Source organism: Dromaius novaehollandiae, chromosome 14 (genome assembly GCF_036370855.1).
Source record: "Dromaius novaehollandiae isolate bDroNov1 chromosome 14, bDroNov1.hap1, whole genome shotgun sequence".
In the NCBI taxonomy this organism is placed as follows: Eukaryota; Metazoa; Chordata; class Aves; order Casuariiformes; family Dromaiidae; genus Dromaius; species Dromaius novaehollandiae.
Window position 1 is genome coordinate 11769762 of NC_088111.1, and position 242722 is coordinate 12012483.

General features: G+C 35.9%; 3 protein-coding genes across 7 annotated transcripts; 2 read left to right on the forward strand and 1 right to left on the reverse strand.

Annotated features, from left to right (window-relative positions):
- Positions 1-595: 595 nt before the first annotated feature.
- On the reverse strand, positions 596-29192 carry GSPT1 (G1 to S phase transition 1). The gene is made up of 15 exons (XM_064520354.1): positions 28715-29192; positions 17179-17226; positions 16737-16778; positions 15740-15967; positions 14627-14660; positions 13050-13127; positions 9689-9869; positions 9226-9380; positions 7242-7382; positions 6440-6533; positions 6050-6130; positions 4067-4240; positions 3516-3605; positions 3029-3197; positions 596-2313 (listed from the first exon to the last, which is right to left on the reverse strand). Exons 1-15 carry the CDS (start codon positions 29013-29015, stop codon positions 2261-2263), a joined length of 1869 nt encoding a protein of 622 aa, XP_064376424.1. The 5' UTR covers positions 29016-29192; the 3' UTR covers positions 596-2260.
- A 7174-nt stretch (positions 29193-36366) lies between these two features.
- TNFRSF17 (TNF receptor superfamily member 17) lies at positions 36367-49386 on the forward strand. The gene is made up of 7 exons (XM_026096314.2): positions 36367-36424; positions 37093-37179; positions 38527-38620; positions 43776-43897; positions 47500-47538; positions 47848-47982; positions 48738-49386. The coding sequence occupies exons 1-7, from the start codon at positions 36367-36369 to the stop codon at positions 48992-48994; spliced, it is 792 nt and encodes a 263-aa protein (XP_025952099.2). The 3' UTR covers positions 48995-49386.
- Positions 49387-50594: 1208 nt separating this feature from the next.
- On the forward strand, positions 50595-210272 carry SNX29 (sorting nexin 29). 5 transcript variants are annotated; one of them, XM_064520357.1, is made up of 22 exons: positions 50595-50739; positions 56484-56548; positions 57348-57400; positions 60947-61071; positions 66818-66998; positions 68860-68930; positions 69835-70083; positions 72309-72684; positions 73319-73437; positions 78363-78441; positions 78918-79000; positions 88145-88208; positions 89534-89662; positions 99702-99784; positions 110223-110329; positions 121940-122056; positions 127395-127450; positions 128496-128577; positions 152089-152229; positions 170435-170574; positions 204143-204179; positions 204732-204881. In XM_064520357.1, exons 1-21 carry the CDS (start codon positions 50733-50735, stop codon positions 204159-204161), a joined length of 2346 nt encoding a protein of 781 aa, XP_064376427.1. In that variant the 5' UTR covers positions 50595-50732; the 3' UTR covers positions 204162-204179; positions 204732-204881. The 5 variants fall into 5 exon arrangements, with proteins under 5 accessions (XP_064376427.1, XP_025952130.1, XP_025952129.1 ...); XM_026096345.2 differs by lacking the exons at positions 57348-57400; positions 204143-204179 and adding an exon at positions 51054-51231 and having other exon boundaries at positions 204732-210272; XM_026096344.2 differs by lacking the exon at positions 204143-204179 and having other exon boundaries at positions 204732-210272.
- The last annotated feature ends 32450 nt before the right edge of the window (positions 210273-242722 follow it).

Sequence of the window (242722 nt, forward strand, 5' to 3'; positions counted from 1 at the left end):
AAAATCTCATATTGCTTAGTACCTTGATGAATTGTAAATTGTAGATTAAAACTTTAGGTTTCCTTTTATAGACAAGGTTATGTTAATTGGATTTATGGAAATGGTAATCAAAAGCACTAGATGGGATGAGTTATGGAGATGCTAAGATTTTCTGTGTACTAGTATTTCAACCCACCAGATGATTTTGTCAGGTTTGCAATGAATACATTCCGTCCAGCCCCAAAATAACAACATTTTAGAATTCCTGATTAAGTTTGCTCTAAAGTGAAAATTCCACTTGAGCATCATGTAGTCTTCAGATTTATTTCAGTGCTTAGGAAAAGTTTTAAAAGTTCTAACAATTTAGGAATTTTATGAACTGTGAAAATTCTCCACTGATGGTCTTAGAGAATTTCAAATCCATGAGCTGACTTCAAGAGAGCACACTGATAGGTGGAAATCTTAAATCAATCCAGAACAAGAATAACACAGCAAGTTTCCTTGGCTTTTGACTTCTTCATTAGTTTAAGATCCAAGGAATTGTGGGTTTTGTTCATTTGGTAGAAAAAAAATTACTTTAAAACTCTGATTTACCAGAAAAATAAAAGCCCAGAGATTTGCAGACATAATAAAATTTATTTAAATTCCATGCATTACGGTAGCTACAAGTGTAGTCATATGAAACTGAAGGACAATAACTTCTTCTGTCCATACAATGTAGCTGTAAGTGAAATGAATGGGAGTTCCACAGTTACAAAGAAACAAACAAAACCAAAAAAAACCCCAAAAAGGTAAATCTGTTTCTGTTTTGAGTTCTGTGAATTCAGATACAGTCACTAGACTGTAAACTTTTGGGGGAGGAGATGGGCTCACCACAATTGTACAACTGAAAATGTTTAGTTTAAGACATTCTGAAGAAGCTCTGAAGAATCCTTTTAATAATTACTAGTAATACTCTGGAAAATGAAAAATCAGTTAGCCTTCATCCTAATTGTTAGAATCAGGATAGCAATTGTATTTTCAAAGTGCAGCTAAATAGGGTTTCATTATGCAGCTCCTTCAAGTTGTACTGAGTAAGCTTTATTTTGAACCAGTTTTGCTTTTAATTTCTTCAGAAAACATCACTGGTCCTCACAAGCTTACATTGCTTTGATATGCAAAAATTTACAGACTGTGCTTGATCCTGACCCTCCCATATTTCAGTATGTGCAAACTCTTAGGGATTTAAATAGTCTTTCTCCCTCTCAGTTCAGACTGATCTTTAAAACAGCAAGGATTATCCAGCCCTCTAAATTAAAGACAGGGTGAACTGAGTAACTTATATAACTGGCACTTTTTAATTGGCCCAGTTCTCCCACAAAAATGTAGCTCTTATAAATACTAATAGGCACTATTGCCACAAATTCTCTTATTTTTGCAAGTTTCACTGATTTACTCGTTGTTAGCATTTTCTGCAGTTAAGAATTTAATAACGCTGTATTTTATAAAGACACAATATGTAGTTCTAGCCTTCAAAACTGACTTACTGTGTCTAGTAAACATGTTAAGTCAACCTAAATTTGCTGTAGATATTAACGAATGTAAAGCTAATGAAGGTGCCACATTTGCATGAATGTTTTTAATTTTAAGAATGCATTCAAAGGGAAGGGGCAAAACTAATTCCTGTAATACAAACTTGGTTGAGTGCCTAATTGCCTCATTTAAAACTGTGTGTGTGGGGAGGCTGAGGAGATTAGAAAAGTCCAAGTAACCAAATATCTAGGTTACTGGAAAGTTAAAAAGCTAATGCAACTGCGTTACATCCAGATAAAAAACATTATTCAAAAGTAATTCAAATACCGAAAAAGATTTCAAATTGAATAGTTTATTAACATGGTAGTTGTCTTTGTAACATGTGCACACACACTCGCACACTCTGAATGATCTGCCTGGAAAAAAGATGTCTTAATATATGCTGGGGGAAATTAAACATTAAAAATCCTTTAAATTTTCATAATTATAGGCAATTATGTCCACATCACTTACAAAGCTATTGCCGAATCTTTCCAAGGAAGCAGAATTTGGGAGAAAAAAAATTCTTTTGGGGGAAATTCAACAGTGGCATAGCAGAGCTCTCAATATGAGAAAGCTGACATAATGTGGACCTTTGCTGTGAAATTTGTCTTTGCAAAATATGGGGAGAAGTTTATCAATGGGCAGAAAATAAGAAGGCGGTGTGAAGTAGGCTTTTGCAGAGTTGATTTTCCTCACAGTATTGTGCGGGGGTCATTGAGAAAAATGCTTAGTCCTTCTCTGGAACCAGTTTCAGAACTTTTCCAATTGCAATGGTCTTACCTAAACCAAGGAGACAAACACTAGAGTTAGAAATATTGTTGGAAAGAATGTATTTCCCTCTAAAGAGTGTGAAAGCTTCCCCCCAAAATACAGGCTCTCCAGAATATTAGAACTTATACAATACAGCAATTTGTTCTTCGCATTGCTAAAGCGCCAGTGCATTTTTAGAAGTACAATAAAATCTTAAAAATAGCACTCTAATATTTTTCTTTTCTTTTTTTTTTTTTTTTTTTTTTTTTAAAAAAAAGCAACAGAAGCTACTTTATCCTATATAGACATACCATTTAATCATTGTCATATAAGGGAATTTCAACTCCTGTTTTTGCAGCTTTTAAACGTAATTTATTTTAAACATAATTCATTTTAAACATATCCCAAAAATCCTGAAGAGTTTTTACCAGGGTAAGCATGAGTTAAAGCCTAACATACAACACCCCCCTAAGTTTAACTGACATAAAATTTTCCAATTCCTTTTGTTTCACAGTGCATATTTCTGTACATTATTCCTCTAAAACACACTCTTTGTTACTAGCAAAAAATTACAATGTACAATGACAGCATTTTGCTTAGATTTCCTAATGCATTGTTGTCTATATAACAATTTCCCACTAGATATCAGCATTTTTAATACCTCATTGCCATGCAAGATTTTCTATTTCAAATAAATGTATTTTTGCAGCAGTTAAATTAATAATTATTGACCAAGCACTCTTACCCTCATCTCTTAAGGTAAAGCGCCCCATCTGAGGGAAATCTTTGAATGTCTCAAGGCAGATAGTTCCTGCTGTCCTTAAACGGGCAATGCATACTTGATCTTGTTTCACGAAACGGGGCCGTGTCTTACTTTTTTCTCCTGTTTTTTTGTCTACCAAGCAGATTAAGGCCTGTATAAGAAAAGAATGAATATCTGTGAGTGCTAATAGTTTTCTTTTTCCTTTCTAAACAAAGCTGAAGAGTGTTCTAAGAAAGAAAACATTTAGAAGTACAAAAAAAGAACTTCTTTAAGATTTACTGCATAAGAGAATCAATCGTTATTTGTTACTGCCATTTTTGGTTGTGTTTGGTACTGATCGAAGATTCCAGTCAAGGCTGGAGCTTTGTCGTATTAGTTGCTCTACATATGTACTGAAAGATCTCCTGCCCCCCAGCAAGTGTATTGTCTATATTCAGATTATTCATATCACCACTTAAGAGATGCTTACTGTTATCTCAACTTCTTCAATACAGGTGTGGATGTGCAGCACAGCATTATAACCTGGGCAGATAATGGATTTGTGCTCAATTATCACTATCTGCAAAACAATCAAAAATAAGTTTATTTCTTCCTCATTTCATTATAAAAGATCAGAGGATAACCATAGTTCTATATTGAAATGTATAGTTGAAACAATATACCCACATTTAACAATTTTTGGTGAAAAAAAAAAAAAGATTTAGAAGTGACCTAACTGTTTGTATTATAAAGTATGAAATGGAAGAATTGGCCAGAAAAGACCTTGCTTTCAAGATTATAGGTGTCTAAAAACTTAACGTAGAGGTTACATTCAGAACAAGTGACTGATATTTTTAGAACTCAGATTTCTGACACCACAGTTGCAAGTATGTATGTTATTGTCAATTTAGAGATACGATAGTGAGTCAAAAATCTGAACTGAAACTTAAAACTACTGAAATTTAGATTTGTTGAAACACAGATAAAATATTTTAGTGCTGTTTACCCACTTATATAGCAATTAAATGTTAGTTATTCTACCTGGGCGTCAAATGTGCGTCCAGAATGACACAGGTTGTTGGGATCACAGAGTATAAATCCTGGAAGGATCTCTTCCTCTTCAATTCCCTTCAGTCGGATCTTTAGATTTTCACCTGGGGCTACTGAATCAGTTTCTACATCATCAGAAAGGATTCCAAGAACTTCCACGTTGTGCTTAAAGAAAGCAAAAGTGCCATTTTCTAACACAAATATTTCAGTCTGTAACAAAATCACTTTAACACATGATTTCAATACCTAAGTCCATTATAGTTTAAATCCATTACACTCAGTTCTACGAGCTTCACGACATATAAAGCATTTGAACGATGTAACAGAACTTCCCATTTTTCCCATTACTAAAATATAATATAGCATATTTGTCCAACAGATTTGAATTCATATAATTCTATAACATGTTCAATGGAGAGCAAGTTTAAAACATATCCACTATGTCTAAAAGTGAAGTCGTCTTTATAAATTTATAAAGACATGAGAGAATAGATGCATATTATCTACTACGGAGAATGCAAACCACATTGTTATACAGGCTCATTACATTCAAAATGTTACAGTCTGAATATGAATGACATCTAGGAAATCCTAGAAATTCCAAATTCTACAGGTTTTCCTGGAGGAGATGATAAAAATACCACGTCTATATTAATCACTGCTCTCCATGCAAACAGTGAAATGTATTTTCTTGATGTTCCTATATACTATAACCTCTCTTCTGGTTTTGTATCCTTACTCACTACTAGACACCAACAGGAAGTAAAAATTGGAACAACAGAAGTTAAAGAAGGGTCATTTCAGAAAGAGGGTCATCATTCCGACTTCCTGAAGTTTTAGTTCCCTCCTTATTAACTGCCAAAGCAATTAATAAAAAATGTGTGTCATCAAAAGTGCTGGAGAAATACTAAATACAAGTTCTATAACATAACAGTTTGGTTAAGGTTATTCTCCCAATCAACCCAAAAATAACATGGGCATCAGATGCATATCCAACAGTTTTGTAGAAAGCTACAGTTTTTAAAGTTGCCTTAAAAATTGGAAAGTATAACCTCAAACCCTCTACATTTAGCTTTAAGGTGCAGCAGCTCTCGAGAAAGGTAACTTGGAAGTCAGTCAAATCAATTATCTTATTTAAGAAATATCAGTTTTCAGTAAGCAATAAACTAATTGTACATATGAGCATTGAGACATTTTCTAGTGAACAACTTCAGTGTACAAAAGCGGAAAAAGTGTCTCAGCTTAAATCAAGATAAAATAAATAGGTAAGAATGATCAGTTTCTAAATTATTTTTTCTAAGAAACTAATGGAAACAGATGCCACCATTTGTTGAGAACACTATTCTTAGCTGCTGCCTCTCTCTTACACTGTGTTACATTTTCACACCCTTCAGGACAGCATAACGATTCCAAATAGTGACCTTAGTAATCTTTCATCGTGGAACAGCTGCCTACCTGCACAAATAACCTATTCATTAGCTAGAGCAAGGTTTAGGTCTTTCACTGTAACATACTGTACTGTTTGTATCCTTTTAATTTTTCCTATCTCCTTTTGGGGGGTGGGGTGGGGGGAGATTTTGAGCAATACTAGCCCACAGCAGCACAAAAAGGTTTTAGGGCTAACTGTACAAATGCAAAGCAAAACATAGTTCAAAAACTGTCATGACTGACAGCCCAGCAATTGAGTTTAGTAAGGAGATACAACTCAAATTCTGAATGCTAAGGAAGTAACCCATACATACAGAGCTAGATAGATACCTGTCTCTGTATGTGTGTGTGCGCGCATGTGTATATATACACACACATGCACGTATGTACATATATGCACACCCAGAAACATCACCCATGTAAAACATGAAAGTATAGTTCTGCTTGACTGAGCCATTGAAATCTTTTGATTTAGAGTAATTTCTTTAAGAATCAAGCTGTTGTCTAGTATAGTCATAATTTAAAAATATGTAAGCCTTACCATACCTTGTTTGGCATCATCACAAGCTGTTGTCCTTTGCAAATGGAACCTGATTCCAGCTTTCCAAGGACCACAGTGCCCATGTCCTTCACAAAAATAATTTATTACATAAAAGTTAAAAACATTTTTCTAGAGTCTGCTCTATTTACTATTTAATCCTAAATATGGTCATTTAACTCCATGAAGTTACTTAGTCCTGCTACACTTAATGTTTTGGAAACTGTTCTTCTGCTCTACTTCCTCCCCCATTCCACAGTTCAAGAATGTAGATGACATCTGCCCACCATATCAAAGGAAAAAAAAATATCCTCTAAAAATGTAGTGAAATACAGTCCATTTACTGCTTTTTGAAAACAGTCCATTTATCCTTTGAATCCCATTATTCTGATTTGTACCTTATACTTATCCACAATTGGCAGCCTGATTGGTCCATCAACTGAACGGTTGAAGTTTGGCAAATTATCCAGGTATGGAATAAATGGTAATCCACTAAAACAGCAAAAGGCATTCATTTCAGTTATGTGAGCACCCTTCTAGTTACTAAGAATAGATAAATACAGTTAAACCTAACTTAATACCCCATCATTAGCATCCATGTTCCCTTAGCTAACATGGCAATACCCAGGAAGCATACATAGCTTTTAAGCTATGTCACAGGCATAATTCACAGAAAATCACGGTCCCTTTAAAAATCTTGCTAGAGAGGCTTAATATGTTTTGAAAGTGCCAAACCATAAGATAGTTCCAAACATGATTTTCATTAATGTTTTTAACTCCCATGAACCATATTGGAAAATACGATATGAGTGGAGACACAGCTTGTAGCTCATAATATGGCTTCAAGCAAACACTTCACATCAAACAATTATTATTTTTCCTCCCAACATACCCAATGCAGCATCACTGGAAAGTTCAAGTGCTGGCATTCAATCTCACAAGCCAAAAATTAATGAATACTGCTAATACTTTTATGGAGTCTGATAACTGTCATCTTCCGCAGTTACTAAATGCCTTTATTTGGCTGATTACAGAGTTCCATGTTCCTGTTGTCCTGATCATATTTCCTCAAGTACCTTGGCCAATAATTCTTGAACACAGCTACAATACACTAAGCTGTACTTCTTCCTAGCTTCACTATACCAGTGACTTTTATTGAAATATAACTATTATCCAAGTTGTTGAATTTAAGATACATACATATACCAAGGACAGAATTCTGACTGTTCTTTAAGGTTTGCTCCAGTCAATCCTGAGCAGGGCATGAAATGAATATCTTTTTTGGGATTGAAGCCAACTTTCTTCAAAAATGGCACCAGTTTTTCTTTACATTCCTCATATCTATAAAAATAACAAATGGATCAAGATAGGTTTAAATTATTCCAGTATGACATAACACTGTGTTAAAAAAAAAAACTTTAATTTTCATCAGTTAAATTATTCTGTGAGTAGCAAAACTAATAAAGTCCAGTGGCCTATTTGAGTCTTCTCCCCAGTCTTCCAGCACAACTTAATATTGTCAGTTCCCCTCATTCCTTTGCTCCATAAAGCATCATCATTTTCCCCCCCACGTACGCCGGTTACCAGACTGGGCAAGAGGCAGCATGTGCTATAGCTACTTTTAGGCTAGAGATGGAGGCCAAGATAGCAAGACAAACCAAGCAGACAACTACTCAGGTCTTGCTTCCACTTTAGTGATGGCTTGGTCTCTTTCAGTTTTCCGTACAATTTCATAAAACTTAACTATATTTATTTCTATTAGACTTTTCCCCCTCAGCCAGATGCAACTGAATTTGACAATGCTCAAAAGTTTGAGGAAGGTTAGGGCTGGACCAAGACAGCATAACTGGGCATGCCTTACTCTCTTAGGAAACCAGGCTGATGTTTTAAGGTTGCACAATCTCTCATAGCTTTCCTCAAAATCTTTCATGATTCTTGACAATGCAACAAGTTCTCTGCAAGGGAGAAGTCATCATGGATTTGGCTGATATATATCTTATATATCTTGATAGTCAAGATGACTATGCATTCATACCACATCTGCAGTTTGGTGCTACAATCTGATTTAAGAATGGCACAAACCTAATGAGTAGATTCTCTCCAGAATAGTGTCTAACAAATGAAGACCAGTATCTGCCTGTCCACTGAGGCCTAAGTGCTGACCTACTTCCTCTTTTATTGCATCTCTGCTCCCTGCCCCAGGCTGCAGCGCATGAACATTCTGCAGCTACAGGTCACTTTGGGGATAATTAAAGACAGAATATATGCATACTATGGCAATATTCATACACTGTACATACACAGAATATTCTCCACTTAAAACATCTCTTATAATTACTGTAGGAAGAAAAACCATATCCCTTCACTGCATAAATATTTCCAGGGAAGGACTGAGGTGTGCTTTTTAGTATCCAGAGAGGAGAAGAAGAAAGATGTGAGAAGCTAAACAAGATATCAAAACATGAGTTCTGACACCTGGGAAAGTCAAAGCCCTTAAGTAACATTTGGGTGTGAAGACAGAGAAAGAAAAGCTCTATTCTTATTATTCTAGTTATCTATACTTCCAAGCGTATTTTTATTTTTCTAGTTATTTTTACCAAGCCTGTATCAAGGCAAGTCTCCTACCCTCCCCACACCCCAACCCAAATGCAATCAAGAATCACTGAATATGTTATTTGCTTATTCATTTCAGCTTATCATGAGAGAACAGCTGCAAATAATACAGGGTAGACACATATAAAGTGAGCAAGATAATGCTATTCTCACCAAACCTAAGCTAGGAGCTTAGCAGGAACATGGCCAAGTGATCAAGAATTTGGCAAACTAAACTGCTGACAGCAGTCTCACTTCCTTTCCATTTCAGTACATTTAGAGTTTCCAGTCAACAATTAAGCTATGTTAGAATGTATGGATTTGTTAGATATAGCTGCACACAGCCAAGCAGAGAAACACTATGTCCTTTGGCAGTCAGTGTTTTAAAGCAACGTAGAACTAAAAGCTTAGTCAAGATGCATTGTCCTAGAGACTATACTTCTGTTTCTCCTGCAATTTTGATAACCTCTGTCCTTTGCTCACTATTCTTTCATCAGAAATGAGACTTTGGCATACAGTTACTATGGTTTAGTCTTACTTTAGTTCAGTATCATTTCATGAAGTTTTTTTTTTATATATATATGAAACTCACCGTTCATTACTCCAGTTTACGGTTGGATCATCCATTTTATTAATTAGAACTATTAAATGTTTTACACCTGCTGTTTTTGCTAACATAGCATGTTCTCTTGTTTGTCCACCTTTTTCAAATCCAGTTTCAAACTCTCCTTTTCTTGCAGAAATAACCTAAACAAAAAAAATACACATTTAAAAAGAGTTCTACAATTCTCTCAATACAAGAGCAGACAATGAACAGTACAACATTATTCAATAAATAAATTTGGGTAGTCAAGATTGGTACAAAGTTTGGAAAATACACTGGCATAACCTCAATACTACCCATCAGTTTCTGCTTTGACATATATGAAAGTCACATGACAACTGTCAACAATTTTATCAAGCTGTTAACAGTAACTCCAAAACCACTCAGCTTCCCAGACTTTGTAAGATTTGGAAAAAAGGGGAGAGGGAGAGGGAATCCGATTTACTCTTACCAGCACAGCAAGATCAGCCTGAGAAGCCCCACCAATCATATTTGGAACAAAGCTCTTATGTCCAGGAGCATCTAGAATAGTGAAGTGTTTCTTCTCAGTTTCAAAATAGGCACGGCCCACTTCTACTGTTTTACCTTTGTCTCGTTCTTCTTGGTTTGTGTCTAAGGCCCATGAGAGGTACCTACAAAAAGAATCCAACAAACCAAATATTCTGGTTCTGTATTAATTTTTACTAAACTTCAGCTTTAAGATTTAATTATCATAAAAATATCTTTTTCCCCACTCAACAGTCTTAACTACATCAGCATTACTGAAACTAAGCATTTCCAAGACTGATACTGACTTCTTAAAGTTATGCCTATGTATAGTGAGATATATTGTCCAGTGCTAGCTATTCTTCACCAGTAGCTAGAAGGGTGCAATGCTAAACACCAATTTCCAATTACTAAATTCTCCTTAAAAAAGAATTAGCTATGAAATTGAGACTACCTGTAAAATAGCAAAGATAATGTGAACTTTTTTTTTTTTAATTTCTTGGCCTACTTTTCAGTATCCACTGTTCCTAAGCACCATTTGGAAAATATAATCTCATTCAGTCTTTCATGTATGTTCTCTCCTACACCTTTAAATACAATTGACAGAGCACAATCAAATAAATTCACTTTTGTTTCAAATTTATTTCACACCCATGACACCCTGACCTTCCAAATCCCTAGACCAAGTCATTCGACACAACTGAATGTTTGTTGTTATTCTCAATAGTTCAAATACACTAATATTTTAAATGACAGCACTAGCTTGGTGCCCAGATTGTATGTCAGCAAAAGAAACAGAATCAGATTAAGTAGGAGAATAACATTATCCTTAAGTTGACAAAGGAGTATTTTGGAAACTGCTTGTATCTCCTTGTATAATATTAATTTCCTTTACAAAAAGGAAACCAATCTTTACTATATTAAAAGGACATCTCATTATCTTCATAGGAGTACTAAGAGAAAAAAATGCATCTGAGTTGGTTTTCCACATATGAAAAAAAGGCTCAAAATGATGTCCCGTACTCATACCCATAATTGGGATGGTGAGAGGAAAGTTTTTTTTTTTTTTTGCTCATCAGTATTACATTTGTAACTCTACATTAGATTAAGTCTTAAAATACATTATTGATTTTTTTCTACAATGCAGAATAGGTCTTTACCTATACTGGTGTTACACAGGAATTTCAAGAGTTCAGAATGAAATAGAGTACAAAAATAAATTCGTGGGGCTACAAGCAATTAGTAGGGTTTTTTTTCCAGCCTGCAACAAATTGATATAGAAAGACAAGTGTTCTTCATTTCTTTAGTTTTACTCTATGCAAGAATAATACTGACAACAGCTGGATTTCGGTGTTTTTTGCTTATTACCTAAAAAAAAAAATCTCTCTAACATAGTGTACTGTCAGGGGACAGAAGTATCCCAAAGATAAGAGCAGAAGATTGGCAGAATACGTTAATTATATGAATTAAGACAACTTAAATAAATACATTATTTTAAGAAAAAATAACAATTCTTCGTCAGAGATATAACCACAGGCCTTTCTACCATCCCTTGTTTTCCCGTGATCAAAATAAGCAAGTTTCAAAATGCTATTCTCTTGCTACAGAAGTTACTCTGATTATATACTTTCATAAAATCCCCATTATAGACTCTCACAAGCATCAATTAGGCTTTATATAAAGAAGAAACAGAATAAATAGGGATTACTTCAGCTGTTTCTGGGGTTGAATAGATAAGCCATTTACTATTTGTGTTATAACTAAGCACTGGACTGCGGGTCCTCAGCATACTATAGCAGGTGCCATAACTGATTACCTGACAAAAAACTGTCTTTAAATCTTTGATTAAAAAAGCAGCATCGGGTGGAAATAAAACAGACCACCAGTGGAAACATCACAAAACAACGTAGGTTGTCAACACAGAAAAGCATGCCAACTATCAGATGACTGTCAATTTTTTAAGGATTCATTTTTAACAAGGCATATTAGAAATAATTTAGTCTGTTTTTTCTAAGGGAATGAGGTTAACAATATCACATCAATTGTTGTCCCCTCCTAATAATGTTTTATCCTGTTGGCCATTGACAATCACATTAGATTTAAGGTCATATAGATGAACTGGATGGAAAATTTCTTTTGCACATAGGGTCTTTTTTTGGGAAAGATGCATTCCTGACTGAAATTTCAACTCTAAGGCATATGATTTTTTTTTTAATCACAAAGTAGAACTACTTCAATTTCAAGACTCTCAACATATGAAACAAGCCAACAAAATCTTCGATAATAACAAAGATCATACATTGTACTTTCCATTGCATATTGTGATATATTTTAAAGAACAAAAGTGTTCAAGAAGTTACTTCCTGCAACTCACTCCCTGGAAGAGAGGGGAAAAAACAAACAAACAAAATCTGTTTTCTAAGCTAGCCAGGATTTTTGAGGAAGGCCACTAAATATTTATTACCATGATCAATTCCCAAAAGGGAATGATGCTTATCCATGCATGTCATCTCTCCTATCCCTCTCTCCCTCTCCACATAATACAACTAATTCAGGTAAACACCTACCTCTCAAACACTTTATTGCTGCTCTACCCCTAATGAAGTCTTGGCTGCTGCTTTTCCAGGCCCTGCTCCACTCCCTATTTCCCCCAAACCCACCAAAAATAATAAGCTTCCAAAAGGGAAACCAGCTTTTCAGAAGCTTTTGAGGGAGAAAGAAGACAGACTGGCATATAAAAGATATCCAACATATCTACACATATTAAAACAACAAAACCCAAACCCAAAGCCCCCCACTCCTGAACAACATCTCCTTCCCTGGATGTAACCTAAGGGCTCTGGACCTAATCTCATTTTGGAAGTTTTTCAACCAAACCTATTCAGTCACTCTCTCCTTATGTCTCCTGAACTGACAGCCCTATCTCTGTCCTTACCTGTAACCTCTCCGCTGTTTACAGGTAAAAGACATACAGATAGAGCAATTCCAAGAGCTGCCTGAGAAAAGCGTCTGCCTTGTATTCCCTTCACCAGACAACTAGCTTTTCCAAAGCACTGGAATGTAAAGCACTGCTCTTGCGGGGGGTGAACGGGACAAACAAACAAAAAAAAAGTGGCAAAACCTGTTCCAATGTGAATCACACTGTTTTATACAGACCTAGTTAAAGAAATCCTGGAATAAACCAAAATAATCTGCCCTTTTGCCCCCTGTAAACACAATCCAGCAAGAAGCAAGTACTACAGGGACAAAGATTAATAAATAAATAAATTCCCCGTTTCCACAGTGTTAACAGAAAGCCATATTATCATCTTCAATAAGTTTCATACCATGTTTCTCTGTTTTTTTCTTTAGCTTCTCTTTCATATTTTTCAAGTGTTCTTTTATCAACCATTCCTGTCAAATACCTAAGAAGAGGGGGAAGAAAAAACCACATTAACTATTTGGAGCTACTTCTCTGTTTAATAGTTACACAATCACTGTAGATTATTTTGAAAAAAGTCTGATATGAGCAACAGTAAAATTTTCCACACCATTATTTGATATGGAGAACTACACCACCACCACTTCAGCAGAAGTATGACAAATGTGTTTTTCAAACCTGATTATAAAGGGCTTGACAGAGACAAGTTTTGAAAAAGAACTATGTTTGTCACACACGTTTTGGAGACTCATGTATTACACTTAAAAATTAAATAAAGTTTGGGATAGGAGAATTTCATAAAAATAAAAATGAAACATTACTGAAAGTTAAAAACATTTTTGGTTACCATTCTTTTTAGATAGAGCACAGAAGCAGATATTTAAAATGAGTCTTAAGATATATCTAAGAAATTAAGAGCAAGATGAGTAAGTACTATACAGCTTTATAACATTACAGCTTTCATATTTTTCCCCTCAGATATATCTATCTGATCTTCTAATAAGAATCATCTACTTAGTCTATAGGGAAGAGTAATGATAACAGTAATCAAATGGCTGATGACAAAGGTGGTACTGGCTCTATTTTTCATTTCCTTACAACAAAAAGGGATATCCTCTGAAAATGAAAGACCACAAGAACATTCCTTCAAAAAACTTTAGGAACATGACTACTTTGGGTAGAAGTGTTAAGAATAGGCACTGTACAGTGAGAATACTCAACACACATCAGATAACAAAATGCTAATTTGCCCATGTATGAACTAGAAGATTAGAGGCAGCATGACAATTCCAACATTCCAGTCTGGTTAAAACAAAGCAAGACAAAAATGCCAAGACAAAGACCTCCCACTTTTTCTGAGAAGATTATTAAATTTATAGCAATATTTGGCATCAGCAGGATAGCATTTATTTCTTTATGCACTAAGTTACATTTCTGTTTTTTGACAAACTGTCAGATCTAATAGGGTTTATTTAATTTTGTCTTATAAGAATATTACAATCACTGGAAACACTTTTTAAAAATAGACTTAAGAGTTAACTATTTCAATTTCACACTTTAAAATAAAATTATGCCTGACGATGCTAACACCAGGGAATAAGTATCCCCCCCCCCCCCCCGCCAAAAAAGGGACAGTTTAAGCAAGAGTATAATGCAGTTTCAATAGCATTTAAAAGACACAATGAAAATAGAGTTTTATGTTCTAAAAAAGGGATTGGTTTTTTTTTAATTTAATAATGTATGTTTTTGTAAAGTTGTTTCCATTACGTATGTGAAACTCCTACAAAGATAAGATTAGTTCTGCTGGAACTAAAAATGCCAAAGACAAAGAGCAACTAAATTAATAGGCAGAGTACCATTTTGTCATAAAAATATTAATCTATGTTGATTAAAGCCATAAAAAAATTACTCATTTTACTTAATGTATTTTTAAGTCACAAGACAAAACAGAAAATCTAGAATCTTGCTGAGAAGTTTCCTTACATTATTTGTCCTCCAATAGTTGACTTGCCAGCATCTAAAAAAAAAAAAAAAAAATATATATATATATATACACACAGACACACACATATATGTAAATAGTTAAATCATTCACAATTAAAAAGAAAAAAAGGAAGCAATTATAAACAAGATCATATAATTTATTTCCAAAGGTATATTTTCTAATTGTTTTGTAATCTAACTTTAAGCTCTTTGAAGCATCTCAGCTTCCCATGAAAGATTTTCCATGAGTACACTATCAAGTAAATTACAATGAGTTTTAAATACCGTATTTTCATACATATAAACTTAGCATTACCCATTAGAACAATAAAAAACAATATAAGTTATGATCGAGCAAAAGTGTGGGTTACTCATGTCCAGGAAACTTTGCAAAAGCCCTTTCCCTGCTTCCTTCCAGCCCTGTTCCTAACTTCTATAGGCTACTCTTCAATACGGGCATGCACCTCCACCCATTGCCTCTTTGTGTGGCTCGATTCTGAATTTACCTGAGGACTACCTTTAAGTTACAGTGCTTTTACAGTGAGAGATTATAGATGTGTAAATACAGCATTTACTGTAAAACTGATTCAGTAGTCCTTCTGTACTTTGACACCATTTAAGATTTTTTTGAAGCCTGTTGAAACTATTCTTTTGGGATGTTGGGCTATAAATGCTTAGCTTTTAACATTGCATTAGCTTCATTTATTCTTCGTAGTCTACAGACAATATCTTCTATAACATTTTGAATAAGTTCTTCAACAATTAATAAGAATCATTTGAAAATATTTAAACCAGACAAAAGTAAGAGGATTATTTTCTGATTTTATCCTTTGCATCATAAACACAGATATATCACATAAATATTCAAAAGAGCAAGCACTTGAGAAATCATGAACATAGAATTGTGTACAAGAGAACACAGGCACTCTATTCCTTCTTTAATATAAATTATTTTTTCCAGAGCAGTTTCATTAGGATGAAATGCTACTATTAATCTCAAATCAGGATGAATACTTACATCCCTAGAAAGAACAGGATTAATTCCTAATAATCCTGGCTCTAGGTAATAAATAAAGCAAATATCCAATTACTTCACACTCATTTACAACTTACCTACGTGCCCAATGAATACTACATTTACATGTTCTTTTTTAGGTGCACCTGGCGGTGCTACAACAGATTTCGGTTTTGGTATTTCCTCCTCCTCTTCCATCATTTCCTGAGCACCTTCTTCAGTTGGACCTGCATCCCCTGCCGGACCACCTCCTAGTTCTGCTTCACTTGTTTCTTCTTTGTGGTCCCATGACTCTTCAGGGGACATTTCTGTCTCTCCATTTTCCACTAAAAGTTAACCAAGTAGATACATTCAAAGAAATCAAGAAATTAAAAAGCAATGACTACTGAGAAAGGGTTCCCCCTCCTCCTTGATAGTAGAAAGATTTCAACTATCAAGTCTGTTACTCTCTCTTTACGTAAGAAGAGGCAACTGCTGCTCATTTCTGAAATGGTTATTACCAGGAGATGCCAAACTAGCCTGTGCACTGACATCAGAAAACTATGATTCACAGGGACTTCTATTTTAAACAAAGAAACAATTTTTGGGGGAGGGATGAGGGGTGAACAAATCTGAAAATTGACTTAGATCATGCTAGTCTGAAACCAGAGATAGATATGCACCATCATATTTTTAGAAAGAAAAGGGGAATGATAATGGTTTAGATCTGCAACTCAAAAGCCATACAAATACAAGTTAGAAGATACAATTTCCATGCTCTGCTTGTTCATATTATTGATCACTTTGAAATTTTTTGTTAATCACCATTTCACACATATTAATGAGATGATTTTGTAGCATGAAATGACTTATGAAGGAAGTGCAGACACTCATTCATTGTCCAAGTAATACATTTGCACCTGCCATTGCATCCTAGTGGTCAATTATCTCTTTTCTAATCTAAGAACGGAGACAAAATGAAATTTTGTAAGAACAAAAAGAAATGTAAAGGCTCAGTAAGGTATTCTTCAGTTTAGTATACAAGGAATCAGCAAAAACACTAGATTAGCTGTTTTATAGCAATATTACAGGGAAGTGGATCAATTCTCATCTTACCAACAGATTCTGAAATTTCCATGTTAACAGCAGCATTTGAACCTGGGGGAGTGAAAAAAGGAATCATTAAGTACATATATTTACCATGAAAATGTCAACATCAAAAGAATAAAATATTAGCAATTAAATGAATAAAAGGACAGTTCAGCTGTTTGGGCATTTGCCTATGCTATTTAAGATGCAGATTCAATTTTTAAAGTTCTGCTTCATACATGCTTTCTGACCTTGAATAAATCAATTGGTCTTTATGTGCGTTGCTTCATTTGCTAAAAAATTGGAGATAACCATACTGACTTATCTTATCTCACAATGGTAGTGTGATAAAGATTGGGAAATAGATCATACATGTATCTTAAACAGGAGATGATTCTTTGCAATTAAATTTCTAAAATCATATTTAATGGATCTGCATTGTGTTACTTCAGAATATGAAAGCAATTACCTTCGCAAGAGGCTGTCTGCTCCTCTGGAGAAGACTCTACAGGTGCACCTGTAGCAAAATTTTAACTTTAAAAATACATAGATGTAACCAATTTCAAGATTTAGTTATAAATGTCCATTCTTCAAACTTTATTGCAAAATTTTATTTCAGAAGAACAACCCTCCCCCTGAAAGCAGTACTAAGTACAGCCTCAAGCACAATAATTCTAAAGAAAGTACGCTGCTTAAAAAAGTTTTGAAAATAATACATCACTTCTGGAAACAGTTCTATTTTTTTCACCTAGAATGATACATTAAAGGAAGTTTAAAGGAAGCAGTTCTTGTATACATTGTATTTTACTTGTCCATCCTTTTTGGGCACCGGCTATTTTAGGTATTAGTATCTAACTGATGTTTAAAACAGGGCAAGCCAGTTTCATTGTATCCAGTGAAACAGACTTGCCTGCCTGCAGTCACAACTGCAGGGAAAGGCTCTGCCTCTTCAGCTGGCAGGCAGAGCTACAATTCTTACCCGCCTTATAAATTTCACTTAAGTATGGAGTAGAAACTTGAAACACACTGAGAAGAGTAAATTCTTAAAGATCTTCTGTAATCATTACTGTCAAGAGACAAGTGTATTCACATGCTTAGTAAGTCTGACAGTCTCTCTTACACACCAGAGCTGAGTTTGGTTCCTCATTCTTCTCGCTCACTCCCCTCCTGCCCCACAACCCAAATCCCAAACCATCCTTACTTGGACAAAGTTAAAAATAAAGTATTTGTTGGATACACATGATGAATTGGTTTAAGTCACTCATACCTCCCATCCTTCTTATCATCAGCATAAGCTGTTTAAGTCCCATTACCCAGAGGGCAATCTCAGAGTGATGTGGGTATCACAAAGCCACAAATACGTTTTTTTGATTGATCATTCAACTCCCTCAGTAGGTTTAATAATTATTTATATCTTGGCATATAGTTTAATGCCATGGTTTCATGCTACTAAGAGTAACAGGTTCCCATTAACAAATACACCACTTGATGTTTTGAGACATTGTTTCAAAGAATTTTGAAGTTGAATTTACACTAGGAAAACAATAAGTAGGTTAAGGTTTTAGGGATAATTAAAGAATGCCTCTTGATCATGTGGAACAATCTCATCCCCCTGTTTTACTTTAGTCACATACCAAATTCACATTCTCCATTTAGTTATACTGCCAACTTTCCTTCATCTACAATATAAAAGCCCAGATTGCACAGCATTACTTGCTCTATATGCACGATGGGACCTGAAGATGAAACCGATCCTCTCAAAAGAACAAAAACACACAGAGAAAGACCTGCTTCTAAGCCTCTTTGCCTCAGCTCTGTTTGTGTATTTGCTGCAGACTTCTATGAACTGGAGCAGCTCTGCAAAAGCTGGCAGAGGGCCAGAGGACAAAGCTTGCAGGCAGGGGAATGTGGGTCAGGGCACAGCCCAGTGACCAGCAGCGGCGGAGGGCGCACAGCACCCCTCGAGAGGAAACTGTTCACAGCAAGGCTCCCTACCCTCCTGTATCACGTCATACAGGGTCCCCAAGCCACCCGAACGAAGCTCTAACAGAAGTGATTTAATATAGGCTAGAGTAAAAGCATAAGATTAGAATCAAGATTCCTTATAAAAAAAGATTCCTTATATTCCTTATTAAAAAACTATATAGATTTTACGCCTGTTTAAGAGTTGATAAACAGACCTAAATTGATCCAAATTTATCAGTGTGGCAAAGTAAGCTGGTGACATAGATGGGAATCTACGTACGAACCTAAAGCCACTGTTTCGTCACACATCAGAAAACTGCTGGCTATTTCACACATACTGTAGTTAGGATGCAGAACTATTTTCATTACAAGATCATTTCAGTAAGTTTATGATTTCAGTCCTGTTGTCTGCCCGTTAAAAAAGAAAAAAAAAAGAAGCTATTACGTTACAGTATTCATCCACTTGAAATGAAAGCTCTACAAGTGGATGGAGAGTTATTTTAATTCCTTAGAAATAGTGTCCATCAACAGCATTCATAATAAACTCAGCTTCTAAGCCTACATGTGTATAACTTAGAGAGGGAAAGTAAGAATTTCCTTCACAAAAACATGAGAGGGGAAACCAGAAATTGCAACCTAAGAAGGACGATTCTGAGTTCACTCTACTGGCGGTAGCGCTGCTGAGAGCATGTCCATCTGTTAAATTTTATATGGCTCCAACACAAGGCGATCAACAAGACAGTTCGGGTATGGAACCCAAACAGCCCCAATGCCACACAGAATCAAAAGGCAACAGACCCTCAGTTATGACTGCAGACACATATTAAATGCTGTTCATTTTGGTAGACAAAATGGCAAAAGTTTTATAAGAGAAGACTGAATTATACGAAAGATTCACCATCCCTTCAAAGCAGGAAAGGAATACAAACAACTCTCTGAAAAAGAGGCCCACTGCAGAGAAGTCAATTGAAAAAGAAATAAGCTTAATTTCAAAAAGAACAGGCTTTAAGTGATAAAAATAAACACCTTCCAGAAATCATTTGCTTCTGATAAACAGCTTCAAATTAAGTTCATTTAAACTGGACACTGGTACCCTGCAAACAAATACACAGGGAAAAAAATCTGATTTTAAAGAGTCAGATTTATCCCTGCAGGCTCTGTGTGGAGATGAACAGACTCCCTAAAGCATGCCTTTAAGATGATCACCTGAAAAGACAGATGCAGTTCTACAGCTTCCTCAGCCAATTCAGACGGGTTGCCAGTTTTCTCCTTGTTATCTCTTCTCGCATCAGCATTAGTGCATATGTAACTGTATTGAAGGTCCACTGAGGGAGCTGATCCGACCAAAAACCGAACCATTAAAAACCTAAACAATCAAAAACCAAAAAGGAAACAAAAAAAGCCAGCAGCTTTCGGGCACATCAGCTCTCCGAAGCAACATATCGCCTGAGCAGAAAAGCGCCACAACAGAGACAACGGATGAGCACTCTCAGTAATTCCAGGAAAACACTCCGCCTTTAAGTTACAGCTCTGAAACAGCCCAGCAAATGTTTGGACCATGTGAAAAGGCGATAGCAATTCTGAATCTAGTTGAGATAGGCTTGCTACACAGGGCTCAGTACTGGGATTATGCCATGAAAAGAAATCCAAACCCCATGCCGGCCCTGCGGCAAAATGTTTGGACAAATCAAGTGAACTGAAGTAAACTTGTTCATTTTCCCCATGAGGCAAGAGATGGGCATCATAACAAAAAATCTTTGAAGATGAGGGAAACCGAGAAAGGTTCTAAGTGTTCCTTGTAACTTATCCTGATATTTCCAATACACTCCAGAGACATGTAAACTTTTTCATTTTGTGTTTTCTGAAAGTCAGGAAATTAATTAACAAGACTTATGGTTAAGTTAATTTACTATTAATGTAAAAATATCACATACGGCAAGCCAGAATACAAGTTAAAAAATCTGTAACATACTTTCAAGCTCAGCTTGAAAATTCTAGTTCTTCATCTGTGAAGATCATTCAGGTAGGAGTCCTGCTATATGAGAAGGCTTCAAAGTGTCTACATGAAATCCGTTTTTAAAGTCAGAATGAAGTCTTAAAGTTACACAGTGCTTCCAATTCTTGCATTTACGTGTGACAAATGCAACAATTTGGTTTTATGTAGCATCCTTTATACTACACTTCTCCTCAAACTATAGGTCAAACAAACTGTTACTACATTTCTTATTCACCGTATTACAAGAATCAAACAGTTCATCTTTAGTCTTCTTAACATCAGAGCTCTAGGACATTTCTTGTAATATCTTTATCATCACTGCTGAAGGGGAAAAAAAAAAAGGATACATGCATTACATTTATCTATAGTAGACCATTAGCCATGATTTTATGTAATCCAATGTCTTGTCCGAATAAGCTAAAAATTCAGGTTTTTCCCACAAGACTCACTGGAGTAGTATGTATGTTCCCAATAAGGAATCCAGAATTGCATTCCTATTAAAAACAGAGTGATTGCTCTCTTCAAAATACAGATAGTATCCTAAAAAAAATACTGCAAGAAGACATAGTGCCTATTGAGTTCACACTGTATTCTACTACAGCTGATGAATTTATTCTGTATTACATGAAGTTTTGTACTTGTGCGCATTTTTGTTTTACAATAACCAAGGCTGCACAAGTAGAATCAAATAAAAGTTATCACTCAGCCTCTGAAAATATTGTTTTAAAACAGTATAAGCCAGGAACTTAGCAGCATTAGTAATTTGGAATACTTATGAAAAAAGCAGAAAACTGCTTTAGAATAAAATTTCTATTAGAACAAAACAGGATTTTCATGTGTCAAAAACAAGTGTAACTGGTAACCTGAGAATCAATATTGGAAGAACTGCAGCTAAAATACAGTATTAAAGTCATTAGAAGAGAATGCAGCATAACTTTAGAAATAAGCTCACTTCCTTAGCATATCCTCCTTAAAAATGTTAGAGGAGTGGCAAGTATAATAGTTACCCAAACAAAATCAGTGTTTGCGGCAATATTTCATACTTCACCTCTTTTAAATGGTTTTTACTCTATGAGGAAGACCTGGAAATCTCTCTTCGTTTTATTTTCCTTTAGTATTTTAGGTGCCACATGTGGCAGCAAACACATTTTTAGTGAACAGAGCTTAAACTAATTTGAGAGAAGAGATAGAAGCCAGACTAAATTTTTTGACTACTCAACCTAATGGCAGTTTTTCTACACTCTCAGATCCTTTTGGCCCAGAGAAGAAGAAACCAAATTTGATCCTGATGTTGACTCCGCTAGATCAACTGGTACAACTATCACATTTTTGCCTCTATTTGATTCAGTCACGCCATTCATTACTTCTAGTCTTATTAACACCACAAAACCTTAATTCATTTATGCTGCCTTCGCAAAAGCACCCAGCTCAGAGATGCCCAAGTTGTGCTTGCACATGACTAGCAACATGAGAACAAGTTCAAGTGGTAAGCAGTGATGACAACTTCCATTTTTACCTCAACTCGAGTATTTACCAGATGCATAGAATAAGCACGTAAACTTCTCCACACAGATACTGTTCAGTGGTAACTGCATCTGAGGAGGCAGATACCTGAGCCACAATGCAAATGCTTTCAAAGAGTCAATTATCATGGCTTGATGACCGACAGTAATTTGTTGCGATGTGTGGCAGCACTTAATTCCCAGCCTGCTCTGCTACAGGTGTAGTAAGAACTCCGTGTTGGTACCTTATAAGTGAGATGGATTATGGGGTAATGAAATGGGGTTTGCGCAATAGGACAAAAAGAGAAAGTAATACCTGGGCAAATTCAGTTTGAAAGGAATGCCCTATCTACAAAACTTAGATGGTCTCTATGGCGAGCTTGCTGCTGCTGCTCCAATACAGGCATCAAGTTGCTTCACAGAAATTCCTGGAAGGCTGAAGAGTGAAGAAATGCACGACACCCACCTTAGGATTTCCATCACCTTTGCACATTTGTGATTTGAATACCTGATTTTAGTACATATTTACACAATAGCCATATGGTCTCAACAGTTTTCATGAATTACATAACAGATATTTGCCCTTCTTTTGAAAAGAAAGCAAAAGAAAGGAAATCAAACCAGACCATAAATTAAAGGCCTGAGCCAAAGACAGAGCAGAGGAATGAGTGCCAAAAGATAGATGCGAGAGATTTGTAGTTAACAAAAACTACAAAAAGTTACTTAGTTAAGGAAAATAAGTGCTAGAGCTACACAAAATATTTCATATTTAATATTTTAAAATATGCAGAAAGAAAAGGTTTTTGAGAGGTCACTCTTTAAAGTGGTTGCTTAGAAAGTTAACTTACACCTAAAACAATTTTCTCATTGTCTCTGCCCTGCTTCATAGTCTAAGCCTTAGCTTCAGCAGGGACAGTGAAAAGTATGTACGCCCAGTTCTTAAATTGCACCAATACAGATGCTGTTTTAACAGTTCTAACAGGATTTGGTAAAATGTGTGTGTGTGGGGGGAGTATTTGCTTTGTCTTCATAGGATTTTACTACACATTACCTTAGTAAGACATCCACCTTTTTCCTTTCCCAGTGAGGACACACCTTAAGTTTACCTTATATAAAACTGACATGGTTCTTCACAACTAGGTCTATGGAAGCTTATGTGGATTTTCAGGGAATATAAGGAAAGACCCTTTTCCTGAAGGCCAAACATCTGCGCTCAGTTGATAGACTGATTTTCGAGACAGTCAAGAAATTAAGTTCTGTATTAGGGCAGTTAAGGATTCCAGTCTTCTATGAAGATATCTCATAACCCAGTAGGAATAGAAGAAAAAACTAAGCATCTGATAGATTTTTAGCAAGTCAGGCTCACCATCTTAACGTTTACAGATAAGAGTTTGAAAGTCTGAGGCTGTTTTAGAGAACTGATTTTCAATATTGCATCACCTGTCCTGAACTTCTACCTTTTGTACTGAAATTTGATCAGTGTCATTTTTACATGGACCTCCTCAGAACAGTCAGATTTTGATAACTTTATTCCTTCATGATAAAAACATAACCATGCTCCCACCTTAACTTTGTACAATCAGCTGCTTCTCTTGTTCATGTACATGTCTCATCACAAAGCTGGAGAGAAAACCCAACATTTTGAAAGTGAAATTGTAAAACCAAATTGCTGATAGAATCCAAGAACTATCCCAAAGCATTTTGTATTCATTCTGACAGAGCACCCAAGTTTTAAGTCAAGAGCATCCTTTTAAATACTTTAAATCAGTAATCCAGATCAGGATGCAAAACACATGGCTGGCAGACTACACGTAGACTGCCAGGGCATTAGGTCCACAACCTGCTCCTAATGTGCATCTTTTATTGAACTCCCACAAAGGCCAGAAATCTGATGAATTATTCTAAAAGTAGTGACACAATCACAGCCACTTCCCTGGGGATAGATCAGGAGTAGACAAAGGACATCTGTGTAATACGCTGGCACCTTGACTTCATCACATACATGCATAAGGTCTGATCATCTGGCAAGTCAGTGCCAAAACATACAGCCTTTCTCCCCAATGACCTTTTGGAGATGTTATGCAACTCATCTGTCTATAGAAGCCAGTACAGAACAGCACAGCTCTAGATGAAGACAAGTGATGACAGAACTCAAGATCTTTTTTGATAATTTAACAAGAATTTATATCATACTTTAGTATTTACAATATGGCACTGATTTGCTGTTATATAAGCAGCAAGAACTCAGTTTTATAAATATGAAGTATTTACAGTAGCATTACTGTACTTTTGAGGAAATCATCATATGGCTATTCAAGTATTCTCAGGATTAAACCATGCAAATTTGCAATCCTTTATTCTTGAAGAGTAAACTACTTGTTTTAGAAAAACAAGACTTCCTTAGCATGTTCGTGCGCGAAGTGAAGCCTGGTGAAGACTGAACTGTTGAAGAAAGTCTTAAACATGGACACAGAGACAAGTAGAGGGATAAAACAAGAGATGAACCAGTTTTGGGAAAGGCAATGACTCAGATAACACATCATCCTACTCTGGAAATTATAGGTCTTATACAAAAGCAGAAGACTGAAGCATCTTTTGTTGTCCCTGTTTGGGGGTGGGAGAGTCTAGGCTGCCTACAAGGTCACGACAAATGATGGTAGGGAAAACCCAGAAGACAGATGCTACATCTATTTATTTACAGCATTTTAAAGCTGAGGATGTCCAGCTGCTTGAACATAACCCATTTCAACAGTGACTACTGCAAGTCAGTGAGGATATTTAGGGAATGAAACAATCTAAAGGGCATCAAATCTCAGGCCAGATGTTGCTTTGCTCAAGAGCATAGATGCAAGTTATCTAAACTGTAGTCATTGCTAAATGTGTTCATAAATTTGCTAGAAGTGATCAAGGGAGATATTAAAAGCAGCAGTAGCACTAATACTACCAGAAGGATGTGTGATCTTTCCTTATACAAGCTGCTATGTGCCACATACAAAAGTAACAAGAACGAAAAGGTATTACTGACACTTCTTTCTTACCACAACCACTGCATACTTAGAATCATAGAATAAACTCAGGTTGGAAGGGAGCTCAGGAAGATCAGCCTCCTGTTCCAAGCCGAGTCAACACTGAATACTTAAAAAATTACTTAAAAAGAAGACAAAAAGCTACCACAGAATAGAGTAAAACCCACAAAAGGAAGCACTGATGAATTTTACCAAAAATCCTGTAAACATTCAAGAACTATGACAAAATCTAACCACAAGAATGAAAGCAAGTTGACTCTGCATTTTCAGAAATATTTCACATATTAAAATTGTTTGGTTCTCATATACATGAGAATAGAAATTTTATTAACCTGGTGGGGGGGAAGAATAGGGGAGAAGGGTTAACTAGTCCCTCATGCTTCTAAACCATACCTTGATACAGAAACAAAAACCCAAATGCAAGTAATAAACCCCAATCACCTCTTTTTTAAGAAAATAATAAAGCATAGTAAGAAATTAAGTCACAGATGTTACAGAATGGTGAAGCTGCAAGGTATAGCTGTGATCAGGAACATTTAGAGGCGCTAACACAATCTGTTGTAGTTTTATTGCTTATCACCTTGCCTTATTTCAGTTGAGTTTGCTACTCTAGCAATTGCTATCTAAAATAAGTTTCCCTAGAAGGACAGCTTGTCCATGACATACTTGACATACTTACTGGAAGGTACTGTGGTACAGTGATGACTGTTGCAGATGTAATTTAAGAAGTCTCTATTTCAAATTTCTGATAGATCCACCAAGATGAGATTTAAAAAAAATGAGTTGATGAGGATGCAATTTGAAGAAAGCAAGTCCCCGTGGATACAACAGTTAAGAACAATTTAAAACTCAAAACAAAAACCCCCCACTGTTCCTTAGGTTCGGAAACTTAAACATGCCCTTTTTGTATATAATTAAGCAATAATCTTAATTTCAAACTCAGACAAATTCTGAAATGATCTGCAAGCAAAAGTTACATTAGTGAGGTAAAAACTGATCAGATATTCTCCTTAATACACAATTTGCAATCAGAGGAAAATGCACATAAAACAGAAGTTCTAAGGTAAACTACTTGGACTGGAAGCTTCAGGAGTTTCCCAGTTTTGTAAAAGTTAGCATCTCGTTTTCTAAATGGCTTCCATAAAAGTTATGTCAGTGCTCTAAAAATATGTAACAGAAATTTTAGTCAGATTATGAATTACATGAAGTTAATGTGCATAAAACACTATCGACACCCAGCTCTCTATGTTCGTCAGAAGTCCTACATGATATTCACATAAATTACTACTTGTACAGACCTCAACACAGATGACAAATAGAAATAATTTTTTCCACAAGTTCACAGAAAATTAGTGCCACGGAACACCTAATTGCCTGTGGGAGCAAGAGCAAACTAGGTTGCTCAAAAGTAACCTATTCAGCACCATTGTCTAATCACATGTTGTTCTGACTTATTTCCAGAGCAAGCTCCACCTAGTTCTCCTCGCCAGAAAAGTAGTTGTCACCTTATATGAACATCTGAAAGGACAAGACTGTCAATTACTTTCTGTAACTAACTACATCAGACCTGAAAAAGTATATAGTATTTCAATTAAAAAAATATATATTTTTAAAACTGCAGGTACCTTAAGCATTTTTGTCTGCTGAACAATAGGGGTACCCAAGTAAATTGTAGAAACTTAATTCTAAACCTTAAAGAAGATATAGAAGCAAGGTGAATTCAAACCAGGCAGATTATAACACTATGTAGGCAGTGTACTCAACAGCTGAGATGGAGAGAAAAGATATCCTGATCACTCCAGATGACCAGAAAGCAGTGCTAACAGGTATTCAGTAAAGTCTTCTCTAGTCTCTGGAAAGACAGAAGCTGTTCATAAGCCTCAGAAGAAGGAAAAGTATGGAGAGAAGGAAAGCATAAAGAAATTAATGCAGTGAATAGGTGAGGAAAGATATTCTCAATCCTACAAAAAAGGAGGCCTTAGAACAGTACTTGCAAGAGTGGCTGGGGGAATGTTACTCATGTAACATTCAAAACGCCAAGAAAGTTTCCAGTCACAATATTGATTATAAAGTTAAAAAAAAGATTTAGATGCAAGTTGTAATAATGGCTGAAAAATACACTAGATTAAATTTTAAAGATTACTTGAATGCACATCACATGCACGTTCAACACAGCCTCAAGCTATCTGCTCTGCCTTTACACCTGTGAACCCTACTATATATATTTATTCAAAGAAGAATCCAGGAGTCTGTCCAAGGCTTCTTGAAAGTATATTTCAACACACTTGCATATCACCTGCCCACATTGCACATGAACAACATTTTCTAATAAAAATTGAGAGTGCTGAATAGCTGTTGAGAACACTTAGTTTAACATTTGTTCTAGCACAAGAAATGAGTTAGTATTCTTTGTAAATTTTAAAGCACCATATATAAAAGTTGCAGATTTCAGATGCTAACATCAGGTGACATTAAGTACTAGGGAGTGGAAGACTAATATAAATATTAAATCAGCATGCAATAAACAATTAGCCACAATCAACAGGAAATCATGGCAAATACAATGTAACAAGCAGTAAGTTAAGTGAAATTAGATTACTGGAACCAATCTCTGGAATACAAATGTCTCATGCCATACCAACAGGCATACAGAAAGGTTCTAGAAAAAGAGAGGAATGTTTCAATTGTCCCGCTCAAGCAGGTCTCAAACTCCTTAGCTGCAAGAGGGACATTCAAATACTGCCAAGAAGTTGACCAGCATGTCTTAGGCTTAGAAGGACCTTTGGTTTAAGCTGGAAATTAAAAAGTAGCTCTCCTTTAATTTCATATATGCAAAGCAGATTTAGTACAAACACTGTTTGCATAACACGAAGATCCTTTGAAATGAAAAGCAGGGTAAATCTTTAGTTTTCCCATGAAGCGAGGCCAGCTGGACGAGCCTCCCTACCCTTCTAAGCATTTATCGGCATTACATTAGGAAAGATTAACTACTTAATATGATCTTTAGAAAGACGTTTAAGGTAGGTCTGAAGCACCCGTGGCAGAAATAATGCCATTCCCCCACCACCACCACACACGTATATTACCACCAAGTTGTGTGATAACTTCCCTAGCGTTTTATTACCAAGAAAAAAAAAATATCTGTGTAGTTTCCCCTTTGCTCCCTCGACCCGGGGCGCCTCTACAAGCACAGGCGAAAGCAGGACGTGCCAGGGACGCGCATGCAGCCAGAAGACACCGGTCAGGGCTGCTCCGGGAGCACCGCAAGGCCGGGGCCGGGGCCGGGGCCCCTCCCGAGGGCGCCGGCAGCCGCAGTCGGCTCCCGCGCGGCGCCCCCCGCCTGGGCCAGCCCCCCTCGCCCGCCCGCCCCACCGCGGCCCCGGCGCCCCCGGGCAGCCCCGCTCCCCCCGCCGGGCCCCGCCGCCCTCGCCCGCGGGGCGCCGCGCACGCCGCCTCCCAACATGGCCCCCGCGCCTCCGCCCGCGGCGGCGGCCCCCGGCCCGGCGGGGCACTCACCGTGCGGCGGCGGCGGCGGCAGGCCGGGCGGGGGCGAGGGCGGCGGCAGGCCGGGCGCCGGGCCCCCCCGCAGGAAGGACGGCACGAACTCGGCGGCGTGGACGTTGGGCACGAAGGGCTTGGCGTTGACGTTGAGCTGCCGGCTGAAGGCCGCCCCGAGCAGCTCCTGCTGGGCCTCGGCCTCCGCGGCCGGCGGGGCGGACCCAGGGCCGGCGCCGCTGCCCGGCTCGATGTCCGCCTGATCCCAGCAGTCGGGAGCCGAGTCGCTGCTGCTCCCGCTGCCGCTCCCGTTCGCCTCCATTTTGTGGCTGCCCCACAAGCCTCTGCGGCCCTGAAGCGTCTCCCAGCGTCCGGGGGGAAAGGGGGAAGCCGGCGGCGGCACCGACTCAGCACTCGCTCCGGCGATTCCGCGTGTACTCCACCGCCCCGACGCTCAGCGCAGTATGGCCTCCCGGAGCTCCCGTACCCCCTCCGCACAGCCTCCCTGGTCGCCATCTTAGTAGTTGTCAGTTACCTGGCCTCTCCTTCAGCCGTATGGCTGCTGTTAGGCGAGAGGACTACGACGCCCGTCATGACTTGCGCGAGCCCCGTCTCGGCCCGCCTCCCTGGGAGAGATGGGAAACGTAGTTGCCCCCATCGTCTGCGCAGGAGAAAACTACAGTTCCCGTCAGCCTTTGCGCCCCATTCGTTTCCGCAGTCTCCGCCTCCAATTCCGGGGGAGACGGGAGATGTAGTTGGCGCGAACGCCCCAGACAGAAAGAGAACTACCAGTCCCAGCAGGCCCGGCTCAGAGTTCACCGAGTCAACGCTCGTTTGTCGCCCCAGAGGGCTCTGGGAAACGTAGTTCGCACAGGTAGGGTGTGTGTGTGTGTGTGTGTGTGTGTGTGTGTGTGTGTGTGTGTGTGTGTGTGTGTGTGTGTGTGTGTGTGTGTGTGTTGGGGGTGGGGGGAACCGCGGTGCCCCGCGCGGCCCGGCCGCAGGAAGGCCCCGCCGGTCTCCGCACGGATGCGGGCGGCGCGGCCGGGCGCGATGCCGCCTCGCCGCGGAGATGAGCGTGTCGCGGGCGCTGCCAGGGGCCAGCCGGTCCCGCAGGGCCCGGGAGGAGAAAGGGGAGGCGCGGGCCGAGCGCCCCCCGCCCCGCCGGCGGCTCCTCCCGCCGAGCTGGGCTTTCCGCCGCGCGGAGCTGGCTGCTGGAGGCAAGTGGACGCAGGCTCGGCTTGGCTGTTCCGGAGGCAGAGCTCGTTCTAGAAAGCGTGGCTGCAGAACAGGGGCTGCGCCTTTGCTACACGGCTTAACGTGAGAGCTAGGTCCACTTCATAAGTCAACATTTCTGTGCCAAGGCAGCCATCAGTTGACAGGATATGTTTAAAATGGGAATTTTGGCTTTTGTACCGTGTACTTCCAGCGTGTTACTTATCTTAAAAGGGGAAGGGACTCCAGTTAGGCTAGATTCAGTAAGATTTCCTCTCTGAACGAAAGTCGTGAGAAGTTAAGTAGAGTTGGAGGAGAAGGGGGAGACAGAGGGACAAGGAGCAGGTTTTGGTTCCCTGGCCAGGCGTTGCTGCTGCTGCTGCTGCCTTTTGTGGCGGCAGGTGACGCGTAGGTGTGGGGAGCCCAGTGAGCACGCAGGGAAAGGGTTTCTTGGAGTGCTTACGTGTAAGCACTGAGTCACCTCTGGCATTATTTGTTTTAGAACACTTTGAGGCAAGTTACAGAGTTATTTTGAAAGTAGACAGGCTTAAGACTAAAATAGATCTCCTTTCAGCACAAAACCCGCTGCAGTTTTGCTTGCAGACCCGCGCAGACCTTCCTGAAGTGGCATTTACGCAGCTGGATCCTGACTCGCGTACCAGATGGTTTCTGGCCACGGTCCAGCCGCGGCAGCACATACGCCCTTGACAAGCAGAAAGTCCTACCTGGCAGGTAGCACACATGCGGTAATGGAAAATGTGCTTCCAGATGGTCATGTTCAGAGAGAACGCTGCTACACAAGGCAGCACTTACAAAAGCTAAAAAAAAATCACAAACCCCACCCTGTCAACACCACTGTTAGATTATATACACCTCTGCTAAGTGGAAGCCTTTCCTTCAGGCACCAAGAGCTTATCCCTACGAGAATCTAAAGACTATGAGTTTCAAAGGCCTTGTGAAAGCCGTCCTCTGGTTATTTCTCTTTGCAGTGCTCCTTTCCAGTTTTCAGGCATACACTGTCAGGGCCTCTACTGTTTGGAGTTAAGAGTGTAATTAAGGAGATTCTGATCTGTTTTACTGTTGTCCTATTTAGAATTTTGTGAAACTATGAAAAAGTCTTGACGGTATCTAGTACAGAAAAGGATTTTTAAAGACATTTAGCAACAACACTTCCAAAAAAGACAGAATTTTGATGAGGGTGTGGAGATCATGTTTCACTTTTTAAAAACAGTCATATTCAATCCCACTCTTTACTGAGGGCTGGGATGGGAGCAGGAGTAGGATGTGATCCTTTCCTTTTCTGACAGGAGAATGGAGGAAGCAGTTAAAAGGAAAGCAACAGAAGTAAGAAATAAATTTCTTTAGCAGCTAGTATCATAAGGAACACCTCAAGAATGTACTTTCTACTTTTAACTAAAGTAGACTGGTTTTGTTGTTTTTTTAAAAACCAACCTTTGCCTCTTAGATGTTATTTGTTGACCAGTAGGTATCTGATGCATTTCATTTTGTAAGGAAACAAGGCTTTTGCAATTACTCTGTTTTTTCCTGCCCATAAGTCTTTTTCTAACCTTTGAAAACATTGGCTAGTTTTGGTGAATTTCAAAAGAGGGAAGTTCTTTCATTTTTTGTGGAAATCAACAGCTGGATAGAGGAGCGAGACCTATGCTAATAATTTCACTGAAGATCAAGCAGAAGCAAAAACTGTCTTACCTAGTGGTAACACCATAAGAACAAAAAGGGAGCTCATGAATCAATGTTATTGAATAACTGATAAAAATCCAGCGGAGACAAAGCTTCATGAATTGTGCTGACAACAGAGTAGCTTGTTATTGTACAATTTTCCTGTCATTATGAGCGTTTAGTGGCTCAAGTTCATGATGACTACAACACCGTGTGGCAAGCTTGTTTTTTGTTTGAGCCTTGACACCGCTTACTTGTCAAGAAAGGCTTCACTGCAGGCAGGTGCTGTATTTTCACTATATTAAGATTCCTGTTTTAAGATTACCTACACACAGAACATTTAAGGAATGCCAAATTATATGTTGGCAACATATAGTTTGGCGTTCCTTAAAAAGGCTTCCAAAATTTTTGTGAAATGGAGCTTCATTCTGACAATTCCCCAAGTACTGAATTCAGTAACTCCTTTTTTTTGTTTGATCAGAGATATGGAAGTATGTAGTGCCACCAATTTCACATGGAAAAATGACTTGTGTTGTCAGATATTTCTTCGTTCCTTGACAGATACTTATTCCCTATGTACTCAGTAGGACATAAACAATTAGTCAGAGTTCTGGAAGATGCCAGATATCCTTTAGAGTGTACAAACCTGTTTTGCAGGCTGTGTCGCACACAGGAATTGTGTAAACTCAAACACTGAATTTTTTTAACTGCACTAGTAGTTTATTTTGACACTTGGGTGAACAGCTGGTACTCAAAACAAAACCTAAGTGGAATCATGATAATTTTACTGGCAAAATATCTACTGGAATGTAACTGGTGATGTTCTCTTGAGGTTTTAAAGCATTATAAAGGCTTTTTTTGCTTAAATCTCCCTGCATCAAAATGAAGAGTTTATGCTACCTCTTCATTCAATAAATACTAAATAGCTTTTCTCACTGAGAACCACCCCTATATATCCATCATTACATCATGACTGATTTATTGTGACTGATCAGGGCACTCCTTAGAAGAGAAGAGGCTGGGCCCCCTCTGGATTAACAAGGGAGGACTGGAACGCAAAGAAACTGAAGCCTAATTCCTAGAGGTTTTGGATACTAACTCATATTTGAGCACCTAATTCTGCTTGATTTTGGATGGCTAGGTATCTAAACTAGATAATGAGTTATCCAAAATCATAAATAGTTCTGCTTAAGCAGAAAGTTGAACCCTAGAACAAAATTATATGGAACAGTAAGCTGATCTAACAGCTGTCTGTCAAAGGGAGAGTTCTTGGGAGAGAAAGGTGAAGCCTTTTCCCCCCACAGTCCCCGTTCTATCCATCCTTGCACTGCCTCACTGCCTCCTGGCTCTCGTTAGACTCTTTGCTGAGTCAGTTCATCTCATTTACTTAGTTAAAGAACTATCTACTTTTTTTTTTCCCCTTCTGGGTTACTGACATGAATCAACTCTTAGAAGTGTCTGACAAATGCCAGAACTGGTATAAAGTAAGCATAGGGAACAGGACTTCTTTTTTAGTGATAGCAAGGCATTAATAACTTGAACCATCTCAAGTAACTTCAACTGTAGCTTCCAGCCTGGGATAATTTAATCCTGTAGCAGCAAAATGGAGGTCCTCATTCGTACCTTGTTAGGAGCAGTATTCTGTACTCTAGCAGTACCTTTTGTCCAAGGTTCTACCAGCACTTAACACCCTAGCAGATACAGCTGTGGCATACCTGTATTTCAATCATGTAAACTGAAGGGGAAAACAAGGATATATATTTCACCAGGAGGCTTGAAACAGGTTAACAGCTCACCACCAGCAAGGGCTGGCAATGAGCAGTAAGCTCATTAAATTCCCTAAATAGCAGAAATCTTACCTGGGGGGAAGGGAGTGTTTTTGGGGGCTAGGGCATTAATAACTGACTCAGTTTACCTTGAGATCAGATAGGTTCCTGAGCTGCTATAAAGAAGGGAAAGAAAATGTTTGGATGGGATTGGGAGGAGTAGGAAAGGAGTAAGACAGGAGTAAGGCCTCCCTTTCTGGTGTAGTAGCAAGCTGAAAGTCAACTGATGTACTGTGAATCCACATCTTGAAACTAGAAGGTATTCAAATATGTATATTAGTTATGCAGTTAAAAGAGTAGCTGGATATTTAGAACCGCTTTGAAGTCAGAATGAGTCTCTAAAAATAAAGCCAAATGAACAAATTATTTATCTAGCAGGAAGAAAAGACAAAGGATGTAAGGTAAGCTACTAACATTAAAAGAAGAAAAACAGAGGAAATGGTGCTCAGCTATAAAACTGCTATTTTAGAAGCATAGCTCTTATCTTAAGCAAGTGTGAAGGAACAATCTCAAGAAGACATTCTAGAAATTAAGCTTATCGTTGCTTAGAAGAAACAGGTGCAGTTAGATGATTCCAGGAAGCTTTTTTGGAAGCTGAGGATCAGGAATGTGCCTAAGTACAAATGATATACCTCTCTTGAAGAAAGACCATGTAAGAATTTTTTTCTAAAAAGCTTTCAAGGTATTAGTGAGGCTTGAGACAGGGTTGAAAATACTGAACAAATTTAAGTTTGGTTAGCTGCCTGGCAGGAGATTACATGGCTTGCTTATAAGACAGTAATATTCCTCAACTCTGTCCAGTTATATTTTCAGGTAGTCTTTGGAGATGTAGTGGAGACCTAGAGACAAGAACAGCCTGTGTTATGATATGGTGTTACTTGTGTATGGTGGCTTTTTTTAAGAGCTGAGTCTATCCTAAATTTTGTTGATGTTCTTGGAAGCATAAACAAATTATCAAGAGGCTCTGATATTTGCACAAGGCTGCGTATATTCCAAACTAAGATATCTTGACCTGGAAACATTTTTTTTTCACTGCTTATTTGTTGTTCTAAGCCTTCAATTTAACACATGCTATTTCAGGCCCATTGCTCTCCCTCTGCTGGATGCTCACGTGATTGCAGCATTTGTGTCATCTTACATTAAACCTGTATTTTAAGCACCGCGGTTAAAAGACGTTCAAATACTCTTCTTTGGCTTTTCTAACATAGTGCCGTAGCATAAGCTGTCTTCTACCTTCTACGCTCTCAAATGGATATCCTTAAAGGAGCTTAGCTACATAGCTCTTACACGTTTCATTGTGGGTTGAGCGATGAATTCTCTCTTTGGACCCTCTAATCTTGAGTTAAAGCCTTTCTCTTGGAACAATTAAAGCACATACTGCATAAAGAGTATGAAATTAACTATTTTTTGCTTTAGAGGGCAAAAGAAATACATAGATCTACACGCCAAAATACCAATCCATGTTTCTCTCTCTCCCTCCATCTCCTTACCTCTCAAACATTCCCTGTGCTCAACTCATAATCCTCAAAGCTGCCCAGGTGTATCTTACTTCTGTGTGTAGACTCAGCCCTTCTTTCTCTTGGTTATACATCTCTAGAAATAAAGACTGAAAGGTCTTTTTTTTACAGGTGCCATCCCTTTTTGTCAGGTGACTTTAGGGGCTTGGAGTTCCCAGCTGTGCAGCCTATTGCTTAGTTACCCCCTGGTTTAGATCTGAAAAATAACTCTGCAAGTTGGGTGCTAGATGGTTCTTTGTTCAAGGTGCTTCTCTTTGAATGTCGATTGATCAAAGTTTATTCCTTAGAATTTCTTCTCCGGTTTTGATAGCACAAGCCTCCAAACATAAACAGTAGGGGGAAGATGGTTTAGTTGAGCAGTTTTCCTATCAAAACTCTTTGTTATGTATGGGATTTTTGATATCAAAGCTCAAAATAAATGAAATGGGGGGCCTAGGTGTGCACATGGTGAAGACTGTACATAATTTATAAAATTTATGACAGTTGAAAATGCTGTAAATAGCAGAAGGATTACTTAATGTGGAAGGAATTTGCGGAGCGAAGAACGCACATCCAAGGAAGGGAAGAATGAGATCACTTTAACTACAGATACAGTGACTGCATTAGGAACTGGAAAAGTTAGTGAGGGGGCAATCTATTTTGAAGAAGGGGAGGGACTGTGTGGTCTTAGAGATCTGCGAGCCAGTGTAGGATTGGTGGGAGGAGGAATCAAGCTAGTTAAGATACTGAAGCAGCTGAAAATAAATCCTCTTAAGTACAATCCAGACAGCTTTCAACTGTTCTTATGCTTTCATTTTGTTACCTTCTTAGTAAGATTGTGAATAGAAGGTGAACCTTCTGCTTTGTTTTGTAAATTTGCTTTCATTCATAAGCTTGTTAGGTGTAGAGAGTAAACATTACAAGCAGGAGATGTGTAGATTCTCTGGAAGTGACAAATTGAAATAGAGCATGTTTTGTCTCTCTGTGACCTGAATCAAGTTGAAGAATCTGAGGGGCTGGGATGTTGAGCTGACCGAACAACAATGATAACTTTTAAGTGCCAGATCCTCAGCAGAATTTCTTCCGCTGGCTGTAGGCTAGTGTTGTTCTAGCAAGAGACAAATATGGAGGCAGTTCTGGATACCGTCAAATTATTGGTCTTTTAGCTTGATACAGAGGCAAAAAATGCAGAAAAGGTGACTAACATTTAAAGTAGGGTTTACAGTCTAACAGAGAGACACAAGGCAAGTCCCTGCTGTCAGTTAGAATTCTTCAGCTGTGCCTGATATAGTTTTTCTAGACTGTGTAAGGAATGGTTTTGCGAGATAATGAAAACATTGATCTTAGTGTGCACTGAAAATACCCATGAAGGGTGTTAATGCAGGGCACGTAGCGTGCGGTTAATTCGCACCCTGGCTTACTGCAGTGACTCCCTCACATGGAGAAGCTCGGCGTGGCCATGTCCACTGGTGGGTTCCATGATGTTTTTAGGCTAGACCTCCTGCCTCACACATGTGGTGAGGGTTTTATCGCGCATTTCGTATGGAAAGTTTTACATGCTGTTTGTCTGTCCGCAGGAAAATGGGAAGAGAAAACTAATTCCATGTGGGATTATCATGTGCTCTTTTCCATTTCCTGATTCCCCCAAATTCCAGTTGAGGGAGCATTTTGTCAGTTAGAGGTGTTTCATGCATTGGCCCCAGTAGTTTTATAACTATGTTGGCATATGTGGCACATCAGACAAATGAAAAGATGGTCTTCCTTCCACAAGGAGTTTATAGTCTATTAACATTTGCTTTTCTGTGCTTAGTTCCTGGCTAAAGTAAGCTTTGAGTGTAGTAAGGAATACAAAAGTTTTCTGACACTTAGTTGACAGTGTTTATACTGTTGTTTTAATTACTATTTTAAAGGAACATTTCTTTCTTCAATTGTTTTGTTCTTTAATCTTTTCTGGAAATACCAGCTGTAGCAACATTGCAAACAACAACATCACTCTTTTCAAAGCAGTGGTCCAATTAAAATGTGCTGAACCAAACAGGCAAAATGAACACTGTTCCTGATTTTGCCAAATGCCCGAATGACATTAAGCAATCTTGTGCTTAAAACGAGTATTATTCTTTGTTGCATGTAAAAGTTAATGAACATGATGAATCCTTTAATAACCCTTCTGTCTGTTTTTTAACAGCATGTGCCCCATTCCTAGAACAGCTCATCCCATCCCAGTCATCGAGTCACTTAGAAAAATATGCGTCTCTGAAAATAAGTGCTTCAGGTAATTTTAAGACTTTCTAGGAGATAAGTGTCTGTAACACTCCTGTACCTTGTGAGACTTCTGGAAGTGTGGTAACCTTTGGGAAGAAAAAACTGGTAAAGATCTTTTTATATGCATATTGACTTCACAAGTCCATAGGATTGCTGCGAAAAGGAGATTTAGAAAGGACTTTTTTCTTTGGATTTTTTTTTCTATAAATATCTCTAGAGAATGGAGAGAAGACTCAGACCAAGCCTGTACTGTAAGACTAGAAAGTGTAGGTGAGTTGCCTAAGTGAGTAAAACAAAAAATTACATGTGCTTCCCAAAAGAGCTGTGCCAGCACAAAACTGCTGATGTGGAAGCAACTATACAGCCAGAAGAATTCCTTTGTCAGCTTAGCTAATGTTGTATGTGATGGGAATGTAATAGTCCTAGCAGAAAACCCTCTTTCTCTTATAAATACTGGGTAATTATGCTAGCAGAATTTCTGAAGTACAGTCAGGCAAAAAAGCTGGCATAGGCATGAACAGAGAAATCCCAAAGCAGTGTCGAAACAAAGCTTTGTTGTTAAAGTTATATGTGCTAAATAGACCTTGAGCTGATGTTCTGAGAGATGAATTTCAAGCTTCAGGTTTAACTGTTGACATAATAGCATTACTTTCTTGGGTTTTCTGTTCAGAGTTTTCATTTTATTGTTTCAGTGTTGAAATTTGCAATAGCTTCTTTTCAAATTAACTAATCAATTTCTCACCTTTGTTAAGTGACTAATTTGTGTCACATAAATAATACCAATTTAACATGTGTAATGAACTAAAATGGTCACTGATAGGTATTTCTGGTAGTATTAGGCTTCTCCAGAAGTCAAAAGAAAACTACAATCAAATTTTGGTTCCTAGCAGGAGATGCTCAGTGCTTGGTATGCCCATGATGATGCCCCTCCTGATGTGTGTTGTGCTCTTACCTACCTTTATTCCTTTTGCCATATCGAAGAGTAAAAATTACTTGATTTTTTGGAACTCTTGTAAAGTAATTTGATACCCTAGTAGAATTTACTGAATGCTAAAATTAGTGTTCTAGATCGCCCATAGATACTTTACTGCTTCCAGATGTGGACAGGAAGTTCAGAGTTATCAGCTGTTGATAATTACATCATGAGAACAAAGAAAGATTTCACATTGATCTTTATAAATTGTCACTGGGTGTCACTCTTGGGTCAGTCTGGAACATTTTAGAAGCAAATCTGACTAACGTTTTCTTTTTCTGTTGTTTCTACAGTTGACACCTTTTAGCTGAATTTTATTTCACGTTACTCCCCATAATGCTGTCAAATGCAACTCTACCAGGCCAGCTTAACTTCACTGAATTATATTATTCTTAGAGGATATACTGGGGAGTCTGAACTTCAGTTACAGTAATGTAGCCCAGAAGTACCTCTCTGACAGCACTTTATGGATTTACAGGTAAATGATTGATTATTGTTTTTGACCAATCCTTTCTTTGCTTTTTTTTTTTTTTCTTTTTTTAATATAGCTCTACTAACTTCTTTCATTCTTTGGAGCAAAGCCAAGTGACAAGAAGAAATCATTTGTTAGTATCAACATGTAACCCTATGTAGAAGGCCAGTGCATGCCCTATAAATCCCAAAACTGAGAAAAAAAGTTGAATTGTAACTTCATTGGCAAAATAGGCATACATTTACTTTTCCTCTAAAGGTAACTATCACTGGAGGAGAACAAACAATGTCTGATCATCTTGGACACCTCTTTTTTTGTGCACTGTCCATATATGACAAAATAATATACCTCTTAAAGGAGTTAATGTGTATTATGCAAGGCATAATAACATATAAATTATTGTATAATTGCAGTTTCTAGGTAGCAGTACCATTATTTTAATTTCATTTAATGAATTTATTCTTAATTTCACTGGTTGGGTGAACTGAGTTGCCGGTTGTTACAATACAAGCCAGTTGTTAAAATGCACTTCTCCCAACAAAGTGCAAAAAGGGATGAGTTTTCTAGTATTAACCTTCTCCTATCAAAAGTACTAATAAATGAAGGTTGCACAACAATCTTGTTAAGGTAGCACATCATTTTTCCAAATGTATTTTATTGCAAGTGCCATCAAACATATACATAATTACCATCAAATACATTTTAGGAGTATTGTACGTAATCCTCTGTTTAAAGAGTTAGCTTTCGCTGGCACAGTTTGACACTTGTTCAGTCTCAAAAACAACATAGTGTTTTGGTGAGTTGAGAAACAGTTGTGTTGGAATAATTTCTGCTTTGAGAATAAATATTTGCAGCATGCTTTTCAGAGGCATGGGCAGATAAGAAATGGTCCCCCAAAGAATGTAGTAGCTCTATAGATGGGAAACTTCATTTTTCTTTGATATGACTATCTTGGAGTACGCCAGGACTCTTTTTGTAAGAAATTCTGCTTGTTTATACATTCAGTGTTTAACTGTATTTTTATTTTCATGAGGAGGTTGTACAGTTCATACAAAATTTTGTCTTCAGAGGTTCTGGGGAAATCTCATATAGTCAGTGAAAATAGCAGATGAACCACAGGACAAGATTTTGAAATATAATGTTTTTAGTTGTGTATCAAGGTCTATCACTGGGAATTATTGCTCACCAAGATCTTCTGACTATACACGTGATTTTGGACCCTTGAAAAGTGGGACTTTTTAATGTTAGAATGTGCAGAAAACAAAGGCAACAGGGCATGACAATTGTAATTCCTCACAGTTCTTGTACTACGTGTCACCTCTGAGCTGCTGTTACATACATCAATAAAACTATATATAGCTAAGGAGAAAAGACTGACTTCTATGGTGGTAGTTTATATGAATGATTATCATTGCTCCCCCGTTTCTTATGTGTGATGACTATGATGCTTAATAATCAAGGATTTGCATTTTGGGTCACAGCTATCGAAAGGATTAGTTTTTGTCTAAAGGCCATAAGCTTTGGGAATTAGTAGTCTGACCCTAGGAGAAAGTTATAGCTATAAGAGACAGCAATATTCTCCAGAACTCTGATGAAATGAGCTAGATTTAGCTCTTTACTTGAGCGAGGCTCTTCTACAGTTTGACTGAAAAGATCAGACTTCTTTGTATTTGCTTCTCTGTCTTAGGATAAATGTGTTTGAACTCTAACTAGCCACAAAGGAAAACTTTTTCTGGCCAGTTGATTATAGAGAGTGTAAACATATCTAACACAGTATCTTATATGCCACATATACAAAAAAATAATTGGATACACCCATTTGTACTGTACTTGAAACTGATAGGACTTTTACATGAAGACATAAGCACATTAGTTTGCCGAACTTGTACTTCTGTGGTGGACTTAGTTTCACATCCCTACTAGGTAATCAACTGTTCATCTTTTTTCTATTCTAATTCTGACCTTTTTCCTGGGCCTTAGAGAATAAAATGGTATGAATTGTTTAGTGAAACGTATCTATTTTGGTGTTTGACTACAAACTTAAAATATTTCTGATTCCTCAGAAGACAATGAATTGACAGGATGCAGTTATGCAGTAGGTGTTTGTTGCCCTGAAAATGGAGGGATATTCACTAATTCCCACTTAGGGGTTTGTGCTTCCAACCTTCTGCTATCCACCTGACCATAGCATTTGTCAATCCATCAGAGAGATTATTACTATTTTTTCGCTGGGATAGATTTCTAGTGGATTAACAAATTAAAGCTGCATACCATGTGATCAGATAAGCCCCAGAGCCTTTCCTTGTACTTAGAGGATTGTAGAGTGAAGAGCAGGACCATCCGTTTCACTAACCCAAAATACTTAATCAGCTTAGCTGTAGCATCTAACCTCATCTGCAGTCTTACTAATTAGACGCAAATCAGCTTTGTGCCACAATAGCCTAATTTAGAATATAGCTCATTATATTTGAACAACAGATTATTTTGGGAATCACAATATTAATAGTTCATGTATCGTACAGCAGATGTATGAAGGTAAAATGACAGCATGCTGTTTTGGAGAGAGAGGTTTTTTGCATATACAAGATAAACAAAAGCCATTGCCAGTAAGTAAAAACAAACTCACTTCTGGACTAAGAAAACAGAGGAAAGAATTTAATAGCAAAAAGTAAAACAGTTGACACTGATGAAATAACCAATGAAGACATATAGTAACCATTCAGCAAAGTACTTTTTGTATTGAGGAGGAGATTAGAGGAGTTCTTCAAGGGTTAATGTAGGAACTAATTTAATATTTTCGTTAATGATATCACAAGAAGTAGGAATAGGCTAGTGAAATTTATGAATTAAAGGTATCATCAATAAAAGGAGAATTGCAGTATTATACAGAAAGAAGTATATGTCCTTTTTAGGGTTGAACAGAAACAGGATGAAACCTACTTGCTCAGAATGCATCTCTTTTCACTTAAGGAATGTGAATTTGTGCCGTAGGTGGGGAACTCATTAGCTGAAATGGGAGACTAGTGAAGTGAAGCAGTACATGCAGTGTAATGAATGATCAAAATGTAACTTTCGAGGCATGAATGTGACATAATTATGGAAAAAGTAAAATGCAGTCCTGTATGTATCAAGAGAGATACCTTCATAAGAAATTGCAGCATAGCGGTGCTACTGTACAAGACTCAAATGTTGGAATATTTCATGCAAGTCCAATCACCCATGTTCACAAGATGCATACAAACTAGAACAGATTCAAAGAAAAGTGAAATATAGATGTAATAGGATATTATATGAAAATAGATTAGGTAAGCTTGACTGGTTTAAGCTAAAAAAGAAAAAATTTGGAGGAAATGCTGTTCTGTCTGAATACTCTGTAGGGAGTGACAGAATGAAAAGCTATTTTCAAGAAATATGGTGATACAATAAAGAATGAGAATAGACTAGTCAAGAAGATGATGGAAATATGCTTTTTTTTAACCATTGATAGAGTAACATTTGGAATGGCCTTCTAGGAATTTTATTGCCCCCTAACTTGTTATAAGATCCACTTTGGACAATTTGTGGAAGGCATTATATCCTGTACTTGCCTTCAATAATTGTTCACTGTCTCAAAAAATAATGTCAAATCTTACAGGATAATGACAAATCTTACACTCCTGTCTTAAATATTTTTCCTAGAAGCCCTTTATTTGGGTTACATTTAGCAGGAAGCATCTCTGCCTCAAGGTGAAGCTACTTGTGTAGCATCAACTGAGCATCTTAAAAATGTTCTACATAACACGACTGATTTTACAGTATGGCTTGAGAATCTCTGATCTATATTAAAAAAAAAAAGTTATCCGCTGTATGCAATTTCTTCTGAACTACCATCAACTATGAAAACAAGCACAGAAGGTTATGGAAAGGGGAAGAATGTGCATTGTCCAGAGGCGATACAAGTTTATAAACTTACTGTCATTTACATGCTTCCACTACCTTTCTGAACAGTTTTGTATCACTAGTGACGGTCTCAGTAACAGCAGCAGCTATAGGGTCATGTATAGGGACTTCAGATTCTTTTACACAGATATTAATTTCTTATTCTGCCTGAGGAAAATAATGTTGATTTAATCATTCACACTTAGAAGTATGACAGGTATCTTACACCCCACTGAAGTGGCAATTCTGTTTCTTTTAGGTATCCCAGAAAGAGATTATGATCCAGAAAGGAATACCTAGGTCCAGATCATGAACTTGTAACTTTGTTTCATCAGGACATCCTAAACAGATTCACACCATTGAGTTTATGTAATTCAGGCTACCTCAAGCTTATGTGAATTGTTAAGACATTTGTTTAAAAAATTCTTGAGCTGGGTTTTAAGAGCCATCTGCTTTTCTAGAAAGGACTCATAACATCTGTTGCATATTAGCATGTTGTGGAATATATCTTACCTGTAAACTATCAATGATTTTGTATTTTTATTTGCTTTAATAGAGTACAGAAGCCTGAAGTTTGATTTCAGACTTCTTTTTGAACCTCAGAAGAATCAGAGCTATTAAAACCGGTCATCTTTCAGAAGGTTCTTTGAGAGTGTCATTTTACATTTCAAAAGTTAAATTTTTAAGTTTCAGGGATAAAGTTATGTCTGCGTGAAGTGCAGCAGAGAAAACGTTCTTACTCTTAGGTATTAAATTAGATGGTGGTAGTATTGACTTCTTCAATAAATGTTTCCGTGTAATTCTGAAGTCCTTCTATTTGTAGCAACGGTGGGCGTAGAGAAGCAATATCGTAAGCAGCACACATACCCATTCTTTTTTTTCCATTTATTGCTTTTAGATTAACACTTTCTTCGTAAAGCTCATACTTCACATTTTTTATGAACAGTACCCCAGTATAGAAAATATATATCAGTTGTAGGCTACGTTACAGTAGTAAGTATGGCTTTTCATTGAAACTTTCTAAGTAACTTTAAGTAACGTAGAAGAAACTTTAAGTAACTTTCATTGAAAGCGCTTTGCAAATTTTAATATAGTTACTTTGTACTGTTCCTGTGAAGTAGATAACTATTATCCACGCAGATATGTAGGGAAGTTAGACTAACTTTTTCCAAATAAAGCTATCCCCTTTAGCAGATACTTCCTGAAGGTCCCTAATAATTATCTCTGTGCTTTTTTGTTTTAGGCCTGTTTTTATAAGAACAGTGAAGGAACTTCTACATGCATCGACTTCTGGAGTGCTAAGGATTGTTTCTTTAGTCTTTGGCCAGTGGTACAGAGTGTGGGTGAATGTGGGAGAAGTCACAGGTATGTCTCAAAATAATTGTTCTTCTGTTTAAAAAAAAAAAAAAAAAACAAAAAAAACTGAAGGTGGGCTTAAATGGGCATGCAAAGGTGTTTTTTTTTTTAACTAGCAAGCATTTCAAGTGGTTTTTTTTTTGTGGTAACAACATGATATTTTAAAGAGTTTATCAATTATTATTGTTCAAACATAATACTATTATCTGTACTGCCTACTTGGAATTTTCATATACTATTTAGGAACAGCATCCACTATCTCCAGTATTCACTAGTGTCAATCTGAACTTCTTTCTCTTCTCTGTGGAGCTCTGAATTAGTACCAGAATGTTATAAACCTGCCTACTTAGCAACATTACTTTGTTGAAGAAAACAAGTGTTCAAAATAAACATTCCTACACAATTCAATCAAAAATCAAAACAAAATAAAGCCAATATCACTAGTGTACATAATAAAATGAGACAAGATAAGTAAGAAAAGCAGCTGAAACAAAGATAGTCTTCCCCCAACCCTTGTACAACCATGAAAAAAATATGAAACTGCGATTAAGGAACTGGTTCATTCATCTGTTATAATGTACATGTGATTTCCTAATACCACTAGAATAATGTTAGAAGCATTCAGCAGGTGTGATTGGTTGAAAGTTTTGTAATTTGAGAGCTGTTGATTTCATGAGGAATTCTACTACAGTAAAGTCTACAGGATGTGGTCTTACAGGTGTAACCAGCTACAGAAAACTAGTATAGAATTAGTCAACTGGCTTCTTTCTAGAGTAATTAGGGATATCAAACAAGTTATATGTAATTAATATAAAAACACAAGAACAATGGGAAATTGCAGCACAGGAAAATACTCAAGTTAAATTACAGAGCACTTCAATGAAGTCTATGGAATTACACTGATAAATGATAAAAGCATTGGACCCAAACTGTATATCCTAAAATTCTCTTGTCTGAGCTGTGGCTACTGTGAGAATATCTTTGTGAATATCTGCCTTTCTCAGATCATGGTTGAGAACATGATTGTTCTCTCCATAATTAACAAGGCTGAGCAGCTTCTTCAAAGCAAAACCTCAACTCACTCCATGCATAAGCTGCCAGATGGTGCTTCATCAAACATATGAATGATGGTCTACTACTAATTTAGATTTCTTTGCCTACAGTATGAATGTGAAACAAGTATTCTTAAGCTTATTGGACTGTGCAGTCTTTCTATGCCTCTTCTCCTCTCTCACTTTGTTTATTTAGGCTCAGGTTCTGGAAAAATATCTTAAGGATAGCATTTAGGCTGAGACTTAAAGCCTTAGTGATGTCAACTGATATGCTCCATACAGTTAGACAAGGCATTGTGCATACATTTTGTAGGAGTGCCCCAGGTCAGGAAATCTCCTTGTACTCCTGGGACTCCTACTATGGAAGTTGCATACATTCTCTAAATATAATATGAATACTTAATTTGGTTCTTTTGGTCTTTCTTGATTATAAATCTACAGTTTTCAAAACATAGATAAGGAAACAGAGATGCCAGTGTCACTTTGCTTTGCCACAGTTTCGAGACTGTGTATGCAACTGTGGTAAGATGACCACTTCTGGTCAGTTTGTAGAGACTGACTTCTGAACAGTAATGGACAATGTCCCCTGAAATCAGTGAGTCCATGGGAGGTACATCTAGAGGCAAGCAAGAAGTAAACCAGAACCAGTTTTTACAACTTTCGCATGAGCATTGACTTCCTGGTGACATTTTCTGTATTATCCACAATCTTTATCTGTTCACACCTTCTTTCTTCATAGGTAAACCAGATTTTGTCAGTTCCTGTGTATGTGTTCATTAAGCTTGAATAGAGAGAAAAGCCCATAATAGAAGCCCTACAGCTGTGCACCTGGCCTATGGAAACAAGTGCAGAAGCCACAATATGCAGTTCACTCTACTAGAGTAGTATACAGACTGTTTTATTAGACTGTTCCACTAAGAACAGTTTGCTTGTGTATTCCTATGTGGTGAATTTCATAGAAAAATAAGTCTCATACATAGTAACATGGTCTGAAGTTATGATTCTTTTAGACAGCATTTTTATCTTCTCTTTCTATAGTCAGAAAGGCAATTAACAGTGTAAAGGAGAAGCCTGACTATAAATAAGCCTGTAATTCTAATGTATCTGTTGCAGTGAGATTGATGTTTGCATTGCAGCTTGCTAGATATTACTGGCTAACTTTTTATTTAAAATTCAATTGGATTAAAAAGTCAGAATAAGGTAGTTGATGTAAATTATTTTCATTGTGGCACTCTGTTATCAGGGCTGCTTTTTCCTGGGAGAAGACAGTGCATTTTCAGAGGTATTATACTCACTGCGTATACACAGACTAATCTATGCATGTTCAGTATGTCCCATCACATGGCTGGGAAGGAGGTGTCATGTACACTCTACCACAAGAATGAATTGTATGGCCTACCTATTTTTCCATGCTGGAAAACACAGTTTTAGCACAGTGACAGTTCTGCATTATGTAAAAATAAAGGGAAGAATGCAGTTAATATTTTTGCATCAAAATTCTAAAATGTTTGTATAGTTCTTTCATGATAGAATGTTGTCTTATTAAATTTCTCATAGGCAAAAAACAACCAACCAACCAAATAAATCAGAAAAGAGCAAAGCAAAAATGCCAAACAAAACCTATCACAATATAGATAAATGGGGCTGATCTGGGGCAATACCCCGGTAACTGAATCTCCAGATTTTGTCTTAATATTACTCTCAGTTCTAACTGAAGGTTTTAGATATATTTTGTACAGTGCAATAACAAAGTAATTGTTGAACTTGTATTCTTGCAGTATCTCATTTAAAATAATTAAAAAAAAGTAATTCTTTCCTCATCTATGCATTCTACATATTATTGCACATAGAGGGAAGCAGGTACAAAGGGAGTTATCTGAAGTTACAGAATGAGTCAGTGGCAAACATAGAAACTGAATTGGTCTTACCTTTTTACTGCTATGCCTCCTGCCTCTGTTTTTTCATCTAATTTCCCTGGGTGTCAGGACTTGAACAGAAAGATCGAAAAGTAAACAGTGAGTAGTTTGCATATTACAGGAAAACATAATTACTGTGGCCCATCATCTTGGGAAAAAAAAAAGAAAACAAAGTTCTAAAGACAAGAACAGTTATTACAGACTCCTGTTTGGGGATCCTCTTGCTTTTCTACAGTTTGCAATGTTTAGCACCTGCTCGAGAAATGTCTTCTATAAATAACTGCTTTCTGTTTCAGACAAAATTTAAATTGAAAAGTATCTTTGTGCAGCTGGTCAGTCTTTCTACAACCTTGAATTGCCAAAAAAGGAGCAGTATTTCTTTGGGGGCCTCAGGGTGAAATGCCTTTTTAACAAGATACCGTTTTGTAGAGCTGTGATCGATATCTAACTGCTGTTGCTAGCAGTTCTTAGAACTGCTAGAAGTGAGAACTGAAAAGCCCTTTGTAGAAGGTCCTCCTTCTTTTACCGGTTCTGTGGCTTTCCAGACTTCCATAATTACTAACTCTGATGGCACAGTGCCCCAAAAATGAGTACTTTGATAGTTTGCTGCTATCTTGTAAGCCTTGTCATCTCCGATGTGCAGGTACGCCACCACCGCCATGTGAGAAGTACTGTGATAAGAGTAAGTAGTATTTCTGTAATACTTGGTGACTATGCTGGGCATTTTCATGTTGTATTTTATATATATTTTTAAACATAACTTACCTGTTAAACCTGACAGATGTTTATCAGAGTAAGTATATTGGCTCAACAGTATCATGTATCCTGTATGAGTATTGACTGTGTTAGGAAGAATAAATTTTTTAAGTTCTGGAGCTGTCCCTTGGTGGAAAGAGAAAGTGCTCCTTTGATATGTTTTATGTATTGGGCATGTATTTACTGTTTATTACTTGTTTACAATGAACATAATGTATCTATTTTATTTCATAAGGTACTGATTCAGGTGGTGGAGTTCTTTGGATTTGTTTTGGCGTAGGAGTAATATTAATGCTCACTCTGTTCCTCTTAATGGTCTTGTTTAAATGGAAGCACCTAAAGCAACTAAAAGAAAAACTGAAAAATACAGGTGAATAAATATAATTCTTTATCAGATACTTTTAGATCATTGTACATTTTAGCTCTGTAAGTTTTGCATAAATTTTATATTCCAGATTCTCATAGCTGTGTTTAGATTCTGTGTTATTCCACAAATAATCCCAATAAAGTTAAAAAGTTATTAGAGAGTAAAATATCCAGATGGATAACTTGTAAAAGGAGCAATCTCCTGTTTGTTGGTTCTGGATCATGTCAGGATTGTACTTCATTATGTGTTTACATCTGGCTTACTTGTTAGTGTTTGAGAAATCATTTATGAAACCTCACTAGCAATAATCTTTATAAGGATTTGATTTTCTTCCTGTTGAATGCAAAAGGAATTCTACCTAGGTAGAGGAAACACATTCACTATTAGCTTCCCAGCTTGTAAGGTATTAAATAATTTTACTTAATCTTCTAGCCTCTGACAACTGTATGTGATGTATTTTGTGAAACTATAAAAATTGAGTTATTTTTACATTTTATAAATACTAGTATTTGTAGAAAAGAAAGTATTGTTCAGCCAATAAATAATAACTCATGAGAAAATATATATTAGATTACTTCAATGCCTATCCTGAAGTATAGGGGGGGACATTTTCATAAATCAAAAGATTATCATACATAACTACATCTTAAAATTTTCACTAAGGCTAAGAACATAGAACATAATGAAACATAGATCCTTAATAACTGTATGCCTGGCATAGCATGACATGTACTAAATTAACTTCTATGTATTTACAGACTCTTCTGTGGAGCCGAATGATATTCTCAAGGTTAATACTGAAAGCAGCGCGAACACAAATGGAATCAGACACTCACTTCAAAATGAAACATTAATGTATTCGGTGGAGGAATGCACTTGTAGTGACTGTGGCTTGGTAGAAGCTCAAACTGGCTGTGAAACTTCATTTCCATTACCAGCTACAGAAGAAGGAGCTACTGTTCTAGTTACCACAAAATCTTTTGATTACTGCAACTATATTCTTGGTGCAGGGTGACTATGAGAGAAATATATATTTACTACATAATAATAAATTAGTTATTCCAATATAGCTATTAATCTTAATATTTGCTGTCAGTGGAGAAGCCTAGTACATCATGCTTGTCATTTTTGCATTTGACTTCCATTGGTAGTCATATGATTTCTAATTATAGTCTATCTTTGGTCAAGTAATTTCTACATTGTGAGGTACCCAGCTAGTTGTTGGAATTAGTAATTTTTGGAAGTCTCTATGTAGGATGGCTCTTTCTGCCTTCAGAGACTGTATTTACTTAGTATATTTACATTTATTTACTTAATCTACATGCATAGCTGGATATATACAAATCCCATCAATAAACAATTTTTCAGATATGTATTTTATAATAAACACCATGATCATGCTTGAAATGGGAGTGTTCTGATGATGGAGAATTTGGAGACTATGGAGTCCCTGCCAGCTCAGATGATACCGCTGGGTCACACTAAGGGAGGTTGCGGTGCTGTGGAGCAGCATGTGTATAATTCCAATCCGAAGGCAGAAACTTTCCTTTCAGTGCCAAACACTTTAGACTGTTCTGTAAGGATTTAAATTTTTTTTTTAACTTACACTTGTTATTTGCATGAATACTGCCAACTAGATATTGTCATGCTAGGCTATCATGTGGCCTAAAATTAGGAATGTATTTTTGCCACCTTGTCTCCTAAGCAGCAATATATTTTCCTAATATTTGGGCAGTTTTACTCCTGTTATTAGGGATGACAAGCACCCGCAGTTTCTGGTGAATGCTGCATACGCTCAACACGGTGTCGTGTCTGTTGCAGTTGCAGTTGTCCGTCTTCCCGTTTTTAGAGAACTTTCCATCTCAGGTTCTGGCAGCAAATGAATAGTTGTGGATGACTTGGAGATTTAAGTTTGTGAAATTAGGGCCCAAAGCCTGTAAAAGCCCAGTATCACAGCACCTTTAGGAAACAGCTACAAACCTGGTGGGGGCCAATTCTGAGGTAGCTGTGGGTCTTGGGCCAGAAGAGCTGAAAATGCTGAGAGAGGCTTACATAACCGTTCACTTTTATTTTACTATTAATTCAAAGAGCTCTCAAGAAAAGGTTATGACCTGTTGCTCACACGCTGTATAAATACAAAACAGAAAGATGATTCCTTACAGTGAGTCTACAAAACTTAAGGACGTTACTCTCCATTAGTTTTTTTTCTTTTAATCAGAGGTTTCACAATTTTTGTAATGTTTTTTGAAACTTTGCAGGGTTTGTAGGCTACATAGTTCCCACTATAAAAAAAAAAATCAAGACTGTCTAAAGTTTTCTCATCTTTCACGTGTGCAGCGTTTCTTAGCCTCCCCTCAGGACTTCTACCCAGGGGCGGATCTCTAGCCTCTCCGCGAAGCCAAGGCCGCGGGGCGGGGCGAGGCGGAGCGGGCGCCGCCCCCGGCGGACCCCGCAGCCCAGCGCGGGTCTCTGCGGGCCCCCGGGCCGGGGGGGGGAGGGGCAGCCCCGCGCCGCGTGACAGCGGCGACGGTTGGTGCCGCCGCGCGCCTGAGGGGAGCCCGCGCTCGGCGCCCCGCGCGACCACGCTGTGAGGGGGCTGGCGGCGGCGGCGGCGCGGAGCCGTGTTTACCTTCCGGGGCGGCGGGGCCGGGTTCCGGGGCAGAGTGTGCGAGGTGACTGGCCCGGCTCCGGGCCGCCTCAGCGGGAGGAGGGAGCGCGTCCGGCAGACGGAGGGTGCGAGCCCGGCGGCCACCATGAGTGGTGAGTGGAGGGCTCGAGCGGGGCCCTCTCAGCCGCCGCGGCGCGGTCGGGGCTGGCGGCGGGCAGAGCTCGCCCGGGGGCCTCTCTCCCCTCCGCCGCGCTCCCGCTGCCCGCCCAGGCGCGGCCCGGCTAGCGGCGGGGCTGCGGCCCCCTCCCTCCCCCCCATGCCCCCAGCGGCGGCCGGGCACAGAAGACTTCGGCCTCTCCCGACCCGCGGTGCGGAGCAAGGCTCAGCCCCTCCTCACCGCCCCCTGCTCCTCCTTTTTGTTCCGTGGGCCTAAGCTCTCTAGAAAAGGTGTTTTACCTCATTTTAGATCCTCAGGCCTTGCCCTGAGCGGGAGGCTAGCTCGAAACACAAGTGATGCTGGTCTCGGGGATCTCCACTGCCTCTGTTGTGCAGAAGTGCAGGCAATGTCCCAAGAAAATAAGTGGCCAAGAGCTTTTAAAAAAACCCCCAAAGATCGTGGACTTAAAGTGCAGTTAGTGACACAGGTGAGAAGCATGATTAGTTAAAAAGTGATCCCTTACAGCTTTTAGTGCATATAGTTACTGTTTGTCTAGCTCTACCCTGAAGAGTATGTGTCAGCTGTTGAGTGTGTTGTTTCCCTCCGTGTCTTCTTCTCTTCTGGCCTCAGTGTTATGGTGAAGTAGTGTGTGTGGGTGTACTAAACCCAGAGATTTTTAAGGTGTCTGTGACGAGAAATACAAAAAGTTTTGCATGAGTATTAGGTGTTCCTGAGCTGACCTTTATGTCTCATAAACCTTAGTAGTAGAGAAAGCAGAGCCACTTGAAAGGGCCGTAGTGGGGAGTTATGTAGTGGGACAGAGGAAGGAATACTCATAGACAACAGATTTTTTTTTTTTTTTTTTTTAAGTGTGACAGGATAAGTGGCACTTAGCACACTCAAAACACATGGACAAATCCCTTTCCCTTTCCCTTTCCCTTTCCCTTTCCCTTTCCCTTTCCCTTTCCCTTTCCCTTTCCCTTTCCCTTTCCCTTTCCCTTTCCCTTTCCCTTTCCCTTTCCCTTTCCCTGTGGGGAGGTGCTTAAGAAAATGCTTCTCAGGTGTCTACTCATTTAACTTCAACAATGGATATGTCATCTCCAGATCTGAGAGTGTTATCTTGTCTCCAGCTAAGAACTGGATTTTTAGGGTTTTTCTTCCACCCTGATTTAATATGTAGTAAGATCTGTTGCCAAAACTAGTACGAAAATCTGAAGAGTTAACTGGAGTAGCTAAATGTTATATGGTTTTATGAATAATATTCATTTGTGAAAACGAAACCAAACAAAAGTGAAAGTGGAAACACTTCTATTGCATTTTCTGTTTTGTTCCCACCTTTGTGGTAAGAAGAAAACAATATTAAAAGAATTCTTATGGAATGAGAGGCAAGAAAAAATGTGCTTATGGGAAAATTGTTAATTAGCATTGTGGAAAATGCAAGAGTGAAACTGTTCCAACTATGGAAAGAAAAATGTTCTAAAATGCTTCAGATTTGAATGCTATATATAGACTGAATCCTAATTCTGATGTTTTTAAGAGTCAGCATTTTCTCTGTATGCAATGCGTGCCCTTCAATGAGCCCTTCAATGAGCGAATTCAAGCTAGTACTAGCCTTGTGCAAATTTGTGCAAATCAGAGCCTAAATCGTTTTAGGAGACTCTTCTTTGGGAGCTCCATTTGAATTTTGTTTTATGATTAAAAAGTCAAAATGGCACCTCTTCTGGCATAAAGCCTTATCATGTAGTTATTTTTAAAAGTTGTAATTATTTTTAACTAATGAAGAGGTACAGAATTAAGTGAAGAGAAAGGATTTAATTATTAAAAAAAAAAAACCTGCTGTGACATTAAGGATAGTAGTCAAATTGCTTAGCAGCTTGCCTCTGTATAGTCCTTGCCAAGATCTTTGACTTTTTCACCAGTTTTGATTAGACAGTAAGATGGCATAAAGAATGTTAATTTTGCCCTTTGCTGAACTTCGCTATTCTACAATACTACACAGTATTTTTTTTGAAGTAATGTAAATGGAATAGGTGAGAAGGACAGAGAAATGCATATTACTATTATGCTCCTTTCAGATGAAGGAGGTAGCTGATGATGATATCATCAAACTTAACTGTGTCCTTTTTTCTGTGGCTGGAACACCACTGTCTACACTTACTTTAAGGGCTAAAATTGGGCAAAAAAAAAAAAAAAAAAAGGCTGTTCGTAAGAGGTAAAGGACCACCTGCCTTAAAAACTATAGCTATTTTAAACATACTTTTTAGTTACAATGTTTTTCTAGTGGATGTGAAAGGAACTTCCCTTTGATTTCAGTATTACTTAATAGTACTAATATTACTTATTAATTAATTACTAATTAATTAACCCAAGGAAGCTAGATTTATGTACTTTTCAGGGCCAAACGGGCAATGTCTATTAGCATGCTTTTAAACCTTTTTTTTTTAAATTACACAATGGAATTAACAATGTTACCTATTAACATGTAATCTTCTGTTTCTTTGTTTTTGTCTGAACTGATGTATTTGGTGGAAATGATGTATATCATGTGTCACAGTTGAATTTGAAGATTAGAAAAGGGTTGCCAAAAATAACTGTGGTTAGCTTCTGTGGGGTCTCATGCCATTGAAAGACACTGAATGGAACAATACAATAGGTTTATTATGCTTCAAGTAAAAATTGTTAATGTTGATCAAGTCCTTACCTTCTCTCTTGTTTCAGAATATACAGCAGTCAATTCTGGGTGCATAGATAAGGCAGGGAAGTAGTACACCAGCCTCTGACTTCCAGAGACTGACTAAATTTCTTGTTTTGTGTTACAAGGAAATAATAATCTCATGTTAGTTTGCCTTTGCCCCTTCTCAGAAGGGAAGCTGGACTTCCTATATGTGAAAATGCAATCTCAGGAGTTAGGTATGTTGTCAGTTTTGTTTTGAAATTGTCATAAAACATGTAAAATACGGTTAATTCAGGATGAGGTAGTGGAACCGTAACAGTGTAGTAATATGAGGTAGTATTTAAATCAGGTCTGTGTTTCTATTGTATCTTAAACTTATACCATCAGATGCTGCACTAGAGAAAGCAAAAGGAATTATAGTCTGAAACGTTACATGCAAGACTCCGAGTATAGAAGGGCAGTCTGAGATCTTTGTTTTAATCTATATTCTACATGTGGTGATGAAGACAGCTATACCTGTAAAGAATTGGATGAAATTCCTTTTCCCTTACTTGCATAATCAGTTTCTTCTGCTGTATGTGTGGATATTTCTATCACAATGAGAAGTGCATTTTAAAAATAAGAAAACAGACTGCGAAGCACAAAAAATGGCAAGGGTTGCAGAGGCAGATGCAATACCTGGGGTTAATTTTTACCCTTTTTTTGGCTAAGTAGATGTAGATCAGAAGAATCTCTTTAAGTTTCTCAGTTTTTGCTGCTTTATACTTATGTTTTTGTAAATATTTCTAGTCTTATGTATGAACTTCCTTTTTTAATGGAATAGTCTAAAAATAGCCTTTTTCTTTTCTTACTAATGCTGTTTTTTTGGAGTACGTATTTCATACTTGCACGTACTTGTTACTGCACTTGTTGCCACTATTTTGATGATCCTCTTCTGTAGTATTTGTGTATTTATTGATTTTTTTTTTTATATTGTTCACTTTGTGGTATCTAGTTGTAAAACATTTCTGTTTTATTTATTAGATACAAAGGTGTCAAAGAGATGGGAATTTAAAAGCTAACCTGTACTGCATTTGGAAGACAAACTTGACCCACATGCTGAGAGTTTTTGTTGGCTAGATGTTTTTCAGCTTATGAAATTACTCGCATGTTTTTGCTCCTAAGTAGCCTCAAAGTGTTAATATAAAAAGAAATGTTGCATTATGCCTTATTCTCCCAGGTACATAGATAGCATAAGACTGTAGAGGAGATGAGTTTGAAACAGTACAGAATACCTGCAGGTTTGTATATATTTGCTGCTGCTCTTTACAGAGGGTTGTACTAGAAGTTCGGGTTTAATGAGGCGTTTTCCTTATTTTACAGTTCAGTGATTTGTTGTAAGGGATTTAGACGCATAAGTATGTGTTTCTGCTTTTGGCAGTGCACGCATGGTAAGGACAGTGAATATAATTCAATAAAGCTGTAATCACTGCAGAAGAACAGAGTGGAGTAGTAGGGATTATGATGTGAGTTAAATGTAATCTTCATAGTGGCATAACTGACGTAGTTGTTTGGAAGTTAGAACCTACTTGGTACTGGGTTTGTTTCTAGTGTCATTTAATAGTGTTGTGCATAATTTGCACCTTCAGCTGAATTCGTGCACATCACAGCTATTTGACTAACAGTACCAAGCCTCTTGTATCACATAACTGCACAGTTTGAGTCAGAGTTCCAGATCTCTGAAGTATGTTCTTGAAATTCCACTGTCAGTAGATAAATAAGCATTGTGAAGCTTAGCTAGCTAAGAGCTACATTACATTTACGCATTTTTCTTTTTTTCTCTTTATTCTGTATAATGTAATGTATCGTTACAGATTTTGTCTGTGTGTCTAGCCCAACACTTCTCTGAAGATTCAGGGGCAGAATAGTTTCAGTAAGACAAATTCTGTCACTGCTGGGATAGGGGGAATCTACTTTGAATGGAATTATAAAGATAAAAAATTCTGGGATTGGTACCTTGTAGTGGTGAACAGCAAGAGGAAGAGACACTTATTTTAAGTCATGTCTGTTTACTGGAGGGCTTAGTGTGTGGTGTTAGATTTTTGGTATCTGGAGAAACTCATGCAGAATTTTGATACTTGGCTTTCAGGCAATGTATGTGTTAGTTGAATGCTCTGTGAGAGAAAAGAAGAACAGAATGATTTTAATTCTGGGTAGGTCAGAGAGGTTTTTGAAGGATATTCTGAACTTAAGCATGGAATAAATAAACTGTAGAGGTGATGTAGTCTAATTAACCAACAATTTTAAATGCAGTCACAGGTGTTTATAAAGGATACTCAGACAAGCAAAGTATTATACTACCTGTTGTTGAAATGATTGGGAAGTTAAACATTGTCTTGCATAGACGATTGGTTAGTAACAAACTTTATTTTGTAGGTGTTAATCAGGAAGAACACTGTGCTGGTCGTTAAATTTTAAGGTCTTTATTGCAGCAATTGCTCTCCACCTAATTTACAATGTCTCTTTACACTAGAGATTGTTTGACAGTAACAAGATATTCCTGCTGTCTTTTTCTCATTTTCCACTCCTTTCTCATGCTCCAGTGGTACACTGTGCTGGTAGGTGTCCCAGTACAAGAATTTATGTGATTACAGTGTAAGCCACATCATAAACCTAATCCAGCAAAAAAAAGTTTTAGTTTTTTTTCTTAAGGTAGGTCAGTTCCAGGCTTGCAATATGGCCCCAGAGGTGGTTTTGCTAACAAGCCAGGAGCAACTTGTGTTGTTTGTGCACGGTTATACTGTAGTTGGTATTGCTGCAATGTATCTTATATCATGAAACCATGATCTTACTAAAATCAGACTGTAGATTATTTTTCAAACAGTATTGCTGCGTAATAGAGAAGTTATGTGAAACAGCAAAATAAAGTCTTATACTGCATGATTTTACTCAGAGGAAATACTTTAATAAATTTAATGGAATAACTGACATGTAGGAAAAGCTTTTCAGGGCCTCAGTGTTGACCCCAGCATATTTTTCTTAAAATACTGTTTATTTAAAAGTAATAGAATTTTGTTGAATTTTAGGTTCACAAAGCAATGACACTAAAAGACAGTTTCTTCTAGAACGGTTACTGGATGCAGTTAAACAGGTGAGAAATCCTAAACCTATTTCTACAGTATGTGTATGCTGAGTTGACAGTCCTGGCAGGAGCTGTCATGGCCTTTTTTCCTCCTCTTCACCAAAGGAAAAAATCTTGTCTTTCATATGGTACTACAGAGTTTTTGTTTCTGCTAGAAAAATAATATTATGCAGTACTTGTTTAAAATCCTTGTATAGACAAATTATACTTGGGATATTTACTATATGACTGAGGTAAACTGCAGTATACTCCAGAGGCTGAATTGGCTAACATTTTACATTTGCAGCTTGCTTTCTTCACACTAGGATTTTCGTGAATGGGTTGAAATGCAGAGAAAGATGGGAAGTTTTTTTGTATCAGCCTGAAGTTTGGCAAGTAGAATTTCATAAATTTGATTCAACTTAGGGGAGAGGTTGGGAGGTAAAAGAAAGCCTCCAAAGTAAGTCAATCATGTTTTATAGATAACAGTTCTTCTGTAATTGTAGCACTGAGGCAAGTAGGAGCAGTGTTTATTTTTGTGGGTGCACATTTAAAACTTCAAAAGTAGTGACTTTTACTTGGTTTTTGCCTTCTGAATGGCCCTAAGACATTTTTCTGGCTATCAAGAATACGTTTGAACTGCAAGAGTAGTCTGGTTGTGGAACATGATGCTAAAAAGCACTTTTTGGCTGCAGGCTATATTTTCCACTGCTCTATTTTGTACCACTTCCTTTTTTTGTTATGACTTCTTGTTTTGTTCTTAAATGGAAATATTTCAGAATGTTCAGTTTTAGTGTAACAGAAATGTATTAAAATCTATTTATTGCAGTGTCAGATACGGTTTGGAGGAAGAAAAGAAATTGCTTCAGATTCTGATAGCAGGTAAAATAGTCTAAGAAACTTTTAACATGCTTAGATTACATATCAGCGCTACATAAATCGTATAGCACGAAAATATTTGGCATATTCAAAAAAAACCCCCAGCATTTCCTCTTGTTTACATAGACAGTGACATAAGACTCTGAATTTTTCATGTTTATGGCTTATCAAAACTTCTTCTTGCGGGTGAGGTTACAAGTGTTTTAAGTGGCTGCAGAGTTGAGGACAACACACTGAATTGCAAAGTCTGAATGTGAGATGAGAATAATTTTTTTTCCCTAAAACCTCTTTTAAAATTAGTGCATTGGTTACCACTACAGCTGTCTTTAGTGTAGCTTTACAGGCAAGTCCCAAGTGTGTTAAATGCACGCTCACAAAGTTGTTCTTGTTTTTTTCCTCATTCCTGATGTGCTTAAATCTGCTTTCCTTCTTTTTCTGTACTATAAGTTGTCCCTTTTTATTACTAAAAAGTAAAAAAAAAAATCATTTAATTCCTGTTAGTTGCATCTTTTGATACATAGAAACCAATATAGCATATTGGTTTCTAAGATTTTTAAGATGAAGAGTGACAGACATGAATTACAATATGTTTTCTATCCAGACAAATCTTTCTCAGAGTCTCACATAAATAGAACCCCAGGATTAGTCAATTGCTTATTGTCCCTTCCATTATGTCCTTTAAGTTTGACTCCCTGTGTTCCTGGCAAGAATTAATCATCCATTGACTGTTCTATAAATTAGGTTGAATTCTTGCATTAAATTCTTTCTTTCCAGTCCCCTCCCAATTCAGTCTTAAAGAACATGACTAAGGGTGTGTTTTCATGACTTCTGGTAAGCCAACGTAACAATTCCTTGCTACTGAAATGGAGAGGGAGGAGGATTGGTATACCTCCTCAAGGTCCCTGACTTCTCTGCTAACTCACTTCCACTGCCTTTTTAAGCAAACTGTGGTGATCATCTCATCCCTCTCTGAATTAATTTAATAAAAGAAAAAAAAATCATACAAAAGATAACTTTCTGCCATTTCAGTGAGTTAAATAATTTCATTAAAATGTCTGATGAATGCTAGAGTTGCTCCAAGGAAAGGAAGATCGTGCTGCTGGGAGCAGCGGGAGATGTGGAAGAGGAGGAAGAAGCGCAAAGGGATGAGAAGGCAAACCTGCCTACTTTCAGGAGCAGCTTATAATACAGCTGCATGTGAAACTACATGCTAAAGCTGCTCTTTGACTGCTTAAGTCCGTCTGACTTCTGGTTACTACTGTTCTCTTGTCCTGTCCTTAGCTTTTTCAGCTACTGTGTTGCTGGGAGACTAATGAAAAATGTTAGTAGTTTTGTATTGGACTGGCATAATGGAAACACTTCAGTACAGGTTTTGTTGGACAGAAGCTGGTGCAAGGGAGGAAAAGGGAAGGGGTAGCTGGGGTAAAGGGATGATGGGGCTAAGCACCTTGCAGTTAAAAGTTAGAGGTGTGTAGCCATTGGCAGAAAAGCATCAGCTAGAAATAGGGTTTTTTTTAAATTTTTTTATTTTATATGGGACAATGAAATTATGTTGCCTTTGTAGTAGGTTATGTAAACTCAGTGAGAGTGAACACCTACGATGTAGAACGTTTTCTCCAGATCTAGAACTTCTGCTTTGTTGCTAAGTTTGCTTGAAGAATTGCTTTATTGCAGTTATTTAAGAACTTGAAGGATGACATTTAGTATTAATCTTCTGATAAGCAGGGGAAATGAGGATTTGAAAGATATAACACTGGTCAAATTTTACTTACAAATATCTTCCGTAGAATTTAGTAGACATGCTGAATAATGGATTATAGCTAGGCAGTTTCAGGCTTAAAAAGGAAGTGGAAATTATGTGAATGGATTTTTATTTTTATGGTGTTTTGGATTGGAACTATGCTAAATCTTGTGAGATAATCTTGTAAATGAGCATAGTCTGAGAATTTAGGTCAAAATCTAGTAAAATCTGTGATCCTGCAAATTTTACTTCTCCAGCACTTTATTTTATCTTTGAGGTTATAACTGTTCAGAGTTCTGCTGTGTCTATATAAGTGTGGACATCTTCCTGTTTTTCTGCCTTTGTTTATTTAACAGACTGTCATGGTGCTATGCATTAAATACATTATGTACATTGGGCATTGTAGAATACTCAATTTTTTTATTAGTGGCTACATTTTCTTGTAGACTGCTCGGTTTTCTTGCTTTCATTTGTAGTGCACATAGATTTTTAATAATATGAACTCTTTCACAGAAACTAGTTTCTGTTCTGCTTTTTCTGAATTAGAAAATCAAGTGGATTTTTTTTGTCACCTATCTTCTGGAATTTCCGTTTTTAACAGCACCGTTTATTTTTAGCAATAATTAATCACAACTCTTCAACAGTCATCTTGAGTACCATTTGAATGATACTCAACTTTATTAGTATTTTGAAGTAAAGTTTTCCTAACATAAATGTACTGGAAAGCATTTTGTTTTAGAAGTTCTTTTGTTCAGATGACTATGCTAGATAAGCTTCTTTTTCTCTCCTCCTTAAGTCTTACTCCTCAGACTTTGTTGTTTTTTTGTGTCCCAGAATAGAATTTTACAGTTTTGGAATGCTTGGACAGAATCCTGAGCCACTTTGTCAACTGTTTGTATCTAGCTGCTTTGACTTAGTTAAAGTATCTGTAGTTCTTTGTTTTAGTAATCGGCTTTAGCAGCCAGGTGACAACGTTCTTAAAACTTATAATTTAAGTATTATTTATTTAATGGCAAATAAAAATTAAAGAAAATCAAATTTCAAATAGTTTTCATTCATGTGCATTATACCTTAAGCCTTACTGTTCTCTGAGGGTTACAGTATTATTCCTTGTTTTGGCAGGCTGAGTTTTAAAACTGTGCTTTTGTCACAGTGTTGTTACCTGTGAAAAAAACTGTTTACTAACTGGATTTTGTTAAAAATTTATACTTCAGTGAATTTTCAGATAGTATTGTAGAGAGCAGCATAAAAAGATGGCGATTAAACAGATCTTTAGAAAAATCTTGCTCGTTTTGCTAGGCCTAAGACTTTTGAGAGGCATTAAAATGTATGTTTGAATTTGTTTTCCTTGGCTTGCACCTGATGGATTATGATGTGATAATGCCAATAACAAAAGTTTCTAGAAATTATATAGAAAGTTTTAGCATGTTTTCAGAAATTCATTGTTTGTATAGTACCAAGTATATTTATGAAAATATAACTGCATTGCATGAAAAGTAGATAAGTTGAAGCTAAAATAACATGATTAACAAGCATGCTGAAAGTTGATGACTTTTCAAATTTGTTGCTAATTCTTCCGAATAAATAATTTGTGCACCAGTTTTGAATAGTCATGATGAGACCATGGGTATTGGTAGGTTATACTGCTTGCAAATAATGAAATTAGTGCAAACAGAAGATCTTTTTCTCTATACATAAAATAACAGCTGACCTGTACATTCTCTATTCAGAGATTTAGAATAAACCTACTATACTGAAATGTAGTTGGCTGTTCCTTCCACATGATTTCTGTAATAATTACGTTGCAGAGTCACTTGCTTGTGTGCTCAGTTTGAAGCTGTGTTACAGCATGGTCTGAAGAGGAGCCGAGGATTAGCGTTGACAGCAGCAGCAATCAAACAGGCAGCAGGTTTCTCCAGTAAAACTGAAACAGGTAATTCATTAATCATAACCATTCTATTTTAAAATGTTAATAAGTATAAGCAATTGATATAAGTTCTAATGGGAATTGTGAGAAATGAACCAAACTGCAGGCTGTTGTTAGCATAGTTGGTACTTGGAGTCTCATTATGTTGTGAAAACAGTTATTACTCTCTTAATCTAGTTAAACTTTCATACCAAGTTTCTCTACAAATTTTGGTATTTGGAAATATGCAGTTCCTGCTGTTCCATCATGAAAAATATCACTGGAAATTTTGTCTTGACATCCGATAGGGCTAAACATTGCTTAACTGTGCTGTTTACATTTATACTGTTATAGTTTCATTCTTAACTGTATTTTACTCTGTTCTTTGATTGCCGTTTCATTTCACCATAGCATAAGGCATGTTTAACCTACTAAGTATTGATGTCATTTTTAAAAACAAAACTTACATTGCTTACGTTGGATGGGTTGCTTTTTATTACTTTCTCCACTTTTTTTAAAGTGATTCCTTTCTTTTTGTTGCTTTCTCATCACCTTTAAGTTTCTCTTATTTTCTCATCAAAAATACATGCGATCGTTCATATTATCTTCATCAGTTTTGCTGTGAAGTTTGGCATATAATGGGTCTTTCAGCTTAAACTGGGTACACATTTTGTAGTAAGGACTTTCTTTTTGGCTTTTCAAAATCCCTCAAGTGAAACATGTATCAGAATTGTTTCCATGGTACTAAAATTATTAACACACTATGATCTCTAACTGTAACTTACAACCCGTTATACCACACAACTGCGTATAGCGGATGTTACATTAAAACATAATGTATAGTTTGATATATATACTTTTTTAATTGCTATATCAGTATATTTGTTCCCTGTTGATGACAGGATGAAATGTTGGGTCTTGTGTGCTGACTTTCCTGTTAATGTGTTTGAGCCTACAGACTTTGCTTTCTTGGGGAGATAAAATAGTTATGCTTTTAGAAAAGTTTTTGAGCTTCCCATGTTCAACTCCTTTACTTAGTAATGGGTGGGATGCAACACTTGCAGGTTCTGAATGAACAAGTAAGGAAAATTCAGATCTTTATACAACTGCTACAGAAGTTCAGCTTTTATATGCCTTTTTCCCCTTATGTGTGTGCAGTGAGTGGATTGGGTACTCTGTGGTCTCTTTCAGCATCTGGGTAGTTTCCATTCTGTTTTGTTACCTCTTTAATGGGTAGAGATTTGGTTATCTACATTTTTTTTTTCTCAGCTTGTAATTGAGTCTTCTGCAGAGAGTGCTTTGCCCTCTTATGCGCTCTGTGATTTATGCAAATTGTTCTACGCTGAATTTGAAGAGATTTCGTATAATCCTTATGATTTCTCTCCTGTCGTTAACGTCAAGGATGTATGAAATTCTTGTCTCTGTCTTTTGAGATCTTTTAGTCTTCATATGTAGGAAGGTGCATTTCTGCTATTTGGGAACTTTATAGCAATTTAGCTATGTATTTGTGTATATATAAAATCTCTTATTTGTGGGCTTGTAAATGAGATGACATGGAGGAAGAGGAGAAAATCAGTAAAGTGGTTTATGGTTGGCGAACAGAAGAAAAAGGAAACATTTTTACTGCTTGAGGCTTTAAGAGTGAGCGATGTGTGGAAGTTCAAGAATAAGAACGTGGCTGCTTTGCAGCAATCAAACTGAACATTTTATAGTGACAAAGAAGAGTTTTTTTTTTTTTTTAATGGAAATTACTGGGTACCACTGTATTTATTTTTCTGAATTTTATATATATATATATATATATATATATATATATATATTTTTTTTGAAAACAGTTACAAAGTACCTCTTTTTTGTCACTTTCAGGCAGATGATTCTGGTATGGTCTATATTTGGTTCTGTCTCACATAATCACAGGTATCATCTTTTTCTCTAACACAATGGAATACTGGTGTTTAGATTGCCCAACTCCAGAAGAAGTTAACTAGAACTATCACTTAAAAATCCAGCTTTTTTATTTATTTAATATTGACGAATTCTAACAGCAATCTGATCTGATATCAATGAGTGGCATGGTCATGACAGGCACATACCACTCTTTTATTCTCATAAATTAAGCAATCTAGACAAAAACAGCAAACAGCAAAACTGGATTTCATCTCTTTGGTTTGCAGCAATGTGAGACTCCCTTCATCTAACTCCAGTTAAAGTTATATGAGACTACTGTAGCTGATGTCAAAAAATGATTGCGTTCCTTGCAGTATTCACTTTTTTATTGATATTAGGACAATATTGTTGAAAGGTTCTAAATAACTGAACTCATTCTCTCCCATCATCTCCAGCCACACTATTAATACTACAGTGGCTTTATTTAGAGGTTCCAGACTCTCTGAAACCTTTCTGTCAGTGAAATTTTTATAATGGTGTTGTTTCTGCTCTGAATTGCAGGATGGTAGACTAACTCATGTTGGAAGGATACTCAGGTCTCTAGTTCAGCCTTCTGCTTGATGCAAGGATCATTTATGAGGTTAGACCAGGTTGCTCAGGGCTTTTTCCGTTTGGGCCTTGAAAACCTCCAAGGACTGCTCAACCTCTTTGGGTAACTTGTTCCAAAGTTTGACTGTCCTCATGATGAAAAAGTTTTCCCTTATGTCCTGTCCGAACCTTTCTTGTTTCAAGTTATGCCTGTTGTTTCATGTCTTCCCACTATGTGCTGCTGTAAGGAGCCTAAATCCCTCTTCTTGATGACTTTCTCATAGGTAGTGGAGGGTTCTTTAGAATGATACTGATGGCTAATGTAGTAATAAAAATATTAGTTGCTGTGGTTATAAATGAGAATGACTAAGGCATATGTAATAATTTATTGATACTCTGGATTAAAGCAAAAAGAACTAATATTTTCAGCCACAGCAAAGAATGTTGTACCACAAGACACTCATGAGAAATATGAAACTGTTTTCTAATCAATTGACAGAGCAATCACTGAAAGCTACAATGGCTACACAATGTAAAATGCCATCTTTATTTTTTTTGCATCACAAGGCACTGAATCTGGCTTCAGAACTGATCTCTAAGCTCTGTATGTAGCTTCAGATGTTGCAACTATTTGATATATATATCAAATGATATATATATATATGATGCTTAATGATATAATATGTGGCATGGTATTTGTTGGAACTGTGATATTAAAATTGCACAAACTTTTTTTTTCCATAAAATGATTAATACTTGGGTGAATTGTGTAACTTCAGTGTTTTGTCTGCCTACAATACAATGATACAAACTGTATTGGACTGAAATTAAAATAGATCTTACTTCTGAATACCATGTATTGAATTATTTGCTTTAAAAATAATATCACCTGTTAAGATTCTGATTTTTTTGATTTAACTCTGCTCTCAAAGAGGAGAATGACATAGTGATTTGAAAATCCCAATTACACTCCTGTTTTTGTAGTGTATGTCATGGAGGGACTTGAAGTATGGAATGTCTCTACCCAATTTCCATTGGATAGATTTTGATTAAAAACTGATGATAATCCAAAGTTTGAAGATTTTCAAAATCCTAGATATCTGTAAATAATCATGGTGCTAGGAAACACTGAGTTTCACTCTAAGCACAAGGGGAAATCTGCTTGTTTTCTCTATTCCTGTAATATTTTCACTTCCTTTTTTAGCGTTGTTTTGAGTTTTAGTAAGAGAGAAGAGTGAACTTCATTGGTCCCCAAAACCTTAGTCTTAGTTCAGCAAAGTATACTTTGAGTTTTGCATGAGTGAGTAACTCTACGTTGTCTGTAAAGTATTGCAATTACATAATAATTTGCATGATGTTTGCTGAAACCTAAGATAATGCTGGATTAAACCAATGATCCTTTGAGTCCAGTACTTTAGCATTTTAGAGAAGTGCAAAGCCCCTCGAAGTGGAAAGCTGAGGGCTATATGGCTATGTGGAAATTTTCCTTCTCAGTCTTTTATATGGTTCCCATATTTTGCACAGTTTATCCCATTTAGAAGAACTATGGCGTATTCTTATATTGCTGTTAGGCCTGTTTGGCAAAAATTTTAGTTAGTGGTTCTAACTTGGTTTTATATGTTTAGATTTCTAAAATAGCTTTTCCAACCTGTATGTGGCTGTCAGCAGAGATTAAGAAACAAAGCCATATCCCCAAATGATCATATTTCACCAAGACAAGACATAACCTGTAGTGAAAACCTATTCAAAGCCTGACTGCATGCACTTTTACTTAGTGGAGAGAAAGAGAAGCATCATGGATGGCCTTTTCTGAAAACTTTTAACTACATTAAAAACTAAAAATCTTAAGTGATAAACAAGGAAAGGCGGGATCAATTTTTTTAGCTGTCACGTGAATTTTTTCATGCATCTTTGAGGAAATTTGATACTCTTCTTTAAACTTTTATGCCATCTGCACTGAGGTTATGATCGAAAGTCAGCATAATATTTGAGGTGATGTTGTACCACTCATCCCTACAACAGAATTATTTTACCCTTCTTTTGTTACCTTAAAAAATGTTGAGCAAAGACATTCATTAAACTGTCAAAAGGAGTATCTACATTTTTTCCCTGAAAGATGAATGTGTTTTAAATTTTCTGTGGAATGTCCGAGTTTCTCAAATCTGTTTTCTCCTTTTTCCTTCTTCAAGGCCTGTCTGCCTTTGGTTGAATCTGTTAATATGTTACTAATTGCATACCTTAACAGCCTTCTAACTGTTCTAGTTATTTGACAATTCTAGTTATAATATAAAAAATCAAAACCACATAAAACCTATTGTTAATACTGGTTTTTAACGTACTTTCAAGCAGTATTTTATGCAACATTAATGGCTAATGATTGCTAAACTTTACACTATAATAATGATTCAAAAGGCTTACAGAATAAATTATGTGATGTTTGGTTATTCTCTTCACTCTGAGAAGATGGGAAGATGTGATTTGGAATAAATATGTCCTTAAAATATACAGTCTTGTTCAGTTAAGAAACAGGACTTTGTAAAATACTAGGGTTTTTTTTATTGTACAAGCACAACTACTGACATGTAGATTTTTGTTACATTCAACTGAAATGTTTGGAGCAATTATAAAATTACCTAAGCAATTATAAAAAATAGTTTTATCAATGTTTTGGGGGCATGACAAGGAAAGTATTTAGAGGAAAGTTGAATTGTTGCCATTAAATTTAACTTTTTTCATCATTTTAAATAGCAATTCTCTGAAGATTCTGGAGGCACCCATTCCCTTGGAACTGGCTTTTAACATTTGGCAGTCAGCAGTAAAATAGAGTTCTAGAACTTTTTTTTTTCTTTGCATAGCATGTTCCCAGCTGAACATGTGAACATGTGTATGGGTAAAATACTGTTTAAATGCACTTTTAAATGTGAATTCCCTTTAAAAATATAAGGTAGAATGTGTGCGTTTGGATTTATTTATATATTTATTTTTTAATGAACTAAAATGTTCCAAGTGCTTAAATAGCCCAAGTTCTATAGAAGTAAACAACCTACCTAACTGGAGAGTTATAAGAAGATGGTAAATAATACATCTTTGGTCAGTGTTGTATCCAATTACCTTTTTGTTTTGTAAAATTGCATAATAGATGCACTCAAATGGAAGTAAATGGAGGTAATTTATCAAGTATTAAACACTATGTTGATTTTGAAATAAGACTGGAGGAAACTTGTAAAATAAACTTCAGTAGAAGAAAGTAAGACAGAAAAAAACATGAGTACTGAGGGTTTGTTTGTGTTTTTTCCAGAACCAGTGTTTTGGTATTATGTGAAAGAAGTTCTGAATAAACATGAACTGCAGCGCTTTTATTCTCTGAAGGCAATTACTACAGATATTGGTAGAGGCCGGGCTTGGTTGCGATGTGCGTTGAATGAACATTCCCTGGAAAGATATGTTCATATGCTGCTTGCAGATAAGAATCGGCTGAGGTACTGTATTTGATATCTTTGTAATGTAGGAAAAGTACATGTATTGACAAAGTATTGAGACAGAAAATATGTAAAACTGTAACAAAACACATTAATCAGTATTCTATTGAAGCTATTTAACATCCCACTTTCATTTATTTGTTTTTGTTTTTTAATTTTGATAGCCACTGAGCCTACTTCAGCATTTTAGCTGAAGCTGCTGGATTCATTCTTGCATGTAAAGATATTTGCTTCTATCCTTGTATTCATTTCCATCCTCTTCCCCAATTCCCTTTCCTACTCTTTCAAGAATTTTCCTCACTGAGGCCTTGACGCTGTGCTTTGAGGTTCCTCTTGTTCCCACAAAATAGCATGCTATTGCAACCTCTATCTCTTACAAATCTGTCAATGGTAATTGCCTGTAGGGAGAGGCTCAGCCTGTAAGGTTAAAACGCCCTGTTACTCAGGCAATAGGTAGCTGCTATTGCCTATCTCTTGGAAGTGGGTTTGTAGCAGTTTGAGAGCCTCATTGCTACAGTTGCTATGAGAATAACTTACTATCCTTTGTGAAGTCTTAAGGTACTTTGGAAGTGTAAAATACACTAAAGTGCGTTTTAAGTTCATACTTTCCTGAGTTCAGCTTCATTTGATACTGCCCTACCCTTTTCCCCATACATGTTCACATCGTTTTCTTCTTGGAAACTTGTAGTATTCTATTCTTCTATTAATAACGTGCCCTTGATCCAGCCCAATGAATTGAACAGAAAGGCATTGTATTTGTCTCAGTTAATGGATATGTTAGATAACACTATTGCCAGTACTGAGCTCTTCAGTACCTCCTTTTCATTTTCAGTCTGTTCCAGCCTTCCATGGCTTTCTTGCAAGATAAATGTTTGATACAAAATTAAATAAAGACAAAAGAAGTAACAAGGAAAAGTCTCTGAAAGCTTGTGAGAGATCAATGACTTGGATTGCTAAGTCACTACTTATTACTCCCATGTTTGTAGATGCGGTATCAGCTTTGTCAACACACTCTTGGGCATTCTACATACTGTCATTTCTAAAAAAACTTATTTTAAAATATAGAAGATTTAAATTTTATCCATTTTCAGATGGGATTTACAGAATCAGTTTACATCAGTTTACATTTACCAAATCAGTTTACATTATTTACAGAGTCAGTTTACTCGTCTCTTTTTGTATACAAATACAGCTTCCCGCTTATGAAAAGAATCATATAAGAATCATAAAATCATAGAAGAATAACATAGAATTTGTTTAGAACAAATCAATTAACACGTTCACCGCAAACTTCATGTTAACTTTCTGATCTTTTATTTTTTTACTGGCTTGCATCTGGATTCCTAACTGACTTTGATTACTTAAGGTAATTAATGACTTGCTTTTGAGTATTGAAATAGGTCACTATATCAAGTGAATCTTTTTTTGTTTGTAGCCGTGCGTTCTAATATTTCGTAAAATGGCTTGACAATGGCTTGATAATTATGATCAAATTTAAAATTGTGTACAATATAGCAGTAACTACAGAGAAGTAATTGTGACTGTTATTGTAATGTGGCCCTCATTGCCCTGAGTGACTTTTTTCTCAGTAGAAGAATGGAGAATGCACAGCTAAAGATAAATTACTACTTTAGTAATTCTCATGCACTTTTTTGCTTAAAGAAATTTCTGTTTATTTAAATAGGTTCTGTTATTTTAGGCTGTCTGACGTGACTATTCAGACTTTCCATATATTGCAGGGCTTCAGAGTCATATCTGTTGGTGTCCTAAAGCTTATTTTTCAGAGTTTTCATTTGCATTTAAAATGGAATATATGTTAATATAGACTGTATGTTTTTTGTTTTTACCTTTCAAATTATAGTGTCTTCTATGAAGACTGGTCTTTTATGATGGATGAAGAACGTTCTAGTATGATCCCTACAATGGCAGCTGGTAAGACTGACTTAAATGCTACTGTTCTTGGAAAGCTACTTTATTTTGAGATGTTATTTCTGTTTTTGGTTGTGAAAAACTTCTTAAATACACTGTTAGTTTATGTAGACAATGTGCATTAAGTGTCAGGTTTTTGGGGGTACACAGTCTAGGATGTTATACCAGTTAGTGTTATGACTTGTGTACTGTTAAAATGTCACATTGCCTGTCCACTGCTGCTGAAAAGTCTTTTGCAGATAAAAGTTCTAACTCTTTATCAGTCAAGGCTAACTTTTCTTTTTTGAACTATGTAAATTAAAATAAATAAATAAAAAGTGTTGTTCCTAACTAGAAAAGAACATTAAAAGTAAATATGTAGGATGAAAATTAAGAGTCAGGAATGGTAACAGAGATGACTTATTTTTCTGGAGTTTGACCACAGAAGTGCTGCAGTATTACTGTTTACATCTGGGTTTCTCAGGTGCATGGTCACATGGTTTGTTTTGAAAGATAGGATTCACAGGAGTTTTTTTTTTTTCTTTCTTTTTTTTAAATAGGGTTTAAGAACTGACATTTTTTTTATAATATTTGATAGGGTATAAGAACTGACAAAGTTGCAGTGAAATGGATTTAAATATCAGGTTATAAATAAACCAGCTTACAGTCCTTATTGCATATTTAATGTTAGTCAGCTGTACAGATGTCAAAATAAATTCAGAACGGATTGCATCAGCTTGAATAGTATCAAACAAAGAATGGTACATGAAATAAAAAATCATGTATGGAGAGCTGTGGGAAAATTTTGGGGAAGATATTTTTACATGTCTTATGTTTATATTGCGTCCTTAAATTCTATCCATGTAACTTTTGTATGAGGTATATAGTGTTTTTTTCCATCTACTTTTTTCCTTTCTTTAATCTGAAGGTCTGAACTCCATTCTTTTTGCAATCAACATTGATAATAAGGATTTAAATGGGCAGAGCAAATGCATACCCACAGTGTCTGATCTGTTAAAGGAATCAACGCAAAATGTCACCTCACTATTGAAAGAATCCACTCAGGGTGTTAGCAGCCTTCTTAGAGAGATAACTGCATCGTCTGCTGTCTCCATTCTAATCAAACCTGACCAAGACATTGACCCACTACCTGTTCTGTCAAAGAATGTAAATGCTGGTAAGCATTTCTGCAATGTGAATGTCATTCAGAACACTATAAAATCTTCAAATATGTTTAAATCCTTTTTTCAATTAAATACAACCTAATACACTCTTATAGAGGAAAAAAACCCTTAAAAATAAATGTAATATACATATGAACCAGTTTAATGTGAGGTTAAAAATAAGAAGCTTTTTGGAAATACTGGTATGAATAGTGGATAATAAATGTGTATTATAACTTCCTGTTAAGCTGTTTTACTTTTTCAGTATGCTCACATTTGGCACTTTATCAGTAAAGAACTACACTACCATGTAGCTGTTGTTATATATCAGATTAAAAGCTAGCTTGTAAGCTTCTTGAAGCAGTACCCATGTTTATAGTCTGAATTTCCATGTGAAATAAATAATTACCACAAATGAAATTTTACTCATACATTCTTTTTACCTTTAAATGTGTTAGCGTTGCAACCAGCTTGTAAGATGTTAGAGTTACTAACAAGGATTTGAAGTATTAATTTTCTGTAATTTGATGTGATGTGATACTCATCAAACATTTTCAACTCTGAAATTAACTAAGGAATATATTATCTTTATTTCCAGAAAGTAAACTCAGAGAATGCTTTGCTTTTGTAAAGGTGCACAAGCACAGCAAGATGCTAGAATTTCTGTATCTTTTCAATTAAAAGACAAGGTTTTCTTTAAGGTTTTAAAATTTAAATTGGTTTGATTATGACAAAAAGGAAAGAGAAGGAAAAAAGAATGGTGTAAATACTACCTGGTAGGAATAGAAGTAGAGATCAGATCTGTTGTTCCTACTGGCATTTAAAGTGGGCTGTCATCTTAAAGCAAAGTCTTCTAAACCAAACTGAAGTAGCGCTTTTGTTGGTCAGGGCTTTGGACGAGACTAAAATAATAGTTGAATTGAGATAACTTTGTATAAAATCAATTTTCAAGAAGGAATAATGTTATAGTTGACCATATGTTACATGTGCCTCTGTGACATTGTTTGTAGTATGTGTACACATATACAGTACATATTTATGTAGACTGTACAGTGGACAATAAAACTTCACTTAAAAAATACGTATGTTCAGATGCCATAGTATGCAGAATAGAAGAGTAAGTCCAATGTTTCCATTAAGGTCAGTGCTCTTTTCTAGAGTTCCATGTGCATTCAGAAAGGGTTCTGGCTTCCTCTTGCTCTTAAAGATTCATTAATGTCTCCTGTGAATATGTAATAGTGGGACTAGAATTAAACAAAACAGTTTAGTTGCAACGTAAGTCATCTGGGTGAATGAGTTTCTGATGTTTCTTGGAGTGCTCCAAATTTCCAAGAACACTTAGCTTCATATGCGCATTAGAACTGGTGAGAACGGGTTATTATTTAAAAAACTGCTGTCACAGGATAGATGTACTGCAATTGGAAAAGATTGTGTTTCAAGACTAAGAACTAATTAGCAGAGGAAGTAAGCAAGTTTTATTTTTTTCCTGAAAACTGACTGTTCTCTTTCAGAATATAAACAAAACTACCTCTATTTGCTTGCAAATATTTATTTATTTCCAGAAGTGTTTCATGTTGTCTTTGTTGTGTAGGCATATTCTTCAATAAACACTAGCCATAGTCCATAGGGTAGGGTGGCTGGAAGGCTAACCCTTTAAAAATTTTGTTTAATAAGATTGTTGATCTTCTTCCCCTTCCAGTAAAATACTATCATAAATGCACTTCCAAAATATCTTCTCAAAATCTGAATTATGTAAGGCTTATAAAATAAGTGTTAAAGATTTAAAAGTTTGTGTATGAAAAGATGATAAAATGTCTTGTGGATTTAAGTGTCTTTCCTTTTGTTTCCCATCTTACCTTCTGTCATTCTTTTTGATGTTTTAATCCCTTTTTACTCAAATAATTACTCAGACTTGAGATGTTTGTTCTAAAATGTCCCCAGAATTTTCTGATCTAAAACAATTTAATAAACTATCACTAAGCCATGATTAAAAAAAAATACTTTGCTATTCACTATTTCCGTATTTCAGATGTCTTTTCAGCAATGCATTAATAGTTTTATCTAATCAATATCTGAAAATCGTAACTGTTCACCTTTTCTTGCTCTATAAGTATCAACACTTTTTCTTCTAGAACTTAAGTTCTTTTAAGGAAAAAAATTAAGTACGTTATGTTGTTTCTGTCTTTTTTTCTTTTCTTTTCTTTTCTTTTTAATATGCACACTTTTCTGTTGCTACCAGATTTAAAATCTAAAAAAGATCGAAAAAAGAAGAAGAGGGTGACAAATATTATCTCATTTGATGAAGAGGAAGATGAGCAAAACCTTGGGGATGCCATAAAGACTCTGGTCACAGGAGAAAGTTCAGAGGAGAATTCAGACATATCTTCAGTTTTTGTGTTACCCTCATCTGAAAGCAATCTTGGAAAAAAATTGAATGGGAATGAAAGTAACCATTTGTGGAAAAGCAATTCAGTGTTTATGAATGGAGAGTATGAATACCAGAAACTAGATGTGAAGAGCATTGATGATGAAGATATAGATGAAAATGAAGATGACCTATATGGAAAGACATTAGGAAATAAAGGTACAGAAGACAGAACTGAAGCTTCTGAAAAGTAAGTAATTTTAGTGAAGGAGCCAGTAATAAAAGTTTTTCATGCCCATCCCCCCCACACTGCTTTTTTGTGTTTCATGGGTACTGGGCAAGTTCATTTAGCTAACAAAAATCCCTGAACCATCTGGACTAGTGTGGTGGTAGTTTGTTTTTAAGTTCCACTGAAAATCAGAATTTTGGGATTTCAAGTTTGTTCTTCATGAAGTTCTCAATTGTTGAGTGTTGGATGATCAAGCCAGGCTAATTCTGACTTAGCTGAAGTTTTCTTAGTATGATATCGGCTAGATTTCGGCTTCACAGTAAAACAACATCTCTTAAACAGAGGAAGCCTGCTACTATCAGAGTATGTAATTAAACAAGACAAACTCCTAAGAGAAAAAGAGTAACTTTAGATACTGATATCCCCTTTTCATTTCTGACTGAGATTCCTTTGCGGAGCAAGGGGGAAGAGGAAAGCACTCCTCCTCATCTGCTTTGTGATAGTCTGTCCTGTGAATTTGTGATGTCTGAACCAAGAAACTGGCAGGCAGACTGAAATGCAGGGTTCTTTTTTCTTGCAGCGATATGCCTGAAATGAAAGTGTTGCAAAAATTAATGTTGACTATAAAAATAGCTTCTTTTTTCTTTAACTCTAGGCCTCATGAAACAAGTGCATGCAATTCTCAAATATGCAGTTGGACTCCTCTACAGGTCCTGAATGATGACTCAGATGTTCTATTTCCTGTCAGTGCTGTTGGCTCTTACTCGCAAACTGGTAGGTATTTTAATTCTACCTCATTTCAGCAAGCTTTGTAACAATTTCTAGCACAGGACAGTGGTAAGAAATATGGGATTGTAAGACTATAGGAGGTATCGCACAGCTGGGACTAGGCAGGGGAGTTTAAATAAAATTTATTCTGGACCTTGATTAAAGTTCTCCATTTGAGCTCACCTTTAAGCTATCTACTTGAGAAGGATTTATCAAGGTCAGAGTAGAGTAGAGTTTTGTATCCAATTTGTAGATACCACTAAGTTGGAAGAAGCTGCAACTGTGTTAGAGATTTTGAATTCAAATTAATCTTGGCAGATTGGAGAAACACTATCAAATATTGGATGCAGTTCAATAGAAGCCATTATTTGCTTAAATGCAAGATGAGTGATTGGCTAGGAAATACTTCTTCAGAAAAGGATATGAGAATTAGAGTGGGTCACAAGCTGGTAGTGAGTCAGCAATGCTGTGCTTCAGCAGTAAAAGCACACTTTGTACTGAGATGCCTAAATGAAAGTGTCATTTGTAAGATTATGCTCATTTGGCTTTGATGGGGCCTCAGCTGCAATACTCTATGCTGTTTTGGGTACTGCGCTTCAAGGATGACGTGGACCAATTGGAGAAGTTATTGAAGAAAGCAATGAGAAGGATCAGAGATAGGAAAACAAGATCCACAAAGAAGAGCAAAAGGAGCTCATAGTGATTCGCCTTGAGAAAGGCAAAGGTGATACTGGCTTTCCTGTATGTCAGAAGTAGCTGTGGAACCTTCTTGTACATTCATGTTAAATATGAGCTGCTATTTTCTTCTTGTTGCATAAAACATGCAGATGGCGTAGTTACCCTAGCTCAGTACGTATGCTTGGTATAACAAGCTAACAGATTTAGCTTAGTATAGTGCAGATTTTAATGTATGAGGTTTGGTGTCTACCAGCTTTAGCTAAGTATTGAAAGGTGTTTATCAAGTCTTTCTTTTAGTGTTTTTCCAGTATCTGTATTGGTATTAAAAACAAAAAAATCCTCCCAAAAACTGGCTTTGGAAAAGGTTTGCTTAGCACTTGAGGCAGGATTAATTGGAGGTATTTGGGGACATAAACTGGAAGACCCTGCTAAAATATACTATTATTATTGTCCATTAAATTGATGGAATCAAAGACATAAGAGTTGGAACAGTAAAATCTGAAGCAGAGAGTTAATATTTTGCTAGTTGTTTATAAAGCCCTGCTTATATAAAACCTTAGATATGTGTTCTTATTTCAGTCACCACTTAAAAACGTCTCAGCAGCATTCAAATAATTTGTCTTAGTGGTAAAAATATTTTCTGATTTTTGGGCATACAGTAGACATTCCAAGAGTTTCAATGGACCTTTAATTGAAGGACTGTGAAAAAATGTAATTCACTTTTTAAAATTCCATAATTAAGGTGATAGAATAACATGACTCATACAGTAATGTTATACTGCCCTCTGCTGTATTTTTCTATATTGTATATATTAAGAAGTGCCAGTATTTCAGAGAAATGAAAAGTGGCTTTTATTTTTTTTTTCCCTTGTCCTTCCACATTATCTAATTTATAAAGGAATGAATTTAGAAAGCATTATGTAGTTTGTGGCATAGTGCATATGAACTTGTTCTCTTAAAGGAGTTTATACAGACACAATTAGAAATAGACCATACACTTATAAATATTCACGAACTACTGCAGATTGAAAACCTGGAAGACAAGCACATGTTCCTGTTTATATTTGGGAAAAAAATGGAGAGCCTGCAGTTGAATTAGGGAGTTAGTAGCCATTCAGATGTCACAATACAAGCACGGGATCAGGAGGGGTCAGTCTATAGCTGGAATCAAAAGTAAGGAGACCAAGTTAAGATTTCGTACTGGAAGCAGATTACCAGAGAAGCCAACAATAAATGTCACAGGGACTTACTTTTGTTAAGGAGATGGCAAAGAGTCTTTGTTCATAGTATGTGGCCCTTTTTCTGGTTTTAACAAGGCAGAGCTCTATAACAGATACTGGGCGTTTGTCTTTGCTGCTAATCTGACTGATCTGTAAAAAATGGTTATGTAGACCAGGCAGTATGACATTGCAAGTTGCTATGTGTATGACAGCGCTTACAATATTTATCACTACACATCTATTACTGTAATAATTCAGTTCTTTCGAAGTTAATGTACCGGCGTATACTGATTTCTAGTTCCAGGTGTACAAGAGTTTTTAAAAATAAAAGTACTGTTTAGTCCACTAAAAGATACTTAGATAAAGAATACAATAAACAGGACATATATGAATGATCCTTTTCTTAATATACACTGCTGGCTTCAAGCCATTCAGGGACTTTTTTGCTTTAGATTATTTGGTTTTTCAGTATTTGGAAGTGGACCTAACATCCCAGCTAATCACTTCTTAAACTGAGTCTAGCTCCACAGTATGCTGTGATAAATTACTTAAGCTTTTGGATTAAAAAAAAAAATCTGTTGCCTGCTGATAGCTTCAGTGGTTGTTCTCCAGTTCTCCAGAAAAAGTGAAGAATAATAATGCACTATTTATCTATTTCATGTCATCAGCAGTTTGTATCTCAAACGCCATTGACTCTTCCAAACTGAAGAGTGTTGGCCTCCTTGTTCACTCCTTGTCTGAGAGCTCTCTCTGTTCTGTTAGTTCTGGTTGCCCTTCATTGTATCTGTTCTAGTTCTGCTGAATAACTTTTGAGATTGAAGTATATAACACTGGAGCGCCAAATAGATTTACACAGTAGCATCATGGTTCTGTTGGCCTCCAGGTAGCTTTTGGTAGAACTCTAATTATCCAGTCTGTGCTACAATTGACCTTTCATTCATTCATGAAAGTTTACCTATGTAGATTGTATATGCTTCAGTTCTTGAGCTGAGTTATTTTCAGCAGGATGTCTTGACTAGTAGCATTGCCAGCCTGGCTAATTACTGCTGCAGATAGTATTTTAATTGAGTGCAGCCCAAACAGTAAAGAGGACATTCTAGTTAAGTGATGCTTGAACTGTGAGTGAAGTATGAATCAAAATAGGCAGAACTTAAAGTAGGCCATATCTGAATCAACTCATTGAGTTACCACGTGAGAATGACCTTTCACATACGCTTAGAAGAAAACATTGCAAAAGCAGAATGGTTAGTAACACTCTCAATACAATACCTGTCTCACGATGGGGCTCGTGTGCTTATACACTCAGAGTGTGCTAACTTAGCCATCTGCTGCTCAACTGCAGAGTTTTGTGCATCAGTTCTGTGCTGTTCACAATTCAATGATCAATTATGTTTCCATACACTATCAGGAATATTACCTTCTACTATGTTATAATCCTAGCTGGTGTAGCATTGCTTCATCTCAGACCTATTTTGAAGACAGTACTTGGGCACTAGAGACGATCAGTGCCAGGCCCATTCTGGCATGCTATACAGATCTCTGAACTCCTTCTGCCCTCTTGGCTTTGTGGTAACCTCTATGGTCCAGCATGCAACCCAGAACACCATGGTATTGTGCTGGTGAAAGGAATAGTCTTCAACAGTGTTAACAAACAACAACACTGATTCTGCTATCTGATTTCCTGGTTTCAACTTTGCATGCTGTCACTGGGCCCTTCTGAACAGTCCTGGACTGATGGAGATCAGTGTACAGGCTGTTTTCACTAATAATGTCATGCAACCCAAATGGCAATAGCGACCAGTAGGGACAATGATACATGCAGGTATGGTTGTCCTCTCCCTAGACATAATAACAATTTAGTGAGGTTGAAAGCTACATTAAGCAGCTGTGTGCTTGTGTTTGGAAGATACACTTTTGCCAGATGAATGATATAAGAGGGAATGTGGGTTAGCTTTTTCTGAGGGCAATTCAGCCCAGTAACTGAGAAGCTGATCATTATTATGACACTGTTGTTGCTAAAACATACTTAATGTGCTCTTATAAAGTATACAGTTTAACCTATTCTGGTTTATACAGATAAATGACAAGATGTATACATTTGAAATAGATTGCAGTATACAGTGTTGTATGCCAATATGAGCATTTTCAGTTCTAGTCTGTTGCAGTGCTTCAGGGATGTGTCAGGGCATATCATATTTCCATGTACCTGGAGGTGAGAAAGCTTGAGTAAAAATTGAGTTGCCTGGAAGGAAAATGTAATATGCAGTTAGGAGTTGAGCTTCAGTAAACTCTACAGCTTGCAAAACAAACTTTCCCCTCCATCATCATCCTTACATGACTCTAATTCCTATCAACTTTTTCTTCTAGATTTCCTACTTTTTAAATTCTGCGCTATTTTAGCACATGCTTTTAGGATTGCTTTATAGTAAGTTTAGATCTTACATAATGACTTGCAGAAAACATCAGTAAAATGTGTTTAAATGTGGGGTTTTTTGTTTTTTCTTGATACAATTGCAGAAGGGTTTTTTTGTTTCCTTTCACCTGAGCTACTATCATGACAGGCCCTGTGGTGTGTATAATTTGCTCCTGTGGGCTGTGGATCTGTGTATGGGTGCATATTATCTATGCTTTTTTTGAAAAGTGTCTCATAATCTGTCTGATTCCTTATATTTAGTTCACAAGTGTAAGGAGCCAGGAAAAGTCATTGTGCTTCACTGGGAATGCGTAAGGGACTAGTGCCTTTGCAAGGGTTCAGCTGGAGACTAACTACAAATTTTCTCCCTGCTAGTGGCAAATAGATTTGTAATGAGTTGCAAATGTCATGTTTTTATTAAACTTCTGGGGCTTGCAAGAAGAAGTTCAATAAGAGGTCTCTTCACAGCTATACAAAGTTGTTGTCAGTGTAAAATATCAGTGTGTAAACTGAATTTTGGAGAAAGAACTCAAAACTATCTTGCTTCTGTTTTTCTTTTGGCTTTCTTCTTTTAAAATACTGTTAACTAAAGAAAGCTTATGCTGTGCATTCTACTTTAGATAACTTGGAGAATGGAGAGGGGCATGAAAGGGTTCTTGCAGTAGAACTGGTTCAAAGAAGATCTGATCTTCCTTACAGGTACCTGTCATATACAACACGTATGCTCAGTATGGGAAAACAAGCTGTTAATCAGGCTAATCTTACAAGTGTTTGGAAAGACCAATACAAAGCCTAAACTTCCTGTTTTATGTAGTTTTCTTGTATATTGAACTTTTCCTAATTATCTTAATGAAGTCAAGCAGTCATGTCAAATAATATGCAGACATAGCCTCTAGGTTTTTAAAATAAATTTTATGTTGTTTCTTATCAGATCCCACTCATGGCTTGTTGATTTGAATCTTTTTTATGTATATCCTTAGATCAGGCTCACAACAAATACATTAAAGGATAATTAAATTTAAGTTGGTTGAATATGGATTATTTTCTGTGTATAACTACATGTTTTGAATAGATAGTGACACTTCTGTTCTAGTTTCTGCAATCTTTGCTTAAACTTTTGGATTCAGGAATTTTTTTTTTTTCATTTACTGATGATATTTTCCCCCTTTAACTAGAATGGAAGTCAGTCCTCCTGCTCAAGTGAACAATTTAAGCAGTATGCTGCCTTCAGCCACTGTGCCAGAATCCATGACAATTAGTAAGTACGTTCTTGATGTATTTAGATTGATGGAGTATACTTTTCAGAATTAGCTTTTCAAATCTTATAACTTTCAATTTCTATTTTTATATCAGTAAGATATGTTTAGACAAGCATACAACACTTCATTTCTGATATGCTGGCTACCATTAGAAATGACTGCTCTAAAGTGTTTTTGAATTGGCAGATCCCAGGTTATAGGCACTAGCCTTTTTTTTCCCCACAGAACTGCTAGAAATACCCTTATGCTAGATGTGGCTTTAGCAGTTTAATGAACAGTAATGGTTTAATTTGATTAACATCTTCAAATCTCTGCAAGCTGTGACAATGTTAATGGTAGGTTCTGATATGATCCTAATTATTTTTTCTACTTTCTTAATGCCTAGGAAGAAAAAAATACCAAACCAAAACTCATTCTATGTGCACTCAGTCTGTGCTTTTGATATGGGGGAAAAAGTGTTCCAAACATAAATATGGGCTTTCATTAACAAAACCATTACTTAAGGGTGAGGTGGAGGACAGGCTTATGTTCAGCTGTGTTAAGAATGGAGTTGGAAGGGATAAAATAGCTTTTGTTGTGGGAATGAGATTAGTAGAGGTGTGGGCAGTATATTTATCTCATTTTTAATCCTTTGTCTTCACATAAACTTGCAGGATGAAGACTTTATTCCTAAAGTGACTAGCTATTTAAATATGTAAGCCAGTATGCTTTTATTTGCCTGACTCTACATAAAGTTTTGTAACTGAGTTGATGGATATGGCTTTAGTCCCAAAGCTCTGGAGTGGTGGCACGTGTGTTGTGTGTGTGGGTGGCTTGCTTGTTTGTTTGTTTGTGTTCTAAATGATAACATTTAGGAAGACAGAATGATACAGCCGAGGTTCGTTTGTGAAGTTGACTTATGAAATGATCCAAATGATTGAACAGTATGGTATTTTAATCTCATGGTTCAGTGGTGAGGTTATGAGATACATGACAGTGTAATAATTAAATTAATAATAAGACTAGAAGTCACAGGGTATCACCAAATTATATCAGCATTTATATATGTTAAAGGAGGTAGAAAGCCTCATGCATTTTCATTGGATTCTGTTTCATCACTGACGTTGATCTGCTGCATGAGCTTTACAAAGCTGAAAAATGCTTTTTTTACAAAGTGCTTTATAAAGTGGAAAACTAGCTTGAGACACTTTAAAATAGGTGATGTAGTTAAAAGTGTAGCTGCAGTTACTGTTGATAGTTATGATTTTTGGTCACTGTGTATTCTCTGTTCTTTTTATTGCTATAATATCCTTTAGTTATATTTAAATTTTATTTTTTCAGTAATAAGAGTTTTCATAGGAAACTTCCTGAATTTATTGCTCCTAAACTCTTTTGGCAGCACTCATAGTTTCATGGGAGTATTAGGTACCAGCAGGGGCCGCAGTTGGTCTTTTTGAGTTGCTCAGATAGTGCCTAGGTGTAGTTAAGGCAGCTGTAAAATCGAAAAATCTAAAGATTTACTTTCTGTGCGTGATGCTTAGCAATTTCTTAATGAAACAAAACCCGGGATCAACAGACGCATACACACTGTCATTAGTTTCCCATTCCAGTCAAGATATTTGCAGTGGGCAGGGTAGAGGGGGTGAAGCATGTCAAAATAATCTATGAAGCCAGTAGAGCTATTAGTAAGTATTTTAATTGTCATTGCAATCAAAATTGCCTGGTTATGCTTTATACGTTAATACTTTTATAACAGATGATGCCAGAAACATTCAATAAAAATGTTTTGGGGGGATTGTTATTGGTCATAGGTTCTCTGTACAGGGAGAATTCAGTGCTATGACAAAGCCAGACACTGAAGCTCCTTTTCTCTGTTGCAATTAGTGGAAGAATTATTAAATGGTGAGGCTTATAGCTTGGTTGCATAGCAACTAATTTTAAAACATCAGGCAAGAAAAATGGAATTGAATAGTGCAGTGATAAAAGCTGTGTGGTCTCCAGTGATTATGGATTTCTCTGCTTCTTGCTTCTGAGGATAAAGCCTGAAATGAATTTTTTGAACCTGTTCTCTTCCTGCTTCCTTTTCAATTTGCTAGTAGAACACTAACCTTTTTTCAGTCCTTTTGACATGCAGGCTTAAAAATGATGTTATGACAACCCCTGTCATGTAAATTTCTGCCATCTGGAGTAGTTTTCCTGAATTTGTCCCTTGAATCTGTAAAGTTAAGTTAACTTAGTAGCAGATACATCTTAAAAAAAAACCCAACAACAACAACAAAAAAACCTATACCACTCGAGAAATCCTAAGCCATAGGGTTAGTTTCTCTCTGTATGTTACACGTTTTTTGAAAGCTTACACTACTTTTTAGAAATTATGTCTGATAACCAATTTAATAAAGGATTGTTTGTCACAAGTTTTATATTCATATTCCTGTTCCATCATGTTGTTCTTCAGTTTTTTTTTAATTATGTTTATCTTATCATACTTGAATCATAAATGTCATGTCTACTCCAGTTACTGTCATTGGAAGATTATGTTTTCAGCCTTGTTTTACACCAGGAAAGTTCTCAATCCAGCACAAATCTCCCCATTTTCTTTTTGCTCTAGAAAAACATGGAAATAAATTCCCAAACTTTAATTTTAGAAGGGCATTGCTTGTGTTTTCTATACAAGGTTCTGTGATTATAGTGCTATTTTTTGTAAATATTTGGAAACTTAGTTTTTCCAATATAATTTTTCTTAGTTTTAAAATTTGGGCTAATCACAAAGGTTAGCAAAGGTTGTAGCATTGTACATTATTCATTCCATAGTCTTTTTCATATGTTCTTGGGAAAACCTATGATTGTTCATGATCACTGAAAAACCTTACACAATAATGAAGACATAGTACTATATTTTTGTCCTGACTGTGTAAGGAAACAGCACGTATGTGTTCTCTTTCTGTTTCCCTCTAATTAGCTTCTGATCTGTTGTGTAACTTGGTTGCCCCTGGTCAGAAGGGTAGAGGTCTGAAAGATGCTAAGTTCTTGTGACTTCACTGAAAGTACGGTTGAGGAAAGAGGGTGTATTAATTTTGACACTGAGAGAAAAGCTGCAATTCGTTTTATGAATTTTTTCTTTTGTCAGTAGAACAGGAAGGCCAATAGCATATTGTTCTCTACTAAAATCTGTCCTATTAATAGTGGTGTGACAGGATAGTATTTACATGATATTGGAACACTAAGGCCTTAATAGCCATTGTTCGTTCAGGTGGCTTTGGGAGCATGTCCTTAAAGGTCAGGCTTCTGATTTGGATGCAACTAATCTGTTGGATGTTTTATTTGTCTCAGAAAATATCTGTGTAAATCTGCACTCGGGAAAATAATAATAATAATAGTAATAAAAAAAAATCATTCAAGTAGACTGCTGCCTCCCTCCGCCCTGATATTCCATCTGCAGGTTTACAGAGGAGAGCTGCATGATCTTGTGTACACTGAGAGATGATTTCACTTGCAGCTCATTCTTTGTAACAGATGACTGCACATCATACTATCCAGTAGTCTTTGGCTAAATAACACAAGAGTTGTGAAACTTCTGACTTTTCTGGAGATTGTTAGAAAACTGACATTTGTATCTTGACACTTGTATCATGGCCCTTTTTTTTTTTTTTTTTTTTTTCCTTCTATTTCATACTCTGAGATCATATAAAAGCTGTTCAGAAGAAAGTGATTTCTGGATTATGTATGTGAATTATGCAAGTGAATTATGTACAAGTGAATTAAAAACATTTTAAAGCAGATAACTGTATTAGCCTTACTAGTTGTTAGACACTGCAGATTAATTTCAACAGGAAGTCAATTGTTGGTGTTTTAGAAAGTGAGAATTAATCTGAAAAATTTAATGAGTTCTTTGAGGGTTATGTTATTGTTTTTACCACTGAAGAAAGATTTGGTTTGGAATGATTGATTTGTACACGGGAGTCCTTTTCTTAAGGAGTTGTTGCAAAAATTTCTGTTAAGGTACCTTGTGAAATCTTAAACATTTTGGACTCTTACTATCTGTCTTTATGAAGCTCTGATTATTATTTAAATTTTAGATGAAGTTGATATAAAATGCTGCATCTTAATAATAGTAGTGTATCTCTGTTTCTTAATTTTCTTTTGCATAATAACTTTATTTTAATTTTATTTACCACAAATAAATGTTTCACTCCTTTATATTTACTGTAGATGGAGAGGTTAAAGAAGTGTTGATAAACAGTATAAGCTTTTTTTTGAGTAATTGACAGAGATTTCTGCCCCTTTAATATTCATTACTTAAGGAAGAAATAAGATATGTATAGCAATGACTCAATATTGGTACTGGAGTAAGCACAGGCTGTACAGGCTTCTTGGAACCCTCGGTTCTTAGCCTGTGTTAGTTGTCTGTGTTGATGCTTCCTTCTGCACCTTCGCTATAAGTAGCTGAACTAAATTACCAGCCTTTTTATGAGTGTGTGTACTTTTGTGATCCTAAATTAAGCATTGAATTTTGTTCCTATGTGTATGATAATGAAATTTTCAGTTTTAAGTATTGCTATAAATCTACAGTATTGTCAAGTCCGTAACTTTCAGGAAAAAGTGCAGCAAATGTAAATAAAAAGCTTTTTTTTCTTTTGTTCCAAATGACTTTTTTCTTCTCTTTTTGTGCAGTCCATGGTCTTTAACAGAAATTTGCTTTCGTGCTCTGCTTATGTGTGTTGGAGAGGGGAATGAGAGAAGATGGGATTTCAACTATCTGTTCATGCAGAAGATTCTGGGTGGAATAAGGGAAAGAAAATTAAGTTGTTAGGCAAGTTAAGGTTACAATTTGAATAGGCTGGTACAATTGGAAAACTGGAAACAATTTATAACAGCTTAATTGTCAGTTAAATGGTAATAAAACAGTACATGTTTAAATAGACTGAGTGTGCATACAGTCAGTAACTGTAGAGCAGTCACCCCTGTGGAAGTGCAGAGCCAGACTTACAGTAACTCGTTTGGGTAGCAGTGGCTTTAATTTATCCAGGGTTGCAGAAATAATAGCAACTCACTCTGACTGTAGCATTATCATATTTTAATGACACTCTTGAAATAATCAAAATGCCATTGGCCTGATGCTTTCTTGAGGAGGATTCTGCATTCCTCAGTATAGTTCACAGACTCACAGAATGGTTGAGGTTGGAAGAGGCCCTTGGAGATCATCTAGTCCACTGCTCCGGTAGAGTCACCTAGAGCACGTTGCCCGGGACCGTGTCAAGGTGGCTCTTGAGTATCTCTAGGGATGGGGACTCCACAACCTCTCCGGGCAACCAGGAAGGAAGTTTTTCCTTATATTCAGACGGACCTTCCTGTGTTTCAGGTAGTGCCTATTACCTCTTATCCTTTCACTGGGCACTACTGAAAAGTGTCTGGCCCTATCCTGTTTACACCCTCCCTTCAGATATTTAAACACATTGATAAGATTCCTCCTCCATCTTCTCTTCTCCGGGCTGACAGTTAAAGATCTTTAATTTATTATAGAGTGTTATCGTACTGAAAGCTTATTAAGTATGTTTTTTGTGTGCTGTACACTTGTACAAGGTTTGAATGATTCTTGGATTATTAGATTTTCCTCATCCCTTGAATGTATTCTTATTTCACGAGTAGGCTGGCAGACTCTGGCTGTTGTCACAACACTAAGTATTACGTGTTTTAGGACTGTTAGAATTCACCAGTTTTCCCCTGTGGGGTGGGGTGGGAGGGCTCCTTTCCAAACGGCCTACAAAGTGGCAGCATTTCATCATGATGAAAAGACTACTAATGGTGTGTTGAGTTTCATAATTACCAGGTATAGCTGAATATAATACTTAAGTCTCAGAATGTATAGTGTTACCCCCTCCTGCAAAAAAAAAAAAAAAAAAAAACCAATAAACAGAAGCTATTATAATATGTTATTAGAAGCTATTATTATATATCTTTTGGAAAACAGCCATCAAAATAATTGAGCAAAGCATATTTTGTCATATGGAATCTTTCCATTTTAATTTTTTCCTCAGTTGCTACTTAAATTGCAATGGTTACCTGGTCACTCTAATGCAATTTTTTAACTCTGTTCTTACCAAAAAGGTGCTTCTGCCCAATTTTCCTCACCTTTAATGATTAAAAAGGTATTCTGTTCTGCCCTGACTGCTTTCTGTTATATGCCTTGTGCGAGCAACAGTAGTTTCCTTAAAGGTAGCCCAGCAGAAAAAGATCTCATTTTGAAGTGGATCAGTTCCTGTTAGGACACTGTGTGTGCTTGTGTAAACTCTTGTGCCAGCACAAGGCAGGTGGTAGGAATGATTGGTGAGACAGGCTGGAACGTCCCTTTTGCTGAGAGCCTTAGGAAGACAGATTAAAGTAGCTACATAATCACAGCTTTGGTTATGAATGTGACTAATATTATGGGAGGAGAAAGCAGGAGTCTCCAGGAAAACTTGGGGGTGTTTTTAAGTTAGTATTTAATACATCCAAACCTCCCTTCTGGCTTTCATACAAGATTTGGATTCTTTTTTTTGGATTGCTTTATGGAGAACCCTTATAAAGTTGCTCAATTGCTGTACAAGAATAATTATTCTTTCTGTGTTGAATTAATGGAGTGCAAAATCCCTCTAATGACCTACTGAAATGTTTCTTGGTAATGTCTATTAGTTCTCACGCTGTAATGTGGAATGGGTAGAAAAATAATTGTCTACTTTCTCCATGACCAAAGATTCAGAGACAGTTTGAAAAAAAAAAAATGTAACAAAAGCAAATAGGATTGGCTGATTTGAAGTGGCATGAGAACCCTTCAGAACAAGAGGCAACGTACCAGGAGGTTAACAATGCCTTGACTTTAATTGTGGTGTCCATGCAGATGGATACATTGAACTTCTTCATTTTGTCCACTATTAGAGGTGGGCAGACATCATCTAGTCCACAGTATAAACCTAACCTTTTTGAAATGGGGAAATCATCTGTAACTGTAGAGAATATAAAGAAAGATATTATTTAGCTGGTGAACTGAATGTAGAGAGAAAAAAGTTGTTCAGCAGCTTTGCTTGAATAAATTAGGTGAAACCAGTTCTGTTAGTATAGATTCAATAAGAGCATGAAAAATTTGCAGACATCTGCTTTGAATACTTGCAGAAAAGAGTTGGCAGATTTATTATATTTATAAACATAGCACCATTTCATTTAACTTTTGGGAGGGATGTTTTAATGCAACTGTCCCTGCTCTCATAAAATTACTGTTGAACTCAGGTTAAATTCTTAATAAAGATGTCAGAAAGATTCTAGTTGAGAACATATCCTGATGTTTACTAGAAGTCATACAAATCTTGAAAGGTCTCCTGGGTTTTGTGTATTTGTGCAAAGTCTGGAAGTCAAAATTAAAAGTCAAAATTTCAAACCATTAAGGCTTTGTATTTTTCTGTAAACTTATAGTGAGTAGTAATAGTACAGCTGTACAGGTACGTGGTAAAAGCTTTATGATAGCAGCAGGACTCTAGGTGAGGCAGAGCTTTGAGGTGACACTTTTTCTTTATAGTACTGAGCTACTCTGGTATCACTGTAAAAACTAACCCTAAGGAAGGCAAGGGATGTGGTGACTTATGTGAAGATAGATGGTCCTTAAACTCATCCCCTCACTTGAATCCTGCTGGTACTGAAAATCTTTGTTGAAAATCAGGTGGTGGTGCAACTGAAGGTCATATTTCTTACAAGATCAGTAAAATTCTCTCATGATTCTTTTTTCATTCTTGATGTAATGACAAAAGGATTTTATGAAGATATTTGTAGGAAATAACAAGGTTTGGTATACATTTGTTGCCATGCCAGGTAAAAAGAACTCTAACTTAGATGCTTCATCATATCTTTCTTCCTAGGGTAAAGCATGATTGTAAGAGGTAGCAATTTTAATTATTACTGTATTGATATCAATATACAGTTTTGCTGTGGTCCTCAGTCCTTGTATTCAACAGTAGTAAGACTGAACTGTAGCCTGTAGTCTGTGGGTTTTTTTTTTTTTTTTTTTTTTTTTAAACCTTCATCAGACTTGCTCTGTTTTCTAAAGAATTGAGTGATTTGTTGCATTTTTTTTTTCTGTGACTTCATCTAACATTCTGTTCCCAGCAGATGATTTCACTTTCCAGACTGGGTTATTTTTCTGAAAAAACACAGGATTATTTAAGTCAGTTTTGAAAATGAGTTGTAGAAGCACTTCAGTGTTGGAGATGGGGGGGGGAAATTTTTTTTGTTTTCAACTTCTCAGCCAAAAGTTGGTAGTTAAATTTTTTTCATTGTGAATGTAATGCTTTAATTACATCTGGATACTTATTCACTTACATGTAACGTGAAAGCTGTTTTATATATACATTTAATAAAGGTTTTTTTTGTGTGTAATACAGTATAACTAGAAGAGTTGTGTGAATGGTTTCCAAATTCACCACTTTTATTGGAGTGCTGAAGAAATATATTGCCTCTAGTTTAGTATTTCTGAGTAACAATGTAAATTCTACCCTAAAAGCCTGCCTAAATGATAGATTTAGAGTTACTGACAGTTATGTATGTCTCCTTTTATTGTCTTGAGAATATTCTCGTTTAGTTAAACTACAGAAATGTCTTCGTCTTTAAGACATTAGACTGAGCAAGAAAAGAAGTTCCATGAAAAGGCAATATATTCTTCTGTACTCTGATCTCACTGTAACAGTCATTTCCTGTGTCAGAATTTATAGCTAGGAGGATGAGCAAGTTGAAGAAGGTAAATGAGTTAGTATATTTTGTTAATATCCTCATGATGAAAAGATGCTTTGTACCCTGAGATGTGCCATGGGGCTGTGATTTAAAAAAAAAAAAAAAAAAAGCCAAGCAGCTGCAGTTGTAGGCAAACTTGCTAGCATTTGTGTTAAAGCCAGATGCAAACTAATTTGATTTGATCATTACTACTGATACTAATACCGTTGTTGTACCATGAGATAAATACCACTGTTGAAACATTGCTTAAATTGGTGACAATACGAGTATTTTTAGTTGCTTTGCTGAATAGGAAGTGATGTTTGCATCATTTTAGGTGCGTTGGTGAATTAGTGACACTGCGTACATGACTGCTAGATTTGAAACAAGCAAAAATGCTCACAGAAACTCATTTTTTTGTCCCTTCTCTTTAGATGAACTTCGGCAGGCTATCGTGGCCATGATGAATAGAAAGGATGAACTGGAAGAACAGAATAGGTAACTTTTTGTTTGTTGAAATTATACAGTGCCTCTCAACAATCTGTTGTCATTTAACTTCTCTAATACAAGCTGTCCTTTGTGAAAAGCTGTGATCATCATCTTTTTGATGTCCGTATTATTTTTCTGTGAAAGGTAAGCTTAATGCTTCAATATTCATCTGTAGATACTGAAGAGTAATGTTTGCAGGCTGCCTTTTCCTTTGCATGTAAATCACATATAACTGTTTGTCCTTGAGATCTTCTGCCAGTCATTGTTTTTTCAAAACCAAAAGTTTTAGCCAAGAGTCTTAAGACAGCTTTCCAACTGAATACGAGTTTGTCTTTGTGCAAATGTTCAGAAGGCTTCATTTTTTTCTCTTCTGGTGCAGAAATGGTGTAGGTACACTAAAAGTCAGCTTGACATATGAAAGTGGCTGTCACTTGTGAATGCTTTTATATTCATTTGGGGCAACATAATGGTGTATACCATTGATGTATACCATACCAAAATGCTAACAAACCTACTTAGTAATAATTTAGTCTGCTTGGGGCACATGATTAGAAGAATGAGAACATAAATCTGTTTGAGACGTATTAACCCTATATTAATAGGGCTTTTTAATATTTTACGTTTTTCATGGAGATTTTCATTTTTGATTTTTTTTTTTTTTTTTTTTTTTTTTTTAATGTAAGTACTACCAACTGATCCAGTTTTCCTGCCTCTTACCTCCCAGCTCCCATAATTGCGAGTTACAGCCCCATTCAGCTTTTTTTTGTTTGGCAGAAGGAACAGGTTGCTTTGGGTGTTACCGTTACATGTCATGCTGACCTTTGCTAGCTCATCAAAGGTTCTATACAGAGGTCTACAACAGTGCTTTTAGTAGAGACAGAGTCTCTACTGAAAGCTTGTCTCTTGCTCTGGCTAATAAACATGTTGCTTATATTTTTATATATATATATTCTTGAAATGTAAGAATGATTCTGTCATTTGAACTGAAACAGTGAAACCAGATTATAAGCTATTTTCCATAGTAGTAATTTCTTGTTTCATGTAGGTACAGCAGATAACATAATTGGTTGTGTTCTGGGAATGTTGATGAGATTGTAATACAAGTTAATAGTATTCACTATTTCACTTAAAGCTGTTTTTGAATGGGTCCTTTTTCCTTGTAGCTTTTCATATCTTTGTATAATCAAATCAGGTGCATTTATTACATTGAATAATGAAATTTTAGGATGACATTAATAGTATAATCCAGGCAACCTATTTTGCAATTTGTAGAGTATCCTCTACTTATTGGGTAGTATTTACAGTGTCTTAACAGATGCTGCTGCCTTTTCCAGGTCTCTGAGGAACTTGCTTGATGGAGAGATGGAACATTCTGCAGTACTTAGGCAGGAAATGGACAATTGGAGAAGGAAAGTAGCAGAACAGGAAGAGCGACATGCCACAAAGGTCCAAGCCTTGGCAAGGTAAGAGGTACAGAAACAGTCATAAAAAGTAACAGCAGTGGAACAGGGGGGAAAAAAAAACTTCTGCATACAAGACAAAAAATAATTTTCAAGTAGTTTGCAGGAGCCCTTAAGTGATTTAGGTTTAAAAACTTCATTGAATTCTGCTTGGATTTAGGCTTAACTTCTGGGAGATTTTTGAATGACTGACAAGTTTAATGGCTTGGTATTTTTGTTTGTTTGTTAAGTGTTAACAATAATTGAGAGTTAAAATTGTAGTAAAATCACAGCTCCAGAGGAAAGAATATTAGTCAGCAGATGTTATGACAACATGAAGTTTAATTTTTAAAAAGTAATTAGATGAGGACTAAGCAATATAAACATCAAAAATAGTGGCAATTAGGTAATGAGACTAGAAATGAAGAAATACATATGTGTGTGAGGTAGAAGTAAGAAAGAGACTTTTCTGTCTTCATATATCTCCATTCTGTCTGGTTTTAACCTCTTCCCCCCCCCCCCCCTTTTTTTTTTAATTGGTATGTAAGAGACTCTCAGTAGAGCTGTCTGCCCAATCTGGAACAAATCACAATACCAGGGTCCTAGCTTTTGGGGATTTTTTTTTTTTTTCCTATTGGATATACAGTATTCTTAATGTTGTTAAAGTATCAAACTCTATCTGCAAACAGTGTTGCACAAACCTCAGTTCTGAAATGATTTAATGGGGGAAAAAAGTTGTTTAAAGGAATTCTTGCATTAAATTTTAAATCTTTTGGGTATTCCCTTTACTGATACCAGTTTCCAAAGGGAGAAATATGAGATGGCCAAGGAACTCAGGAGTCTTTCCTTTCAACAAATAATATTTATTACTTTTTTCCCCATGAAATCCTGTGTGTGTAATAAAGGTAATCACAACGCCCAAATCCACACGTTTCATCTTTCTAATTCAGCCTATCAACATTATGCTATCATAGGATTTCTATTACATTTGGTATTAGATATGCATGCCTATATGCATGTTAGATTTCTTGTTTTGTCTTTTATTGGTTTATTTTATTTCCAATAAAATTTCTATGTTGTAATGAATAATTTGGAACAAGGATGAACAACTAGTACGCTTTAAGCTTTAACAAGATCTAGAATGCTTTTCCAGTTTGTATAGAATTCCTGGCAGTCCTGCTAATTTCAGAAGCCAACATATAAAAAAGAGTCACAGATGTACCTGATAAACAAGAAATATGTAAGGGCTCCCTAGAATTTTTAGATTCCAGATAACATCTAAATTTGTTTTGCAGTCATTTTAGAAATACTGAAGACTTTATTAAAAAAAAAAAAAGAAAAAGTGATAACAGAATGAAACTTCATAAATAGACCTATGATGTAGTCTTCCTCATTATTTCTCAGTATTAACAAAATAAATGAGCAGTACACAACTTATTTAAAGTATTAAATGAAGGATGTATTATCCTGTTCTATAACTTTCTTGATTTTTATAAATCATAAATAGCTACAGGCTACAGAAAGTGTGAATATGTTGTTGGTATGATGTTCTGATCTTGGGAAGAAGCCCAAGAGATGTCCTGGATCTGCTGTTGACTCCTTCATTTTGAAGTTGGTTTGCAGCTATCTCAGCTCTTTTGAAAGTCACAGAATGAGGCTTGCTGCTTTAGCAAATGGTGTAGTTTAGAGCATACAGTGTAGCTGTACAGATAGAGCAAAAATCACATGGGTAGAAATGGTTTTGTTTCCATCATATTATTTGTAAAGCCTTACACAACTGGTTTGTACAATGTGACTGGCAGGTTTGGTTGTATCATCTTCAGAATGTGAATTTTTTCCATGTTTTAAGAAGTTTCACGTTGTTTGCAAATATCGTTGTTTGGAAAAAAAAAAATTAGATTTAAAGAAAACAGACCAAGACTTGAAAGGGCATATACTGTCTTTGTTTTGTTTGAATGTCAGCCAGTACTGCTTACTGAGGTTAAAGGCTTGGGAATCTTCAACCTGCAGTCTAAATGTAGATTCTCCCTGTTACTAGATGACCAAGTACTTCAGCCAGATGGTAGGATATTGATAGTGGGTCAGTTAAGAGATACTGTCTTCTTGGTTGCTTCATTCTATAAGGGTTAAGTCATATGGCTACTAAGTAAAAAATATAAAAGCACGAGGAAGTAGAGTGAAAGGAAGCTAAAAGGAACAAGCATATCTCTCTTCCCTTTGATGGTATGAATGTGGTAAAGCTTCTGGGATACTTTTCAGTTGTTTTCTTTTTTAACCATGTATTATGCCTATTTTGTGGATAATTGGCAATGTCTGAAAGAAGGACTCCAAGCCTTCCCCCTTCCTCCAAATTAGGAGCTTAATTTTCCTTGAATGGTGGAAAAACCAGCTTTCAGTACTCCTATGGCAATGTCTTCGAACCATTTCAAAATTAAGGTAGTGTTGTGATTTGTTTAGGAAGCAAGTTTTCGCTTTGTAATATAAAACAGTGTTCTTCTTGAATTCAGTAATTTCATTAGGCATAGGTTTCTGATGGAAACAAACTCATCTGCTCCATATCAAGTGCCAGAAAAGTCAATACCATTAGTTCTTTAAAATCAGATAGTGCTGTTACAAATGCAAAGAATAACTTACCCAGCAGAAAAGAAGTGTAATTCTATTGTTTTACTAGGATGTTAAAAATTAGTGGAGAGTATCTTTAGCTTTATCAGTTGTTTTCCTGACAGTAGTGTATCTACAGTTAATTACCTCCAGTTTTTAAGAGAAAAGGTTTCTGTCTTACTGTTATCCTTTTCTGTGCAAGATTTCTGAAACTGGGTTTCTAGAAATGCCTTATGTTGGAACCATTTGTAAATGCAATGCAAAATTCATTTACTGTTATTTGAACTCACTTGAATATTCTTTGGTGGGAACAGAAACAAATCTGATTTTTGATGTAGACCCTTGTTTGCTCATTGTAAGTGCAAGCCACACAGCAGGGAGTATGCCTGGAAGACAAAGCAACCTTAAATACTGCTGTATCTGGCAGTGAAAGTATTCTGCTCATAGATGGTTATATCCCCTGCTGTAAAAACTAAAAAGTTTCTCCAGAATGCATTGCCAATGGATTTGTATATCTCTGAATAAAATAGAAGGGTAGTTTACTGCTTATATTGACCAATGCCAGTTTCTTCAAGCAAAGGTGCTGGAAGCTGTCCAGATAATATTTACAAAATAATAACTTAACTGCCCAAGTCAAGCTGGGACCATTCTGTGGACAGTGGTTCTTGCTTTGGAGTATGAATGTTATTGCAAACCCGTGGAAGGGAATACATATATGTTGAATTTTTTGGGGACCTTAATATGATGTTGAATACGGAAGAATATTTGTAATTTAATGTCTATCTTCAGATGTCTCTTTCTTTCAAAGCTCTTCAAATGTAAATTATACATATTTACTTCTATTATAGTCAGTTATTTACCTTTCTAGTATTATTTGCAGAAGAACCCTCAGAAAACAAAACCCATCTTTTTGTTCTAAGTTTGCTTACTGTGATCTAGAACATAGGCTTAATTGTCTTTACAGTTTGTTTTATAAGGCTTTGTAAGCACTGTTATGAGGAAAGGTTGACATTTTGCAACTTAATTGGCCTTGAAATTAAGTGAACTCTTGGTAGAAGAAGAGGAAATGATGAAGCATATATTAACTGTGTCATTTTTTTGGTCTAGTTTAGACAAAACTACATGTCTACAGCAAAGTCAGGCATGCTCTAGTCCCTGAAAGATCAATAAACGCAGAATAAATAAAGCAATACAAGGTGTTGTGCTATCAGTATTTGTATTGATTTCAGAGAAGACAGCATGGTTTAAAGTCATGAAGCAGAAACTGTGATTGCAGAGTTGTAGTAGGTAATGGACATATGGCGCATGTGTTGCTCAGCCCAAAAAGAAAGAGATGCCTTGTGCTGCCACATTCTTCCTTTTAGAGTAAAAAGTGACTTCCTGAGTTTCCTGTCTCCTTTCCTGTACTCTTTATGTATCATCAGTAACACTAGTGTGCTAGAAGATGTTGTTTGCCATAACTTACTACTTTGCCAAGTGACCTGAGGCAAAAGCTGAATCTTGACCAGTCTTCCTAAATTGTTTCCATGAGAGTGCCACTAACTTTGGGGATTTAATTTTAGACCACCATGTCTATTTTTTCCAAGTGTTTTCTTTGTCTGCATGCTAGACCTGGGTTCTGTAACATAAATTTAATTCACAAGGTTGCTTTTCTTATTTGTGTTTCAACCTGATGTGTAATGCTATTCAGCAGGTATGCTGAAAGAAAAGAATTAAAAACCTCTTTTAAGCTAAATTCCTTAAAATTAGATGAGAGAGAATATTTTAGCTAAATGCTGCTATAATGGCGTGATTTTCTTCTGCTTACAACTCAAAATTAGCTCTAAACTGTGGTGTAACCTATGATGCCTAATATCTTGGGGATGATTCACATATATAGTAAACAACAAACCTCTTCCAAATGTTAAATAAGGCTGGTAATATGTATGTCTTACCACAGAGAAGCGTGTTTGTTGTGTGCATACACAGGCATAGTGCTTAGAGTTGATTGTGGTGAAGTACCACCACTGAGATTCTTATAAGCTCTGTATTGGATAGCAGAACTAGTGTCAGAAAACAGCAAATATGAAAGTTTCTTTTTAAAAACAAGTATTTAGGATGCTACTAATTCTGCTTTTGATGACACATCAAACCTAACTGCTCACATTGAGGGAGGGAGAGAGATGCATGAGTGGGTTTGACATTCAGATGATGTACAGCAATTGGGACAATGCAAATATTTTATTGTTTAATATTCACATTTTAGGTAATAGGGTTTGTATATTAATACTTCTTTTGACTCACTTCCCCCCACAGTTTTAGAATTTGCATTGGTATGGGTGAATCAGATATTTGTCACGCATATACCCTTTTAAAGAACAGATAAAGAACATTTATTGCATGGTCTAAAGAGATGGACACTTAAACTAACGTGTAGTCTTTTTTTAACAGGTTTACTTAATTTCTGTTACGAGGTAGATCAGGTATGTTGTGTTGAATGTTTTTCTGAAAGTCAGTTTAACCTGTCATGATAAAATCACTGGTGGATGCTTATATGCAGCAAATTCTTGTGGCGCCAGTTATTTTGGACTTTGGATGTATTAAGGATTCATTAGAACCCATTTACTAGCACACAGGGAACTTTGCAGATAGTTATTTTAGGACTTAGGGTTTTTCTATTAAAATCTTTTCATTGGTTCACTTTGTAAGTTACAGGTGATGCTGCTGCAATACTGAGATCAGTCAGGAACTTTTACTAAAAATATTTTAAACCTGGAATTTGGAAAGTGGAATAGTTTTGTTGTTGAAGAAGTCAAAGTTTAGGGTAGAATGTTTACCATTTGGTCTGATACTTTCCGTGATGAGGATTTTATTCTGCAGTAAATTAAGCATAAAAAGGAATATCTATTCACTGCAAAAATAAATGAAAATGTGCACCTCAGGTACATTCAAATTAAGCTTAGTGTATTTAAAAACTACATTCAAATTCAGTGCAGCTCGTCCCCTTATTTTTACATAGTCCCCTGTATTAGTGCACATCACTGAAGTGCTATGCAGCTACCTCTGAATGAACAGTATTGTATAACAGATTAATATAAAATGCCAAATACAAAAAGGATGTGGCTTAAGTAATACATATACTTGGTAAGAGGAGGCAAGCAGATTAGCTTACAGAATATACAGTGATGGAAGAAATGGCTGTTCTGCACCTTGAAATGGTTGCATCACTTAACTTAGGCAACTGCTGATAGGGGAAATGGAGGAAAATACGTTGCTCTGTTTCTTAAAAACTAATATTAGTATTTCTTTCTTCAGTGACAGTTTTTTTTCTTCCTGCTTAGTTAGTTGGTGATGTGTCTCAAGTTATAAGATCAGTTTTAAAAAAGGTGAGATGTGTTGTTTGATAAGAAAAATGAAGAAGTTGGTTGATCTTAACTGCAGAGATGTTTTTTGCTTTTTCAGATGTGATAGTAATGCTAAAAATGTTCTGGAATGAAAAAACTGTTGTAGAAGAAAAGGACTTCCCTTCTCAGTGTTTTTCTTCTTCAGAGCCATTTCATAAACCTGAGCACAGTCTATGTTATGAATCTATTATGAGAATAATATTGCACTTTATTTTGCATATGGTATTTGTCTTTCATGACAAGCAGTTAAGTTTATCACGTTATGCCTCTTTACAGGGTGAGGTTTTTAGCTTTTTGTGTTTTTATTAAATGTAGTTCAACTTCCACTTCTAATTGTGATACTTCTACGTTTCATGTTTCATTTAGGTTTTACACGCAATCCTAACTGTTTTCTGATAAGTTATTTGTAATCTTACTCATAGGATAATTCAGGTTGGAAGGGATCTCAGGAGGTCATCTAGTCTAACATCTGTATGTAGAATAGATATTCTTGCAGTAAAGTGTTTCATTTCATTCTCAGGATTCATGCAATTATTTGGAGATCTGATACCTGTACGGTGTTTAAAAAATGCATTTTTAAGAAGAGACAGTCATCTGTTGGATTCTTTGTAAGCCTGAATTTAGAAGACAGACATATATTTTCGGAATAAGTTCCACACAAAATACTTGTTCACCTCTGGTGTTAGTGCCAGAAACTTAATTACGTTATTCTTCAGGCTGGTATAGTTGAGATACACGAGAAATTACTCTTTTTCAAATTCTTTCCTTTTCCTTGTGTTCCTTCCTGTTCATTTAACAGAAGCACTGAAGCAATTTTCTACTCTTTTGCAGGAAACAGTTATTTTCTTTTACTGTTGAGGTAGAGGAAAACAAAGTTTTATCAAAATAGGGGTGAAATTATAAATTGACTATTTATCCTGATATTGCACTAGAACTCTTCTAAAAGGCTGCCAAATGAGGTAAAAATATGTTTGAGTCCTGCCAGACAGAGACAGCTATGCAAGAAATGATGTTCAAAGCCCGTATTTCCAGCAGCAGGAAAGAGGCAACCTAAGAAACGTTGGGTCACTGTGTAGAGAGGTTGGCTGGATGCCAAAATGTATTAGTTGTATTCTGATAGTTCTAGCCTAACTTGTATTTAGCTGGATTTTGTGATAAATGGTGGAAAAAAATCCTTTCTTATCTCCCTCCAAGTTCTTACAGAATGACCTCTTTCTCAACAACAAAAATTGTAACTTAAAGACATAGTCTTTTTTCACTTGTTAATAAAATTTTTTTAAGTCAGCTTTTGTAAAACACTTTCTTGCTGTTAGGCATTTTTCTTATGAGCCAGAAATTTTATTTTGAAGAATGTAAGACATGTCTAATTTGACGTGCATGGTAGAGCTTATCTATGCTTGGTGTGTATGCACATGCGTGCACACGCGTGCACACAGACAGACATACTTGAATAAATGTAACTACTCATCACAGAAACTGTGGTCGTTATTGGAAAATAGCCAGCCTCCTTCCACTCCTTTTCCCCCCACAATAATGGCAGTTTTTGAAAAGGCTGTTACAGCACAGAGGAGGTGGGGGAGACTTCATCTGGTGAGGCTTGGTCCTTTTCCAAGAACACAGCAGAAGTCCCAGGAGGGAGGTTAATCCACAACTGTGCTCTGTATGAGTAGCATCTGTCTTCCACGCTGCCCTGCCTCTGATATGAGAACATGATGCTTGGTATCCTCTTAGATTAATCCTGTTAATATGAGAGAAACCGTAGGGAACAGTTGCTATTTTTTTCTAGCATGAATTAACATGTTGGTGGGCAAATGCATTTGATCAGTAACAATATGTGCTATCTTTTCAGTCATTATATACACAAAAGTCAAGTATACATTTCCTATAAATATTGACTTTTCTATGTTGTTAAAAGATCACTCTTAGAGTAGTTTTGACTTTACTTACTCATTCCTCTTCGTCTGAGTTAGTCTTCCAGAAAAGATAGTACATAAGCAAATTCTTTGTTGCCAAGATATTCTCTAGCACTGTACCATTTCTGAACAGTTTAAGAAAATTTCTTTTCAATAAAACTATTTCATTTTTGTATTAACATGATTTTTTGGCTGATCAGACAGAGTGACTAAATATTGCCATTGAAAATTAAACCTTTTATTATTAATGTTTCATTTCATAGTTTTAGAAACAAGGATATCTTACACCAGTAATACCAGTCAGGAATTGCTGTACGAACAAGGCCTGAACATGTATATAATCTCTTTTTTCTGACCTTAGTTTCAGTACAGGAATTTAGTAGGATCTTTAAGATATTTCCTGTAATTTGTGTATATGTATACTGGTCTCTGGTGAATTTTCAAATACATCTGATGTAATAGAAATACTTAATAAATATTAATGTATGTTACTTATGTCTTTAGGGATCTTGTGAGGTACCTTCTTATGCTTTATAAAATTGATAAATGTTGCTCATGTATCATTATTTAGGTTTTAATGCTTATGTTCCTCTTTGTTGTTATCTACTGATTCATGAATATAGTTGGTGTGTTTTTTTTCCTCTGGTTTTAAGCAAAAATACTGTTAATGGCTGATAGGGGATACACATGTAATCTTGTAATATTTTGATATATCTTCAGGAAAAGTGTAAAAGCGTAAAAGCAAAAAGCTAACTATGCAGTTTAACTGAGTCTTAGGCAATTTCATGCTTAAAAGTGCTATAGAACATCGTTTACTCTGCTAAAAGGTCGATCCCTGCTACAGTAGCTTATGAGTAGTTTGTTGGAACTTCTCCAAATAAAAAGAGGTATTTTGAATACTCGCAAAACTATTGAGAGACTCCTACAGTTGCTTGAAAAACCTTCAAATGGAATAAAAATCTATCCTGCTGTTAGAGATATGTGGCATTTATAAGTTGTAATATTTAAATGTGTATGTATTTCTCTAATTGTGCTTATGAAGAAATATTGGAAACCTGTTCTAATCAAAAACTAACTTTATAATAGTTTTAGGATAAAAATTGCCAAAATGCTTTTATATTTACTTATTTATCCTTTAAAATACAACATTTCAAAGATGTTCTGCTAATCTGTTCTGTTATGTGTACCCTGATTTTTTCTTCCTCCTTTCTTGGGTATAATCTGTTTACATCTTTCAGTAATGTGTAATTATCTAGGGTTTCATCATTACTGGAGCTTGTATGCCTCCTATGGCATGATTTTGACCTCTCCATGTTCTCCCTGTAACAAGTTCTGGCTGTTCTGTGTATTATGTGCTGCATTTGTGGCAGAATGTGATTCCAAGTATTTCCACCTTGGTATCTTCTCTCTATTCACTCTTGCAAAAAGTTTTAATTAAGTTTCTTCTGTATAAGTACTTCTGTCATGAGTACTTGATGAGCTGAATGGGCTCAGGCATGTAATTGATTTTTCAGTCATGCAATTTGTCAGCTTTGTTTAAAAACAAGCCTTTGTTTCCCTCCAAATAAAAACTAAGCTGTTTAATGTTGTTAGGTGGAGCTATGATAGTGGCAGATATGAATACTTGTTTTCATTTGGAATGGTGTGTGGAAAGCTGTTGCCTTGAATCTTGTTGTCAAATAAAGCTGGCATTCCATTACAATGATCAAGTCAACTTCTAGCGCTGAATTTTCCTTTGCTTGGCATTCAATACTTCAACAACGAGTGAAATAATTACTTAATCTTATCCCGGCCATCTGAATTTTCGTATTTAGTATCTTACCGTTATTTTTTAATCAACTTTTGGTTTAGATAGACAATATCACTTACCTGCTATCAACATAACATAGTATATAAAATCTAAATTGAGCAATTAATCCCATAATTCAAAGCTTTATAATATCTGTTGCCCTGGTATGTTTATATGGCCCTGGAAAACAAGTTCTTCTATTAGTCTGCTGTTAACATTTAATTTAATGTGTAAGGAATGATTTTTTTCTGTCTTGAAGACACAAGCTAGATAGAGCTCATCATCACAGATAACATTTTTGTTTCCACTAAGTAGGCTTTCTTCCGTTATTTTGAGAAAAGACTAATATTTGCTCGTACTGTTCTTCTTATCAACAGAGAAAATGAGGTGCTTAAAGTGCAGCTTAAGAAGTACGTAGGAGCTGTCCAGATGCTTAGAAGAGAAGGTCAAGCAGTGGAAGGTAAGGATGAAATGAAGGAAAAAAATCCGTGCACAGCTTTTCTGTTTCTGTAAGCTGCCACTGAGACAGAGTTTGTTGGAGGCATAGGTATAGTAGCCAAATGATGGATGTGACTCTGGGACTTGTATAAAAACTTTACTTGTATAAAGTGAAAGAATAACTAGTGTACAGCCAGATCTCTGATTTACAGAAATCTGCATTGTTTCTGGATTGATCCTGAAAATAACTAGCCTCTGGTCTCTGTAGATGACCAGCTTCCCAGGCCTGTGCCAACCCAAGTCCATAGCCTCTACTTCAGCCACATGGAACAATCTTAATGTGACTGGGGGAATGGTTCATGCTTCCCCAGGCTACCCAACATACCCCTATTGAAAGTACCAGCTCCGAAAAGAAGGCAGTTCCGTTTCTGTGAGCCCTATCCCTGATGTATTTCTGACTGGGCTATTTACTATTGTGTGAATAGTTTTGTAATACAGATTGATACTAGACAAAAAGGAATTTTATGTGATGGCGTACTATCAAATTACTACTCAGTAGAAACTTCTGGTTGTTGATGTCCTTGCTGAATCTTCACCAAGGTAAATAAAATCATTTACATGAAAGTAGGATTAGCAAGAGGTAATTTTAAGTCCTCTTCATTTGTTCCAGCCATGGTAGAATAATATCTTCTAATACTGAAGATAACACATTTGGTAGGTTTTCCTTCTGAGTAAGAGAGAGCTTTTTTTTTTTTTTTGTTACTATATATTTTTACTGATTTTTTTTTTTTTTCCTGATCGGTGAGAGTTTTATGAAAGTATTATTACTTGTTTTTGATAGGACATTTTCCATGAAGAAGCTAGCAGATGAAAATTTCAATTAAAAATGATCTTTCAATTAATATGATATTAGATCATAAGAGTAATTATTTTGAGGAGATGAAATCTAGCATCTTTGGTGTATGCTATTAGTGCTATTTTGAAGATTGGTATTTGTAGACTCTGCATGAAATACACTTTGTATTAAGACCAGACACTTCACTTTCTTTGCAGAAGCAGTCTGAATCTAATGAGCAAACTTTGCATCCTAAATTTGCAGTTAAGTGATTGACTGTGTTCTCTGTATTTCTTCTGTGGTCTGTGGAGATAAAAGTGCTCCTTGACAGGGTGTCTTGGAGCCCTGATTTTGAATCACCTTCTAGTGGTGCCTGTATCCTCACTGACTACAGAAGGAATTTTGAGGGACTAAGTGTTTTTTTTAGAAATTGGCACTGTCTTCTCTGGAATTGTCAATGTTGTGGTCCTATAGGTGGCAATGTGAATGAATGAATACTGCATTAATTCTGCTCTTAAGGGCAAGTTACTGTACCAATCTGTAATTCAAAAACTTCATTCATCCTTAAAAAGGATTGTTGTTAGTAAAAACACACATTTTTACTTCTGACATTGTCTGAGTGTAGGTTCCTATTAAGAATTATTCATGAAAACCATCTTTTAAGCTTCTTTATAATAGTAGAAATCATCCTTCATTAGATACCAACAGTTTCCATGAAAAGCATAATTATAAAAAAAGAAAAAAAAAAAAAAAGGAAAAAAAATTCTAGGCTAGCTATATTCTGCCATGTTAAACTTATGCAAATTAGGGAGTGATAAGAATAGAAACTGAGTAGGATGGTCAGATTTTATAGATGAAAAAGGGGGGTGGAAGAGTACCAATGTTTCTAAAAATGAATATATATCTTTTATGTTCAAAGGGTATTTAATCAATCTATGCTAAATTGCCCATAATATTTATCATTAATGACCAGAATAAATTTCAGCTATATGCACTGTTTGTAGTAATTTGTCTTACATTCTCGACTTCACATATCCTATTCCTACAGAAGGAAACATTTCTCTATGTTGCCACTGGTGATTTATTTGAAACTTTTAGTAGTATGTAGTTCTGATTCAGAAAAGTACTTAACATATCAGTAGTCCCTGACTACTAATATGCTTAGAGAAAGAAATTTGAATATTGATCACTGAAGAACAGTATATACATCACAAGCTCTTCTTCTGAGACAGGAAAAATAGAAAATGGCGTGCATCCAACTGAGTGGAGAGAGAAAACTGATAAGTTAAAAGAACAAAAAGAAGCAAGACATAAGCCTGTAGATTGGTATTTTTTCCTCCTGTGGCTAGGGATCCCATTTTAAGACAGTCATCTCAGTTCTGTCATAGTCATAGCTAGCAAGATCTAAATATAGACTAAAATCCTTTATTTAGGGATTTAAATATGTTATGATTTATTCAGTTATCACAGGACTTCTATATCAGCTCAGTCTCTTTAGAAATTACTTATGCTGTAAAAGACTTATTGATGGAGTTGGCAAATGGGAGCCAGGCAGGAAAGCATCTTCTGGAATAGCTAAAACTCATGGTGTAATCTCTAAGTCTGTCCTTGCAGTGTTTGGGTTGTGGCAGTCATTTTGAACATTTCCAAAAGTTTCCATTGTTTACCATCTACTGTGATATGATTTGGATAGTTGCTAGGAATTCACTAAAATGATAGCTCTGAAATGTAAAAGAACTAAATGCCAGCATTAAGTATTTTATGATTACTGATTTTTCACAGGCACATACATTGTCCTGTGAATGTAGACATTATTTTGCTCATACATATACTTTGAGTCTCTCTCATTTTTAGTTTGGAGCAATGCTCAAGCTTTGTTTCTTTTGGGAATCTTTGTGTCCATGTAGCCTCTTGTTTTTTGTTTTAGGTTCAGGTTCAATGGTTCCCTGGAACCTTTGGGGTTTAGGCATTTCCCCACCGTCTTGCTGTGTTCAAACTAATGTTGGTCACCAGAAAACATCTCTTCCATGTATACTTCTGCTTTAATTACTCTTAAATTGGCCCATGTCTCCTTACTGAAGGAGAAGTTGATTATCAGAACGCATTGATTAGATTATGTGAATATTTATATATACATCTTGCTCTGGTAAAATTCTCCAGTTAACAACAGCAACAAAAACCCCCACACTATTTAAAGAAGGAGAGAAATATGAAAAAAACTTCTGTCTAAAAATAGTCTGCTAGTAAGGTTGTCATTTGTGAATGTGAATTTGTTGTATACTCCTCTCATCCAAAAAACTGTGTTTTTTCTTTCAATTTTTTATCAGATTTATAGGAACTAAGTGCATTCATGGTTTGAGTATATATCTTGTGGTCTTTCCGCATAAACATTCAGTTTTTCCAGATGTGAGCCTTCGTACCTGAGAATTTGCATTATTGGAAAGAGCTATTTGTACTTTTCAGTGCATCCATGATTGTGTAACTTAAGGCAAGTTGTTGAATTCTAGTTATGTATAACTAAAAGTGACCAGAATGCAACTCGAATAAGTCATTTTGTTCTTAGTTAGGTTACATGCGTGAAAGCATTATAGCGTATGTGTGCAAGAACCGTCTTATTACTGTGTTCTGAGATTTTGACAATTTTGTGAAGACAATAGGATGAAGAAACTACTGTCCTCTGCTTTTGTCATTTTAGGTTAAAATTCTATTCTTTCTTGCATATTAATTTATTCACTTATAGAATAAGGTTAATAAGGCTGCTATCTAGACTTTTAACTAATCTTACTTATAGACAAGGAATTGGAGTTCTGTTCTAAGCTTGGAAGACTCCTAGCCCTCATCGTTTGCTAGAATGATAGGAAGCTGTCTTCACAAGGGATGCTAAAACTTGCATACAACTAATTTCATTGCTCCCTTACATTATCATAATGAGTAATTTCAGTGATGTTTAATCTTCTTCCCAATGGTATCTAAACAAAAGTCTTGTTAAATATATTGTAGATTTTGGAAAGCTGTGTATTTAGAGTTTCCGTGAAACTACTTTGAAAGGCTCAAAATAAATAAAACTTCTACAGTTATTTTTATGTTGTTGTGACTAGAAAAGAATCTGCACGGTCACTGCAGTAAATTGGATGAAATGCTATAGAGTATAGCTTTTAAATAGTTTCCTAAAATTATAAATGAAACTTAGAATAATAGTTTGGTTGAGGTAACTTAAAAAACAAAAAAGTACTCAGCCAACATGATAAGTGAATTGCCCAAGCTAACATATTAGCTTTCAAAATGAGTGATCACTGCCATAGACTTAACAGTTGGATTTTCATATTTAGATATTTAATAAATGGGCATCCTAATTTCTTAACCACCAGTAGGAATTGGATGTGTATCATTTTTCAAAGCTGCTTAGAGACAATAATTCTATAGACCATTTTTACTTATGGCGTTGTTTGCTAGTTTGTCCAAACATACCCTTGAAGTTAACTGACTAACCTCCTTAAGAAAGTTTGGCAAAACTTACTTGGAATTTTTTTTCTGAAGTGCATTAATTAAATATGTTTCCCTCCCTCCCTCCCTCCCTCCCTCCCTCCCTCCCTCCCTCCCTCTCTCTCTCTCTCTCTCTCTCTCTTTTTTTTTTTTTAAATAAAGGTTATACCTTTTTCTTTCAGTGTGTTGTTCACAGCCATCCCTCTTGAGGATGTCTTTAAATCCATTAAATGTCTGATTGCAGCCACTGGAGTAAACATAGAAATAACTCCTTTTTGTTTTTAATAGTAAGCAAATATTAAAGATAACTATTAATAACTTGTTAATAATTTTGAAAGTTATATTAAGATAAAAATGTTCACAGAAGGATAATAGGGAAATTTAAAAGAACTTAAAGTAACGAGAGATGCATTTAGGCAACGTTATTTTTACCTTCTTTTAGAAAGCATTGTTCAAAGTCTGAGTTAAAAGCAACTATCTGTTCCTTCAGTACAAGTCATACAAGAATTCGTTTTAAAATTAAAGGTGGTTTCTGAGTATAGAAAACTTTTGCAACCTAGTTAGAAACTTATAATATGTATTACAACTTTTTCAAGTTTATGAAAAGAAGAAAGTAATTAAAAATCTGTGAATATTGTGACCTTCATAAGAAGAACATGCAAAATGGTACTGGTAAAATTAATGCCATGTGGTCTTTAAGGTCCTTGTACTGTGCAGCCCAGGTAGCATTATCTAGAATTGCTAGTGTATGAGTGTTTATTGTTGGTTCATTGTTGTATAGGAAAAATTGTTAGAGATGTTAAAATAAATAAAATTTATTAAAGTTAAATAAAATTGCATAGGAATGATTCATACATATTCCTCTTTTTCCTGTGTTCCTGATTTATTTAAAAGGAATATCATCTTTGAACACAGTATTTGATTTCCCCCCTCCCCAAACTCAGATGTGGTTGTTAAATCTGTGTGTTAAAAGTCCAATTAATCGCTACTGGCTTTTCAAAATACAAACAGCAGGAATATGCATAAAATGCTTATAGAGCTGAAGAACCCTCAATTTCACCTTCCCCAGGTGAAACTGAGCATAGTGCTTTTGTATGAAAAACATATGTTGATCACATAAGTAAGTTGTTCTCTTTTTCTATTTTCAGTCAATTAATACCTTTTTTCTTTCTTTTTTTTTTTAATTATTTTTTAAATAGTGTGAACACAACAGCACTTTAGGATTTCACCACAAACCTGAGTTACTACTATCACAAATAAATGATGTCTGGAAGAATGGAAACTTTTTTGCTGCCACTTGTTTGTTTCTGAAGTTTCATTAAGATGAACAAAAAATAATTAGGAAGTGATAACTTGTTTTATCAAGCGATAACTTGATAAAGCAAAATTGTAGAATTTTGGGGAATAAAGGAATTGCAAATTAAAAACAATAGTAATCATCTTAAGTTCAAAAGGGTACTGAGTGAGTTGGCCACTAATCTGAATTGGGAGTTGCATGCACACAGCTGCTTACAAGTAATATTGTGTTTGCAAGAAAACAAGGAATAGCATGCTTTTGAAAGTACAGTCCAATGAAAGAATAAAATTAATCTTGAGTTATCCAATACCATCTGGTATGTTTCTTCCATCTGGCAAAAACTGTTTCAACTAGCAGAGTTTTATTTTCATATGGGACCTTTACTAAATCTGCTTATGCTGTATTAATGGCAGAAAAATTCTAAAAACAAAAAGTCTTTTGAAAATAGTGCACTGTTAACTGTGAATTATTTTTGTTCTCTAGAAATTCTTCTTGTATGTCATGTTCCAGTGTGAGCAAGCATTATGAAATTTCAAGTAGATTAAACACTAAAATGGTCTCTGATTTTTGAACAGATGAAATTCTGTCACTGCATAGAAAGATGTAGTAAATTCTTCCTTTTACATTGGCATACAATAATGGGACTAAAAATGCTCATGTACCCCTTAAGAACTGAACGTGCTATTTAAAAAACTAGATCAGGAAAGCATCCTTTTAATTAGCAGTGCCTAACCAATTGCCTAACTTAAGGATATACCTAAGAGCTTCTAGAATTTGACCAAAAGATGTACACATATTAGAGCTGCAGGAGAAAAATTGAATTTTATGTGATAACCTTTTCATCAATTTCTGATGATCCTTAAATTTCAATTTGTATTCATAAGTTTCAAAAAGCAAAGGCAATTTACAGTTTGTGAAGTTAGCTATTTTAAGGATTACTGCATTCCTGTATAGAGTAGTTTTACCAGCTCAGTTTGTCAGCACTGAATTTTGTTTCACTGTTTATTTAAAAAATTAATGGCATATTTTTTTATTCAGAGCATTCTGTAGACATTTAATAATAAAATTCATTAAATTGTCTGTTATATACTTAAACTGGGAGCAGAACACATTTATTGGTAGAACTGTGATGCTTTTCCTCTTGATTACATAGCTGTTGCAGGATGATGAACAGTGAAACTTAATGTAGCTCCTGCTACAACAGAAGCATCTGGCTACTTGGCATAACTGGCAGTTAGCCATTTTTCAGATCAGCTTTAGGGTCTATTGAATTGAAATGGTGATTATTCTCTAGTTGTCTAGTCTACTTGGATACCATGTGTGGTGGGGGCGGGGGGAAGTGTAATTTCATTTGTAGGAAACTTTTATGGCTTGTTTATGCAGCTCACGTTACAGATAGTGTTCTCTGCAATGTTTTTTATATTGGTATGTGAATTAACATAAGAATATTTTAATGAAAAGATTTCTTTATATCTATATAAATGTCTATATAAGAAGAAAATTGTCTTGGTTGGAAATAGTCAAATTCTATAAGCTAATCATATAAGAGTGTAGTGATATGATATTAGGTGGTTTTGCAAGCTATATTTACAGCATAAGTTATTTCTAGGGTTGCAGTATTTTTTTACAGTGTCTTCCTGGCAGAGATAATAGCTCATGCATTATACAAAGCGTGTAAAGTGAGTTAGTCATGGAGTTTCCTAATGTCCAGTGGCATGATTGGAGTGGCAGCTTTTACTACCTGCCGAGTGTTTGAAAATCCTGGATAGATGGCCAAAAAGTCCTATAGAATTCTGAAGAGAAGTCTTTAAAGTTAAGAGTGTACGTCTGGCAATAACCTAGCTCTGTGACGGCCCTTTTTGCTTCATTTACCACATGCAAGGTAAAGTATATGATCATCTCATGCCATGGGCAAATACTGAACTTCCAGAAAAATAGTTCTGAACTTTGAATTGAGATAAATTCCCTCCAAGCAGCCATTTCTAATATTATAATAACAGCCAGTATCAAAGCTGCCTGTGCTTAGAGTCATGTATACAACAATCGTCAGCTTGAGTGCCTCTCTGCGCCCTTTCTCCAGTTACCTGGTTAAAAAGCAGGCATCCCATAGGATGTGACTAGAAATATCCTCTAGTTTTGCACATATGTCACAGGAAAGTTGACTTAAACATGTACCTCCAATGACCAAGTTTATGTGCTTGGTGGCTTATATGACCTACTGTTTCCCATTGCTGCAAGGCCTTTGTGATGGAAAACAACAGGTTGTACAGACTAGATAATTGTTTTGGCAGGCTGAATTCTTTTTCAGTTGTGAATGTGGGTACCTGTAATGTAAAATGATTATTTTCAGTTCTAGGCATTTAAAATTTTTTATATGAAAACGTATTAAAAAGAAAATTTTGAGTACAGGTAGTTCATGATGCACCCAATATTTGGTATTTCAGTCTTTAAATAAATATGAAATTACACTGCTTATTGCATGTTTTGCGTAGCACATAATTTACTGGGTTAATTCATTATGAATTTTTTTTCCCCCTCTTTGGTGTAAGACACCCCATAAAAGCTTTGCATACTTCTTTGTCTCTATCTGTTACATTTCTGTGTGGCAGCTCATGGTGACATTAATCAAACTTAATTATTCCCTATTAGTTAATTACCTTACATTTCATTATATAATTTCTACTTTTTTATCTTTAAAATGGAGAACTATTTCAGTACCTTATTTTAGTAACAGACTACTGTTGAAGCGAACATTTTAAAATGTCCATTTGGTTAACAAAACAGTGGTTAAAGCTTCTAACATTTTGGATGCCCTGTCCTTTCTGTAGAAGTTGAGCATAAATCATTGGAATTCTGATTGCAATATGAGGTATTGATTTACTGGGGGTAATAGAAGTGTTAAATATATGACTATTTTATTCTTATGTTGTTAATGGTATCTGACTTTTACTTTTCAGACTTTTTTAGTTTAAAATAAACTTAAAAGCACAATGATGTCTTGCCTCTTGTGTAACTTGAAATTTTGTTTTCAGTTTAGAGACTTTTAGAGCGTTGTGATTATTTCTGTATGTCAAAATACAAAAATAAAACATGAAGCTGTGCATGGCAGTCCAGGTATTAAGAAAGATGCAAAGAATAAATCTTGTAGATGAGTTGGTTAATAAATTGTTCTATGGAAAAACTATTCAATAATAAAATTATCCTATAGGTTCTGTCTGTATAGGCAGTGTAAAACTGAGGAAAGCATAGTTCATTAATTAATAGTTCATTGCACATTAATTACATAACACATTAATTTACTAAACTTCGTGAAATGTGTGCCAGTATTCTCTGTAGCCCCAATATCATGGTTAATAAATGTTAGTGTTATGAAGCTGTGATGAATATGAGGACTGTGTTGTGAACCACTAAGAAGTTTTGTTCGGTGGAGCTCATACTAGCTGCTTACTGAGTCCTGCCCTTTTTACCCTATCTTTCCCTGTCATTTTTGCTTTCTTACTGACTTGAGTTTTTGATTTGTTTGTGTATCATAATTGTAAGTGCAAAAATAGCTATGATAAATTATAATACATCTTTCCTGTAGTCTCATGTGGTATTTGGAAGTAAAACATGTAAAATTATATAGGGAATACTCAAATGGAGAAGGACTTTTCATCAGTTTACGGATGAGAGTTTCATGCAGAATTGTTGTTTGAGCAGAAGTGCTGTATGTAGCCAAACTGTATCTGTATAAAAATGCTGATCTCAGAAGTTTCTGGCTGTAGAACTTCAAGCAAGATTTACAAAAGCTAACAGTTCTTAAAATAGCTTTCAAAATTCACTTCAAATAATAACTAGCCCCTGAATGTGTATATGCTTCCTTGAAGCAACAATCAGTTCCCAACCTGGAGTATTTACTCAGATGAATTATAGTGTCTTTTATCTATATTGTAGTGGTTGTCTATGTAGTTTAGATTTTAAAAATTGATGGATGCATTTGTTAAACTTCTCTTTCATTAGAACATTCTAGGTTCTAATTTGTTTTTCTAGAAACTCATGATCTGTGAGGAGAAGTTGGAACTTGGTTTTGTGTAATCTGGGGAAGAAGAGACTTAGAATAGGCCTTACAGTGATCTTCAAAGAGGTAGACAGTAACTAGGAATGGGGATAGAATAAATGGTATTTCTCATTTACTGTAGATAAGAAAAGAAGTAATGGGCTTACATGGCAGGTGAAGAAAGTTTGATTAGCTACTGGGAAAACCTTTCTGAGAAGAATACTTAGACTGTGCAGGGAAGCATGAAATCTTCATTATTGGTAGTTTCTAAGAATAAGTTAGACAACTGTCGGGAATGAAATAAATATGGCTGATTTTGCCATTATGCAAAGATGTGAAATATTAGGTGATGTCTGTAGTGTGCCTTCTCAGCCCTATTTTCTGTAATTTCTATGCTGTCTAAATCATCACATGCAAGTAATATGAAATGTTGTTCTGAAAAAGAAATAGAAAAAAGACTCGAGAGAAGCAGAAACTTAGTTTTCAAAGGCTTTGGCTAGCAATTGCAGTCACTGCTTGTACATATTTGGGAACTGTAGTCACAAAATAGCCAAATGCTTTTAGCTTGTATTTTTTTTTTCTCTCAAGATGAGACAACCTGTCTAAATACTGCTTGTAAGAAAGTTCCCTATTGTATTTGTATGTTAGTATTTGTAAAATTGCTTTTTACATATTAATATAAATAGGGTGTAATATTACATTCTATTTTGATACTTTAACTAGTTCTTTTAGAGCTATTATTTCTAAACAGGATGTTTTTAATGTCTATATAATTTAACATTTTAATTTTATGTATCTCTTTGTTTTAGTTTTACCAAATATTTGGAGCACTGATGCTGAATTTACTATTCCAGAACAGAAGCAAGCAGAAAACAACGAGGAACTAGCCAGCTCTTATGAAAGAAAATTGATTGAGGTAAAGCTTGTACTGTTCAAATTTTATAAAATCATAGTGGTAGTATAACACTTGAGGCTGTAAACAGTTTCTGTGTTTTGGTGTAATTCTGATTTCTCCCTTAGTTAAAAATAAAAGTCTGATTTTTTTCCCTTAAAAGAAGAAAAAAAGGAAGGATTTAATTTGCAAGCTTCTGTGGTTAAAAATTTGCTCATTCAACTTCAAAGTTTATTTAAAGCAATTCAAATAATTACAAATACTTTTCCTAACAATGATACACATTCATACTTTCACATGAAATTGACTTGTCTCAGAACATCACGTATTATTATTAAGAAAAATGGACCATACTTCTGTAATTATATATTATCTTTCAGATGAACGGTGGTTTCATTTATTGATTTTGATCTAGCCTGTTTTACTGCATTAAGACATAAAACTTCCATGAAGGTACAGTAAATAAACCAGTTCCTTAAGGTTTTGATGGGTACTTTTGAACTTGAAAGCATCACAGACAAAAGGCTTCAGGTGTTGTATTGTATAAGTTGCTGTCCATAATTACAATCTCTGTTGTTTTGGCAGTTGAGCTTTAAAATTTCCTGAGGTCATACTGAAATCTGTAGTTTTCCTACTGTTTGCTGATTGTACCATACTGGGTTTCATTTTTGTATTGCTTTATTATGCAAAGAAAAAAAGAGAGTGAGTAGGGATTCATCTTAAATTTAAATACAAATGATTTCCTAGACAAAAGTAATGAAATTTAATATCTAATGCCCATATCTCCTATTAAATATTGAATGAACACTTTTATAAAAGTAAAACAACTCTCTGTCTTTCCCTTGCCCCAAATACTCAGAAATTGGGTATTCATATTAACTAGCTTACCTAAAGATGACTAAAAATGCAGGTCATGCATCAAAGATTAATAACAGTTCTTCTAAAACATTCACACTTCCTTATCTCTTTCTCATAGGACCATGTCAAACATTTTCTCCCTAATGCGTGTCTTTGCTTGGGTCCTTCTGACACTTTTTCCCTTCTGTAAGAATATCTTAATTAAGAACATAGATAAAATTTATTTCTCTTTTAAGAGCATCCTCCTTAGTTCTACTGAAGTTCTTCCCTCATTGTTCGGATTTGTTGCTAACACTCGTGAATTTTGTGGAAGCGAGCATTACCAGTAGCACTGATGACACAGCAGTGGATGCAACCACTGGAAAACTTTGGCTCAAATCACATCCAGAAATAGTCTGCATCTCAGTCTCACTTACTGGTCTATAACAATATGCTCATATACTCAAAATTAGATGTAACCTCTGTAACAATCCTGGCGTGTTTATCAAGAGTGATCATCCTTTTTCTCTCCGCATGTGAAAGATGCAAAGTGAAGCCTTATTTTCAGGGGTTAGACTGCATTATGCTCTAAACTGAGGAATAGGAAATAAACTGCTCTTGAATGCTGTTCTGGAAGTTCTATTCAGGGAGAATTGGGTCTGAAAATTATTCAAATTTAAGCAGTTTTAGTGACTACTATGTGCCTAGTAGACTTTTTCAACTGAAGACAAAGATCCATTTGAAATTCTTTGTAGCTGATCGGAATATTGAAGTCCCCTCAAAGAGAAATTAGTAGCTGGTGAGAGGATAAAGAAAAGGTTCAAGTTGTTACTTAAGGAATTTTTTTTTTGCTATTTTTTCCATTGGAAAGGATTTTGTTCATGATGTGTTTAAGAAGTTTTCAGTTTCTTATAGTATTTGTATTAAAATTTGTATTTAGTCTAAGCTCTTTCATTAATTATGATCTGTGAACTTGTTGATTTAACAAGAGGATAAACGAAAGTGCAACTAAAAAATTCTGAAGGCATGAGGAAACATAAAATATTTCATTGTATTTGATGCTTAAAACAGTATTAGACATTTTTGTAAAAAATATTCATAAAATATTGTTGATGGAAAATTTTGTTAGAAATGGTAGTAAACCATCCGTTTCAAGTTCATAATTTCTTTTAAACCTCAGGCTCACAATGTGTGGGATTTTCATAGGTCTTTGGACACCTCTAGCAATTCCTACATATAAATGCATATATATGTTTATATAGCTATTTGTTTTCCAGGGTCATATAGTTTGGGACTAGAATGCTATTTTGTATTAGAAGAAAAAGTATGTTAGAGAGATTTGTATAATTCTCAAGCTGTGAATAATGAAATGTATTTAAAATCATTGTAGGATACTAACAAAGTTTAGTATAGCAATGGTCCAAAATGTATGTTTGTTGCACGTAGGGTAAAATATACTCCACTTGCTTTGTCCTGCTTATGTAAGGTTTATCAAGGTAATGTTACTGGAAATTTTCCTATGCTAGGCACAGTGGGAGGGACGAACTCTTCACAGCCTGCATGGCAGCTACCCTGAAAATAAGCAATTACAGAAGACTTGCTCTCTTGTTAGATCTGATATTGCTAAGGATTTAAAATGAAGCAAAACAAACAAAAAAATGAAACAGCTGTGGCTTCTGTTTGTACATCCTGGACAGTCCCGTGGTTCAATTGTTATCTGTAAGAGATTCTGTTGTTAATGGTTCTACTCTTTCTTTTGTGGCTGTAGTCTAATAATGAACAAGTTAACATATCTAATTAGAGAGATCAGGATTTCGGCATTCTTTGCAGTTTTGGGCTTTTACAATTCAGTATTCTGTTGTTTATTGTTGGGCTTTAACTTGCATTTCATCCAAATTAAATTGGAAGTTATGCTCCTGATGTGCTAAATTGTATTATGAAAGCTCTGTTAAAGACTCAATAAATAAGGTTGTATTTTCTGTTTCCTGGCATAGATTATTCCTGCTGGCCAATGGAATGAGAAGACTAGGTCCTCTGCTGGAATAAAAAGCTTTTGATATACTGAAACTCTTACCACAATATGTTAATCCCTTATCTCCATGCAGAAAGGTATATCGTAAAGGAATATAGAGGCAAAGTGAAATGGGCTTAAAAAAAAGTTTAAGCTCTCCAAGGTCTTCCTTGTAGAAACCTGTGCAAAAACATTTCTAGGATTTGGAAATTTTCTATGTAAATTAGCTAGAAATTGCTCAGTTTTCAGAGTAAGACTCTCTAGAAGCTTGCAATTCCCATTTTAATGAACTTGAAAATATTCTCTTGTATCTTTTTGTAAAGCTCATGGAATTAAATTATTATGTGGTAAGTGCACTGTTGTATTTTTATGCCTTAAAAAATTGATCTCCAAGTATTTGGAATGTGAGTTTGGGAACCTGCTTTTCTGACATGGAAGATGCGTATGCTGTTCATGTATACTCAACATGTGAATCACTTTAATCAGCAAAAGTACACTCAGTAATTAGAGTTGAGAGTTCATTTGTGAATGTTAGATATTCACGAGATCTGACAACTGTAAGAAAGATTAAGTGTAATGTTTTTAAATTCCTGACAAACTGTGCAGCTTTTCTGAAAAGCTGGATTGTTTCAAATGTTTGAAAAAAATATCCATGAAAGGTAATTTTAGATATTAAAACCAAGCTTTGACCGTTCTGTAGAGTGTCAGTTTGTCAATTCTGATGACTTTTGTACTTGTAGAACAAGTAATTATTTGGCCTGTTGTATCTTGAGGCCTCAAAAACATGCTGAGGTTTTTTTTTGGTTTTGTTTTTTGTTTTTTTCCCTCCAGCTGCAATCTAGGCTGAATTTTAATTTTCATTTCCTCAATTTCATTTATAATTATCCAAATAACTAAGCTATATTAAGTTTCTTTGAACCAGCAATTACACAAAATGAATAAACAGAGGAGTGTCTCACTGTATTTGAATAGGTGGGGTTTTTAAAGACATTCTTAAACATTTGACCTTTTGATTTTTTTTTTTTTTTTTTTTTTAGTATGGTAAGAAAATAATATAGTATCATGAAAAGTAACTGCGTGGCATTCTGTAGGTTATTTGTGATGCTGCCATTCTTGTTAGTAAATGACAAGTTCCTAAGATAGCTTTCCACTGTCCTTAAGAATCTGGGGATACATTGTAAGATGATTTTATTCAGAATTTTTTTTATTTAAAGAATTTTTATTTAAAGAATTTTTCAGAAGTATTCCATCATGTAATTAAAGCTTTTAAAGACTGGAGGTATTATATGTGTGAGAATATCACTGTGTTCCTGATGAAATTCATAGGTTTTGTTATTTTTTTATATTATAAAAATCTTTGTCATACAGTAAGATATTTGCTCAGAGAAGGTATCGTAAATCAATAAAAGCTTGGCCAGGACCTGTCAGCATCTTTGTAGAATTGTCTTTCATTTCAGCATGCCCGGTTATAATATACTGCTACCACTTTGGGATTTGAATTTAGGAAATAGTAATATGGGGAGTTTTGATGATATGTCTGTTTTGCTAGTTCTGCATAAATAGTTGCTTACTCTTTAGCATGAGATAATTATGTGGAAAGGCTGTGGCAGTGATACAGTAACATAGTTACCTGCTTAAAAAAAAATCCAACTTGCTCTGACTACAAATCATTTGACTACTTGGCAATTCTTTTCCTCTTACTTTTCTCTCTAAAAATCATTTTGATTTGTTCCTTGATATCTTTAGATCCTCAACTCATGCTGCAAACTATTTGGTAAATCTAGAATTGTTTCACTATATTGACAGTATGTGCTGTTACCTCTTAATGACATTCTGAGAGAAGCATGAAAATAAAATTTTCTTTTTTAAAAAAATAAACTCTGAAATATTTAGTGACTTGGTTTAAAACTTTCCTGCATACCATTTCATTGAACTGCATGACACATTTTATCAAAACTCACTGAAGCTATTTTGCATTCTTTGACAGGATTCTGTAAAGGCTTAGAATCGTGGGGTTTTTCTTTTTTCCTAGATACTAAAACAAAATACCTACAAATACAATTATTAAATAATGGCACTTGTTTGCATAATTTAACATTTTGTCATAGGAGAGAATTGAAAGATAGTATATTTTGTGAAACAAACTGAAAATCTTCAGCCCTTGTTAGTATCGTATAAACAGTACGAATTTGATCTCTTCTGTTGTCTTAGAGGTGGGAGGTGGAACATTTATGTACAGTGATCTCCTGATAGCAGCTGTGTCTTTGTACTTTACTATGTGAGTTTATTCTTACGTATACTGATTACTTAATTCCATCCACATGCTTTTGAATAGTCTTTTTGGTACATTAGCTGAAATGTATCATGCTAGCTCATGGAGATAATCCCAGCAAAGGGCTCATGAGTTGCAATTCAGAAGAGCTGTATGCCTTCCTGCAGGTACAAAATGAGAAGTTAAAAGGTTCTGGGGAAACATAAGGATGGTGGCGTTCAGAGATTTTATATCTTTCACCTTGGGTTTTGGCTTTTGCTATGAAGTTACGTAGAAGGATGCAGCAGCTAGAGACGTTATGTATTGTTTTATTCCTCTTATTAACACTTACTTTATTCCTCTTAAAAACAGCTCTTTACTATCCTGTGTACCTGGTTGTTCTGGTTATATTCATTACCCCTGGCCAGGCATAGGTCTTGCCAACGTAGTGTTTTTCCTGTTCAATGTGTTAGTTCTCTTTTGTATATCAGAATTAACCTTGGTAAACACTGGTGGTATATTTACAGTTAACAAAAACTGAAATATTGCAAGCATTAATATGTAATTCATCTGACATGCACAGTTCCTGGTATATTTTGAGTTTAAAGCTATTGTTTATTTTCTTGTTGGTTTTGATGAACAGACTACTGCTTACCTTATGTACCTTCAGTTTAAAAAAAAAAAAAATTAAGTGGATCTTTCAGTCTGCCTTGAATCAAATAACTTGCTTGCAGATAGAAATGTCAACAACACAAGATGGAAATGAAGCAACAAAGAAGAAAGCAATGACTAATCATTTTATGGTTACATAAATAGAGTTGTCTGAATTATCAAGTAGAGAATTCTGCCTGGGTTATAGTGCAATTTAGTGCAGAATTGAAATAATTCTTTGAATGTCAGCTGCAGTCTTTATGACGGAATTATCCTCAGGCTGGAACTGGAAGATAAGTTTTATTTTAATTACTTGATGCCAGCCAAATGATAATGATACAACTACTACCAATGTATTATGCCTTTAGGGATTATTGTGCAGTATTTGATTTCATTTGTTTGACACCTAACATTTTCTCAAGTAATCGCTTTTAACCTGACAGTGAGGGTCAAAGTAACAGTAAAATTTAATGGTATAGTCAAATAGTGTAGAAGATTGCTACAATCTTAGAAAAGCTTTCACGATACTGAACAGAGAAGGTGTTTTTGAGTATGTGCATGCTGGCATGCTATCAGGCAGCAGACATTTAGAGTTTTACCATTTCTTACTTGTAGAAAAAATGAATTATATCCAGTAGGACACCTGCTCTTTTTGGATGACCTTTGATTGTATTGCTATTGGGGAAAAATGTAGGGGAATTTCCATTTTGAAAAAGGGCATCTTCTCATGGAGAAAATACAGCCTTGCTTCTACTGAGAATAAAGGGAAACAACTTCTGCTTCTGTGTAGAGTTACTTGGGAAATATGTTGTTTTGGATTTCTAACTGAATAAAAGTTTCTGTTTTTATGATGATTTGCAGGGAGAATACCTGACAAACAGCCATTAATTCAAATGATTCAAATAAGGCTTGTACAAAAAATTTTGATGTTTTTAGCTGCAAATGATTGCAGTTTTAAAACTTTTTAAAAGCCTTATTAATGGTTTTCTACTGCAAATTCTTAAAAGTCTGTTTCTCTAACAGCCTGTCCTGTGCTTCTAAGACTGATCGCATTATTCATACACGTAGTGATTGATAGCATGTTTTAAGTTAACAACTTAGTCCTTTGCTGGGGAACATTAAGCCCTGCTTATCTTGGTAACTTCTCTGGAGACTGTTTTCTACTGTGATCATGCAGGACATGATAGCCACAGTGTTGGCAGACTGCATGAGAAAACTTAAATTTTCATTCTCTCTTTTGATAGCAGGTCTTTGGACTTCTGCTAGCCTGAAGTCTTCCAAATATTTTACATACTAGCCTCACTTCTCCTTCACGATAAAGATTTGGGCACTTTAAACATGGTTCTTGGTATGAACAGGATCAAATCTGAATGATCATCTGGCCAAGGGAAACTGGCCATCACATATTATCGTGATGAAAAGTAACTGAACATGACTGAAGTTTCCGCAGGAAAACATAGTTACTGCTTAAGCTTCACTGTGGAATGAATAAAGGAAGATACAATGGCATAAAATATTATTGAAAGGATACAACTTTGTTGTTATTGTAAAGCAAATAAATACCTCGTGGTTTAAAGAGCCACTTGTATAAGAAAATATTCATTTATAGTTGCTTGTGAAGTGATCTTATTGCAGACATAATTCTGCATTATTGAAATCCACTTAATGAAAAGAGGTGGCAGCTTTTTATTATGAACACAAGAGGTGTTGGTGACCAGCTTTTTTCATCCAATGAAATTTATAAATTTCTTCAAGAAATCTTGGAAAATCTGTAGTGTAGTATCCTAGCTGGCATAAATAATACCTAATAAATCCAGTTTTCAGAATTAATGTTCAAAATTAATATACTGAAGAGATCTTAGGACAGTAGTAAAAATCCATGAAGTTCTAAAAATGTCCAATATTGATGGAAACCATTTCTAGTTGAGTGTATCTGGGTTTTAAATTTGTGGGCACAGTTTAAAACAAAAACAAAAAACAAGCAAACAAAAAACTGTTCTTCAAATTTTCTGTCCTTCTTGTGGTGTTGTAGTATTGTTTATATTGTAAAATACTTACTATATTTTAGGCATGTGTGATTTTTTTTTTTAAACCTTCTTACTTTAAATTGTAGTAGTTTAAGTTTTATTGCCAAAGGAAAATGGAATCCATGTAACTATATAGCACACGGACATACAGATGGAGATACCCGCTTAAAAATACCTGTTTAAAAGCAGTATGATTTAAAAATGATTTTTCCCATGAAACATAACTTATGCACTGATATGAATAAAAAGAATTGACCAAGTCATTCTTAAAAGAAAAAGACAGCTGGTAATGGACTGACAAAGCAAAACGCTTGGTATAACTTAGAATTTTGTGAAAATTTCCCAATGGGTAACAAAAATCATAAGAAATGCTCTGTTTGTTTTTGGCAAACCTTGATAGAGTTATTTTAAAGAGCTAAAATCTTGCTGTCCAGAGGAAAAATTAGAGGAATCTAAATTATGTTGTTATTGAGAAGTACATCTCATCACTCTTTTTAGTTCACCATGTTTGTAATAAGTTTTCCTTGCACAGATAGATATTCAAGTAACTTGATTACTAGTAGAGGTAATTTTCCCAAGCAGCATACCTATCAATTTGTCCTTGTAAAGATATATAACGAGTAATTCAGCTCTCTTATTTGCTGGGTATCTCTTGATTATTATTTCTCTTTGCTGGGGGTTGTGTCCGTTTTTGTGCTACTTCCACTGTTTTGAGAGCTGTTGATTTAGGTTTTAATCCAGTCTGCAAGTAGAAAAGTTATTTCTTGGACATCCAATTTAGAGAGAGAGAGAGAGAGAGAGAGAGAGAGAGAGAGAGAGAGAGAGAGAGAGAGAGAGAAGTCAGATATTACATCAGATGTTTTGTATTTTATTCTTCAGATAGGGACTGACACTGAAAAATAAAACATGATTTTGAATACATAAACTACTTGGATTTGCATCCATTTGTAAATTTGTACATCACCTTGATAACCAACCAACCTACCTTTCATAGTAGTTTTTCCTTGAGCATTTGCAGCTAGTAGCGTACCGCATCTTCCAGTCGTGTGCTTAAACGCGTGTGTGCAACGCAAGGAAATCCCGTCTCCCAGCCCATGCTCTCTGTATTTAACAAACACTTGCTAATATTAACCGGAATCAGAGAGGGGCGTGCAGTTTTCATAAATATCAAGCCAGCCACTTTGAATTGGAATGAATGGTTTTGCTACTATAGAAAATAATTTATCCAGAGTTAATGGCATTATACTGTTATTTTACCTAGTAATGTTGGCAATTTTGTTCTGTGCATAAGTGTTCATAATTGGTGAAGCTTACTTTGTAAAGCAAGCTTGTGAACTGCTTGCTAAGTGGCATCCACTACATTAGTTATAATGTAGAAGTTCGTATGGATTTACATACTTTTTTTTCCCCACAAAATAAGCTTACTAATTACTAACAAGTGCTTGAAGATAAATAACCTTTTTCATCAAGGCTGTTGTTGAATGAATAGTTTATGAATGTATAGTATCATTAATTGTTAGCGTGGAAGTTGCAATGTTCTGACTTTTGTCAGAAGGAGCCAGAAAATAATCTAATTATTAAATCAAGTTAGCCTGGGAAGTTAGGTTTTCTAATGGAATTAAGTGCAACAGAAATGCTTGACAAATGAAAAAACAAAAGCAATAAATTAAAACTGCTTTAGTACAGTAAATAAAAAAAATATAATTTTGAATGTTGAGAGTTCGTTAATGCCTTTGCGTTAATGTTCAGCCTTTGCACTTTGGAAAGTGAGGAGGAGCAAAACTCAATGCTGTCAGACATGTTGTGAGCTTTTTATATTGTGATGCACAGTGTAAAATGTCAATATTAATCTGAAGCTACTTATATGATCAGGCAAAGAAGAATAAAAACGTTTGCCTGTTTGGGTTGAAGTAATCACTCTGTGAAAGCTTCTGATTTTATACTTACTGATAGTCCCTTTACAAAGAAAGTTAATCGTTAGTTCAATTACTGTTCCTGATCTTTAGCTTATAATTAGTCAAGCATTTCACAATTGTTTGTAAATTAAAAACGGTCAGTGTAGACACCTCAATCAAATCCTATCTAGAAGAATTATATCTGGGTTTAGCTCTTTTCGCATATACAGCGAACTGATGAAATACTGGATTTGAAGGACTCCCTCCAAAATAAAAGGAAATTTGGAAAGAATACTGGAAATTCAACTTCATATATATTTTTCTTTAATTGGTGATGTAAGCTCCTGGCTTGTCAAATTGGAGCTGTTTTTTCTGTTTCCTTTGATTATGTGAAGGATACAGATCATCTGGATCAAAGCTCTTCATTCCCATTTGCCAGCACTAAATTAAACAAAATGACTTAAACAACTTTATTGAAAAACTTAATCAGGGAAGAGGGAGAAGGAAGAGTGGTGAATGAAGAAAAGGGAAGCATGAAATGTAGTGAACTGCTTCCAGAAGGAAAACTATGAACTTGAAGAGATTTGGCAGTTGTCCAAGTCCATGTGCTCTTGTTGAGGTAGCTGGTTGCTATTCATCTTAGTCAGCTGTGCCTCTCATAATGGTATACCATTGCCCCTGCTATCCCCCTGGCTTTGGACAGCTGCCCAAGGAGGCCTTTCCAGAGTTACTGTAACCTGAGGAACATGATGTTTATCAGTGCTGTTATGGTAAAAAAGTGTTGCCTGTGATACGTGCTCTAGGGGCCAACCAGTCACTGATCTTGTTTTCATCTAACCACTCTGCCTTTTCTTGTTCAGCCCTGCGACTGCTCACCTGGTACTCTACCTCTCGCAGTGTCCCTCATTCCTTTCTTTAATATAGGTGTCATGTAGGGATGATTTACTCAAACTTTTAACAGTGGGATCTTCTGAATGATGTCTTTTCTCTTCCATTCAAAATAATGAATTCAAAAAATGCCAGGTATATTGGGCACAGATGGGTCATCCATCAGAACTGAAACTTTAATTCAACGGTATAATATAGTGGTTCCAATAGGACTAACTAAAAATCTTGTTAAACACAGATGTTAAGTTTGTTTAGCCTTTCTTCCTGGCTCGGATAGTTTCTGTGCCACTCTCTCCTGATGCTGGGAGGGTACTGCTGCTACTTGGGTACCTTTGCTGTTCTGCAGTTCTTGTACATCTGGGCGACTTTCCCATTAGGCTGTAAGCTTACATTTTTATTTTGTGCCAGAAAAATTCAAGAGCTCAATGTCGTCTTCAGCTTGATTTGAATTTTACTGTTTTTCACTTGAGCAGACATAGCAAGGCTTTGTGTCGCAAGTGGCCTTCTTGAGGCCAGTGCTGCCAGCTGCTGACCTATGCAGGGCATCTTGTGTGACAGAAAACCTGTGGGATATTTGTGCTCCTTTGCCCCCTCACAGATTTGTCTGGGATGAGTGGATTTCTAGCTGCAATCCTGTTAAAGCTGTAAATATGCAGTACTCATGGATTATTGACAAGGTTGAACGCAGTTTGTGCATTTTATGTTATTCCTAATTCAGAATACTGTGATTAGTTTGTAACTCTTGAGTGCTGTGTTCATCAAAGAGTTAAAATGAGAAAAGTTAATTAGCATTTTCTAGTGTCAGTTGCCATGAGATCTCCTCTGATAGGATTGAAGTTGGATGTAGAATTAAAGTTGTGTTGTGTCTGATTGTAATCAATATCAAGATCTGCATTTCAAGGCACAAGTCAAAATTGTTATTGTAACGGTCTAATGTTCAGTCCAAACTAATGCATTAACGATACTATGCACTAATTGAAAAGTGTTGTAAAAGTTGGTATGCACATAAGAAATTCTATAATGTATTTTTTCAATTTAGAACACATTTACTTCTGTTTTGGCTGTGTTTTTCAGGTGGCTGAAATGCATGGGGAGCTGATTGAGTTCAATGAGAGACTGCACCGTGCTCTGATGGCTAAAGAAGCTCTTGTGTCCCAGATGAGACAAGAACTAATTGATTTGAGAGGGCCGGTAAGTGTATTAAGAGGGCTGGTTTGTGTATTGCCCTGTGGAATACAACTTTTTCTCATTAGGAGATGATATACATATTAGGTTATAAGAATTAATAGCTAATAACCTTACTTGGTGTTTTTGATATTGTTTGATTCTCTTTAGCAGAATTGAATATTAGTCAAAATAATATCATCTGAATTATGCAAATGCTTTTTAAGACTTTTTTTTCCCTCCTCTGGGCTTTTTACATTGAAAGTTTGGGAAAACACACAACTAATAATTGGCAGGTTTCAAAACATTGTTATCTGTATCTGTAAATCTAGAGAGATCTCTAAATCTAGAGAAATCTGTAATCAGTCTTCAAAATAAAAGTAAAAGGAAGGGGAAGAGATCCACACTTAAAATCTGCAGCAAGGATTTAAGGTTCTTTATATACGTGTTAGAAAAAGGTAGTTGAAAACCTTTAATATTTTGAAATGAAACTTATGCAATCTCCTTTTATAGATGTTACTATTTTTGTTGAAAATATTTCTCTCGTATTGCCAAAATTCATTTCTAAATTTAAATGTGCTGAGGGACAGATAGGTAGATCTTTAACCCTCTTATCATCCTGAATTCTGTAACCCTTAACATTTCAGATCTACAGACTGTACTGGCAAGGACCATGATTGAACACAGATTAGAGCAGAAGTTTCTTTTGGGCTTTTCTCTTAACAAAAACTAATGTGGGAGGAGCCTTCCGTTAGCTGTCATGCTAGCAAGCTTGGATGCCAGTGATAACTTTACAGTGTTGCATGTGTGAAATACATTTTTAGATCCTTGAGTGTTGTAAATTTTTTCAGCTTCCATTTATCGTAGGAGACACTGATGGTTGAATATCCCTGCTATTCTTGTTTTCCCTCAGCTATTGCTTTCCCTTTTGGGTTGAAAGAAAAAGTTGGGTTGAAGTTTGAAGATGAATAGGGAAGAAACAAAAGGAGTCAAGGAAGTTCCTAATACTTGTATACTAGGGATAGCATGCTTTGAAATTTTCACACTTCCATGAGCAAACAATCGCACTATTGTGTTAAAAATGACAAATAATAAATCACAAGTGTGTTATGGTGCTACCTTGTTCAGAGGTTTTGGGCTTTATGTCCGTGTTCAGAGATTTTGATTTTATTGTGTATTTACATATCCTAATCCAGCAATTAGGCATTGATTATGCTATTTTATCAGATACTGAGAGAAAGCTAGTTCCTTAAATTTTTAAGGAGCTGTTTCTTAATTTAAGAATGGAGTACTTTGTATTTCAGCACTTTCTTATAATTGAGGTCATCTCTAAGTTTCATACAAGCTAAACTTCAAGATTAAATGTACAATACTAATTCTGAAATTTCATTTAACCAGACAGGACTCAGCATCATTAATTAAATGTTATGTCTAATGTATTTTTCAGAAGACAGATGTCATAACTTTTTAACAATTGAGTTCTGTTTGCATGCTGAAAAATTGAATTGTTCTCAATCTCTATTAGTCCATAACAGTCTGTGAAACCAAATTTTCCTCCCTATTTGCAGTTTGGTATTTATGGAAGACTGTAACAAGGTTATAAATACTAATATATTATTTTCATATCAGAATTAAAATAAGTCACTATTGTGATTATATTGTGTTTGATTGTCTTGCAACCGCATACAGCTTGTTACCAGACAATATTGCATTATTTCTTGTAAATGTAATCTTATGCAATAGGACATGCCCCTGCATCTTGAGGAAACAGATGAAAGCAAGTTTGTGGGTTGTGGGGTGGATGTCTTGTTTTTCCCTCCCATTTTTTTTCAGTAGTATGAAGTGCTTGCATTCAAATCCTGTTATAAAATGTATGTAGACTTCTACATACTTTTTTAACCTGAAGCCATTTAAATTATTGATAACTAGCTTCTGGACTTGTTTTTGACATCACTGTAGTTTTGGGACAAGTTATGTGTGTTCTGTTTATTGCAAGTAATTATAAAACGTTGCCGATTCTAACAATTAGAATATCATTTAATAGTATTTTGCATTGATATTGTTAATTGAATATTATGTAATTGAGTACGTATTTATTTTCATAAACAAAAATAAGGAGTTGCCTGATGGAATATTCATGGGACTTCTTTTTTCTTGGGGAAAAAGAGAGTAAGAAAGGCAGGTATATGTGATTAATAAGGCTCTATAATTAATATGTAAGATTTTTTCAGTCCTAATCTGTTTTTTCCACTGTAGTTTCATGCAAGTGTATTTTGCATTCCTTGAACTGACTGAGCTAAACACACTGTCAGGCCAAATAACAAAACCTTACAAGGTATAACAACCTCTCTCTATAGTCCTACTGTTTTCCTATCATGAAATGCGTTAGGAAAAATATTAGTATACTATGTCCCAGATAGTGATAAATAAAGAGACTGAGAGCTGGGGAATAATGATGTATTTAAGAATGAAATTTGAATTTCTCATTAATATAAAGGGAGAAGTGCAATATCAGCAGAGATAAGATAGCTGTGTCTTACTTGTTCGCAAAAGTTGCATTGTAAATACAGCTAGGGATATTCATTGCGAAGTTATCTCAACTCCTTTTTTCCAACTGCCTCAATAGTAGAATTGATAACAGTGGGAGTGAAGGGGCAGACAAATCAAAGACTCATTTCTGAAATCTTATAAGAGCTCAAATACTTCATAATTCAGGGGGCAAAAGGTTTTGTATAGATCCACATAACTAAGGGTTGGAATTAATTTCAAACCTTTGAACGGGTTTGTTCTTTTAATGCTGTACAAGAGGCTTGCTTTTTGTAGTTTTCTTTACTTTTTCAGCTGCTGCTGTCTCTAGTATTTTCTTTTAATTCCCCTCCTGTCATATCATTTTTTCCCTAATATTTTTTCTGTTCATTTATTTTCCCCTTCTAATTTTTTTTTCTTGACTTTACTTAAGGCAGTTGTCACAGACCATGCAGTTTTGCTTTATTTACTGACAGCTATGGACAATCTGATTTTTTTTTTTTGGTTTTGTTTTTCTTTATGTTTAAATAGTAACACTTGGAGATATTTGTTACTGGCATAGCATTTTAAAGATAATTATGAATACTTAATTATGTATAGTATATTATGCACTATGCAGGTAAGGTGTGACAGTAATGCTGATCTGCAGGAAGAATGGCTTCAGATATTTAATTCTGGCTTATGTTTTATTAGGTCTCTCCCCTCAGCTACCAGCATTTGTCTTCAGGAAAACTCTGTAGTAATTGTGTTGCTTTATTGTAAAACTTACCTTTGTATGAAATTTTTTCTTTTCTTTTTTTTGTCACATGAGAGACTGAGGATGCGCTGAGGTTGTAAATGTTTATGAATAATCCTCTTGAATCAAACACAGACAAACTGGAAATATCTTATGGATGCACACGCACACACGGATGAAAGGATCAGAGTGGTAACGAGCATGGAACTAGAGCTCTGTTATGCATCTGGTCTTTAAAATGAGAATTTCAGTTGTCTTTCAGCTCATCTCAGTTTGCAAGGCTTTGAAAATAAGACTTCATCTCCTTATGCATTATATGACTGCCTCTTTTTAGCAAAGCAAAACATATCAGTGATTGTTAGAGAATGAAATGGAGAACTTTATCTATCTATAGAAACTTTGTTACTGTATAAATCCCTGATTTATTCCACTCTGAGTTGTGTGTGGTTTTTGTCCCTTCATCTCAGAAATGATACAGGAAAATTACAGCAGGTTCATGGAAAGGCAGTAAGGATAATCAAAGGTGTAGAGTGGTGTCCTCTGGAAGGCATGGCTGGGTAGACTAGGTCTCCTCAATCTGGAAAAGGATTTGCTTCAGGGGAAGAACTGTAAAATGGTGGGCATTGGATGGAGATTAACTGTTCATGGTGTCTCCCTGTAATGAACAGGTTCAAATCAAACAGGAGGTAATTTTTCATGGTGTCTTTTACAGTTGTAGAGCTGTGAAGCTCTTTTTACCAAAGATTGGGCGAGTACCTGGAGAAGAAATCCATTAAGGGTTACCAAATATACAAACCCACATTTTGCTGAAGAATCCCTGACCTGAAAATTGCTGGAGGTTGAGAGAGTTATGGGGGAAGTGTCACATGTACTTGTTTATATGAAATATGGTAGTGAGGTGGGCAGCCACTTAATCGGTCTGATCTGACATTCATGGTGAATAAGCTGTGGCACCTTAATAAGGGATAAATCAGATTAGCTTGTGCAAAAGACAGAAAACCATTTGGAATTTTTGCAGCCATAGTGCAAATCACAGCTCTGTATTCCATTTAGGTGTTTCTTTTAAAGAATGAATAGGCAAAATCAGCCTAAGTGTTGTGGTAGAAATATATCAGCAAGCATATTTCAGGTAATTAGTCAGATTTCTTTATAAATTTTATCATATGATATTAGAACCTAGCCTAACCATTGAAATTTTTTTGTAATATGTTTCAACCTCCAGCAATTTTCATATATATGTATATAATATATATAATAAATGTATATATATGCCTGTGTGTGTGTGTCTATATGTATGTTTCCTAAGCAGCAAATGCTTTGAATAACACTTATACGCATGCAACCTACATTATAGCTATATATTGAACTGATACATAATTAATGTAGACACCATCTCCACGTTGACAACTTTCAACTTTCTTCTGCAAAACACACCCATTTCTGTGGGTTATGGCTTGCTTTTTAGTATTTAGTAATGAGGTGCAGAACATATCCTTTAATGTTTAACTGGCTTTAAAGTAGGAACTGATTCAGTTCTAAATGCTCTTCCAATTTTGTTGTCTCTCAACTGTCACTTGTTTGAATTCTACAGTAGTTAGTTCATCCTTGCCCTCTTTATAAAGTTTCATAGCCATGTAGTGCTTTTTGAGAAAAAAGCTAAAATAAAATGGTCATATGTCCTTCTCTTAATGGTTATAATTGGTTATAAAAGAAAGCATTCACTAGGTTTTATGTGCTTTGTCTCTTCCCCTAAATTGTTTATGCGCGCAATGTAGTTAGTTTTAGGATACTTTTCTTACAAAGGCCTAATAGTGATGCTTTGTCTGGTATTTTCTTACCTTTCAAGATTACATGCTTTTACAAATCCCAGTTGTTTTTTTACAAAGCTATAGTGAATTCTGACTTTGAGAACTCACAAGGATGATATGTTCATATTACTTTGTACAATCTTTTAATTTTTTAAAATTATTTTCCAGTAATAGGTTTTTCACTGGCATTTAAAAAACCTGAGTGTTGAATTGTAATTTTCTTATAATACTATGTTTTAGTAAGAGAAAGCATTGTAACCAGTGTGTGAGAATTGTTTCTGTTTTGTAAATATAGGTCCCTGGAGATTTGAGTCAAACATCTGAAGATCAGAGTTTGTCAGATTTTGAAATGTAAGTTGCTTAATATGCACATTTTTCACTTCTTTCTGTCTTTATGGGAATGAAGAACAAGCAAACAGATTTAATAATTTGCTTTCTCTATATTATTTCCAATAATCAAATTCTCAATTGTGGTGTTCCATGGTTATAAAGTACAAAGAGATGCACAGTCCATATGCTGGTATAGTTTTTGAATAATGTTGAATCCAATTACTTTAGATTCAAGAAGATTCTCCTGAGTGTGCTAATTTTTTTTCTTAAGCTTAATTCTTTCAATGTGCTAATTTTTGGTAGCTATTGTATCTGGTAGTATTCTAACAGAAAACAACTTGGGTCTAATGACAGGACCAAAAACTTGTTTTCTGTTGCATTTTTTTTTTTGGCAATAATTTGATGGCCTTTCTCATTTTTGTGGAATAACTCTTAATCAATGCATACAGATCATATTAAAAAAAAAAAAAAAAAAAGAAAAAAAGAAAGAAAAAAGCAGTAGGTCATCCCATATCACTGAGTGTTGTGAACTGGAGCTTTGCCTTTGTTAGTCAAACTAATGAGTATAGCTTGTGGATGAAGAGGTGAAAATGTAGCTAATGTCTTTCTATCATAATTGAAAAAAAATTAAAATTAAAATTCAAAATAAATTACAAACAGAATTGATGTGACTGTCTTATCCATAACTGTGCAGAAGTCTTCTGTTATTTAATGAACTCTTTTTTTTTTTTTTTTTTTTTGCTGAGTTTTATGGATCACAAAACTTGTTGAAATGAGTCAGTTTTTCTGTTTCCTATGTATAACGAAATATTGTCAAATGCACACCATAAAAAAAAAAAAAAAAAAACAAAGGGAATTATTCCATTGCTTTTTTTTTTTTCCTTCAGTTATGTTAGTTTAAGAGAAAAGGCTCAGGCAGAATTACAATTTTTCTGATACTCCATTTGAAATATTAAGTTGCTTTCTTGATCACTTTGATCATTATCAAAATCACTGGAGGTTGTTACTTTTTAATTTTTATATATAAACATGATTCCCCATTTTAGCTTTTCTCTCTCCTGCTCAGATCAAATCGTGCTCTTATTAATGTTTGGATTCCCTCAGTCTTTCTGCGTGGAAAAGCTGCTAATGCATTCCATGTTTATCAGGTAAGTAATACTTTTTAACATAGATTCTATAAATAAGGTAGCTGACTGAAATGGAACATTTTAATATTTTAAATATGTTAGTGCAATCTTTTTAGAAATCAATTAATAAACAGCAGCAGTAATTTTATTTATATTCATCCTTTGGATTGTGTAGATGATCAAAATTGCCTATTTTGAGGGTTGTTTCTTAATAGTTGAATACTTTAAAAGCATGTTAAAAAAATAATTGCAGTGGACAGACAGCACAGCCATTCAATATTGATCAGTAATGCTTTCTTGCATATGCATGCAAATATTCTGTTTCACTTTTGGGGATATCAGTGACCAGAAATATTGTCTATTTTCTTATAAATGAAGCTTCTAACAACAGATAGACAGATATGACCTTACCTTAGTGGCTCACTCAAAAACATTTTGCACAGTGCAGCAGCCCTCGCTATGTGTCGTTGGAGATGTTCATAGCAGGTTCTGCTTCTGCCAGTTCTGTCTAGGGTTTGCGCTCTAGCCTGCCTTGTACTTGAAGCATTGGAGTCCCATCCTATTCCTTGATACATGGATCCTCAGTTTCAGAACAAGTATGTCCTCCATAGATAGAAAGGCAGGACAGACTTTAAATAGCTCTTTAATGTGCTCTCCCAGTCTATCTGTATTTCTTTATTTGTGGATTATATCTGCTGCAAACATTTTCCTCTTTCCTGCTTCAGCCTTATCTATTTAGCTCTAAACAAAATTTCTGAAGCTTATGAACATTCCTTTCCCACCTGGAACAATGATTTCTCTAGAATTTTGAATCATTTATGAAGTATTAGCTGGTAGTTGAAAAATACAGGAAAATCTTCCTTGTGGCTAGCAAAAGACAATGAAAAATAAGTCTTTAGCTAATCGAAAGAACAGCTGGCAATACTGAACTGTCAGTAATTCATTAAAAAGCATTGAATAATCAATTAATCAAAAATTCAGGTATACAAATGCTTGTGGAAATGTAACGTGTTGACAATTGTGATTATTTTTGCTAATTACCTATTGTCTTTCCCACTCTCCTGTGTTCCTGTATTCTGCTGACACTGGCTGCACATGTGAAAACCCAGTCAACGCTGTTAGCACAGAAATTATTACAAGCCCCATTAGTGCATCTCTGTTATTCTAATGATGTTGCAGTTCCATGACTGCAAATGCAGCTCTTGTTCCTCCTGCTTGTTTCCCAGGCTGCCCTGTTCTATTCTTTTCATCTTGTGTTATTGTTTCATATGTCTCCCTTGTTTCCGTCGCCATGCACCACTTGCTTTTTTTCCCTTGTACACCGTTTCTTCACTAAACTATGGCTTGTAATCTCCCTCCCCTGACTTTACAGCTCTCCTCACCAGGTTGTCCAGCAGTTTGGCAAAGATGCTCTTGTCCCACTCTGTCAGGTGGATTCCATGTTTCCCCAGCAGTATTTGATCTTTAGAGAGGGTCCTGTGGTTGTAAAAGCCAAATCCCTGTCAATGACACCAGCTGTGCAACCAGATATTGATCCAGAGGATCCATCTGTTCTTACCTAAGCCTTTCCCCTCACTGGCAGGAAGACAACCACCTGGGCCCCTCTGCCCTTGTCCGCAGTGGTGTGTGGTCACCCTCGATATGCTGGGGGTCTCCTCTGGGAGTAGTGTTGCTGTTTGTGTGGATGGAGCAGCAAAGTGTAGCAGCAAGGGGTACCTATCAAGTACTATTTAAAAGCTTCAGGTTTTAAAGGTTCATACCTTTCTGCAAACATATTTTAATCTAGACAATTCATCTACCAAAAGGTCAAATGTGATGCACCCAAATTTTGGTTTTTTTCCCTGATGTTACATAGAAATTTTGAGTTTCTGGCAGGTAAGTACAGAAAAAGACCCTAGCAGAAAACATTTCCTATCTAAAAGATGAGGTGACAACATGACACTTGAATTTCTGCATTCTCTGACTTTTTTTTCAGCTCTGTTAAGTGCATTTCTGACTGTTTTAGCTTTGGCACAGTTATTAATGATGGTGAAAAATTATATATTAGTGTTTTCTGTACCGTATGAATTTGGTGTCTTTTGAGCATTACTTTTGTCTGTTGTTATCTGAAAAGATGGGGGAAAGGGAATACAACCCAATGTTGATCTTATTTTTTCTGAATGTGAAAGCAAAGCTTATTTGGATGCAATGAAACCAGAGCCATGTTTCTTCCTTGTTTCTTTCATAATTATGTGGAAAGTCAGCATAATTTGTAATGATCAAATCGTGGGTATGGCTTGTTGCAGAGTGGGGGAGTTGTTGCAAAGGTGGAAGAAAGAGCTCTAAACTCTTTTCAGTGGAAGCTGTGAACAAGAAACTTAAGCTTTGGCTTTATTTGTTGTGTTTAGCAATGGTCTGTTGCTCATGTGGGTGGTTTTTTTTTCTCCCTCATTCTTTTGTTTAGTGAAGAGTATAATCAGTTAATTGTTGTAGCTTCTCTGCAATGGAGCAGGGAATTTAGGTGCAAGCAGCTCCTGTCTTTAGTGGAAGATGATGCAGTGATAGATAAGGAATCTGAAGAAATCATTCATCATATGCTATTAGAGGTTCTCAAGTTCAATAACAATGTCATTAAAGTGCAGGAAGGCTGTTACGCTTGCAAAAAATGCTATCAGTTTGAATGTCCCAAATTGTTAAATAAAAGTACAGAAAAGCATGTAAAGAAAGGAAAGAAAAGCATGTAAGCACATCCCTATTTGGAAAAAGGGACATAGAAAATTTGCATGTATTGCAGATGCGGTTTTAGCAGAGATTTTAATTTTATGCTTTTTCAGTGGCATTCTCTTTGGATGAATGGGCAGTAAGAGTCTGCTTCATTATTAAACTTACTACTGTATTTTGAGTTGTGTTAGGGTTCCTTACTAATATATGAACTAAACCAATCTATTTATAAGGTTGCTATCTAATACACCAAAATGATACTTTTTTCATAAATTAATGCCATACTTTTTATTAGGGCATATTAGAAGTGGATAGAAAAACAACTTCATTTAGTATTCACTTGCACCTCTCACAGTAGTTCAAGGAGTCTATTACTTTCAGTCATTAAGGGTCATTTATGCTATTTGTACACTATATTATTTTTCATAGAGCAACATTTTAATCAGAATAAGGTACAGGTATGAGTGACAGTGAGAAATGCATTCAATGTAATGAAATTTTGTTTTTCAATTGTGTATATTTATATCCACCAAATATTAGGAAATCAGCTTGAAAAGAAAATGAAATAGTAATGGAAATACTGCTTGAATATATGTGTGTATATATATATATATTTATTTATTTTAGGTCAGAATATTGCTTCATTAATAACTTCTTTCATTTTCTTTTTTTTAATTTTGTGCACTTAGGTTTTTTTTTCAGTAGAACTAGCTCTTAATTTTTAATTAAAACAACAAAAAAAGTGAAGTAAACAAAGGGAAATATCTAACCTCTTGATAATGGTCAAGTAAGAGTTCTACCAGAAAAAAATATGATTATATGCTGTCATGCACAGATGCACATATTTTAAAATTGAATTTTAAGACTGAATTTGCTGAGATTAGGCTTGATAGAAGATATGGATATTGTTTATATTGTCACTTTATCTCCCTTTTATTGATACTTTTGGCTTATTCTGAGGGGGGAAAAAAGATCCTTTTAGACTTCTGATTCTCCAAATAACTTTCTCTTCTTAATTTCTTCATGGATGTTAATACCTTCTGGTTTTTGTTGAGTTTTGCTTCAGCTGTTTTTCTTCTAACTTGAAGGCGTGATGGAAAGCCTAAGCTTCTGTCAATCTGCTGACGTACTTGAGGGTTCTGAATGTCTATTCTGATTTTTCTAAGGAAAGTAAGTTGAAGTAAACCCTGCTTCATAAGCGTACTTTTGTTAATGGGGCAGAACAGAGTAAAGGACAGTTGGGGGAAATAATTTGATCATCTGGTGCAAATATTCCAGTTTTTTCTGCCTCTAAGTAAAGTACCCGGTTATTTTCAGAAAACATGTGCTTCTATAAAAACTTGCAGTTTTACAGTCTTAATGTGAGTGGCTCAGGGTCAGTATGTGCCATACAATATGTGGTATGTGACAGTGCATGCACTATATTTGCATTTTTTCATCTTAGATAGCAGAGCTTTGATGGAAGTTATGATTACTATTGGCCTGTAAAGGTGGAGAACTTCAATGCGTAGCGCATAGCGCACATTACTTCTTGTGGCTCCTTCAACAAAACTACTGCTAAAGGGTTGCTGTGCAGGCCAGAAACAAATACCAAGGCTGTGGTGAATGCCTTAACTTCAAGATAATAGCAAACAGTATCAGAAGGGTCCTGGTACTCTAAGGTTATTCAGCTGATGGATGCTGAATGTCTTTCATCAGAGTAGTTTTAGTTTGCCTTTAATTGTGGAACAGCACAGAATATCATAGAGTTCCATCAGACAAGAACTGTGTACTCCCCAACTTTGTCTTTTAACATTAACAACAACAACAAAAGGGCAAAAATAACCCATAGAAGTGACCTAAAACGTCTGTGATTTTTATTAAACTTTGATCTGGGTAGCCGCTGAGATTTTTCCTCAGGGAAGAATACATTAATAGCATTCCTGCTAGTTTTTGATCTCGCTAACAGTGGAGTGACTGAGAAGAGTATCTTTCTATCCTAAATAGACCTGCACTTTGCAATGTAGCACTAGGAAGAAAACTTGCAGTTTAAGCACTTGCCACATCTCTGACCAAAGATGTAGTCATGTGCTTGCTGAATATATATTCTTCATTTTATAGTTAGAGAGAAAGTATTAATTCATAAAACTTTAATCTTCTGTATGTTGTATAATAGCATCAACAACAGCACTGTGCATTTATCTTGTTAAATGTCTGCCAAAACATGTGCTTCTGATTACAGGGAATTTGATTCAATGTTGAAATTGTGGAAGAGGATATTTACCAGGCTACCAGTATGCAATGAACAGGCAAGGATGAGGAGTGACAATTAGGATAAATGACTGAGCTCAATTCTGAGTGTCATCTTATTCATAGTAAATATTATTTTTGCTGTTTTATCATTTATTTCTGCAAAGACAGAAAATGGAAATGAATTTATAACTGTGTGCCAGCAACATGAGAAATCTGCTTCCAGTATATCAATGTAAAGGGAATTGAGAATGCTCGGTAACAGTATTGCAGAATGCTGATAGTACTTGAGAACATTGCCTACACCTTTCGGAGTTCAGATTTCTCTGTGGGCTCTTGAGTAACGTTGGGGAGTGTCAAAGAGAGATGTAAAAAACTGCTTTTGATCACGATGTTGAATTCCGAAAAGAAGATACCAAATTAACTCCAGAGGGAGCTGAAATGTTCCAGTCAGAACAGGCAAAGTTTGAAACTTGGTTTTGGGTAAGCATCACTTCCAGATGTGCTAAATACTTACAGCTGTACTTAAAGCTAATTGGAAAGCCAGATGCTTAGCCTGTCTGAAAATGAGATCATGTGTATAAGACTAGTGAGGTGAGATGTTGCTACCAAAAGAAGTGTAAAAAGGAGTGGACCATTTGCCAAATGCAGTTCATGTAAATATTATTTCTAACACAGATTGATTTCTTTTGCTTTTTCTCTTATCAGAAAGCTAAGGAGGTTGTCTTCCCTCTCCCTCTCCTCTTACAGGCCATCTTGTCAGCTTCTGCTGATTAGAAATTGCATGTCTCTGGAGCATCCTTTCATGTGATGGGGAGGGAGGGATGTGTGACTTTGGAGATTTGCTATGTCTGATTTATCGCTGATGTAGTTTAGAACTGTTGTGCCTCTTCTGTCCCTTTTCCTCATAAATACGTATTCTCATTCAGAAAGTAAACTACTGCATAAGTATCAGGTGGCTTGGAAATAAGCAAAAGAGGTTCAAAGGAATTGCAGAGTGCCCCAAGTGCAATGGAAAAGTATGAAGCTGTCAGTACAGTATCCCTCATGTCTTGTCTTGGAGTTATCAGTGCCTCTTCATAGGAATACAAGAATGAGGAGAAATAAACCTTGGTAGCTGTACATCTTCAAAATCAGGGCCAGTTTCACATTTGTGCTTCTTAAGCCAAGGAAAAAAAATGAATGACAATAATTTGTATTGTAGTAGGGTCAGATGTGGACAAGATAAGAATAGGTTCTAAACCCAACAAGAGTTTTGTTATACCGTTAATTTTTTTTGAGAATTTTACTACAGATTTTCAATGCTGTTTTGAAGGGTGTTTCAAGGCAGTTCTTTATATGTCATGTTAATATTTTGGTATGTTTAAGATCCCATGTTTAAAATTGGTGCATCTTCCATCCTTAAAAATAAAACACATATTAAATGTGTTATTATTAAGCAGTGAATATAGAAGGAAAAGTTTCCAGCTCCAGAATAATTGTCACATAGTTTCAACCATCAAATAGTTGATTTAATTTCTGTTAAGAATTAAAGATTCTGGACAAGCTCAGAAATAAATTTGCGGACTTTGTAAAGCTAGCAATTTTGAAATGAATCCTGTTAGATGTGGAAGTTTTAATTGGACCGCTGCATTTGCAGAGTTACACTGGACTCCTGCAGCAATAATTAACTGGTACTGTTTGCTAGTTATGAATCTTAGGAATTTAAAAATAAGATCTAGAAACATAGCCAAATTTTATATTCAGTTTGAATAACTGGGTTTCAGGTGAAGAATAGGGGGACAGTTGTGAGCGGCAGATTAATTGATGCTCATGTCTTCGAATCATCTAATACTCCCTTTAAGGTTAACAAGAGCTGTAGGCTTGTATGAAAATTAATATTTTTTACCACTCAATTGTAGATGTTATCACATTGGTGTATAATTTTAGTGAAAAAGCTAGTTGCAGTTGGCTGTGTACTTAAGTGCATTTGTGCAACTTCAGTGTTGTGGGGCTTTGTTGCTGTTGTTGGTTTGTTTTCAGATACAGGAGTAAGGTTCTCCATGGCTTTGTAGCAAAGAGTTTTTGCTCTGAAACTTAGCCTTTACACTTCAGGTTTGGATTCATCAGGAACTGGGGCCATTTCTGGAGTGGAGGGAACTTTCACAGGAGGGATAATTTTTAACATGTATAGGACTCAGTTGTAGGCATTTAAAGATCATAGGAGAATTTATAAACTGAAAAGTAGAGGAAGGCTTGCATATATAGAAGACCAGGTGTTTGGGATGGGAATAGGAATTTAAATAAATTAAATTTTTCCCTTTTGTATTCCTGCAGGGCCACAAAATCTAAATATGTTTTGGTGAGTGTTGCAGAGTAATTGTTCAGAAACCATTCCATTGACTTTTCTTCTCCACATGCTGGTTAGATGACTTTGATTCCTATTTCCATTTGGGCTATTAGCAGTTTCTATCATATATCTACTTAGGTAAATTTTAAAGTACAGTTAAAATTGGGGAAAGTCCAGTACTATAATATTTCATTTCAAAAAAGAGAATGAGAAAAAATAAGGATGCTGGTTTAAGGAAAGGCTAAAAGGGACAGCTGAGATAGTTTGCAGGTGTCATGGAGACTATTTAAAAACTCAGCTATTGATCAGAGCAAATGCATAACCTATTTAAAAAAAAGACTTTGGGAAGAGCAAAAGCAGGAGAGGATGGCTAAGCAGCAGTAAGGGAAGTTACTAGAAGCAGAAAAAAATCTTTCAGAAGAAAGTTTAAGTAATCACCGAAGGATGGAAACAGAAGAGCTTATAAATTTTAGAGGAAAAATATAAAACTAGTGTGACAGGCCAAGGAAAAGTTTATGGAAAAACTTGCAAAAGCTGTAAAATCAAATGATGCTTTTTCACATGTGTCATAGAGTCACCAAAGTCAGACTGCCAAAGTCAGTAGGACAAATACTCAAGCTATAAAAGGAAGTCTCAAAGAACATAAAATAATAATAGAAAAATGATTTTTTTTTTTTTAATCTCTATTCACCATGGAGATGTTCAGGGGATTCCCATTCTGGATTGTTCCCCCTGGAGAATTATCAGAATGCCTGTCTTAAATTGAAATATCAGTAGAAGAAGTTATTGAATAAATAAAGAATTAACCTCCACATACTGTTCACCAGGAGCTCAAGGATGAAATAGCTGAAAACTGTGATACATTACTTGGGTACTAGAAGATTTTTAAGTAGCTATTCTGACGCAATTTTTAAAAAGGGTTTAGGGAAGTCTAAAAGAGCAAATTGTTAGAAGTTATTAGGAAGGTGGTAGAAAAACAGATAACTTCATTATGCCATGTATAAGGCCTGGCTTGTTTGCATGCAGTTCTAATCCTCTGCTCTCCAAAAAATAAAACAGAACTGGAAAGATACAGATATGGATGAAAAATGATGAAAAATATGGCAGCTCTTCCACTTAAGCATAGTAGGAATTCTCAGCCTGCAAAAAAGAAAACTGAGAGGAGAATAGAGTAGCAGTCCTTCAAATCTTGAAAGGCATGGCGGCGGGGAGGGGAAAGAACAGGACATACTTTTAACTAAGTGTTTCAATACACAAATTAGAATATCCATTGAAACTAATAGCTTGTGGATTCAAAGCAAACACGTGGAAATTGTTCCACAACCAACCAGTCCACAACCAAGGCCCTTCCTTAGGGATCCATGGTTGGCCATCCAGAGACGGAATACTGAGGAGTTGAGCCCTTTTTTCAGGCTCAATATGTACGTTCTTTTGTTCATATTTGTGTACTGGATAAAATATCTTTCATAATTCACTGAAGAATTTTTTTCATGCTGAAATCAATGCATCTTGCAATAATAGCAAAGTTGAAGAAACTTGGAGGTCATGGTTGAGGATTAACCAAAGGTGAGTTGCCATTGCAATGCTTTGTAATGGTAAGAAAGTCAAATGTAGTCCTGAAATGGAAATAACAAGTATGATGAGGACATCTTTTCTTCCATTAGTGTTTATCTTCTATGCATTGCAGGCTCATTCTAAAGTTGTCAGAAACACAGCCTTCCTATTTATACTTGGTTGGATATGTTTTGCTTCAGGTTTGTATCTTGAATATTATCTTGTTGTTCATTAGTGTTGACAGAGTACTAGTAAAATTAATTTTGTATCTGGGCAGGAAGATTGAGTAGATGACCAGTTGATGTGCTTATTATGAACCAATAATCATAGGGATTATGAAAGCATTACTGGATGAAATTATCTGAGCAGTAACAGGGGATTAGACTAGATTGTCATAGAAGTTTTTTTTAGCAATAACTTATAAAAACAACTACAGTTATTTAATGTGAGATGAAAAGAAGAAACTTCAGAGGTTTAGTCTCTTACAAAGTTTGTGGCAGCTATTAATAAGTAAGCTGCTTATGAGCATTAGAAGACCTAGCTACATATGAAACTAAACAATATGTTGTATGCAAAGTAATGGTTAGGAAAGCCTAATAATTTAAACAGATAATTTGCATACTGTTATTAAAAACAGAGTCATGCTGGCAAAGTCCACTCTTCTCTTACAAGTGTTCTGTCTTCTCCAGGTAGCTTAGCTAGATGCTTTCTGATGACTGCTCTTTGTGATCTGTGCAGTTTGCTGCTCATCTTTTTTGTGAATCCTATAGTCAGGTGTTGCTCAGTCAGATAGGCTACCATTAGAAAATAAGTTCTTGTCCAATATATTCATAGGAATAAAGACAGAATCCAGATCAGAGTAAAAAAACACTTTTGCATTTGTATTTTACCTCTAGATGGTGATAGTTAGTTGCAATTATCTTTATTGACTGTGAAGCAAGATGGTTATTGCAATATTATTTTATGATATTTCTCCACTGTAGAGTGTCTTATTTGCTGCATACATATGGATTCTACTTTCCTGAGAAGTGTGCAGCAAATGTCATTAGTCATGCCTTTTGTTGCTATAATTACTAATCGCTGACACTTAAGATAATGAAACTGAGATTTTGTAATTCTAAAGTGATACCAGTATCAAAATAGCTACTTGCAAATCCTCCTTGTTTGTGGAATAATAAACATTGTAGGTTATACAAAATAAGATTAAAGAGAAACATGTTAATCAGACAAAGGTATTGCTATTTGCATATGAATAAAAAGCCTCCTAAAATTATCATCAATAAATATTCTTTTAATAACTTTTCCATTTCTGTGCCTCTCAACACTTTAACATCGATTGACTAATCTCTCTTCTCATGATATTTCTTTCTATTTTATTTAAAATAGTGTTCTATTTTTCCTATCCACTTTCTCTCTGAAAGAATGCCTGCAAATACTGGTGGATTCACAGTACTTGAACGCTCCTGCTTAAGCAGAGAGAATGATTTTCACAAAGACAAAACATCAAAGTGATGGAGGAGTACAGTGTCTAATACTAAGAGGTTTTGGGGGTGAGATAGTTGACTGAGAATGTAAGAGAATGACCAGCAAATACCCTGGGTGAGATGTGAAGCAGTCAAAGCACAGCCTGGGATCTGCTCTTCTGATCAGATGTGAATGTTGACCCTTGCTATAGGCATGATCCTGGTGTTACGGATAGTGTTTCATCAAAGCTGAATTTCATTTCCCTGAAATGTAAGGAGCTGTCTTACTTTAGTAGCTGTGGCACTAAGCAGGGTGAAAAGAAGAAAGAAGGGTAGAGATTTATAATAATGCACCAACTCAGAGCAACTTAGGGTGAGTAGAGAATAAAATGCCCTGGAATTATTTAAAGAATTTGAGAGAAAGATATGGCTCATGGCTTTCTGAAAAAGAGAATGGCTTCAGGGTGCATAAGCCAACAGGGTGAGTATCCCACAGTTTCCATGATGGGAGCTGAGGATGTGTCAGAGCAGTATGGGGATGGAGAGAGGGGAGGAGGGAGGGACTATACCAAGACAAGAGAGAGCACTGCAGGAGAATTAACAAATATTAGCAAATATTTTTGTCCCTTGCGAGCTTTTGTAATTATTTCTTTTTCTAAAGGAAATCATAAGGGTTTAAACTTGATACATAGAGGTGCTTATAGGAAATGCTAATCCAGATTCAATAAATACTAGGAAAATAAAAATGGAAATTCTATTTCATTTGTTTTGATACTTAATACAAAGACAAGAACGTAATTTGCATCCAATATTTGAGAGTTCCTGTTTGGTATGGGACTTCAATAGTATCATTGGAAAAAAAATTGGAAGACAGAATGAATAAGTTATCTGATTTACATGCTGGCTGGTAAGATATATTCCCTCCTTCTGCTGTTCAAAGCACCCAGAATTTTCTATTTGGAGAAAAACATATCACTTCTATCACTATACATATTTTCTGTTCTGCAGAGCATTCTCGCACTGCAATGATTTTCATGCATTGCAATGACTGTATCAGTTCAAAGTGCACATTTGTGAAAAGGTGCTAATCATTTTGGGGTATTATAAGTAATATTTCACTATCAAAAGGAGCTAATTATGTGATGCTTGGAAATCCTGCATGCTGATGCAAAGTATTTAAAAAGATGATATATAGCGTAGGCATGCTGCTTTTGTTTTTGTAGTGTCCAGAAACTTTAGTACTAATTTGATGAATAGCAAGTGAACTATGGCTACAGATACACAGTGAGCAAAAGTCTGCATATAGGTAATTGAGTTGGATAGTCCTAAAAAGCTTGACATTTTTCTGTTTAGTAGAGCAATGTTGCCATTTTTAAAGTGCGTGTTTGGTTGTGCATTCTCTCATGTATTTGACATCGTATTACTCATTTTTATGAGCTATCTTACTAAAAAATTGAAGATTAAACATAGAAACATTATAATACATTTTAGTTTATTTACTAGTGTCTGTGCAATTAAGAATATAGTTTTGTTGAGATAAAAGCTTGCTGCCTCTAATTGCTAATATCTCTCTGGTAAGTGTATGTTAGAAAAAGACACAAAAAACCTGCTTTTATTGCAGCTAAAAAGTTTCACTGTTTTGTTTTTCATTGCGCTTAAATGATTACTGCAGAAATTCTTAAATTTTACTATTTTTGAAGGGGGAACTTAACCATAAATGGAGTCTTGCAGCTGTGTCAAAATATAATTTGCATTTTGGTTCATTTCTAACATTCTGAGAAAACTTCAGAGAATTTGCCTTGGATTTATATTCCAAACAGTAAAGAAATGTAGCTGCTAATTTCTTTTTTGTGTGTACTTCCCCTTTAGATTTCTACCTTTGGTTTCCTGCATATGTTTTGAGTGCAGAAGTCATTTTGATAAAGCTTCCTAAACAGATTGAAATATGTCACTACTCTCAGAAAAGCACACTGTGAAATAGGGAGGAAAAATTTGTATATTCCAGTCCCCTGAAAATAATTAAAAAAAAATTTTTAACCAAAATCCTGTTAATTTAGGGTTTCTGAATCCTGAATAATCAAGATGTACCTTGAAGTTAAGGAAGATTGGTAAATTTTAAAGAGTTTTTACAACTTAGGAACTCAGCAATATTTATAGACAGAAAAACATCGATCAAAGCATTTTAGAATTTTGTTTATGCTAATTTATGTTGTTTTGTCACGTATTACGGTTTATATCAAGTCTACATCAAAATGCACTGTAGAAGATTGTGGGTCCTGTGCTCTTAAAGGGCTGATTATTTTATGCATTTGTAAGTCTACTGTAAACACTTGATTATAAGATCATAGTTAAAGGGAGAACAGTCAAACAATTACTAAGAAAGAGATTCTATATTTTTAGATGATATAGAATTAGCTGCTGCTTTCAATTGAATGAGAGGCAATAGTAAAATAATAATAATTGTATTTAAAGTATAAAATAGCTCTGTACTGTGAAATGAAATTGTTATACCTTATTTCTAGATAACTGTATGATTTATTTGCTTTGCTTAATTGTTTGAGATTATAGAAAGAAAATACCAGAGAATGAAAGAAAACAAATCACCATAGTCTATGAAATACTTGTCTTTTTTTATTGTACAACTTTAATTATTTGAAAATGTAGCTTATTGCTCACTTTTCTATTTTCATCTTTCACAGTCTTACATGCTATGTATGAACAGCCATGTAGCTTGTAACATTTACTTTTCATAGCATTCCTCTCACCTACTTTTAGAATTGTGAAGGTAGAGTTAGCCTCCTACAAATCATCTCTAGTTGGCTGGACTCGGTATTCTGGCAAAGAGCTAGTTTAAACTGCGCAACTGCAATCTGAGAGGAAACAAAAATTGATGTTCTTCCTAGGATGGACATCAAAAAGATTTCTGAGCCATTTCCTGTTGTATGATGTAAACTAGGAAGACATAGTTTCTGAAAAGACACTTTTAATATTCAAGTTATGGTTACTGTTTGTCTACTTTCTCAACATAAATTAGCAAGGATTAATTTCAGACCACCTCACTAGCTTCAGTACTTCAGAAAAGTCTCTCCATGCTGGGAGGGTTCCTTTATTTTTGCAGATTTGAGCTGGTGTAGTCAACAATTTTTTTTAGTCAAGTTTCCTTAGCATAAACCAGCTTCCAGAAGCTCAATTGCTAGTCCCTGAAGCATCACTGCTAGAAATCATGTATACTGCTATGGAAATATTCACTAAATGATTTGGATCAGAGTGAGTGAGTAATGGAATTATTATTATTATTATCATCATCATCATCATCATCATCATCATCATCATCATCATTGTAAACCAATACATGGAAAACAGGAAAAAGTAACAGTTACAGAGAAGCTCATCCCAGAACGTCTGCGCCTCCCATTAAAATGAATGAATGCTCTCCCTTCCGCAGAAAGACTGTTCTGTCATTTTGCTCAGATTATGTTAACAAAACTCTGCAGAAGTACAATCAGTTTTGTTTGTGCAAATATTTTGGGTTATAAGAGTCTTGTTATCGAGTATTAAGTTGTTAATTAGCTGGGAATTGTTGCATGAGATACTAATTTTTAAGAATATTTCAGTTTTCTATAACATGTATAACACCAGAAAGAATTGTTTCTACAGCTGTTACGTCCTGGTAGTGTCTAAATAGAATCTGCCAGTAGTCTCATCTATAGTTTTATGGTCTTCATATTTGTGCAGTTTGGTGTTGCTAAGAATTGTGCTTATAATGAAAAAACAAAATGTATAAACCCAACTAACCATCCAGAAACACTTTGCCCTTCCCCAGTAAGAATTTATGATGAACAGTTCATTTATTAACTGTATAATTTAATTTTTCTGCATACACAAATACAGCATTTGTGAAAATTTTTGAAAACTACTAATGAAATAATGAATTATTCACACCTTCTACTATTAGGAAAACCAAGTGGATTGGAATGTGGCTTATGCCTTAATGGTAGAAGAACAACTGAGATTTATTCTTAAGAAATTGTTTGTCAATATTGCAACACTTAACCTAAAACATAAGCCTTTATTTTTAGATTTGTACATTAATTTTATTGCTATTCTTGACCCTTACAAATATGGTGCCTGGAGTGAGTGGTGTAAAAGTCTAGTACTTCAGAAAGTAAAATGTTAAAACTTTCCTGCATCCTGAAACTGTGCGTGAAGTCACAAAAAATATGAAATGTAATCAAATTAGAATTTTTTTTTAACAGTATTTACAGCCTTTTAAAAATGGAAGTACTTTCACTTAAGCTTTACTGCATAAATGCAGGAGTAACTCTACACTCTTAGTAAAACTTTGTTGTAATGCCCTCAGATAAGCTGCACAATATACTTCTTGCAAATGAAGACATACATAAACTCAGTAATCGTCTTAGAGAATCAGTAGAGAAATTCTGTTGTTGTTAATGAGAGTTTTGCTTTATAGTTCAGAGCACTGAAATTCAGGCCTCTTAGATTTCTTTGACAGTTTTATTCATGATTTTCTTGCCCAATTCACTATGAGAAGCTTATAGTGGAGGCAATAAAAATGGTAAACTGGGGTAGGTAGTTGAAGAAAACTTTTAATCCAGATGAGTTCTTGTCTCCTGTTACTACCTCCAGCTCTCTGTAATTCTGAACTGGACTGTGAGAAGAACAGGTTTTTGCTTGTTGCCTACCCACAGCTGTGGCAAAAGAGGATGTCTTTTTATGATGCTGTTTAATGGAGTACTTGTTTAAGAATGAAAAGGAATTTTTCCTTGTTAAGATTAGTAAGAGACAGGGGGATTTTTTTGTCTTTTGTTTTCCCTCTTGCAACACAAGTAAGTTACAATAGGGTTAAAATATTTTAAAAGATAATTTTAAGACATTAAACATACTAATTTTTTGCAGTTTGCACCTGGTATGGAATTATTATTGTTTTATGATTATCTAATACAATATATAGTTATTTAAATGGACTATTTGAAAGGCAAGAGGTAAAGGAGATGTTTAGTTTTGCTGGTGGATTCTGACTATAAAAGGGGAAATGCTGAAATGCTTGCAGTTTCAGCTTCCTCCATATCATCATCTTGCATGGTTTCTATTGGCTTTTCTTGCCCAACAAGGTGACAGAACAAGTGTATTGGCAATGGAAGTCAAAAGGATCAGTCTGCTCTATGTAACTTTTCTTTGTTTTGAACTGTTTTATGCTGCCTGGAAAGCAAAAAGACAGAACTAAGTATATAACATCTCCCTCCCTGTGCAGTCACTTCCTCCATCCTCCCCCCAAACAGTGTTCAAATTTAGTTTTAGAAGAATGGCATAAAATCCATTTAAGGACTGTCATTCATTGAATGGTTTATCCTGCTGAGTGCTAGCAATATGCTTCTTAAGATATGTGTTCTGTTATGATGGGCAGGTCTGATTATTAATTTCTTATCCTTTTTTATCTTAATCTGTTCCATCTGAACAGATATTCCTCTACATCTCATCTTACAGGAACATTTTATAGCTTTTTTTACCAAGAATGAAACTCTAGCAGAAATTGTAGCATCCCTACTAATTTGTGTTTATTTTCCTCTTTCTTGCTGTACTGAATATTAAAGTGTAAAGATAAAACTATGGGCCAGCAAGACTCCAAAATTATTTGAAGTATTAATTAAATGTAAAGGAAAACTTTCATTAGTCAATGGAAATAGCTCAGCTGAATTCATATTAGGAAAATGGTGCCAGTTTGCTGGGTGTGTTTTTGTTTTCATGATGATTTAGGTCCTCTCTACCAAAGTGGTTTCTGATTTTTCTGTTTGCTATCACAGGCTTGGGCATTGATTTGAAAGGCGTATGTAACAAACAACAGGATCTCCAGAAAATCCAGCTTTAGTAGGGACGAAAAGAAATTAGAAATATGGTAATGAAGATGTGACATTATAATTGCTACAAAAGCCATGTTTTTGGGGGGGAGGGGTTTGGTTTCTCTCATTTTATTTTATTTATTTTTTTTTGATGAGGTATAGTCAGGCACTTCCTAGTGTTAGGAAGAGAAGACATGGTAGTTGTGGCAAGTGTCACACCAGCTTCATTAATGTAGATGAGCTCTTTTGCATTCCCTGTGTTGCCTGTCACTTTTTTTTTTTTCTTTTGTGCTCGTAAGAAGAACTGTGACCTTGCACAGTACAGGATCGATTCTTTTCAAACTTTCTCAGTATTTGTTGTGTCCTTTGAAGTGTTCTGCTCTTGGAGTTCTCTTGCATTTTGCGCCATTGAATTTTCTATGCAGTACATCAGAGCTTGCTGCATACCTTCCCATAAGCATTATTCTCTCGTCTTGTGACATTTTTCTTGCTTCTGGAATGGGAGAACAACTGACATGGACTTTAACTCTAGCAACTTTATATTTTTGGAGCACCCATCTACAAAGTTCTCTGATGGCTAGAATCTGTTTTTCATTATGTCTTCAGATCATCCTATCAGGAAATGTGAACCATATTTCTAAGGAAGATTCAGAAATAACTTGATTTAGGGAAATTCTTACCTGATGCTTAATCTGGCATCTCTGCATGTCTTGTGCAATCTTTGTAGTATCCCATTCAGTGTCTCTTCCTACCTGTTTTGCTCCAGAGAGAGAGACAGACAAAACAGAAACGTGGAATAAATGTATGCATCCGGAGGAAAACCCACCTGCGTGAAGCTTCTACAGCTTTGAAAGAGTTGAGATTATAATAATTTAATCAGTCAGGGCACATGGGGCCCTGGAGGAAGTTGGAATTCTGGCCTTTGTCCTTTCTTCTCTTCAGATTTCTGTACATAAGTGGTGGGAAACTGTGCCAATAGTTAGTAATCTGTTACTGGTATGTGTTAACAGCATTTTTCACTTAGCAGTGCTTAAAGATTCCTAAACCTATTAGAGAAACTTGGAGTTCATAAAACTAAGCTTTTAGTTCACGAGAATAGGGTTTATTAATTTCAGTATAGAATCATTAATCTAGTGCTTTCAAATTAGTTCTCAGAAGTTTTTAGGCATTTCAGTAATCAAGTTATCGGGTAGTTGGCTGAAAAACAAAGCATTCTTAAATTATTAGCTGTTTGTCTTCAAATCTTTGACTTCAGTCATGTTTGTGATGAGAAAATAACAGATTAATTCATTAAATGTACTTACTAATGGAAATTTTTTTCAGCTGTTGTAAGTCATAGCTACAAAGAGAGGTCACTAGTCAGTCTTTATATGGGAGAACTAATTGGAAAGTGCTCCTAAATTACAAACAAAACTTACTTATTTGGTTTTTGATGTACAAGAGAATATTGAAGTGAAATCTTTTTGTCTACAATCAAATAACCATTCTGGGAGTGATTTTATTTTGCTCTGTAAGTGGATTCTTTGCCTTGAATATTACTTAATTGGTTTAGGAAATGGATCATTTTAGGAAAACATGAGCATTTGGAAGGAAATGTAGTGATTTGAAATTGATTTTTAAATTGATCAAGAAATGAGCCTGAGCATTGTCCTTTAAACTTTTTAGAACGTCATGGTAGAATATCGTTCTGTAACTTCATTTAGAGTTTTTTCAGTAGTAGAAAGCAGTGTCCCTCTAAGGTACAGCATGGTAATTTGGGACAAGCATAGACAGAAGGCTGATTTTAAACTATTTCAATGAAGAGAATTATTAATACAGTTTAGCATTCATGTATTCAGCAGGCTTCCCATCATTACTCACCTTGTCTCCTTCATGCCTGACAAACTCTCCGTAGCTGATTTGAATATCACCTGCAGCCTAGCCTACATCTTTTGTCACATCCTGTGATTCATCCCTTATCTCCCACACCTGTTTTTCCCCAATCCCCCGTATTTTACTCCCTGTTGTCATTCGCTTTCTTCAGAATTCCTGTTCTAAAAATCTGTGCATCTCCATTTTCCCTGCATGCCCCTTATTTCAGAACCTGCTTCCCTCTGACCTTGCTATACAGATTCAGTATGCTCCACCATCCTCCCCACCCCCCCAAGTAAATTATGCAGTTTGTCTACATTTGAGATTGTACTGGGATGGGTGGAAGAGCTGATGTGATTGGGATAGGAGTAGGAGAGTCTGCTGAACTTGCTTTCTTTGATTCCTACCTGGGTAATTACAGAGTGGTGGAATGCTTTTGCAACCAGAGTAATGGATTTCTGTATTTGTTCATGCCTTCAGTTTTCAGTTTTTCATCAAAGTAAGGATTTTTTTAAAACTCTTGATTACTAATATGTTTTTGGAATGATTAAGATTTGATATTAAAAGCTATTGTGGTAGAAACAGAGGAAATTAAGTAGAGTGCCAAGAGTGCTTTGCGTGGCCAGTTTTAATTCTAATAAATTTACTGTTTTGCAGATTCTCTAGTTTTCTTGATTACAACTTTAGTTTACAATCTAGACCAAGTCATATTCATTGTGAAGAAATACTCTTTATTAAAAAAAATAATACTTAACATTAAAATGATAAATTGTTTTCTTCTTGTCATTTCTCTATGGTTTATAAATGATGATTCCTTTTCTGAGACTGACCTCTCATACAGTGGCTGTTCCCAAGTGGCTGTGAACAAACGGCCCTTGGCACAGGAAGGACCGCTGAGCTCGGAACCTAGTTCTAGATCTGTCAGAGGCTTCTTGAGCAAATTACAAGGAGGTTTTTTTTTTCTGTCTCAATTTTTCCATCTTGTAAACTTTGATAATGCTTCTGCTTCACTTGGGTAGCTGTGCAGTGCTTCGAAATCAAAGTAATAGGAGTTATAGAAATTTTTAAATAACAGAGGCAATTTGGGGAGAGAATCCTGGGTAGCTTCTAGAGAAAAATATATTTTTTTTGAGGTATTGATGGTGTCTCCCTTTGCAATAAGGGTTAAAGAAGACTGATCATGTAGTAAAATATTACTGAAATCTTGAATTGCTTCACTTGCTCAGAAATCAAGGATCATCCTCATAGCTTCTTTTTAGCTTCTCCTATATTTAGCAGCTACAGATTACATTGATTTACTGTTAAAAGACCGTGAATGAAATTGTGGATACTTTGAAGACAATGGCAATGGTCCCATTGACTTTTAAGAGAAGTTCAAACCATGCCTCTCAAGACGATTGCTTTATTAGTATTTCAAAATGTTGTCTATAAAGATAATTGTTCCCTGTTCTTCCTTTACTTTTGTTGCATGATCTGTATTTTATTTACACAAAGATAACTACCTGTATGCTTTATATGACCAGAACAAGTTTTCCAAAGTTTTACCTTTAGGATTTACTTTGATTTCCCAACTGAGTTTGTATTAAGTGTCTTGAAATACCTTGGCTTGTGAATAGTATTCCCCGTTGAGATAATAAAGCTGTAAATATGTGTACTAAATCATGAATTTTAGTATGCCTTTCAATGTCGATTATACGATAATCAGTAAGTTCAATATGACTTGGGGCTCCAAACGTTGGATTTTCATGTCTTACAGTCTAAGTAAAATCAATACTTGTGTACTTGAAACAACAGCAAGACATTCTGTAACATTTTTATCTAAGAAATTAACCTACGTTTTTGCAGTCCTTAGAGATTTCAATTACAGTGTACTGGTTTCCTTAATTAGTTAACTATGGGTTACAGCTTAACAGGTAATATTGAACTGCATGATTCACCAAATCACAAGTGCAAAGATAACTGTTTAGTTAAATTAGGATTTCCATATCAAATAACTTGGTTAAAATAATTTAAGATCTTTTTCTTTTTTCTTTCTTTTTTTTTTTTTTTTGGTAGGGAGGCTGAATCAAATATAAGTCTTAGGAATGTATACTAATTTTCAAACAGAATATGCTGCTTGACACTAGGGAGGGATGTTAGAGCTGAGTGCATAAAAGTATTTAAAATAGTTTTCACTATGTTGAATGAATTTTGTCTTACCCTAACAGTTTGCTTTTCTTTAGACTCTTACTGAAATTATGCAAAACACTTGCATTCCATATTTTATTTCTTCAGAGATATATTTCATTGCTAAAACTGATGGTCTTGTAGGTACGAAGTTGTCTCTATCCCTGGCTTTATTTTCAAAATGGAAAAGAAATCTAAATACTTCCTGTAGAATTATTATGGTAGTTCCACCATTACACTATCTAAATTCCTGTTGCCAAAACCAGTTGCGTTTTTGTTTACATGTGCACACAGGAACTCATTTGGACGATACTCCGAACACCTCATGTTCTTAGGTGTGCCAGCTTTGGAACTGTGGTATTCATTTTCTCTTCATCATCATCAAAAATGATTAAATGATTTACAGTGGTAACCAAGCACTTCAGTTTTAATCCAGTAGAATCTGGTATTATAATATCTCACTATAGGAAATATTCATAACTTGTTAGAAGTTATATGGTGTCTGTTAGAAAATCTTGTATTTTGTTAGTGATGACTGTCCTCTGAAGTCTTGTTCAAAATTGTCTGTTTCTGGTGACGTCTTCTTGATTTCAAGTGGGAAGCGTTTTTCTTTAAAATTTCACTGTTTTATGGATAACATGCAAAATAATTTCTCAAAATTGGTAGTCTTCTCCCAGAATGAATTGGGGGAATCCTTACTGTAACAGTGCCTCCAAACAATAGTGCTTGGGATCAGTGGCACAAAGTCCAGCTGGAGGCAAGTCCCCAGAGGTATGCCCTGGTCATCGATACTGGGTTTGATATTGTTTAACGTGTTCATTAATGAGCTAGACTCTGGATAGAGCCTTCTCACCTTCAACAAGTCTGCAAACGATACAAAACTGGGAAGAATGGTTGATAGACCAGATGGGTGTGCTGCTATTGAGAAGGTCCTTGACAGGCTGGAGAAATGGGCTGATAGGAACTTCATGAAGTTCAAAGAAAAGAAATGCCAAGTCCTGCATCAAGGGAAGAATAAGCCCATGCACCAGTACGTGCTGGGGACTGACAGCTTGGAAAGCAGCTTGGATATGGGGAGTCCTGTCGTGATGGACACCAAATGAAACATGGGCCAGCAATGCACCGTTGTGGCAAAGAACGCTGCCAGCATCCTAGGCATTAGGAATAGCATTGCTAGTAGGTCAAGGGAAGTGGAGCGAGTCCAGCAAAGGGCCACAATAATTATTTAAGGCATCTCTCATACGAGGAGAGGCTGAGAGAGCTGGGACTGTTTAGCCTGGAGAAGAGAAGGCTTGGGGGAGTCTTATCCATGTGTATAAATACCTGATGGGAGGGAGTAAATCAGACAAAACCAGACTCTTCTCAGTGGTGCCTAATGACAGGATGAGAAGTGGGCACAACTTGAAATACAGGAAATTCCATTTAAATACAAGAAAAACTTTTTTTTACTCTAAGGGTGATTGAACACTGGGAGCAAGTTGCCCAGAGAAGTTGTGGAGTTTCCTTCCTTGGAGATGGTCAAAAGACAACTGGACACGGTCCTGAGCAACTTGCTTTGAGAAGAGGGGGTGATCTCTAGAGGTCCCTTCCAAGCTCAACTATTTTGTGACTTTTGAATATGTGAACTATTTTGTGAATTTGGATGAAATAATAAAGAGTAGGTCCTACAGTCAGGCAGCTCTGTAGCTTTGCTAGCTGCTAAGCATGCTGAAAATCACGCCAGCTATACATGAAGCGAATCTATTGTTTTAGAATATTTAGTTGGTATATTTTTGCTGTTGTTCTGCTTGTTCTTATTTCCTCTATAGGTCTTGAGCCTTTTTTCCTTTGAGGAAATGAGGCTTATGCTATTTGTCTTTCTTGCCCATAGAAGTTAATCTTTGTTTTTTTCAGTCTTTAAAAGCTTCTGTTTTTATTGAAGACTTTGACTCCGACTACAAGGTCCTTACACCGATAGGTCAGTTTCAAGCATATTGGGTAGAGAATTAGGGATTTCAAAGGTAATTACTTGCCTATCATTTTTGTGAACAGGTGTCTGTAGAGATAAGAGGAATTCTTAACAAGCCCCAAGCAAAGAAAGGCTGTATAAGCTACTTTTGTGGGAGAAAGCATTCAGTAGACATGACTGGATCTCCTCTCAAATACTGTGAGTCCTTAGTAAAAGTTTGCTTTTTTTCTAGGACTCAGCAAATCTGGAGGAGAAAGACCTTATGACTGTCTCAGTCAGCATGAAAAGCTTCAATTCAGAGTTGGAATCAACCATATTGAAATCCAAATGTCATTAGTTCTTATACTCAGGAAAATACAATTGTATTGCCCACTCTCTGTGCAATGGTCACTAGCATTGCTTTTTTAGATAAGCATTTTCCTGGTACTCAGCTTACAATTTAATTTACTGCTTTTGGATGGAGAACAAAGGCAGTGTTGTGCCATCAATTCTAGATCACTAATACCTTTAAAAAGGGGGGGGGTGAGGGGGGAGAGAGAATGAGGTATTACTGAAAACACCTAGAAAAAGATCATGCAATCAAAGATTCCAGACCTTGAGTTTTGCTGCTTGGTTTGTTGTTTCTGAGCTATGCTGTTCCTCCATTCTTTTAAACTCACAGTTTAAAGGTGTGAGGAAAGGTTTTTCCCTAGTAATGCACGAAATCTTAGCGTTCTGTGAGTACGTTACTTCTGTATGAAGTTTTCCTAGAGAAAATGGTTATTTATCATATAATTGGTAATATGCTCATGAAATAATTGTGGCAAAAAAAAAAAACAGAATTGCAAAGTCTACAGCTCTGTTAAATTATATTTAATGCTGTATGCAAGCAAAAAGAATTAACTGCGTTTATTTTCCAAACAATAACATTTCTGGTTAATTTTACAAATATGCTTTTTTAGAAAGTAAATTAAGATTCAAAATTTGCTTTTGGATAGAAGTATGTTTTGCAATTCTGATGCTACAGAGCTAATTTACAAAGTTGCAAAACTGTATTGAATACATAGAAAGCAGTTTTTTAGTGGTATTAAATTATCTCTTTTCTTTGGTTGCTGGCCAGTAGAATATGCTGGAAACCATGGTAATGAAAAGCCCTACCACTGTTGTCCCAGAATCTTGTTATGATGAGGAAGATAAGTTTGTCTTGATAATATAATAAGAAAGAATGAAAGAAGGGGAGGGAAGGAGGGAGAGAATTAGATTAATGACCTGTTGAACAGAAACAGTAAATGCACAAACACAGATGTTTCTATGGATAACTGATCATGAAACTCCTGGTACCATTGCATCATAAAGGTGAAGGTGTTATGCTGTGAGCTTTAAAGAATAAAAGAGACAAAATTAATTCAACAATTTGTCTTTAAATTATTTCTTTCTTTGTCTATTGTTTGGCAGGTTTATATTAGAATAAAGGATGATGAATGGAATGTGTATCGAAGATATGCAGAGTTCAGAAGCTTGCATCATAAATTACAGAATAAATACCAGCAAGTGAGGACTTTTAACTTTCCACCAAAAAAGGCCATTGGAAACAAGGTACCTAAAAGAATACCTAATACCAGTAAGGGTTGAGGAGGAGTTTAAAAAAAAAAAAAAAAAGTTGCCTACACACAAAAGAAAGAGGTGGTTATCATAAAAAAAAAATTTTTTACACCTGCTAGGCAATACCTATTATTTTTATACAGACTTTCTCCTCATCAGCTGCAGGCTCATTTATTGTGTAATTATTGCACTGACTCTTGCACTCACTGAAAGAAAACTGTTTATTAAATGACATACTGATGACATACACAGTAGACAAATACACAGAACCCAAAATACTGTACTTAAAAGCTGTGTATAGAAGATGGAATCTCTACTCCATTCTTTTCAATAAATGCCAACAATTAACACCACTCAGGGATTCCTGCAATGTTACTATAAACTATAAAAGTTATCTATCTAAATTCCTTAAATTTCCTGTGCTGTTCACCAGTTATTTTAAATTCTTTGAACAAGTTTTTTAAAAGTATTTCAGTGCATAATTCCCAAAATCTGGGTCTTTGCGTGTCTTAGTTCTCCATCTGTAATTGCTATTTTCTGTTAATGTCTTATCCCCTCTATCCCAGCTTCTGATTGATTGAATAATTTTTAATATAGTGTTGCAGCCTTGGTAACTATTCATTCTTATTCCTTTATTTTTTTAATCCACTAAGTTATTCCTTTCACTGCTATTTCATCGTAACGGTATTTATCAGTTTCTATGATACATTTGCAATTTAATACACGTAAGCAATCAGTTTATCAGTTTCTCACCTATATAGATAATCCACTCTGTAGACTAAATGATTTGATTTTTTTTGTAATTAGTGAATCTAGATATTTTACTGAAAGTAGTAGATTTTAACAAGCAATTGAGAGTAGCTGCCATGTAGTTGTCATTCTGATCTTTTAACTTTATTGTCTAATGATAGTTCTTTAATTCCTTTTCTCTTTTATTAAGATATTGTTTTCCTTAAACACACATTGGCTAAGGCTCACAGCAGTTTTGGAAAATTTTTAAAACTTTACATTATTTTGGGGAACAGTGTGAATATTAGAGGCTGTTTTGAAAAAAGTGTGTATGCACACACGTGTATGTACATATTTTATGATTCCATAACTTATTCATATGTATTAGTTAAGAACACAGTATACCAGCACTTGATTATTTGCTTCGATGTTAATTTGTTAGCATTCCCCTATTAAACTGAAAAGAATAAAAATAAAATGCCAATTTTGGGGTTATTTTTATTTTAAAAAATAATTCTGAATAAGAAAAAGTAGGTGTTAGCATTCTGAAAGCTCGGGCTATTTATCTGTTGTAGCTTCAGACAAATTACAAACAGTAAAACTGTTGTTAGTACTCAAAAGACACTGAAAAAGAAAATGTCACTAGCAAAAAAGGTTATGTAATCCTTAATCACTGAAACTTTAAAATGTTTAAGAGCTTAAGTTAAAGGTTAAATATCTGCAATATACATCATGAATCTAGTAAGGACTGAGAAGAAATGTAATCAGAGTAATTCATCTTTACAGTCAAGGAGCAATCCCAAAAATTTAGTTAACTAACATCAGTAAAATATTTGAGATTCAAATCATGCTTATGACTTAAACTTACATTCTAAACCACTGAGTACTTAAATCATCATTCCTAACATTAACTGAATTTGATTCCTTCTGTGTTGGATTTTATGGTTTTTGTTCTTTTCATTTATGTGCCTTAATATCATTGGTTCTTGTCTTAAACATCTAAAAAGTAATAATTATAGTGAACAGTTTTAATGATTAAAAAGAGGCTGAAATAATGAGTAAGATACTTGCCAAAAGATCTTCATATTTCATATCTTCATGACATGTTTGGCTTATGACCACATTATTACTTGCGTTGGTAAAATGTCAGGATCATTCTATTTTAATTTCTCTTGCAACTTTGTGTAGGGAAGGAAAATCACCATTGCTAATTCATATGAAGTAATATGAAATTCCCCCCCAAAGAGGAAAAAATCAAGTTTACAAATTCCTTAATGGCATTCAAATTTAAGTGAATAATGATTGTGAATGTTTAAAGGTAGTAACTCTGATCTGAATTCAAATAATTTCCCCAAGGCTCCCATAAAAATGAGTAGATGAGCTTGGCACACATGATAGGAAGTAAGAAGTAGTGTAAATAATTTAGAATAAGAAGAGGTGATGTATGTATATATGGAATTTATCAATAAAATCTGTAGCTCTGTTTACTTGACATAAAATCCAGAGTTAATATACTTGCTGACTGGCTATAAAGTACCAAATGAAAGTGCTTATAGAATTTTTTCTGCTTTTTCATGTATTAGAAGATTATACATTTTTTTCATTCCTTTTCTACTGGATAATTTTATAATAGAAATAATGTATTTTCTTCTATGTTACATAACCGATTTTCCTTTTTGAAGTGGTGGAGTATCAGTCACTTCAGTAAATTATAAAAATCTTTTTTTGAGCTTTTTGATATTCTTTCATCCTTAATTATTTTAAATACTAATTGAATTATAACTTCAGTTGTACAATTGAAACATAAAACATTAACAGTTGAGCAACTCTTTAGAAAATTTATATTGCATTTTCATTCGGTGCTTTAGCTGTGCTTAAATTTTGCCTTAATTGTGCATAAAACCGCGATCATTTTGTCTCATATCAGATGCTTAGAAAAAGTAACTGTTCTTTACAGTAAGAAATGGATGCTATCCATTTTACTCCCTGAAAAGTATTGTGAGGACACATATGCCAGTTGTGTGCTTGGCATTCATCAGTAGTTATGCTTCTGGAAACCTGCTGCAAGTCATGTAATGGTGTTTTTACCTCAGCTTTCCAAGGGTTTACCTCAATATATCACACAGGAGCTTATTTCGCAGCATATTGCATAGGCAAATTCTTGTCCTTTAAACAATGCCGTTATCAGTGCCATGTTGTGGTATGTATGGCATTCAGGATTATTGCATGTTTTTGTGCAATAAGATAGATCATGCTTCATGAACAATGATCCTATAGATGCAGCAGAAATAGTAGCCCCTTGGAAAACATTGCACTCTCTGACTGCCTGAGATGGGTTAATTGGCTTGAGATGACACTCATTTTCATGCTAGAGAAAGTTGAAGTAATGGGAAGATCTAAAATTTCAGTTTTAAAATCAAATAATTCATGTAGGAATATCTGTCTTGGAATTACATAAACCTTTGAGTTTGGGATGAGGGTGCTGTGCAGAATCTTATAGGTTAAAATGTTTGGTAATAAGCATTGAAAGAGATTTTTTTTTTTTGTTTTTTAACTCTTCGGTGGCTACCAAAGCATGTTTTCCTGTAGGTGTCCTGATAGATTTCAGCAGAAATTCTCTCTCTCTGATACTGTTTTTAATAGAATTGCAGCTGTCTTTCTGTTTCCAGATTAATCAATATGATCTCAAATCAGTGCCTGAAGAACGGTTTCTGTCGCTAAATTCTGCTAGCAAAAGCATCTCTATTCAGTTTAGGTCAGTCTATAATTTTGATGTCCTTTACAGATCTGTATATTGTTAGGTGCCCAAATAGCGTATAGATAAAACATATTCCTCCACTTGGTAACGGCTAAAAGCTGACTCTTTTATAAGTTTTGGCAAATGTTGCATGCTTTTATTTCCTTCAGGTCTGTACCTGAATTATGTTATTCATTGCACATCTTCAATACACTGCACTTGGCACTGTGATGCTAATTAAGATGATATGCTTCTTGTAAATGTTAGTGGCACTAAAAGAGGCTTTACTGTAACCAGTACCTCCCTTGATGCCTGCACTGAATTTGTTGTTCAGTTATATGCCTCAGATTTAGGGAACTTCCAAGACCACAAAGAGGACACCACGTTCTAGGGAATGACTTTGAACCAATGGTGCAAAAAGTCACAAAACACTATCCAGTAGGTTGCTATGCAAAATACTGGAGGACTGATGAGGGAATTTGCCCAAAGGACAGTCACGTAGAAAAAAAACTATAGAGTGCTATTAATTTTCCTGCCTACTACAGTAGAAATCAGGGAGATCATGTTCAAATGAAAAGTTAGAGTTTGACACAGACAAAATGCAAAAAGAAAGCAGCATTTTAACTGAATGAGAGTTTTTAAAAATGAGAAAATCTAATGTTTATTATTGCTGATACAGTTTCATCAGTAGTAGTGAAATGTGAAATATTGAACAATCATAAAACAATAGATTAAGAATCTAATATTATTAATTATTCTAATTATCATGTTTTTTATGCATTTGTACCTTTCACTTGTTTGGCTTAAGTCAAGACAATTTATCTTAGTTTGTTTTTGATCTTTCAACAAATTTATGTATCTAGGGCTAGAAGCTAGCTTTAAACTTGAGAAACATGAGTCTAAAGTGCAGAAAACTGTCATAATATGGTCACCTATTAGTAGAAAGTGAACAAGGAAGAGGAAAGAGTTCTACTTCTGACAAGTAATCTTTCAGTTACAAAGAAGAGTGTATTTGGCTTTCAGGTTGGTAACTTTATTTTCAGGATCTCAGTTTAAACATTTGGACGTAGCAAGGTAGAGCTAATGAAAAGCAGTAAGAAAGCTAATTTGACTTAAATGTTGTTCTGAATCAAATCAGAATAGTTAATTACTAATGTGCGTAATTTGACAGGAAATGATAAGAGTAATGCTTATACACATACTAAGTTTCTTATTTACTAGTTTCCATGCTGTACCTTTTGTATGAATGATCTTTCCATGCTGCTAGCAAATTGTTGTCAAAATCTTTACAAGTAGTCCTTAGAAGAATAGGTATTCTTCCTTCATCGATTTTGTGGAAAAGAGTGAAAATAGAAGACGGAGAAAGTTGTTTGTTCTCTCCTGTTATGCCTGTAAGAGAAGTGTCGTCTTAGTAAAGTTACTCATCATACATTTTTGTACTTGATTTTTTTTTTAAACTGCAGATCAATTTATGTACCATTTATGAAGTTGAACTGCATCTTTAACACTTGAATTGTTTGTTCTGTAATTTTAAACATGCTCCTCTTATGTCAGTGTGGCTTTTGGTTTGCTGAATGTTTTCTATGCAGACATATGTAACAACGCATGTAACTTCTAACCATGATTTTTCTTACATGAAATATATCTTTGGCTTTTAGGTAGCCTCAAGGTACTTTGGAACTTTTGAGTTTATACTTCTGTCATCATGGTTTAAGTCTTTTTGCCACTACTGCCATCTTGCCAGGTTCCTAATGTCTAAAGGACTGATTTGCTCCCATAAGCATCTCTAAGTCTAGAGAGTACTGAGTTATGTAGGCCACATCTAAAGCTCCTGAGGAGAAGCTTCCTATGATCATAACACTTGATTGCAAAGGGATCCCTTTATGCTTTTGTATAAAAAAATTCTCTTTCTTCATTTAAGATGAAGCAATTTTCTTACCCTTAATTTCCAAGCCTTTTATTCTTGATGCTCTGTTGGTGTCTCACTTCTTGAAATGTTGCTTTCAGATTAAGAGTTAAGTAATAATGCATGAGGATTTCTGGGACCTGTTATTCTAATTTGTTTGACTGTTGCAAAGTCCTTAAGCTCAGTTGCTACTTATGAATTTGGCAGGTTATAACACCTAAAGAATGGATTTCAGGAACTAAGTAAACATCTAATTAAGTATCCTGTTACAAGGGTATGGTCCCAATAAAGGACGTATCAAAATAGAAATGGTTCTTTGCTTCTACTGAAGATGTTAATTCAGTGATTGTCTAAATGTGTATAAATTGAATAAGATACCTTTCCACTCAGTGCTGACTTCACTGCATGGTATCCTTTGCTTTCATTTAAAACATCAGATACCCCTTATTAAAAGAATACACAGCACTTTTTTTTAAGATTAGAAGAGTGACTTTGCCATGACTTCTCAGCTGCCTCAGAAGAACAATACTGAAATCTAAAATAAGTAGTCTGTCTAGGAGAAAATGCTGAGTGCAGCAGCATTCATCGTTTTTAGCCTGCACAACCAAAGTCTGTAAACTGTTTCTCTGGCCATCTTCGGTTATAGCAATAAATCCTGTTTCATGCACAAATGCTAGATTAATAACAAATCTGTCTCTCTCACCTGACAGTGACTTAGCTAAATTGTGGATTATTTTGTGTGTGTAGTTATTTAATAAGTTTGTAAATATATTTCATATATCTTAAAAGATATCTGTATCTACGCACATATATAAGGAAATATGTATGCACTATATATATATATAAATACAAAATATAATTTATATGTATGTAAGTACATATCCTAAATGTTTCTGTCAGGTTCCTGGAAGATATCTTGTAATTCTGCATGTTCCATTCACCAGGAACTTCATCTTTCTCTCATTTAAGTCAGTATAAACCCTGCCTTTGTATGAACAGTGCAGACATTTGGGGGGTTTTCCCAATTGATGTAGCTATGTGGTAGCATTTGGTGTGTTCGCACATTGCTGAAGATGCTGAAGTTATAGACAGTCTTCAGGGTAACTGCCCTTTAGAATTAAAAGCTATAGAAGGTAAAGATTTTATTGCAAATAAATGAAACGGAGAGAATATTGCTTGTGTGTCCTATGTTTATAATGGCTATTGTTTTTTTAAGTTTATCAGGTAAAGAGTTGTTTGGCAGTGTGTGCGTGTGTGTCTATATGTATATATATGTATGTATATGAAGTCATATGAAGCCGTTCAAATTACAGTTCTAACTTTAATATTTTTGCTCTTAAGCTTTTCGTATTATGGCATTGATGTGTAACCCATGTTGTTTATTTCTTTACCATGAAAAGGTGATCTACTGTTCTGGGCCAGCAGGACTGTTTTTTTCAGACAGGTATACTTTTAAAGCTGCTTTTTAGACCTGGTGATGAAGTTGCTAAACTCACCTTTGAAAGAGATAACAGAACATGTTTGGAGGAAGAAAATGAGAGGACTAAGGTTCCTAAGGAAGCCCTTCTGGGTTTGGTGAAGAGAAGCAAGGGAAAAGGCTTCAAGTCACTTCACCACACAGGCCGAGGAAGCAGTGCTGTCGTGCATGATGCTTCGCATTCATGGGTTGAGCAGTAAGCTGCCCAAGGGGAGCTGTGTTTTGTGTTGCATTAGTCCTTTCTGGCTTAGAGACAGAGGTCAGTAGGCCACTGCATTTTCATGAATATTCTGGTGAGGGATCCCCTGCTGCCTATTTCTCAATTGTTTTCCATTGTTTGTGTGGAAGGAAGCGTTCCTATACCTGTAGGTATCTAAAATACAGTTCTGGGTTGCAGACTTTCTCGTTAACTTCTGTGGAGATACTCTTCTATGGGAGAGAGCTGCTATGGGGCTGAGAAAAGGAGAGAAGTGAATGAGTTGATAGGACAGGTATTTGAGAAAGGAAACTTCCAATTTTTTTTCTTTGGCAAGCGTTTCGAAACTGTGTCCATTTACCCCGTAGCTGATTGTCGGCCATCTGAATATGAAGCATATAAAGTGCTTATAGGTTCTTTCATTATCTAGCACACTTTTCAATGCTTTTATAATTTCGGTGGGGAAACTAGACAAAGAGATGTGTTTTTTCAGGGGATGCTACATCATTTTTTATTAAGGTTATTCACATATGTAATAGAGAAATTTCTGCCTTCCTAAGAAAGTACTTGTGTTTGCCATTAATCAGTCAAATTTGCAACAGAGAATGTAGTTCAAAATTCTGTGCCTATTGTCTGATGCTCACTGTAATTTTGATATACTGTGTATCTTGCTATTACGATCCAGTGAAGATCTTAGACGCTGTTGACTCATAGATGAGCAGACTGACAGAAACAAGAGCTAAGAGTAGTTGCTCTACTTAGGTTTGAAATTTTCTGCTTCTCTTTCAGATCTGTGTTCCTTCTTTTTCTAACTTGGTTACCGATCTAATAAATATCCTAGACCATCAGTTTAATAATAATAATAATAATAATACCAGTAATTCTAGACTGACATGAAGCATCTTGTTATGGTTTAAAGGACTTAATTCACAAGTTGCATGTATATGCCTGACATTAATTTTATTGCCGTGGTAACAAGTGTGATTCTAATGGTAAATGTACTGGCACTGTTGGAAATGCATATTTTAAAATAGGAAGTGTACCGATTTCTGTTTAGCTGGTAAATGGACAATAACAACAGGAATACAGAATACTTGAAAGAGGATGATTCAAAAAGAATGTCACTTTGGAAAGTCTGAGGGAAGAACGTCCTTTCATGTTAGGCTTGCGTGTTCTTGTGTCCTGATTCAGCAAAGCACTTCATTATGTCCTAAAATTTAGGTAAGTACATGTTTAAGTTGCGCTGAAATCAAAAGTGCAGATATATGTGCTTACGTACTTCATGGGTTTCAGTAGCTCATAGAAACTACCCCTCATCAGATTAGTTTGCCAGACTTGACCAGTGCCATGGTGAACTGTGATTTAGGAAGTCAGAGAAGAAAGTAAAACTTCCAGCTCTTGCCTTTGGGACAGTGGGTTAGATAGTATTTCTTAGTACTAAGCTTTGATATCCAATGTCTTCAAATAGAGTTAGTAGAAAATTATGTCTCTCTGGTGGTTCATAATTAGAATGCATTTATTAAAAGGGAAAATCTCTGGAAATAATCCTTAAATCAAATATTAATTATTTGGAGTTAAGGATTGCTTTCTTCGATGCTTACTTGGTTTGTTTATTGGATGATATGATTATATATATGCTTAAATTCTACATTATTCTTGATTTTCAAAGTGAGGTTTTAGCTTTCAACCCTTTTGCATCATGGCCTTATGGGGGGAAAAATAAATGTAATTTACACACTGTGCTGTTTGGACAATTGCTAGATAAAGAAAAATGTTGCAGTTCTATAACATCTCATGCTTTTTTTTATGTATTCTAGTAGCCTTCTGGTATAAAATGAAAATATAAAAATAATTTTCTAAATGTATTTCTTACTGTGAGGGTGGTGCTAAATTATCAAGTTACCTGGATTAATAAATCTCCTTTCAGGGAGACCTAATCAGGGAAGCATAATTATGGAAAGAAAACTAAAACCTCCTTTCCCTAAATATAATAAGAAAATAATCTGAAATTATTTTATCTACATATTTCTTTCTTTCTGTACCAATCAATATACTTGTTTTTTTTCCTGGAATTTATTCTTTTATAAATATCAGCAAATTCTAATCTTTGCTCTATAGTTTTTAGAGGGGCTGCTAATACTCAATATACTCAGTGTTCTTTTAAAAAGTGGAAAAAACTAAATATTAAATACTTCAGAGCATGCTAAATGTTGGAGAGACATTTTCTGCAGGAAAAATCTGTTTTCCCCCATTATATTATGTAAAATATCTTTACATGCAGGCACTATAAATAAGGTGTAGTGGAAATCAATATTCTCACTCATTTAGTTTTTATTTTAGAAAATAGAATGCTCCCATCGCAGTGTAACTGAAAGGATTTCTATTAAAGCATCTAGTGTTTTGGGTGGAAATAAAATTCAAAGACCATCTTGTATCTCACTGTTGGCATTTGGAGTGATAAACTGATGTATTAATGAAGTGGTCTGATTTTGGGAAATCATACATTTACTGCTTGACCTAGGGGTCTTGCTAAAGGCTGAAGTTTTCTGTTGTTGCTTTTTAATTAACAGTTAATTCCTGGACTAGCTGAAAAATTGACACATGGCTCACATTTTTCTTTTTGGAAAAAAACATTTTTTATTTTTTGGAATTTAGGGTTGGGGGGGGAGTTTAGCCTTTTATATGGATAATATTACTGGATTGAAAATGCTAGGTTTCTTAAGAAACATATTTGATTCCAGGATTCTTAAAACACCTAAACCAATTTAAAGAGGTATTAGACATAATTTGACCAAGATTTACTATTTTGGGACAGAGTGTCTATTGTTTTGATAGGGCCGAGAAGTTCCCACTGTCCAAACACACTTATGTGCTTGTGCTCTGGGCCGGCTTACAGGGTGCATAGATTGCAATATCGTATTCTAAGAAAGCATTGACAAAACCTTAGCATGATTAGGTAGCTATGACACAGTCATACATAAATGAACCTGTTACTCAAAATAAAAGGTAGGATTTTTTCAGAAAGTAATGTTTGAAAAAAAAAAACAAAAAAAAAAACCAAAACCCACACTTGCAGGCACAGGTTGAGCATGCAGCTCTTCTGGCCACCTGAGATGGCTGGCACAGCTACAAGCAACCATTTCTGTCCTGAGCAGGTAGTGTGACCTGAGCAGCTCTGTGCAGTCCTGCGGGAGGCACCTCAAGTGCCACTTAATTAGAAATGCTAATGAAAACGTTGCATTTCTCCCCTTGTGCCAGATGGAGGGGATAGACAGGACATGTCTGTGCTGGACTGAACTTGGATTTGCAGCAATTCCTCCTTAAATAACTTTTCTATAAGGATTACTTTCTGGTGTCATTGAAGAGAAGCCATAGCTGGTGATGGAAATGCATCAACTATTTGAGTAGGAGAAGCACAAACTAATAATTATATTTATGTAGTAAATCTCTGTTTAAGGAAGGATAGATTTCTTCTGGAAACTGACAGTTCCTTGATTTCTTCCCTGTATCGCATCCTCTTGAATTCCTGTTTGTTCCACTGAACAGTAAATGTACAAAAAATCTCACGGTGGGATGACTATTTATGAAGGAAATAACACATAAGATTGCCAGTTTATGTATGTACTCTCTTATGTACTATCTCTTTTTGTTGTGTATTGCTAGCCTGATCCTGCCATACAGAAACTGATGTTCCAAGCAGGATTGAACTTTTAAGGAGTACCATTTCAATGATTTTTGAGATGATTTTGGTGTAATATGGCGGTGTTCAGTATATCTAGTAGGGAAACTGTATGTACTGCCATAAAACTGTTTAACAGTGCAATAGTTGCTGAAGGATATATGTGGATGAGTGTATTCATGTCATGTTTCACTGAGATCTTTGCAAAGATGTCAGCCTATCAATCTGCAAAACTTGATACTTGTTAGCTAGCTATTCTTTAATCACGAAACAGTTTTAGAATGACTCAACAATTTAATGTGTAATTAGGTCCCATTTAAGCCTCTGATTTCCAGCTTCATTTTGAGGTTAACAGTTTGGTGTCTTGTAAATAGACAAAAACTAGCAAGATAATTTTCAGATTGAATGACCAACATAGTAAGAAATATTAGGCTACACTAAAATACCCTGGTTTTATTTTTGTGTTTACAGGTTCATCTTTTAATAATACTGTTGTCAGCTGTATTTAGGAAGGGATTCATTGTATGGTATCACAGAGGCTGGTACAGCTCTCATTAAAGTCCAAAGCAGGATTTGCTTTGATTGTTAAGTGGAGCTGGATTGAGCTCCGAGTTGGGTTTTTTTCAGTGCCAGCAATAAGAGTTTAGTTAAATAATAAATAGTGGTAAGAACATCATAAGCAGTGCCTTTTATGTTGATTGCAGCAGCACCAAACCCAGAATATAGAAGGGTTTTATCTGTCCCTAAATCAAGGCAGGTTACCATGGCAATCATACTGTTTTTCAACTGCTCATGAAAAATATTTGAAACATCCTAAGTGAGCTGTCCCATTAATAATGAAGAATATCAATGTTTAGCCATCTGTTACATATGTGTATATGAAAGACCAGCAATAGGCTGAAACAATTCAAATTGCAAGTTGTAATGAACTCTGCCTGTAATGAAAAATTGCAAAATAGAGTAACATAAAATATTATAGCATGTCAAATGCTGCATTTTACTTTTATAGTTGATCATCATCTGCTAATATCTGTTGAGAGTCTATCAAGATTTCCATTATATATTCTCATTTTTAGAAGTTTGTAATTTGATATTAGCATTTTGCTTTGGGCAGAAGCTTAGCAAATTCTCAGTCAAAAAGATAGTTTCATAAAATATTCTGGGAGACATTAATTTCAGATTAAACAATGAGAATGAAATACTTTCCCCAGATGTGTTTTGATGCTTCTGCAATCAGAAGCAATTTTGCTTGTTAGCTGAAGTTCTGTGGACTCTTAATCAAAAATATATGCTTTGGGGCTGTGGTTAGAAAATAATTTTGAAAGTGGTTTGTGCAGAAACTGCAGGAGCTTTATTTTTCAGAAAACTAGTGCCTACAAATTGAAGGTGCATACTGGTGTGTTGAGTCTGCATTAACAATTTGTGTATAGTATGAGTGTATTCTGCATAAATCAGTGCTAAATATATCCCAGATGCGCTACAGAGGTATATCAGGATCTGTCTATGTTTCTTATATAACTGAGTCCCTCTAGTATATATTAGCCTTTCTTTTAGCAGGGGAAGAGAGACTCTTAATCAAATAGGAGGGGCAGTAGATTATGGTTAGAACTAGTCCCTTTCCTAGCACAGGATATATTCATGGATTGTTAGTCAAGTGGTGCTGAATAGGTGAGACTTCCTCTTTGGTCAATTCAGAGCTGGTTTCCAGGTACAGAGTTAGTTGGTTTCAACATCCTCTGCTCCATTGCTTATGTTAAAGCAGTCTTCTTGCTGTTCGAAGTTGTACCTCAAACAATGTTGGGATTTTTTTCTGGTTTATCAGGTGAACTATGAGTGTGTCTTGCTGGTTCTTAGGGAAGAAGTGGGTGAAATTTCTACTGGTTTGATGAGTAGGGGAGAAAAAGAATGAAGAACCTGGTAGGGTTTTTGATTTTACAGAGTGGCCCTGGATGTCAATAAACAGTCTCTCAACTGAGGACATACGGTTCCAAAGAGTTTATCTTGTGAATTGAAATGAAATCTTAAATCTGTGAAAGCTGAGCTCCTGACTTTTTTAGATGCTCTTTGCTCTTTATAGTGTAGTGGGACCAAGGATTAGGCTAAGTCATGAACAGAGTAGGAGATGTTTACAAGACTAACATTATTTCAGGTTTGGTTGGGAACAGTCAATCTACTGCTGGACCCAATTAAGAGAACTGAAAGTAGGGAGTCAGCCTTTATTTTTAAGGTTAATAAAACTGTAGCCAGTTGTTGAAAACACTTCATGGAAAGATTTGCAGAAACAGCATGTAGGACCTGACTCAGGAAAGCGCTTAAAAACACGTGCTTCCAAGCTGGTTATGGAAGGATCAAGTACGTTCTATACTGCAAATGTAGAAAAACCTATTATAGAACAGTCTGTTTTTCTGTAATGATGTCAAACTGCATATGATTAGTCTCCTATTAACGCAGTTCTTGAAAGTATAGGAATCAAATAAAAATGCATACTGCTGCTTTTGGTGCCTTTTTTGGTATGTATTTTTGAAACAAAAATGTAGCTTTGCTGCAATTATTCAAAAATTCATTTTCATAGCCAGATTTGAAAACAGAATTTACAGCTGTCTGTCCACAGCAAATGCCTGTGAATGCATTTAAAAAAAATCAAAAACAAACACCCCCACCCTCCCGATGAACATACATGATAAAGGCAGGTAAAACTTCCCAGCAATTAAAAAGGCTTCTTGAGGCCTTTATGAAGCAAGAAGAAAAAAGAAGGAAGAAAAGAATCTTCAGTATCCTTTGGATTCTAATGGGTTAAATGACTGTTTTGATTATTCAAACCCACTATACTCATTCTACTTGCCTTTAACCTATGGCATCAATACCCACTCATTTTTAAAAGCAAGATTCCTTTTGGAACCATATAAGACAAAGTGTGCATTTATTCATGACTGTTGCTTTATCTTCCCATGCTTGCATTGATTTTCATAAAAACTAAACCATATAATCTAATCTTTAATACTTTAGTATTAAATTTATACTTTAATACTTTTTTAATACTCTAATCTTTAAAAATAGAAGTTGCAAAACTTTATGTAGTTGCGGTTTAGACAGAATTACTTTGTTCTCAAGATCCATGCAGGTCAAGCAAATGGTAAGTACATGAATCTGTATATTAAATCTTAAGGAGAGATCTTTTTGCTGTTTGCTGTGTGAATAGATATATGCATGTGCAGATCTATATTCACAGATAGAATCACATACAATCCCCAAAGTTAGGTGCTAAAAATGTTTTTTGTCTCTCTGATGTAACTCCAAATGAGAATCTTTCCCTTTAGGTTTTGCTTGTAAGTGAGAACATCACTTAGCAGTCAGAATATCAAATACTAAGTATATTTCAGTTACAGACAACTGGGCCCAAAAAGCGTGACAGTTACCTTTTTATAATTTGAGACTAAAAAAATTGCCCAGGCTCTCTGAACCAGTTGTGTTTTTCTATTATCAATTATTATATTTACCACTTTCTGACAAAAAGTCTGTATTACTAATGCTACTTGGCAGTAACAACTGTATAGCAAAATAATTCCTCTGAGCGGCATCCCGATGTTGGAAGGTGAACATATTATGGCAAAGTACAGACCATTTTGACTTGGCTTTGTATTACTTCTGCTAAAGGATGGTGGGCCATAATATATGTGCTGAATTTCACAGTAGATCATCCAGTGTTTGTTTTAGAGACCAAGTTTTTATCAGGCTAAAATTGCATTCTTAGTCGTTTTCAGACTGAGTGTAATTTTTGAGAATTTTTATATTTCACTTGAATAAATGGCAGAAAAATAATTGTGTATAAGCGCTGATGTCATTGGCTATAAACAGCAAAAATGCATTCCCCCAGCACCTTGTGGTATCTACAGCATTTTTAATTAGAAAACTACTTTGTGCAGTTATCTGTAGTTAATGAGATTCTTTATGTTAACATAAGGGATGAGCAGTACCTGCATTCAGCATTTGGCTTGTGTTTATAACACAAAGTATTTTTGCCTGTGAAAGAAAATATATTTATCTAAATACGTGTGCAATATGAGTCAATCTAGAAGAAAGTAACTTCTGCAGAAGAGCACATTTTAATATAGTTGCCAACGATTTCACTAAAAATACTGTTGCTGAGGATTTGTGACCAAAAAACTTAAACTGAAGAAGTGCTGACAAACATGGAAGTTTTAATGGAAGTTAAAATGGAAGTTTTCTTGGGGGCTTGGAAAAGCTCATCAAGTGACAAATCCAGAATCTAGAAAGTGCAGTGGGGGGACGGCCCGTTCTTCGGAGCGGTTATGAGTTAAGGCTTTGTCTGCATTAGCAGGGGTGTGGGAGCGGAGTTGTAGGCCAGAGCAATGCTCCTCGTATCTCCATTACATGCAGCTAGGGAAAGCCGGGCTGTAGGGAGGAATTGCTTCTAATTCAGACTGGTCCCATAGGCCAGCCATCCCTGTTACTGGTGTGGTTAACGCTTGCAGGACCAAAGCTGTTCCACACACCATGTCTTCTTCTCGAGGGTCTCCTATGGGGGCATCCTGTGATTCGCCAAGTTTCTCTGTTTTCTGCCTCACACGGTGATGGGAGCAAATCAGCATCCCTACTGCTGTGACCTGTTATGTGGCGATGTGGTACTTGAAATGCTTTGAGGGAAAAGAAGGCAAAGCTGTTCCTTGGGCTAGTCAAAGAATGCAGTAGGATCAAAAATTTTAGTGAAAAGAGGAAAAATAATACAATCAACATTAGTCAAAGGAGACCTGTACTAGACCTACTTTTTGTTATTAGTGTTCCGCTTCATTCGAATATAATGTGTCTCCACATATTAAAATTTTTTACTTTAACGTTTCTCAACAGCTTGTGTAGACTTCTGTTCAGCATATTTGTCCAGACTTCCTCAGTACAGTGGAGCACTGAGCAAGCTGGTGCTCTGCTGGGTCTGAGTAGTGACTGTGCTCAAACTGTGGAGTACTGGGCGAGCGATGCTGTGGGGTGGGTTGCGTGAAGTGGCAATAATGCAGATTTTTTAAATAAAATATCAGTTTCTAAGAATTTTCAGAATTTTTTTTTTTTTAGTAAATTCAGTTAATACCAGACTCATTTGCTACAAAATTTTTGGGGGGTGTCAGTGTGTGTGTGTATGTGTAGTAAACTGGTACTGAAGAACTACGCGATGAAAGGAAAGAAATAGCAAACTGTGTATAGCAAATACACAGGTTTTTTCTTCATACTGATCTAATTTTTACATGTATTTAAAACTGGAGTGTCAAACAGGGTGGGACATCCTTGCAAGTTCACGTTTAGAAAATATGAAAAATGTATTTGTATGTATTTTGGAATTTTTTTAGATTTATTAAATATCACACACACCGCCTAGTTTTTTGAAGCCTGTAAGTATGAATGCCTTCAGAAATTACACATTATTAAAAACTCACATGCAGATAAGACCATACAAGACAATACAAAACAATACAATAACAAAAATTAGGCTATTTTTAGTATACAGGATTCGTATTGTACCTTTATATGTACATTGCTGTTTATGACTATAACTTGGGAAAAGAAAAATATTAGGAAGATGGTGTTTGTCTGTTTAAATATTTTACTGTGGAAAGCAGGATCTATGAAGTATAAGCATAGCGATGGGAGTCCTGCTATAGAGAGAACTGTGGCAGATTCTGTGAATTTAACCATTTTTCTTAACGTTTGGGTAAAATGCTGACTTAATTGAATCCAGAGGATAATTTGTCCCTGATTTCAGTGGAACCATAATTACGTCCTATGTTGTTTTGCTACTAGGCGTAGATACTTCAATAGGGAAAATGTTGCCCACTTGTGAAAGGCTTTTCTAAGCTAAGGCTTTGGCTAGATGGGATGAATTGCTGCACTGATGGAAAATTTTTAAAATTCCTAAATGTAAACATTGCATATATGCTTATCAGACAGAAAATATATGTTGTAGCTAAAAGTAAGCTTAATTAAAAGAATGAGTTTTTGTAGAATGTAAGTCTTGGTTGCCTGTATTTGCAAATGTACTTTAGTTAACATTGGTAGATCTTTCTTTATGCTTTTTTCTTTTTTCCATGAATTTAAATTAGTACTTTGAGAAATATCATTCAGAATCTCTTCTTATTTTCTTCTGTCTACTAAAAATATTGCTGTCCTGCTTATTTCTCCAAAGGAGAGATAAGAACAGAATGAAGAACGTCAGTAAGGGTTCTAAGAACGCTAGAACAAGCTTCCTTAGCTGAAAGGATCTTCCCTGCTTTGATACTGAGTCAGTGTGATCTATCCAAGGACGGAATAATCTTCAAACTTGTGTCACGTGCATGGCAGTGTGGCTTGAACCTTTACTTTTTAATACAATGAAATTATCTGGTGTCATGTCAAAAGTTTTTTTATTTTTCTGCTGGTGTTTTGTGGGTTTGTTCTGTGTTTTGTTTTTGGTTTGTTTTGTTTTTTGCAAGATACCAGGACTTGTTTCAACAATATTTCTTGCATACATTAGTAATACAGGTTGAACAGACACATTTTGTAGATGATAATCTTCCTTTGAAAGCTGTAATTATCTAATAACTGTTTTGGCTTCATGCCTGAAAACATACTCCAACATTTAAACTAGGTGGTCAGAATGCCTGCATTTTGAGATAAAGCTCATTGCCTACAGCACAAACCAGTCAGCATCTGCTTTTGTGGTGACCCTATAGCAATCTTACATTAGTGTGATATGTTTGTGGGCTTTGTATTATAGTTCACCGTAATTATGATTCTTCACAGGAAAAAGTTAAGTGTGTGCAGTTTACACAGTTATTCCCATGTTTCAGGGCCAGTATAGAGTAAAATCCTGAGGATATAGGAACTTAAAAAAACTTTTATGAGAGTTGTGATTTAGTCTTTAAAATACCATCTACTGTTTGAAAACTCCTTAACAAAATAATAATTTATTAATATAATACTAGATAAAGCTGGAGAAATATGAATCCATTGTGGAGTTTGTGTACTCAGCCTCTGAAATGGATGAGTTGTGAACAAATTGAAGGAATGATGGGTCACTCTTACCCTCTGTGAAGTCTAGTAATTCTGCATCCCAGAAGAAGTTGAAAAAAATTCTTATGCCGCTGAAGGAAACCTTGCTAAGCTCCTAGGACTTTGACTTCTACTATTCATAGAAGTATTTGGTCCATAAGGGAAACCTTTTGCTGCCGAGGAGAGAAGTCAGCGTCATGTCAGTGGGTACTTTGTGAAATGGGATTTTATTTGTTATTAGGTTGCATGGTTTTTCTTTTACCTCTAAGAATTAGTCAAGATGCGTTTGTTCTTTACATTTTGCCAACATGTTTCTTTAGATATAATAAACGTAGATCATTAAAAAATCAAATTTGAGGTTTATTAGGACTGTTTAGTGACATTATAGGATGGAAAAAACATTCTTTGCACCACTTACATTTTTTCCCTTCTATTTTTAGGATGCAAAGTTTGTAGAAGAAAGACGCAAGCAGCTACAAAATTACCTAAGGAATGTAATGAACAAAATTATTCAAACTGTACCAGAATTCACAGCCAGTCCCAAAAAAGAGACTCTTATTCAGCTGATGCCCTTTTTTGTGTAAGTATCTGTCAAGTAGATGTGCAGTAATCAACAATATATGAGCCCCTTTTTTTGGAAATTTATTTTAAAACATAATGCCAACATCTCCACAATCTTCTAAACAGCATTTTTTTAATAGAAGGAACCTGTTAAAATTTTAAGTGTTTTTTTTTATATTTAAAGGGATACACATGTTGTAATTTTTTATTTAAATGGTGGTTTTGAACAAAAATCACTGTGTAAAGCTTTCTAAAGCATATAAATGACCTAGAAATCTGCATAAATGGATACTCTTAATGCATTAGGTATTTTCAGATTTGTTTTATTAGAGGTTTTTCAGTTTAGTGTATTGTTTTTATTAGTGGGGTTTGCGTTTTGTTTTTAGTCTCATTTGGGGGGGAGTGAGGGTAGGTCACTATTAGGTTTCTTATCAAATTAAGAAATCAAGGGGTCACATCTGCTGATGTGTTTCCTTATTATAGTGTTGAAGTAACATGGTAGTGTTCTGGTTTTGTTAATGTTAAGGTTGAGTAATATGTCTAGAAATAGTTTAACATGGTCGTCTGTTAAGACTCTCAAAAAGAACTCTCTTAATATACCATTATATAAAGATATCATCTCTTAGTCTTTCCATTCTGCTGTAAACATAGTTCTTCACAGTATTTGTAAATGATATTTAGAACTATTTAAACAAGAAATAATTTCAATGAAAATTTGTTTTTGAAAGTGTGATTAACTCTTTCCTTTCACTAATGCTTTTCATATACTGTGCACTGAGGCTGTACAGGCTATGTTTAGATTTGACACACTTTCATAGTAAGTCATTACATTAAATCTGCAATCCACAAGTCACTGCAAAAGCTTTGGGGGTTCCATCCAGCATGGATTTTCAGTTTGCAGAATCACAACCCAGTTAAAATTAATATGTCTCAGGAGGGACATATATGCTTAGCTTGTACTGCTTGCATGATCTTATGCTGAATTTTATATTTTCAAGTTGAAAATTAGATTCAGAAATGTGCCTATTCTTTACATAAGTGTAATAGATAAATGGAAGAATACCAAATATTTTGTGGCATTCATGGTTCAATTGTTTTTCTTGAGGTTGTTGTCATAAATGTCAAAATGATGTTAGTAGAGACAAACATCTCCAAAGACTTACTTTCTTCTCCCCAAGAACCTATTTTGTAGAATATGACAAAGGGTTGTAAAGATTTAAATGGTTTCAAGTACTTCCAGTTGAGAGGGCCAGAAATGTTTTTTGTTAAGTCATTTTTAAAGTTGTCCTTAAGAAATGCTGCAGTTCGTTTTGTTTCCTGAACGTTAGGGGGGCAATGCAGAACAGAAGATGCATTTGCAATTGAATTTTCACCTCAAATATTTTTTCCTGTTTCTGTCTTGTGATATTTAATTTTAAGATGGTTAAATATAGCTGTGTGAAGTAGTGTACTAATAATTTCTTGTCAACCTCATTTCATGATTTGCTCTTTTAAATATAGAGCAGGAAAATAAATTCTGAATGGTGTCCACATAGAGGACAGTGCTATTTAAATGCCTATCTGTGGTTAATTATGACTGATTATCCCGAGTTTTCCACATGTACAAGTGGTAATGCAAAATAAAATTTTTAGGTTGAGGCTCTCTAGTTCTTCCTCATCAATCGGTTTATTCATGAAAGAAATCAAGACTTGGGAATAAGATACATTGATAAATGATGATTATGGTTTCAGCTGCTATAGTAATTATTGTTACCTTGACATTAAAAGGAGCCATAAAGATGGCAACAAAAATAATTAAGGAAAAAAGGGGACAAAATTTCAAGCAGAAGGCATTAGATTAGGAAATACAATGGCTACTGTAGTTAGAAATGTACTTTTGATGTTTTGGCCTTAAATAATGAAAGGGGCAGTTCATTACTTGAACTGTGATGAATTATTTGCACACTTTAACCAAAATTGCTTTGGTTTGGAATATATATTTAATTTCAATCATTAGAATTTCACATATTTAAAAAAAATCTTTCATTAATTGTGCAATTAACAGTGACCATACTGTGAGATTATGAACTATGAGATAATACGGTACTCTAAAAGTAGTGTTTCTTTTTATTCTACTTTGAAAAATGGTATTTCAACAATAGCATATTATAATCTGTGAGCCACTTCTGTCAAAGGTAGCAAGGGAAAACAAATTCCATCTAACTGCTCAGCACTAAACAGTGAACTTGCTTTCTGAGAGTTAAGCTTGGCTCTTGTACTAGTGTGTAAATAGAATTTAGATCTCGGGTTTTTGTTTCTTTAAAAAAAGAAAAAAAAAAAAAGACAGACACAAAAGAAGATTCAGAATCACAGCCTTGCTTAAAAAGATCTACCAGGGATGCAAAAATCTGAATAAAAGCTGTTACTTTGTTCTGCTGTTATAAAAAGAAAATTCTTTTAATTAATAAATTCTAATAATATGAATGAGTAGATACAATCCATTTTACAGAAAGAGCAAAGTCTTCTCATTGAGAAGATGGTATATTTAAATTAGTTGTTTTCTGGATATAGCTACAGTTTAAAATGTGAAACATTCTGATACAAAATAAGACAATTATCTTTAGCAGTAGCATAAGGGAATTTGTCAGTGTAAACATGGGTGTGATGCACTGTTAACTGTCTTTGGGTATAGCTACATCATAGGTTGCAAAAAGACTTGTTTTATTGTTAGAATTGTTTTGCATTTGGCAATCCCATAGTTCTCAATACATTGCCTGAAGCAATGGACTATCGTAAATTCAAGAATATTCTATGATATCCAAACATTGTGGCAAAAAGGTTCCACTCACATACGTAGCTATGAAATATTTTCTTCTTAGAGAGTTTTCTCAAGTAATAGATAGGTCAGCATTCTCTCTTTGCTAGACTAGATAATCCCCCTTGGGAATATTAGTGAGATTCTGAAAAAGCTTAGCCATTGAACAAAATCAGTGTACAACTCATCTACAGCAGACATAGTGTTTTTTCTTTAATGTAATTTTTACTGAGATATCAGACCCTACTTCTGCAGATAAGCAGAAATTTTAAATTAATATAAAAATCTTTCAGACAATGGTAAAAGGTACAAATTTTAGAAAGTATCATAATACTCAGGCTATCATTTGAATTCTGAATGTCCTGTATTTTCTGAGTGTCATGACCTGGTACTACTAGTGAGTAATAAAAAGCATTGGAAACATAATGCATTTCAATTCCACGCTACATTCCCAACCTCTCCATTATTGTTTTGCCTTAATGGATTTGAGCTCCCTCCACAGGAGATCTTGAACATGCTGGACATTGTGAAGTGCTTATTACATTATTCAGCTGAAACGTTGGTACCTGCAATTCTTCTATTCTCTTAGGTTTAGCAGTACTTTAATAACTTAAAACACCTGTAAATAAGTGTTTAATCACTTTTAAAATCTGATTTAGGTCCTAGAATATGATGATGATAAACAGAAATTAAAATGAATGTCTTTAGGACTGTATTCACTGAACATTAAGCACTGGAAAGAATAGTGCCTCTAAGATTTTTGTTGTGGGTTGTTCCTTTGAGGTTTTCCCCCCTCAGTGCAGTGATTGCATAAAATCAGGCCCCATTTGATGGGCAAAACATTTTAATTGATCCATTATGGAATACCGTGCCTCTGTTATAAAGAAAGAAACTAATGTTATTTTGAAACTCAAATACAGTTAACAGGCTGCACTAAAATAACGTGAATCAGTTTGCTAGCATTCTTCTTCATTATTGTATCAAATGCTAGTGGCTCATCATAGAAATGTAATGGCTTTTGATTCCTTATGCTGTGAATTGTCATTAATGCACTCTTTCTGAGGTGAATCTTTATCATTTTTAATCTTGGTTTAGATTTTTTTTCCATTTTGATGTTGCATTAGCTCAATCACAGATTCAATCAAATAATTTCCTTTATAGTCCATTTTCATATCTTAATGTATGAAAGACACTCTGGCTCTGGTAATTTGTCTGTCTACGTGCTGAATAGCAAACTCTTTGTAACAAAGAATTGGATATCACAAATTAAATTTTCCAGTCCATGCAGAGCAAAACCTAAATCAAGAGTTGGCACTGCGGAATTGCTATATCTGCTACCTGGTGGAACCTTGTCTGTTAACACTTACTTAAATTAACATTTATTTGCAGTCCTGATTGGTATGTTGCAGATAAATAAAACTTGTTATAACAAGCACACTTGTGTTTTAATCACATTTTTCTCAGTTTATCTGAAAAGTACCACACACATTAGCTGTTGGTTAATACATGTATAAGGACAGGAGGACTCTCTGGCAACAAGCATCACAATTCCCTGTACCATATAATTAAATCTTTCAACTTAAATAATCGTAACAGGCTATATGATTTCAAGTACGTTCTGTCTAAGAACCAATTTACTAGAATGTTGTTGTGAAGTTCCATATTTCTATTTCAGTGATTTCTGTATCAAATATGCTCATTTTTTCACAATATAAAGGTTTCTTCCCATCATCCTTGTCCTGGGCACAAACTGAAGTGCGAGGAATTTCATTTAAACATGAGGAAAAAAAATTATCCTAAGGGTGGTGGAACAGTGCAACGGGTTGCACAGAGAGGTGGTGGGGTTGCCATCCTTCCTATCTTCCCCAAAATCTCAACCTGAGACTTTAACTTGAGCTGTGTTTAACATCAACCCTGTTCAGAGAAGCGTTAGCTAAACAAACAGCTGATCAAACAGATATTATATGTGAGCAAAACAGGCCTAAACAGTGTGAAACTACTAAAACATGTACTTTACTTTTTAGCTATGCGATGCCATTCAAACAAGAATAGTGCCGCTTTATTGATACTTTTGCTTTGGCAATGCAACTGTTTGCACCGTGGTTGCATATATTTTAGTACAGAATTTAGTGAATGTTTTCACAGATTACTTGTGCTGAGTATCCATTCTTTACCTCATTTTCCAGGCCACTGCTATATGTTACAACATTTTCTAGGTTAATATTAATCATATGTTCTGCTGAGCTGCAGCTTTTGACATTTGTTCCCTTGTAGTAGCTTGTCAAATATGTACTTTAAAGAAAGCAGAGAACAGACTCATCAGTAAATCATCAGCGAAGTAAGAGGTTAGAGCAGGTTCTGAGAAACTATTGTCTGCCTGAGGTGATTGAACACCATAGGAATCATCAGTTCTCCATGATGATTAGAGGATTGTAATCTTCATTTCACTAGATGACATTCCTGGCAGCATATTTGATAGCATAAGTTGTGTTGCTTGGGTGATTTGCATCAGTTGTCTTTCAGCCACCTGTTTTCCAAATCAAATTGTAGTCAAAGATGCACTGTTTGTACCTTTCCTTCTCATTTCATAAATGCGTCCTGCTTCCTGGAAGAGCAAATTATGAGAAGAGTGGTAGAGAGATCAAGGGTACCAACTGGCAAGTGAACTTCTGTACCAACCAACCAGCCACTCAAAACAAAAAGGTTGCTGTGGCGATGCTCCTCAAATATTTATTTGCTACTAAATAGCATGTAAAATAAAGTATCTGCCATCTGTCTTACAGACTCCTTGGCTAAAATAATGTGGAAGAATAGATCAGGTTTTGTTGGGTTGGGGGTTGGTTTGGTTTGAATTTTAGGGGTTCTCTTATCTCTATTTCAGTCACAACTATCAATGTGTCATTGTCACTGAGAACACTTAAATTCACATGTTAAAGGTGTGAGAGAGAAAGTTAACTTTTATACCTATTCCAGTCCTAGTGTTAAAAAGTTGCTTTCAAGCATAAACACAAGAAATCTTACAAGAAAATTACAGTGAGGTTCATGCAGACATTGTATCTGTGAGTTCATTTCAAAGAAATTCAAAATTGACATTTTCAAAGTTACTTTCAAAACATTTTAGATTAAAAAGAAAAATTATCTCTGATTTAAAAAGTTAATTAAAAACTTGACTATCACTTCATTTGGTAACTTAATCTCCCAACAAGGGATAGTTTATTATAGAACTGTGAAGAGTGAACTAAAACCTCTTCACTGAAATATTCATGGAATATTACTCTAAATAAGATCTTTGAATACATAGACATTAATATAAACTATATTAAATATAAAGTAGTATATTATGTATAAAGATAGAGGAGAAAGACGTTAAAAATACGGTGCTTTTACTGTGTTCTTGGCAGTGACAGTACTGAGATGAGGTTTACATGAAGAGATTTAAATTTAAAAAAATTTACATCTATTTGTCTGTTTGCAGACCTTTAATTCTCAGTCTCTAATGAGGGGGAAAATATTTTTGTAATCTTGCCTGATCATGCCATATTTTAGTGTTCTCTACCTCATTATAATTTATAGGAAATCGGTTTAAAGCTACCGAGAGGTTTCTAAAATATTCTGATTATTTCCTCCCTTTATGGTTTGCTTAGCTGGACTAATAGTACTGTGCTATAGCAGCAGTATAACTGTTAATTAAACAGTCTTTCTGGATGAAAAGCTATAAAAAATGATTTTATGAAAAAACAAAATAATTCTGAAGTGTTTTTCTCTAGGGTGTAAACAGCAGAGCAGAAATGATAGTTAATACAAAGTTTATGCATTGAATCCCTTCTTTTATTTGAATTCCCTATTATCTATGTATAAATATAAATAAACAAAACCCTACATACATGCATATATCTATATCAAATCAGCAGTTAAGGTTTTTGTTTTACGATTTTTACAATTCTGTAGAAAAAATCAGCTCAGAATGTCTTTGCATATCTTGAGTATATGTGGGCACTGTATAGTTATTGAGATGATTCCTTTGGCATCCCTGTAGTTAGGATATGTGGTATTGCATCAGTTGCATGTGTTCTGGGACATACTGGTAGCATGATTTTTATTCTGAATTTTTGTTTTGTTCATTCTATGGCACATATTGGGTCTGCAGTTGCAGCCAGAAAGTTCCTGGGGCAATTGATAAGGAGATGGCAAAATTGTCCTGTCTTCATAATTTGTGGTGTATGTGGTGCCAGTATTCTTCTGCTAGTATTTTATCTGATAAACAATAAGATTAAAAGCAGGCAAACCCTGAAATATTGCAAAACAACATAATGTGAATTAAAGAAGTAAAGGATTTTAAATGTAATTTTGAATAGATTAATTTATGAAAAAATGAGTTGGTAATGGCATGACACTTTACTTTTTACTTTTTTTTTTTTTTTTTGAAGTAATTAGTGTACACATCTATGACTTCTAACAGAATAAATGGCAGTATTCAGGTTAAACATAGTATACCCTTTTGGCTAGTGCCCAGATTTTTACCTGATTGCTTCCTTCAAAGTAGCAGCTCGTGTTACCCACTTGGCACTGAATGGGTTCATTATCTCTTTAATAGATCTCAGTTATACTCTGTAACAGTAAGTAAGCACTCTGATAAAGAGGAACATATTTTACATGAACAAACTATGAATAGCATTTGCTTAAATATGTGACTTTTAATTAGTAAAGCACTTCCTAATGCCTGAAACATGCTAATAAAGCTAATTTATTGCCATGTTAACTGATTGATCTACTCGTAAAGCTATACAGAGACATTACACAATATTTATCTTTTAATGGAACTGTGTTGCCAAGCACTGATGATTGTTGAAGTAAAAATATCTTAGATATCTAAAATTTGATTAACACATTAAGATAACACAGGAAATTCCATGGCAAAAATATACTATTCAACTGGTGTTTTCCTGATGATATAATTAAAATCTTTGACTTGAAGTGGATTGTTCTTAATACAGCTATAGTTGTCGGTATTGTTCTTTGTTTTTGCATTCTTCACGTTGTAACTGACAGTTTGTTTTTAGTCTGACATAACCTACAAGGCTTGGCATCAAACTTAAAGCATCATACTTCTTCTTTTGATTTACCCGAAACCTAAAGAAGCAGGGCAAAAATTGTTTGGTCTAAGTATGTCAGAATTCATACCTTTATATCTTTTCCTTTTTCAAGAATTAAGTTTAGAAAATAGTATTATGATGTTACGTTGTCTTTATTTCATGTTTTGGCACATCGCAACATGTATTGCAAAGGCACGGCATGCTACAGATGTATTAAAATTTCCTTTTCCTGTTCGAAGTAGAGAGTATTATGAATGTCAGAGGAAAATGAAGAAGGACAAAATAGATCAGGAGGAGGTGAAACAATGACAATAATGAGAGCAGGAATAAGCAGGGAGAGCGCAGCGAGATGCTTAATATTTAAAGGAAGAGAGGGTGAATATAGTAAGGAAGGATTTGAGTAATGCTGGTACTTGAGGATTACTAGAAGTACTTGATTTTGTAAAGCTGTGGTTTTAACCAAAGAAATTAAGATGATGATCAGGTTTTAGTTCTTGATTTTACAAGGGATCCCTTGAGAAACATGTACAGTTTCTCCACAGTAGTAAAATAAGAAAGCTCTGCATATATGGATGTTTCTTGGGTGCCTTGAGGGAAGTGGAAATTTCAGAATTCAAACTGATAAGTTTCTATTTGGGATTTGACAGATTATTTGTTAAATAATTAAAATGTTTATCCTAGCTGTAAAGTATGCTGAATTACCTGAAATACAGCATACCAGTATGCTGTAAAAACCTGAATTACCACTGAAAAAAAGAATATCAAGTCTTTGTAAGAGATCATTTGTTGCAACTCTGCTCCACATTTCCATGCAGTAAAGAACTATCCTGCTTCCTCCTATGTTTTTTAGACCTAAGGTTTGCAAAAATGCATCTCATTGTCTTTTTATTCCTGGTGGTTAATTTTGAGTAAATGCCAAAATCTGTAAATTGAGCTAGGAAGAGTTAAGTATCAGTGGAAGATGATTGCTTCCATAATGCAAACTATAGAATAGTTTTATTCTACTACATGTGTAAGATATCACAGGAGATTTAAGCTGTGTTTAAACTCAGATCCATCATTGACCAAGACTTAGAGTGCCTTAGAGAATTTTGACAGTGTACTTACATCAATTAGGAATGTGTAGAAAAAAATCACACCCTTGAAATAATTTTGGAAGAGACCCCCTATACTGAGAAGAATGCATCTCTACTAGACCAAAATTTCGTTTACTGTTACCTCTTTTGATTCTAGGGAGGCTCTTTGCAGTAAAGGGATGCCAGTAAAACTATTGTAGAGAGAAATGCTCCTTAGTTTGGTATGGGATCAGAGCAACCAAATACCCAGATTAGTGTTAATGTGCCCAAAGTCGTGTTCCCTTGACTTCCCCCCTCACCTGCCCCCAGAGTGTGGTATTGCCCAACTATTTCACATTTTACGGAATTGACATCTTCCACGTCGATGTTTTTTTCAGTATGCAATTTTCTTTTGCTAGCCTTTCTGAGTTAATATAGACACGTTCTAGCCAAAGAGTTTGCAGCCTGTGATGTCCTAATTTCAGGATAGTTATCTTAGGAATAGCACTAGCAGCATTCACAGTCTTGAAATGGTTTCTGTAGATGGAGGTATATTCCAAATGCCCACCAGCACTAAAGACACCTGCTGAGTTCAACTTGGTTCTGTTGTTACAATTTTACAGAAATTAGCAGTCAAATAACTGCTCGCTAGAGCTTAAATGACAATTTTTAATCAGGAAGAATAATATGCACAGTTACTAATGATTTATGGAAGATGCGTGGAATTATCAACAGGCTTAATTATCTGCTTTGAATACAAATGTTGTAATCCTTTATATTTTAGATCAAAATTTAAGTCATTTTGAAGTATTTTTAAAACTATTTTTGTACTCTTCGATCTTTTTCTCAACTGTTAAATTAAAAAGGATTAAAAACTTTCTCTGGTTTTCTTATCTCCTTTATTCTTGTCAGCTGCATTTCTGTAGGTTGTATTTCTTTTTGCAGCAACTGGTCCTAATTCTTTTCAGAGAAATTTGCCACCAGTTCCCAATGTAAATAAGTTTTATTCAGGTGAAAGAATCTGTTCATGTGCATGCCTCACTCCTGCCATCCTGCGTGCTTTTTTTGCTCTTGCTTGCCCTTCCTCCCTCCCTCTTTCACATTTAAGTCAGTCCCAAGCTGAAATATTTCATTATTTTGAACAAGTACAAAAACAATTTTCTCCTGCAGATTATGGGGAAGAGTGAAAGTATTACATAAACACAGCCTTCTAAACTGACCCTAACAAAACACTAGTGCTGTTTTGTTCCAGGACTAAGATGCCTTAAAGAAAAGACATTTCTCATTTGTTTATCTTGATGTGATGCTCAGTAAAACTGGTGTATCATGCAGCAGCTCCAGAGTTTTTTGTATTATATCGCCCTCATTATTGAATCTTTTCACAGGAAAAAACAACTTCAGTGTCAAATAGTTTGACTCTTAAACTGATTAGCATCTAAATAAGGACAATGAGACTTCTCTCTGCAAAGTTAATTGCTATAAACTGTTCAACAGGCCTCACAAATAGGTATTTATGGGCATATTCCCACCAAATAGATTTTTGTCATGTATTCAAAGTGACCTTTACAGTGCTCATGAGAAGAATAATTTAGTGTATGGTGTTACAGAAGTAAATACTATGCAGTCAGAGTTGGAGGCATTTGAGGGCTTATGATCTTTTACACTTGCCTCTGAATAAAGTAGAAACTCTTGTTTAATGCTGCCTGAGAAAATAAAGAATGTGGAAATAGGCAGTACTGACATTACATATGTAAAATGGTGGAAACAAATGAGGGAGAGTATATGGTATTTCTTGTACATTTATAGAAATGTGCAAGAAATGTTCTCCTTCATTTCATAATTTAAAAGCACGAGGCAAGAATTTACAGTAAGTAGATCGACAGTAATGGTCAAAAAGCACTTTGTATATAGCTATTGGTACCTGGTTGGTAGGTCTCTATTTCCTGTTCCTGAAAACACAATTTTTAAAGCTCTGAGACATAGGGAGATTATGTTGAATAAGGAAACCATTTTCAACATTACAGCATTGCAAAGTTCTGTGAAAACAATTTTTAACTGTATTATGTATGCAGTTTTTGTTTCTAATGGGTCTTTTTCTCTTCCTCTTTTGCAAATCATAAGAAGTACTCCAGGAGAGGGTGAAAATGCCAAGTTGCCTACTTTGAAAATGTGCAATCATCAATTCACCTAATATTTCTTCCTTTAACGTCTTTCTAACATGCAGAAATAGTTCACTGTCACTTTGATAGGTGCCTTCTTGATTACACCTGGCTCCCAGCTTGTACACGGCAAGTATTTGGGAGAACCTTTTCTCTTAGTCTAGGAAGTTCAGATCCCTATGGGATGCTGATTAGTTCAAGGAACTGGACTGAGATGCTTTTGAGTGATTATTCACTGGGCACCAGGAATTGTATAACCACTTTTTGTCATTTTTCCTTCCAGTTAACAGCTGGATTAATGATGAAAGATCATTCTGAGAGAAGAGTTGTTGTTCTCAGCAGCATTCGTTTCTTCCTTTTTGTCCTGCTCTTTAATTCCTGCAAATAAATTCCACAAGCCTTTGGCAAGAGGCAGGTTTTCTAAACCATGCAGATTATCTCTATACGCTGCCTAATTTGTAGCAGCATAGGAAGGGGTTAAGATTTTTCTCAAAGTAGAATGCACAGCCACTTAAATTTTTGTGTCATTACAGCAATGATCCTGTTTCCTTGGTAACAAGCAAGTGACATGCACTCTCCTTTTTAGAAGTGAACGCTTTATATACATTCAGCCATTCCCGTGTTGCAGCAGGTGTTTCTGAAAGTGGTAGCAAAGATGGGCTCTACAGCCAATAAAGGAAGATGCAGTTTCGAGGCTGGGCAAAATAAGGAGAATAAGGAGAAGATAAATCTCTTCTTCACTTTGCAATCAAGATAAAATTAATCCAGAAGAGAGACTTCCAAAACATGGCTGTATTTATCCAAATATGATTTTCATCTCATCTCTGCCATCCGTTTTTCTTTCTTACCATTCTCAGCTCCTGTCTTAAAATCAGCATTTCTGCGAATAGTAGCAGCAAATTGTAATGCAGAGTACTTAGAAGCACAGGTTAACTTACCCCAAATAATTAGTATGTTGGAGAATTAGAATAACTGAAATGGTAAATTATTTGGAATAAAAACAAGGTAGTTGGAAGACTGAGGCATTTGAGCACCAATTCCTGATATGCAACGAAGCATAGTTACGGATAGGAACGGTGTTGTGGAATAGGAAAGTTATTGTTTGTCACCGGCTCACTTCTGCAAGTGACTGTGACTCATAAGAATCTCACACCTTTACTGTGTTTTGAGAATTGTTGTTTCTCTAGAATATCTTTTTCCGAGAGGGAGGGAGGGAGGTTTCTTTCTGCTTCCTTTGACTGGAAGGCATAGTCCCCCTTTGAAAGCCAGTCATTTTGTCGGTTCCAGTGGCAGCAGTGAGAATGGATCCCCCACTTCTCTGAAGTCCACTTGTAGTAAACTCAATTAGTTGTCCATTTTCTCTGCTGAGCTTTATAGAGCAAACAGCCCAATAACTGAGAATAACTTTAACACTGGTTAAGACTATAAAATGTAAGATATATTTGGGAATGAATGATAGTTATATCTTACAGATGTATACATGACATGTACATAGTATGTATATAAAATTCTTTGGTAAAATCTATAGTAGAAGGCCTAATTGGGAATCAATCCACATTCTATTGCCCAGCAACAAAAATATATCAGTCCTGTGAGTATACTACTTATATCTTTCCCAAAGTGGCAGGTATTTACCAAAGTGGATTTGGTTCAGATTTTATGCAATTCAATTAATAACTCTCTTAGAAAATAAGAAAATATTTTAAAAAAGAATCCTCATGTTTACTTAATAATAAAATTAACTGAAAAATTTGTAAGTTGCTTTTAAAATAGGGCATGTCTTTGAAATAGTAGGAGATTTCCCCCAGCTCCCTTTCTATCTACAGCTGGTTTTAATTTTCACTGTATTCTTCAAGTGCTGTGCAAATAAGATGAGCATATCAGGTGGTGTAATGTTTATTGCAAATCTTATTTTACTTCTTGAATAAGAAAGCTTATGAACATTAATCAAAAGTATTTGATCAACTTTTATTTAAAGTAAATGTGTATTTCTTTGTGTTTCAGTATTTGTTGGGGTGTTTAAGTTCTAGTAAGTTTTCTGAAAAACTTTAATAGAAAGGTAGTTCTGCTTTTCCAGCTACAGAGAAGTTTGAATTAACACGGAACATAGTGCACTTTGTTCTTTAATTTTGAATTAAAGGCCTGAATTTTTTCTCAACCACTTTCTCTCCTTAAAACATACTAGGAAATGAGGACTGACTTTTCAAATGCCTGTTTGATAGTATTGGTCAAGCATGTGATTGGGTCACCGTGAGGGAGCAGAGAGTCCTGTTAGGAGAACCTCTGTCACTGCTGCACTGATATCCATGGGGCTGCTCCCATTTAAACCAGTTATTTTGTTTCTTGCAGTTCGTTTGTCCTTAGTTGTAAAACTATCTATGTATCTATCTAAAAATGTCAATCTTTATGTATAAAATCTTAATCATATCTACTTTGAATATTTAAAAGTTCTGGGATGATGTAGGAAGTGTATTGAAATGATTGACATGTCTTGGTTGCTTAAAATGGAATGTTGTTTGATTCCTATTAGTAGACTCCAAAAAATAGATTTCACCAAAGGATTATATATATATATACTTACAGCATAATGGTTAAATTTCTTTCCTGATTCAGAGCCCCATAATATTAGCTAAAAACAAACCTCTGCATGATAATCTTCTAGAATGGTTTTGAGGATTAGTGTCTAAAGACCTCTGTATATGTCTGAGACATACTCTTTTCAAGAAAACATGTTGCCCGTTGTATTCTTGCCTGAACTGATCATCAAAAAGCAGGAAAACTTCATAAGTGTCTTTTCCTCCCCCTTCCCTTCTTTCCTGTTCCTCAAAAGAGAAGGAATAAAAAATAGAAGTTTCTAACTTCCATTGCGCAATCTTGGATTTAATGGCCTGGTGAATATATTGTTCTCAAACACTAGTTTTTGAAACACAAGTTTTAAAAACAATGATTAATTATATGTTATGTAAGTGTCCTTTGCATAGCAACTTGTTACTGACGTTGTCTTTTGTTATCACACTAGTGTATTTCTTTAAAAAAAAAAAAAAAAAGACAAGATGCGCCTGTGAAGTTGTGAATTTACCCTTTCATGGACCTGCTTGGCTACGGGTGTAAACGTTCATCATAACCTGTGACACTGGGTGGAGGGAGGTCTGGCTCTGAATACTTTCAACCTCTACATTTTTAGTGAGATAATCATGTTTTTCCTGCTGAGAAGTAAGGTTAATGGTTCTTGTGAAGTAGTTCATGGGCCTTTCTTGTCTTAGTGGTCTCTTATAATAGAGAAGGGATTTTACTTTCAATATCGCAAAGCTTACACAATACAAATAAAGTATTTACATATGAAAAGAAGGATAAGAAAAGCAACTTGCAATGCATTTTGAATTTCTTTAGGCAGTATATTACAGACTAAAGCTCTAGTTACAATTGTATTAGGCAAGGATAGTGATGTATTGATTGAACTACTTAAAAACAAGGAATAAATCTGTTGGTGTTGTAGGAATAGAAAAGCAATGTGAAAGAAAAAGCAATCAAAACTAGTACATTTTAGCCTGCAAAACTGAAAAAACTCCCCTCTGACCACAGATTAAAAATGTAATACAAAAATACAGTTTTAGAAAATACATGAAAAGGGTATTCAGTCAGAAGGGAAAATTTTCACTGAGGAAATAAAACTAGGTGCCGTACTTGTGTAAAAGACCTCGAAAAGTCTGCCTGTTCCGGGATCCAAGCAGCTGTAATCCTGTCCTCAGTAGCCCCCAGAGTGCCTGCGTCGGCCCTCGGCGCCGCGCGCTTGCTCTGGAAGCTTTCCTGCTTTCTCGCTCGTGACAGCTGAAGCAGAAGGTCACAGCCACAAAATCCCCAAGGCCAATGTTGTCCCTCGGGGCTTTAGCTTGACTAGCAACCAAAAGCTCCCTCACATTTGTGGTTAGAAAAGCACGTCACAGCCACATCGTTAGATACTTCAAATGTGTTATGCTACCCGCACCCGCGCTTGGCGTAAACCTAATCCGTGTGCTTTGGAGACTACGGCAACTGTTACTGTACTTTGAAGCGCTGCATGTATTGAGCAGTTGTACACAGTAATCAGGGCTGTTATTGGTTAACAAAATAATGTGGGGAATTTTAGATAAAAATAATTTATCTTTGGGACTTGACTTTTTTTTAAGTGCAGTTTCATTTTAAATGCATGCCAGTTTCAGTAAGTGAAAATTTTTAAACTTGCTATTCTTTCCAGAATTAAATAATGGCAAAAGCAGCATAATAAAATGGATTTAATAGATTGTGCTCAATCTAGAGTAGAAATGGAATTGAAAATATAAACAGCTTTTCAATGGAATTTCGTTCTGTGTTTTATCCTAACTGCAAAAAGGAAAATATAGACGTTTTCTGATAATTCATATTGTAAAAGTGTAGCTTCAGATGAATAAACAGATATCCTTTAATACTCCTGACTGTGTTTATAAGCTCATGAGAGTTTCTGAAGTAGAGAGGAAAAAAGGAATAACATAATTAGTTTACAATGAAAGTTGTCACTCTAAAATGAGTGACACCCTAAAACAGTGTATGTAACTGCAGAATATGGCTAATCCCTAGCTAAGTCAATAGCTATTTCTAATTATAAATACAAAAAAAACCCTCCATCTATTTTATCCATATATAATTTATAAACAATAGAGCCAATGTTCTTCAAAGCTGTTTATGCCTGTTTTAAATCTGGAACAAACTTTAGCATTCTAGCTACAGAAAGTGAAATACTGGAAATGATTGTGTAGTTAAGAATACAGTGCTTCAAAGTGCTGTCCCGATTTTTGATAGCATGAAAGCATTTTACTATGAAATAAGGTGTCAAATAATCAGTTGAACTTTTTTTGCTTTTCAGCAACATTGACAGCCATCTTGAAACCTTTTCTGTGGAAAGTGGCGTAATTTTTCTAGATGAATAAAAAAAAAATGAAAGTTCTTTTGTCAGGCTAGCCATAGGACAGCTTCCCTGCCTTTCAGTGATAGAATTAGAGAAATTCTGGAGAAACGCACTAAAAATGCCTTAAACTGATAGTTTTCACAAAATATATCAATTTTGTGAAAGTGTAACAGTAGAATAAAGACATATCTAAGACTCAGGAGGATTTTATCCCAAAGCTAAGGGAGTCCAGTTACCCTGGGACTGGGTTCTGTGTGGCTGAAAACCTGAGCTAGAGTCTTAACAGGGAGTTGAGGTCGCTATTGTGGTAGAGAAAGCTTTCCTAGAGTGAACTGAGTGCAAACTGAGACATAAAATAAGCAGGTGAATTGATTTGAAAGAGCTAAGTTGATGTGTAGGTTGTTAATGCAGGAGTGAATTGGTTGAGGTGGGGAGCTGTAGGAATGACTGACTTCTGGGTTGAGAGGTTTGACTCAACTAGGAAGTAGTATTGACTGAGAGGGCCAAAGTGTTTTGAGAGGAGAATTAGGCACAGAGAGAAGAAAAATCCTGGGAGAGTATTGGGCAATAGAGTGCATTGTGGCTGTTGGAAATGTCAAATGATGAAGTAAAACTAGAGAAGGTGGCGGGCGTAAGAGAATGAAAGAGTAGAGTAAGAACAGAAGGATGCTATAGAGAGAAGCAATAGAGGAAGGAGACTCAGTGAGGCAGATTGGAGTGAAGTAAGAGAACGTATATGAATGATGAAAAAGGAAGGTAGTGGAGAGAATGCAAAGAAGGACATATGGAGAGACTCCATCATAAGGAATTTGTTTTCCATTATTCAATTTTGTGCACCCGGGAAAGAGGCCAGTTCATTAGAAGTGATTGGGATTTGCTTTCAGTTATTGAAATGGCAATGGTAGCTGAAATAGGAGCAAAAGAAGAGATTCACCACAGACACAAAACTTGTACTTAAACATTATGTAGAAGGTATTTTATCTTACTTTACAGAATGGGCCTTGAAAATGTGTATATTCGTAATTCTAGTATTTTGAAAGATTCTAACTGGGTGTAAAGATTCAGTTCCCCCTAGGGTCTTAGTATAAGGATGTCTGGTGTAATAAGTATTCTGTATTCAGGTATGAGCCTGTGTATAAAGCAAACTAAATAACTGGCAGTAAAAGATAGGACTTTGAAAGTCTGGCCAGTCTGGTCGTTATTGAGTGGACCCATTCTCTGGGTACTGGAACAAACTGGGACAACTTTTTCCTTCTTTCTTTAATCCTCAACGATACAAGCATCAATTTTCTCCTTCTAGTACTCTGAATATATTTTTGAGAAATGCCTTTTTTCTTGAAATAGCAAATAATTTTGCTTGAACTGAGAAATGACATATTTTTAAGTTGATATTTTTATGAGGATGCTCCTTGTCTTTGCAGGACATGGTCCTTGTTACAGCCAAGCTAAACGATATTCACCAACTGCTGCTAACATGGATTAAGTCATATTTAACTTTCATATCTCTAGTTTTAACCCTTTTTCACTGATGTTAAGCATATCTTGAATATGCAAGCTGAGCTGAGAATTAATGAGATTATAGCATCACCAAGAACGGGTGACTAAAAGCTAAGCTGATGAAGTAATTTTATTCAGACTATTTGAAGTTCCTTTTATTTAATATCTGTCTGCCTCCAGTGAATAAGATATTTTTGTATTTAATTAAGAATTAAGATTTCTAAAATGTTGCCATGCATATTTTAGGGTTCTGATGAATCTTTCAGCATAATTCAGGATATTTAGATGTAAAATTCCACTTATTTTTTTATTTGTTCTCTTCCTTTTTAAGTAATAGAAACTTAAAGAAAAATGCACAAGCAATGTCTTATAGCTGGAGTTGAATATTTGTGTCTTTTTTCTAAAGCAGCAGAACATGATTCAAGCTATTTGTAAATGTTTTACATTAGTCTAAATAGGCATACTTTTTTTTTTTTTTGTTACCTTTGGTAAGTATATCATCTGTGTACTTTTCAGTCAAGTTTTGCTCATATAAGCATTTGGTAGATTCTAGATTTATTTATATCTTGATTGTTTTTCCCATATGGCATCAGATACATGTTACTCATCCTGGAATCTTAGTTTCCCCCTTTTTAGAATCTGTGTCTATATTTCCGCTTCCTCAGTGTGAAACTTCTCTCTTGCTCTGTTCTAAAATACTGCTGTCTCTGTTTATCAGCATATTGTGTGTATATATAAGCTTTTTAAAAATGTACCCATGTGTGACACACATGCATTCTCACTAAATAAAAATCTAGCTAACAATCTTAATATGATTTTAAAATACAGATGCTTGTGACATCTTCTCTATCAGGCTATTATGCTTGTTCTGTAACCCCAAGGTATTAACACTATGGAAAAATATAGGGACTAGAACTCATTTACCTATGTAATTTAAACAGTAACCCTTCCAGATGCAGTATTATGGGTGATTCTGACTGTATTTGTATCTCTGTTGATCCATCCCAGCACTTTGTTAGTCTTTTATCTGTGACACTCTGTGCACATCATGTATATCAGCCAGGCTTGCCCACAGCCTCGAAGTCTGCCTAGAGCTCAATTTACGAGTCTGTCTTCCTTAAATTAAGTCTCACGGAGAGCTTAAGATAGGTGTGTTCTAAGTTCAGCTGGCTCAGCATTGGGTGAATATGCTATTTGTATCGTGTCTGTCTTCAGATGGAACGCCGGAGTGTTAAGTCATGTGTAAAACAAATGCATGTTTCATTTGTCATATAGTATTATAATCAAGAGTTGCAAAGTACTAACATGAAAAGAGTAAAATACAAAACAATATAGACAAGACTGTCTTCCATTAACTTGCTACCCAACTTCTGATTACTAGTGGTTGGGAAATAATGACAGTTGAAGTTTTTACCTTCAAAAAGGTTTGAAATCTGTACAGGATTGATTTAACAAAAATACTTAAATCGCAACATATTCCTGCTTGAATAACTAGGAAACTTTAGTCTGCTCTCTTTCTCTCCACCTTCCCCTCTAATAGTAATGATCAAAGTTCTAGGTTTTCTTTGAGTTCATTGACAAGTATACATCATTTCTGAAGGAAGTTAAGTCTAATACTCTTGGCCAAAGCTTGCACATGCTTTGTGATTGTCTAATCATTTCTTTTTACAATGTAAAACACTTTCTAGCCTGATTAAATCACTAAGATTCTTAAAAATTTGCTTCAGTAATTATGTAATTTAATTAAAAAGGATTTTATCTTCCATGTGTTTTCCTAATTTCTCTAGTAAATGAGGCTGAACACGTCTGTGATAGTTTGACACTGTATTTCATAGCTAGCCTCTCCATCCACAATAATTTGCCTCATTATTCTACTGAAGCTTACTTACGCAGTAGAGGGGAGAGCAGGAGGAATTTGCAACTGAAAAGCCAATAGGTGGGAATGTGCTAAAATGTTGGGAGTGTAAGCAAGTGCAGACACATAAATGTGCTTGCTGTCCCTACTGTATGAAGGTGTCTACCCCTCAACACATTGGAGTTCTAGCATTTTAAACTACCACAGCTATATCTTTCTATAGCTTGCCAATCAAAGTCCTAAATATTAATATAACGTTTTAAAATGGATACTGAATTTTCAATAAAAAAGTTCCACAAACGCATAGAATATTATGTTATAGCCTAATATATATTTTTATTTAGCATCCAAGCCATCAAAGATCAGCAGACTGGACAAAAAAATCAAAGCAAAGATTTGTACATGATATAAAATAATTGATGATGATTTTTTTCTCTTTTTTTTCCCCTTTAATCCCAATTTTAAAACTGCGCAGGAAGCTAGAATATTCTAAATAGTGACAGTTACTAGGAAAAAAACGTGCATAGTAGTAAAAGTGGATGATAAGTGCGATTTATTGCATGGTTGTTCAGGACTGTTTCAGGTACATCACTGGTTCTTATGTCACATGCATGCACCCCACAGGTATCTCTGACCTCTCTGGATGAAGTTCTGTTCACAAAATTTGCTCCTCCTGAGTCAAATTGCTGCTCACTAAGTTACATTACCTCCTGGCTAGTAGCATCTGATACTGGACTTTGATATTTGTAAACCTAAAGCATTACTATGCACTTAATTACTCTTGTTCACCAGTGCACTAATATTGCTGAAGAATACGTCTTAAACAAGATCTCTGTTGCCCAAATCTACATAAACTCTTTGTAATGAAATTGTGCCTTTCAAAGAGTTCCCTTACTAAATCTTGTAAAATAGTTTGTAGTATTTTTTTCTACAGCTGGACTTAAACTAGCTGATCTATAATTGCTTGTTAAATTTCTCTTTATGGAGATTATTTTAAGAAAATTGCCAGGTTTAGATATTCACAGTCAAATATCAGCATATGTAGCTGAAGATTGCATAACAGCTGGTTCAAGAAGCTTATTTTGGAGAACTCATAGGTAGAAGAAGGGAACCATCTGCAGGTCTCTTACAGAAAATAAGTGTACCACCGTAAGTGTTTTGGAAAGTATTCATCTAAACATGTTTTGTAAGAAGCCATCTGGTCAGTTTGATCAATCTATGTGCAAGTGCAGATGGATATGATATCTCTGGGATCCATAACCCTTACTTACCATTCTTGATCTTCAAAACAGTGCTTTGTGGAGACCTTGTTTGATGATATGTTATTCCCTTGTGTACAGTAGCAGCTAGAGTGCTCCAAAATCTGGTCTCTCTTTCTTGGAAAGGCAGAGTACTGAAAAAGCCCACAAAAATTTAAGGAAGAGAAATTTTCCAAGTTACATTCTCAGTACAGCTGAAAGCAGATTTAAGGTAGGTAGTGTGGCATGAGGGCTTTGAGTACATGGGAGTGCATAGTTTCTTTATTGACAAGTTCCCATATCCTAAGCCCTGAAATAATAATCAAAACACTTTTAGTGATTTTTTAATGAGAATTTGAAGTGTGCAACGGAAGAGATAAGTATTTATTTAAATATATGTTCATAGAGTGAATAGAAATTGATTAATGGTACTGAAAAAAATTAAATAATTTTTTGTTGCTAATAATATATTTGGAAATTGCACATCATGCAACAGTGGCACTTCAGGAGGTTTTTGAAGTCATGCTGTTCTAACAAAGGGTGAGATTATTTCTACTACTTACTTTCTTTGATGTATTATAAGGAACTGAAGGATTTCTGACTGACTGTTACCAGTCTGCATGGCAAAACATGTCACTTAAAATCACAATAGTGTGGCCTGGGTGATGAGACCTGGACAAGGCTCAGTCTGGAGAACCGTGATAAGTTCAAATCTCTGCTCTGAAAAATATACATATTTCCTACATTCATGATGTATAGACCTATAGACTCACGAGCTGATAAATGTGGTTTATAACAGATAACTCCAGGGAGAAGCAACTGCTCTGGCATAAGTTCAGAGTGTGTGTTTGGAAAAATCCTTTATCTTGCCACTCTTGGCTTGAATTCTGCTGAAGAGAAGCTTGACATTTGCCAGCAACACAGACTGTCCAGTAATTCACTTTTATTCCAAGACTTCCTAAGACGTGGAAGAAATCACAGAGCAGTAAGTGTGTAATTGATTGTACAAAGGCAGCACTCTTCTTCACTGAGATAGTGAAGTTTAATGGATTTATTGTTTGAGAACCGGGAGCTGGGTAACATGACTTAACAAAGTAGCAGTGTCTCCTTCGAATCAGGGCAATAGAACTGTGTTCTTTCTTCAGTTCCCAAACACCCGTTATTTTATCACAGAATTGTGCCTTTTGGAAATTCTGTGGAATTGAGAACAGTATTTTTTCAAAATATCTGATGCTGCAAAACAATGACAATTTCTTGCAAGTTATTGCTTGCTTACGTTTCCTACTGATGGGAGTCACCGTGGGGTGGCAGGCCTCCGGCAAGCCCTGCTTGTGTTCTGCAGCCTGTAGATCAGGTCTTTGTGCAGAAGTAATTGCTCTAGATTAAGGAAAGGCCCCTTTTTATATTTGTTAGTTCTCTGTAGCATTTACAAACATTTTTGGCATAGTGTATTTATGTAATCCATTCTCAGAAATACTGCAAACTATTTTGTCAAACATGAGTGAGTTTGCTACATATCTCCTGAAATGTCAATGTCTCAGTTCAGTTGCCCTTAAGAAATCTGTTAGCCCCCCCCCCCCAAAAAAAAAGTGTATTAAAAATACATTTGGGATTAATATCCTTTAAATCAGTACATGTGTGTATAAGTATACATAAATATATACATTTTACATAATTGCTAGAATAGTAGATTTTTTAAAATCAGTTTGATAATGAAACAATGTGACTTTTAAAATTTTTTCTTTGCATGCAATTGTTAGATGGAAGTATTTAAAGAAAACAAACTGGTTATTTCACTGGAAATTTTAATCACTTTTCCAAAGTGTTTTCCACTTTGGAAAGTAGTAGTGAAAGAGAATTTACTGAGAGAGATATAAGCTTTGTTCCTTTCTTTTAGCATAGGAAACAGTACAGCATATGCAACCAAATGTGGTTTAGAAAAATCTGTTTATATATCTTACATTGCAGTTTGTCAGTGCTTATTCATACTCCTTTCTGTGCAACACTGACAGTAAGGGATAAATGGATGCATCCATTCAAATACATGAAGCAAATAATCTTTGTGAGGGAGGTATCTTTGTATTTGTTAATGTACTTGGCATTAATCCAGACCCTAACAAGTTTGTTTATGCCTAACTGCACTGTTTTTCAAAAGGAGGTGGGTTATTTCTTTTTATTTCTTTTCCTCATTTGAACTCATGTTGAAAAATATTTTGGCAGTCATCAGTCTCTTACGTGAAAACAGCATGAAATAGCTATAGGCCATCACTGAAATTCAAAATATCATACAGAAGCTTTGTTCCTTGGCTTTGTTAATCTGCCAGCTATAAACAGGGTCCGTTGAATTCTGTTGTATTTCGGATGCTATTTTTGTAGTGTATTTTTAATAGATTTGGCACTTTGGTGGTGGTACCAGAATCCATGAACAGTTAGCTGAAGAATTATTCTAGGATAACTTGATGTAATTATAGGCACTAACCCATTAAAAACAAAATTTAATGCTATGCATGCATGTCTATACTTCCCTGTTACAGCCCTTCACCTCATTAACAAGTGACTAAAGAAAGTGGTTATTGGAAGTTTTTTAGGAATATTCTTTAGAAGTGCTTCAGAGGCCTCCAGAGAAGTGCTCTTAGAGGTACCAACTGCCAGTTCAAGAATGCAAACTGATCTGGCAGTTGAGGTCTATGCAGAAATACTACAGGTAGCATCACCACGCAATTCTAGTTTATCTGCAACACGCAGGGACTGCACAGATACTCTCCCACCACTGTTCCAGCATAGCCCTAGCCCAGGGACAGTGTGACTGGAGTACTTTGCATATTTACAACATCCATCTATGTATAAAGTCAGGCTATTCTTATCTCAGATGATGTAGTCAGAGTAGCTGCAGAGTAGCAAGTCCTTATGCAGATCTGCTTTATAGTGAAACAGGTTTCTTGAGTTTACTCGTGCTAAAATAACCCAGTTTTAGTCAGAAATTACAAGGAGGATTTGTCCTGGGGCCAATACAGGGATGGCTGACACCAGTTTCTCCAAGAGTGGATGAGAGTCATTTATCCTTCAAATCTTCGTATATGAATTGCACAATCCCCGAGTTTGATTACCCTAACAGTACTGTGAACGATTATTTTTAGACTAAGATTTTAAGTGAAACCTAATTGCAGTTAGTATTAAGAGTTTAGTAAAACACATGAAATATGGTAAGACGGAGAACCACTAGTACGTGCATCTGCAGGGATTGCTATTCAGTGCAGAAAGTGTTAGAAATCTGTGCCTCATAAACAGCTTGCATAAAATTGCTTGATTTTGCAAATGCGAAATGAGCCAAAGAGCCTGTTTCTTACTAATCCATGTCTATTTCAACTCTGAAATCTTGTTTCTGAAATTTTATTATAAGCTTTAAGAACTCATAAATTAATTCTTTGTAAGAGATTAAATTAGTGTAAATACAGTTTCTGCATAAGTCATGAATATACAGAACAGCTCTGTATCTCTGACTCCTTCTGGAAGTCTTTCTATAGAATATTTCTACCGATTAAAGGAGATAAATCTCAAAGCACTAGCTAGTGACAATGACCGTGACCAAAGGGAAATAAAATGGGGCTGGTTTGTGTTGTTGGGCAGAGTGAAAATTTTATCATATTTTTACCATTAGTGCTACAGCTGAGTAAAATGCATCTCAATCTTGAAGAGTCCAACAAGCTCCAGTGCCCAGCTTTTTCTAAGCACGGGGCACCTGTACATATAAGGGAAAAAATACTTCACGTCTCTAACTGTAGAGCTGCTGTTATTGCAGTCAAGTGGATGTGTGTCACTTACTCGGGGCATAAATAGGCTTCACGTATCTGCAAAGTGCTTGTCAAGCCAGTGCAGTAATACTGCAAGGAGGAACTGTAGGGGCATGCTATATATGGTACCTTCTAAAACTTTTCTCTTTCTCTACTGCTTGCAAAGCAGAGCTACCTCAACAAAGATAAAATTTTGCATTATCCTGCTGCCTTCTGGTATTATATATGTTGCTGTGTAACACTGACCTTTACATACTGATGCTTCATTGATCCATTTCTAAACTGGGGAAGGTGATACCTCAGCAGCTTTTGCAGTTTCTGCTTAGTTCAGTGTTTGCTCAGAGCCATTAAATGCAGTGCCCTATCTCATGGTGGGCTGGTCTTCCAGACCCCCAAATCTTCATAGGGCTGAAAGCCACAAAGCAGAGGGGCAAGGAGAGGAGGAGCTTCCTGGGGAGCTCACAGGCAAAAGATGGAAGTGGCTTTATAGTGAGCCCATGACTTCCTTATGGTGTGAAACTCAGCTGGGCCGCAGAAGCAGCTACTCTGAGTGTCAGCAGCTGTTTACGGGCTTCCTTACGTAGCTGCAAAATGAGAATACTCAGCAGCCCCCGAGCTGCTGCTGCCCAGTTGCCTTGCAAGCCTGGTGCTGGAGTTGCACTTGACTGGCTGTGACCAGTGCCAGAGTCGCACTTATTAAAGAGTCACCTTTGTCTTAAATTGTTCCCCCCCCCCCCCCAATCAATATCCAGGCAAGGAGAAGCTTTACTGTGATTTTTTTTTTTTTTTTTTTGAATTCTTTGGCAAAGTTGCACCTGCATTAGAGAGGGCCCAAGCTGATATGCTTTTTAAAGGTTCTGAATCTGATGATCCCTGTTACAGAATTGACTCCAAATTTCAGTAGCTCATGGCCAGCAATGTGCTATGCATGTAATACACTGGTGTCAGCAGCAAACTTTGCTTCCTGTTAGCCTCATTTTTAATTTTGTAATACCTTCTATTATATGTGAAAGTCCTGGAGTAGGAACCTCTGCAGAAGATTCACCTTGTTGTTGTTGCAAAGTTTTTTATTTTTTTTTTAATTGCTTGGATCAATACATGTGAGAACCTATTGACCTCTCATTTTTACTCGCTATTCATGCTTAGGATCTCTTTTTCATCCACTTTAGATTAATTTCTTTTTCATCCACTTTAGATTAATTTCTTTTTCATCCACTTTAGATTAATTTATTTATTCCCGGCATTTAGTCTACTTTAGGATTATTTTTTATATTCTTCAGGATCCAAGATACACTTCAAGAAGGTGATAAATCAATAAAACAAAAGCAAACATCTTTTTCGAATTCCCTCAACTCTCGCATACTCAACATTGTTATTAACGCTTCAGTCAGGAAAAAAAAATTGTCAAATGATTGTATTTAAATTTAAATACAATAATGAGGCTTATCTTCCTGACAGGAATGAAGTCTGTCCTTTTAAGACAGAAGGACTCTTATCACACTCCCACTCTATGAGGATGAAAAAATTTAACCTTTACTACAGTACGATTATAAAATATAAACTTTTGTTTTTGTTTCCTGGCTTTGGGTGATTAGCATTTAAGTCCTTAAGGTGGAAGAATCACTCAGGTTTGTATTCTGTACAGCATAGCAGCAAAGGATGATAGCTTTGAAAAAACCCAAAGATGCAGGTGTGCCTTCACTGGTTCAAGATTAAGAAAGGTTGGCAAGGAAGTAAACTGCAGCAGTACGGAATTTTCAACCTGCACCATACTTCTCTGAGAGAAGTATATGATACTTCCTTTGTCCTTCCCAGAATTATCAGATGAGTGATAATTTTTTAAAAAAGCCTATGTTTATAATTGCCATTTTCTTTTTACAGAGAAAATAATTGGATTCTGACTAAACAGAAAATCTGATTTTGGTTGCTGATTACTATGGTCTTCTCTTTGCTGACAGGCCTGATGTTTGTACAGTTTCTGTCTAATCCATCAGAAATCTTACATCCCAAGTTGGCTGCTTTAGTTATCTACTGGGCGATGTCATACCTTCTTTGATTAGCTTCCTTTTCTCTGTTGGATTAAATGTAAACATAAACAGTCCTTGTCTTCATTACCCAGAATAAAGTCAGCATTTCCCTTGTTATTCTCTCCACAGTACTCAATTTTGTACTTTATTTACATATTTTCTCCTCTTGATTACTTTTGTTTATATGGAGGGTACACATTCAATTCCACAATGCTTCTCTCTTCCTTCAGCAGGTTGACTATTTCTATGTGCTGAGCAATTCAGTTTTTGAAATTCTTTAGCTCAGAGAAACTACATATAATAGGCTAAAATTAAGAACAATAGGAAAGAGCTCCCAAAAGTTGAGGTGAAGCCATTCTGTATTTCTGAGATTTTAGGCCATGGACCAGCTTGATCACTATTAATATCAAGCTGATGGTCGGATTGCACTAAGTTGCCTTTAGGAATCAAAAACAAAGCAAAACAAAAAAACCAAGCAAACCCAGGAAGAATGTTTGCTATAAAGCACTCTTTGTTTCGTTTTTATTATTAACATATCTTCCAGAAAAGACTTATGATTCTGTAGAATTTTTGGAGCAGATTTTCTCTTTCTTAATTTTTCATGTTCATAGTTATTGTTAACGTGACATCTATTCAAACCTGGATCTGTGCCTGAGAACGGTCATGTCAGCTGTGTTCTGCCTTGTTGCATATGTTAATGTCATGCTGTAATCTTCATGAGAAATGTTGAGAAAAGCAGCTGATACATCTTAACTTGATGGAGCAATTAAAACTCAAGCACTTTCTTGGAAGATCAAAACAACATGTTTTGATCACAACTTTTTTCTTATCATTCCATTTGCTCTTATGATAATTGTATAAGAAGGGTTTTGTTATTAAAAAGAAATAATCATGTTAATTGTTTGTGAAGGGTTTTTTTCTTTTTTGTTTTTTTTGATGAGCAGTTTATTTGCAAATTCAAATCAAAGACAGCTAAGTTGCTTTATTCCCATGAAGACTATTTAAACTGTGCTGAAAATGTAAACACTATTGCTTGTGGGCAGATGGCCTTGCCTGGCTGAACCTGGGGCAAGGAAGAGGCAAGGAGCAGGGAGGGGACAAAGCCTCTGGACAAGGAAGCAGCAGCAGCCCAGCTGCCCCTCGGTCATTACTTCCGTAGCAGAACTAAAGCAACCACAGCCGTTTGCGCCCCTGCTCAGTGAGGAAAAGTAGATAGTGGATTTCCTCCCAGCCCACAAGTCTGCCTGGATTTGCTGAAATTACACAATCAGTTATATGTATAGTTATGTAGCAGGCTTAAAGTGAGAAATAAGTCAGAAATAGGAGCTAAGATTTTAACTGAAATTAGTCTGACCGAGTACATTAGTTCATTAACAAGTGAATGATAGGTGTCAACAGGTAGGAAGAATCCTTCCAAGTTTTCAGATTTTTCTTCTTTGTGATATTAGGACAATTAGGGGAGATGGTAAGTCTCTTTCTCACCACTTGGTGTTGAAAGGTGGCATGACCTCAGTTGTTGTTCTGTGTAAACTGGAGGTGGGAAGCTTGCAATGTTAATACGTAACGCCTTTAACTGGCATCATATATGCCAGTGTCTGAGAACCCACTTTCTGCTGTTACTTCCAATGCCAAACATATTACATTGTTTAAAAGCTAATTTGGAAATTAAAGTTGTCTCCATTCCATGTCATTTTTCCATGCAAACAACATGTGAATTTGGAGGAGGAAGTGCCTGGCTAGTCACTGTGATGCACTGCTGTCTCAGCAAATTGAAATTGCTACTTGTCAAACAAGAATTTTACTCCCTTTATTTTCACATATAAGATGCATTATGAATCCTGATGCATAAGCCTTCTGTTTTTAGTTCCCTCAGTATTTTCAATAAAAATGTATCCTAGATCTGTCTCCGTTTTTCTTAAAGATGATAATTACAGTACTAGCAGGAAAAAACAAACCCAGGTATTCACTGAACACCGTTCTTCTGAAAGCAAATCCTACATTTTGTTAGTATATAAACAGCCTTGGAACATGTTCAGCTTCTGAACCACTCGTTCATTATATTATACCATCACTGAGAAGTGGTAGATTGTAATGCTTACACAAATTCAAGTAGCCCCACATGAAGTAGAGTGTTGGCGATTGCTAGATGTACATGGATAGACTAGCTAAATTTATCATCTTTCAATTAATCATTGAAATACACAAAACATAATCATATCAAATATAAGTAAATGGTGTTTTACGGCAAACTTTTTCTTACATGTATGTTCAATTATTTTTGGCTTTCTAGTTAATTGTGAAGGGACCATAAATGTGAGTACCATACCTATGCATTATGTTCCACAAAAAATTGAAAGTAACTGTTTCTAAATGCAGATGCCAATATGCATTAGAAAGCCACGGACCAGCCTTTAGGTACAAATATTGCTCTGAAGTTAACTGATGAAGGGTCATTCTTGCAGGGTGCTGAGTATTTCTGGAATGAAACAGTACATTCAATCCAAAATTAATCACGGGTATTCTTTATTTTATAAGATATGACTAATGGATGCTAACTGGTTCCTATACAGTAACCCTTGTGTTACGCTAACTTCAGAGTAAAGTCAACATAAGAAAAAAAAAATAGATCATCAGAATTACGTGAAATGTGTTGGCTAACAGAATTATTCAAATATCAGTGCAGATGATGTTTATGAAAAAATGTTGATAGGGAAATTGATTTCCAGCATGAGAACGTTCAAGTTGGGATCATTCATGTTAGAACAAATTTAAGCATGTGTTTGTAATTATTTCACAGCAAGAAGAGCCTGAATACATTTTTATTATGAATGCTGTGTTCTGCTGTGGAGATATGTGTTTTGAAGTAGAAAGAGTTGTGTATTAATTAAGCAGTTGGATAGAATATTAGAATGAATGTTTTTTCATTTTCTGGTCAGTTCAGATCTAGTCTTGATGGGAAGCGATTGTCCAGTTTTTAACCTGCTCTAATAGAGCATCTTCAGGAGTTTTGATGTCTCTCAAATTTTACTGTAGAGGGATTATCTTACCCATATCTTTCCATCTGTTCTGTGAATAGCTAATGATTTAAAAATCTCAACCCAGTCATTCATATTAACAGACAGAGATCACTGTCTCTCAATAATAATTATATATCATTTCTACAAAATTGAGAGTGATGATGGGAATGTGGCTTCAACTATTTTTAAATTCAGCAACTGGAAACAAGGATATTATCCAGATCACTGCAAAGTAGGAGTTACTAGACTGTATAAAGTGATTTGATAAAGTCAGTCTCAGTTAAGTAATGCCACTAAACAGGTATCATAGCTGATTGTAATTAGCAGAGATGATGTTGGGAAATGTTGCATTGACAAGTCAGAATTAGTTCTGACTTGTCATATAAGGATCTTTATCGTATTGACATTGTTTAATATTACCTTTTTGAGGAGGATGTCTATCTGAATCAAGTTTTCCACATTAAATATTGGGATTGTAGCCAGAAATCAGAAGATTATTGTGACAAACAAAAACAAGAAACAGACACCAAAAACTGACAAAAAAAGAAGTAATCAAATTTACTGACCAGCTAATGTCTGTCTTCATGAGCCATTTTTAATGCGAAAAATACTTCATAACAACTTAGGCAAAACTGGAATCAGGAATGTCTCCAGAGATGTACTGAGGTCATATATATGAAAAGCCTGATCCTGAGCTTTGCTATACTCCCAGCATGTGCTTGCTACTTCCATTCTCTAATCTCAGCCGGATTCAAGAGTTCTTCCGGTTACAGTCACGTTACTTTATTTAGTTTTTACAAGAAGCTTCTCTAATTTTACCCTGAAGAGTAGACTGAATGAGATGGGAAATAAATTTCTTTATGTAAATGTTCACAACATTGACTAAGAGAATACTGCAATTCCAAGTATTATCTATGTAAAGAGAGACACATAGAGCATAGTTTACAATTTGATACATGGGGAGCCAATGAATAAGAGGTACGAATAAACTAGAAGCTGATTAAAAAGAACAGTTATTGTAAGCTATTCTCCGTAGATGCACCTTGGGCAGAACCTGACACCAAGACAAAATCAATGAAACTGAATTGGTATCCAAACAAGTGCTGGGCAGATCAATCAGGAATGCTTAAAAGCTAAACAGTGACCCGATGGGAAGAAGGCATTGATTGCCTCAGCAGGATGCTTTCTTCTTCAGACTGAGACAAGGTGAGGGTGTAGAAGAGAAGTCAAGCCTTTAGTATTTCAACATTCTTCTACTGAACAGGTTAACTCCTGTCAAGCATCCTGATTCCTACCAGGCTTAGCCTACAAAAATAAACCCTGTAAAGATTTCAGTGGCTAAGAAGGTCATAGAATGAAAAAATAATGTTGTATTAAAAGTGAACCAGTGTAACTCAGGCAGCTGTAGATTTAAAGAGTAAGTTCTTGCCACAGGGACTTGGGGTAGCTGTTCCAGAATAGCTATTCCCAGGAAACTTGCTGTGCTCCTGGTATAAGAATACCTTTCTTTGGTTTAGATTTACATATTTTAAATTTGTATTTTAATCTAAGTGAACTATCAATTGTAGGTAAACTGTAACTCTCGCCAAAAAGCTGGCTGGAAGACTTTTCACTGAATGAGACAAATGAGAAAGTGGATTTACAAACATTGCTTATAGGTATGCTTATTCCTTTCTTCTCAGTCCCAAACATAGATTGGCAAAAATAGATTCAGAACAAGTCTTCCAGTTTCATCTTTATACGCATTTGCCAGAAATACTGGCAGGACCATTTTAAGGTATTCATACTTCTGCCTAAGAGTCCATCTGACCTGCTCAAGAGTAAATTGGTTTAGAAAGGTGTCTCATTTAATGCCAGCCATTCTAAGTATAGTTTGGCCTCTAAGCCAGACCTAAATCATTAAATCCAGGAGACACAACAGAGGGGAGATTATCTTTTCCTCCTACTTTATTAACATGGGTTTGGGGGTTGTTTGTTTGTTTGTGTTTTGCCCAAATTTAGTAGTAAAACTTTCTGGCTGTTACTTAAAAATCAGTATTTTCACTGTAGAGCAGAAAGCTATAGCTCAAATAGACAAGTGAGCTGGCAGGTTTTCTCATTAGTTTTTGGAGTGAGGGCTAAGGAAAGGAAAGGTGCTTAAGATGTATATTTTTTAGTGTGTGACTTTTTTACTACTCTGAACTTTCCCCATACATCTGTTTCAGTTGAAGTGGATCTGGCCAGCAACAGCTGAATGCAATTTCAGCTATTGGTTCCTTTTTCATGCTGGATGAGAGAATATCTAATTCCTATGTTATAAATTGCTTTCTGTAAATGTATGTTACACAATGATTTTTCTTAAAATTTGGATTGTGATTTTAAAAATTAGACATTTAAGGCAAACTATCTCAAATTTGGTAATCAGAGATCTGTAGTTTTGTAGTAGTGTCATTTAAATCAGCAGAATTACTTAGCTTTTGTCCTTCATTCACACATATTGGTGTTCATGTAACCATCCTAACACCATCTTATTAGCTCAGCCATTTATATCAAAACAGACTCATATTGATCCATATCTCTTCATTTTAGGAGAATTCATTTTGCACATTTTGTACTTCTTTTCTTTAAAGTAATTCCCTCTCCAGAAGGGAAAAGTGACTTCCCATTGGGCTGACACTGATGTCATTTTATGGACATGCCAGCAGGAGGAGCTTGTGTATAAAAATGTACTTTCAATAAAGCAATCCCAAATTATAATAATTGCATATAACACTGTGCTTTCATGGCATAAACATGCAATATAAACTACTGTATATCTGTAAAGTAACTGTCTGTCTGCCTGATCCTGAAGCGCTATAAACAGTGGCTATCATCCTGGTAAATTAACCTATTTTGAGACGAGCCAGATAAGGCAAAAATTTAATTTTTTCCATTATATATCTGATATTTACATGCTCTCATGTTTACATGTTCTGAAAAATATGTATTTAACACAAAAAACCCACTTCTGAAATCCCATCCCATGCTCTATTAGATATGTATATTAGATACATTATAGAATGTAAACATTGCATTTTTGTAGTATTGTAGTATTTTTAGAAATAGCGTAAAAATAATGAATAACAATATTCATGTTACTGAAAGAAATCCATGCTAACGAGCACAGCTGAAATTGGGTTCACAGTGATGATCAGAATTCCCTACAGCAACTTAGATAGTGGTGTTGAGTTTCAAAATAAAAAATCATGGGATCAGAGTTGTTAGGATGGAGGTCTAATGTCTTTGGCTACCAAGAATTAATAACATGTTGTATTAATTTTCACTGTTTTGATTTTATTGACAAGCAAATAAAGAAATAAAGCTCTAATTTGTAAATCTTGTTATTATACAAGTGGAGAATGTGTATCACAGATATTTTATGCATTTTTTTCATGTAAAGACTTCCTACTTACCGAGGAAGATTAAGCATTATACTAGGAGTACAGTGAAATTAGAGGATTTTTCTAAATTAAGATTACTTTGGACTGTTCTTCTAGGAAATTTCAGACCAGTAAAATATGTTGCCATTAAAGATATTTTCTATGAATGTTTAACATCTGAATTGGGCGCACAGTAAATGTGTGCATTCAAGTTGCAAAGCTAATGGCTACCAATGATACAGCTGCCTTATCTTGCAGAAGTACTCTGGTTCCTGAAAGTGAATTTTCCACTTAGACCCAGGACTTGGGAAAGGCCTGTGCTTTGCTCAGATCTCTCCTGTGCAGGTGCTTAAAATGCTCCGGAGTGGAGCCTGAGTGTGCCTGTGCCTTATACAGGGCCGTCTGAGCTCTGAGGAAAGTCACTGCAAGGGAAAGGGAACTACAGAGAGTAAATTAATTGCTTGTTTTAAAATGTATCTGTATTTATTTAATCTGGCAAGAACTGCAGACGAGCATCTCTCATTGACTTGTTAACTCACTCTGAAGACAGGTATTCTAAGTTCCTTTATGTATAAAATAAGATTGACTTTGTATGCTGTGTAATTTTGTTATTGCCTAGCTGAGCTGCAAAATGCAAAATTTAGTTATATTTATTGATCTGTATGTAAGCAGTTTAATTTAAAACCATGTGGAGTCCTCTACAAGAATGGCAAAAGTACAACACTATCCCTTTATACTGTAGTTTCCCGAGGAGTCTATAGCCTCTGAATGTCACCTAGGTAAGCTGGAATTTTCTGTTACTGCTTGTTGTTGAATTTAATGTACTACTTCTCTGAGTCTTTTCAAAAAGGCTCATTCATGTACAACTAGTCTGTTGTGGGTCAGAAGAGACTGAAGAATTCCCAACAGGGATGTATTACTAATGTACTTCATCATGTAATGATACATCCATCCATAATTAGAGGATTGTTAAGTAGAGCATCATCCAAGCTCTTGTCTATTTTGCTTGTACTTTTTATCACTTCAAAATGCTTATCCCACCATTTCTGAACTTCAACCCATAGAGAGACGCTTTTATCTTGTAATTTGCAATCTTCCATAAAGTATTAAAAGTACTACTAGGTCTCATTTTTGAAAGAGCCCATTTGTAATTCACACTTGAGACAGCAGTAAAAAGAATGCAGTTCTGTGTAGTTAAAGATGTGTGCTGTACTTTGCAGTCATGTGCCAGGCTCCCATAACATCTGCTTTTTTCATGTTCAGAATAACTACGGAACAATTTACACATAATTTAAACCAGTTATTTCCATCTTTGTTTCTCTTTTTCCTAGTGATATCCAACCTTCTGGAGAACCAGAAAGCAAAAGCAATCGCTCAAGAGTAACTACGCGCTTCCCCAAACTCTCTCGCAGTCATCCGAGAGAGCCCCGGAGCCTGGAACCTCAGAGCGGCGATCTTTGACCCTGTCGTGTAACTGTGAATACTGGCACCATGTACTTTAATTTGCTTTGTGATTCCTTCCTAGACTATATTGTTGATTATATAAGCTCCTGAAGAGACTACAGCTGCATCAACTTAAATCCTGAAAAGAGATATTCATTGCTGAGGGTCGTATCCTGATTAAATACTTTGGAAGGCAGTAATCACTTTCTCAAAAGAATATGAGGGCTCTTCACTAGAGCTCAGCAAACTGATAGGCATTTTGTTTGTTTTGTCAAGCTGCATTGCACATATTCTCTTTCCTTTGTCCTTTTAAAGTTGTTCTGTTACTATGAATTCCTTGTTTGTATCGTGGTGTCTCCCCTTCTACACTTAATTTTTTCTGCTCCAGAGAGACAGGGGTATCATGTCAAGACAATTTTTTCTTTAGAAGAACAGTTATGATTATCACTACTTAATATGTCAGAAAGATGTGCTTAAAAGAACCTCACTAATTTATTACTTTTTGTAAATAGAAAGACTGTTTTTTTTTTTTTATTGTAAACCTCTGATACACACAAAGGTTTTTAAAAAACTTGACAAAGTAAATAACAAGGGAAAAACAGTACAGGTGGCAAAAATAGCTTTTGTATGTTTGTAGTTAGGTATTCCCAATAGCTTTCATTTGTGGGAAGTAATTCTATAAAATCAGAGAATGTAATAATTTTTTAGTGAAATTTCAGTCTTGCTGTAAGGCTGGGTGCAATATTATTAATTTCTACAGATGACCACCAGGATTCACAAAGTTAAAATGGTACAAAATAGCATTTTCAAGTCTTGGGTTATATTTTGTCATTGATTCATTGCTGGTGTTACAAAACAGTTCCTCATCGTTAAAGAGCGTCGTTGAATTCTTATTTTCTAAAACCCTTCACATGGTATTACTTAAGAATTGCTCGAAATGGAAGTGCCTGTTACCCATCACCAGTTATTGAAAAGTAATTTGTAATGGTACTATTGTGAGTAACTAAAAAAATTATCGAGAATTATTATAAGTGATGGAAGTTCTGACATGGATTAACTGGAATCCAGTTCAGTATCCATTAGTTGCACTGCCGTAGGCAGTTAATTATATATTAGCTATCTTCTTTTCTTTATTAAGTTTAAGCAATGTACATTCAAATTTTCTATCAAATGTATTCTTTTTTTCCTTTATGTAAGAACATCTTTCTTCTCAGAAGTTCTTTGGATAATCTTACTTAAAGTGGTGTATCTTGTCATTTTATTGTTCATTTATTATATTAAATTCTCACATCGGTAGATACTGAAGTCTAGTATTTCTCTGCAGAAAAACAAGCTGATTATTAATAATGCACTTTTTATCTCAGTGCTTTATTAAAGTTCTAACAAATTGGAATGCCTGTTCTGCAAACCTGCTTTGTCAGGTAGATGGTCCAGTCATTTTCAGTGGCACTTCTCAAGTGAGGATGGATCCAATCTGCAAAGTGAGTAGTGTTTGTGGGCTCATACCTGAGTACCAGTCTGAGCCACAAATCTTATATTCCTAACACTGAGGAGCATAGCATATATATTGCACTGAACAGCAGAATGTGGCAAAGAGGAGTGGTCAGAAATTTCAGTAGATGAAATACCACAAAGTAAAATCATGTTACAGAAATGAAATAAAATTTTTAGTCAGTAAGAGATCTATTTTACAAAATAAGTAAATAATCGAAAAGGACAGCTTGGGAGCCAGCTAATCTGGTTTGTACTGAGAGTTACTGTTAGTGTCTTGTATAGACTACAGTGGGACGTTTATTTAAGGAAGAAAAGATAGTGAGTAGCTTGCCAGTTAATGTCTCTCTAAACTCTTCAGTTTTATATATTGCTAATAATCTGAAGTTTGTCTTTGATGAAAAAAATAATAGCTATAACAATGGTCCCATTTTGAAAATATTCTGAAGTTGTATCTCAACATGGTCTAGAGACTTGGTTAGTAGAAAAATAACACATTTTCTAACACTGAATTGCAAGTGAATTGGAAAGAAAAAGCTCTGTGATCCTTTGTGATTCATCTGTTTGTCACATGAAGCTGTATTAATATTCAGGAAATAACTCATTAAAGTACTCCTTATCTTTACTCAGAAAGTTGAAAATTGGTAAGCTAATTTAGCATGCATAGACTAAATTTAAAATTGTTCTTTTTTTAGTTGTTTAGAAGGAATTTTTGTTGTCTCTATATTTGGATCTTAAAATTATTTCATTCCTGATTATTTTGCCTCTTGTAATTTTTAATATACGTATATAGATTACACAAAAATACTAAACTTGTTTATTGTACACAAATTGTTCTTTGCTACCTTTACCTGAGTTGTATATAAACTACTATAATTACAGTCTGCAAACAGTGTTCAATTTGTGATACAAGATACTGTAATGGGTGCATTATTAGTCTACTTAAATACTTATCTGGTTTCTTTAAAACCTAAGAAGAGAACTAAATGAAAGCCTTTCTTCACAAGTTAGCTTTCTCACTTTATTCACCTGGTTACTTTAGAAGATCAATGAGATACTTGCATGAAAGCAAGTAGATGCCTAGTGATACGAATGCCCAAATTTTTAGCACCTCGAGACCTTCTAAAATGTCCTGTCTTTCAGAGAATCGTAAATACTTTTACAAATCACACTTCTTTTGTTTGGCTATCAAAATCAGGGAGGACTTTTGAAGAAGGATGACCACCTGAAGAATCCCAATATAGTTACATTATTCTTATAAAATATTGTAACTGTAGCAGTGGTTCTATCAACTGAATAATTATATCAGTTCCTCTTATGTGTCATTTAGTTCCATGCATGTAATTATTATTTTTGTACAAACCTAATCTAGTTTGGTACTAACAGTTAGCTCTTATATCGTTGTATCTGGTCAGTGGCTGGTGCACAATGAGTTCAGCCAGTTCTTGATGGTGCTTTGAACATCACTACAATCACAGAATAGAGAACTCGGGCCAACTTCATCACTTCAGTTGTTCCTTCAAGCCTAGGACTACAGCATGGTATGAGGCACTGTGGACAAATTATTTTGTATTATTTTGTTTCTGTTTTATCTATAGACATTTTAAGTCTCTAGGGATGCTCATCTGCAACCTTTAGTGACTATTCAAATTAAATTGTAAATATAAATGGCATTACTTTTTATTTTAATGCTGTTCTCCTATTGTATGGAAAATGAACAATTTCCTAAGAAACAAAAAGCAGGAAAGAGTCCTGCATCTTTTGCAAATGTGATTGTCTATCAGTATTAATTCATTAAATATTGACTATGCTTTTTCAGAATCTCATTTAGCGATTCTGTCACTCATTATAGAGAATGCATTGCATTGACTTAGCTTTTGTATTAAATTAAGTTTCTCAATAATAATTAATTTCCAAGGTTTGTATGAGGCAGCATAATAGCATAGCAATACAGGCTTAAATTGATATGTCCATTAAATCACATACTCTTAGGAAGATTAATACTTTCAAAGCCAGTCTTTTTTAGGGAATATATTGTTGATGTGATAGTTGTAAACAAATTATATTGTCTTTCAGGTTCTACTGGAAGTCATAAACCATTGTGATTGGGTTAATACAACAAGTATTTAGTGAAAGGGCATAATGGTATCAATGATCACTGGCTCAAAATTGTGACCTATACGCTAAGGTGCGTTTGTTGTTACAAAATTATGTTTTATTATACAGAACAGTATCTGCATGGTAGCTGTCAAATTAATTAACAAGAACTTACTAACAAATGGGGGTGACTGACTCAGAACAGCAAGCTAATAAGAAATGAGATTTGGTGAGCCCCAAGTGAACTACTGATACTGTCTGTCAGGACAAATTAATTATTTAAGAAGTGATATTTTGTTATCAGTATTAGTTATTAGTACTTTCAGATCTGGATGTCATTCTTTTTACTTTGCTTCAAAGCACAGAGGGGTCTCTCAGTTCTACTCTTAAGTTTTTTGCTATTTCAAAGGTTTGAAAAAAAAACACCCCAAATTTATACCTTATAACTTTGAGGACAGACAGTATACCTGTGGATTCAAATATAGTTATCTGCCTGTAGTTAACATGAAAAACCTGTGGAACCACTGTTTAAAAGAAAAATAAACATCTCTTTGCAAAGTTGTGCTCCTAGACCCCCTTGCAAATCCTGGTAACAGCACTGTACTCTGCTGGTTGGAACTCCAGGTATATGCAAAAATGACCAAGCTTAACAAGCAAACACATTTTTCTCCTTGAAAACAGTAATATTTCTCTGTTGAGCTTAACTCACCTCTGGAAATGTGGTCAAACAGCTCAAGAAAGCAAAGAATTTGTCTCCTTCCATTTCCTTTTGTTGGGATATTTCAGTCAACACTGTCTGTCATAACAGGGAATATTAATTTGATGAATACGTAGCCATTTCAGCAGTTTCTTAGCATTATGTATTGAAAGAATCCCTTTCATATACGAAATAAAGTCTGTTACTTAGTATGTTTAAAAATATCAGTTACCCTGCTTCGTATTTTACATATTCAGTGAACAATAAAACACTTGTTCAACGCAGTGGTCTGACACTGTAAATTTAATTTCTTATTCTGCACTAACTGTACTTTTATGGTGCTGTTACATATAACTTAGATTATTTATATAATCTTTTTTTAAAAATTAATTGGAGCATACTTCTAACTAATAATAATTGTTTACTTTTTGGTTAATATTTGCATGAATTACCAGAAACACGACTGCAACATTTAGAGAGGAATGAATTGTACAAATTTACAAACTGCTGTAAGTATCAGGACTTTAAATAAATAAATAAATAAATAAATAAATAAATAAAATCTTTGTTGCATAAACAAATGTACTGCACTTCCATGTAGGAGGAATCAGTTTGTTTAACAAGATTTCAAAAGTGAATCCATGTCAGCAGAAGCTAAACTGTGGTAGCTGGTTTCTTTAGGAGGCTATTAAATTATTTAAGAAGCTAAAAAAATATAGAAAAGCAAATTTGGTTGAAAATCTAGTTCTGAAAGGCTGCATTTTTTTCTAAGTAAATATGGAAATAAATAAAATTTTATGTGGGACCAAAACCTGTTGGCAACTGAAGAAGCTGTATTTCCTTTTCATTTTTTGGAGCTTTATTTTTAATTCCTGTTAAACAACTTTAGGAAAGATAGTGTCAATTCTAAAGCATACATATGTACAGTGTTCACATAAGTATTAACAAATTGTATGTAATATTATTTTAACTCGTTATGCTACTGTTTACATTATAGAATTTTTAAGCAAATGTCTATATATAATTTTCTAAATACTTTCTTGTATTTTTTTTAATATCCTGTGGTTAATTTTGTTGTAATCTGGTTGAAATATGTTACTTTACAATGAAGAAAATAAAAAATAACATCTTTTTATGTTTGAAAGAGAGCATGTTTATACCTTATTTGTTCTTTTCAGCTGTTTTGTAATTGTTTCTGTGATTTATGTTCATTTTTTTTCAATGAGTTTCTAGAATGATGTACATAGGTATCAGACATTAATTTGTTAAATAGTCTTATCTTATGAGAAGTAATATTTAATGAGAGAAATATGGAATATTTCAGTTTATAATTGCCTATTAGATAAATCACTGAAGCAAACACAAAGGAAAATAATGCCAAACATAAATTTATATCTTGCATGTTGCTGTTAGAAAAAATGCTTACTTAAGTTATATAGGATCTATTCAAAACTAAATGGCATCCATATATTTCAGTATATCTGGTGTTTCAGTACAGATCAGGAGACTGTGACCTCTACTGTTTTCATGTCTGTGATGCTGATTTGTTCTGGAGATTTGTTTTGCTCTCCCTCTGTTTTAATTGACCTTTTCGAGAAGTGAGAATTATAAAGCTATTTTAAAGACAGTCTAAAGATCTGGGATATACACACAAGCTGGTAACACCCTGAAAAGTGTGAACTTCTCTGAACTTTGTGGCCACCTGAGAAAAGTTTTTGAGCCTAACTTCTCCCTTAGTCTGTGTTGACTGCTGGAGCAGAGAAGTGGGTGCTGCTTCTCCAGTCTTCCTGCTCATGGGCATTCAGGCGCACTCCATGCTGCACATCAGAGTCAGAGTACGTATGTCTGACTTCCTTTCGCTGAGAAATGAGACATCTGGATATTCAGACTGACACTTTCATATCTTAGATTCATAACCGGATACTTCCAAACCATGTGAAAACAAGCAGCTAGATTTGGATGCTCGTTTAAATGGAAAGTCGTAAATTGGAACTGTGGTATACATTTAGCCAATTTCTACCTAAGAGACAAAGTTGTAATTTAGAAAAATGTTGTATTAGGTTCCTCGTACTCACAGAATAGTCAGCAGAGTAATTCAATTAAAAATTTTCAAGCCACTACTATTACACAGAGATCCAATTAGTTGAACTGCTCATGTGAAAAAAAAGTTTGTAGAAAAAGACTCTTACTGTAAAATTCATAGTGAAGTTTAGACTTCCACATGTTTTAAAAACTGTGGTAAATTAGGTGTCTTCATAGGAGGTAGATAACAGAACTTTTTTCTGAATTTGTTTTAGCAATCCATGGGATTTTTCTTTAGTGGTCTGTTGTTTCTAAGCAAATCCGGAGGGTATTTTTAGAACAATTCCAACACCAATGCTAGCTACTGATAGTTACAGACTATAAGCTTTTCATATTTCTTGATATCTTTTCATTTAAGATCTTTAGCAAAATTACACTTAAAAAGTTTTAATGTGTAGTTTCAAGCCATAATTTTTTACGTTTCTGTCTGCTTGAGGTACCAGACCACAAATGGCGCCTGGCTACCAGTGGGGGCTTGTTGTCTTCAGACTGCGTGAAGCTGAAGGCTTGGGAAAGGCCTCACTCTACCAGATTTACTGTTTCAACCCTGTGGAACAAATATCACTACTGAATGCGTGTTACTTGGTAATTTGAGCTTTATTTCCTCCTCTACCAGCATGTCTGAACCTTTGAGCTGCAGTGGGAAGAGTAAAATCTGATCATTAGGAAAAGGACAATTAATACAATACTGTAGATTCAAAACCCTGGCCCAGAGAAGGCTGAAAAGAAGCGAGTTTATGTAACACCCCTTATGTGCATATGGCAAAAGCAGCGGCTGCTGCATGTAACCTTATCCCACTGGCTTGCCCAGATGCTGAGATGCTGCTGCTTCATTACCACTTTCAAAATCCTGGAGGGAGCAAGATCACTAAAAGGTGCTACGCATTCTTCTGTGAATCTGGGCAAAGATTCAGGTTGCATCTGGGGAGTTGCATGGACTTGGGATTTCTAGATGAGCCTACAGAGCTTAAAGTTTTTCTTTCTTCAGGAGAAGACATGCACAGGATTTACTGGGTTTTTTTTTCCAAAAAAAATTTTTAGAAAATGAAGAGAAAGCTTTTATACAAAGATTTGTCAGAAGAAAGAGCAAAGATATGTTTAAGATGATGTTTAAAAGGAGATTTTTACTACTGCACTTTAGTCTTTCAAAATGACCTCCTAACTAATACATATTGTAAGTAAACTTACTGTATTTCAAAAACTTAAATAATAGCTGATATTTTGGTATGTTGTAAGTCACATTTAATATTGTTCTATAAAAGTACAGCATAAACTACAGTATATATGTGTGCATGTTTGTCATGCTCATTTTCCAAATTTTTCTTTCTTTTGTTTGTCTGCATTTTAATGGTAGATTTTTATTATGTGCCATTTCTGAGCAGCATGACGATAACTTTCTTTTTATTTCCAATTCAACAATATTGATGCTATTATCACCATTTTTTAAGTTTTATAATAATTTAATGTTACTCAGTAAGTGCACGTACCTCATCCAATACAATGTATGTCATTATTAAATACATACGTCTTTATTTTTATAATGATTATATATCTCTACTCATATCCAGCTTATAATTAATAATGTTTCATTTATTTAGGCCATTTAACAATTGCGCCATTAGTTGTCCTTCTTATAGAACTTTCTTCTGCAGAAACAGTTGTTCTTTGCCCTGGCTGTGGGAACACCGTGGCTCTTACAGTATAGTGTGAACCTGTGCAATTTTTGCATTTTTTTCCAAAATGCCAGGTTTGTGGTGGTTTGTGCTGTTCACTGTATGTGAAGCTTTCTAAAGTCTTTCCCATGCACTTGGACTTGTGCTCTTTACACCTTTTTGCGCTGAGCTTCTTGTGATGTTTTTGGAATCTCTATTTTGTATCACAAAAACCTCCCCACCCCCAGTTTTCTGGAATTCGTATCTCTGGCAATTCATCTTTATGCAGAGCTTCAACTCTGTCTCTACCTAGTTAATTTTTCTACTATGAATATTTCATTAATTCATTTTATACCTGATACTACATGTTTTTCGGGAAGAGATGAGAGCTAAGAGGTATAACAAGGGCTTGTTTTCCTCAGTGCCTGAGTTCTAAGCCATGAACGTTGCATGATGTAGCCTCTTCATAACGAATCCCACCAACTTTTGTCAGAGCTGTGAAAGACAATACTTTCCTCAGGAATTACAGTTAAGGTAAGATAGATTTCAGATGCATGTTATACAGCTTCACTTTGTGGAAAATATTTACAGATTAAGAGAATATAGCAAGAAAAGAGTTAAGCAGTTTTATACTAATTTTTAAATGTTTGATTTATATTAATTTCTTCCTTTCTACTCACTTTATTCTCTGTTTTTTCCAAGTGCTAATTCCTCCATGAATTAAGTGTTTTTTGCAAGTGTGTGAAGTTCAGGGACTGTTTTTACATCTCCACTTCTAGTAGGAAACTAAATTATGGATATTAAGTTTCTCAATTTTATTTGTTATAAGAAAATGAATATTCAGCAATGCAGGTCCCTAAGTGGGAATGCAGGCTCATAAAGAAGCCTACATTTAATATAGTTAAGCCATATAATATAGGTAAGTAGCACTGCAGCTATAGGTCAAAGCAGGTAAGACCTCAAACATTTGTCATGAGAAGTAGACTCCATTGATCTACACAAGCAAGTCTGTTTCTTCAGCGTAAGTCTAAATAAAAATTCAGTATGTCCTTTGTACTGTGCTCTTTAAGCTGCTGAGCTGTTTGAAGGTTCTGCTTTTCAGAGCTGAGCATTAGATACACATTAATACTTTGTAGCCTACAATTTAGCTGTTCACTCAGATTTATCTTGAAGCAGCTCAAATTCTCAGTAGGCTTTTGTTTAATACAGTGATGGAACACACAGTTCCTCATGCATCCAAAGTGATAGGTATAGGTTCAAGTAGTTAATAAGATGTGAGGCATCTTGCAATGATACTTTAATTTCAAACAATATATTAGACATAATTGGCATTTTCTGAAACCATCTGCTTGATTTTTTTTAAGGGTGAAACAAAATGTGTGAACTAGCAATTGCATCAGTAGAGATGCATCAGTACCTCTCAGTAGCTTTACTGTTTCAGAACTAGAGGGTAATTAAATAATAGAAGAAAGGAAAACAAAAGAAAGTGCACTTTCTGATGCATCAAGAAGCAACAGAAAAAAAGAGTGAGGAATTCAGTGTAGGAATACATACAACAAAAATTCTGTAGTGCATCAAACTGCCACCATATGTTCCATGATGAGATACAGCAAAGTAAATAATGTATCTGTTATGGATTCTGTCAAGCCATAGGACCCTTTGGATATGTCAATAATTAACGAATAACATCTGTTGTCAACTGCTGTAGTTAATCAGCATGAGCAAAGTTGTCCTCCCTGCATGACAGAGGTAGACTATGATATTCTGTTCTCCCTCAGTGACTGAAAATCTTTGACCACACCACATTATGCAGAACTCCCACTGAGATGTAATTAATGGGAAATCTGGACATGCAGAAATGGCGGAGCATGGTTAGATTAGCAGTACAGTGCTGACTGAGAGTTTTGAGTTATCTTTGAATATTTTTCAGTCAGATATGCTTTTCCTGACTGCCTCAGTGCCTTACCGTGTATACAGACGGCACTTTCAACGGGGGTGAACAGTCACTTTGGATATGCGGAGAGACTGATGATAGCCCACTACCTCATTTAAAGATGCAGAACAGACATGCCCTTGGTTTGTAGACAACAGGAATGCAAAAATATCTTAAATTAGAGATAGTGTGAAGTGTATGTCAACTTGTTTATTGCCACCTTTAACACAGAGAAGCTGTCAAATACAGTGCACATCAAGAACCACCACCAATATAAGAGAAATTAAATTCTTTGAAAAAGGGCAGTTAAGATCCCAAAGGGGTTCTTACAGAATTCGGTCTCTCAGCTTCTCTCAGTTACAATAGTAGCAAAAGTCCCACAGAAGCTGATGTATAGGCCAAGGTCATTTATAGTTCAGTCTTTATCCTCCCCACTTCTGAATCCAACCTGTCCTGAGGAACACTGCAAGATTCCTCCAGACTGGAGGAATATTTGATGTATTAAAGCAGCTCTGTGTCCTTTATGTGCAGCTGGTATAGAGAAATGGGAACTTGTGAGCTAAGGATCTGTTCTTTCATTCATATCCACATGTTCAAGAAAAGGTTCTAACAGAAATCTTAGAAATCTTACACCAGAATAACAATTTGTATTAATCAGATTTTCCTTTAATCTTCATTAGGATTCATTACACAGATAATATATGCTTCATTACATAGATAATGCATAAGCTAATTAGTTAAGATAATGCTCTAAAATGTCTAGAAGGAGGTACTTAAGTTAGTAAATAATTTTCATACATAAATTTAAATAAATTGTTTTAATCACAATTGCTTGTTGCTCCAGGTAAGTCACTGTGTTGGCGTAGTGTGGGTTTTAAGCATTCCCTCTGCTCCTACCAGGCTGGTCTTGGTTGCACTGAATAATTCAGTCTCCAGAACTGTCACTTTCCTCTCTATCTCCCACTGACTGTGATAATAAAATGTCAACTGTAAATGCTAACTTTTCACTAGCACACATTGAGTGGCTATAATGTCAAGGAGCTAGGAGGAGTGTAGACACTCCCATTTTGAGGAGAAGTGCTACCTCTGTCCCTGATCGCTCTGCCTGGCCAACACATTATGGAATTTATGGTGCTCTTTTGTCCCACTCAATTGGGTTATGGGTTAGGGGACACATGGTCAAACATTTCACTTCTTGACCCTGTGATTGAGGCTAAGTTAGGTTCAGTTGGGCTCAATAATCCCTACTGTTTCTTCAAACCTGTCCTTGTGCATAGACTGTTCTGATATCACTTAAAAAACAGAGGCCCTTTCTTGTCTGAGTTTCATATAAATCCCATTGTAAATGTCATTCTCCCATGTTGTTTGCTAGCTCGTAAGGGAGTCGCATCTAGGCTTCTGCTGCCTTGGCTGTAGGAAGGGTGCTGAAGAGCTGAAATTTCTGCTGAAGCCCACAGAGATACATTTTTGGGTGCTAAAAACAAGGCACTGAAACTATGGAAAATATTGTCTGACCTGACAATGCAATTCTATTTAAGAAACAGAAAATGTACTGGGTAATATATGCAGACACCTCTGTCATGAAGCCTCATGTGGTTTCACACTCAATTATGTGTGACCACCTTTGGTTACCATAGCAATTCTCTCTTAATTAGAAACTCACCCTCTGTTCATGGCCCGTTTGTGCTAAAGCATGGAATTCTGCCTCACCCGTAGGGACTTTATTTATTTATTTAGTGACTGTGATTACTATGTCAAATGACTTCTTTATGCAGTAGTTACTATTTCTTGGACTCAAACATTGATTTGAACAGTAAAATTCTTCAGTGTGTCCTTGACCCACTTTCAGTCTGTGTGTAAATGGGCAGGCAACACAAGGCAGTGGTGTTGGAAGTGTTAATATATGTAACATCAATATGAGCAGTAGGGTGGAGGCAGCTGTCTTACACTCATCTGTGAAACTATTCTGCTCCTCTGCATTGCTCACAGATGAAGGATTCTTTTTGAAACCTTCAGTCTGGATTCGGGCTAGAACTTTTTTATAGTATGTTCAAAAGAAAGGAGTTTCTGCTCATATAGAAATCTTTGATAATGTATAGAGTCAGCTGTATTTTTGTCCACATGGATATTTATTTAGGTGTTTTGATGAAAGATATAAAGCATTTGTTCCTGATCTTATAAAAGCAAGATGAGGGGAACTATTCGCCTGTAAAGTTGAAGTCAATCCTAAAAATTAGGGATGAGATCGGTGCTTGGGGTACAAACTGGAAACCAAAGGTATGATGCTAGGCACTCTCTCCTGTAATCTGGGGGACAATTAGGCATACAGTTTTTGGAGTCCAGTCCAAGACTGTGGAATCACAGATCTCTACACCTTCTGATCTTAGTGCAAAGCCTCAAAAGTACAAACACCTCTTTCTAACATAAAGCAAATCCCTCCCAAAATAAAACAGTACAACATAGATAATTTCTTTCCAGGGAATAGGACACCGAATGGAACATAATTCAGAAATGCACTCAGCACATTGGTAAGGCTGATGTAAGAACTTAGTATAATAGAGTAGAATAGAATAGGAAAAAAACAATGGATTATTGTAATCTCCGGAGAGATTGTTTTTGAATTTTTCATCTAGTTCTAGAAATTACTTACAACATTCAAGGAATACAATCCTTCAGTCTTTAATCTGCTTTTTGGGGCCTCAAGAGGTTCAGGATTATACTTTGAAAACTTACTTGACATAGGGTACGAATGGACTGAGAGAACATGGAAACATTCAGCTTAAACACCTGCTGTCTTTCACAAAGATCTGTTTGTATGTCGTGCAGAGCACACAGAGACTAGCTTTAGAATTTATATCGACTCATCAGCTAGGTTAAAAGACAATGTAATGTGGAACAGTAATCACTTACTATATGCTGTGTAGCTCATACAAATACTAATATCATATTATCCCAGGAGCAAAAGCTATCTTATCTTTTACAATACAGTATATTGCACGGTCTGCAGTTCTTGTTTAATGTACGTTTTTGGTTACTGCTCACAAATGCCACCATTACATATGAACAGGATTAAACAACCAACAACAAAACCCAAACCAAATTCAGCTTTGTAGGCGCTTTATGGCAGTTAGGAGACTTGATTCACGCAACAGCTGAGCACTCTTAACTTTTCCTTTGATTGTTTAACACTTCTAGCAGAGACTTAAAACTGATACTGAAACTCAAATACTGGATTCTGACTTGAAATGTAATTGGTATTTAGTTTGAATGAGTCTGCCATAGAAAAAAACGTTGTTTTTAGGCCAAGTGCAGTTTGAAAGTATTCCTCAAATAAGTAATAAATTGGATTTTAAGTAGCATTATCAAACTGGGCAGTAGGCATATATCTTTAATTACAATTTTAGCCTTAACTATTGTTCACGAGTCAGCTATACATCATTATTACAAGAAAGACTATTTAAAAATCTAAAGTCACAGTGCAGCTGATTAACGTGAAAAGAGATTATCCAGAAGTCAAAAGCTGAACTGAGGACTAGGGAGAGCAGTCAGCTTGTATACATCTTAATTTGCCAACATTTCCAGTATAAAACAAATGACTAGTTATATGGTATCTCCGTTGTGCCTGGATTCTGATGCTCCATGAGTCATCTCTTGACTTACTGAAATAGAATAAGATGAGTAAGAGAGTCAAATTTAGGGAAAAAAGTCTACAAGCTGCATATCTTCCAACACTGTTGCAGAGAAATGGTTGTTCTTCAGCCTCTCTCTGCTCTTTTTATTGGCCATGAGTTTTACATTGGATTCCTCCTGCCTACTGGGAGGAGTTTTATAACGACTTCATGAATAACAGGTCAATCTTTAGTACAGCATACACCATAACTCTGTTTCTCTTTTATGATTTCCCATCTCTTTATTGAATTTGTATTCTTTTACAAACACAAAATTGCATCATGCCTAATGCTGTAAAGGCATACAGCGGGTCTATATAACAAAGGAGATAAAAGCAGATTTCTGTTAGTAGCTCTTTAGTTTGGGATTGGATTTTGGATTATGAATTATCCTATTACTGCACATGTAGCTAAACATGAATGTAATTCCATTTAGATGGAAGTGGGATGGCACTGAGGTGGAATGTGAGTCATTCAAATGAACATTTGAATAAGGGAAGAGAAGGGCAAAAAACAAAAGAGGAAGCATATTTAACATTTCTGTTTTCTAGGTAGTCTTCAATGTATAGCCTCCAACACCTGTCATGCTGAAGTTTTTCAATCACAGAGGTAAAAAGCTATGCAGTACATTTGACTATAACTGTCATCAGGGACAGTTTGAAGACTCCTTAATTGTGACACTCAGAAAGAAATAGCAAGTGTGTCCCGCAGAGAGGTGTCAAACATAAGAGTCCTCTGGCTGTGCAAGGGCCTACCACATACAGATCCGCTTCTAAAGCAGTATAAAGCCTTACTGCAGAAATATATCCTTAAAGCTGGAGCTTTTCATCAGGGTGCTTTCATTTTAAATTATTTAGACTATAAGGATGATCAATAAAATATCAAGTAAGTTATCTGCTCGGGATGAGAGGTAACTAATACATGAATAGCAATGCTAAGGTTGTGGTTTTATAATATGCAGTTCAAGATATGTGAGTGTGAGGAGTATTTTTTTAAATAACTGTTAATAATTTACCTTTGCTTTGCTTTGCTTTGTAAAACCTTTGTCTATTTGTGTTTTAACTGTTCATTGTTACATAACTGTTCCCCACGGTCTATGAAAATCAGGTTCAGCTTGAGGTTAAATTGTACCTTGTCAAAGCAGGGATGTGACCCAGTATGAACAACTCATATGACTCCATTTGTTTTCCTGCTTTGTAAATCTTCTGGCTCTGTGTACATGTACGTGTGGGAAGAGGAGAGCAGATGTGAGGGAAAGGTCAGGGATGCTGTGAAGTTTGTGAGCCTTTCCTTTTACTTCAGTGGGATTTAGATGCACCCTTAATGCAGATATGAACTGTATAAAGATATCTTTCAGTGAACATAAATTTTGTTATTTTAAGCAAAGCATTAACTAGAAAAGAATGGAAAAGTACAAATCAGGTAACATGCACACACTGAATGACATCCATCTCCAGCATTGACCCATTTTCATTACAATATTCAACTTGCATGATCAAGCTTCCTTCACAGATAGACCCATATCGAAGAACTGAGTATCAGAAACAACACAGAAACAGAAGCTGAAACAATGTATGTGTGTTAGCATGTGTGTGTGTATATATATATAAAAAACCCCAATAGCATCCTTGCTGCTAACATAAAATTGTACACATATGAAGCAAGAGCTTTGCTTCATATGAAATTAGAAATTAGGTGTTCTGGATAAAAGAAAATAAATGTTATTGATCCTTCACAGCTGGGGAGTTGGGGTATGAATTGTCCCAGGTTACAAGGGAAGTCAGTGATACAGTAAGTGTCCCTACATGGCCCAGTACAATACCAGGCAAGAGATTCTAAATTTGATCCCTGAGGCAGTACAGCTCAGGGACATCCTGTCACAGCTATCTTACTTCCAGTGCTAAGGAGGGCTACAAGATTTTCCCTCTGAATCAAATCTGCCATCAGTTCCCTCATGTAGAAATGGAAGACATGCATTCTATAGACCCCATTCTTCCCTTCCTCCTGAAGAATAATTGAATTAGAAGTTCCTTGAGACTACCTGTTTGTATGTGTAACATCTCTCATGTGTATTACCTGTCTTTGCTCGAGAAGCTGGGGAAGATGGAACTGTTTTACTGTTTCCTGTGATGGAAATTGAGGGTGGGAGGCAAGTCTTTCTTTTTTACGGACTTTTTCATATCCAGTCCTTGTGTTTTAAAAAAGGAAATCTCTCCTGTGAATATTGAATTGCAGCACAATTTGTTTTAAAATGGCAGGGCTCCTTGGCTTCTAGTGTTTGTTGGAGTGACTCTCTCTCTCTTTCTGTCCTTTGCCTCTATCATTATGCCAGACAACACCTATATGAAAGGCACCGGATTAAACATAAACATAGTCTTTGATCCAAGGATTTCATGCTGTAGAAAAAAGTCTCTTCCAGCATGGCTTAATATATCCATAAAGGTCTCAGTTGATGAGAATAATCTCTCTCAAGAAACTTTGATTTCTTTTTTTCCTTCAGAATTGTACCATTCTATTTATATAGGTGTTAATAATAGCATTTAGCACTTAGGTAGTTCTTTGCATTGTTAAAGCTACTGTAAGGCAGCACTGCATTGGAGGATGCAGTTTTAATAAATTTGTAAATTAGAGTTTTGTCAATGCAATATTTAGGAAGGCAGAGGAAAAAATTGCTTCCTTGTGGCTGTAGAGTTTTTGTTAGATTTTAGTGAAGCAAGTAGTGTTGAGTTTGACATTATAACAAATGGAAAATCCTTTGAACAATTGAAGTTATTATGTTTTATTACCTATAAACAACTGCTAAACAGTGATTGTTTTCCCCTTGAAGGTGAGTTAGTTGAGGTTGTAACACAGTATGCAGTATTTTAAGATCAATGCTACCACTGATTTACTATAACATATATTGAAATACATTGAAAAATGTTCCCAATACATTATTTCTGCAGGTGTGCTTCATTCTGCTGTGTCCTGATGACAAGTACACAGGGAATGCTATCTATGGGTTTAGCCTACAGCTCCTCTCTGTAGGCTACCTCACAGGAAAAAAGAGCGACTTGTCTAAAACATAGCCCGAGGTGACTGTTTGGCTGCACCTCTGGTTCTCTGAGCTGTCTCTCTCTTCAGCTCCTTTCTGGAGTACTTGTTACTTTGCTTTTGCCTGTAGGTTAGAGTTCTACAAGGACTTTCAAATGAAAAGAATAGCCATGTAACTGAATACCTTTGTTTTGGAGTCTAAATGTTTCTCAGAGTCAAAATTTATTTTCATGTTTCCATGCATTTTTTCAGAGTTGCTTTTCTAAGTCTGGCAAACATAGATGCCAATGGATCATTTTGGAACTAGATATTGTCTGATGCTTTTCCCTCTCTGTTGTCTGGTCTGTGCTTTCCTTACTCATGCTTTCCTCTATTTCAGAATAGCATAATACACAGCTTGGACAGCAATTTGTTTGGCCTGTTCACTGACTGAGAAGCAGTGCACAGTTGCTGTCTAGCAGCTGGCAAGTCATCACAAGGGTACCTGTTCTGGAAGGAAACAGAGGGAGGGTGCCTGCTATTATATCCTTTGAAAGGAATCCTGTGTATTCCTTTATGTTTGTATGGTGCTACCTTTTTGTGCTAATGCGAGAAATAAAAATGTGCTGACATAGGGACAGTGAGTAGGTGAGATACTGCAATAGGTATGATGGGACATGAGCAGCTGGGGAGGCATTGATGTAGCGGGAGGGAGAGAAAGGACACTGGATGGATAAGGCATAAAACCAGAAGATATATAGCCCAAAGTTAGTAAAATGAGGTCATTCACAGCTCACTTATTCAAGAGTATGTTCATTACGGACCTGTATGCCATATTTCCTTCTCTTATTCTAGAGGAAACAGCAAATTTTCATGTACTGAGAGAGAAACCTAGTTTTGACCTAGTGAAACTGGAAATGCAATAGAAAGCTTGGGTCTAGACGAGAAGATTCCAGGAATTTACTCAGGAATACTCTTCAGAGCTAAGCCGTGGACCACTAGAAGTTCATTACAGAAAGGATTTGTAGGACCCAGCCCTTGTCCTGCACTGCCTGGCAGCGGACGTCTGCAGCTGACTACACCTAACAGGTGAGTCGCAAGAAGCAGTGTGTGAGGAAGGCAGGGACAAAGACTGAAGAACTGCTCTCCCAGAACAGGGCCAGATTTCCTGTAGCTGTGAGCCATGTAGGTGCTGCTGTTCAAGGCAAACAGGATTTCTGTAAAGTCTGTAACAGAGTTTATGCTCAGTAACTCTCTGTAAAAAATACAGGAAAAATCTTCTTAGGTTTCCAGCTCTAGTTTCTTCAGTAAAAAGTGGCCTACATCAAAGTACCAACATGTTATGCTTTGCAAGGAATCGCAGTTTGTTAAAGGCTAGTGAAGAAATAGCTTCTTTATCATGAATGATATGAAAAAAGTAATTCAGGGAGGAAAGTTGTTTATTCAGCAGTCATACAGTTTGAGTGTCGAGGCCACTGGCATAAATAAATGAAAGCAATTTACATACGTACATAAAGGACTAGTATGAGATTCCCATTTCTAAAGTGGTGTAATGTACTACAGAGGCTTTTTAGTGTCAAAGAAAGGCATCAGATGCAATTCTGAAACATATAAAGCTGACTGATTGTGTATAATGCTACACAAAAAAGAGCCACCTGAGAAAATGAGGCAACAGTAAATGGTATTGTAAAAAATATTAGAGCAGCACACTAACGGAAAACCTATTGTGTATTTAGTTCAATATTGAGGAAAGGTCTCATGGTCCAGGATTACATTCAAGCTGTGGGACTTCATTGTCTCCCATTATACTTGAAGAAGTAATGTTTTTTAATTTAAGATGCATTAACCCCCCCCCCAAAAAAACTTAGCGTAATTGTATTCACACAGTGAGCTGTACTTGAAATCTTTCATAAACTGCATGAAGCAAAATGGGCTTGCCTTCAGCATTAGAAATGGATAGTCTGAATGTTCTTCCCCAGGAAGAACTATATTTATTAAAAAATCAGAAAGTTCCACTCATCTTTAATCCATCTTTGTATTCCCGTGTTCTCTCACAGAAGCACAGGTTGCCTTATGAATACATTTAACACAGTATTAGTTATTGAGGAAGATTTATAGAAATGAATCCCATTGTTTATTTTTTTGTGTTGGTGAAAAGCACATATAATGGTTTCTGTTGGAGAGTCTAGCATTTTCATCTGTTTGAAATGGTATTGTTTGCTTTCATATTTAAGAATTATGCAAATGGCCTACTTAAGTTTGAGAGATGCTTTCAGCAACTAAATAGATGCATTCAACATATGTGTAAGTTCTGTAATATTCAAACATCTCACAAAAAGTCCATGTTGCAAAAATGCAAAAAATACAATACATATACTAGAAACAATGTGGCATAAAAATTTTTTTTAATGAAGAACAAATCCAATGTATAGTCCTATATGTAAGCTTTTGTAGTCATGTTATTAACTCTTTTGAAGACTCAATCTGTAATTAACTTTTGGTAAAACAAAATAATGTGTATATTAATAATATTTTAATATAATACATGCTAAGAGAGAGAAAGGAATGTAATTATGGCATGTAAAGATATGGAGATACTAAACTTGATGGCTGGATCTTAGCTACCATTGGACTCCTAATTTAGTAGACCATTTAAGCACAAACTTAGTTTTTTTTACTGTGAAGGAAAGCACTTAAACCCAACTTGAACTTTTAGTTAACCTCTTCCTGTTTTTTCCAAGCCTGGTTCCTCTTCTTTCTTTTTTTTGAGTAACTTTAATATGGAATTATCTGGCTGTTGAAGTGATGGGTCTGTTTCCAGGCAGCATGAGGGCAGCTAATCAGCCACATACACCTAGAACCCCTAACTAGTGGTGGCAGAAAACTACCCAATCTTCCCTCACCCCCATTTGTTTTTTTCACTCAGTAGAGTGAAATTTGGCTACACCTGAAACTTAATCCACCTACCCAAAGATGAAGGCAAGTCTAAGACTAAGGCAAGGCAAGACAAGGGGGATCTAATGGCCTTTATACTGTTAGGGAAAATTCTGCAAAACAATGCAAAAAAAAAAAAAAAAGTAGCCAGTAGTAGTAGCTTCAGGAGTTCAGTGGAAGAGCCTCATCCCTGCCATTTATATCTGAGTTAAAACTTGAGTTACAAGCCTGTGTGGATGAAATAATCCAGAAACAGCCATAGTGGGGTGACTGAAAAGAGACCTCCAGGAATGCTCAAGATAAGAGGCACATGTTAGAATTATGGCTGGCCTGTAAAAAATGGAGAAACACTGAACAGGTAGAATTCAGTTAGTCTATCGTGTAAACGAGAAATCGCCTTGAGCAAAAAGATTAGAATAACTTCCAATTAGGGAGCTGAATATATAATTTAGCAAAGTGAAAATTCATGTAAATGCTACCATCCTTTATAAAATACTGGAATTAAAATTGTCTGAGAAAATGAAAAGTTAATCAATATCACACCTATGAAAACTAATTCCCACAAATATGATCAGCCAAAGGCAGCATGTACATCTTAATCAGGGAACACAAAAGCATGAGCTCTGGGAGGAACCTGGAGTGGTTGTCTAGGAAACAACCAAAAGAAACAATCTGTGAAAACCACTGCAAACAAGTAGTCAAGGCTCATGCAGACAGTGAAACAACTTTGCAAGGGGAAAATTCAAAGAATTAGAATCTTCATTGTCTCTACCAAGAATTCCCAACTAACATACAAACTTTCTGAAAGCCACATAATTTGCACTAACAAGTGCGATGCAACAAGCAGAAGCTGCAGCATTGTAGATGGACTGAGCTAGTCACCACACCTAGCATACGAATTTTGCATTTTTATAAGTGGCTGATTTTTTTACAAACCATCCTCACAACCACAGGTAAATGAATGCTGATGAGAGAGACTGACATATGTATTGTAAGTGTTAAATCTGTGCACAGTACTTGTAAGACAATATTTGGGAGCCAGCACGTAATTGTGTACTCTCCCAGTTTTAACAGGTTGGTGGGAAGAGAGACTGGCAAAATATGAAGAAAATAATTTAGCTTAATGCACATCTTAGCTTTATGTGGATCAATCTGGAATGTCAGACCACCGTGACACATTATATCCCTTTATCTCAGATGCCCTTGGGTTTTGTTTCAATCAATTATTGGTTTTACTTGTGAAAGGCAAATTGAAAGTTCATGAACAAAAATTGAGCCTGCAAATTATCTTATGATCCCGGGTATCTGCAGTGTTCAGGGTCAGCATTAAAGGATGAACTTGGTAAATTGCCTGCTCAGACAGGAAAAAAGAAGTGTTATGTTTTCTTCTCCAAATCGTAATAGGTTAGTATAGCTGAAAGTTGAGAAACTGAAAGCATTTTTGATTGCAGCATCCTTTCCATCGTTTTTCTTGATAGTCAGATATTTTGGAATCAACTATACCAGTATTTGAAAAGAATCTTTTTCCTGTAGTCATGAAATAGTTACCTGTGTGATATTACAGGTACAGTGAGCGGTCTGCTCTCTGAATGGTAGCTGAATGTTACCTGTATGGGGCAGAAGGAAAGGCCACTAGGATCAGGGGTGACCAGTACTGCCAGTTTCTCCAATGCATTTTCCGCCATCCTCCCGAATTTCAGCCGCTGTGGTGGATACCATGCAGGTGGATACCTGTCCACCGCCTCGGTCTCATGGGCAGAGGTATTAACAAAGGCTGAAATCTGAGTACAGCAAAAGCATCACAGATCTAGCAATCCCATGGCTGGCTAGACAATGCAGGGACCTGTTTTCAGTGTTTGACATTAGCAGCGGTTTCTGGGGAGCTCTGAGGCCTTTCGGCGTGACCCGGGCGGCAGTGCCCCACGTGAAGCGAGGAGCGCACAGCTGGACGGTCCCCCCACAGCCCTGCAGCCACGGCCCCCCATCGGGTGGCTCAAGGGGGGGTCATACGCCCTTCACTCACTCTTCTCCAACCAAAATCAAAGTTTCCGGCTTAGCTGTGCCCTCTCCACGAGCTCTCCTCTCTGGACAAGGCACCTGCCACCACGTCCTCCTCCTCCACCGGGGAGAAGCGCTCTCCGGGGAAAGAGCACCTCGGCGCCTACCGCAGGTCAGCGCTCAGTCTCAGCAGTAGCTGTTTGCTCCTCCATCACTCTCCAGTCTTTCCGTATTTTCTTCCTGCAGGGTGCCCCTGCTCTATATTGAAAGTTTAACAAAAAAAGCTGAACACCTGCGCCATGACGTACCTGGCGTGGGCGAGCAACGGTGACCGAGAGCGCTTCAGCGCCCGGCGGCGCCCCCGCCCGTCCCGGCGCGGCAAATGGCGGCGGCGCCGCGGCAGGGGCCCGGCTGCGAGGAGCAGGCGGCCCCGGGGAGGCCGGGGACTGCGGGGCCCGCTGCCTCGAGCAGCTCCAGCGAAGGTAGCTGAACACTTCCTGAGGCTTTCTGCTCCCTCTCCTCACAGATGTGCCCGGGGGGCGGGGGGGTGGTGCCGGTGTTTCTCTCGCAGACATCCCGGTGCTGCCCCGGGCGGTGGTGGTGGTGGTGCCGGGGTTTCTCTCACAAAGAGCCCGGACGGTGCCGGGGTTCCTCTCACAAACGTCCCGGTGTTTAGTCCGGGGGTGCCGGTGTTTCTCTCACACGCCACCCGGTGTTTTGGCCGGGTGCCCCCTGCCTCTTCGCGCGGTGCCGCCGGCCGGGCCGCGGCCGCTTCTGGAACCTTCTGCGGGCCCCGAGGGCTCCCCGCCCCGGCCTGTGCTGGGGGCGCTTCCCGCCTTCCGCTGCGCTCCTACGCCCGTTACATTAAAACGATTGTTTTTTTTTTCTTAAAAGAGCTTTTTAGTCCCTACTGTTGTGTGGCTATTGGGAGGGCCATAGTCTGCATCCCCAGCGAGATATAGTGCAATATATGAAAAAAAACGCTTTTGGGAAGCAGTAAGGTGTGCTGTTAGTGTGTGTCATGTCCTGCCCCTAGTGCGCTGCTGTGTTGGGCTTCAGAAACAGGCACCGCTGCTGCGTGCACAGTATATAATATTCACTGGGAAGTGCTGCCAGGGTCTGTGCTGCTCCAGCCTTTGCCGTTCCTTCTTTGCAGACTAAATTAGGGAATGAGCTCATTAAATAGTAGTGGAAGATGTGTCAAAATTTAAATGGATTTTGCTGGTATTTACCGACTTTATAAAACACATGGCATTAAGGGAAGTATTATAGATACCTGGCCTTGTATTTCACATGAAAGAGTCCAAAATTTAATAGGATGGCTTTTCCCGAGACCCACGCTTAAAACATTAAGATCAAACATCTGAAATCCAGTAGCGGTTAAGGCAGGCATTGGGCTGGCGGAAAGTTCTGGATGAAAACTGCGGTTTTCACCACCACCTCAGGAAGACCGACAAAATTATCTTTTGTATGTAAGTTATCGTGAATGCCCAGCTTTCACTGTTAATGTCATTAGCTCATCTGTAAAGGCTTTACTCTCTCTTTTTTTTTTTTTTTTTAGAAATCCACAGCATATTACCTTCCTAATTAGTTTTTGAAGCTTATGGTCACTACTCATTTCTGAATATGTATCTGTGCTATTGATGGAAAACTTTCAGAAAGCTTGAAAACCATCCAGACCTTTTGGCTCCTCAGAATTAAGATAGAAACCTTTGCCCTTCCTTTCTGGCCAGTGCAAGTTACAGACCGGATGCTCTTTTGTCTTAGTGTGTATTGGTTTCTCCCTTGGTTCTTCATTTTGGCATTACTGCCTGCCAAATTCATCCTAAATTAAGTCTGAAGTTTCTAGGCATCACAAAGTACTTGATTTCTCATATGGGACAGGTTTCAATTCAGCTGTTGTTTTCAGTATAGGTTTATGTAGCAGCCCTTCGTAATTCTGTAGCCAATTATAATTGCATCTATCCGCCTGCAGACTCCCTATCAAATGTGGTTTTATTTAACTGTATAGCACCCCATCAAACTGGGAAATCCTGTTGTCCTCCACTTTTGATTGAACAGAGAAAGGCAAATAGAGATGAATAACTTCCCTGGTGTGATTTGTGCAGTAAGAGTATGGTCTTTACGTCTTAGTTGCAGTAACATAATATGAATCAGCATTGCAAAATGAGCCTGAAAATATTGTAGATAAAAAAGAAGTCAGCGGCAGGGCAAGGAAGAGAATTTATGAGTACCTTTTTCTAGTGCTTCACTCTAACCACAAACCCTGTTGTCATTAAGATCTCATATAATGGTATGTGTTGTTATTCCTAAATTGCAATAGTAAATTTTTATTCAAGGTTTACCTCACGTACTGTAATGCATTGTGGAAGATGTTGACAAAGTGGAATTTCTAAATGATTGACAACTTATCATATAAAGTCTGTTTTATTTACAGTGTCTCTGACTCAGTGAGCTGATGACACTGTTACTTGTTGGAAGTTATAAATGGAAGGGGCTACAAATAAACCAAGTCTCCAACTTCCCAGTTACATGCAAGAAAAGGGCTATCTGAAAATAGGAAATTACATAACTGTGTAACCAGATCATTTTTTGCCCAGCCCTGGAAGCAATTTTGCCCTCTGCTGTCATTTTTTTGTACACTTATTTTCTTTCTTGGGACAAGTGAAATATTTATCAGATATAGGGAGTTGTATGCTTGGTCTGTACATTTCTACAGGAGAAGTACAGGGAGAAGTCTGGCCCTGTCCTTCTTTCATCCTGAAGGGTTTTGATCGACTTCTGCCTTTGAAAAAGGAACACAGAACTCCTCTGAATGTGAAGTGAATGAAAAACAGTCTCTGTTCAGACCGAGAGGGGTTACTTAATTTGTTCCCTAAACGTGTCAGAGAAGAGAACTCTCTCCAGTGTCTGCGATAAAATGGCCTGGAACATCTTTCATAGCTTGTTGTTTGCTGTTGGTAATAGTTGTGGAACAAGGAGATCCCGCGTGGTTCAGATTGCTGGTGTCCTCTGTTAACAGCAGCGTTTTAAAAAAACTAAAACACCAAAAACAAACAAAACCCTCCTATTCCGGTGCTAATTAGTGAGTGGCATACTGCAAACCAGTAAGATAACTACAGATGTTTGACTTAAGAAAAAAGTGTCGTGGGCATGCAGGAAAGTCAGACAGGAAGATAACCCTCACACAAAACTAAATACTGCATTTAAAAAAGATACAGTAGGTACAATATTAGTCTCTGTTGCTTTCGGATGTGGGAGGATAATTCATCCGTTATGATTCAGGGAGCAGAGGCAGTCACAGGCCATATTTTCTCAGTGAGTATCGATGGGATGTATTTGTACACATTCGTTGCAAGTGTTTTGGATCGTTACAGCTATTTCTCTTTTGAAGTGTAGGTGTTTGCATTCCTGACTTATAAAGAGCTGTGAGGGCTTGGGAAAAACAGTCTCTGAGCAAGCTTGTGTGGAATGTGTGTGTGGCTTTCTTTAGCAGAACCAGGGATCCTTGCCAAAGCTCTCGGGTACTGAATGAGCTTGATTTAGAGGGTTTAACAGTTACACAGAAGAAGAAAGGTAGAGTAGCGCATATTTTGTGAAGGTTAACTATAGGGAAGTCCTTGGATTACAGCTTTAATCATTGGGTCCTGTGTGTGTTTAACATGAGCAATTACTGGGTACATCACAGCTGCCTTCTAAGTGCTGGGTCCTACTCTCTCCTCCTTCACAATAAACCAGGGCTCTGTTTTCTTCCTGATTCTCCTATGTGAAGATAAAGGTTCTGCCCTGCCTGTAAAGATTATGAAAAGGGTAATTTTTTCCTTCTGATTTTACCTCTGTAGCGCAAAATAAGAGATACTGGGATGACTCTTCTGTAGAAGACGCAACTCTTATTTTCACACTTTCTATTCACAGCAAGTCTACTTTTCTGTTTCTTTGGGAGCTTGGGCAAGTTTCCTCAGTGTCTGAAAATGAAGTGTCATTTTCACTTCCTTTGTGGTCAGAAGAGGACCCAACTTGATCTTCTGGCTCCAGTGCGAGGGAAGGAGAGCAATGCTGTGAAGCACTCAGTGCAGGCGTCATAGCCTCTTGATGGATGCTTCCCAAATTGTTGACTCAACAGCACTATTCAGGATCATTTCCTGGACCCCAGGTTTGCTTGCTTTCATACTTTCAGAGTGTCTTATCGAATTGGATTTAAAGTTACATGGCATGAATTTTTAAAAGATAGGCATAAACAGAAGCAAACCTGCAGCCCCTTGTGTTTTGCTATCAGAAAAAAGATGTGCATAGACCATGGAGACCAGGATTGTAAAACAATTTGAGATTTTTTCCATATTCTTCAGCTTTTACTGTTACTGAAGTGTCTCTTACTGATCTATAGACTTTCATCCTTTTGTAGGGTTTCTGTTCCATTTATTTGGAGACAATGTGAGTGGGATTTCACAAGTATGTTTGTTGCTAGCCCTTGACCACCATGTTTTTTAGACTTTTAATTCTTACCATGGTTGGTTGCAGTGGAAATTTGATTCTCCTTCCTGTTCTTTGTCTGTTCTGTAGAGCTTTAGTGTACTTTCTGCTGTGCTTTGTCACTTTGATCTTTTCTTATACTAGTGATACTTTCCAAGCAGTTCTGGAATACCTAATACAGATTTGATCCTGGCACTGTTAGTAGTGGACACCTTGTTTAGATTGACTGTTTGTTCACAAAGCCACAGAACAAAAATACTAATTTATTATTTTTTGAAGCTCAAGGCTTTATAGGGTTCTTTTTTTTTAATGTGTACATGCTCACATATGTTATGTTTTCTAAGCTATGACTTTCTAAGCTTCTAACTGTATGAGATATTAGGCTTGCCATTAGCACTATTTGCTTGCTTTTCAGTAGTAAATAGTAAATTAAATATTAAACTAATAAATAGGAAACAAAAGCTGCAAATGGAGAATATGCGATGCAAGTTCTGGATTCCGGGTAGGTGGAAGGAAAAAGGGAAGAAATTAAAACATCCGGGTTTCCTTGAATGGTCATTTAATCCCTTCTTGTCTCTTTGAATGTATTGTAGGAATGTAAGTCTCTGTTTCCTCATATTCCTTCTCCTTTCCAGCTGTCTTGCTTTTTATGATGCATAATGGATTCAAATTAAGAGTAAGCTTTGTGACTGCTAATGTTTTATTTCCCATTTGCATATAAACACTAAGTCTGCAGCCCCAAAAGGAATGCAGATATTGCATCTATGTCATGATTAGAATTTAGGTATTTTGGAAAAAGGGGAAATAGATTTACAATTTGCAACTGTACATTTTATTAAACATATATAAAACATTTTGTTAAAACAGCTATTTATTGGCATAGGTATTAATTCAAAGAGGATTTTCGGAGATGACATACTAGGGATGAAAAGAAAATGAAGGTAAAAATGAAAGGGAGAAAAAAAGGATTATGTGAGGGCAGAGATCAAAGGTGGTGTTACAGTGATCATCATTTTTCTCCTGCCAAAAATATCAAACAGAGGTTTGCAGCACTTGATCTGTTCTACAGCTGTACTGTCTTGCTTTGGACTCTAGTCTGCTAAGATACCGAATCAGTTATGCTTATTTGTCTATGTAGCACCTACACTGTCAAATGTTTTCATCTGTTGTACATACTCATTAGTAACAACAAGGTTTTGGTGTATTTAATACTGCAAGGCAGACTGTCTTGTAGTTCCTGTTCTCAGAATGGTATAGGTCAAGGAGGCTGTTGATATGTTCTTTACATTATTTCCATATTCTTTAAATGTTTTACTGGGTTAGGTAAGTCTTACTTAGGATTTCCAGGTTTTAGAAAAGAATCTCATCTTCAAGAAAATTTATATTCTTTTAAGGATTTCTTTTAAGATGAAGTAACAAAATTTAGGTCCCTCCCTCTATGAATGTCCTTTCAGCTTAAAAAAAAAAAAAATTGTGATGGGCATTTCTCCAGGGCTTGTTAGCTGTACAGACCCTTGAGTGGTCTCGTTATCCTGTAAGGATTTTGTTCATGTCTTAGACTTTCTGAATGTCTTGGTGTCTGTGATAGACTTTTCAAATTTTGTATCTTGTAATGTTTTTATGGTAAAGTGTACTAGGAAAGTACTCCTGCGGGATGTGTTTCTTTTAGGGACTTCAGTACATGCATACTGCTGAGCATCCTAAATTAATTTGCTTGCATAGATCCGCCACCTGGGGATAATGAAACCATGCAGTGCAGAAGAGGTGCAGTAACACTCTGCTGTTTGTCATTTCTCTGCCCATTGCTTGGGAGTACTGTTGTTGATTGCGACACTGATGCTAGTAAAAACGTGCAGAGCCTTGTGTTGGGTGGCGATGCAGTAACATCCCTGTTGCCTTTATTCTCCTTTTGTGCCATTGAGATCTGGTTTCTTGTGACAGTGGTATTAGAATGTGAATGGGAAAATCTTAGGTTGCAATGTATTCTCCTTGTGTTTTTCTTAAACATCTGCATGTGGTCCCCTGTGACTACATGAACTCTTAGGGGAAATGTTACTTCACTGTTCATTGACTCGCTAGCTGCATTTTACTGGAATGCATCTTTGGCAGCTAGTGGGATATGCCTATAATTGCTGAGCAAGCCTTGCCCCAGTGCTGGGTCGGGAGAGAATCATTGCATTCTGATCTTTGCATTAGCTGCAGAGTTCATATTGACACTTTTCTCCTTTGATGTGAGAAGGGACCACCCACACCTGTTAATCTGACAACAGGTTTGGACTGCTGCAGGCAGAGCGAACGGGGTTTGAACTAGGAACATACCTGTGAAAGGCTCTGTAGTCTTTTGCCCATTATTTGGGATAACTGCTTCACCATGGGAGTCGCTCTAGGTAAGTGTTGCTGCAAGTGACCCAGAACTCTTTTTGTTTCTGTTCCTTTTTGTAATCAGACAGGCAGAAACATTTGCTTTGATCAGTCATCTTTCTATTTTCTTCTTCCTTTAGCCCCAGGTACCAGCTTTTATCATTTCCCACAGCTCCATGCATACAAACACTATAAACAAGTAGTAGAGTGTCTGAGTCATCAGATACAGTTCCTTGGGGAGCCCCACAGAAGAGAAGTGGATTCTGATTTTTGCTGCTGTTGCTGTGGTTATGTTAAAAATCCCATGACACTGATCTGGCACTTATTTATGAGAAACAAATTCATAACCAGACAAGGAAGTTCAGGAAAACCAGGATATTTGTAATCTTTTGGTGGGCATTATATGCCTGCTAAACAAGAGGTTCACATATAGCAGTAAGTCTTTCCCATTGGGTTTTAAAGCAAAAGTGGGAAATAACTGTTGCCGTTAACAACTACTACATTTGCATATTTATTATATTATGCCAGTGAAGAGCAGGATTGTGAATAAATGAATGTTACAGCTGACAAGGGATGTTTTCTGGCTGGTGCCCCATGTAGAATCTTGTTGCTGTGACAGTTGCTGGTTTGATGCCTTCCCAAATGCTGCATTTTGAAATAGCTTCTTCCAGGGAAGCATCCTCAAAGAATTCCCTCCAGATTTGATAGCTCCTGCCATAATGCAAATTACTCTTTTGTGTTTTTTGCTTGCAATTGTACTCAGTGTTCTTTGTATTAGGCAGCATTATCCAAAGTGACACATTGGCGAAATATAGAGATATTGAATGCAAGTTATAAAATGTCTATAGACTCTCCTTCTTCTGATCTGTTATTTGCTAAGATGACCTTGCAAACTTGTGATGCATTTTGTTTTCCATATATCATTAATTATTTCTGTGTTGAAAAAGAATTATCTAGGAAAAAAAATAAAGTCAGTATCAGCCCAAGATAATCTTAAAAAAAAAAAAGTATTTTCTATGTCAAGAAAGCATAACAGCAGCTAAAGCATAATGAAAGCATAGTAGTGCAGCTAAAAAGCAGATTTAGCATCAACATCACATGGTCATCTGGATCTTATGTACTGTAAATTATTAGGTCCAGTCCTGACAGTTGTCCCTGCAGCTTGTGATGTTAAGAAAGTGATAAGAGCCTTTCAACTGGCAGAAGTCCTTGGCAAGTAATAATTCTGGAATGGCATTGGACTTGCATTGCCCAGGAAAGAGAAGAAATCCAGTGAAATCTAGGACAGAGGAAGAAAAGATAATAAAGCATCGTAACTCAGATTTTTCCGGTGCTAGTTAAAATTTACATGTGTCAAAAAGAGCACAAACTGCAATGATATAGACTGTTGTAGATTTCCAGTGTTTCCAGTATTGAACTCTGTGTTGCTGGTGTTGATCTGCCAAAGGTTTGGATGCTTCGGTTACCCATGTGCAGTGAAGTCATTTTCGAAGGCCAGCACTAATATGCCATCTTGCTGTCCACACTGCTACACACTAGTTTGTCATCTGATCCCTCTGGCTTTGGAAAAGAAAGTCAAATCTTTTTAAGCCTCCTTAAGAGAGAAGCATCACTCTATTATTATTATTATTTTTATGATGCCCGTATCACAGTCTAACAGACACATGTCTTAGAGCTTTGTTATCCTATAATGCCATTTTTGTCTTATAAGAAGGGATCAATCAAGTCATTACCTAATGCTATAGCAGATAGCTGTTGGTACTTAGTAGCACTAATAACTCCAATAGAAGGAAAAACATGCCTGACAGTGTCTTCATATTCATCTTCAGGAACATCATCCTAGTTTGAAGCTCTCAAAAACAATGCAAAAATTGGTGGAAAATGTTGCTGTGTACGAGAGGCTTCATGTGCCTGCATGTGCATACACTTTTCAGACAGGTAAGTTTTTGTTTAGTACTGAGCAATACCCCATTAATTCCCCAAACCAAATGCTCATTTATTAACTGGAAAAAAATAAAATAATGAACTCATAAAATATGTAATGTTTTCATAAAATTCAGAACTTTTCCTTATTGGTTACCAGAAGTTTTTTAATTTGGAAGAATGTAATATATACTGTATATAAAATTAAAAAATGCTTTGAGTATGTAAATTATGCAGCATTCCGTGTGACTAATAAGCACCAGAAGATGAACATAGATCTTAATAAGTAGAGAGGGGCCTTTGCAGATGCACGGAGAAATCCGTGAAGTACTGCAAATTTATATCAGCAGAGGGTCTGACTTGAATATTGCAAGGTAGGCATGAGGAAGCACGTTGAACAGTGCTAATGAATATATGGACCATAGCTCTTCATTTACATCATCAGGCAAGAATTTAGCTGGGAAATCAATAAGGAATCTATTACTTTATAATAATAGGTAATGTATTGATTATTACAAGGGAGAATTTAATGAGGATAGCAGAAGGAAGACAGAAAGGATGTATGTTGAGATTACTCCTAAGCTTTCTAGTCTGCCCTGTTTGCATTCCTGGTAGGAAAAAGAAATGCATCTGAATTATATAGACAGTGTTGACTTTACGATCATTGCTGTCGAAGCAAGGTAAAAATGGAAAAAATGGGAAAGAATGAAATTCAGATCTATAGGTAACAATCTCATAGGTTCTAATGGGGCACACATTTTATCTTTAATGGAATGATAAAAAATTAAGGTTTTTGAAATATAGTACTGGGCAAGCAGGTAATGGTTTTCTATTTCAGGAAAAAGAAGTCTGCCCTTGCAGGGCTTGTTGGAGTTTGAAGTTTTATGTATGTTACTACTAGTACATCATGTTGATACCGCTGTCAGTGCTATAGCTTTTGTATTTTATAACTCTGTATGTTTGCAGAGCAACATTGATTTCTGTTAAGGTAGTATTCCTGTATTTATTATATTTTATATGATTAGATACCTCAAGCTCCTTGACATCTGAGTGCACAGCTTCTAAGAACAAACATAGCACAAGAATTACATTAGAAATAGGCTGAGCTTGACATCATGGAAGAAATAATGCATTTATAGTGCTGCATAATTAGCTAGAGTTGTGTTCCTCTTTCAGTAAAGGTCTCATGCCTCCTATCTAAGTTTGGTAAGGAAGAAATCTAAACCAATACTCAACTGATGCATATCTTCCAAGGGAAACCTGTGAGTACTGTGAGGGCATCTTGAAAGTGTCTCTGTAGTTAATACTTGAGTAAAACAGCTATGAAGTATGTATCCATCATGCTGGATTTCAGAAAGGAGAAGTGGGAGGAAGTCCAAAAATACAATTACTAGTATCTAAAGGGAGTAAGTATATGATATGCCATGACAACAAATCAAGCAGGTGAGAAATTGTTTATTGAACTACAGGATTATTGAGCATGAGAATATCCTTCCTGCTTCTGTTAAATGTGACATGGTCTGTCTGAGTGTTTGCAAGCAAATTACTTGATATTTCCAAACCCAAACATGTAAAAATGAGTCAGATCTCCAAAATCGTGATCAACTCAATCATTTTAAAGAATGTTCTTTGCATTCCTTTTTTCTCAATTTTTTCTGGATATCAGCTAACATGTTGCAGCCAGATGATATCTTTAGGTTAAGTTATTTTCAGCCCATATAGGGATTAGAAACTTAGAAAAATAAAAACTGACCTTCTTACTGAATTATTACAAAGAAGCATGTTAAGAAAAAACCCTAAAAAGAACAAACCTTGAGGGTGTTTATAATAGTCAGCAATGGCTGACAGCCAACCGATAGATGTAGAAAATGATCCCCGCTTATCTGAAGAGGAAAAAATACATGATCCCAAGTAGCAAGGCTCAAGTGTAGGGGTATCTTTGATTTTATGGGAAGGAAGAGAGCACTGCACACTGCAGCCTCTGTTTATTCCACTTGTACACCACCAGGCATTATTGACAGGGAGGGGGAGAAGCTGGCAGTGCCTCCACCTTTTCGCAGCAAGTCTGTGTACCAACAAGAATTCAAACATTCTTCATAAAATCTCTTGTTCCTTTTGTTTTGAGTATCTAATTCCCCAGTTCTCTGCCCAGACTCAGAACCTTTCTGGAGCTGATTAAAATTACCCTGGGAAGAGTGTGTGGAAGTATGATGGTCTTAGAATCTCAGCCTTAAAGTGTTTTTTTGATAATGGGGAGTTTTAGTGTCATATGGGCAAACACCTTTTAGATAAAAAGTTCATTTTTCTTGTGACTAACTTCTCCTTAGGCCCTTTGTAGTTTATGTGAAACAAGCAAGCAAACAAAAAAGAGAAAGAAGGATTTTTTTTTGCATGTGTATGTTTTGTCTAAGACAAATTTATTGGAGAAGGCGGCAAATCAGAATTTCTTGACATACACTTACCACTCATTGGAATCTAGTTCCATCTTTAGTGACTTAAATCTATTTGCAATAACCTCATCCTGACAATAAGATCCAGCAGCCAAAATGCTGTATGCCCCCAATATTAGGCTCCTAGGATGATGAAATATGAGAACACATCTAACTTTTTAATGCTTGGATTTATACATTCTAGCAAATGAAAACGATGCATATACAAAAGCTGCCATCAGTAGATCAGAATGGCATTCTCTTTGAACAAGTAAGAAAGGTTTATAATGATAGGAATAAAAATAAATTGTTAACAAGTAGATTCTTACAAGATAATCTGGTCTCTATTTGTTACAAAGGATTTAAAGCTTTGTTTTGGGGTGGAATGAAAGTATCAAAGTAAAATTTCAGGTCCTTGTAGATGCTGGGGCTGCTGCTATTTTGTGTAACATTTTGTTCCCGCTTGCCAACAGGGGTTAAAGACCAGTAAGCAAACAGCTGCAAAATAACATGGCTATTCAGACTGTGAAAAAAGCATGGTGAGCCTTTTAATGTCGTCGTATTTTCTTTAACAAAAGTGTTACACTAATGGAATTGTCATCTAAGGGCACCAAGGTAAGATTTTATTTTTCATAAATATTTTATGTTGGATGTCAAAGAAGAGGTTGTATGCTCATTTCATTTTAAGTATATGCTTTGAGCAGGGTTTGGACAGATGACCTCCAGAGGTCCCTTTCAGAATAGTTTTTTCTGTTTTGATGCTTGATATGTCAACTTGTATGAAATAGAAAGTGAAATAATATATCTGATATCTTTTTGGACAATCACATGCAAAAGGACAAAGAATCAGCATTTAGTAGTATGGTAGTAAAATATTAGGGGGTGTTTTATCACTTCCAGAATACTTCTGTACTTGCATATTAGCAACAACTCGTATTATTAACGTTCATCCACCTCATTTTCCCTTACTCTTAAGACCATGGGACAGAACAGTCCTGGGCACTTCTGCTCACCCTGCTGATGGGCTTGGATAAAGCCTTCGCTTTGTACTTGTCCCTTACAATCCCTTGCTTACTGAAGGGCTTGTCACTGAGTATGTGAGTCTGCCTGGAATCAAAGTTTTATCATTGCTTATCTTGGACAGCCTACATGGATTATGCAGACAGAAGTCTGCATCTTAGAGTCTGAACATCTTGGGTTTTTCATAGTTTCTAAATGAAATTCAGCACATGGGAATGACTGGATTGATTGAATTGAATGACTATTTACTTGAGACACTTGTATGCATATGAAAATGTTTACTGACTGGCAGTGTTGATGACAGTATAACTTCACCATGTGACCTAGTTCTGTAGTTGGTGTGTGAATATGAAATTATGTCAGTGAGCAGAGGTTACTTCTCTTTCTCCAGCATATCAATAAGTAGAAGTATTACACGTGCTTAGAGCTGTAATGTGATTATGTCTCCTCAGGATACTGGGATTTAACGCATTGGATAGAAAGTTTAACATACAATATTAGGCTGTTGCTTACTGTATTTGCAATTACTATTGCTGTGAAAACTTGAACTGACTCTAAAAATAACATGTATTTCATTAGTATTATACAAAAGAAAAAGTATTAATTGAATTAAAAAATTGTCGTGAAGGAGGTTTCATGGTCGATGAGGAAGACTGTAGAAGAATGATGATCTAGCACATGGTCCTGTTACAGTATGCCTGAAAAAAGTTAGCTTAGCCTTCTTAATCTATGTTTCTTATAATGGCCTTGAGGAAGAAAATAGTCGAGTTTGATCTTGGTGTCCAGGCACCCAAGAGAAATTATCATTATTTTAAAATTAAGAACACTTCAAATCAGTCAGAGAACAGCAAAGCAGAGCCTCACAATATTATTCTGGAATCACATTTTCGGAATGCAAAGTAGTCAGATTTGCTGGAAATTCTGTAATTGTATATTACAGAATAGTTGCATGTGTGATTATAAGCTATCTTCGAATAGGATTAAAAGTATAGTTCTAGGTTAGTAAGTGTTCTGCTGCATCCCTTAGGCTTATTCTTTTTTCCATATTCAGTTCTCTGATGTACTGTGTACTGGCAGTTCTTGCACATACAAAGGAGAAAGCTATTTGGAGGCCAGTGATTAGGTTTTTCCTAATGGATGGTTGCCAGCATTACTTTTCCTGTAGTACTTGGCTTGTAATTCTCAGTGAACTCAGTGAAACTGTGAGTAGTTCTCTGTTCAAATGAAAACCAGAATGTCGGAAGATGGGGATTTGAAAGTAGAAATGTGCAAATATTTGAAACATTTAAGTCTTAATGCCTGCATTTGCTTTAACAAGTACCACCTTTCATACACAGACCCATTTTCTTCCCCCTTGCAATGTAAAAATACCAAACTGATGAAGAATTGTAGATACTATATTGTAGGATTTAAGTGAGCTGTAATCAGCAGACAAAATAATCTACAGTTAATCACTTTCATTTCTGTTCCTTTGCACTATAGCACAACTTGGTTATTGTGGTCACTTGCCATCTTAAAAAGCATTATTTTGGCATTGTGTAGCTCTCCTGGTGTTTACAGTAGTGCATTGAGCTGACAACAGCTTTTCAAGTGTGGCAGAGGCTAGTAGTCTGGCTAATACATGTAGCTCAGTTTTTCCTGCTGCATAACATCATCATTGTTTTCTTAGACTTTTTCTAAGAGTTCTGCTTGGACTGAAGCGCTTAAATGAAATGGAATTGCAGAAACCAGTAGTGATATCTGCTATTTACTGGAATGGGATGAAAAAAGATCTATTGTTTTTCACAGGAATATTTAAAATTGTTGTAAAAATATTTGGAATACCTCTATTGTTTCTTAAGAGAAGCAGCCCTTTTTTTCACATTGCTCCCCCAAACCTCCCACTAGGTAACTGACAGAGAAGTAAAAGTGAGAGTGCTATGTCTGTATGTTTAATAAATACTCTGACAGACTTCTTGCTTCCACAAAATGTGAAAGTTTTGTGCAAAGACTTTGGACCAGCCAAAATGCTCTGCTGTCCTTCTTGAATTTATATGTGTGCACTTTCCTCCAGAGGTGCTGGTTTATTTTCTCGTTCATCTGAATGGAATTGTGGAGAGACTGAGAATACATTGGCTGTTGGCACAAAAGTAAGTGCTTCAGGCTACAAATGCTCACATCCACAACTGTGGTGAAAAATAGCTTTTCCTAAATAGGAGCAGGGCTCGTCCAATTCCTCTGTATAATCAGGATGTACTCTGCAACGGAGAGTTGGTAACGCTTCCTTTTGCTTTTAGAATCTGTGCCTCGTTTTGACTGTGGACTTCGGTCGTTTGAACAAGTGCTTTTGTTCTGCAGCTCATTCAATCATCCAGGCTTCCTTAGTTGTATTACATCACCTGGACTGGGTGGAAAATGAAATACTTACTCAAAATTGCTGTCTGCTAGAGGTGAATTATCAGATCTGTTCTTGAAAAAAACATGATGAAAAGAGCTTCATAAAGAAGTTCCAGTTTCTAGCCCATTGATAAGTTTAATTGATACCAGTGTGGAGGCTTTCAGCAGTGGTGTTCTGCTCTAGATATGTCTTCAGTGTATGTTGTGGTAGAGGGGAGTGTTGGAGAAGCTCTAGGAATCTTCAGCAGACATTGGTAAGTTTTTTTTTAAAAAAGTGCATGTATTGAATATAAGTATGAAAAGGGCTTTTCATCGTGCTCCCTTGCTCCATGTTTGTACATTTTCAGATGAAATCCCCCTTGCCCTTGGGATTGACAGTGCTCTGTGCCATGTGGCAGTGATCAAGAGGAACAGAGATCCTGCTCACACTTAACAGTCTGACCAGATGATCGACATGTTTTATCAATTGACTGGCTGTGGAGCACTCAGAGTGATAAGGATTTCTTTCTCTTTCAGAATAAGTATGTGAGTGTGTAAAGCAGACTGATATCTGCTATAGCTTGAGCAGAGGAAGGTGTGATGATCTGTAATGTATTCAGTATGTCAAAGCAGTATTTTGCATTCTTGCTCTGGAGTATCATCCAGCAGAAGGTGGAAAACATGCTGTTTAGGAGTCAAGTCAAAACCATATGATGAGTGCGACTCTCAATCTGAAACATATCTTCCTGAGAGTTTCTCTCTGTTAACACATGGTGTAATTTATATATAAATATGAGGGGGAGTTCTAATAATGCATTCACTGAATATGACGTATATTATAAGATCATTGACAGGTAGTTAGAAATTTCCAAGCTTGTTCAACATACAAAGACCTTTCCTAATCAATATAAATTTAAAAGGTAGCTCTTTGTATCTAACCTTATGTAGCTTCTACTTTCACTGGCCTTTAAGGAACACATCAGAACTCTGGAGCATTCAAACTGTTCACAGGTTTCTTCTTGCACTTCCTTTAGAGCAAGCACAGGGAGTTTTAGAAAAAATTCAACAACTGAAAACATTAACCACACACAGTCACGTGAACAAGAGCATGACATCCTGAGTAGCTAAGAGAATGGCAATGTTACATACCTCAAATTGCATAGGTCCAGACTTCCTCGTTTCTGGCCTAGCTCATTCATGTAGAGAGTAACAAAGAATGGGATCATGAGATACACCAAACTGAGGCACTGCAGCATTTTTAATGTATACATTTCAGTTGAAATTTTCCACTGGCTGCAGAGAGTTTGTGTGTATAGGTATATATGTGCATATTTATGTCTACATAAATATAAAATACAATTTTGCATTAAAATAACCCAAAAATTACTATCCTTGTAGCACTGTTTTGTAATTCACATAAGATAGCCTTGCTCTCCTGCTCTGGTTCTTGGTGTTGAGGTGTCCATTCCTTATCTCACCTGATACTTAATAGCACCACAGGTGAAAACTTTGGGAGAAATATGCAAATGTTGAGGAACCAATTCTTTTTTTTCCTGGAAGCAGTATTTTCAGCTTAGAATTAAAGCATTCCTGCTGTTTGCATGAGTCTTGCTCTTAATAAAAACTGGCAGCTAAGCTTCCTGTCAGCCAAAGAACATACCTTGGAAGATTTAGACTAATGGTGGTGCCTCGTAACTACAGGGTAAAGGAAGCAGTCTTAGTTTTTGACCAAATGTAGGTGAAAATTATTTTGAATG

Bases quoted from the DNA above. Each gene is read 5' to 3' on its own strand.
- GSPT1 (XM_064520354.1), bottom strand. From the start codon at position 29,015: ATGGAGGCGAACGGGAGCGGCAGCGGGAGCAGCAGCGACTCGGCTCCC. The intron at 16,779-17,178 runs GTAATTGCTTTC...TCACTCCCCCAG, and splicing joins GCAGACAGCCTCTTGCGAAG to GTTCAAATGCTGCTGTTAAC. The intron at 13,128-14,626 runs GTAAGGAAACTT...CCCTCTTCTTAG, and splicing joins ACTATTGGAGGACAAATAAT to GTATTTGACAGGAATGGTTG.
- TNFRSF17 (XM_026096314.2), top strand. From the start codon at position 36,367: ATGTCCACTGGTGGGTTCCATGATGTTTTTAGGCTAGACCTCCTGCCT. The intron at 36,425-37,092 runs GTGAGGGTTTTA...GTTTTTTAACAG, and splicing joins CCTCCTGCCTCACACATGTG to CATGTGCCCCATTCCTAGAA. The intron at 47,539-47,847 runs GTAAGTAGTATT...TTATTTCATAAG, and splicing joins TGAGAAGTACTGTGATAAGA to GTACTGATTCAGGTGGTGGA.
- SNX29 (XM_026096344.2), top strand. The intron at 79,001-88,144 runs GTAAGTACGTTC...CCTTCTCTTTAG, and splicing joins GCCAGAATCCATGACAATTA to ATGAACTTCGGCAGGCTATC. The intron at 99,785-110,222 runs GTAAGGATGAAA...TCTTTGTTTTAG, and splicing joins AGAAGGTCAAGCAGTGGAAG to TTTTACCAAATATTTGGAGC.